Source organism: Monodon monoceros, unplaced genomic scaffold, assembly GCF_005190385.1.
Source record: "Monodon monoceros isolate NGI ecotype Baffin Bay Population unplaced genomic scaffold, NGI_Narwhal_1 Super_Scaffold_15, whole genome shotgun sequence".
Classification (NCBI taxonomy): domain Eukaryota; kingdom Metazoa; phylum Chordata; class Mammalia; order Artiodactyla; family Monodontidae; genus Monodon; species Monodon monoceros.
The window spans coordinates 62,074,666-62,363,023 of record NW_021703771.1 but is presented as its reverse complement, the minus strand read 5'-3'; the positions used below and the strand labels follow the sequence as shown (position 1 = coordinate 62,363,023).

Below are 288,358 nucleotides of genomic sequence, written 5' to 3'. Positions count from 1 at the left end.
TGATATAGGGTAAGACCTCCAAGCAGAGCACCCTAGGACTGCAGAGCTTTTATGGCCTTGGTGAATGGAGCTTAAGGCGACACTAAAAGCTTGGCTAAGAAGGAAAGAAAACTTAAAGGAAAATACAGGATAAAGGAAGAAGTTACAGGCTGAGGAGAAAGTCAGTAGAGAGTTGGAGACTGAGGATATAACAGAGAGAATAGGTAATTTAATGGAACAAAGTGCTGAAGGACACAGAAGTGTATGGGGTTAAGAGCACTCGTGCAAGACTTCTAAATAGCAGAGGAGGAACGGATAGGTAGAGATTTAAATAAGTTTACAGGCTTGCAGTGAAAATAGATAATCTGTGCTTGCATCCTACAGTAATTTTTTTCAAGAGAGAGATAAGGTTGTTTGTTGAAAGTGCAGGGAATAGGGTTGGGGGGGGGTGGCCTGAGAAGAGAAGCAAAGGTTGGAAACCGAGATAAAGAATTAGCACAGTATTTTCAAGTATGTTCTCTTATGCAGTTCTTATAATCACCTTGCAAGCTTATGAGGATATTACTAATTCCATTTTACATAGTAAAGAAACCTGAACTCTAAGTTATATAGAAAAATTGCCTATTTGAAGTCTTTTTCAACTATGTTTAAGATCTCATATTACCTAATTATAATCTCAATTTTTCCAAATGCTTACAAATCTAGCTGTGATGTTTTTGATCTTGTTGTATGTCACAGAACCATGACCTAAGCCATCTCTCTCCCCAGAAGCACTAAACATCTATCCCCCAATCTCCAGTCTTGCTCAGAATTCAGGAAAGAATCAAAGTCTAATTTTTAAAAGTGGAGAGAAAAAAAATCTATAAAAATACTGAATCACTATGTTGTACACCTGAAACTAATATAATATTATAAATCAACTATACTTCAATAAAAAGTGGAGGGAATATTAAGACGCTGAGCCAAAAACTGTAATGATTTCTGGAGGTACCTAACAAGATTTTAGAGTACTGCAGTTTGCATTCAAAAGTCCAGTTTTAACATATTCCCGAGTTAAACCTACATCAACAAAGGTAAGGCATTTCCCAACTGGGTGTTTTAGGATACTTAAGTATATAGATAAAACAGGGAGTGGTCAGTAGGATTAAGATCATAATGACAATCCTGAAAAGAAAGAATAAGTAGTCACTAGGTTTTCCCCTTTAATTAGAAACAGAACAGTGAAATGGATTTAAGATGTCAAAAGATTAATGCTCCCACCTCAGTTGTCAAGACTTTTGCAATCAGCTTTAAACACCAGAAAAGACTTTGAAATCTGAGAACTAGATTCTATACTCGGAAATCCCTTTTGAGCCCACAGGTGACACTATGTAAGAGAGAAGATTCCAAGTTCACTCTTGGGGCTTCCCTGGTGGCACAGTGGTTGAGAGTCCGCCTGCCGATGCAGGGGACAAGGGTTCGTAGCCCCGGTCCGGGAAGATCCCACGTGCCGCGGAGCGGCTGGGCCCGTGAGCCATGGCCGCTGAGCCTGCGCGTCCGGAGCCACAACAGTGAGAGGCCCGCGTACAGAAAAAAAAAAAAAAAATGTTACAAGTTCACTCTTCATCTTGCTCAGCCTACCTGGAGGGTCTCACATTACTGGCCATCCACATCTGGTTGATATCCTCGCCGGCAGTTTCTCTGACATACTGCATGTTCTGGGGTCTCCTCCCGTTTTGGGTGGGCTGTTCCCTTCTTCCTTCCAACATTAATTCCCTCCTGAAGATAGTTTTTTTGTTTTGTTTTGTTTCTGTTTTTTTGCTTTTCTTTCTCTAAACTTATCACCCTTTGATTGATGCATTCCTATGGACCAAACCACCAGTAAGCTAATGGTCTTCAAAGCCATATTTACAGCCCTAACCTCCAGCCAATGATCTAGCTCCAGAGATGCACTTTGGAAAAGATTGGGGTGGGTGGTGAACAACTGATAAGTTTTCTTCCTGTCTGCCAGGTTGCCATTTTTTGGCTCCCATGCTAAAAATTCTATAATCACTCCATACTATTTTATACAGACTATTAAAGAATAAAACTTGTTATGGTACCCTTTTAATTGAGAGCTGGAAGACAGTGTGATTATACTTCCCAGTTTGTCTGCCTGCTTGTATTGGATCAGTCAAAAAAACCAAGTTAGAGCATGTAATTTCTCCCAAGGCATTGCTGTAATTTATTGTTATTCTACACTAACAAAGTTACATAGCTTCTGCCATATCAAATACTGACTCAGAAGTAAAGGGGAGAGGAATTCTGGGTACTTTGAAGCCATGAGGCCATGTACATCCAAACCTCTTAGTGTATCCTCACAAAAACCAATGCAGAACAACAAAAAGAACAAATAAAACTACATAAAACTCAGGCTTCAACATATCCAAACTTGTAATTACATGTAAAAAAACAAAACAAAACAAAAAAATTCCCCAGAATCCCAATGTGCATTCTCCCATGTTCCAGATCCAAGCTTTACTGGACAGCAAGGGCAATTTAGGAAAAACTGAATAGAACAGAGAAGAGCTAGGATAAGGTCTAAAACTGATTTAGAGCCACCACCATCCTATGAGTGAAAATAGTGAAAAAAGCCTAGCATAGAGTAGAGTACAGATTTTAAAGTATATAGGACACAAGGAGTTATTTTAGGAAGTTAATAGTTTAAAGGGAAAAGAGGATTAAAAGGAAGGAAACGTACCAATCCCAAACCATCAATCCTGTACATGGATATGCAGAAACACATAAAGTCTTAATCTATTTTTTAAAAAACATAAAAATAAAATGGATACCATAAACTCAAACATTTCACCTGACAAAAGACCACCTCAAAAAAATAAATAGCAAAGTGTAAGAAAAACTGTAATATAACATTCTAAACTGGATTAATATCTCTAAACAAGCATCTGGGGACAGGAAGGAAAAATAATTGACCTAGATCAGTGTAGTATAATAAGAAATATATTTGATCTTGGTCCGCAGTTCCTGGCACAGAGCTCCTAAAACCCCTGGAAGTTCCTGAATGATAGGAATGTCTTCTGTTATTCATAAGGAGTCCCTTTGGAACACACCTGAGTTTATGCTAATGAGGTGACTTAGGATGGAGTCCTTACATAGTCTCATGTGTTTAGAGGGCTGGAATTTTCAGCTCCATCCACTGAACTCCCAGAGAAGAGGGAGGGCTGGAAATTGAGCTCTATAAAAACTCTTGAACAAGGTTTGATGAGCTTCAAGGTTGGTGAACTTACCCATGTGCTGGCAGGGTGGGGTACTCCAATTCCATACAGACAGAAGCTCCTGCACTCAGGGCTCTTCCAGACCTCACCCTCTGTACCTCTTCATCTGGCTGTTCACTTTTATCCTTTATAATATCTTTTACAATAAACTAGTACACATAGTGAATGTTTCCCTGAGCTTTGTGAGCTATTCTAGCAAATTATAAAAACTGAGGAGGGGGTCTTGGGAACCCCAATTTACAGCTAGTCAGTCAGAAGTACAGGTGACAATCTAGGCTTGCAATTTGCATCTGAAGTAAGGGCAGTCTAGTGGAACTGAGTTCTTAATCTGTGGGATCTGATGTTATCTCCAGGTAGATAGAATTAGAATTGAGTTAACTCTGTAGGACACACCATTGGTGTCTGCTGAGAATTAGAGAATTTCTTGGTGTGGGAAAACTCCACATACAACTGGTGTCGGAAGTATAGAGCTTTCCCCTTACAATCAAGAATTCAAAAACAAAGAAAAGAAGTGGACAAAAACAGGAAAAAGTGAAATAGAGCTAACTGGACACAAGAAAGAAATAGAAGAAAAAAGGCAAATTCATATCAGAAATGAAGACAAAATTACATGGTGCTCAAAGAATAAATTTACACAAAAATATAAGGACATCAAAGACAGGAGAAAAATAACCAAGGAATGAAAATGAGACTAAAAACGTATCAGAGAGAAAGCATCTGATATAGAAGACAAGTAAGAGAGATTCAATTTATGTTTAATTGGAGTCCCTATAGGAAAGAAATGTAAATCAAGGAGTTCATGTTCAGCTAAGCTATCCTTCAAGCATTGAGACTACAGAGAAATAATTTTAAATATGCGAGAGCTCCTGAGAAGTCTGTACCCACGAGCCCTTCTTGAGGAATTTACTAGAATATAAACTTCATCAAACTAAAACATGATGAGGAAATTTTAGCAAAAAGATTGATGATGAGCATTTAATATATTTAGTTATGTACCTAAGATGAAAACAAAATTGGAAACAAGAGTGGAAGAATAATATATAACATGGTATGTATTACATGTTATATGTGGTATGTTCTAACAAAATATAAATAAAACAACTCAAAATTTGATGCAAAAGGGAGGGTAAAAAAAAGGAAGGTAAAATAAGTTCATCGGTTATTGTACATGCAGTAAGTAGGAGTTAAAATAAATACCATTAAAAACTCACAAACCAGATAATAAATGGTTAAATTTTTTGAAAAACAAGGGACTAATGATAAGGATAGCATTAAATCTGTATATTGCTTTGGGTTGTATGGACAATTTAACAATAGTAATTCTTCCAATCCATGAGCACAGAATATCTCTCCATTTCTTTGTGTCTTCTTTAAATTCTTTCATTAATTTCTTGTAGTTTTCAATAAACAGGTACTTCACCTCCTATATTAAATTTACTCCTAAGTATTTAATTCTTTTTGATGTAATTGTAAGTGGGGTTATTTTCTTAATTTCTCTTTCTGATAGTTCATTATTAGTATATGGAAGTACAACAGATTTTTGTGTACTGATTTTGTATCCTGCAACTTTACTGAATTTATTAGTTCTAACATTCTTTATGGAGTCTTTAGGGTTTTCTAGATACAATATCATGTCATCTGCAAATAATGACAATTTTACTTCTTCCTTTCCAATCTGGGTGCCTTTTATTTCTTTTTCTTGTTTAATAGCTCTGACTAGGACTTCCAATATTATGTTGAATAAAAGTGGCAAGAGTGGGCACCTTTGTCTTGTTCCTGATTTTAGAGGAAAAACTTTTAGCTTTTTTACTATTGAGTTTGATGGCCATTCCAATGGCATTTTTCACAGAATAAAACAATCCTAAAATTTGTATGGAACCACAAAAGACCCTGAATAGCCAAAGTAATCTTGAGAAAGAACAAAACTGGAGGCATCATGCTCCCTGATTTCAAACTATATTACAAAGCTATGGTAATTAAAACAGTATGGTACTGGTATTGTAAAAAGAAACAGGTAGAACTACACCAAACTGAAAAGCTTCGGCACAGTAAAGGAAACCATCAACAAAATGAAAAGGTGACCTACTGAATGGGAGGAAATATTTAAAAATCATATATCTGATGAAGGGCTAATATTCAAAATATATAAAGAATTCACACAACTCAATAGCAAAAAACCAAACTATCCAATTTTAATAATGGACAGAAGATCAGAACAGACATTTTTCCAAAGAAGACATAGAGACGGCCAACAGGTACATGAAAAGTTGCTCAACATCATTAATCTAGGGAAATGCAAATCAAAACTACAATGGCTGTTATCAAAATGATAAAAAAAAAATGACAAGAAATAATAAGTGTTGGAAAGGATGTGGAGAAAAAGGGAACCCTTGTGCACTGTTGGTGGGAATGCAAATTGGTGAGGCCACTATGGAAAACAGTACAGAAGTTCCTCAAAAATCTTAAAATAGAATACCATATGATCCAACAATTCCACTTCTGGGTATTTATCTGAAGAAAACATTAACACAAAAAGATATATGTATCCCCATGTTCCTTGCAGCACTATTTACAACAGTCAAAATATGGAAACAAAGTGTCCATCAACAGACGAATGGATAAAGAAATTGTGGCATATGTATACAATGGAATATTATTCAGTCATAACGAAAGAATGAAATTGTGCCATTTGCAACAACATGGATGGAAAAAAACAAAAACAAAACAAAACAGAAAACAAGTTCACAGATAGAACAGAAGATTGGTGGTTGCCAGAGGCAGCAGATGGGGAGAAGGAGAAGTGGGTGAACTGTTTGGGGTGTTTTTTTTTTAAGTTTAAATAAAACAAAGGGAATAAAAGCATTACAAAATTTATAAGACCAAAGGAAACCACTGAAACAAAGAAAAAAACTTACCTAAATATAAATTTTTTGATAAAAGATCAAAAAAAACCCCCAAAGCACAACAAAAAAATACACCACACAAACAATGAACAGAACATAATACACATAATAATCATAACATAAAATAATATGACAGACTTGCTATCAAACATATTTTTATCAAGAAATATGAATAGGTTAATCTTGCATATTATAATAAAAAGATTTTTGATTTAGCTTGCCAAGCAAAACCCAAATATATGCTCTGTATGAAAGACATACCAGAAACAACATGGTTCAAGAAAACTAAAAATAAAAGTATGGAAAAAGGTATACCTGGAAGATGGGAATAGTATGAAAGCAGAGGCAATGATACTAATAAGAGATAAAGCATAATTAAAACTAAAAAGCAATTAGCTGTGTCAAAGAAAGAGTCTCTTTGATGCTAAAAGTCTCAGTTCACTAATGTATGTTGAAAATATCTATGCACCAAATAATACAGCATATGGCTTTATGAACTCAAAACTAGAAGAGATTCAGGGAGACATAGATAGAAACCCACTGATAATAGGAGATTTTAACATTCCATTCTCAGTACAAAATGGATTAAGTGGACCAAAAATAAGAAAGGATACAGAAGATCCAAATAACATTATCAATTAGTAGAGCTTATGGTTATATATTTAACTTTACAATGTGATAATAGACAATATACCTTCTTCTCAATTGCATATGTAACATTCACAAAAATTGATCATTTATTAGGTTCTCCTCCACAAAAAAATCAACATATTCCATAAAACAGAATGACTAATAACAGTGTTCTCTGATCACAATAAAAGTAGAAATTATTAACAAATTTTCAAAAATTAAAAGGCACTTTCATATGGAAATTAAATAACTTCCTACTAAACAACTTTTGGGAGAAAGATGAAATACAAATAGAAGTTACACATTTTTTTAATGATAATGAAGAAAATTATATATCAGAATTTATAAGTTACAATTGAAATGAAAACTAGAAGAAAATTCATAGCCTTAAACACTTTATTAACAAAATGAAACAATAAAAATAAGTAAATTCCCAGATCAAAAGTTGGAAAAAGAAAGTAAGCCAAAAGAAAGTATCAAGAAGGAAATAAAGATAAAAGCAGTAATTAATGAGGTACTGAATAGAAAAACAGTGGTTCTCATTCATAAATCAAAATCTTGTATGCTGAAGAAAAAATAACAAAATAAACATGCCATTAGATAACTTAAAGTAGGAATCACATATATACAAAATCAGAAATGACAATAGTGAAATAACCACTGAATCAGAAGAAATTAAAAAGTCATGACTCTACAGACATCCGTATAAATAAATGTGAAAACCTATAAGCAAAGGATAATTTCCTAAACTCCCATTAGAGATAGAAAGTTTAAACAGACAAGTTTCCATAGAAGAAATAAAGAAAGTTATCAAGAAATACTCCACAAAAAGAGCCATGCCCGGATGGTTTCACAGGGAAAATCTACCAATGCTTCAAAAACCCAATACCCTCCGTGTTGCACAAACTGTTCCAGAGCTTAGAAAATGTAGAAAAACTTCTTAATTCTTTTTTATGAAGCAATTAAAACATTGATACACAAACCAAAAATTTAAAAAAAGAAACAGAAAAAAAACCCTATATGAACCCTGTGTGGTGTGGGATCAGAATGAGGGGTATGATTAGAGGTACACATACACATATAGGTCAATATCACCTTCAAATACTGATGTAAAAGCTCTAAATCAAATATTAGCAGACAAAATCCAACACCACAGTAAGATAACGATACACAAAGAACAAGAGGGATTTAGTCTAAGAATGCAAGGTTGGTTCAATCCATTAATATATTATATTAATAGCTCAAAAAAAAAAAACATGATCATCTCCATAGATGCTGAAAAAGCCTTCAACAAAACTTAAGATCAATTCCTGACTCTAAAAAAAAAAAAACACTCAAGAAAACTGGAGTTGATGCATACTTTCTTAGCATGATAAATAAATATATACACTTTGTCTTAAAGTCAGTATCTTACTTTTAACAAGGCAACACTAGAGGCATTTTTACTAATACAAGAATTAAGACATCCTCTATAACACTATTTAACACTGTAATATAGGTATCAATGCAATTAGATAAATCAATTAGGGACATCAGAATTGGAATTGAAGATATAAAACTATATTTATAGATGATATGATCACAAACTTGGAAGCCCCTAAAGAATCAATGATCTTGGGGCTTCTCTGGTGGCACAATGGTTAAGAATCTGCCTGCCAATGCAGGGGTCACGGCTTCGAGCCCTGCTTTGGGAAGATCCCACATGCCGCAGAGCAACTAAGCCCGTGCACCAAAACTACTGAGCCTGAGCTCTAGAGCCCACATGCCACAACTACTGAAGTCTGCGTGGCAAGAGCCCGTGCTCTGCAACAAGAGAAGCCACCACAATGAGAAGCCCATGCACCACAACGAAGAGTAGCCCCCGCTCGCCACAACTAAAAGAAAGCCCGCGCGCAGCAACGAAGACCCAACACAGCCAAAAATAAAATAAATAAATAAATTAATTAATTTAAAAAAAAAGAATCAACGATCTTTAGATGGTAGAGAAACAGGGAGTCTCAAACACTGCTGCTTGGAATGGAAACTGGTATATTCCTTATGGACGGGAATTTGGTAATATCTAACAAAACTATATATATATATATGTATATGTTTACCTTTTAATCCAGCAATCGCACATCTGGGAATATATTCTGAAGCTAATTCTCTAGTGATGTGAATGTATGTACTTACAAGGTTATTATTCATTGTGGCACTGTTTATTTATAAAATATTTGTAACGAGCTAAATGCCCATATGTAGGAGACTAGTTGAATAAACTATAGTACGTCTACATAATGAAGTATTATACAGAATGAAAAAGATCTCTATGAACTGATATACAGTGATTTCTAAACTACTTTCCGAGAATTCTAGGGTAGCAAATAGGTAAATATATTGTGAAAAATAAGAATCAGGAGTTTTAAATCTGGAAAAGGAGAAAAAGTAGAATGAACCCTGTGTGGTGTGGGATCAGAACTGGGGGTATGATTAGAGATACACATACACATATTAATACATAGATACACATGTGCATACACATACATACACAGTCATATATATATATTCACAAACATACATACACTCATGCTGATTTTTTTCATATATAACAATCTTAGCCTTAAGAGTCACATAATTAGACTGAAGAAATAAAACTTCGTAATTTTTAAAATTTTAATTTAAAAGATACTGGCTATTCAATTTATAGCATAGGAAGATATTACGAGGAACAACTGTCAGGAAAAAAGGCTTTTAAACAGAGCAATCAGGCTAACCTTTAAATACTAAAGAATTTACTCATATATGTGGCCAGATCATAAAAACAGAAAAAAATAATATTAATCTCAGTGGCAAATATTCTTATGTGCTCAGCTCAGATTATTTTTATATTAGTAAGATAACTTATTACCCTTCAGAAAAGCTGCAATGAGTCAAATGGTACTTCGTATTTCACAATGAAACATATCAAAAGCCACTGTACCTTACAGTAAAATCATAGGAGCAAGAGGCCAACACGGAAGCATGAAATGGTGAAAACTACAAAAAAAACACAAAAAACCCTTTTTGAGGTTAACTGTAATTATAACATGCTACTTCATAAGGTCATTCCCATGAACATTATAATAAAGTTCATCTAACTTAACCAATTTTGTGAATATATATTATGATTGCTATTAGCACAAGTATCAAATAAACATTTAAATGTTAAAAGTTTTAAAATAATTTTTATGTTCTTTGTATATCACATCTAATGAAAATGATATCAAGGTCAAAAACTGCAAATTTAAAGACAAGTAGTATTTAGTAATAAACATGTTTTACCAGGCTGCCCATTGCAATTTTATTTCTTCCATGTTTTTCTTACCAGTACTTTAATAGTTATATACACATAATATAATTACATTTGAATGCTCTTCATAGTTTGCAAAATACTTTCACTACATTACCCTATTTCATTCTCAGAAGCACTGTGAAATATATATAGAAAATGTTTTTTAACTACTAAAACCTGTGTGCCATGAAAAAAAATCAGGGCACTGTGTCTCATATGTTGAGTTGTAACCAGTAAAATTTAAAATATTAACTACTATTTAGAATTTTTAAAATAGGAATAACATAATTATCTTAATGAAAAGATCAAAAAGGTACCTTTTTATCCTTAATGTAAAAAAACAAAGAATGAAATTGGGAAATGTCCTTTAATAAGATGTTTTCCACAGTGACTTAGCAAAATTTACCTAAATAAAAGCTGGGAAACTAACTTAAGTCACCTTATACCTGACAAATTTGAGGGGATCAGCAGAAAAAAGTTACCTCATCCTCTGCTGTTTAGAAAGTGGAAAACTGTATCTACCCTAAACTTCTGAGAACATTCATATATACAATCATGTTAGGGAAAATAAAGAATTAACTCTCTCTCTGTGCAAGTTTCAACAAAATAAAGAAACCTTCCCACTGAATGAAAAATTGTAAAGAATATAATACTAAAAGTAAATTACTATAGTTAAAAAATATTAAAAGGAATAGTAGAATGGGAATGACAGAATGAGAAAAACATTTTTATTTAATCCTAAGTACTGCTTGACTACATTATTACAATTCATTCAATAATTATTCCAGTATTTTACCCAATTTTAGCTTTCAATATTCATTATCATTCATTGGATAACAAAAACATGCATAAAAAAGAATCAATAACCCAGCCCCTAAACACCTTTTATATATACTTCATTAAATATATTTATATTTTTGTTCTATGTATAAAAAGAAAAGATAAAAACTTACTTTCACTCTCCTAATAGCATAGGTGTGACCAAGAAGTTCAAATACTGGCTGTCGTACATTCCTCAAGTCCCAGCCTCTCAAACTACAATCAACTGCCCCTGTCACCAGCAAATTCTGAAAACAATTCAGAGAAAAGTAAAGTGTGACGTCTTTGCAATTAAGCAGTACCCAAGCTTTCCTACTAGAAACAGTGTCTATTTTCTGGTATTTATTTAATCTGATCCCAGGAGTCATTCTTGAAAAGTTATATAACATTATAGAAAGGAGTCAAAATATACATCAAAAAGCAAAAATTAGTAGGACTTGAGAGAAAAGGAACTCAATATGCTTTAGGCATATGATGGAACACTATACACAACAGAAAAAGGCATAGTCTCAAACAGCATTGTAGATTTCCCAATCTACTTTTAGGAATATTAATAAGAACATAAGATTTTAAAAATTATACCTGACAAACGAGCCCACCCTTCTTTTCAGCATCCTCTGAGGTTTCTACCAAGCATTAAAAGGCAAGAGGCCTGCTAATTTACAAATATTTGAAAGTGCAAAGTATAAATTAAATTTTTATGTTTTTCTAATTCTAAATCAATCACTGCTCTCAACTCTCATGGGCCATGTCTTAATATAATATGTAACACTATCTGAGAATTTATGCAGAAAGTGGTAAGTCTCCTATCTAGTCAGGTTTTATAAATTCTGCTATCTAGAACCCCAGGTGAACCCAGAGTTCATGGCGCAAGAGGCCAAGAGCTGCGTCCACACTCAGCCCCATTCCACATCAGCCAGGGCAGTAATCCATTGTCTGAACATTTTCGGCTTCAATATAAGCTCATCTGAAAAAAAGCTGCAATGATTTAAAAAAAAATTTTTAAACTACTCTCAAGTATATATCAGCAACTTTTTTAGAATTCTTAAAAGTATAACACACAGCCCACAATTTCATTTTCCTATTTGGAAAATTCACGAGAGAGATTTGAACTGTAGTCATCAGCACTGAAAATTTTATTAAAATCAAGTATTATTTTGAATATGTTCTATATTTTTTAAATCTATTTTATTTCTTTCTATTTAAAGAACTCAGCTGATACAATGTTCTCTTAACCTTCACTGATTACTTTAAAAGTGGGAAAAATAAGGCATATGTTATACTTATTTGTCATAGTCAACAGACTACTTCAGGTACATAAACATATTTAAACAGCATATCAACACATATTTAATCCATTTCTATTTCTAATTCATATGCTCATATAGTTAGCTGAAGCTCTGCAAAAAGTTACAAATGGACACTGCTATCTTACAGAAACATGAAGCTTGGTTAGGCTTATAAGGGAAGAGAAAACAGAAAATTCTAAAAACTGATGGACTGTCAAATTAAAAATCAAGTTACAAGTAGTTCAGCAGCCTCACTAGCAAAATGAACAAGAAATGAAAGCAAAAGATGATACAAACTGGCAGGGTTAAGAGCAATAAAGTAAAAAATTACGTAAGTTGTAAAGCAGTTTCCCAAATAAACAAGTAAGGCTGCACTATTGAACTTTTGAGAATTTCTGTTTCTTATTCAGCCTGTTTTATGTGCACTTAAATCCAATTAATGCTAATGCAGGTCACTCACAATCATCAATTAGAAACGAAAGGGACTGAATTTAACTTAATGGTCCATAAACACTATCAAAGTCCACATAAACAAAGATAAAATAAAATCTAAAACATTTCAACATTAGGAAGGGCTCAGCAGCTCAGGATAGAACCAGACAAGGTACCTCATTGTATTTACACCAGTCACAACTCAGAATTTCTGCCTGATGTGCTGGAACCACAGTTCTGACTCCTGTTGTCTTCACATCCCAAATTCTCAAAGTCTGATCACCTGGTGAAAGAGGAAGACTTGATCACTTTCCATCACACCACTTGGATACTCGGTACCCATGACAACAAGTCAGGGGAAAACACACCACTTTCACTATCAGGATACGGCCACCTATATATCATATACACATATACATTGTTTTTGTTCTATAATAATGCATAAGGCCTACTAAAAGTGATGAACTACAAAAAAAAAAAGGCACCATGATAATGTTTTTAGATCTACTCAAAGCAGGAAAATCTAAATCTCACACTAAGACAAACATAGCAGTGATTAAACACACACCCAATGCATTTTTCTTCAGGACAGGAAAAGGCCCTGAAAATCTTTGTTTCTTGTAAATAAAGTTAGCACCCTATACCAGCATATTCTCTAAGAAACAAAATGGTAATAGTTTTACTGTTAAACGTGTGCAAAATCTACCAAGTTGAAAAGGATAATTTTCAAATCTTAGCTTTTACATTTATTATATTTTAAAGGGCCATCCAAAGGTGTATTTTTCACCTTGGAAAAAACAAGTTGAGAAAATTTGTCATTATACTCTGAATTACTACAAAAATGATTATACTCTGAACTACTCTGATTACTACAGATAATACTCTGAATTACTACAAAAATGATTTATATCACATAGCTGAACAAAGTCAACCCTGATTAAATGTTTTACATGCTGTTTGCCTTCAATTTTGTAAACTATGAGGAAATAACAATGACCAGATGAAAAACCCTGAATATACGTATATCTACATCAAAATTAAATTACAAACAATAACAGATCATGTGAGAAAGCTAGTTCAGCTTAATGAAAAAAAAAAAAAACAAACAACAATGTGATGGCAGGCATAGTCTTGATTCCATTTAGTAGTTGTTTGACCCTGCAGAAGTTATATAATATCTCTGAGACTGATTCCTCATTGCTAAAAAAGAAACAGAATGACTACATGCAGAATGGTATAAGAATTTAGTGTAACAAAGTTTCTGTAAATCGTTAGCATGGTCTCTAGAATATAGTAGATACGCTAATATGTGGTATATAAAAATGCTAAATTTTAAAAATTTCCTTTAGTTACCTACATACAATTTCCTATCATCCCAATTCTAAATCATATGTCATTTACCTAAGTTCAAGAGTTTTAGACCATTTTTTTCTGATTTCTTTACAAGTTGTTTAAGAAAGATAAGAATGAAATTGCTGGTGGTAATGAAATGTAGAAGTTAAGCATGGGGGCTTTGGAGCTCCAGAGCTTGGTTCTAATCCAGCTCAATCATTTGGTAGCTGTTGACGTTTAGTCAAGTTACTTAACATCCTGGATTCTTACCTTCCTCATCTATGATAAAATATCTGCCTTATACAGACCCACAGACGTGAAGGACAAATGAGTGGTTACCAGTGGGGTTAGAGAAGGGCAGAGGGGCAATATAGGGGTAGGGGATTAAGAGGTACAAGCCATTAGGCATAAAATAAGCTACAAGGATATACTGTACAACACAGGGAATATAGCCAATATTTTATAATAATTATAAATGGTGTATAACCTTTAAAAATCGTGAATCACTATATTGTACACCTGCAACTTATATAACATTGTACCTCAACTATACTTCAAAAAAACCCAACAAAAACAAATCTGCCTGATAAAGTTGAAATGAGATAAAGTTTTAAAAATAAAATAACAAAACATAACCATGATTAGAAGTCATTCCTGTCCCTATTAATAACATGAACAAATAATAACTAATATTTATTGAGTGCTTACTATATGCCAAATGCTGGTCAGCATTTTACATGTACAGTCAGTCCTCCATATTCGTGGGTTCCAAATCTGTGAATTCAACCAACCATGGGCCAAAACTATTCAGGAAAAAAAAATTCCAGAAAGTTCCAAAAAGCAAAACTTGAATTTGCTGTGCTGGCAACTATTTACACAGCATTTACATTGTATTAGGTATTTTAAATAATTTGGGGATGATTTAAAGTATACAGGAGGATATGCATAGATTATATGCAAATATGATGACAATTTATACAAGGGACTTGAGCATCTAGGGATTTTGATATCCTGGGAGGGTCCTGGAGCCAATCGCCAACAGATACCAAGAGATGAACATATTAACTTTAAAAACATCACAGCAAGTGAGGTAAAAATTTTGATAACATAAAAAGTAATTTTTGTAGTAATTTACAAATGAGGAAACTGAAGCACATGGAGCTGAAGTAAGTCAGCAGAGAGGAAACAATGGAATCAGGGCCTAGAATCAGAACCCAGGCCGCCTGGCTTCCTAGCCTGTGTGAACTATAACTACACAACGTTGCCCCCTAATGTTGTCGGAGGAGAAGTGCCACGTGATCAATGTTGGCGAAACCTTGAGCAATTATTCTTTTAATTTATACGTTAATTATTTTATAAATTGGGGAAAATTTTAATAGACACACACACACATAACATTCTGTCATATTTGCCCCACAATTATTTTAGAAGTAAAAGTAACAAAACACAACAGACAGTGTTGAAACCTCTACTGTATTTCCAACCCCATTCCCCATCCTCCTTGCCCAAGCCTACCACAATCCTGAATTCGGTGTGCATCCCTGTAGTTTGTGTTTTGGTAATACTTCTACAACATTTTTATGTATTCATAAATATGTACTATTGTTTGTGTGTGAGATTAAATTTTTTTTATATTTAAAAGGCATCATCCTCCTACTTTACAAAAGGTTGAAAACCACTCTGATAGAAGAGAGTGACTAACGTTTTTGAATCTAGCTAAGGACAGTGGGGATGAGACGGAATGATGAGTTTGAAAGTACCAAACGGAAATGGTTCAGAATTGGTATAGACTAGAGCTCCCAAAATTTCAGGGGTCCTAATTATAATCACTGTCTGTGGTCTAGCCACCAGTCAGTAGAATTTCTTTCAGAAGTCTAAGTAGCTTTGATTAAATGATCTTTCATGACTTTCCCTAACCTTCAGAGTTTACAGCAGGGTGGTGTAGATGTCCAGATTTGGTCTGCCCAGCAACACCCTTCCAGGAACAGTACCCTCTTTTCACCACGTGATTCTAGAAAGACCTATGGCTCAACACAATCGACTGGCCAAGGACAGGTCTAAGCAAGACCAGTCATACTATCTCATTTTCTGCCCCTGCCACAGCTGACAGGTCAAAAGTATCTACTTGGGATTTTTGTGAAGTATAACTGAAAAAATAATGTCAGTCCCTCTCTCACAGTAGAATTTACAGGTTATAAAATTGAGAAGCTGCTGGTGGCCCTGTGTTTCACTGTATGGAGAAAGCTGGCCTGCAGAGTCAAGTCAACAAGCAGAGAAAAGTCCAGGTTAGAGACAGAGAATGTGTCCGGGGGTCATTTAAGCATCGCTTCCCCTTTTGGGGTTGCTTTTCAATAAATTCTACAAAGACCTAAGATTGCTCAAGTTCTATCACCTATAGGCAAGGCGAGTCCTTATCATCATGGAAGCAGTGAATGGAATTCACCTGAAGCTTCAAACTCTATAAAGCCTAGCCCCAGAGAAAAAGATTCAATTTGGCACAAGCCTTCCACTAAAACATAGGAAATGCCTAAATGATGTATACTAGCTTTCAAAAATTTATATGTAATATCAGGTCTGAAATCATAAAGTCTGCTATAACCATGACTAAGCTTTGTTTAAAGTTCAATGAGCTTGTGTTCATCCTAATAATTACATTCCTAATAATTACATTTTATGGGTGTATGTGAATGCTTTAAAGTACCAAAATATTACAATAAACGTGGACTAGGAAATTAAGAAACAACTAGTAATTCTAGCAACAATATGAATGAATCTCACAAAACATAATGTTGAGCAAAAGAAACTAGACATGAAAACATAAAAACAGGTAACATTAATCTATGCTATTACAAGGCAGTTCAGTAGTCACCCTCGAGTGGGGAGGGGTCGGGGTAATGACTGGAAGGATGTGAGGGAGGCCTCTGGGATGCTCTGTTTCTTGATCTGGGTGCTGGTACACAGATGTGTTCATTGTGAAAATTCATCACATGCTTAAGATTATGCACTGTTCTGTATGTGTATTATACAATGTCTTGTTATATTATGTATATTATATACATTATATATGTGTATTTCAAATTACTCTGGGACAATATTTTGGTTCTTCACCACCATATTCAAGCAATGCTTTTTAAAAACACCATGGCTTAGGTTGTCCCCTCTTGCCGTTAATTTAAAGGGCACAAAAAAGTGAGAACTGCTCTGAATGAGCTGAGAATTCCACTTCTGCTGCACACATTCGTCACTTCCTCCTCACCACTTTGTTTTCCAGGTAGGAGAGGGACCTTCTGGCCCACTGGTACCAGGACTCATTCAACTCTTTTAGCCACCAGGACATCTATATTTATATATTTTTCAAATTACATTTTCCAGACAACTGGCTTTTCATTGTCAGCCAGATGTGATAGTGCCATAGAACCACCTGAATCACCAGCTTCTCTTATCAGTTGCAGACTTGCCACTGGCAGCAGAACCAGTGAATTTAAGTGCAGAATATGGTATAGGATGTGCTGGCTACTATTATGTCTAATTCAAGTTGCAGCGTTAAGAAATTGGGTAAGGAGAATAAGTGTAAACAGTGAATCTGAAACTGTGAAGTGAAATGAGTAGAAAAAGAATGCATATTGGGCCCAAATAATTTATTTGAAATGCCAGATGCCTATCAGATGTAATATGACTTTTTTCTTAGAGTAGAATGATTTTTTTTTTAACTACTGGACTCCACATATTCAGGCATGGCTATGATTTATGCAATTATATGGAGTCTGTAATAGCAGTAATTTAGTTTTCATTGTTCAAAAGAAAGTTTACTCCATATTAATCCTCTTTATGTAAAGAGCTCAAATATTCTTCCCTTTCATCTCATATAATTTAGAAATATGAATTCTGTACTAATACAACTTTCATGAACTAAACAAAACCAATGTCCTTAGAGGACTCTGCTAAGGAAGATCTAAATCTCTATATACTCCTCCCTTTTGGTCTGTCTTAACTTAGCTAATGATATATTTAGGTCTAGATTTGCAAATACCATACAACTTTGAAGGTGACCAGATTCTTGGAAAAACTCAAATGCTACATTCGCATATACTATCTTAAACTATAAACTGTTATAAGCAGTTGAAAGACATAATTAGCTATACATGTGCCACAGGATTCAACATAAAACTATGTCTTGACTGCCTATCATATAAGCTTCTACCATTTGTAATATTTGTGAAGACAAATATTTTACAATACTGGGTTTCTCAACCATGAATTCTGCAGTTGAAACTATTTTTATGCAAAGATTACAGTATGTTTTATAGCAAGCTCTTATCTGTAAGCAAGAAGACAAAGTAAGAGAATTAATTGATAAAGACCATAATATAACTCAAACTATAACTGACAAAACTGAGGAAAAAAACTAAAGAGTTCTCAATCTAAGGAAACCACTTCCTCTCTGAATTCAGCACTGAAACCATTCTGTCGGGTTTTTTTTTTAAAGAGATGAGTATATTTCTATTAAAACAAACATGCAATTTCCATTACATCAACAGAAATAAGCTATTTATTTAGGCATCTTAAACAGAGTGACACCACAGACTAGTACAGTGCTTTCCAAATTAGGCTGATCACTAGACTCAGCTGGGGTGATTAAAAAATATACTTCTGGGGCTTCCCTGGTGGTGCAGTGGTTAAGAATCCACCTGCCAATGCAGGGGACACGGGTTCAAGCCCCGGTCCGGGAAGATCCCACATGCCGTGGAACAGCTAAGCCCGTGCGCCACAACTACTGAGTCTGCGAGCCACAACTACTGAAGCCCACGCACCTAGAGCCCGTGCTCTGCAACAAGAGAAGCCACCGCAATGAGAAGCCTGCGCACTACAATGAAGAGCAGCCCCTGCTCGCTGCAACTGAAGAAAGCCCGCGCACAGCGAGGAAGACCCAACGCAGCCAAAAATAAATAAATACATACATACATACACTTCTCAGAGGTATCTGATTCAGTAGGACTAAGATGAAGGCTGGAATTCTGTTGTTTTTTCAAGCTTCCCAATGACTCTGTTGGTGGGCCAGGTTTCAGGATCACTGGACTAGTATGTTATTACACAAGCATGCATTCCAGATTCTACCTGGAGCAAGTTACTCTAAAACTCCGTTCTCAGAGTTTTAGTTTCTAGATAAGCAGACTCTCAATCCTTACAGCACATACGTATGCAAAGGCCATTCAGATCTTCCTCAAATATGCCCTGCTCTCTCCACATCCCCTCCCTCTGCTTCCCGCTTCTCATCTCCTAACTCTTACTTGTTCATAAGGTAGCAGTTTAAACACTATTTCCTCAGAGAAGCTTCTCTGACCAACCAACCAGCTCAAGAATCCTTTGTTACGTTTCCACAGAATTCTGAGCACACAGGTTAATCACAGGAGTCACCACTCAGAGAGCCCTTACTCTGTGCCAGGCACTGTCCTAAGCCTTTTGCTCATACTAATTCACTTAATCCTCATCAAAACTCCATGACATGGGTATTATTATCACCCTTATTTTTTAAATGAGGACTGAAGAGACAGAAGTTAAGTAGCATGACCAAAGTCACGTAATAGTGGTGAAAGCGGAATTTGACCACAGGGAGGCTGGCTGCAGAGTCCATGTCCCTAACCACTGTGCTGTACCCTCGTCCTCAAAGAGCTTCATGCTCCTTACCGTTATTGTTGCTAGGCTTTTTCTTAGCATCTCTCTTTCCCACTGGACTATACACTCACTGTATCTTCAGTGCCCAGACACAGGTGGACATTCACTAAGTATCTGACTGACTCACTGACAATGTCCCTGTCAACAATCAAATTTAACCTTAAGTATGTTTTAAAAATTCTGGTAAGATGGTTATTCCCATATCTTATATAATAATAATCAAAAATCTTTAGTGTTTGCTTGTGTAAGGTGCTCAGCTATGTCAAAGAATATACATGCCCTATAGGAAATATACAAACACAAGTCAAGCAAAGAAAACATGCAAAGAAGTGCACGGCACACAGCTTGGTAAGCAAATTTTCTTCTCTGTCTTGAAATGGCAAAGGCACAATGAGAGCTTTAGAGCTTACCCCAACTTCTACTACGCCACAAACCCTCCTTTTGTAGAGTGGAAGAAAAACTTTAAGTCTTTTCAACTTTATTGAGTAGGCAAATATTGGAAAAATCATCATGAAGAAATATTTCAGGGAAATGTCAAATGGTTGATAAATAAACCTTCCAATGAGTTTCCAAAATCATAAAATCTGGCAGAAAAATGGCTTTACTGTATTCAGTTTTTTTTAAGGAACATAGGTTACAGCTCACAGGTCCAGTGCTAGGTTTTTGTCAGATCCCTTCTGATTTATTCCAAGCCTTGGATGTGCAGACAATTTAGTTCATATTGACCCCTTATCCATCTTCTTCACCTAACCAGGATTCACTCTTGCCATTCTCAGTGTATGTAGCTGGGTACCACCTCTCTCCCATTTCCCATTCTCAACTGCAGGAGCTGAGCCAGGCCCAAGCCAATCAACACATTACAGCCTCCTCTCCCAGGCACAGTGATTAGTTTAGGAACATCCACATAGGCCATCAGAGCCCATGAGAGAAAATGAAACATTTTTAGATGTCTGAAAAGGAATCTCCCACTTTCTCCTACTGGACGGAAACAAGAAAGGATGCAGGGGCTAGAGCTACTGCCATCTTGCTATCATGTGGTACCGGATACTGAAACCAACTTAACAGAACATAGAACAAAAGAGATAGCAAGAACAGTCTTTGAGCCCTACATCCAGCTGTGTGTACATAGCCAGGTGTAATTCTGGACATTTCAACTATGTGAGCAAACAAATTACCTTCTACCTTAAGGCAGTTTGGGTCAGAATTTCTTTCACTTTCAACCAGACGTGCTGGCTGGTATGACCACAATTTACATTCATTTCTAATATAACACATGAAGGTAATGTCATTAAACTGTCTCTTTTTTCTGCTAAAGCAAATGGACATTCTGTTGATAAAAGACTCTTTTTATATACTATCTATTTACAAAGTAGAGATACTTAAGTTTTGTAATTATACTGCTAACACTCTACACACAGTCTTTTTCTGCTACTCAGTCTCACACACTGAATACTCTACATATAACATCCAGAGTCAATATTATGTATAACATGCTACACAAAAGGCCAAGGTAATACAAAGAAGTGTGTGTGACTCAGCCTGAATAAAGGGCTAATATATACAATTCTGCCTGACTTATTTATTTTTAACGTCTTTATTGGAGTATAATTGCTTTACAACGTTGTGTTACTTTCTGCTGTGTAACAAAGTGAATCAGCTATATGTATATATATATATCGCCATATCCTCTCCCTCTTGTGTCTCCCTCCCACCCTACCTATCCCACCCCTCTAGCTAGTAACACAGCACCGAGCTGATCTCCCTGTGCGATGCAGCTGCTTCCCATTAGCTATTTTACATTTGGTAGTGTATATATGTCAATGCCACTCTCTCACTTCATCCCAGCTTACCCATCCCCATCCCCATGTCCATAAGTCCATTCTCTATGTCTTTACTCCTGTCCTGCCCCTAGGTTCATCAGAACCTTTTTTTTTATTTTATTTTAGATTCCATATATATGTGTTAGCATACAGTATTTTTCTTTCTGACTTACTTCACTCTGTATGACAGACTCTAGGTCCATCCACCTCACTACAAATAACTCAATTTCGTTTCTTTTTATGGCTGAGTGATATTCCATTGTATATATGTGCCACATCTTTATCCATTCATCTGTCCATGGACACTTAGGTTGCTTCCATGTCCTGGCTATTGTAAATAGAGCTGCAATGAACATTGTGGTACATGACTCTTTTTGAATTATGGTTTTCTCAGGGTATATGCCCAGTAGTGGGATTGCTGGGTCGTATGGTAGTTCTATTTTTAGTTTTTGAAGGAACCTCCATACTGTTCTCCATAGTGGCTGTATCAATGTACATTCCCACCAACAGTACAAGAGGGTTCCCTTTTCTCCACACCCTCTCCAGCATTTATTGCTTGTAGATTTTTTGATGATGGCCATTCTGCCTGGTGTGAGGTGATACCTCATTGTAGTTTTGAGTTGCATTTCTCTAATGATTAGTGATGCTGCGCATCCTTTCATGTGTTTGCTGGCAATCTGTATATCTCCTTTGGAGAAATGTCTATTTAGGTCTTCTGCCCATTTTTGGATTGGGTTGTTTGTTTTTGTGATATTGAGCTGCATGAGCTGCTTGTATGTTTTGCAGATTAATCCTTTGTCAGTTGCTTCGTTTGCAAATATTTTCTCCCATTCTGAGGGCTGTCTTTTTGCCTTATTTATGGTTTCCTTTGCTGTGCAAAAGCTTTTAAGTTTCATTAAGTCCCATTTTTTTACTTTTGTTTTTATTTCCATTTCTCTAGGAGGTGGGTCAAAAAGGATCTTGCTGTGATTTATGTCATAGAGTGTTCTGCCTATGTTCTCCTCTAAGTTTTATAGTGTCTGGCCTTACATATAGGTCTTTAATCCATTTTGAGTTTATTTTTGTACATGGTGTTAGGGAGTGTACTCATTTTATTCTTTGACATGTGGCTGTTCAGTTTTCCCAGCACCTCTTATTGAAGAGGCTGTCTTTTCTCTACTGTATATTTGTGCCTCCTTTAACAAAGATACGGTGACCATATGTGTGTGGGTTTACCTCTGGTATTTCTATCCTGTTCCATTGATCTATATTTCTGTTTTTGTGCCAGTACCATACTGTCTTGATTACTGTAGCTTTGTAGTATAGTCTGAAGTCAGGGAGCCTGATTCCTCCAGCTCCATTTTTCTTTCTCAACATTGCTTTGACTATTCAGGGGTTTTGTGTTTCCATACAAATTGTGAAATTTTTTGTTCTAGTTCTGTGAAAAATGCCATTAGTAGTTTGATAGGGATTGCATTGAAACTGTAGATTGCTTTGGGTAGTATAGTCATTTTCACGATGTTGATTCTTCCAATCCAAGAACATGATATATCTCTCCATCCGTTTGTATCACCTTTAGTTTCCTTCATCAGTGTCTTATAGTTTTATGCATACAGATCTTTTGTCTCCTTAGGAAGGTTTATTGCTAGGTGTTTTATTCTTTTTGTTGCAATGGTAAATGGGAGTGTTTCCTTAATTTCTCTTTCAGATTTTGCATCATCAGTGTATAGGAATGCAAGAGATTTCTGTGCATTAATTTTGTATCCTGCTACTTTACCAAATTCATTGATTAGCTCTAGTAGTTTTCTGGTAGCATCTTCAGGATTCTCTATGTATAGTATCATGTCATCTGCAGTGACAGTTTTGCTTCTTTTCCAATTCGGTTCTTTTTATTTCTATTTCTTCTTTGATTGCTGTGGCTAAAACTTCCAAAACTGTGTTGAATAATAGTGGTGACAGTGGGCAACTTTGTCTTGTTCCTGATCTTAGAGGAAATGGTTTCAGTTTTTCACCATTGAGAATGATGTTGGCTGTGGGTCTGTCATATATGGGCTCTATTATGTTGAGGTAGGTTCCCTCTATGCCTACTTTCCGGAGAGTTTTTATCATAAATTGGTGTTGAATTTTGTCAAAAGTTTCTTCTGCATCTATTGAGATGATCACGTGGTTTTTATCTTTCAATTTGTTAATATGGTGTATCAAATTGATTGATTTGCGTATATTGAAGAATCCTTGCATTCCTGGGATAAACCCCACTTGATCATGGTGTATGATCCTTTTAATGTGCTGTTGGATTCTGTTTGCTAGTATTTTGTTGAGGATTTTTGCATCTACGTTCATCAGTGATACTGGCCTGTGGTTTTCTTTCTTTGTGACATCTTTGTCTGGATTTGGCATCAGTGTGATGGTGGCCTTGTAGAATGAGCTTGGGAGTGTTCCTCCCTCTGCTATATTTTGGAAAAGTTTGAGAAGGATAGGTGTCAGCGCTTCTGTAAATGTTTGATAGAATTCGCCTGTGAAGCCATCTGTTCCTGGGCTTTTGTTTGTTGGAAGATTTTTAATCACAGTTTCAATTTCAGTGTTTGTGATTGGTCTGTTTATATTTTCTAGTTCTTCCTGATTCAGCCTCGGAAGGTTGTGCTTTTCTAAGAATTTGTCCATTTCTTCCAGGTTGTCCACTTTATTAGCATATAGTTGCTTGTAGTAATGTCTCAAGACCCTTTGTATTTCTGCAGTGTCAGTTGTTACTTCTCCTTTTACATTTCTAATTCTGTTGATCTGAGTCTTCTCCCTTTTTTTCTGGATGAGTCTGGCTAATGGTTTATCAATTTTGTTTATCTTCTCAAAGAATAAGCTTTTAGTTCTATTGATCTTTGAAACTGCTCCCTTCATTCCTTTTTCATTTATTTCTACTCTGATCTTTATGATTTCTTTCGTTTTGCTAATTTTGGGGTTTTTTTGTTCTCCTTTCTCTAATTGCTTTTGGTGTAACGTTAGGTTGTTTATTTGAGATTTTTCTTGTTTCTTGAGGTAGGATTGCATTGCTATAAACTTCCCTCTCAGAACAGCTTTTGCTGCATCCCATCGGTTTGGGTCATTGTGTTTTCATTGTCATTTGTTTCTAGGTATTTTTTGATTTCCTCTGATTTCTTCAGTGATCTCTTGGTTATTTAGTAGCATATTGTTTCACCTCCACGTGTTTGTATTTTTTACAGTTTCTTTCTGTAATTGGTATCTAGTCTTATAGTGTTGTGGTTGGAAAATATACTTGATACGATTTCAATTTTCTTAAATTTTCCAAGGCTTGATTTGTAACCCAAGATACGATCTATCCTGGAGAATGTTCCATGAGCACTTGAGAAAAATGTGTATTCTGTTGTTTTCTGATAAATAAATATCAATTAAGTCCATCTTATTTAATGTTTGTGTTTCCTTATTTATTTTCATTTTGGATGATCTGTCCATTGGTGAAAGTGGGGTGTTAAACTCCCCTACTTTTAATGTGTTACTGTCAGTTTCCCCTTTTATGGATGTTAGTATTTGCCTTATGTGTTGAGGTGCTCCTATGCTGGGTGCATAAATATTTACAATTGTTATCTCTTCTTCTTGGATTGATCCCTTGATCATTATGTAGTGTCTTTCTTTGTCTCTTGTAACAGTCTTTATTTTAAAGTCTATTTTGTCTGATATGAGAATTGCTATTCCAGCTTTCTTTTGATTTCCATTTGCATGGAATATCTTTTTCCATCCCCTCACTTTCAGTCTGTCTGTGTCCCTAGGTCTGAAGTGGATCTCTTGTAGACAGCATATATATGGTTCCTGTTTGTGTATCCATTCAGCCAGCCTATGTCTTTTAGTTGGAGCATTTAATCCATTTACATTTAAGGTAATTATCGATATATATGTCCCTATGACCATTTTCTTAATTGTTTTGGGTTTGTTTTTGTAGATCTTTCCTTCTCATGTGTTTCCTGCCTAGAGAAGTTCCTTTAGCATTTGTTGTAAAGCTTGTTTGGTGGTGCTGAATTCTCTTAGCTTTTGCTTGTCTGTAAAGGTTTTAATTTCTCCGTTGAATCTGAATGAGATCCTTGCTGGGTAGAGTAATCTTCATTGTAGGTTTTTCCCTTTCACCACTTTAAATATGTCCTGCCACTCCCTTCTGGCTGGCAGAGTTTCTGCTGAAAGATCAGCTGTTAAGCTTATGGGGATTCCCTTGTATGTTATTTGTTGCTTTTCCTTTGCTGCTTTTAATATTTTTTCTTTGTATTTATTTTTTGATACTTTGGTTAATATGTGTCATGGCATGTTTCTCCTTGGATTTATCCTGTATGGCACTCTCTGTGCTTGCTGGACTTGATTGAATATTTCCTTTCTCATATTAGGGAAGTTTTCAACTATAATCTCTTCAAATATTTTCTCAGTTCCTTTCTTTTTCTCTTATTCTTCTGGGACCCCTATAATTCAAATGTTGATGCACTTAATGTTGTCCCAGAAGTCTCTGAGACTGTCGTCAATTCTTTTCATTCCTTTTTCTTTATTCTGCTCTACAGTAGTTATTTCCACTATTTTACCTTCCAGGTCACTTATCCGTTCTTCTGCCTCGGTTATTCTGCTATTGATTCCTTCTAGAGAATATTTAATTTTGTTTTTTGTGTTGTTCATCATTGTTTGTTTGCTCTTTTGTTCTTCTAGGTCCTTGTTAAAAGTTTCCTGTATTTTCTCCATTCTATTTCTAAGATTTTGGATCATCTTTACTCTCATTACTCTGAATTCTTTTTCAGGTAGACTGCCTATTTCCTCTTCATTTGTTTGGTCTGGTGGGTTTTTACCTTGCTCCTTCATCTGCTGCATATTTCTCTGTCTTCTCATTTTGTTTAACTTACTGTGTCTGTGGTCTCCTTTTCACAGGTTGCAGGTTCACACAATGAGAAGTTCATGCACTGCAACGAACAGTAGCCCCTGCTCACCTCAACTAGAGAAGGCCTGCATGCAGCAACAAAGACTCAATAATGAAGACCCAATGCAGCCAAAAATAAATAAATATTTTTTAAAAAGAAGAAAAGGGAGAAAAAAGAAAGAAAAACATAATAAATTAAAAAATAATTATTAAAATAAAAATAATGAAAAAAAAAGAGAGCAACCAAACCAATAAACAAATCCACCAATGATAACAAGTGCTAAAAACTATACTAAGATAAACATAAAAATCAAAAACAAATCAGTCACAGACAGCAAACCCCAAGTCTACAGTTGCTCCCAAAATCCACTGCCTCAGTTTTGGGATGATTTGTTGTCTATTCAGGCATTCCACAGTTGCTGGGTACATCAAGTTGATTGTGGGGATTTAACTCGCTGCTCCTGTGGTTGCCCGGAGAAATTTCCCTTTCTCTTCTTTGTTCGCACAGCTCCTGGGGTTCACCTTTGGTTTTGGCCCCGCCTCTGCATGTAGGTTGCCCTCAGGCATCTTTTGGGGAGTCTGAGGTCTTCTGCCAGCATTCAGTAGGTATTCTGTAGGAGCTGTTCCACATGTAGATGTATTTTTGATGTATTTGTGGGGAGGAAGGTGATCTCCACGTCTTACTCCTCTGCCATCTTGTAGGTTCCCCCTGCCTGACTTTGTCGCTATCAGATTTTACCTTTGGTCATGGTCAGTAAAAGAACAATTAAAAACAAAGAAAGATAATTTGGGGGCCTTAAATAATAATACAAATTAATAAAATTACATGCAATAATAAGGTAAAGGAATTTTTTTAAATGTATCAGTAATTTACGGTTTTATTTATTAATACTTTTCTAAATTATACTCATTATTAATTCTAGTTTATTACAAATGCTACCAATTAGAGCTCCTAGCAGACATGCCTTCTCTGCTTCACTAGAAGAGAAGTATGTTTCAGTTCATTCTGAAGATGGATCTATTCTATACCACTAATTCCTTCCAGAGTTTGAGGCGAATACTTTGAAACTGTAGAATATAAGACGAAAGGGCATCCCTACACTAAGAAAATGATGTTAATGTCAAACTAATTCACATCCTTACAAGAATTTTAATTGAACTTGTACTAACAGTCTCTGTATTAGGGCTTTTCACCAATAGTAAAATTATAAAATGGTCAAATTATAACCATTATGCTTAACTGCAGTCATCTTGCAGATCTGATTCACTATCAACATGAAACTCATTAGCATTTCCATTAAAAGCATAAAAATGACTAACTCACGTTATATATGCAGGCTAAAGGGTTAGTTAATTCAAACAAGTGTGTTAATATTGCTATCATTTACTTAATACACACCCAGCCTTATGGCTAGTTGTGCCACAGAAAGACTGAAAAAAATCAAAGAAGAAATTTAGGCCTGGAAAAGGAAATGTGACAAGGAAAAATATATTACTGGTCCCATCCCCAAAGACTTGATATTTCAGAAAAGATTTGGTTCAAATTATGGACTGAGAAATTACAACTTAGAAATTTTAAAAATAGTAGGAATAATTTTATCAGTGTACCTTTCTTCATTCTAGAAAATACTATTAATTTTAATCAGCAAACAAAACATTTTCTGAGTTAACTGAACCTCTACACACAGAAGTTATTATAATTCACTATTATCTTAGGATCTAAAAAAATTGCTTAATCTAAATGGGACATATTTGTCTGTTCACAATTTACCTGGAGGTTTCCACTTCTGAGGTTCTCCAACTTAGTCATACTTCAGAATTCAGGGACATTTGGTCATTTTTAAGTTTTAGAATTAAAAAACATAACAAATAGAAAGGATTTCTGTGATATTATATTTCCTGTGGAACCCACTCAACATGATTCAACATCTCAGGGCATTGATTTAGCTTATTAGCAAGAAAGGAGCAATTATCCTACCAATTGCCTATCTTCAGATGCTAGATAATGAAATGAGGAGACAATACAGGAAGCACTCTTCCCCTCCCCTGCTACTGTGCCTTCTCTCCTCCCCTAAATAACCACACTGTGCAAAAGACCTTCCATCCCTTTATCTCCCCTCAAATGAGACTTATACCTGGGGTCAGCAAACATTTTCTGTAACGAGCCCAACTGTAAGTATTTTTGGCTTTGAGGGTCATTCAGTCTCTGTCATAACTACTCAACTCTGCCACTATAGCATGAAAACAGACATAGACAGACAATATATAAATGAATGGGCATGACTGTGTTCCAATAAAACTTTATTTACCTAAACTGTCAGTGGGTCATTTGATTTGAGGGCAATAGTTTGCCAACTTGTGCTCTATTCTAAGCTTTCTTCTATTTAGTCTTTCCTGGGTGCTCTGATGTACTGCAATGGCTTTAGATCCCATTTATGAGCCAACGACACAATTTTTATTCATAAGGCCTGATTTCTCAGCTCCAAACTCCTGCTATTGACAACCCCACATGTGTATCCCACAGGCTCAACGTGCTCTAAAACTAACCCAAGATCTTCGTTTGCAAATGTATTTCTTATCTCAGTTATGACATTACCATCCATGAATTTGTCCTTGCCAAGAATCTAGGACTTATTCTTTATTCATCCCTCTCCCACCTCTTCCACATCTTATAAAATCATCTCGAAATACCACTCAAATCAGCCTACTTTATTCCATCCCTTCTGCCACTATCCTTATCCATGCCTTCATCTCTCTCTTAATTCTTTCTCTGCAACCACTCTGGCTCACCTCCAAACTATTCTCTACACAACAGCCAAAATGGGTTTTTAAAAATGCAAGCCTAATCATATCACTCCCAGGCTTAAACCTCTTCAATGTCTTCCCACTGTCCATAGGATAAAATCCAGAGTCTTGAATCCAGCCCACAAGGCATGATCTGGGCCCCTGCCTGTGATCCTGACCTCATTTTTACTACCCTTTTCCTCTTAGGCAACAGTCCCTCTGGCCCTCTTTCAGTTTCTCAAACGCATCAAGTTCTTAATTTTGAATATACTACTCTGCTTGGAATGTTCTCTCTTGCTATGCCATCTAAGGCCTCCCACTTTTCACTGAGCCAACTCCTTATTCATCCTAAATGAAAGTCAGAAACCTATCAAGCAAAAAATTGATAGTTTTGACTACCAAAAAGTTTCAATGCTTATACAGTAAAAATTAAAATATAATAAATAGGTTAAAGGACAGAAAAAAATTGGGAAAATATTTGTAACAAACGTAAGATACAGAGAACTAATTCCTAAATATAAAAAGAGCTCAGGGCTTCCCTGGTGGTGCAGTTGTTGAGAGTCCACCTGCCGATGCAGGGGACATGGGTTCATGTCCCAGTCCAGGAAGATCCCACATGCCATGGAGCGGCTGGGCCCGTGAGCCATGGCTGCTGAGCCTGCGTGTCCGGAGCCTGTGCTCCGCAACAGGAGAGGCCACAACAGTGAGAGGCCCGCGTATTGCAAAAAAAAAAAAAGAGCTCGTACATCAATACAGAAAAACAACAACAAACAGCTCTCAGTAGCAAAACAGGCCAAAGGCATGAACAGGTGACTCACAAAAGAACAACTACGGCAGCCAGTTGACATACTGAATGTGTTCACTAGTCCTAGTAATCAAATACACAAATCAAAACAACAATTAGTTGTAATTTTTCATTCATGGAATTGGCAAACCTCTAACAGATGGAGGAGACACATCCATTCACCATTTCAAGGTCCAAACCTTAAAATAACTGTTACCTTGACACTATCAGCATTCTCATTATCAGAATAAACTGACATCATCTAGACCGGGAAAGTTGTTATTGTTTTGTCTAATCTATAAGGTGTTGCTGCCCTGAAATAAACACATTGGAAAATAACAAGTGTCATATAGATTATATTTGTGCATACATTTTCCCAAATGGTCTAACTGAATCATTCCTTACACTGGAATACCCTGAGCAGATACCAGTTTCTCCTTCCCAGTATGTGTCTTCTGAGGCAGATGAAAGTGACTCAAAAAGGCAGCCTTAGAAAAGAAACTCTGCCCTTGCTTACGCCAATTAAATTGCTCACCTTTGTTTTATTTCTACGCTTCTTACAGCTTTAATGGCACTCAATACATTATACAAATTATCTAAAAGAAAAGTGAAGCAATATATTTTAAGGTATCAGAGCTTTTAGGAAGGAAATAGTATCAGAAATCTTTCTTTAGACAAATGTTTATTGGTGGTATATCAAATAAAAGAAACCTGTTGTACCTCTTTTTCTACTTTAGATTTGTTTTAATTTTATAAACTTAAATATATAATATAAATGCATATGTATAATTCATAATATATAATTGGGAGATGTTCTCTTCCATCAAGTGTATTTAAACCTATAGTCTAAGAACTCTTTCTGAATGGTGGTATGATTCACTCAATTCAGCTGTAATACTGGACTACAGCTACTAAGAAATCTCCACAATCAAAAATTGTTTTATAACAACAATGTTTTCAGTGGGGAAAATGAATTTGGGACAGGAGATTTTCTGACTCAAAATTGCAAAACTATTTTCCTTTACAATTTCAACAACAACAAAAGTTTTATACCTATAAGCATGTAAAACCTAACATCACTAAGCAAATTCAGCCTTTAAAGATATCTGACTTTTTCCTGAAGAATATTCCCCATTAATATTTTTAATTTTTTGAACATATATTCTGGAATGAGCATAAGAATTTTTATGGAGGAATACAAGCAAATGTTAACAGTGGTTCTATAGGAGGAGGGGATTGAGCACTTACTTTTACTTGGCATGTTTCTGTTTTGTTTAAATTTCTTTACTACGTATATGCTCAAACAGGAATTATCGAGATACCATTCCTGTTTTCTCTTCATAAATTTATTTTTTGAAAGTTATAAAAGAAGCAAGAAATAAAGAGCTGATATTATCTTGTCAATCACCACAAATATTTATGATTAATTAACACATTCTTATAACGGTTACTCAACCTTTGTTCTGATAAACCAACCAAAAATAAAGCCATCTAAGCAAAGCAGCTCAGTAGCTAATAAAAGGAGCTAGACTGGTTCCCAACTTTGAAAGATTTATAACTGGTTATGATCTGCCTAAGACAGGCCATTAATCATTAATTAATCATTAATTAACCATACTTATTCATTAATAGTTGTGCTTATAAAATTCACAGTATGAAAAGTCATACTGTGGCAGATATTATCACAGATATAATATCACTGAGAATTAATATTCCATATCCTTAACCACATGAATATAACCTCTAAATGCCTTCCAACATACTGTTTCCCCACTGGGAATGATTCTACCTTCTAACCATGGGAAGAAGGGAGTGTTATTCTTCTTATCTCAGCTTCTACTCCCCATCACCTTATGGAAGGACCCTTCCACTGAACTTGTTCATGTAAAGTCAGGACAACAGAAGGGTGACAGGATAGACTGGCAGAAAGAAAAGGTAAGAGGAGAAAAGTACAAGAGCTGTGACGGCAGGGTTACAGGGTGTGAGAAGAAGGTAAATGGCCAGGGGAGACCCACTCCAGAGCAGCCAGGGGCGAGTGAAGATGAGGACAGCTATTTAAATGACCATTTGGCAGGTGGACCAAGCTGTTTTAAATGGCACTGCAGAGAAACTGTGCAATGTTTCTCTTCAAATTCTATATAAAGTAGATTGTTCAGATTATACACGATTTAGGAATCGGCCAACAAACCAAATTTGTAAATCCTTATGCAAACAGTACAGAGTGTAATTTTAAATTTCTATAAAATGACTTTTCTCTACAAAAAACATAGAGACATATAAATGTAAGTACCCGATTTATCTTAGAATTGCTGACATGAATCAAAAGTAAACAGTTAGGAAAAAAGATTATACCAAACATATTCTTGCTATGGCTTAGTGGCAATGAATTAAAGAGACTATCCCTAAAAAGAGGGTAAATATCAAGCAAAGGAGGTTGACTGTGTGCTAGACATTTTACATGTTTCCTTATTTCATGCTGACAACAACCCCGTAAGTTAGACATTCTTAGCCCCATATTACTGATGTGAAAACCCATCGCATCACCCTGACGCCCCACAATCGGCCACTGAAGAGAGTTTCCAAATTCAATCAAGTCTGATGCCAAAGCCCTCACTTTGTCCCTTACCTCTCACCTCACCAAAAAGGCACACGTTAAGTCAAAGGTTTAGAAGCAGGCCGGGCTAATTCTTACCTAGAGACTGAGAAAGAATGAAAGAGTCTCAAGAGTTCAAATAGGAATGTAGTCCCTTTTCTTCTCCAAATCTAAGGTACACAGTGCCACCTACCGGGGAAAGTGAGGCCACCATTCCCTACAAATAACACTTTTGGTAAATGAATTCTTTACCTGAGGCTGAAGCAAAGCAACCAGGGATGTGGGGCGACCAGATTGTGCTATAAATGACACTTTCATGGCCTCTAAAGGTGCACAGAGACTTTCCAACAGTTGGATCCCACTACAAATAAATGAATAGATCAATTACTTAACAGAGGCAAATTCATTATGCTTTATATTACCATATATATGTATCTATATACACACACAATATACATATATATCTCAAGGATTTCTTTAAAGTCTTTTTTTTTTTTTGCGGTACGCGGGCCTCTCACTGTTGTGGCCTCTCCTGTTGCGGAGCACAGGCTCCAGACGCACAGGCTCAGCGGCCATGGCTCACGGGCCCAGCCGCTCCGCGGCATGTGGGATCCTCCCGGACCGGGGCACGAACCAGTGTCCCCTGCATTGGCAGGCGGACTCTCAAACACTGCGCCACCAGGGAAGCCCAAAAGTCTATTTTTATATAAAGCAAGATGGTATTTAAGGGGCTAAAATAATCAACACTGAGCTAATTATTAGTTTACAGCTAGAAGATTAGAAAATTTTAAATTCTAATAAATGCTTTAGTATGTTTTTTGAAAAGAAAATTAACTGCCTAACTGAAAAGCAATAGAAGTATGTTCCAGAAAAGAAAAAACTTCAGTGGAAGCTTTGAGGAAGGGAATATTTGGTTTTAAATATAGTAATGTGGACATACCAGTTTGATAGTTTGATCCCACGAGCCAGACACCACAAGCTGTTCACATCTGGTTTGACTCCAATCAACACTGTACACCTAAAAACATTTTAAAGTGTCATTTAGAATGCAAAAGAGCATCAAGTTCAATATTACAGTTATCTGTTTGTAACAGTGACAGCCAGTTAGAACAACTAATTCACTTAGTTGAAACATCAAATAAAGTCCTGCAAATCTCAATATGGTGTCTGAGAAAGGGAAAGGTCATCTTGTCCGTTCCTCCAGCCTTACCCTTAACAGATAAGACTCCATTCTACTTTAGCAGGATCCTACAGAATACTTCCAAAACCTTCTTCACTAAAACAAATTATACATATTTTTAAACCTACCAACAAATCACTGTTTGCAGCACCCTGAAGAAATGTCAGAGCAGATTAGAAAGTTAGTCATCTAAAAAAGCTTGCCAGGTCAATGTTTATCAGAAAGCATTAAAATTCAATTAATATCCCTTTCTGGCCTTTCTTTGAAAAAGCTTATCGGAATGACGTGATACTTTCAGATCTCTTGGTAAACAGCTTTAGTTATCCAATGCTGCTCTCAGTAAACCACTTCAAATGAATTATATGAAAACTTATGGAAATACTTTTAATTCTGTTATTTGATACAACGGATTATATACAGATCACTACTGGAAGCTAAGTTCAACCAAATATGTGTATAATTAAACTTTACAAAAGTAGTCCTGCCATGGACCTGAGTATGCCATTAAATGTGACCAGCCAGCAGGTTATTTTGAATCTAAAAACTCTACCATATTTATGCAGAAAGCATGACTGTCTGGGGTTTGTTGTGGCTTAAGTATGGATTCCCTATTCTCTGCTGCCTAGTGCTATGCCTAGCCATGTTGGAACCTGAGTTTAAAACAAAAAATAATTAGTAATACCGATTATGTCCTTACTTAGAACTTTGATATTTTGTTCATCGTAGACTTTTCTTACATTAATTTTGATTTTTTAAATACTGCATTAAGAGATTATTTATCTTGACTACTGAGCTTTTGGGGCCCCCTTAAATTATGTACTTAAATTATGTACTAAGGTGAGTGTTTCACCACCCAGTTCTGGCCCTGCTGCGGCCCATATTCTTGCACAAGAGAGAAAAGCAGCTGGAACACTAAAGAAATCATGATCCAGCAACAGAGAGTAGCTCATAAAGTATACAGAAAGGTCAGCAAAATCCAAAGTGCTGCTGCAGCCATCTGCCAGTTATGGATGGAAAAAGGCAGGCTCGGAAGCAATCAGGGAAGAGCTTGAGACCTAAAGAGGTTGATTTTACCCTCTAGGCCAGGGCTCAGCAAGTTTCTTCTGTAAAGGGCCATATAAATATTTTAGGCCTTAAATATTTCTATAATAACTATATTAATATATTTATTATATTCATAATAAATATATTATGGACCATTTGGTCTCTGTCACAACTACTAAACTCAGGCTTGTAGAGCACAAAGTAGCCATAGATGATACTTAATAAATGGGCATGGCTGTGTTCCAATAAAACTTTACAAATCAGGGAGTGAGCTGGATTTGGCTTTGGCCCACGAGTACTAACTGGCCAACCCCTGCTCCAAGCTGATGTGAAGAGTCAAAAATAACCACAATAGGAAATCTTTATTGAGCACCTACTGTTTGCCAGATGTTGTCATAAGCACTTTACATATTTTATCTCATTTCATCTTCACTTCTGTGCAGTAGATACCGTGCCAAGGCCCAAAGAGGTTAAGTAACTTGTCCAAATTCCCACAGCTGGTAAGCTGCAGAGCTGAAGTCTGAACCTGGGCAGCCTAATCTCAGAGTCCACCTTAAATCATGATGCTAGGCTGTCTCTACAATATGTTGCATGACGGCGCTTTAAAATGGAACTTTTCAGTGACCTTGGACTGTGATATTAAGGAAATAAAACCCTGCCCTTGTTGGTATCACCCTTCACTGGAGATCCATTTGGACCCAGACTGACTGCATTTTGTTTTCATGAATTATCCATACCCATATTAAAGCCCCTACCTATCTATCTACTTGGTGAGCCCCCGCTCATCTGTCAAGACTCAGCCCCTTTAAATCTTCTGTGAAGTAAGCCTCCCCGATGAACCCCTCAGGCATCGAGGAGTCAGATGCTTCCTTCTGTGCACTCCGACAGCATCTTACACCTACTCCTAGTTCAGCATTCACCATGCTTTACTAAATTTAGTGTTAAATAACTGCCACACCTGCTATATTTTGGAAGAACCATCATAAACAAAACCATCTTGTTCATGCTCATTGCAATATAACAGGCACTCAAGAAACTGAGTTAAAATGATTTAACCAACCAAATTTATCTCTACAACCTGTGCTGTTGCTAAGTAGTTATAAAGAGCTACTGTTTTCATTTTAGAGGATAACTGAACAAATACAATTAAAAGATAACATCATTAGCTCAGACTCCTCTACCTCTACACATTTCCAACATGACAGAGGACTTGAAACCTGACAACTTCTCACCTTTTAAAACTGCAAGAGCCTCCGCGGGCTCAGAGAGAACCCAGCCCCAGTGAGAACAAAAGACACGACGTAAGAAAACTATGCTGATACCAGGGCTGCTGCCAGCTCTTCTATGTGACTCATAACAAAGTGGCAAGCATTAATCAGGGTCTAGGACAAAATCAAGCATAGGACATACATGGTGAGGTTAAAAATGGGATAAAAAAGAAGGAAATAAAGGTGACTCAATCAACATATACTTTTTGTTTGTTTGTTTTACTGTGTTTAATATACTAGGACATGGGAAAGAAACTAACAGTATAAGCCAGGATATTGTGCTTAAAACACAAAAACGAAAACTGTAGACCATAAATACAAAAGCTGGAGGGATGGAAAATTCAGCTTGATGAAGAGAGGTATCCTAGCAGGGCCCTGAGGGCTGGCTAAAATGTCAATAGCAGAAAGCAGAGGTGAAAATAGTGACCAGAAACTCCCCCAAAGACATAAATGGGGACATAAAGCACCCCAGGATTATAGGACTAGTGAACAACTGCAAGATAACACCAAGGTTTTGTGCCTCAGAACTGTCAGTGACGGTGGCATTAACAAAACTGGACGACTGGAGGAAGGGAGATAACGTGTAATTTTAGACACAGTGAGTTTGCGGTGACAGCCTGACAGTCAAGTGGAAATGTCTAGGAAGAACAGGGTTTGGGCATTAACCTCAAGCCCCGAAAAAAGTTTACAACCAGAGAGATGTTTGGGAGACAGCTGAAAAGGGATGACTAGATTCCATTATCCCAACCTCAAGTCACATAACTATTCAATACATATTTATCAAGCACTTACTATGAACAAGGCATGTGGGAGGGAGAGTATAGTGTCAGACAAGGCAGATAAAGCCCCAGCCTTCATGGGTCTTATACTTTAGCAAGGGAAGATAGGCTGTAAGTATAAATACACAATTTCAGGTTGTGATTTTTTAAAAACTACTAAGAAAAATAATGTAAAGTAAGAAGACTAGAAAATAATAACAAGGGCGGGAGACTAGAAAGCACATCTCACATTAGTCTACTCTTACATCTTTTCCCTATTCCCAATTCCCCCCTCCACTCCCACTCAAATAGTGGACACGGGAAATATAAAAAGAAGAGAGATATGCAGCTATGCTTTAAAAGCAGGGTCCTCTAAAGGCCTATCTTAATGAAATTATTCTTGGTAGAAAGAAAATTGAAGAAAATTAATTGGGAAACTACACAAAGAAAAAAGAAAAACACTGAAGAATATTTTGTGCTGCTTTATGAAATCCGAACTTCATCAGAACCACAGTTTGAGGAGGACAAATTTTATTACTGAATCCAATTCCCAAAGAGCTCATTTTTAATTTACTGTACAGTGTTGCCCTTTTTAAGTTGGTCTATTTAATTAAAAATCATCAAATAAAAACTGTGTCCAGAATGTTCCTACTTATCTGTATCAATACAAAGGAAAGGGACACTGACTTTTAATTACTGAGCGATTAGAAAGGGCTATAGGGCTTCCCTGGTGGCGCAGTGGTTGGGAGTCCGCCTGCCGATGCAGGGGACGCAGGTTCGTGCCCCGGTCTGGGAAGATCCCACATGCCGCGGAGCGGCTGGGCCCGTGGGCCATGGCCACTGGGCCTGCGCGTCCGGAGCCTGTGCTCCACAACGGGAGAGGCCGCAACAGTGAGAGGCCCGCGTACCACAAAAAAAAAAAAGAAAAAAAAGTTAAAAAAAAAAAAAAGGGCTACATATTTCTTTTAATATGAAACTTAATTTTTTTTCATTATAGATATATTAAAATGCACATAAGAGTAGAGAGAATAGCATAATAAATCCCCAGGTATCCATCACATACCTTCCATAATTGTCAATATTTTACCCATCCTGTTTCATCTGTTCCATTACTTACTGGAGTATTTTAACATCAGACCATTTCACTCACAAATACTTCAGGAGAAAGAATGTCTTCACCTTTTACATGAGCACAAGGCCATTTTCACATCTTAGATTAACAACAGTTCCTAACATCATCTAATACTCAGCCCATATTCATATTTCCCTGATTGCCTCAGAAACGTCCTTTTATAGTTGGTTTACCTGAATAGGATCCAAACAAAATCCATATTTTATACTTAGCTGTTATGTCTCTTAAGTTATTTCTAATCTAGGAAAGTTCCCTTTCCCACCTTGGTTCAGGTCCCCCTACCCCACCAATGACATTTACTTGTTGAAGAAACAAAGTTATTGGTCCTATGGAATGTTCTAAATACATTCTGGATTTGGCTAATTGTTTCCTCATGGTGGTGTTCAACTTTTTCCTCTACCCTTCCTATTTTCTTTAAATTGGAAGTTAGATCTAGAGGCTTGATTTGATGCAGTTCAATCTTTTTTTTAGCTTTCTATTGTATTAGGAGGTGTGTAATTTCCGGTTGATCCACTTTTAGTGATCCTAAGATTGTTCATAAGATGGATCACTTTTAAATTAATGGTTTTAGCATCCACAGATAACCCCTGCCTAGGGTCATTATTTCATTAGGGGCTACTAAATGGTGATTTTCTAATTCTATTATCCCTTCTACATTTACTAGGTAGAATTCTATGACAAGAAAATTTCTGCACCAACGATTTGATTACCCCACAGTGAAATTCATACAGGAAAAGCAGGATAAATGCCTTGATTCTTTACCTTTATTTATAAATTCATGATCAAAAGCTTTAAATGGATCAAATATCTTTTAAAATTTTTCAGCAAACTGATAAGCCTCACTATTTGACAATGAAGACAAATTTTAACTATTTTTAAAAACTGTAATAACAACACTGAGAATTAGATGCTGAAATGAATATTAAACTGAGTCTGTCACCTTTAAAGTCACTTTTAACTCACTCTCAACAGCACAGTGCTATAAGCCATGAAGTCAGAAACAAAATTCTCAATTACTCTCTTTTTTCTCCTTCTTGCTGAACTTTTTAAAATCTTCTTATTCTTCCATTCTTATTATATATTCAGCAGCAGGCTAAGCTGAAGGCATTTTATGGGGCTCAAAAGACATAATGGCCTCTGCAGTTAAATAATACAGAGAAGAATCCGATTCCTGCTTTGATGCTAAGTTTAGAAGCCATGCAAAGGGAAACTTTCCATGTTTTTCTTTCTTTCATTTCACCAGGACCTTTATTCCTTAAGGCCTAAAATATATCTAGGTCTTGGAATTTTCCTTTTTGCTTCAGTAAGTACTTGTCTGACTATCTGAAAACTGACTGTTGGACTTTATTCAACACTATTTGTTGAATATTCAACAAATATTTATTAGCTCCTCAAAACTCTATTTGACCTTAAATCAATCCTTTTAAGTGTTTCTGCATATTTGGTATAAGAGACAAACTTTAAATAAATGCTGTATTTCTCTTTAATGAAAAATGCCAAATATTTGGTATTGTAACACTGAGCTTTAGATTGATCACCAGAAATTCTTTAACAATCTCATGGAGGACAACCTTTCTGAGGGTCCTACAGTTCTCTACTCGTCATCCGCCTTTTTTACTAACAATCGTGAGAAAGACAAGAAGTAATATTGTGGCACATAGTGATGGGGACTCCCCAACCACCAATCTCCCTTTCTCCTTCCTCACAGAACCCCAGTTTTGCCCTTCAGGAAAAGCTCTGTCCTTTCCTCATCCCAGGGGTGAATCTTACTTAGATGAAAGTACGAGTGGTGACTTGTTTCCCTCACAAGTGACAGAGTTACGACTGGGCATGTGATGAGATGATAACTGGAATTCTATGGAGCGTTAGAAGAAAGAAACCCACCGAGGAGAGCAGAGCGGAAAGGCAGGAGAAACCCGGGTATCTGATGACATTGCCAAGCCTAAATTAAACAAACCTGGACCCATTCCCAGCTCCATATCCTTGGTTATGTGAAATAAAAAACTCAGATCGTTGAAAGCACTTTTAGTTTGGTTTTCTCTTATGGTAACAGCCAAGGCATCTAACTGATACAAAATGCTTATCAAAAATTGCATTTGAGGGCTTCCCTGGTGGCGCAGTGGTTGAGAGTCCGCCTGCTGATGCAGGGGACACGGTCGAAGGAATTACAGGTCGAAGGAATTACAAATGTACAGTCTGGAAGAGGGAAGACTTACAGGGGGCATGACAGCTATTTTCAAGGATTCTCCTGGAAAAGAGGGACTGCACTTGGTCTCACCGTGTCAGAGAAAGGAATTTGAAGCAACGGTTCGTTGATATTGAAGGTAGATTTAGGCCTAAGAGAGCAATTATCTAACCAATAGAGCAATCAAAAAGTCAAATAAGTTATCACATGAGATAGTGAAATTCACTTTCACTGAGCTGAAGTAAAGACTGCGTGACCATCACACGGAACATTGTCGAACAGTATTTTCCAGAGTAGTAGCAGTACAAACACCATTGGTTGTACGAGAGATGATTTTAACTGGTACATACATTTTATTTTACTCGTTATATATTTATTTTACCATACATGAAATAAATGTACATACTAAGCTATCAATTCCATGGTTTCATGAATATGTGCTGTTTTAGAATAAGTGAAATAACTATGTAAAGTTCATTTAAAGAAAAACATTAAATCAGTATCTACCATTTAATAAAACTGGATATATTATTTTACGGTTTGTTAGCTACAGCCCTAGAATTTATATAGATAAGCAATACAAGGCCCAAAGATTTAAGAAAAAGAAAGAAAACTTTTGAGAGGAAAAATATTTTTAAAAAAGAAAGAAAAACATTAAGTTAATCATAATCTAAGTTGTATAAGAAAATGGCAAAAATCATGAAGGTACCACGAAAATGTCTGAATTTTGGACATGCTGCTTCGTGGGGATTTTTGCATTGAACATGCTGAAACTAAAGTTCCTCCTTTACCAAAGTTGTCTTGGTATTCAGTGGTTCTATGAAAACACGATCATTTATAACTACATTTATTCAAAGAGTCTCCTTTACAATAAAATGGAGGAACTAAAATTTTCTATTATTTTCAGTCAGATCTTAGAGATATTCATTTTTAATAGCTAGAACTATAAAAATGATGTCTAGAATCCTCACATAACCAGTCTATTATTACAAAAGACTAACATTCTTGCACCTAATAAGCATTTACTGAGGTCTTTCCATGAGCCAGGCACAAATTTGAAAGTAAATTTGCAAGTTTTCATTTGAAGCATCTATTGCTACCTTGAGAAAATTCTTAAAACATTTAAGGTAAAACACCAAAAGAGAATGTCTTTACCATCATGTTCATGAAAAGTATATATGTATTTTAATATGACTGAGGGCCAAACTATTCTCTTTGCTACCCATACACACACACAATATCTAGCACGTGTAAGAGATTTAGTTTTTAAACTTCTTCGGTAAGCTCTGCCTTATAGTCAGTATTTCAAGCTCTTGCTTCCATATATTCTGAAAATCCTTAGGAATCATAGTGAAGTCCTAAAGGCAATCTTATGATGTCTCTGTGAAAAGTCCACCTACCTCTATCTTAAGGCAGTGTACGGAGGCATATCCTTCCTTACAGCGTAAAGAAAGCGATGCGCCTCTGGAGGAACCGGTGCCACGGTATACTTCCTACCGGAGGCGTTTTTACTGACTAATGAGAAGCCTGACCTTTTCTTCTTTCCCAGCTCCTTAGGCTAAAAGGTACTTTATGTTTGAATAATCAAATAACAAGTGACATCTAACATGTACACATGTACAAGAAACACTAAAGCTTAAACTTCTTGTCCCCTGAAGACATCCCCCCATGTTTCCACCCCCAAATGGATTTCAACCAAAGAAAAACAATCAGCCCAGAAAGATTCCCTTCCTACCTCCTGAGTGTGTTCCTTGTAGACCTGCAGTGGCCCTGTGGCTCTGGCGGTGTCCCAGAGCTGTAACGAGCCATCACCACTACAGGTGACCAGGATATGCTCATTATTCTCACTCCAGGTCACGTCAAACAAACCATCGTTCCAGTCAAGGCTACACCAGGAAAATTAAAACAAAAAAATCTAGTTACATAGGCAGCTGAACATAAAATAACAATCATTGCTTTTTTTTTTTTTTTTTTTTTTTACAGTTTATCACCTATTTTAACACACATTATCTCATGTGGTCTTCACAAATATGGGAGATTCGTAGAGCAGGCACTTGCCAGATTCAGAAACAACTTCAGAGAGCTTAAAAGAACAGCCTAGTCACACAGCCAGAAAACTGCACAGCTAGGTTAAAATCAGGGCTCCCAACTAGAAATACCATTTACATGAGGACATGCTGCCACACCTGGGTGCTCACTGCTTTCTGTGTTTCATAGGAGGGAAGAACAAGCACTTGAAAGTACTAATTTAGATCAATAATTTCAGTGTTTCCCATAAATCTTTCACCTGAGCTATCAGCAGGTAGTTATTTCTGATGAAATTTCCTTTCCTTTCTCTACCCTTGACTAACTCTGATGGAGACGTTAATAAGTCTAACAGTCACACAGACAAGGCAGGCATGGAAAGAAGAAAGGGAAAGAAGAGATAATCCACAAAATGGATAATTAGTTCCTGAATGAGTAAAGCTAAAGTACATTAAGAAGAAAGCAAAGATAGGAATGTCAAACAGTATACCAACGAGCTCACAGTTTTTTATGTTTAAGTTTTACAATGTATAAGTGAATACTAAGAGACAAGAGCTTTAGAAGAAAAGTGACATAATCACAAGTTCATGGCAAAAATAAGCTCTATACTATGCAAATCCTGCAGGTTCTTTTATACGGCAAATTAAAACATCTTATTGATCACAAAGATTCAAAACTAATTCTATTAAGGTCTTAAAAGCAACAGAGAACACATATAAGTTTAATAGTTAGAGTCATCTTACCTTCTAAAAAGCCTAAGCCCAGATTCATTTTGATCCAGTATTAGCAGGGTTCCACAGCCTAAGGAGAAAATTGCTGAGGTCATGCTGTTGAACCCGCTGGGGGACCATGTCAAGGCAAAGAGGTATCAAGTATTGAGTACCTAATTTTACAGTCACAAATTTCAAGTTACTTGAGGCCATGTATACAAAATGATCAGGACCGTGCTCTCCATTTCTGTCTCTCTCTCTACATTGTGCTTAATTAAATATTAAGCTTACCATCTCACCTATGCTTGGAATCCAGACACAGCTCTAACAGGGGAGAGATATTTAAGTGCATACTCTATGGCCAGGCAGGATGACAGGCACACAAACCTCCCAAACAGGTGTTATCATCCCTATTTACAGGTGAGAAACCTCAGGCTAACAGACCCCAAGGATTGTGTACCTTCTACATCACACTGCCTTCACAATAAATCTACAATACCTTCTGGGACTTCCCTGGTGGCACACTGGTTAAGAATCTCCCTGCCAATGCAGGGGACATTGGTTCAATCCCTGGTCCAGGAAGATCCCACATGCCACGGAACTAAGCCCGTGCACCACAACTACTGAGCCTGTGCTCTAGAGCCGGCAAGCCACAACTACCCAGCCCGTGCACCTAGAGCCCACGCTCCACAAGAGAAGCCACCGCAATGAGAAGCCTGTGCACCGCAACAAAGAGTAGCCCCCTCTTGGTGCAACTAAAGAAAGCCCGCGCACAGCAACGAAGACCCAACGCAGCCAAAAATAAATAAATAAATAAATTTATTTTTTAAAAAATAAATAAAATAAATAAAGAGTACTGGTTTCATACTTTAAAAAATAAAATAAATTCAGCATGGAATTTTAAAACAAAATGCCTACTGGAACTCACCACGTACTTGGCGGTAAAATGCTGAACACAACATATCATTAACTACCAAAGAGGAATTATTTTACTAAAGGATCAGCATATTTTAAAAGTTATATTTGTTATTGGGTTGAAGGAAAGAAAACTATTAAATATGACTGACTTAAAAAAAGTATCAATTCTTCTTAAAGCGTTTTTTTTAAGGATCTAATTTAAAATATCATTACAAACTCACGAGTCTTCAACCTAAATGGTAGGCAAGTATTGTAAACCTGAATTTGCAACCACTAAAAGCTAATGGTGAAAATATTAAGGCAAATATTTCTCTCCCTCTCAGTTTTAGAAATCACTAAATCACTGTAGGACCCAACAAAAAATACTGTCGAGAGCTGACATTATGCAATGAATTTTTTCATAGACCTTCAGTGCGTATACAACAGCTACGAGATGAATTAAAAGAAAGCCCGTAAGTCAAGAATAGAACCCCGCCTTTCAACCTAGTCCAGGACCAGAGACCATTAACCTGAACCTCTTAACTGCCTGCAAATGTTTGTATTCCTCCGGAGACAAGAAAAAGCGAGAAAAGAACGTGAACAATTTCGTGTTGGCACTTGCGGGGAAACTCCTGGCGTCTGCTCAGGAGCATCCTTAAGATGCACAGCCGGAATGCAGCCTGTGGGGAATGTGGTCCAATTAGTGGGTACTGGGGTGGCCCTGCAGACCGTCTTCCAAGAGCTGTTGGTCCCGTCGGACCGGTAGAAGGGGCCCCACAGGTTCAGCCCGCTCTCCGCAGGGCCACGTGTACCTGGAGGGGTGTGTGTCACTAGGGGCGATGGTGTCGGTGCGCTCTAAGGCATAAGAACTAGGGGCACTAGGCATCTTCCACACGCTACTTCCGCACTGTAACTGGAAATGATGATGGACTCGACTCTAAACCAACTCCCCACACTGGACAAAGGCGGTCAGGGAGCCAGGCGTTCCTCCTCTGCTTCCCCTGGTGTTCTTTTCTGGCGCCGTCTACTGTCGGAAGTGCTTTTGGACCACCAGAGGGAGCTGGAGCTCAGCTGGAACCCGCCCCCGCCCCGTCGGCTCAGCGCGGCCCGGCCTCACCCGCGATGCCGTAGTGCTGCGCGGTGGCGCAGGCCAGGCGGCCCGGCAAGTACGGGGAAAACTCGGCTGCATAGCCGTGGCGGCCGGGCACCCGCAGCGTCCGCACAGCTCCGCCACGCGCCGCGCTCATCCCGCCCGCCGCCTGCGTGCCTGGCCGCCCCAACTGCCGAAGCCCTTCCGAGTTGGAGGTGACCGGTCCGGACTCGCTAAGAGAATTAGAGATCCTAGCAGCTGAGACGGAAGTGAGGACACTGGGTGCCCTGAATGCTAGGTTTCGATTGGTCCGCAAAGGAAAGGGAATTGACTCTGACGGAGGCCATTTTTGTCTTGGGCAAAACAGATGCTTGGCGCCCGCTGTGACGAAGTGGACGTGAGGACAGTATTTCTGAGAGTGATTCTGACACCTTTTGTTTTTACATATCAGCCTCCACTGCGGGCTATCTGGTTTTTATTAATTTATTGACCTTTTGAAAGACTGGCATCAGGAAATGTGGCTGATGATTACAAAATGAGACAAGTTACAGCAAAGTCTGAAACCATGCTGCGAGTCCAGAAGGCAATTGAGCGCCGTGTTGCCCGAGGTAAATTAAAGCAAAGTTAAATCAGCGGTGGTCAAGCTAAGGCAAAAAACATCGTAAGAAACTAACTTTAAATTTTTTTAAATTCTTCCTATATTTATTGTATAGTAGTAAGTGCTCAGATGCCAGAGCTGAAAACGAAGGCTCCTTCATCCATTCAAATATTTACCAGGCATATACCATGTAGAGGGTGGCCATATATTGCTTATCTGCCAAACAAGACCCTTCTGAGAATAAAAGAGAGTGCAGTTAATAATTAAGCCAGGTCAACAGGTACAAACCTAGTCATATGGCCACTTTATACACAAAGTACAGTGCTAGGCACTGGGGATTCAAATGCAATAAGATATAGTTTGTGTCATCAGTTAAGTGTAATCAAAAAACTGTAGATGCTATGAGAAATATATAGGGGCTATTTTTAAAAGGAATTGTCAGTGCTGGAAGATGGGGGATGGGAGAAAAACCTTCAGAAAACAAGTAATGTTTGTGTAAATGATGATAAGGTTTTCTTTAAATAGACAAGGAGGTGGAGGTCATTATAGGAGCAGGAATAACAGGAGACCTAAAACAGCATGACCCATAGGAGATTGTGGCTGCCAGGTATCAGCCTGCCCAGATGAAAGGGGTATGGTGAAGAGTATTGGACGGAGAGACTAGAATATTGTATTGGTTCATGAAGAGTCTTGTGTGCAATACCAAGGGAATTTGACTTCTACTGTAACGTATACAATGGAGAACCATCAAAGTTTTCTAATGTGAGAAATTAGATGACCAAGTTTTCATTTTAAAAGATCTTCTGGGGCTTCCCTGGTGGCGCAGTGGTTGAGAGTCCGCCTGCCGACGCAGGGGACGCGGGTTTGTGCCCCGGTCCGGGAGGATCCCACATGCCGCGGAGCGGCTGGGCCCGTGAGCCATGGCCGCTGGGCCTGCGCGCCCGGAGCCTGTGCTCTGCAACGGGAGAGGCCACAGCAGTGAGAGGCCCGCGTACCGCAAAAAAAAAAAAAAAAAAAAGATCTTCTCGCAACACAAACTGGAAAACAGATTGGAAATGGGGAGGCCAGTTAAGACTTTAGCAATAGTTCAAGCAAAAGATAAGAATTTAAACAAAGATTATGGTAATGGGGGTGAAAAGAGTCATGCTCTACAGTACTGTGAGATTTACGCCTAGGAGGCCAGCCAGTTTCTCACAGTAAATATCGGGAAAAAACCACTTTGGGCTTCCTGCAGGGGGAAGAGAAAAGGAACCATTTTGAAATAAGCCAGCGCATTCGGTTCTTCTTAACAAGGCCTGGTCTCAGGGAAAACTAGTTAACCAGAGCCTAACCTAGTAGTATATTTTCAGAGCCTAACTAACCTGAAAGTTCCCTTATGCCCGTTTTCAATCAAACCCACGCCTACCCCCTGATCCACCAGTGACCTGTTTTTTCCTGTTAAGGACTGCCTGAAATTCCAGTACTAGAAATGTATTCCCCGTGAGTTGTTTTTATTTATTTATTTATTTATTTAATTTTGGCCGTGTTGGGTCTTCGCTGCTGCGTGTGGGCTCTCTCCAGTTGCGGCGAGCGGGGGCCACTCCTCGCCGCGGTGCACGGGCCGCTCACTGCAGCGGCCCCTCCCGTTGCAGGGCACAGGCTCCAGGCGCACGGGCCTCAGCAGCTGCGTCACTCAGGCTCAGCAGCTGTGGCACGCGGGCTCCAGAGCGCAGGGTCAGCAGCTGTGGCGCATGGGGCTCAGTTGCTCTGCAGCATGCGGGATCTTCCCAGACCAGGTATTGAACCCGTGTCCCCTGCATTGGCAGGCGGACCCCCAACCACTGTGCCACCAGGGAAGCCCTTTCCGTGAGTTTTTTGATTGATTACTTGAAGACTCCTCTTTTAAAGGCAAGTAGGCTATAGGACAAAGAATACTGAGGTTCAATCTCAATTTGCCCTTTACTTTTCAGTAATATACTTTCCCTAGATTCTTGTTTCTTCCTATGTAAAAGGGAAAGGTTTCAACTGAATCAATCATTTCTAGCCAGGAGGTCTTTAAAACTATAACAGGATTAGATAAACTAATCTAAATATTTCAAAAGCCAAACAGGAATTGCACATTTATAATTCTGCATCAAAGGCCAGCCTGAAATTCTAATTTTCTTTGTTTTTAGGCTGAGATTATGTGAATGCAGTGTGGTTACACTCATTCTCTAATGTTGATATTAACTTCTGATTGATTGCTTATGAAATCGTAATGTTTCTGGAGCTCACGAAGGAAAAAACTTTGAAAAGGTTTATAGATATTGAACAGGTTGATCTCTAAGGTTCTGTGCAGCCAAGAGGATTGAGAAATGTAGTTGCTGGCTGTCATGCACACCTTATTGGGATAATTGAAAACTATGAATGGTAGTTAGATAAAAACTATTGTATCCATTTGTGTCCCAAATTTGATGACTGTACTGTAGCTACATAAGAGAATGCCCTTATTCTTAGGAAATACTTAGGAAGTAATATGAGGTAAAGGGAATTATAAAAGGATAACTCTTCAAATGGTGCAGAAAAAATAAATAATATAAACAGGCACAGTAGAGAGAAAGATAAAAACAAGTGTGGTTTAAAATGTTAAAAATTTGGTAATCTGGGTAAAACATATATGGGCACTTCAAGTATTATTCTTATAAATTTTCTGTAAGTTTGAAATTATTACAATTAAAAGGTTTTCTTAAGTATATGATTAAAGATTTTACTAATTCAGACTTTTCTTTGTCCAATTAGTTTGAATTAGTAAGAAATGGCTCTAATTTGTTAAGTAACACCTGGAGGCCCTGTACTGATGCCCACATAGTCCCTATGGGTGAATCACATACCAGAAATGTCTGTTGTGTGATTCTGCTAGGACTTCTGACTTCTATAGATTTGAGAGCATATGTCTGAGAAGAAAAACAGAAGTTTCCTCCTACTTAAGTCTAGAATGAAACACAGCTAATCAAGTGGAAATGTCAATGGGGAAATCCAGGTCAACTATAATTCCCATCATGACTAAGTGGCATAAAGACTCAGAATATGGTGTCCTAGAGCTGACCTCAGGGAGAAATCACAGTCAGATCAGGATCACTCATTTCCAGGATTCTTTGTAAGGTTGACTCGACAATTCATAAATCTTACCATATACAATGAACACAAACCTAGGTCACTGTATATATATTTCATTCTCTCAGACAAATATGCACAATAGTACGAAGGTATTTCTCAGGACTGTGTATGGGTTTATATATTCTTAAGAAAGATAAGTTCAGATATAGAAACAACTTACCAAGTACAAAAGGAATATACGTGGTCATCTTAAAAGTGAGTATCAGACATTAAAAACCTAGTATGTTCATTACCTGCCTTGGACTTCTTAGCTCTGGAAAATAGCATATTCTTCAAAAGCTATCATTTTCATTAACTAAGAAGTAGAAACAGCACTGATTTCCTACAAACCTGTGCAAAAAGGCAGGCATGCTTTCATGTGAAAGAGAAATCTTAGAAGTTGTCTGGCATTCTTCTCATAGTCCCCAGACTGCGTGATGATTTACGGTACAGCATTATTCACAGTAAAAAAAAAAAAAAAAAGTGGCTGCACTGTGAGTCAATTCATTGCAAATAATGATGAATACAAATTTTAGCTCAGATGTGGTTGATGGTATGATTCTGAGCAAATAATTTATCTCTTCGAGCCTCAGTTTTTCATAAAATAGAGCTTCTGAGAAGGGCAAGCAGAGCAGTGAGGGGTCTGGAAGCCATATGACTTAGAGAATTGTTAAGAGTACTGGGATACCACTACACACCTATAAGAATGACCAAAATCCAGAACACTGACAACATCAAATGTTGGTGAGGACGTGGAGCAGCAGGAACTCTCTTCCATTGCTGGTGGAGTGCAAAATGGTACAGATACTTTGGAAGACAGTTTGGTGGTTTCTTACAAAACTAAACATACTCTTATAATACAACCCAGCAGTTGTGCTCCTTGGTATTTACCCACAGGAGCTGAAAACTTATGTCCACAGAAAAACATGCACATGGTTGTTTATAGCAGCTTTATTTATAATTGCTAAAACTTGGAAGCAACCAAGATATCTTTCAATAGGTGAATGGATAAATAAGCTGTGGTGTATCCAGACAATGGAATATTATTCAGCACTAAAAATAAATGAGCTATCAAGTCATGAAAAGATATGGAGGGACTATACATACATAATACTTAGTGAAAGAAGCCAATCTTACTGTATGATTCCAACGATGGCATTCTGGAGAAAGCAAAATTATGGAGACAGTAAAAAGATCAGTGGATGCCACGGGGTGGAGATTGAGGGGGTTGGAAAAGATGAATAGGCAGAGTACAGAGGATTTTTAGGGCAGTGAAAATATTCTGTATGACTCCATAATGATGGATACCTGTCATTATACATTTGTCCAAACCCACAGAATGTACAACACCAAGACTGAACCGTGATGTAAACTATGGACTTTGAGTGATTATGATGTGTCAATGTAGGTTTATCAGTTTTAACAAATGTACCAGTCTGGTGGGACATGTTCATAGTAGGAGAGGCAACACATGTGCGGGGTCAGGGAATGTATAGGAAGTCTCTGTACCTTCCCCTCAGTTTTGCTGTGAACCTAAAACTGCTCTAAAAAAGTCTCATTTTACAGAAAGTCTGGTGCATTAAAAACAAACTTTAATGTTCTTAAGTAAATTGAAAATTTTTATAATTTAATTTTATTCTCCACCACTCTTCAGAGAGAAAACTTTCAAAAAGCTAAAAAAGAAAATAAAATCTCCCCTCCCCCACCTCACTAACACGGATTGCCTACAGATTTCTTCTGAAAGATTCTTTTATTCCCTACACCCACTAACTTTTCTGGGTGTTCTTTAATGCTACCCCCTACGCAGGAAAAGTCTTTGCTTTGTTATCCCACAAGCTCTCTGTCCTCTTTCATATTCTCCCTCGAGGTTGAATACTTCCAGAAGTTCTAACTCATCTCTAGAACTTAACTTCTGAATATGAAAAGAACATTCATCTAATATCATTTTTAAGAATTGTAATTGCTTTTCTTATTTTCTCTTTTTTTTGGGGGGGGTTGTGCAGGTCATATCCTTTTTATGACAAGTTTAATGAATAAAATATTTATAAGGATAATGATTATTAAGGTTTTTTTTTTTTAATGGAAACAGCAGTGGACTGAATGTCAGGAATCTGTTTTATGTTTTGGGACACATTGCTTTACATTTTGGTACTCTTTCTTAGGTGTAAAATAAGTGTGATAGATTCTGACTCTTTTTATCTCTTAATATCATGACTCCAAGATTTGTCTTAAAGAAAAGTGATTGTAAATGAAGGTTTTTTTAATTCAAAGTAAGACCACCAGGCTGTAGCCATACTTTATTCCAAAACTTGGATTCTATATTTCATAGACAACAGAGTAACATTTCCTGTTAGAGGTGAGTTGATTTTAGGTAGCATCACAACCCAAAGCTTAATTCAGAAAATAAATATTGCTGAAAATCATGCTCCTCAAGAAGAAGAAATTGTGCCACAAAATTAAAAGAGACATAAAATGGCCTTGAGTTAGTTTTCTTTAAAATCTTACGATTTGTTTTTAAGATCTTTATCCAAATATTTAAAATATGCAGACATTTTCTTGTATGTACATTTTACAACTGAGAAAAATAATACATGCACATGGTTAAAAAAATTATTCAAGAGTATATAGTGAGAAGCAGTGTCCTTCTCACTCTAACTTTTCAGTGCCCCTGGTCAGAGAGCAATATAGTGTTTACTAAAAAAAATAAAGTGCAGAACAGGGCTTTAATATGCCACCATATGTGTTTTCAAAATGTGTGTATGTGTGTAGATGTCCTGTTATTCAATTGATAGAATATCTCAAAAGAAACACAAGGAAACTGGTAATAGTGGTTGCCACTGGGAAGCAGTAATGGAGACACTAGGAGATAAGATGGAATCAAGACTTGCTAGTCACTGGATATTTTTTTTTAATCTTTTAATTTTAAACCATATGCAACTATCAGTTAAAAATTCCCACAATATATCTTGGAGACCATTCCATAACCACACACAGTCTTAATCCCATGCTTTTTAACAACATAGAAGTATCTTAATCTACTTGAAATTATGTATATTCAGTTTTACCTCAAATAATATTGCCGAGAACAGGCTTTGGAACTAAGCAGATCTGGTTTAAGATCCGGGTTCCACCCTCTCAGTTCAACTGTGGGCAGTTCTTCTCTGTAAATGGATATAATAATAGCCTCTAGGGCTGTTGTAAGGATGTAGTGGTCAGTTTATGCAAAGGGCCTAGTATTATGCCAGGTACATAGTAAGCGCTCAGTGAAGTTTAGATTTCTTTCTCTCTTGGCCTTTTAGTCATTTGAAAAAGTTAGTTAAATGCCTGAAATAGAAAGACAAAAGTATGTTGTTATTGTTATTAACTATTTCTGTCTTTGTGTTCGTAGTAGACTTCTGCTCTGAAGAAATAAATTCTGAAGAGTAAGTGTTAAATTAAATGGGATCTAAGACCATGTACCCTTTGAAAGGAAGCTTGTTTTTTTTATTTTTCAGGTAGTTAAATCAGGGAAATGAGAGCGCATGGAGCAATTATCCAGCCTTATAGTCAGTTAAGCTATCCAATTTGAATAATTTAGGCCCAAAATGAAGAAGCAATTTGAGACATTAAACTAACATATAGCTTATGTATTTCATCTACTGCTTTGCCACAGTTATCAAGAAATGATGGTAGAGCACGGCTCTCTGTGTTACTATTTGTGGTGGTCTGAACTGTGTTCCCCCTCCCCCCACCCCCAGTTTATATGTTCAAGCCCCAACCCCCAATGTGACCGAAAGGTTTAAGGACACACACTCTTTTACCTGAACCAAATATAGGACCTCTCAGAGGAGTCCTTTTTTTTTCTCTTATTTACGAAATCAGGGAGATCTTTTTGACTCAGATTATAAATACAGTAAGGAATTGGCAGATTATTTTGAGAACTAAGGATAGTGGATTTCACTCAGTGAAATGAGTGACAGCCCATACCCCACACTCCTTAAACAATAACTGTCTAGGTGGGATAATCACTGTAAAAATTTAAAGATGGGTAGAAGTCTAATATTTAAAGTTAGGTTTTATATATATGATTTTTTACAAGGGTAAAAACAACCCCCAAAGTATTACATATATATGATGAGTCCCCTTTATGATGCTCTAAAATTTCTCCTTGTACATCTGTCTATCCACCTATCTACCTACCTATCACCTCTCTATTTATAGATACATACACACACATGCACACGCATTATATTGAAGATTAAGATATATGTGACACAGGCTATTGCTTATCCAACATCCATTCTCTCCTTCTTTCCTGGTAACAAAACCTCTAAATTGTTGGCTGCGTATACTTGCCATGTTTAAAGCTACAGTTTCCAGGCTCCCTAGCAGATATCCCTTCTCTAAGTGGATATAATTGGGCGAGGCTTCTTAGAAAGCTATTTTAAAAGAGCTGATTAGCATGAAGTCACGGTCTTTCGCCTGCACTCCCCTCCTTCCTGCTGCCTGGAATATAGACATGATGACTGGACTACATCAGCCATTTTCTGAGTATGAGGTGATCCTGAGGATGAAAGCTATGAGACAAGGCTGAGAGAACGAATAGTGAAGGAGTCAAGATCCTTAGTGACAGTGGAGCCACCAGTGGAGCCTTGGACTGACTAAATCTGGACTTATTTTATATGAGAGAAAAAATTATATTTTGAGTCTTAATTATTTCAGATTTCTATTATATGTAGTAACGAGTATATGTTCCACACGGGCAGGAATCTTTGCCTGTTATGTTCAATGGTGTATCCCAGGGACCTGAGATAGGCATTCAGGAAATATTATTATTGAGTGATTGCAGCGTAATACAAGCCTAAACCCTCACTGTATTTTTTGTAATAGTGCAAAGAGTAAATTAGGAAATTTCTGGAGTTTTTCGCAATGCTAAAGAGAAGTTAAGAAAATATTGAAGTGAGCAAACACAAAACAGCTGGAACCTTGGCCAAGAGTGGTACAGGAAAATTTCCAGTCTAAGCTAAAAATAGTGTGGTCTCTCTGGAAAGGACAGAGGCTGGTTCCAACTGGGGTAAATTGTTTATGATAATCCTGACCATGGAAAAAATTCTGAGGGACTCTGAGATATTAGCCACTCCTTCTCTAGTAATACGTGACTACAGCATTGTAGAATACTGTAGTTCATCCCACAGGGTAGGTTTTCTAGAATAAAAACAAACATATACATAAATAAACCCACTCCTATACTGGATTTTAGGCACTTGAAGTCAAGTCCAGGTCTAATTTGTTTGAATCTCCAGAATCTTAAAGAATGCTCAGTGTACAGTAAGCCTTCCATAAATGTTTGACAACTTGAGTTGAATTGGAAAATTAAGGAATAAGAGAGACATGAAATATTTTTTATCTTCTCCTATCTCTCCCTTTCCCTCTCTTCACACCTCTCCCCACACCTGTACTCTCCAGCTTTGCTAGGCATATGGATGGAAGTAGAGTCAAAGACTGCCTGAAACTCCAGTACTAGAAACATATTCCCGGGCTTCCCTGGTGGCGCAGTGGTTGAGAATCTGCCTACCAATGCAGGGGACACGGGTTTGAGCCCTGGTCCGGGAAGATCCCACATGCTGCAGAGCAACTAAGCCTGTGCGCCACAACTACTGAAGCCTGCGCACCTAGAGCCTGTACTCTGCAACAAGAGAAGCCGCCACGATGAGAAGCCCACGCACTGCAACAAAGCATAGCCCCCGCTCGCTGCAACTAGAAAAAGCCTGCGTGCAGCAACAAAGACCCAACGCAGCCAAAAATAAATAAATAAATTTGTGTATTTATTTATTTTTTAAAAAAGGAATTTATTCCCTGTGACTTTTTAAATTAATTAAAGATTGCTTTTTTAAATGCAAGTAAGCTATGGGACAAAGAATACTGCGTTTTAATCTCAATTTGCCCTTTAATTCTCAATTCCATACTTTCCCTAGATTTTTATTTCTTCCTCTGTAAAATGGAAAAGTTTCAACTGGATCAATAATTTCTAGCTAAGAGGTCTTAAAAGACTACAACAAGATTAAACTAATCTAAATATTTCAAAAGCCAAATAGGAATTGCACGTTTATAATTCTGCAGCAAAGGCCAGACAAAATTCTAATTTTCTTTGTTTTTAGGCTGAGGTTATATGAATGCAGGGTGGTTACATTCATTCTCTGATGCTGATATTAACTTCTGATTAACCACTTATGAAACCATGACATTTCTGGAGCTCATGGAGGAAAAATTTTGAAAAGGTTTATAGGTATTAAACAGGTTGATTTCTAAGATTCTGCACAGCCAAGAAAACTAAGGCATAGACTTGCCATCTGCCATGCACACCTTATGGGTACTCTTCTTTCAGCTTTATTGAGGTGTAATTGGTAAATAGAAATTGTATATATTTATACATGTTTCGCTATCATTTTGAAATGATCTCCACAATCAAACTAGTTAACATATCCATCACCTCACATAGTCGTGTGTGTGTGTGTGTGTGTGTGTGTGTGTTGAGAATACTTAAGATCTACCCTCTTAGCAAATTTCAAGTATATGATCCAGTATTGTTAACTATAGTCACCATGCTGTACATTAGATCTCCAGAACTATTCATCTTGCATAACGAAACTTTGTGTCCTTTGACCAACATTTTCTCATTTCCCCCACCCCAGCCCCTGGTGACCACCATTATACTCTGTGCTTCTATGTATTCAACTATTTTAGATTCCACATATAAGCATGATTATGTAGTATTTGTCTTTCTGAGTCTGGTTTATTTCACTTAGCATAGTGTGCCAAATCACAGGCTTTCTTTCTTCTTCACAACTGAATAGTATTCACTTAATTGTGACTTTTAACAGAAGTCTTGAAGAGGAGGAAAGATACCAGGTCATTCAAGGTCCAGCAGAGAGACCATTTCCAGCACTTAGAACACTTAGAGCATTAGCAGCACTTATACAGAGCTCCCTTTATTATTATAATATGCTTGTCTACTACCTATCCTCATTATCATTTCAGGGTATTTGGTTTTTCACAACTGAGGTAGAAACTGTTTTCATCTACACATTCATTAAACCTCAGAATTGTGTAACTTCTAAACTTGGCCAATGCCGTGGAAGACTAAAATAATGTAGGTAGACATGGCTAGATGTCAGGTTTATGTAAGGATCTACAATTATATTTAAATTGTTTTGCTTTTATAACTGCTATGGTGACCTCATAAAGACTCTAATTGCAAATATTTACCAACCCACATCTTTATTGAAACTCGTTTATCTTTCCCATGGAGATAGATGGGAAGTAAAATAATTGAAATGTATGGTCTTTCCACCCAGGTGAATCCGATTATCCAAGGTAAACGAACAGGTTGCTATGTTTAAGGCTGCATATGGTAGTTACAGGAAAGAATTCCAGAAAAGGATGGGTAATTTCTTTTTCCCTTTTAGTTCTGTGCAGCATTGTGCTGGGCACATAGGAAGCCTTTAATCAATGTTTGCTAGACGGTAACATAATCATCATCCAAACACTTTAAGCATTATCTTCGAATATGAAGGATATTTGGACTAATGTACTGTAAAGTGTCTTCAAGCTCCGAGGGTCCATAATTGTGGGCTAATTGTATGTATTACTCATTGTTCATCACTAACCAGTTGAAATCTTGTAGGAATGCAATATGATACAGTCAATGTGCAAAACAGTATAGCAGTTCCTCAAAAAATTAAACATAGAATTACCATTTAATCCAGCAATTCCAATCCTGGATATATACCCTAAAGAACTGACAAACAAGTATTCATACACTCATGTTCATAGCAGCATTATTCACAATAGCCGAAAGGTGGAAGCAACTCAAGTGTTCACAGACACAAGAATGAATAAACAAAAAGCAGTATATACATACATACGATTCAGCCTTAAAAAGGAAGGGACTTCTTGGGACTTCCCTGGTGGCCCAGTGGTAAAGAATCCACCTTCCAATGCAGGGGACATGGGTTCAATCCCTGGCCAGGAACTAAGATCCCACATGCCGCAGGGCAACTTAGCCCGCGAGCCACAACTACTGAGTTCACGCGCCTCAACTACAGCCTGCGTGCAGCAGAACTACAGAGCCCACGTGCTCTGGAATCCGCGCACCACAACTACAGAGCCCACGCGCCCTGAAGCCTGCGCGCCACAACTAGAGAAGAGAAAACCCATCCGCCACAACTAGAGAGAAGCCCGCGCACCACAAGGAAGAGCCCACTCGCCCCAACGAAAGATCCCGCATGCCTCAGTGAAGATCCCACGTGCTGCAACTAAGACCCAACGCAGCCAAAAGAAATTAAAAGAAAGAAAATAAAATTTAAAAAAAGAAAGGGACTTCTGACACATGTTTCAACATAGATGAACCTTGAGAACATTATGCTAAGTGAAATAAGCCAGCCCCAAAAGAACAAATATTATATGATTTCATTTATATGAGGTACATCGAGCAGTCAAATTCATAGGGACAGAAAGTAGAATGGTGGTTGCCAGGGGTAAGAGGAGGGGGCAATAGGGAGTTATTGCTTAATGGGAATGCAGTTTCCATTTGGGAAGATGAAATAGTTTGGGATATGGATGGCAGCGATGGTTGCCCAACGATATGAATGTACTTAATGCCACTGAACTGTACACTTAAAATGGTTACAATGGTGAGTTTTATGGTATGTATATTTTACTACAATAAAAACGTTTTAGCATCTTAACTAGAGTGTTAGTATTTACTGAACCTTTATGTAGAGAGGCAAAAATCTGTATGATTGACATAATCTGAACACAGTAGAAAATGCATTTAATCATTTTTCATATCTTCTGGAAAGACAGAGCCGTTAAGAGCACAGGCCTTCAGAATCAGGGACTTAGGACTGAACCCAGGCCTTGTGTTTTTTAACTTGTATAATGAGGAGAGTCTGACATCTTTTTATCCACTTTCAACTCTGGGGCAGGATAACATTTTAGGTGAGCTGCACATGTAATGACAGTCCCTTGATTAGTCATAGGATAAATGGGATAAATGGGTGGATTTATCCCAAAAATGGATATTGGATCACATGGAGAAATGGCTGCATAAATGAGTGCCCCTTCTGTAGGCTCAACTCAGCATAATAATTTGGGTGTGAAAAACTGGCCTCCTCAAATCTCCATAAAGATAAAATCTCCCTCAAAGCATTGTTGTAATGATTAAGTGAGGTAAAATGTGTAACTGTTAAGTCCTCATTTGGTAGAGGTTATTATTATAGCTGTGCACCACGTAGCTTGGCTCAATTACTAATGTTACTTTCTCAAGGCAGATAACTGAACTCTTTAATTCCATTTAAGATTTAATTCTCTCCCTTAACCTTTTCCACTATCACCAAGGAATGGGGTTTCCCAATGCTGTTAGGTCTTGGCTAATTTTTCACTTCTGTACTCCCTAAAAGAATTTAGAAAAATTATGAACCCCACACAGGTTTTAAGTTGCCTTCTAAAATGGTTTCTCACAAGTTTAAATGGCTGCAAATGATATAATTTCAAGCTTATTGAAAAATGTCATTTTAAAATTCAAAATATTTTCTCATTCCTAAATGTGTCCAACAGATTCTAAAAACAATATCCATTTGATTCACAATTATTATATTAGTTACCTAGTGCTATGTAACAAATTGTGCCTAAACTAAGCAGTTTAAAGAAACCATTTATTTTCTCACAGATTCTCTGGGTCAGATCACTCAAGATCTCTCACAGGACTGCAATCAAGGGGTCAGCCAGGGCTCCAGTCTCATCTAAAGACTTGACTAAGGAGGATCTGCTTCCAAGTTCACTCACATAATTGTTGGCAGGATTCAGTTCCCTGTGGGCTGTTGGACTAAGGACCTGGTTCCTTGTTGGCCAGTGGCTGGAATCCTCCCTCAGTTCCTTGCCACATGGGGCTCTCCATAAGGCAGTTCACAACATGACAACTGGCTTCCCTCAGAACAGGTGAGAGAGGGAGAGAGGGAACAAAAGAGGATGAGCAAGATCCTCTTTTGGAAGAGAAATCACAGTCTTTTGGTCACCACAGTCTTTTTCTAATGTTGGAAGCTGCATCCCATCACTTTTGCTGTATATTCTCTTTGTTAGAAGTAAGTCATTAGGTCAATACATTCTCAAAGGGATGGGATTACACAAGGGTATAAATACCAGCAGGCAGGGAATTCCCTGGTGGTCCAGTGGTTAGGACTCTGTGCTCTCACTGCTGAGGGCCCAGGTTCAATCCCTGGTCGGGGAACTAACATCCCACGAGTAGTACAGCCAAAAAAAAAAAAAAAAAAACCAGCAAGCAGGGATCACTGGGGGCCATTTTATAGAGCCTGCCTATCACTATTATCAATTTTTAAAAATGCTTGAAGATTCATCTTTAATTGTTAGAAATTTTATCATTTCTTTTTCTCCTTGAACTCATAATTCCATTCTATTATTCTCCTCTGAATCTTATTCTAATGTAATATATTTTTATGCTTGGAATTATTTTATTGATTTCCTTATCATATATCACCATAAGAAAAATATGCATGTAAATTAAATTTTTAATTAAAAAAAATCCTATAACCATATGGTTTGGGGGATTGTCTTTTTCTAAGACTAGTTATCATTCATTTATTGTCAGTACTAGTATGATGACTAGTATTGTTGATCAAAGCTATATGAACTTGTAATTAAATTTGATAAATAACTATTGAATACAAAAAGTAAAATGCCATTGAAAATGCATTGCTTAATACAATGGGGTTTTTTGGTTTTTTTTTTCGTTAGTTCATTTCCCCTTTCTTGAGTATGATGTATGCTTAGAATGAGTCAGGGCCACTAGTAAATGAGGAGCTAGTAATGTTCATTGATGATAGTAAGTGCCTTCTTTTTAGGGAAATTCATATCGTATTCCCATTAAACCAATCTAAATTTAAAGGTACATAGGAAGGATAATAAATGAGCAGAGAAATGATTGATGAATGATAGACAGCCCAAGTAAAATTAATAGGGATTTAGAGTATCCAACAAACTTTTGGGGACAGTTAATAAAAATGTTTCCTCTGCAAGTTTGACTAAATGTTCATGTAAAAAGAAAACACCAACTTCTTCCTAAAAAGGAAAAAAAAAAAAATCTGAAGCCCTTCCCTTTACACTAGCAGCACAGCAAAGATGGATTTGCAGAGGACACAGAAGAGAACATTTGTAAGAGAGGAAAACCACATTTCAGAGTTTCTCTTTTTTCCCCTAGAAATTTGTAATAACCAGAAGGACTAGAAGTGAGCAACATGATACAAAGTACGTTACTTTCAGGGCTCTTCTCCACTGAAACTGCATGCTTTGACTCGATATGGACTGTTCAACAGAGCGACCCCTATACTCGGAAGTGAGGCAGTCAGCATCAGGTTCACACACACGTTTGACAAAACTATAATTTCTGCATTTGGTTATAAAGGACCATAAGTGGTGTGATAAAGATATCTCGGCTCATTTGGGAGTAAACATGGAATGCTTTCATTTTCCAATTATTGCGACCAACTATCTTATCTAATCCCTTTCATGCTGGGTGGCAGGACTATTGGTAAAAAGTCTCCCTTGTGTGACTATGACACTTGAGTACTGAACAAAGTATCAGTGTTACAGAGCTCAGGCCCCAGGAAATGCTGATGGGAATAATGTGATGGAATTCACACAAAAACAGGTTAGACTGGGTAATTCCTTTCAGTCTACAGGTAGAGACTTTAAAGTCTCTGCCATGGCTATTAATCCTATCTGCTCAACACACTCCTTGCTCCCTCACTTGTAATAGCTGACGTCTGCTCTCTCTACCCCTCACTCCACAGGCCTGGGTTTAAAACCAAGGCCAAGCCTTTCCTAGTCCTCTGATCTAGATATAGTCTCATTCTGGAGCTACACATGACCCTAGCCACACTAGTTATTCCCTGACGCTTTTTTTCTAACAGGCTTCCAATTTGAGAAAGGCAATATCCTAGTGAATATCCTAGAAATAATGGAAATAGAATTACCAGGGTATGGGCCTTATTAAAGTGCTGTGCTCCAGTGGAGTTTGCCCCAACTACCTTACATGGACTAAAGACATCTCCCCAGAAGAGGTCAGATGTACTGAAATTAACTTCCTCATAGTCTAAAGCTTAGTATTTCAGAAACTAAAAATCAGAATAAGCCTAGACTACAAAGAGTAAAGAACTGTCCATGTTTGAAATAAAGAATCCCAGTGAAACAGAGGCAGTAAGTGAGCTGTTGATGAACTTTATTTTTTTATTTAAAAAAAAAATTTTTGGTTGCACCGGGTCTTAGTTGCGGCCAGTGCGCTCCTTAGTTGTGGCATGCAAACTCTTAGTCGAGGCATGCATGTGGGATCTCTTCCCTGACCAGGGATTGAACGCACGTACCCTGCATTGGAAGGCAGATTCTTAACCACTGCGCCACCAGGGAAGTCCCCTGTTGATGAATTTTAAATATTTCTAAATGTTAAGACTCTGTTTTACAGTGTGGCGTAATCTGTTATACAGACAAAATTTTCTATTCTATCCAAAAAGAGCTTGGAGTGCTGTGAATCATACAAACACAGTAGAAGTCTATTGAACTGGAAATGGCATTCAGAGATCTCAGGGCTTAAGAATGATTATCTAAGACTTGTGTATTCCAAACATGATTTAATTGAAATTAGGAAGCTTTAATTGGTAAAACACATGAAATAAAATGAACTGGAGGTTGAGTATTGTACTTGAAATTGCTTTTATCGAGAAAGGGGGTAGGGCTGTGAATGTATTTGTATGAAGCTAAAAGTGGTGTGAAATAAACTTTTAAAAGTAATATTTTTTTTCTGAAATCAGAGGTAAGCTCAAAAAAGTAAAAAAGAAATGTCATAGGCCACAGGAGAAGAATAGGAACTTCAAAGGGACTTCAAAGATAGGAAATAGACAAAGAACTTCAAAGAAATAAAGGAGAAAAAAAACGACAGTTTTAAATTTTATCTAGTTTTAAATAAAATCTCTGGTTTTACAAAGATAGGGATTAAACCAACCCTCCCACCCCTTTTGGTAGAAAAATGATTTATGAATTTCAGGATTTTTTTTTAACACTCCAAATTTGGGTATTTTATATTAAACATATTTTAAATACCTAAAGATACAAAATATTCTACAATGAGTCTGGAAGATTTAAATTTTTACCTTAATTTTTAAAGAAATATAGTTTTATTGGTTTTCTCAGTAATGACAAGCACAGTTACTAAAAAATACCAAATTGGGAATTGGGATATGGTATGTTTGATGGCATGCACAAATTCAGAATCATGTACTAAAATTAAATAGTTAAATTTATGTAATGAAAAACATGAGGCTTCAAATGAAATGTATTGTGCTTGAAGTATATAAACACTTGTACGTTTTGTGAATTAGTTCTAACACAAGTTAGGAAAATTGAAAACTTCTTGAATCTACAGAAAATTTTCTGTTTTGAAATTGTGGGTGAAGTTTAAATGTTTAGCATTTGACATATTTTTTTAATATACATAGTGCAGGTTAGAAATTAGGGCAGGATTTCTATGTTTCAGTCTTGGGGCAGAATTCTTTTTCCAGGAAACCTCAATCTTTGCTCTAAAGGTCTTCAACTGATTGGATGAGTTACAGATGGTAATCCACTTAAAGTCAGCTGTTGTACGTTTTAACCATTCTAGCAACGTCATAGACGTCATAGCAACGTCTAGACTAGGGTTTGCTCAAACAACTGGGCACTATAGCCTAGTCAAGTTGAAACATAAAATTAATCATCACAATGATCAATTTAATTAAATGTTATTATCTAAATAAAATGTTATTTAAACAAATTCTTCTTGGTTGGCTTTTGTAAGTTTTAGTTCACAAATCATTAAGACAATAAATATTTGTTTTTATTCAAAGGTCTCATAAATTGGAACTCTATACTAGAGATCTGTAATTAAGATAAACATAGTAGAAATATATATGATATTTTGGCCCATACATTGAAAGAGGATTTCAGATTATCTCAAGGGCAGCCTATATTTACACGTATCCATCTTTGCTATTCATATAGTATTCCAAGATATCAAGATAATCTTTGATCATCCTAATGGAAATGAGAGATATACATGTATGTATGAGTTCTCCTTACAGCACTGTACAGAAAATGCCTTCTGACAGAAGTCACCTCATTCATTTCCCTTATTTCAGGGTTCCCAGTCCTGTACTGCCTGTTGTCTAATACCTGAAACCATAAGCAGTAGGCAATTGTATATCATGTGTTACCATTTTATTAAGAAAATGAGACATGTACATGTATGTATGAGTTTATATTACAAAATTCAGTAGCAATATAACACATTACTTAAAAAAATTATTTCTTGAATTCACCTGGGATTATCATCCTAGTGAAAATAACCAGAAAACTAGAAAAAATGGTTATGGTAAAGATAGTCAACATTCCTTTTTATAGCTGCATAGTACTCCATTGAGTGACTATATCATAGTTTATTAAACCAGTTCCTGACTTATGAACACTTGGGTGATTTTCAATCTTTTGCTATTGTAAATAGTACTAATATGAACAGTCTTTAAAAATGTCTGTCATAATTTCACCAGTGTAACCTCAGGATAAATTTTTAGAAGCAGGATTGATTGGCCAGGGATCAGTGAGTATATACTTTTGTTAGATATTGCCAAATTTCCCTCTGCAGGTATTTTATCATTGTTTTGTTCCACCAGATATGAATGAGTGCCTACTTTCTCACAGTCTCACCAATAGAGTGTGTTGTCAAAGTTTTGGATTTTTGGCAACTTAGTAACTGAAAAATGGAACGCGAACTTGCATTTATCTCATTATGAGTGAGGTTGAGCGTTTTTTATGTGGGTAAAGGACACCTGTTTTTCCATGTTTATGAACTGCCTGCAGCTTTCTATAGCTCATTTCTCTACAGGAGTTTTAGTCTATTTTTAGAAGCTCATTTTGCGGGCTGTGCCCTCAGCTGCAGATGCTTTTTCCCAGTTTGCTCTTTGTCCTTCTAGTTTGTTTGTGACATCTTTTGCCATATAAAGACTTTTTATTTGTGTGCTATCAGGTTTATCTATTTTTCCTTTTGTTTTTGAATTTTGAGTCATAGTCCTGAAAGTTTTTCTCGCTCCTAAGCTGAAAAGAATATACCCATATATTTATTGAGTACTCCTATTGTTTCATTTTTTATAATTAGATCTCACATCCATATGGAATTTTTCTTGGTGTATGGTGTGGGAAATGAATCCAATTTTAACTTTTCTATATGGCTTTGCAGTTATTCCAACACCACTTTTTTGAAAGTCCTTTTTTTCCAATACTCTAAAAGGTTGTTTTTATCTTATACTAAATTTTCCTATGTAACTTGATGTATTTCTGGATTTTCTATTCTGTCTGATTGATTTGTCTATTTATTCATGAAGTAGCACTATTAATTTTAGAAGTCTTGTGTCTTTAACAACTGTAATTCACAGTTATTTTCTGTGACAAAGAAAAAGTCACAGATATTGTTCCTATGGAGCGACCTCAGCTACAGCTCCTGGCCTTTGAAGGCTTTTGGTTTCTGCCTTTTCTGAGCCTGGATGCCAACCTTGCATTGATGCGTGAGCCCCAATATCCTCATAAAAAATTCATTTTTTGGTTTTGGTAGTCAGAGTTGGTTTCCATTTCTTACACAGAAGCTCTTACTGTGGCTCTATCTGTGTATTTGCCATGATTTGTTTATCTAAATTAAAGGGATGCCTTTAACAGTAAGAACGTTAGTCGAAGTGAGGGAGGAAGAAGGGGACACGTTGACAGTCTGGGAAATGGTGAGTATGTGCGTGGGACATAGAACAATACTAAATAGATAGGGCCTTGGTCTTCCTTTCACAAAAAGTGAAGAGAACCATTTCTCTGCATTAAAATTGCTTTAACTTATTAGGACAGAAATAGAAATGAAAATGTTGGTAACTATACTTTTAAAAGAAGCATATCAAAGATTACATCAGGGCTTCCCTGGTGGCACAGTGGTTGAGAGTCCGCCTGCCAATGCAGGGGACACGGGTTTATGCCCTGGTCCGGGAAGATCCCACATGCCGTGGAGCGGCTGGGCCCGTGAGCCATTGCCACTGAGCCTGCGCGTCCGGAGCCTGTGCTCCACAATGGGAGAGGCCACAACAGCGAGAGGCCCGCGTACAGCAAAAAAAAAAAAAAAAAGACATCAAAAATAATTCCAGCTTGAGGAGACCTGAGAGGCAACAAGATCACTGCTCCTTCCCGAGGCCAGGCTTGGAATCTTACAGAAGCATCTTAACTTCCTTCTGGGTTTAGCTACAGGCCTAAACTTCTACAGCAAGCCATAGTTTTCTTTCTAAAATATAGATGGGGTCATATTACTCCTCTGCTTAAAATCCTTGAATGTCTTTTTTCCTTATAGGATGAAATTAAACTTGACTTTCATGAAGATGCTTCAAAATCCGGCCTCAGCCTTGGTTTCCATACTTTCTTAACAACTACCGTATCAGACATGCATCCTAGTAATAGTAGTAGTAGCACAACAATAGAGCAGTTGTAGTAGTAGAAGTAGTTTTGTAGAAATAATTGTTACTGACCTGGGTTCTTGGACTCTTTAGAAATTGATAAGAGGCCAGGTGAGGGGAGGAGCGGTGGGTTAGGCCGAGTGGTGGCTTAGGTGGGCTGCCCACCCCCTTGTTGGTGCTGTGTGCAGGCATCACACGCAGTACACTGCTTTTGCTTCCGGCACCTCAGAAGTGTCAGCTGGGTTTTGGTCTTTTTGTATGCTGTTGTTCATAATATGCCCCAACTGCACATGCTGGACACGCATACAATTATTTTTAGACCCTTACAGTGTCTTTGTATTCTGTTGCTCAAGGAGATGTTTGTCCAGGTGCAAGCACTGCAGCAAAGGGTCTCAGGTCCCAGGTCCCAGCCTGTCTGAAAATGAGTAGCAATAGCTAGTAGTGGCGGACTGTAAGACCATAATTTCTATGAAGCTATTACTACTATGACTCTTTTACACATATTAGTACTTGAAATGCTTGCAGTTTTCTATAATTCAACATACCAATTCGTGTCTGTACTTTTTTCTTTTTTCTTTTTTTTTTTTTTTTTTTTGCGGTACGCAGGCGTCTCACTGTTGCGGCCTCTCCCGTTGCGGAGCACAAGCTCCGGACGCGCAGGCTCAGCGGCCATGGCTCACGGGCGCAGCCGCTCCACGGCATGTGGGATCCTCCCGGACCGGGGCACGAACCCGTGTCCCCTGCATCGGCAGGCGGACTCTCAACCACTGCGCCACCAGGGAAGCCCGTGTCTGTACATTTTTGCATGCTTTTGCATAGGCCACAATTTCTTCCCATTCAACTGGACTGATATAGCTCCTCCTCCCACTCTTTCTGTACCTATTCTATCGCAGCTCAATCTCTTTACACATCTGTCTCTCCAGATAGGAATGAACTCAGTTGAGATCATACTTTATTGTTTAATACTTAAAGCTTAATGTAGTGCTAAATGAATGAGTATAAATCCTTTTAAGTATTATGGCAAATCCCTTTCTTTCTTTTTTTTTTAACATCTTTATTGGAGTATAATTGCTTTACAATGGTGTGTTAGTTTCTGCTGTATAACAAAGTGAATCAGTTATACATATACATATATCCCCATATCTCTTCCCTCTTACATCTCCCTCCCTCCCACCCTCCTTATCCCACCCTTCTAGGTGGTCACAAAGCACCGAGCTGATCTCCCTGTGCTATGTGGCTGCTTCCCACTAGCTACCTGTTTTACATTTGGTAGTGTATATATGTCCATGCCACTCTCTCACTTTGTCCCAGCTTACCCTTCCCCCTCCCCGTGTCCTAGAGTCCATTCTCTAGTAGGTCTGAGTCTTTATTCCCATCTTGCCCCTAGGTTCTTCATGACCATTTTTTTTTTTTAAGATTCCATATATATGTGTTAGCATACGGTATTTGTTTTTCTCTTTCTGACTTACTTCACTCTGTGTGACAATTCTGTCAATTTTTAAGCATTTATTGAGTCACTTAAAGATGCAAAGATATAAATAAATTTTTACTGATCTAAAAAAAAAAAGATGAAAAGAATCCCAAGAGTAAGATCTCTAGATAACAAAATTGCTTTATCAAATCCTATAGGTATATTGAAAGCCTCTTGTTCTTAAACTTATTTAAATCATATCTCTGGGGTTAGGAGTTGGGGGGAGGGTCTCTATGTGTGTAAAATTCCTCAGGTGAATCTGATCTGCACCCATGGCTAAGTACCATTGCTCCAGGAGTTTGCTGAAGCAGGTGGAGGGAGAATTAGAAGCTAATATATAAGCAAAGGAACCTGGTTCATCTTCCACGAGCACAGGTTTTTCTCGGAGAATTAAGAAATCCAAAACATGATTTTGTATTAAAACAAATTAGCATTAATTATGAAATAAATGGCAAACTTCAAGACAAAACAGAAGCATCAAACAAACACAAACCACATTCACCCTTGTGGACCTTAGAAACACAGCTACTGTACCCAGCTTCCAGGATAAGAAGAAAGAATGGTCTTTGGACATGATATTTCAATTCCAAATTTGGCAGATAGACTCTGTCTTAACTTCTCATCACCCTTCTTTTAAACTTCATGCAGCTTTAAATGAACTGGTTGTATGTCCTCACACCACAATGAAAAAAGCAGGTTGTTTGATATTTTCAGATGCAATGGTCTTATCCTCCCATTATAACAAGCAGCACAAGCTCGGGATTGGAACCCTGGTCTTGTTACTAACTCCTTGCCTGATATTGGGTAACCTTTTTCCCCTGGGTTCCTGGATTTCTCATTATAAAGATGGGAGATGTGAGATATGCATAGAAAGCAGTTAGCATGGTGATGGGCACTTGTATTTTTTTTCAAATGGAAATGGCTCTCAGACACATTTGATCATGTTATTACTAGAAAATGAACTTAGCATCATTTACAGTGGTAGTAACTTACTTGTGCAAAAATTAAAAGTCCTTTGCTTGCAGAATTTCTCACCATCTAGATTTTACTCATTGCATCTCTGGAGTATTTTAACCTGTTTTTTTGTTCTTTGTATTTCCTGGAATTAGTTGTTGAACCTCAGCTTTGGATTCCAGGGCTTTGATGAGATTCACGCCTACTGTTTTTGGTATGACCACCTCATAAGTGGTGGTCTGTTTTCCTATCAGGAGGCATATGACAGATCTGGTTGTCTCTCCTTTAGTGATGTTAGTAACTATTGATTATCCATACCTGGATCCAAATTCACTGTGTTGCAAAATGGTGACATTCTAACTGTCTCAGACTCTTTATATGTATTAGCTGAAATATTTCTATAAAGATAACATACCTTCATCCACTGTTTGGTTACCCAGTAGTACTTTGATTCTTTACACATTTCAATTCAGCATAAGAACAGGTATCACTACTGAATTCTTAAACGAAGCACATTAAAGCTTTAAAGTTTTTTCAATTTAATTTAATTCAACACTATTTTATGGATAAAGAAATAAATTGAAAGAGGTTCAATTAGTTTTCTAATTTCTAAAGGCTCATTGGTAGTTATTAGAGTCTCAGCAGGAAACAGGATAATGTGAGGTGGGTTTATTTACAAAAAGACTAACTGCAAAGGTGTGGAGGGATTATAGGGAAGTTTGAAGGTATTGCGCAGTAACTTGGAGCCAGCAGTTTCAGAGCCATCATCATTTTTAGGTGCCAAAGGACAAGGTGAGGGATGAGTATGAAAGCCTGTACTTCCTTTAGGATCTGCCACCTTGAGAAGAGGAATGACTTCCTATTGAGCAACACAGCCAGCCTGAGGTGACTCATGAGTCCCAGTATTTGTCCTTCCTCAGAACCCCTGCTGGACTCCGCATTGACCAAACCCAATTGGTAAACAGAAAGCAAGGAAACCCATTGATTTAATTCATACAGATTAGCCTCCGGAGGCAGAGTCTATGGGGATATGAATGGAGAGTGGTTCTGGAGGGGAGAACTCAGGAACAGCAGGCCAAGGCAGGATTGGATTCGTATTCTTGTTCCTACTCTACCATTCTACCATGCACTAAAATGTTTGTCTGCATCCACGGATCTTATATTTGTGAAATAATTCATGGTCCAGGATGATTTGTCTTTCTCTGGAGTGAATTTTGTTTGTTGAATGCCTGGAGTTACCTTAATCCACTTTCAGGGTTTGAGACTTTTTTCTGGGCTACTCATATGTTCAGAAGGAAGAGTTGCTATCCACGAAAGGGTCATTTTGCGTCCAATTCACACATACGTCTAGACTAGACTATAACACCCTTACTTTTTCTTCATCCTTTGAGGTGTCAGAAATGCAGTTCAGCCTCCCAGTCGCCTAATTCCTGTGCACAAAAGTTGCCAGGCCCAAAGCAGCCCCAACTGTAGGCACACCCTCTGAATCCCATTCCTTTCTTTCAGAAGCTGGCCAGATAGTTCCTCATTGTCTTATTAGTCCTTTGATGCCTTTATTTTAAATTTTAAATTTTGTCCAGCCTTCTTAGTCTTCTTTAGTGAGACGGTTGATCAGTATTACCTAATCTGTTGTAATCAGAAGTGGAAATCTCTCCCTTGTATTTCTCTAGCTCTTTATCAGGAAAATTCTTTGCCCTACCTGTAGGTATTCTCAAAGGTGTCCCCCGGGCAATCTCTAAGTGGAAGTGCAATGGACTCTGAGGGAGGATATAATTTTGACTAGTGAACTTCAGTTCTGTTGCCCTGCCCTTTTAAAGTGTAAAGATGTCACAGACTATTTACAAAGTTATAATTCTATCATTCATTGACTGTGATTTAATCTTTGCCAAAAGCTTCTAGGGAAGCCTGCTTTTGTGGTAAGGATCCAAGCAATATGTTACTTCTCCATTTCCTTGAATTCTTTTTTTTCCTGCTGTGGAATGCCAACTTGTGAGCTTTCAGTGAACAATATAATCCCCTCAGTTCCTCTTTTTTATTAAGTTAATATAACCAGAAAGCATTGTATCTGAATACTATTTTAGATTCCTCTAAAATAATGCCTTCACTGAATTAATATTTAATATCAGGTTCTTGGTTTTAAAAATATTAAATCTAAATTTGAAGAACATATATAATTTTTTTACAAATCCATATTCAATTGTACTGTATTCCCCAATGTCCTCTGTATCAGATTCTATGTAATAAAGTCTTTATTTTATAGAATTCAGTGGCAGGTTAAGACGTGACTCTTCACATGAATGTCTGTACTATCATGTGCTTTGTTTTTATTTTGGCAGTCAAAACACAGAGCTAAATTTAGCAATCAATTGAATTCTTAATTTATCCTAGCTGCTTGATACATCTTTTACTGGTTTCCTTACTGATTTCTGATAATTTAAAATTATATATACCTTGTTTTGTATGTAGCATTATAGAATTAGGAGTATATAATATTCCTCACTCCCTCTTGTGAGAGCATCAGAATCACAACTGACTGCTAAACAACCATCGACAGGAAGACGCTGGAACTCACCACAAAAGATACCTCACATCCAAAGATAAGGGAGAAGCCGCAATGAGATGGTAGAAGGGGCACAATCACAATAAAATCAAATCCAATAACCACTAGCTGAGTGACTCACAAACAGGAGAACAATTAAACCACAGAAGTCCACCCACTGGAGTGAAGGTTCTGAGCCCCATGTCAGGCTTCCCAACCTGGTGGTCTGGCAACGGGAGGAAGAATTCCCAGAGAATCAGACTTTGAAGGCTAGCGGGATTTGACTGCAGGACTTCGACAAGACTGGGGGAAACAGAGACTTCACTCTTGGAGGGCACACACAAAGTACTGTGTGCATCAGGACCCGGGGGGGACGTAGCAGTGACCCCATAGGAGACTGAACCAGACCTGCCTGCTAGTGTTGCAGGGTCTCCTGCAGAGGTGGGGGGTGGCTGTGGCTCACCACATGGACAGGGACACTGGCAGCAGAAGTTCTGGGAAGTACTCCTTGGTGAGAGCCCTCCCAGAGTCCGCCATTAGCTCCACCAAAGAGCCTGTAGGCTCTGGTGCTGTGTTGCCTCAGGCCAAACAACCAACAGTGAGGGAACTCAGCCCCACCCATCAGCAGACAAGCAGATTAAAGTTTTACTGAGCTCTGCCCACCAGAGCAACACCCAGCTCTACCCACCACCCGTCCCTCCCATCAGGAAACTTGCACAAGCCTCTTAGATAGCCTCATCCACCAGAGGGCACAGCAGAAGCAAGAAGAACAACAATCCTGCAGCCTGTGGAACAAAAACCACATTCACAGAAAGACAGACAAAATGAAAAGGCAGAGGACTAGGTACCAAATGAAGGAACAAGATAGAACCCCAGAAAAACAACTAAATGAAATGGAGACAGATAGGCAACCTTCCAGAAAAAGAATTCAGAATAATGATCGTGAAGATGATCCAGGACTTCACATAAAGAATGGAGGCAAAGATCAAGCAGATGTAAGAAATGTTTAACAAAGACGTAGAAGAATTAAAGAAGAAACACCTAGAAGAGTTAAAGAACAAACAAACAGAGATGAACAATACAATAACCGACATGAAAAATACACTAGAAGGAATCAGTAGCAGAATAACTGAGGCAGAAGAACAGATAAGTGACCTGGAAGACAGAATGGTAGAATTCACTGCTACAGAACAAAATAAAGAAAAAAGAATGAAAAGAAATGAAGACAGACTAAGAGACCTCTGGGACAACATTAAATGCACCAACATTCGCATTATAGGGGTCCCAGAAGGAGAAGAGAGAGAGAAAGGACCTGAGAAAATATTTGAAGAGATTATAGTTGATAACTTCCCTAACATGGGAAAGGAAATAGTCACCCAAGTCCAGGAAGTGCAGAGAGTCCCAGGCAGGATAAACCCAAGGAGAAACACGCCGAGACACACAGTAATCAAACTGACAAAAAATAAAGACAAAGAAAAATTATTAAAAGCAACAAGGGAAAAATGACAAACAACATACAAGGGAACTCCCATAAGGTTAATAACTGATTTCTCAGCAGAAACTCTATAAGCCAGAAGGGAGTGGCATGATATATTTAAAGTGATGAAAGGGAAGAAACTACAACCAAGATTACTCTACCCAGCAAGGATCTCATTCAGATTCTATGGAGAAAACAAAAGCCTTACAGACAAGCAAAAGCTAAGAGAATTCAGCACCACCAAACCAGCTCTAAAACATATGCTAAAGGAACTTCTCTAAGTGGGAAACAGAAGAGAAGAAAGGGACCTACAAAAACAACCCCAAAACAATTAAGAAAATGGTAATAGGAACATACATATCGATAATTACCTTAAATGTGAATGGATTAAATGCTCCAGCCAAAACACACAGGCTTCCTGAATGGATACAAAAACAAGAGCCATATATATGTTATCTACAAGCGACCCACTTCAGACCTAGGGACATGTTCAGACTGAAAGTGAGGGGACGGAAAAAGATATTCCATGCAAATGGAAATCAAAAGAAAGCTGGAGTAGCTATACTCATAACAGATAAAATAGACTTTAAAATGAAGAATGTTACAAGAGACAAGGAAGTACACTACATAATGATCAAGGGATCAATCCAAGAAGCTATAACAATTATAAATATATATGTACCCAACATAGGAGCACCTCAATACATAAGGCAAATGCTAACAGCTATAAAAGAGGAAATCAACAGTAACACAATAGTAGTGGGAGATTTTAACACCTCACTTACATCAATGGACAGATCATCCAGACAGGAAATTAATAAGGAAACACAAGCTTTAAATGACACAATATACCAGATAGATTTAATTAATATTTATAGGACATTACATCCAAAAACATCAGATTACACATTCTCCTCAAGTGTGCATGGAACATTCTCCAGGATAGACCACATCTTGGGTCATAAATCAAGCCTTGGTAAATTTAAGAAAATTGAAATCATATCAAGCATTTTTTCCGACCACAATGCCATGAGATTAGAAATAAATTACTGGGAAAAAATGTAAAAAACACAAACACATGGCAGCTAAATGATATGTTACTAAATAACCAAGAATCACTGAAGAAATCAAAGAGGGAATCAAAAAGTACATAGAGACAAATGACAATGAAAACACGATGATCCAAAACCTATGGGATGCAGCAAAAGCAGTTCTAAGAGGGAAGTTTATAGCTATACAAACCTACCTCAAGAAACAAGAAAAATCTCAAACAAACAATCTAACCTTACACCTAAAGAAACTTGAGAAAGAAGAACAAACAAAACCCAAAGTTAGTAGAAGGAAAGGAATCATAAAGATCAGAGCAGAAATAAATGAAATAGAAACAAAGAAAACAATAGCAAAGATCAATAAAACTAAAAGCTGGTTCTTTGAGAGGATAAACAAAATTGATAAACCTTTAGCCAGACTCATCAAGAAAAAGAGGTAGAGGACACAAAACAATAAAATTAGGGATGAAAAAGGAGAAATTACAACAGACACCACAGAAATACAAAGCATCCTAGGAGACTACTACAAGCAACTTTATGCCAATAAAATGGACAACCTGGAAGAAATGGACAAATTCTTAGAAATGTTTAATTTTCCAAGACTGAACAAGGAAGAAACAGAAAATATGAACAGACTAATCACAAGTAATGAAATTGAAACTGTGATTAAAAATCTTCCAACAAACCAAAGTCCAGGACCAGATGGCTTCACAGGTGAATTCTATCAAACATTTAGAGAAGAGCTAACACCATCCTTCTCAAACTCTTTCCAAAAATTGCAGAGCAAGGAACACTCCCAAACTCATTCTACGAGGCCTCCATCACCCAATACCAAAACCAGACAAAGATACTACAAAAAAAGAAAATTACAGACCAATATCACTGAGGAATATAGATGCAAAAATCCTCAACAAAATACTAGCAAACAGAATCCAACAACACATTAAAAGGATCATACACTATGATCAAGTGGGATTTATCCCAGGGACGCAAGGATTCTTTGATATATGCAAATCAATCAGTGTGATACACCATATTAACAAATTGAAGAATAAAAACCATACGATCAGCTCAATAGATTCAGAAAAAGCTTTTGACAAAATTCAACACCCAATTATGATACAAACTCCCCAGAAAGTGGGCACAGAGGGAACTTACCTCAATAAAATAAAGGCCATATATGACAAACCCACAGCCAAGATCTTTCTCAATGGTGAAAAACTGAAGGCATTTCATCTAAGATCAGGAACAAGACAAGGATGTCCACTGTTGCCACTATTATTCAACATAGTTTTGGAAGTCCTAGCCATGGCAATCAGAGAAGACAAAGAAATAAAAGTAATACAAATTGGAAAAGAAGTAATAAAACTGTCACTGTTTGCAGATGACATGATACTATACATAGATAATCCTAAAGATGCCACCAGAAAACTACTAGAGCTAATCAATGAATTTGGTAAAGTAGCAGGATACAAAATTAATGCACAGAAATCTCTTGCATTCCTATACACTAACAATGAAAGATCAGAAAGAGAAATTAAGGAAACAATTCCATTCACCACTGCAAAAAAAGGAATAAAATACCTAGGAATAAGCCTACTTAAGGAGGTAAAAGACCTGTACTCAGAAAAGTATAAGACACTGATGAAAGAAATCAAAGATGGCACAGACGGAGAGATATACCATGTTCTTGGATTGGAAGAATCAATATTGTAAAATTGAGTATACTTCCCAAAGAAATCTACAGATTCAATGCAATCCCTATCAAATTACCAATGGCATTTTTTACAGAACTAGAACAAAAAATCTTAAAATTTGTATGGAGACACAAAAGACCCTGAATAGCCAAAGCAATCTTGAGGGGAAAAAACGGAGCCGGAGGAATCATACTCCCTGACTTTAGACTATACTACAAAGTTACAATAATCAAAACAATATGGTACTGGCACAAAAACAGAAATATAGATCAATGGAACAGGATAGAAAGCCCAGAGATAAACCCATGCACCTACGGTCAACTAAGCTGTGACAAAGGAGGCAAGGATATACAATGGAGAAAAGACAGCCTCTTCAATAAGTGGTGCTGGGAAAACAGGGCAACTACCTGTAAAAGAATGAAATTAGAACACTCCCTAACACCATACACAAAAATAAACTCAAAATGGATTAAAGACCTTAATGTAAGACAGACACTCTAAAACTCTTAGAGGATAACATAGGAAGAACTCTCTTTGACATAAATCACAGCAAGATCTTTTTTGACTCACCTCCCAGAGTAATGAAAATAAAAACGAAAATAAACAAATGGGACCTAATGAAACTTCAAAGCTTTTGCACAGCAAAGGAAACTATAAACAAGATGAAAAGACAACCCTCAGAATGGTAGAAATATTTGCAAACGAATCAATGGACAAAGGATTAATCTCCAAAATATGTAAACAAATCATGCAGCTCAATATCAAAAAAACAAACAACCCAATTAAAAAATGGGCAGAAGACCTAAATAGACGTTTCTCCAAAGAAGACATACAGATGGCCAAGAAGCACATGAAAAGCTGCTCAACATCACTAATTATTAGAGAAATGCAAATCAAAGCTACAATGAGGTATCACCTCACACCGATTAGAATGGGCATCATCAAAAAAGCTACAAACAATAAATGCTGGAGAGGGTGTGCAGAAAAGGGAACCCTCTTGCAGTGTTGTGGGAATGTAAATTGATATAGCCACTATGGAGAACAGTATGGAGGTTCCTTAAAAATCTAAAAATAGAATTACCAGATGACCCAGCAATCCCACTACTGGGCATATACCCAGAGAAAAACATAATTAAAAAAGACACATGCACCCCAATGTTCATTGCAGCACTATTTACAATAGCCAGGACATGGAAGCAACGTAAATGCCCATCAACAGACGAATGGATAAAAAAGATGTGGTACATATATACAGTGGAATATTACTCAGCCATAAAAAGGAATGAAATTGGGTCATTTGTAGAGATGTGGATGGACCTAGAGTCTGTCATACAGAGGGAAGTAAGTCAGGAAGAGAAAAACAAATATCGTATATTAATGCATATATGTGGAGTCTAGAAAAATGGTACAGAGGAACCAGTTTGCAAGGCAGAAATAGAGACACATGTAGAGAACAAACGTATGGACACCAAAGGGGGAAAGCGGGGGCGGGGGTGATGGTGGTGGGAATAACTGGGAGATTGGGATTGACATATGTACACTAATATATATGAAGTTGATAACTAATAAGAACCTGCTGTATTAAAAAAAAAGAGTATATAATATTTCTACTTACCTGAGGATACAGAGAGAGGCAAACTTGTCACCTAAAGCAAAAGCTAGTTAGCTAGGAGACACTTGCCCATTTCAGGTTTAAAATTCACCATGTTGCATCTTCAAGAAGAAACCTGGAAGCCCAAGATAGGCAATGCTTTTTCTCCTGTCCACCATTACCATATTAGATGTGCTTTTGGCTTAGAAAAAGGTGCGCCTTCTATACAGACGAATTGCAAAAAGCACAACTGCTGGGTGATCGAATTAGAAGGCTTTCATTCCTCCAGACAGACACCCTGAGGCGGGCCTGGCAAGCTGAAGGCAGGCAGAATTTCAGCACCACGCCCATGCCCTCTGCCTGGTGCCCCTGCCTCCGCACAGGACTCAAAGTTGAGTTGTAAATTGAACCATCTGAATTTACATACTTTCAACTGTTTATCAGCTATAAAAATGGAAATTTCATTTGATTACACATTGTGTAAGATTAATCAGCTAAACCATGCCTTTTAGGTGGGAGAGCCTTGGGACCAAGGAAAGTAGTCTTTCAGCATTGCATTGGGGTTTGGGTGCCAGTAATCAGTAACATCTTTAAAGTTATTAAATCAATTCAAAGTAAAACAAAGTGAGTAAAATAAAACAAAATTATATATGAACAATGGCTCTGAAAAGATCTGGAAGGGAAGCAAAGGTGAAATGGTATAAAAATTATGGTTTTTAGAAAATAGCTCTCTATATAATTTTGGGCCTTAGTTGTGTAGTCAAGTGCTCTTTGAGAATTTGGGCATTTTAATTTTCCAGACATGGTCCCAACGACTTTCCTGTGTTTATTGTTTTGGGCCAGTATGGGGTGGAGGATTATACACTTTCACAGAAGTTTGGAGGTTTGACAAGTTGTTGGAAGTATTAAAAGATACACATCTACTAGTAGTCCATCAACGTTTTGTTTCCTTATGATCACGGATTCACTAAGTAATTACTTTCCTAATGATATCAAGTTCAAAAACAGATGTGGATCACATAGAATCCAGTTTCCTTGCTAGAAATTTACTTCTATCGTTTTACAAATCTTTAGAAAAAGCTAACTCACTTTGCTTCATTAAGGATACAATTGTGCAGATACAATTGTTCAGCTGCTAGGTGTTTTCCCACATTACTATTTTCTTCCTTCTTTTCACCGTTTACTACTCAACTGTTTTATCCTTCCTTTTCCCCCTAGCTTGCATGTAATTTGCAATGTTCTTCAACCTTTTTCATAAAACTCATTCATCTCGGTTCCTGGAGATGGGAAGCCCAAACCTGTTACTTTATTTCACTGCAGCTTTCACTGGTTTTCCTGAAGTTATAGCATTTTGGAGTTCTCTGAGAACTTACACATCTGTTTTTGCTTCCCAAATAAGTAGATACTTTTGACTGCTCTTAAGCAATTCAGGCATTCCCCCCCGCCCTCCCGTGGTGCAATTAAAAAAAATAGAAGTAATCACTTAATTTCCCTCTTTCATCTGGCGGATGATGAGTTGCCAAGTCCAGTATAGAACCGGTTTTCTATCTGAAGTAAGTATGCGCGATGTTGGGGGAAATTTTAAGAACCCAAATGGGAACGCTATACCGTTCAGCACTTGAAGCTAATCAATTATTCATGATAGCAGAGCTATTGAAAATTTGAAAATGAAAAGTACCAGGGCAGACCCGATAAATTTAGCCTGCCACTTGCGGAGAGCCACTGTCACCAGTAAACCACCCTCCAGTTCAGGCCGGCTTCAGGACTGTAGTTGAAGTCTTCCCGCCCCGCGCAATGCTGGCCTCCAGATGCTGCCCTAGTCCTGCCAGCGCCGCACGCCTGACCGGACCGCGCTGCAGAGCGAGGCCGGCTGGGGCCGGAGGGGGGCGCCCTGGCTAAGGGGAATGCTGCTAATGTCTCCTGCGCTGGCTCTGAAGACCCGAGTATTCGCAAGAGAGACTTTTTTTGCGCCATCGCGTGCGCTCCGGGCTTTTGCCTACTCCAGGTCTTCTTGGGTGGGGGGCCCGGTGGGTGACGGTGCAGAACCTTGGCCGCGGGCGGCGCTCGGAGCTGGGTTGAGGTCCGGGAGCCGCGGCGCAGTCGGTTTAGTCCGGACTCGAGCTTCCCAGCAGCGCCCTCCCCCGGGGCGGGCCCTGACTCTCGGTGCCGCGACGAGTGGGCGGCCAAGAAGCTGGTGGCCGACTGGGCGAGCTGCTGCAAGGAGCGGTGAGACTGGAGCGGCCAGGCTGGTGCCAGGACGAAGCGGGCGCGGCGATCGGCAGAGAAACGAGGCCGGGGAAGGAGGAGGAAACAGAGCAGATGAAGGGGAGCCGCCGCCGAGGAAGAAGGCGGATCCTCTCGGCGGCCGCTGCAGCTGTTCCGGGACGCGGTCCAGGGAGTCGGCCCGCCTCTGAGGTGCTGGCCAGGTAGCTCCCCACCCAGAGGGCGCCCTCCCCGACCCCTCCCAGAGCGCCCGGCACGGAAAGAACCAGGACCGCACTCCGGGTGGCCAGGGCGCACCGCACCCCGAGAGGGGCGCCCTTGAGTCGCGCCGCGGCGCAGGTTCGCTAGCCGACTTGTCCGCCCGCCAAGAAAAGGAAGCGCTGTCTCTTCCCGCTCAACCCGGTTCCCCACCCCTTGTACTCTACACCCTGCAGCGGGCGAGCGGCGCGGCCACGGAGGCGCCGAGGAGGGGCGAGCCGCCGCCGGGCAGCGGCGTCCCTTCGGGGGAGAGGGCGCCGGAGAGGAGGCGGCGGCGCGGCGCGACACGGGATGGCAGCTGCTTAGCCAGGCGCGCGCGGAGCAGCCCCGAGCTGTGGCTGGCCAGACGGTGCGGCTGGACGGGGGACGCCGCCGCCACTGCAGCCCGGCCGGGAGAGATGAGCGCGGAGGCGGGCGAGGGCATCACTTTCTCTGTGCCACCCTTGGCCGAGGGCGGCAGCTACCGGAGGGGAGGAGCGGCGGCGGCCGCCGAGGGCGAGGAGAACCAGCTGCCGCCGCCGCCACCGGGCAGCTTCTGGAACGTGGAGAGTGCCGCCGCCCCTGGTGTTGCGTGTCCCAGTGCCACCCCCGGGAGCAGCGCCACCCGGTGCCGGGGCAACTCTGGTGGCGGAGGAGGCCGACGGACCACGGTGGCATATGTCATCAACGAAGCGAGCCAGGGGCAGCTGGTGGTGGCCGAGAGCGAGGCCCTGCAGTGCCTGCGGCAGGCGTGCGAGACGGTGGGCGCCACCCTGGAAACCCTGCATTTCGGGAAACTGGACTTTGGGGAAACTGCGGTGCTGGACCGTTTTTACAATGCAGGTGCGTGTGCAACCCCTTCCCCATCCTCCGCGGTCAGGGTTCACTTTTTCTCAGGCCGCCGCAGGGGGAAAAGTGTTTTCTTTGCTGGTCAGGAAAAAACAATTTCTGGGCAGCAATCGTGCTTCCTACTTATTGACTTCTTGCCCCATCTTAGAGGCAGCGAGACGCGCTGCGTGACTGCTCCGGGCGGCCTCTCGCAGCTCTGGGGAGAGTGTATTTGTGCGAGAGTCTGACTGCACAGCCACCAGGAGCCCGGGGTGCGTGTGGTCCTCTTAAAGAACTTCTGATCTCGTGCATTGCGAGATATTTGCCCCAGTCAGCCTTTCTACATTTAGTGTTTTGGTTTCTGTTCTGTTAGGTTTGGCCCACATTTTCCTTCTGTATATACCTGTGCCTGTTTTAGATGATGTCCTCATTTTTTCTGTGTACTTTTGAGAGTACAGAAATCATGACTTCTGCCACTCAGCCAGCTGCAGGCAGAGCGGATCTGTATGAATTTGCATGTTATGTCATGATCTTCCCAGCTCCCTTTACCTTAAGTTTAGTGGTTTGATTTCCCATCTCTTACCAATTTGAAGTTTCAAGTAATTACTTCCAAAAGCAACTTTGTAATTTACACTAAACTTGTATGATATCTTTGTTAGGATTTTGGTGAAAGAACCAAGGCCTGTTTTTTATTACTCCATATGCCCTGATGGGCTGGAAAGTGTATAATTTTTTGTTTGTTTGTTTGTTTGGTTTTTTGCGGTACGCGGGCCTCTCACTGTTGTGGCCTCTCCCGTTGCGGAGCACAGGCTCCGGATGCGCAGGCTCAGCGGCCATGGCTCATGGGCCCAGCTGCTCCGCGGCACATGGGATCTTCCTGGACCAGGGCACGAACCCATGTCCTCTGCATCGGCAGGAGGACTCTCAACCACTGTGCCACCAGGGAAGCCCCTGGAAAGTATATAATTTTAACATTGTTTAAAACACTGATATGCTATTTTAATAACTAAGATTAGATTGGCCATTAAAGTGTGCCCATTAAAGTGGTTGCTAGAATAATTCATGAAAAAAAAATCTTTCCAACCTATTACAGATTTCAGAAAGTGTCACTGCAATTCAAGTGACTGCAGCAATTTGCTATCTGTTAGCAAATGTTAGGGATGAAAGCATGTTATTGAAATTAACCTTTAGCACCCTGTACAACCAATGTTGAGGATATATACGTATTTACTTTTTTTATAAGTGGGGGCATAAAATTTGACTTAATGGTGGTTTCAAGCAATAAGGTTCTTGCATTTGTGATCACATAGAAGGTTTTATAATCCAATCTTGTTTCCAGTTCTAATTCTCTTCAATCTCTTCAAAACACCTGAAGTAGGCTTGTGTCCGTCTTGGAATTCAGCCAAAGCTGAATATTTTAAGAACAAGAAGAACTTCATGTTAAGGAAGCCAGACTAAATAAACTAGGACTTTGGTTTGGGTGTATTTTACAGTCTTGGTCTTCATAACTGGACATGAGTATAATATATTTTAGGTTGGTTCTTTGTGTGGCTTGCTTTTCTAAACAAGAAATATAACTTTTCTAAAAATTACAGCACTTTTAATTTTGGATTATAATTTAGAAGAAGTTTCAAAGAACTGAAAGGTATGTGAGGAAAACACCCAGTGAAATAATAAGCCTGTTTTTATTACATTGATAGTTGGGTATTTTTTATAAAAGTAATCTTAAATTCTAAGCTAATTTGAAAGAGTTTCCTAACAAGGCTCATGTACTGTTTATTCTCCAAATACTGTCTCTGGGAAAGGGAGAGAGAAAGATCAGAAGGGACCAGACATTTGAAATGTATCTCATTTAATCCTCCAAACAAGCCTGTGAAGGAAGTACTTAGCATCCTTCTTAGATGAGAAAACCAAGGGGTCCATCACTGGCCCAAGGTCATAGGTAACAACTGGTTAATGGAGGATTTCACTTTGGGTGCCTGATTCTAAAAAGTCCGGCTTCGCCCTTGCTATCTGCATTTAGCTGGGCTAATTTACTCTCAGAATCAAGAGAGGGAAGCATCAAACTCATGTGGCAGAGAGCTGGCAGGGACCTTATGAGCCATCTTGGTGCAATGTGGAATAGCGGGGAGGAGGACACGCTCTAGGAAAACCAGTGTTTCCGGGCCAGCTCTGTCCCATCCCACTGCTTTGTTCAACCTGGGCAGGCCCCAGTTTCACCCCTGCCTGTGACATGATCTCTGAGCTTCCTCATTCAGCATGAAGATGTTGAAGATGTGACCGAATAAGGATGGTATCAGTTTTGTCCAAACCCTTTGTTTTTCTAAACTGAGAGCGGCCAAGTTAGATAGTAGTAGAACTTGACTTCTGATTTCTAAGAGAGCGCTTGCTCGTCCTCTACCAGAGTTCAGCAGATTTTTCTGTAAAGGGCCAGATGGCATAAACATTTTAGACTTTGCAGGAGGTGTCTCTCACAACTCCTCAACTCTGCAGGTATTACTCAAGAGGACCTAAACAAATCATCGTGGCTGTATTCCAGTAAAACTTTGTTAATGGACACTGAAATTTAAATTTCATGTGATTCACAAAGTATTATTCTTTTTTGATGTTCTTCCCCCAACCATTTAAAAATGGAAAAACCAATCTTAGCTTGCAGGCCTTACAAAAACAGACCTGGCAAGGTTTTGGCCCCATGCTGACCATTGCTCTACATCCACTACCTCCGCTCGAAAGTTGAACCATTATATAGTGGGAAGAACATCATCCCTCAAGTTCATCTGAGTTTTCATCCTGGCTCTGCTCTGGACCACATAATTGTGAGTGAGGCCCTTTGTCTCCTTCAGCGGCCTATAAAACTGACCAAGGATGGAAGTAGAGGGGGAGATTGGAGTAAATTTCTAAGATTCCCTCATGTAATCCTGTGAGTTTGAAAAGGGAAGGCAGCAGGGTGTGTGGGGACAGAGCATCGGAACAAGAGTTTCAACATCTAGATCTGGTCCTGGTTCTTCTCTAATTTGGAGCAAGTAATTTAAAATCTCAGAGAAGGGTTGTAATAATTGGGTTCTAAGATTCCTTCCAGCCCTCAAATTCTGAACCTTAAAATTGTGACAGTATTGATTAAAAAATGAATCACTTCAGTCCACAGAGATGAATGAACTGCTTGTATTAATATCTGTCACGTTGCCACCTCCAGGAGCTCAGGGTCCGTGAGAAGCGCAGATTCATGTCCTGGTTGTGAGGGGCTACACGGAATGCCTTGGGCTTCCAGGAAATAGCCTCTAGAATCAAACTGGGGAGTGGGGTTCAGAGGTGACCCCAATCTGCAATAGAATGGTAAGCAAGAGGGACTTAACAAGGGCCTCAACATTTAAAAGGGAATGTTGGTGTTCGAACAGCTCAGCTTAATAGAATGAATAAGAACTTAAAGCTTGGTTACATTTTTAGAAGCTTCCGCTATCTTTGTGTACTGGTATCTTTCTAAAGAATATTGCAGTTAAAGGTTTTCACTGATTTTTCCCTATTTGATTATCGTTCAACCGTAATCGAGTTTGTTCGTTGACTACACTTGTCATTCTCTCTTTCATTCCCGTTCTGAGAGGAAACTAATGTTCTATCAAAGATTTTATGAAAATTCATTGTACTTACATATACAATACTGTCACTCAGGGATGGCAGTTGCCAAGCTAACAACACCCCTTCCCAGCCCCCTGCATTGCAGGCAGTAAATTTCTGTAAAAGCTAAGAGATGTCAGTGATACAGATGTTAGCGATGCAGAACTATTCCATTCAGGTAGACAGACCCCAACTGGCAGGGTCTCAACATTTTTTAAAAAATGAACGTTAGTTTTGTGACGTATGGCTGGTATAGGCTTTATTATTCCCCTACTTTGCTTATGGAAAAACTGAACCATAAAGAAGTTATATTCGTTCATTCAGGCTAAATGATTCAAGGTTGCTGCTTAGATCCAGGAGCACACTTTTTCTTAGAAATAGTATTGTAGATGGTGGTTAAATTTGGGACTAGACTATAAGAAGCCTTGTTAATTCAGTGTACTTGAAGTGTGGACCCCATTTATCTGTTTAAACATTCAGGAAATTATGTTCCTGCCAACCTAAAACTGGGACTTTTTAAAAAAATTAATTTCTTTTTGGCTGCATTGGGTCTTTGTTGCTGTGCGTGGGCTTTCTCTGGTTGTGGTGAGCGGGGACTACTTTTGTTGTGGTGCGCGGGCTTCTCATTGCGGTGGCTTCTCTTGTTGCGGAGCACAGGCTCTAGGCACGTGGGCTTCAGTAGTTGTGGCACGAGGGTGCAGTAGTTGTGGCTCGCGGGCTCTAGAGCTCAGGCTCAGTAGTTGTGGCTTCCTCTTGCTTAGTTGCTCCACGGCATGTGGGATCTTCCCAGACCAGGGCTCGAACCCGTGTCTCCTGCATTGGCAAGCAGATTCTTAACCACTGCGCCACCAGGGAAATCCTGAAACTGGGACTTTGAATACATCTTTCCCTGTGTTAGAATCAGGAACTTTTGCGTTCATCTAGCTTCTGGTAGCATCCTGGCTGGATGTACGAGCATCACTTTGGATTGGTGGTGTTGAGAAGAGGGGCTCTGGTGAGGCAGGGGACAAAAGAAGGATTGGGTGGCTTTAGGCAGAGGAGGAAGCCTGGGCAGGGACGGAGGAGGAAGGATGCTCAGCGAAGGAGGAAGTGATACGGCAGGGGACCCATAAACACTTTCACCTTCGTCCCCTCCAAACCTGTTTATGGGGCTTGACTTCCAGCTGAGGTAAGACCCAGGGACAGTGCTCTGCTCAAGGCCACCTCACTCCCTCTCAGGGGGCTCAGGATTGGATGGCTGCCTGCTTCCCCTTTCCCTGCCCCTAGCCAGAACTTCGCCTGGCCTTTCTCTTAGGCAGGCTCTCTGTATTGCAATCTCTTACTCAGACTTTCACCCAGTAGCAACAGTGGGTAACAGGAAGGAAACACATGGAGGCTGAAATTTTAAGAATTTAGCCTTTATATTTTCATCTCTATAGTGTTCCCGCCTTACTTGGGTTTGTGATAAAAGTCACCCATTTGGGCCATGTCACTGGACAGGCATCTGAACTTTCTGGGTTTGGTTCCACTTGCTTCCAGCACAGCTCCTTAGGACTTCCAGTCTTATTAGATAACAAAACAAAAGCAAACATAACCTTTGTCTCCTCTCTATCTCAGACTGAGAAGTTCCTGAGAATCTTCCAGCCCACTTCTGCATTTTCTACTTTTAAATCCAGTGAGGCTTTCATATATACTGTCTCATATACTTGGAGGGAGAAGTATACTTGGGTGGCGTCAGTATTTCCTAAATATTGGTTCCCATGAACCGGTTTAAAAAAATTGAAGACTGACATGAGTTTGTCAACATTTTATCTTTCCAGGTAAGTGTATTATAAAGAGAGAAAAAGAAAACTTGACAACCAGCCAGCTACTGCCATGACTTCTTAAAAAGAAAACACATTTTTTATGTTGAATTAGGGAATTCTTTACTCTAAAAACCTTAGAGTAAAGAATAGCTTTTTGCATACAGTAAATGTATGGAAAAACACATCATTTATTATTCTTTTTTCCCATTTCACCATGATGGATGAAAACTTTATCGTGCCAATTAACAGAGCAGTGTTTGAGAACCTCTAGTCTAAACCACCTTATAGCCCCTTCCTACCTCGTCACTGCTTCTTCACCCAAGAAACAAGCCTTAGCAAAATTATCAAAAGAGCAAACATAGGCAAACTCATAAAGAAAAAGTCTAGTTTAGGAAGGGATTAAAAAAAAAATCCCAGTAGAGGCCCACTCATGGTTTTTCTCTGGGCTGTTGACTTTCTGCTGGCATATCATTGCCTGCCCCCTGTGAGCTCAGAGCACTGTGCTTCCTCTTGCTTTCATGGAGGCAAAGTTAAAATTTTCCAAAAAGAGCTTTACTAGAAAATTGGAAAAAAGCAAAACGAAAAACAAAACTCCAAAGCACAAAAATAACATTTGTTTTTAGAGCACCCATTTCTCATCCCAGATAGTCAACTGCAGCTTGTCCCCACTGGTCCTGCTTCCCAGGCTCCTGGGATCCTGGTTTCTTGCTTCAATTTGGTTGCCTTTTGTCTGCTTCATATGTTCATCAGTTGATAGTTCAAGTTGGTTCCACCTCTAGGTGAAGCCTAATTATAGGCTCACAACTTGGCCTTGTCTCACCAGTGGCTGTGGCTGGTGCCAGCCTTCTGGGAGTTCTCTGCTACAAGTCAGTTCCCCTCTGGTAGCTGCAGGGACTGTCCCTTGCTTCCTGTTTTGGAGGCCTGGTTAGAGGCCCGTTCAGTTCCTGTTTCTGGTTTGCAGGATAAAATTGGTTCACTGCTTCTTTGTGGAGCAGTGGGAGGTTGACAAGCACAAAGCCCAATGAATGTGCAAGTTTCCACCAACAGGTACCAACTGGTTTTGCTTTGCAAGTAGCTGCCCTAAGCGGACCCTTCAAACAGCACCCCGCTCTGCCTGAGGCAAGGTGAGAGTTGAGACTATAGTAAATGAGGTGGGAGTGGGCAGTGTTGCAGGAACTACAGCTGTGTATCAGGAAGAAACCGGTAACCAACAGCCTTGGGAAAGGTATATCTTGAGAAAACAGCCTCACTGTCACATAAACTGGATATAGATATGTGGGGAAACTGGCTGTTTAAGAAAGCTACCCCTTATTTTCAGGGAGCAAAATTAGATTTGCAAATTTTACTAGTGTCATAAAAGAAAAATAGGAAAGCAAAGCAAAATTATAATTTATTTTAAAATCCACTGGTGATTCTAATATGTTGACTTCTTTCGTTGCTTTAATATATTGGCTTTTATCTCTGGCTGGAGATGTTGACTTAAGAAACTCATCAAGGGCTTCCCTGGTGGCGCAGTAGTTGAGAATCTGCCTGCCAATGCAGGGGTCACGGGTTCGAGCCCTGGTCCGGGAGGATCCCACGTGCTGCAGAGCAGCTGGGCCCGTGCACCACAGCTGCTGAGCCTGCGCTCTAGAGCCCGTGAACCACAACTACTGAGCCCACGTGCCGCAACTACTGAAGCCCGCGCGCCTAGGGCCCGTGCTCCGCAACAGGAGAAGCCACCGCAATGAGAAGCCTGCGCACAGCAACAAAGGGTAGACCCCTGCTCGCTGCAACTAGAGAAAATGTACGCGCAGTAACAAAGACCCAACGCGGCCAAAAATAAATAAATAAATAACTTTATTTATTAAAAAACAAAAAGAAACACATCAAAATATGTGTCAGATTATTGGCGAAGGAGAGACGCTATGAGACAAAGCTGATTTTTAAAGTCTTGTCTAATTATTCCAAAAAAGTTTGAAAGTGAGTATTTACATCTTATGTTTTTTATTTTGTAATTTTGTTTTTTTCCAAAAGAAAACATAAAAACTAAAAGATACAGAACCCAGGCTACATTGTGGCAGTTTTCTTAGGGGGACACAGAAGAGAGGAGAAAAAATTTAAATGTTAACAGCATCTTCTACTGAAAATCCTAGCAGAGCGGATCTGTGTAACTTGAATGCTTCAGAAGTTGCACAAGGTAACAGTAAACATTCCACAAGCAAACCATTTCTGTTACAGTAGGTAATCAACAATGGGCAAAGCAATTGCCTTTGGTATATGATTCATGCAGGAAGGAAGTTATATTTCTTTGTACAGCAAGGCTTTAAAAGAGGTTGTGACCAATTACATTAGTATTTTCCAATACTTTTAGTCTCTTCTAAGAACTCTTAAGAAACGGAAACGTGGAGGAGAACTACTCTAGTGAATTATCAGTGGATGTCAGGCCATCTGACCACTGACTCCAAACCATATAAAACCAGATATTTGCCTAAGCCAGAGAATTCTCTCTCCTTTCAAAATCTAAGTTACCCCTATTTCTTATTTAAAAATCATCCCCAAAGAATTAAGGAAACCCAGGCTATTACATGTCAAATACCTCTTGATATCACATTCAAGTTTTCTAATAAGTTCATTGTGACAAGTATCAGCTTAGAGCCAAGGCAACCCAGGACCAGGAGTTTGATTCCTGCTGTCCAGGGGCCACAGCGGCTTTTACCTCCAGCTAGGTGTTTTCCAATTTATAGTTTGGTCACACTGGGGCGTAGGTGATTTTATGTGGCTAAATCAGAATGATAATGTAAATGTATATTGTTCTATGCAATGGAGTCCTCTTTTGATTATCTTATTTGCTTCAGAAAACAAATAGATGTGGCAGTGTAGTCCTCTGTCTTTCACAGTTGAGGCAACTCCTCCTTGGAGAAGGGTATCTGACTTGGCCAGAATAAGTCAACTGGTTGAGTAGGAAGTCGAACTCACCTCTTCTGAATCCCAAATAATCCAGGGTTTTCCCCAGTATACTACAGAGAAAACCATGAAAAAACCAGTAAGATAATAAAATTGGTTCAAAGGATAATTTGAAGAGCAGATATTACCTACACACACACACACACACACACACACACACACGCGCGCCTGCACGCACACAATCAGGAATGCTGCAATGAAATTGCTAATAGATGCCAAACTGCTAATGTACTGTAAGGCAATTCTTTTTTTTTTAACATCTTTATTGGAGTATAATTGCTTTACAATGGTGTGTTAGTTTCTGCTTTACAACCAAGTGAATCAGTTATACATATACATATGTTCCCATATCTCTTCCCTCTTGCGTCTCCCTCCCTCCCACCCTCCCTATCCCACCCCTCTAGGTGGTCAAACCACCTAGCTGATCTCTCTGTGCCATGCGGCTGCTTCCCACTAGCTAGCTATTTTACGTTTGGTAGTGTATATATGTCCATGCCACTCTCTCACTTTGTCACAGCTTACCCTTCCCCCTCCCCATATCCTCAAGTTCATGCTCTAGTAGGTCTGTGTCTTTATTCCCGTCCTAACCCTAGGCTCTTCATGACATTTTTTTTTTTTAGATTCCATATATATGTGTTAGCATATGGTATTTGTTTTTTCTCTTTCTGACTTACTTCACTCTGTATGACAGACTCCAGGTCCATCCACCTCACTACAAGTAACTCAATTTTGTTTCTTTTTATGGTTGAGTAATATTCCATTGTATATATGTGCCACATCTTCTTTATCCATTCATCTGCTGATGGACACTTAAATTGCTTCCATGTCCTGGCTATTGTAAACAGAGCTGCAATGAACATTTTGGTACATGACTCTTTTTGAATTATGGTTTTCTCAGGGTATATGCCCAGTAGTGGGATTGCTGGGTCGTATGGTAATTCTATTTTTAGTTTTTTAAGGAACCTCCATACTGTTCTCCATAGTGGCTGTATCAATTTACCTTCCCACCAACAGTGCAAGAGTGTTCCCTTTTCTCCACACCCTCTCCAGCATTTATTGTTTGTAGATTTTTTGATGATGGCCATTCTGACCGGTGTGAGATGATATCTCATTGTAGTTTTGATTTGCATTTCTCTAATGATTAATGATGTTGAACATTCTTTCATGTGTTTGTTGGCAATCTGTATGTCTTCTTTGGAGAAATGTCTCTTTAGGTCTTCTGCCCATTTTTGGATTGGGTTGTTTGTTTTTCTGATATTGAGCTGCATGAGCTGCTTGTAAATTTTGGAGATTAATCCTTTGTCAGTTGCTTCATTTTCTCCCATTCTGAGGGTTGTCTTTTCGTCTTGTTTATGGTTTCCTTTGCTGTGCAAAAGCCTTTAAGTTTCATTAGGTCCCATTTGTTTATTTTTGATTTTATTTCCATTTCTCTAGGATGTGGGTCAAAAAGGATCTTGCTGTGATTTATGTCATAGAGTGTTCTTGTAAGGCAAGTCTATAAGTATAAATGTTGGAGTCATCTATTCTATAAGGTGGAAATCAATTGTATCTCTACCAAACAATATTCATTTGTATCGCTGTGGACAAGTATTATTTGCATTACTATCAGTTTTATACAACTTAACGTTTATCCCAAAAGCATTATAAAATGGTTTTATCACTAGAAATACAGTCAAAGGTGCTTTTTTTTTTTTTTTAAATCAGATAGTTCCCAGAGGGTGCCTTGACCAGAAACAAGTCAGAAATACACCAGTGTGTTGCTTGCAGTGTCTGCAAACCCAGCTTCATTCATATACTAGGAAATCATCATTACTAACAGGAACTTCAGTAGTCTAGATCACTCCAAACAGGTTTATTTTTTGGAGGGAAAAAATGCATATAATATTTTAGAGGGCTGGCAAATTGCTCTAAGACTCCACACACCAAATATGTTACTTTGATCTTGTAATTTAAGGCAAGTCATACCCAAATGAACACCATGTGTTACTGAGTGCCAGGTGCCGTGCCAGTCACTCTACATGCGTGAACTTATTCAGTCTTTATGAGGCAGATAATACCAGTGGAGCAGTTTTACATATGGGGAAACTGAGACCCTGCAGAGTTATCCACTTTCCCAGTGCCACTTGATAGAACCAAGTTTTGAACCTAAGACTGTCTGATCCCAGAGTCTGTTCATTTATAATTATGCTCTCCTGTCTGCTAGAAATAAATTTTCTGTTTGAGAACATTTAAATTACAGTCTTCTCATCAGTAGACATTTGTTGACTACTTAAAATCTGCAAGATTTCTTCCTAAGGTCTGCACAGAATTATGTTAAGAGTTCAATTTCTGCCTTTTATGGTCTTACAGTCTGCCCATTGAATTCAGCAATTTAATAAATAATTATTGGGAGCCTACCACATGCAGGGTGATGCTCTAAGTAGTGAATAAGTGAAAAATCCAAGGAAAGTTTTTTAAGGACTTCACAATATGGATGATTTCATTAAACTGGACACATGAGAACAATGTTCATTACTGCTATAACAGATGTGAAAATGCATTGAAAATAATAATCTTACACACCTGGAAACTACACGTTAGGCTCTTCACTTTATTTTTATATGAAATCAGTATCATGTTCCAAAATTATTTAAATAAATACCCAGATTTTATTAAAAACCTTTAAGGTCTTTTATAAATATTGACAAAATCTATTAAATTGACTTCAAGGAGATGTTGTAATTCTTTAACGTGGAAGAATTTTTTTATATAATGACTCATAGAAACAAGTGGAGCTATTACTTGAGACTTAGAATCTTTTTTCTTATATACTGTTTCTACAGTAGTGGAATTTGATCTGTATTTAAATTCTCTTGTATTAATCCTTTCAGTTTGTGAAAAAAATTGAGGCTATTTTAGGTAATTGCAACATGCCAACAATGTAGTATCAATTTAGGATTCCCTAGGCGTATAGTCCATGATAAAATTGTGTTACTTGCTTGTTGATAATGCCTGGGGCCTGTGTATGGTCCTTGGTTGACAGAAAACAGCTTGAATGCCAAGTTACTGAGTGGCTGGGCAAGAATGAAGATAGTAAACAAACAAACAAAATTCCATTTAGAGAATGGAATCTAAATGGCAGACACGTATTAGATACCTTGTTGATGCTTGCAGAACCAGATCTGTGTTATGGTATACATAAAAATAACTAAGGTTGAAATCTGGGGCTACCTTTGAACTTTCTAAGCAGCATTATGAATGTACACTTTACGTAACCTTTCTAATTATTTTTTTAATGTTTATTTATATTTTTATTTATTTATTTTTGTCTGCGTTGGGTCTTCGTTGCTGCATGTGGGCTTTCTTTAGTTGCGGTGCGCAGGCTTCTCATTGCAGTGGCTTCTCTTGTTTCAGAGCATGGGCTCTAGGCACGCGGGCTCAGTAGTTGTGGCTCGCAGCCTCAGTAGTTGTGGTGCACAGGCTTAGTTGCTCCACGGCACGTGGGATCTTCCCAGACCAGGGCTTGGACCTGTGTCCCCTGCATTGGCAGGCGGATTCTTAACCACTGCACCACCAGGGAAGTCCTCTAATTATTTTTGAGTCACATACATACAGTTGATGTATGTTAGTTCTACCAAGACAACTTCTAGATTTTTAGGAATTGGTCTTGGGAAACTAGCTTTGGTTGATCCAGTGAAAATTCAGATCTTCGGATCTAGATAGTAGGATTTTAGCTTTTCAAAACTAACTCTTGGTCAGTTTACTGTTTACTATTTATATACAGTCAGAGTAAGAAAAGATTTCTAGACTATGTAGAGTGGCAGAGTCTGGCTTTAAAACCTAATGTATCTCTGTGTGTGTGTGTGTGTGTGTGTGTGTTTGTGTGTTGCAAAACAGGGTTGGGGTGTAAGTTGCTTGGCTTGATCTAGTGAAATTCGAGAACAATGCTGTAGCTTGCACGTGAGTTATGACAATAGTTGCCTAACTTTTCTTGCCCAGCAACTTAGTGCTGCCAATAGTTTATGTACTTAAAGTACACTTGGCAGTTGGTAAATCTGAAATAAAGTTGGAAAGGAAATGCTAGCCTAGACTCTTAATAGAGTCCTAGACTCTTCTTTCCTTTATAACTCAGTAGTGTAGAACATTTATTTGATCATTAAATATGCCACATGAGTGGGTTACCCAAGGACTGATCCTGCTGTGTTTACTAGTGTCAACCTGCAAATCTGCATTTGTGTTGTTTCCAATGTCTAAAATTAAGGGTTGTCAGCATTATGAAATCTTTGCACAGTCAGCTCTGCTTTTGACTTAACATTTAATTTCCAGGAGTATTTTGTGAGTGTTTACTGGTCCATATAGCATGTATTCAAATGAGTGACACACTTGGTCATAAGTTTTTATTTGGATTGATTTATGTCACACCAAGGTATAAGTGACAAAAGTTCATATTTATCACGAACATAGTATGTTTCCAAATCTCACTTTTTAAGGTTCTTTTGAAGAAATGACTTAGATGCAAAGATGTACTAATGAAGAAGTAAATTGCAGGAGTGTTTACAAGCTGCTAACATGTAAATATTCATTAGCGTTCATTAATGACAGGGCTAAGGCATGGCTTGCTTGGATTTACAGAAAGTTTAAAAGTCCAGACAGAATCCTGTTCTCGATTCTTTGTTTAAGGCAACAGAAGTCAGAAAAAAGGCAGACAAGAATTGTAGGTGACTGAGCTCAAGTAACCTCTGTGTAGTTTTATGATTACATTTATAACTGTCGTTCGGTGCCCATTTATGAAATCTCGGAGAAGGTAAAACCTTGATAGCACGATAGTGACACTTTTCTGTGTCAGCCAAATCTCTTATACCAAATCTTATATAGGATTTGGTTCCAATCCTACTTGGAACCAAAATTAAGATATTGCTCTATCTCTCTGGTTTGCCTCCAACATTGAATCATATTTTCACTGTTTGGTGAAAGGGAGATAAGTAATGGAAAATTGCTACTTCACAATTTCCAAGCTGCTCAGAGCTCAGGACTCTGCATTTAATAAAACTCTGTTTTATCAAAGAAGCAGGTTTCATCTTGTTAAATATATAGTGAACATTCTTCGTGATTGATAGTCTCTTGATTATCCAAGGCTGGTATCTTCTTCTTATTACCTCTTTCCATTCATTGTTAATCTTGGAATAGCCCAAGAGGGACTAGACACCATCCTTAGCAGCAAGTTTGTTCACACAAAAGCTGTTGCCACTGTGTTGTGACACTGCTTGGGAATTTTGAACAAAATTGTACTATGATGTTTATGTGTTGTCATGCCTTAATTTTCCCAGACCACCACTATTTAATAGGTTTGTGCTTTCCTATGAAAATATCATTAGACATGTTGGAATAAGTTTGCAGAGACAGATGTATGAAGCAGCCCTGATTTTTCTGTTTTCAAATTCCACTTTTTTGGGTTGGTTCTCCTTTATTTATTTGTCAGGGGAGTAAGAGCATGTTCCCTAAACAGAGTTCTGTGCCAGAGGATAAGCCAACTTAATTTGAGACGATTTTCTAAGAGCATTAAAGGAGAAAAAAAAAAGCTATGATTGGAGAATCCAAGGCCCTAATCTGCTTTCAGTTTTCAGTTACCTGGTCTAAATTGTGAAAGCTCCACCTAAGACTTGAACTGGCTTATGAGCTTCTGATGACTTTATATTTAGTCTATGAGAATTACCTTCTCCAGTCTTTTAATTGTCCGCTTTAACCACAGAAGAAAGTATTGCCCAATATTTGAGCTATAATATGTGGTCACCAGGGAAATTCCTTCCTAAATCCAGCATATTGCATAGTTATTTATGAGCTGGAGCTTAGCATTCTTTTTTATTTAAGCTAAGAATAATCATGGAACTCTTTAACTTTCTATTTTTTAGCCCCTCTTTAAGATCTGTGTAATTTTTTATTGATGTTTATGTTAGTCTGTTACCTCTTAAAATAATCTCTTAAGAACTATTAAATACATCTTAATTTGTTTACTTGATTCTTTGGAGGATATAAAAAAAAAGCTGTTGCTCCATAAGTGTTGCATCATATGTGAAATGACTAAGAAGGAACAACCGAAGAAGTCAAGTCCAGTGTTAGAGGATAATGAGAAATCCTTTGTTAGAAAGGTCTGACATAGAAGAAGCAGTTTCAGGTACTTTAGAGGATCGTTAAAGTGTAATTCCATGTCTCTTTTCCTTGTCTGTCTTGTTTATCCTGCATCTCTAGTACCTAATACAGTGCTTGGCACTTAATAAGGCACCTGATACATATTGATGGATTGAATGAATGAATATTGCATTTTCCCTTAGTGGTGTTAATTAATTGATTTTGATATCTGTCTTTCCTACTTAAGTGTGAGTGAAGTTCCTAGGTGGCAAAGATCACATTTTATGGATCTTGACATCCCCCAGGTCTTCTGTATCTGTGCTTGACCTATAGATCTGTGCTTGATCATGAAGTGGCCGCACTTAACTGAATTCAGTGAAATCAACCCTTCTGTTGAGGGGCTCACAGTCCAGTGCAGGAGACCAGCTATAAAGATAGAGTAGGGGCTTCCCTGGTGGCGCAGTGGTTGAGAGTCCGTCTGCCGATGCAGGGGACACGGGTTCATGCCCCAGTCTAGGAAGATCCCACAAGCTGCGGAGCGGCTGGGCCCGTGAGCCATGGCTGCTGAGCCTGCACATCCGGAGCCTGTGCTCCGCGACAGGAGAGGCCACAACAGTGAGAGGCCCGTGTACCGCAAAAAAAAAAAAAAAAAAAAGATAGAGTAGGCTATGCTGATTGCCGATTGCTAATTGCTATATTAGAAGTTTATTTAAAGTGCTTTGAGAACACAAGTGACAGAGGATTCTTCTGGGGAAGAGGGGAGTGTGGAGGAGGTTGGCTAAGGCTTTGGATAGAAGATGATATTTGAATTGGGTTTTGAAGGATAACAGTGAAAGCACTTATTACATGCCAGGCATTTTAAATTCTGAGAATAAGTGAGACTCCCCAAAAGAAAGAGGTAGAATAAAAAGAGGGCCTATGGTGGAATAGAGACAACATCAGCATTTAAAGATGGACAGAAGAAGGCATCAACTAGTGAGAAAGCAAAGTGTCAAGAGGTAAGACAAGGGACGGGGGAAAGTTCAGAGAGTGGAAGAGAGAGGAAAAGACTGAGCTAGCTGAAAGCGACAGGAAGAGGTCAGAAGTCAGTAAAGTTGGATGTTTCAGAGAAATAGCTGGACTTGGAGATTAAAAAGCCCCTGATAACTTTTGCCAGAGCAATTTCAGGAGAGTAGGTGGCGGTGGTTGTCTGGAATAGTGTCTTTGAGTGATTGCTGGTGAACAACGGGAGGCGTATAACCAAGAGTAGTTTTTAAAGAAGTGTGTTGCAAATGAACCCGTCTACGAAACAGACTCACAGACCTAGAGAACAGACTTGTGGTTGCCAACGGGGTGAGGCTGGGGGAGGGGTGGGCCGGGAGTTCAGGTTTTACAGCTGCAAACTGTTACATACAGCGTGGATAAACAACAAGGTCCTACTATCTAGCACAGGGAACTGTATTCGATATCCTGAGATAAACCATAATGGAAAAGAATATGAAAAATGATGTATATATATGTATAACTGAATCACTTTGCTATACAGCAGAAATTAACACAACCTCGTAAATCAACTATACTTCAATTTAAAAAAATAGATAAATAAAAATAATTTAAAAAAATAAACCAATGTGTTGGTGAGAGAAGCAGAAAGAGAAGGCAGCTGCTGGCAGCAGTGTACCCTGCTCCCAGGCTAAGGGACCTTGCCTGGTCCTGCCGGTGTTTATGCCTTAGAGACGCGATGAGGTCAGTAAGCCTTTGTGGGCTCAAGTATTATTTAACATTGTTTCTGGGGGAACGTGGAATACAAATTCCCAACCACCTTCTTCCAGAAAGAACTTTAGAGTGTGACCCCTTGTAAATATACTTGTTTTCTTGGCTAATTGTAATTAGCTGAAAGTAGAGTTGCTTTTCCTTGTGAAATTCTGTAACTTAGATAATAAATTTGAATTCACAGTGATACAGCTTAAGTTGAGTGTTCTTTACTGTTGGAACTCAGTTTACAGAAGTGTTGGACTTGTTCAGGAGGTGAAAGTGTTCACTAAAAAATGGATAGCTCAGGCTAGGTAAGTTTTTCATTCTTTTCTCTCCAATGGCTGGATTTCATAGGTTTTTGAAGCTCAAAGAATAAGAACTGAGATCAAAAATGCTTTTGTTATTTCCTCAGCCACTTGAAACACTTCATTGCATATAACACTGGCCACTTTTAAGTAAAAATGATTCTTTCTTTAAAAGAGATCTTTTTTTACTTAGTGCCATCTCACTTCGTAAACCTACACTGGAAACAAATTTTTTAAAAACTCTGACTGCTTTTTAGGCTTTCTTCACCTTAGGTTCCAGTCACTCCCGAGTGGAGAGCTGCTCTGACTACAGTACTGGTATAAACCCTGGATTACTTTGAAGGTGCTGTCACTACCAGACAGGCTGCTTCCCTTGTATTCTTTGTCTATTTGTCCATTCCAAAAGAAGCTCTCCCCCCTCAAAAAAAATCTTATCTGAATAGTTACTATTGCTTTACTGGCTTATCTTGGAATCATCTCCCTTCAGCCTTATCTTTTGTGCATCCAGTGAAGGACACATGTGTCTGATGTTGACTCATGTTTCTGATGATACCCCCTTAACTCTTTCGTGTAATACTTACTGGAGCAGGAGGGAGAAGGGACACATTTACTTAGAAACATTTGCTTAGAAACATTTCGTTTACCTAAGGATGACTTTACCAAGGATTAAGTTCTCTCTCTCTCTCTCTTTCTCTTTCTTTCTCCCTCTCTCTGTCTCTCTTTCTTCCTTTCTCTTTCTTTCCTTTAGTAAAAAACCATTACAGAGCCCAATCTTTTAAAAACTTGTTTCGAAAATCAGTTCTCAGGGTGAAACTTGAATTTTCTAAAAGAGCATTTCCAAAGAAAACATATTTTAAAATATTGGGTTGTCAAGATAGTACAGAATCTTCTAATAGTAATAATAATATTATTATTATTTGATAATAATAGTGGTAATTACAATAAATAAAAAGATTAGAGTAGAAAGGTTTAGTTGTACAGGTTTCTAGTAACAATATGGGGAATTAGGTGGATTTCATTCCTTTAGTCCCTGTGAAATGAACAAAATGCCTTTTTTTCGTGTCAGATGTTTCCCTACTATGTCTTTTTAGCTCAGAACTCCCTAGCTGTAGCTTTAACTGTCTGATGTATACTCCACATCTGCTGTGATCCCACAGATAACCTTCAAACTCATTTCCCTACAGAAATTGGTCCCCTCCTCTAGTTCCTAACATCTCATTAAATGGCACTCAATTGGGACTTCCCTGGTGGTCCAGTGGTTAAGAATCTGCCTCCCAGTGCAGGGGACGCGGGTCCCCTCTCTGGTCAGGGAACTAAGATCCCACATGCTGCTGGGCAGCTAAGCCTGCGCGCCGAACTAGAGAGCCCACGTGCTGCAATTACTGAGCCCGCACACTGCAACTACTGAGCCCAAGCACTCTAGAGCCCATGTGCCACAACTAGAGAGAAGCCTGCATGCTGCAATGAAAGATCCTACATGCCACAATGAAGATCCTGCGTGCCACAACTAAGACCCAATGCAGCCAAAAAAAAAGAGAGAAAAAGAAAAATGGCACCCAATTTTCAAAACCAGATTCTTTTTTATTTTATTTTATTTTATTTTATTTTTTTGCGGTACGCGGGCCTCTCACTGTTGTGGCCTCTCCCGTTGTGGAGTACAGGCTCTGGACCTGCAGGCTCAGTGGCCATGGCTCACGGGCCCAGCCGCTGCGCGGCATGTGGGATCTTCCCAGACCGGGGCACGAACCCGTGTCCCCTGCATCGGCAGGCAGATTCTCAACCACTGCGCCATCAGGGAAGCCCTCAAAACCAGATTCCTTTAAAATAATCATGGATTATATGAAAGCGGATCAATATGTATAATGGCATGTATCTTGACATTTAGTATAGGATTTACTAGTCTTAACTGCCTTTAAGTCCTTTATTGTTTTGGGAAGGAAAAAAATAATCTAGGCTGGTGACAGTTATATGTTACTCACTGCTGACTATACTTTGCTGTTTAGGCTTGAGATGTTCTTGTCATTTAATGACAATTTGAATATCGCAATTGGATACGTTTCATTTATTTTTCTTAAGATTTATTTATTATTTATTTAATTTATTTTTAGCTGCGTCGGGTCTTAGTTGTGGTGTGCGGGCTCTTCGTTTTGGTGCGCGGGCTTCTCTCTAGTTGTGGCGTGCGGGTTTTCTCTCTCGTTGTGGTGCACGGGTTCCAGGGCGTGTGGGCTTTGTAGTATGCAGCACGTGGGCTCTAGTTGAGGCGCGTGGGCTTAGTTGCCCCGTGGCATGTGGGATCTTAGTTCCCTGACCAGGCATCGAACGTGTGTCCCCTGCATTGTTAGGCGGATTCTTTACCACTGGACCACCAGTGAATTCCCCGGATGCGTTTTAAAAATACCATCGTTCTTCCACAAGATGAGGGAGGACTGATTGAATCATCTCATGTGGTTGCTATCCTGCTGTCCCTAGTGCCTGTCAGAACAAGATTCAAAAGTTAGGCAGTGATTGTAGCCCCCTCTCCTGGCTTATTGCATTTATTTGGCACTTGGAGATATAAAAAACTAGGTAAAGACTTTCAAAACCCATTCCCTGCCTCAGTAACTTAAAACATGTGTGAAAATGTTGTTTTAGCTTATTTTCATTTCCCCTTTAAAGTTCTGTGGACTTTTCCCATGTTAATAGTAGATACAGCCTGTTCTTTGAAAATAGGGAATAGTTTGTGTATGGGTAGTCTTTTACATCGTCCAACTTGTACTTTATGTATAGTTTTTAGTATAATGGCTATTTTAGGAAACTTTCTTCTTTAAAGATCTCAGGACCATGTTACTCTTAGGTTACAATATAGGTTTTTGTTACTGATTCCTGCCTATCATCAGCAATGGGAAATATGGCACATACATGAATCAACTTCTTATTCATCTTTGTCCCTATTGTTCACCCTAGCACCTGGTGTATAGTGTTTATTCAGTAAATATTCATTGAATGAACAAGTAAATTAGGCTGTATAAAGACCAATTTACCTTCAAAAGCCTCTACTTAACAAAGGTTTGGCACATAGAAAAATAGGCAAAAAATTAGGATTCCTACTGTAAGTGTGAGATGTGCAGAAACTCAAAACACATTTTTATTTTCTCAGAGGGACTAACAGTTTTAATCAAGGCAGAATACACTTAAACCTAATGATTGATTATTTATAAATTATTGAAGTATAAACAAAGCCTTCACTTATGAATTGCTTCCTGCTGGTCTCTATTTTACTGACTTTTCTAAAGCTCAGGTAAGGGAGGAATAAAAATGTTTTTCTTCCAGAATCTACAGATCTGGACTGAAGGCGTTAACTACAAAAATTATTTGATACACCAGTTGAAAATGGTTGGGCGGGAGGGCAGAACCCATTTTTTAAAAATGAGAAACAAAAGGTATTATTGGTCGTAGTAGTAGCTCAGAGTCCTGGAAGAATGTCTCAAAGACCTGTAAATGCAGCATAAATGCAGAGACAGTTTTCATTTTGGTTAAATTTTCATCATATAAAGTTATAAGGCTTTTAAAAAAATCATAAAAGTTAAAAATTAGAGTAATAAAAGCAAAAAATTCCAAAACTTTATTGCATAATGATTTTTTTTGCAGTGCTTTAAAATATTATGTAAGAATAAACTTTGCAGGGGCTAAGAAGCTAACTTTTAAAGTGCATGAAAATTGTTTAATTTAATTTTATTTTTTAAAAATTTATTTATTTTTTATAAAGTTAATTAATTAATTAATTAATTTATTTATTTTGGCTGCATTGGGTCTTTGTTGCTGCATGCCGGCTTTCTCTAGTTGCGACGAGCAGGGGCTACTCTTTGTTGCAATGTGTGGGTTTGTTACTGTGGTGGCTTCTCTTGTTGTGGAGCACGGGCTCTAGGGCATGTAGGCTTCAGTAGCTGTGGCACACGGGCTCAGTAGTTGTGTCTTGTGGGCTCTAGGGTGCGCGGGATTCAGTAGTTGTGGCATGCGGGCTCAGTAGTTGTGGCTCATGGGCTCTAGAGCGCAGGCTCAGTAGTTGTGGCACACGGGCTTAGTTGCTCTGTGGCATGTGGGATCTTCGTGGACCAGGGCTCTAACCCATGTCCCCTGCATTGGCAGGCAGATTCTTAACCACTGTGCCACCAGGGAAGTCCCAATTTTAGATTTTAGTATGATGTAAGGACACTAATTTACAGTGCGTTTAAGTGAAAGTAAAATCAAAATAGTATTTGCTCCTAAATTACTAAAGAACCTAATGTACCAAAATATTTAAATAAAAGTCTTACATTGGGTGCCTGTATTAAAATAGGCATTAGTTTTTTACACAAAGGCTATTACTTTAGTTCTAATACCTTTATGTAACACTCATGACTAGTTTACCACTTTAAATGGTTTCATTTTTACGTTCTCTATTTTATATCTAAAATGTATTCAGATATTTCAAGGTATGAAAAGAAGTCTCTAAGATCTATAAAATGAGTTCTCTGATTAATATGTCTGACGAACTTTTCATTTTTCTAATAGGTAAAAATTTTTCTAATTTTTCCAATAGTAGCAAAAGGGGATCTTGTTAATAGTTAATATATGAATATTTCACAGATCTGTGGTGCTATCTGACAAGACAGACGACTCTCATAAAAAAATTCTTGCTTCCCAATATTTGAACAGCTCCCTTGATCTTATTTCTCTGCACACCCAGCCCTGACTCTCTTCCTGTAAGCTGTGTTGAAATTGAGATGCTGTTATAGTTGTATTTGGCTGGGTTCCTAAGGGATACGACAATTCTGCCCTGGAACTTATTTTCTTGAGAGATCCCAGAGGTAGGTATGTGGCCAGAAAATGTAGCAAAGCAAAGCATCTCTTGATTATTACATGGGGCTCTGGCCTCAGGCCCCAGTATAAAACTGGTGAGCTAGGCTGGAGCCCTTGAAGATCTCCTTCTCTGGGCTAGGTGGCTTGAATGGTTTGGAACCAAAGCAGGTCAAAGAGCCTTCCTATCAGTTTCTACCACAGCCCTGAAACCTCTGAGTTTCCTCAGGTCTTAACCCTGACTGGATGGAAGTTCATGAAGGTGCTGGAGGAGCAAAAAGGAGCTTTGCTTCAAGGCCTAGAGGGGCTCTGAAGAGAAAGCCCATGTATACACTTGAGAAAGTGTCTCCTGGAGGTGCCTTTGGGGTAACTCTTCCTGACAAGCTGGAAGAGGAAAAGGAGACCTTATCCTCGTACTGGACCATCAGCTCCCGCGAGGCTGAAACATCTCTGATAAAATTCTTGAAAAAGTAATCTCTGCTCTCTGACTCATGTTCTTCACCTCTTATGGTTGTCTTTTCCCCCATCACTTAATAGAAATCCATCTCTTCTGATGAATCCACAGAGACTTCAAGTATCACATAATCTGGCCTTTTGTCTTCATTCTCCTTAACAGGAAAGTGCGTGAGGCTGACAGCTCTCCCTCTGTCTTTCTTACTGTTCTCTCATTATTTAGGATACCTGGGATGAAAATATGGTGCCAGTCAGTTCAGGCTGCTACAACAGAATACCATAGACTAGGTGGTTTAAACAACAAACGTGTATTACTCACAGATCTGGAGGCTGGGAAGTCCAAGATCAAGGCACTGGAAGGTTCACTGCCTGGTGAGGGTCTGCTTCCTGGTTCGTAAATGGCTATTTTCTCATTATGCCCTCACATGCTGGAAGGGTTGAGGGAGCTCCTTGAGGTCTTTTTGGTAAGGGTGCTAATCCCATTCACGAGGGATCCATCCTTATGACCTAACCATCTCTCAAAGGCCCATTTTCCAAATGCTATCACTTTGGGGACTATGTTTCAACATGTGAATTTTGGGGGGACATGATTGTTCAGTTTATAGCAGCAGGAAACCGTGGAGCTTATGGTACCCTTAAGGAGCTTATAGTCTAGTTGGAAAGACAGACATCCTGAAAGATCATTTCACTGTGCTCTGACATAGCCACATTGTTAACTTTCAAGTACATATTTGCAGCCCATTCTTCCCTCCTTAGCTCCATTTCCATGTATCCAACAATCTACTGAATGAACATCTCTTCTAACCTCAAATTAATGCTATCATCTTCTGTCTGAAACCCGTGTCCCTGGTTGTATTTTCTCTCCAGTCATTCAGACTGGACACCTCAGTGTCATCTTTGGTTCCTTACTCCCTATTCATCCATTCATCTGAGTGCCTAGCCAGCCTCTGTGGATACAGAGAGCCTACAGTACTAGCTGTAGTAAGCACTGTTGCTGCGTAACACTGGGTTCATATAATTTCACAGGAAGGAAAGGTAGAGAATCCAGCGTTCATAGGAGAAAAAGCAAAAAGTCCTCTATTACTGTTTTATGGGTTGATGACTCAGATTTTTTTAAATTAATTAATTAATTTATTTTGGCTGTGTTGGGTCTTCGTTTCTGTGCGAGGGCTTCCTCTAGTTGTGGCAAGCAGGGGCCACTCTTCATCATGGTGCGCGGGCCTCTCACTATCGCGGCCTCTCTTGCTGCGGAGCACAGGCTCCAGACGCGCAGGCCCAGTAGTTGTGGCTCACGGGCCTAGTTGCTCCGTGGCATGTGGGATCTTCCCAGACCAGGGCTTGAACCCGTGTCCCCTGCATTAGCAGGCAGATTCTCAACCACTGCGCCACCAGGGAAGCCCTCAGATTTATTTAAATACAGGCTTCCCACATACGAAAAATTATCTAAAATGTAGGCATTCTTTTGTATAGCATTTGTGGTCCCCCAGTAGGTCTTAAGAAAATGTCACTCAATAAACAAGCAGACAAGTAAACAAATAATGACTCCCTGTTGGGATAAGTACCATGAAGAAAAAATAAGACAGCATAAGGCAGAGGTGGACTAGAGCCAGGAATTGTAGGTGGAGGGGCAAGAATTACGAGGAGGTGGTATTGAGACACAGAGCCTGAATGATGTGAAGGAACCATGCAGAGATCTGGGAGGAGCGTGTATCAGGCAGAGCAGGCAGAACCCACCTTCTAAAGCCTACACTCGGGCTTGAACCCGGATCCTCAAACCCTTAAACCGCTGCCTGACCTCTGTCTCCCTTGCCATCAGCCACTGTCCTAGCCACGCTGAAATTCTCCCTTTTCACAACTCTATGTCTTTGCATTATTTCCTCAGTCTAGAGTGAAACCACACTTCAGAACACATCTGAAATGTCATATATAACCCACACACTCTCCCATGCACACCTCCCTATCATATAGCCCCTACTGATGCAAATTACAGTCGATTTGTTTAAAATCCTCCTCCGCCTCCAGACTGTAAGCCTTTGAAAACACAGACTTACAGATTAATCATCTCAGTAGCACCAGTGCCTAGAACCATGCTTGGGGCATGATAGGTGCCAACAAAATTGTGGAATATTTGAATGAATGAGGGAGAGAGGGAAGGGGAGAGGGAGGGATAAAGGGACGCAGAGAATGAACGTACAAATCTTTCTTGGAAGGTATGAAGCACCCTGAAAAAGATGAACTAAAAGTAAATAAAGATGACTTTAGAAGAAGACTAGAGATGTTTTTATAAATTGAGCTAGAACCGTGCAAGCTATTATATATAGAATGGATAAACAACAAGGTCCTACTTTACAGCACAGAGAACTATATTCAGTATCCTATGATAAACCGAAATGGAAAAGAACATGACAAAGACTGTATATGTATGTATAACTGAATCACTTTTCTGTACAGCAGAAATTAACACAACATTGTAAATCAACTATACTTCAATAAAATAACTTTTAAAAAAAGAAAGAAAGAAAGAAATTGAGCTAGAGCCCAAATGATTACCGTGGTCATTGGGATGTCATCAAGCATAATCATACTAGACGTTCACCTATATTTCTAGGGTGGTAACCTTCTAAAAGTAGGAGTAGCTTGGCTTTTTCTTTTAAGTCGGTGTGTTTTTGATATTTTACATGTTTGGTGAGTTGGACTGTAAGAATGCAAGCCTGAATCTACTTTCTGTATAACCACATCCCTTCTTGAGCGGCCTGGGTTGGGAAATAATACTTTGAACCAGAAAACAAGAACCGTAACAACACGCTGTCTTCTTCCCAAGCACTGTTCACAGCCTTTCTAGGCTGAGGTCACAGTTTTAAAACATGGCTCTTTGATTGTTGAGAAGGGTGGGGAAGGATTGTTTAATTCGGCACCTGCAGGCTGTAACTTACCAGCAGATTTCTACATTAGAGGCATTTTGGCATGTTTATGTTCGCTGGATGGAAGGAAGAAATAAGCAGGTTATTGTCTACCAATATGTTTCTTTGTGAAAATATTACTATATTTGGCCAAAGTCCTCACAACTATATTTAACATCCTGTTAGCATTTGCTTCTGTGTTTCTTTAGTGCTAGTAAACTCCACATCTCCCAAATTCCCATGGGCTATAATAATGCAATCTGGAATTCAGTTCTTTTTACTAATCTGTGATTTAAACTACCGAAAGATATTGCTGTAATCCCCAAATAAAAGCTTAACATGCCTGGGAAAATGTAGGATGACGGGTCTTTTGGTGACCTCATCCAAAACGAAGGTGGTAAAATCAAACCAAAAGAGCAGCCAGGGCCCAAGGAGAAGCAAAGGTTATGAGCAGATTTCTATAGAGCACTTGAATTATGGCAAAGGAATGCTGCTCCGGAAGGATTAAGCCGTGAAGAAGAGGGAGTGAAGAAAAAAAAAACAAAAAGAGGGAAATGCACTCACTGGAATTGGAAGTCATGAGAAAACAACCTAACGAGGTCCCCGAAGAGAGGAACAAATTCTCTGTTTTCCTTGTCATTCTGACAAGCAAAATTTTAAAGTTATATCAGAAAATCCAGAATTTTTAGCATCCCCTGAAACACTAAGTGAGATGAGTGGAAAGCTTTGCATTTAGTAGTTGATCCTTAGAAGCAGGAGACAATTGTGTAAACACACTGCAGGACGAGGACTTAGAGCTACTTACTTTAGAGAGGGGAAGAAAATGAAATGTCTGAGATGATAGCTTTTGACAAATTTAAGACCCTTTTTCTTCCCATCAATCGAAACCAAAGATAAATCGGGGAGAAAAAAAGCCAAATTTTTTAGTCTAGATTCAGAAATACCTTTTAAGAGCAACATGTTCTAAAGCTACCTAAGATACCATGTGATCTTATTGAGGAAGTAATGTGACAAGTTATTTTTAACAACAAAAATACTTCGATGCACCATGAACTCTAACAATTCATCCCTTCATCATTAAGGAGAACTAGTGGTCCTCGACAGTTCTTCGAGACACCAAACTAGCATGAGAAGAGGTGTTTATTGTCTTTCAGGGACAGTAGGATGTGCTTTTGAACCATTCTGTATTGGCTAATGAAAAAATGGAAGGGCAAGGGGCTGTGACTTTTCCCAGAGTCAATGGGATAAGGAGGGAAGGTGAGCACATCTTGTCTCTAATTTCTGCTTTGATGAGTATATTGGTGTAGGGGTGTTTGTGTAATGACAGTTGTTTGCATGTTGCTAAGTTGGAAGAGGATGAGTTTGAAAGGTGCATCAGTAGGTGGTTCACCTATACAGCTGCTTGCCATGAACTGTACTGGGTTGCTCCTTAAACTCTGGATGGAGATGTGCTGCAAAGCGCAGCCTCCATGAGCCCCCTTCATCCCTGGCCTCTAACATCCAGCGTTATTCACTCAGTCACTCAATAGACATTCATGTAGGCTTATATGATGCTGATGAATTCGGCTCAGTTTTTACCTGGAAGCTCACATCCTGTTGGACAAGACTAATAAAAAAATGACAGATTCTAAGTTCATGGTAGTTGCAAACTAGACTTTGTGCTGTGGGTGACAGAAGATCTAATAGGAGGTCATTTTTGAGCTCAGCCATTTGGAAGATGAGTGAGCATTCTGTTCGTGTGAAGGGGGTCATCTAACTATGGGCATGAAAATGGTCCTGAGACATTAAAGTCTAGATTCATATTAGTCTAGATTCATATTAGACAACCAGGTAGTATAGAGTGATTGCATCTTCACTGGTTGCCTTAGCATAAGTATCCTACTGGGGCCCCAATAATTATTAAGGCAAAATCTTTTACAACTTTTCAGCCATATTATATAATTTTCTATATTGTTCCACTTTTATTTCTTAACTAAGATCAATAATTTGCCTATAACTGTATAAGAAAGATACTGAAGAAACCCCTTCCACTGGCTGAATTTTTCCTCCTTAATTATGAAAATTGTGTGTACATATGTATTATATATATTATATATGTGTGTGTGTGTGTGTGTGTGTGTGTGTGTGCAGGCATCTAAGAACCTTAACAGGTGTTGATCTATTTAAAGCTGTTTTATTCTATGGCCTTTCCTTGGAAGTAGTTGTCTCATTTTTTAAAAGAATTTATTTATTTTTATTTTTGGCTGTGTTCGGCCTTCGTTGCTGCACGCGGGCTTTCTCTAGTTGCTGCGAGAAGGGCCTACTCTTCGTTGCAGTGCGCGGGCTTCTCATTGTGGTGGCTTCTCTTGTTGCGGAGCTTGGGCTCTAGGCACGCGGGCTTCAGTAGTTGTGGCACGTGGGCTCAGTAGTTGTGGCTCACAGGCTTTAGAGCGCAGGCTCAGTAGTTGTGGCGCACGGCCTTGGTTTCTCTGTGGCATGTGGGATCTTCCCAGACCAGGGCTCGAACCCATGTCCCCTGCATTGGCAGGCAGATTCTTAACCACTGTACCACCAGGGAAGTCCCTAGTTCTCTCATTTTTTATCACAGTTTCTACAAAATGTCTACTTCACCTTTTAACTTTCTTAGATTTGCCTTCAATTTTAAATTCTTAATATCAAAGGTATTTCTTATTGTACTATGCCACGTGTTAAGTTCTGTAGTTTAATTTCACCTTCATTCTTACACAAAACAAAACAAAACAAAATACCAAAAAATTTCCCACCGTTGTATTGACATCATGAAATCTTATATATAATCTTTTTTTAAAAACATCTTTATTGAAGTATAATTGCTTTACAATGTTGTATTAGTTCCTGTTGTGTAACAAAGTGAATCAGCTATATGTATACATATATCCCCATATCCCCTCCCTCTTGCATCTCCCTCCCACCCTCCCTATACCACCCCTCTAGGTGGTCACAAAGCACTAAGCTGATCTCCCTGTGCAATATAGCTGCTTCCCACTAGCTATCTATTTTACATTTGGTAGTGTATATATGTCAGTGCTACTCTCTCACTTCTTTCCAGTTTACCCTTCCCCCTCCCTGTGTCCTCAAGTCCATTCTCTACGGCTGCGTCTTTGTTGCTGTCCTGCCCCTAGGTTCGTCAGAACCATTTTTTTTTTTAGATTTCATATATATGTGTTAGCATACAGTATTTGTTTTTCTCTTTCTGACTTACTTCACTCTGTATGACAGACTCTAGGTCCATCTACCTCACTACAAATAACTCAGTTTCATTTCTCTCTGTGGGTGAGTACTATTCCATTGTATATATGTGTCACATCTTCATTATCCATTCATCTGTCGATGGACACTTAAGTTGCTTCCATGTCCTGGCTATTGTAAATAGTGCTGCAATGAACATTGTGGTTCATGACTCTTTTTGAATTATGATTTTCTCAGGGTGTATGCCCAGTAGTGGGATTGCTGGGTCGTACGGTAGCTCTGTTCTCAGTTTTTTAAGGAACCTCCATACTGTTCTCCATAGTGCCTGTATCAATGTATATTCTCACCAACAGTGCAAGAGGGTTTCCTTTTCTCCACACCCTCTCCAGCATTTATTGTTTGTAGATTTTTTGATGATGGCCATTCTGACTGGTGTGAGGTGACACCTCATTGTGGTTTTGATTTGTATTTTTCTAATGATTAGTGGCGTTGAGCATCCTTTCATGTGTTTGTTGGCAATGTGTATATCTTCTTTGGGGAAATGTCTATTTAGGTCTTCTGCCCATTTTTGGATTGGGTTGTTTGTTTTTCTGATATTGAGATGCATTAGCTGCTTGTATATTTTGGAGATTAATCCTTTGTCAGTTGCTTCGTTTGCAAATATATTCTCCCATTCTGAGGGCTCTCTTTTCGTCTTGCTTATGGTTTCCTTTACTGTGCAAAAGCTTTTAAGTTTCATTAGGTCCCAGTTGTTTATTTTTGTTTTTATTTCCATTTCTCTAGGAGGTGGGTCAGAAAGGATCTTGCTGTGATTTATGTCATAGAGTGTCTGCCTATGTTTTCCTCTAAGAGTTTTATAGTGTCTGGCCTTACGTTTAGGTCTTTAATCCATTTTGAGTTTATTTTTGTGTATGGTGTTAGGGAGTGTTCTAATTTCATTCTTTGACATGTAGCTGTCCAGTTTTCCCAGCACCACTTATTGAAGAGACTGTCTTTTCTCCAATGTATATTCTTGCTTCCTTTATCAAAACTAAGGCGACCATATGTGTGTGGGTTTATCTCTGGGCTTCTTATCCTGTTCCATTGATCTATGTTTCTGTTTTTGTGCCAGTACTATACTGTCTTGATTACTGTAGATTTGTAGTATAGTCTGAAGTCAGGGAGCCTGATTCCTCCAGCTCCATTTTTCTTTCTCAACATCGCTTTGACTATTCAGGGTTTTTGTGTTTCCATACAAATTGTGAAATTTTTTGTTCTAGTTCTGTGAAAACTGCCATTGGTAGTTTGATAGGGATTGCACTGAATCTGTAGATTGCTTTGGGTAGTATAGTCATTTTCACAATATTGATTCTTCCAATCCAAGAACATGGTATATCTCTCCATCTCTTTGTATCACCTTTAATTTCTTTCATCAGTGTCTTATAGTTTTCTGCATACAGGTCTTTTGTCTCCTTAGGTAGGTTTATTCCTAGTTATTTTTGTTGTTGTTGTTGCAGTAGTAAATGGGAGTGTTTCCTTAATTTCTCTTTCAGGTTTTGCATCATTAGTGTATAGGAATGCAAGAGATTTCTGTGCATTAATTTTGTATCCTGCTACTTTACCAAATTCATTGATTAGCTCTAGTAGTTCTCTTGTGGCATCTTTAGGATTCTCTATGTATAGTATCATGTTATCTGCAAACAGTGCAGAGCAGTGACAGTTTTACTTCTTTTCCGATTCAGATTCTTTTTATTTCTTTTTCTTCTCTGATTGCTGTGGCTAAAACTTCCAAAACTGTGTTGAATAATAGTGGTGACAGTGGGCAACCTTGTCTTGTTCTTGTTCCTAATCTTAGAGGATATGGTTTCAGTTTTTCACCATTGAGAATGATGTTGGCTGTGGGTTTGTCATATATGGGCTTTATTATGTTAAGGTAGGTTCCCTCTATGCCTACTTTCCAGAGAGTTTTTACCATAAATGGGTGTTGAATTTTGGCAAAACCTTTTTCTCTATCTATTGAGATTGTCATATGGTTTTTATCCTCCAATTTGTTAATATGGTGTATCACATTAACTGATTTGCGTATATTGAAGGATCCCTGTATTCCTGGGATAAACCCCACTTGATCATGGTGTATGATCCTTTTAATGTGCTGTTAGATTCTGTTTGCTAGTATTTTGTTGAGGATTTTTGCATCTATGTTCATCAGTGATATCGGCCTGTGGTTTTCTTGTTTTGTGGCATCTTTGTCTGGTTTTGGTATCAGGGTGACAGCAGCCTCGTAGAATGAGTTTGCAGGTGTTCCTCCCTCTGCTATATTTTGGAAGAGTTTGAGAAGGATAGGTGTTAGCTCTTCTCTAAATGTTTGATAGAATTCGCCTGTGAAGCCATCTGTTCCTGGGCTTTTGTTTGTTGGAAGATTTTTAATCACAGTTTCAATTTCAGTGCTTGTGATTGGTCTGTTTGTATTTTCTATTTCTTCCTGGCTCAGCCTCAGAAGGTTGTGCTTTTCTAAGAATTTGTCCATCTCTTCCAGGTTGTCCATTTTACTGACATAGAGTTGCCTGTAGTAATCTCTCATGATCCTTTGTATTTCTGCAGTGTCAGTTGTTACTGCTCCTTTTTCATTTCTAATTCTGTTGATTTGAGTCTTCTCCGTGTTTTTCTGGATGAGTCTGGCTAATGGTTTATCAATTTTGTTTATGTTCTCAAAGAACCAGCTTTTAGATTTATTGATGTCTGCAAGTGTTTCCTTCATTTGTTTTTCATTTAATTCTGCTCTGATTTTTATGATTTCTTTCCTTCTGCTAACTTTGGGTTTTTTTTTTTGTTCTTCTTTCTCTAATTGCTTTAGGTGCAAGATTAGGTTGTCCATTTGAGATTTTTCTTGTGTCTTGAGGTAGGATTGTATTGCTGTAAACGTCCCTCTTAGAACTACTTTTACTGCATCCCATAGGTTTTGGGTCATTGTGTTTTCATTGTCATTTGTCTCTAGGATTTTTGTTTTTTAATAAATTTATTTATTTATTTATTTTTGGCTGTGTTGGGTCTTCGTTGCTGTGCTCAGGCTTTCTCTAGTTGCAGCAAGCGGGGGCTACTCTTTCGTTGCAGTGTCTAGTCTTCTCATTGCGGTGGCCTCTCTTGTTGTGGAGCACAGGCTCTAGGCATGCAGGCTTCAGTAACTGTGGCACGCAGGCTTAGTAGTTGTGGTTCACGGGCTCCAGAGCGCAAGCTCAGTAGTTGTGGTGCATGGGCTTAGTTGCTCCGCAGCATGTGGGATCCCGCCAGACCAGGGATCAAACCTGTGTCCCCTGCATTGGCAGGCAGATTCTTGACCACTGTGCCACCAGGGAAGCCCCCTAGGTATTTTTTAATTTCTTCTTTTACTTCTTAAGTGATCTCTTCGTTATTTAGTAGCTTATTGTTTAGCTTACATGTGTATTTTTTACAGTTTTTTTCCTGTAATTGATATCTAGTCTTATAGTGTTGTGGTTGGAAAAGATACTTGATATGATTTCAATTTTCTTAAATTTACTGAGGCTTGATCTGTGACCCAAGATATGATCTATCCTGGAGAATGTTCCTTGAGCACTTGAGAAGAAAGTGTATTCTGTTGTTTTTGGATGGAATGTCCTATAAATATCAATTAAGTCCATCTTGTTTAATGTGTCATTTAAAGCTTATGTTTCTTTCTTTATTTTCATTTTGGATGACATGTCCATTGGTGAAAGTTGGGTGTTAAATTCCCCTACTATGATTGTGTTACTTTCAATTTCCCCTTTTATGGCTGTTAGCATTTGCCTTATGTATTGAGGTGCTTCTATGTTGGGTGCATAAATATTTACAATTGTTGTATCTTCATCTTGGATTGATTCCTTGATCATTATATAGTGTCCTTCTTTGTCTCTTGTTATAGTCTTTATTTTAAAGTCTATTTTGTCTGATATGAGAATTGCTATGCCAGCTTTCTTTTGATTTCCATTTGCATGGAATATCTTTTTCCATGCCCTCACTTTCAGTCTGTATGTGTCCCTAGGTCTGAAGTGGGTCTCTTGTAGACAGCATATATACGGGTCTTGTTTTTGTATCCATTCAGCCAGTCTATGTCTTTTGGTTGGAGTATTTAATCCATTACATTTAAGGTAGTTATCGATATGTAAGTTCCTATTACCATTTTCTTAATTGAATTGGGTTTGTTATGTAGGTCTTTTCCTTCTCTTGTGTTTCGTGCCTAGAGAAGTTCCTTTAGCATTTGTTGTAAAGCTGATTTGGTGGTGCTGAATTCTCTTAACTTTTTCCTGTGTGTAAAGGTTTTAATTTCTCTGTCGAATCTGAGTGAGATCCTTGCTGGGTAGAGTAATCTTGATTGTAGATTTTCCCCTTTCACCACTTTCAATATGTCCTGCCACTCCCTTCTGGCTTGCAGAGTTTCTGCTGAAAGATCAGCTGTTAACCTTATGGGGATTCCCTTGTATGTTATTTGTTGTTTTTCCCTTGCTGCTTTTAATATTTTTTCTTTGTATTTAATTTTTGATAGTTTGATTAATATGTGTCTTGGAAGGTTTCTCCTTGGATTTATCCTGTGTGGGACTCTCTGCGCTTCCTCGACTTGGTTGACTCTTTCCTTTCCCATGTTAGGGAAGTTTTCAACTATAATCTCTTCAGATATTTTCTCAGACCCTTTCTTTTTCTATTCTTCTTCTGGGACCTCTATAATTTGAATGTTGGTGCGTTTAATGTTGTCTCAGAGGTCTCTGAGACTGTCCTCAATTTTTTTCATTCTTTTTTTTTTTATTCTGCTCTGCAGTAGTTATTTCCCCTATTTTATCTCCCAGGTCACTTATCCATTCTTCTGCCTCGGTTATTCTGCTATTGATTCCTTCTAGAGAATTTTTATTTTCATTTATTGTGTTGTTCATAATTGTTTGTTTGCTCTTTAGTTCTTCTAGGTCCTTATTAAACATTTTTTGTATTTTCTCCATTCTGTTTCTAAGATTTTGGATCATCTTTACTATCATTATTCTGAATTCTTTTTCATGTAGACTGCCTATTTCCTCTTCATTTGTTTGGTCTGGTGAGTTTTTACCTTCACCTGCTGCAAATTTCTGTATCTTCTCATTTTGTTTAACTTACTGTGTTTGGGGTCTTCTTTTTGCAGGCTGCAGGTTCGCTTTTCCCATTGTTTTTGGTGTCTGTCCCCAGTGAGTGAGGTTGGTTCAGTGGCTTGTGTAGGCTTCCTGGTGGAGGGGACTGGTGTGTGTGTTCTGGTGGGTGGGGCTGCATCTTGTCTTTCTGGTGGGCAGGGCCATGGCCAGTGCTGTGCTTTGGGGTGTTTGTGAACTTAGTATGATTTTCGGCAGCCTCTCTGCTAACGGGTGGGGTTGTGTTCCTGTCTTGCTAGTTGTTTGGCATGGGGTGTCCAGTGCTGGAGTCTGCTGGCTGTTGGATGGAGCTGGGTTTTAGCGTTGATATGGAGATCTCCGGGGGAGCTGTTGCTGATTGATATTACATGGGGCCGGGCGGTCTCTGATGGTCCAATGTCCTGCACTCGCCTCTCCTACCTCAGAGGCTCAGGCCTGACACCAAGCTGGAGCACCAAGATCCTGTCAGCCACATGGCTTTTGGGAAGTCTGAGGTCTTCTGCCAGCATTCAGTAGGTGTTCTGTAGGAGTTGTTCCACATGCAGATGTATTTGTGGAGGGGAAGGTGATCTTCATGTCTTGCTACTCCACCATCTTGAAGGTCCCCTTTTATGTAGTCTTTAATACATTTTCTCAGATTTTGTTTGCCCTGTTCCTTTTCTTTGCATGTTTTATAAAGAACCCTCTTTATTTTTTCAAAGAAAAATTTATCTTCCAATTTTTTTCTGAATAAAAACATATTTGTGCAAACTCAAATAGACATATTTGGTACTCATTATGGATAGTTATAAGGCCCAGATGTGGATATGTAATGGTAAATATTAACATTTTTCCAAGTGCCTCCTTTATCTGAACACATTTCAGAAAACTTATCAGCTAAGATTTTCATGCCTGATGCAGAAAGGTGGATTAAGACAGTTGGGTAAGGATATGAGAAGGATAACATCTCATACACCATGCCTACCTACATGCGTCCACAGCTTTACACATGACTCAAGGAGTACTGGTTTATTTAGGATTTCTCACTTTGGGACAGAAAATGGAAATGTGTTTCTTTCAGAGACTTGGCATTTTGAAATCTTTCTCTAAAATTATGGTAATAGATGTTATTGCCCCAAAAGAGTTACCATATATCTGATAGACTGGAGTTGGTTTTTTTTGCTTGTTTTGTATAGCAATGTTTGCCGTGTTGGATAAAGTTTGTTTCATTTTATGCTAAAACATCCTCTATATCCTGTGTATGGATTTGCAATATGCCTGTTGCTTCAAAGGGTGATCACTGTCCCAGCAGCATGGGCATCATCTGGGTGCTTGTGAGAAAGGCAGAACCTCATCACTCCCTCCTCCCACAACTGAATCAGAATCTGTTTTTTAAAATTAATTAATTTATTTTTGGCTACGTTGGGTCTTAGTTGCGGCACGTGGGATCTTTCGTCATGGTGTGTGGGCTTCTCTCTAGTTGTGGTGCACGGGCTCAGTAGTAGCGGCACGTGGGCTCTCTAGTTTGGTGCGCAGGCTTAGTTGCCCCATGGCATGTGGGATCTTAGTTCCCCCACCAGGGACTGAATCCCTGTCCCGTGCAGTGGAAGGCAGATTCTTTTCTTTTCTCTTTTTAAATATTTATTTATCTGGCTGTGCCGGGTCTCAGTTTCGGCATGCAGGGTCTTTTAGTTGTGGCATGTGAACTCTAGTTCCCTGAGCAGGGATCGAACCCGGGCCCCCTGCATTGGGAGCACAGAGCCTTAGCCACTGGACCACCAGGGAAGTCTTGGAGGGCGGATTCTTAACCCCTGGACCACCAGGGAAGTCCCCAGAATCTGTTTTTTTTAAGAAGATCTGGTGATTCATGTACATGTTAAATTTGAAAACTCTGGTCTTCACTCACTATTTTTACTTCATAACCTCCCACTTATTCTCCAGTTATTGTCTTTAATCCACTGGTCTTACGAAAGACACTAATGACAGTAGTTTAAAGACACACATCGTTTCTCAGCCTTTGTCATACATTTTCAGCACATGCCATCTTGAAGGCTAATCACTTCTGTGAGTCCCATTAGGAGTTCTACGTAATTTCACCCCAGAAAACCCTTTTATTTATTGGTCCTTGGCTCCCTATACATTCCTTGGTCAGAGTATAGCCAGAGAGCAGGCATGTTAGCAGAACTGGAAATCCTGTTACCATACGAAGGGACTAGAGATGTATGTAATCTGGGGAAAAAAAGATGTCAGAAATGCCAAGATTGTTGTTAAACATCTGAAGCCTTTCGGAGGAAGAAGAATTTGGAGGAAGAGGAATTTTTTTCAGGGTGGCTTTAGGAAAGTGGAACTAGAAACAAAAAGTAGAAATTTAAGCAGATTTTGCACTTAGACAAATTTTAAAATAGAATTTGAATATTCCAGCAACAGTGGAGTGCATTTCTTCCAACTACGTGTGTGGAGCAAGCTGACCATCCTTGGAGTACAGAGGGTGCTCAAGCCAAGGTCTCTGGGAGTACTGACGGGTCCTGGGGGGGAGATAACCAGGTGATTTCTGCAAATTTTTCTCATCTTCATTTTTTGTTGTTGCAAAAAAGAAAGATATTATCGTGCGTTCTTAAATTCTTTCCTTTTTTTCCTTTCTTAAACAGTGATTATACATAGATTTTGCCTTTCTTTCTTGGGCATTAGAACCCTGTCTGGCTTTCTCTGTATGGATGGGCCACAGGTTTCTACTAGGATGGTTTTCAGGATGCAAACTACTTTCAGTGTTACATCTAGTATTCTTTCTATGATGTTCAGTGCTTCACTGGTCATTTTAGTCTAAGATCATGGGGCCAGTATCTTCAGGCAACAGTAGTTGGAAACTCCTACATCTCTAAATTACAATTAATTGTAACTAACAGTTCATAGTTAGATATCTTATTACAGTTTAGATTAAGTTCTCCTATGTGTATCCTTTTTCACAGACCTAAAAATGAACATGCTTTTATTTTTCTGGCCACTCAAAATTTTATGTTTTTCCATTTGATTCCCTTATGCCAAGTATTTTATAACTTAGACCTAGGGAAACCTTATTAATTTTAATGTTAGGCCATAAACCTGCTGTATGTACTGTGACAGGTATTTGCTTTATTGAAGAAGTCAAGAATTTTAGATACTAAGTCTAAATTTTATTGGGATTTTATTGGGATACCAGTTGAGCTTCGGTGGAGGTGTAGAAAATGATACAGATGAGGGTGTTTTTTGAAATTGGTAACATTTCACTGTTATCTTCCTCTTTCTTTCAAAAAAATTTTTTTGAACAGGTAATATATTTACAGAGTTTAAAAGGTACAAAAGTATGTACACTGAAGGGTCACCCTCCTACCATTGTTTCACTGCCACCTAATTATTCTCTCCAGATTCAACAACGATATCAATTTCTTCTGTATCCTATAGATACATTTGTTAATACATAGCAAAGAAATGCATGTCTTTTTTACAGAAGATGATAACACACTTTACTTTTCTGCATCTTGTTTTTTGTTTATTTAATATATTTTGAAGATAAAAATAATCTAGATATTAAATCATGTTAAGCATCTGTGATTCTCTAAAATGTGTGTGGAACCTATTTGTATCTTTCCATTGTTACTGCTATATCCCTAGTTGTAATAACATCTTCTTCTCATACCTGGACTTAGGCAAGTACCTCCTGGCTTATTTCTCTGCTTCTTGCTTGCCCTGTTTCTAGGCTGTGCTCTCTACGGCAGCTGGCTGATCCTCTACAGCTTAAGTCCCAAAAGCCAACTTCCCAGAATCAATCCAGGTTTTAACGAGAAGAAAACTTTAGAGATCAACCTGATTTCAACGTATTAACTTGAAATGTGACTAAGACATCCCTGGATCACACTGACTATCCTCGAAATTGTCTAGATTAAATTATCTGCCTCAAAAAAGAACAGATAATACATGCCTTCATTGAAAACATTGCAAAGTAGCACACAGATTTCACCCCCTTCTTGTGCATGTGCGCCCTTTTTCTCTGTGTGTAGCTGGAAGGTGTTGAGGAAACAATCAATAGAAACATGCAGAATACCTGCAGAAAAACAGATGGAAGCAATGGCAGGAGCCTAGCTCATGAATTAAAGGGATTTTATTTTCAAAGTCCACCTTGTGAATAGGGTGTTGTGATTTTCATGGTCAGGAGTATAGGTGTGCTGGGGGTCATGGCCTGTCTGTACTCCCAGCTCGGAGAAGGGGGAGAAAGATCCACTTGCTGGGAGAGTTACCAGCATCTTCCCTCCCTCCCCATAGCAGCCAGAAGGAGAGAGCTGGCTGACCTTTGATTTAATGCTTTGTGTGCCCAGATAAAAACCTCTTTTCTAGGCCACATCAGTGTTATTTCTTTACTGAAAAGTGTGTTCATGTGTCTCTGAGGGTGAGAAGTTGAAAATGCAAGGAAACTTGTTTTCTTCCCTCAAATTTGTATATTGGTGGAATACATGAGTATAATTACGTTTAGCCCATTTTTAATAATTTGATATAGGAAAAGGGAAAAGTAGTCATTATTCAACTAGTTTAAAGGAACTTTTCCAAACAGGATACATAACAGTTGCAAAAGCACCAATTAAAATTAAATTGCTCAAAAAATAAAAATATTTAATAACTGCCAAGTGTATGCCAGCTGCTGCCCTGTCACCATTCTGAACAGGAAAAATTGAGTTCCATCCAAACACTGCTTACCCAGGTCTTCATTATAAGAGCCGTTTATTTTCATTGGTATGCAAATGAATATTTGTTGGCACCATTTCTAAGGAGCACAATAATGGGTCAAAATGCTGAAATAAGCAGTCTGTGCTTTGCTTCTAGGCACGTTGCATGGTTGATGGATGAGTGAGCATCTTTAAATCAGCTTCCAAATTGGTGGTTCTGAGCCCTGCTGAAAATTAGAATCACCTGATTCTAAAAATTCTGATGCCCACGCCACACCCCACAGCGAGTAAATCAGGATCTTTGGAGCGAGTTCTCAGGCTGTTTTTCGAAGCTCCTAGGTGATAACAACCTGCATCCAAGGCTGTGACTCATCTTGAAATGACTAGGTCTTGTAGCTGCCCTGCATCTGGCTAGGACTCCCAGGTGCCGGGTTGGTGAGGGCTGTGCAGGGTGTGAATGCCAGTGCACATTGGGGCAGATGGGTCGAAGGGATCCGCTTTCTGCTACCGGAGTGGAGTAGCCGATTCCACACTTTGGTGGCAGGGAACCAGATCCACCTTCCAGTACAATCTCAGGATGTGTGGGAGCTCCTGCGAAAGGAGCCCTCTTTATAAAATCTGATGTCATGAACACAGCCTTTTTGGGGCAGGGGAGAGGGATCTAGGATTCTTCTTTTTAAAAGATAGACTTTATTTTGAAGAGCTGTTTTAGATTCACAGCAAAACAGAGCAAGAAGTACAGAGATTTTCCATATACCCCCTGCTCCCACAGAAGCATAACTCCCGCCTTCTCCCCAATCAAAATCCCCCACCAGAGTAGTACATTTGTTACCATTGCTGAACCTACATTGACACATCATCAAAGTCCATTAGGGTTCACTCTTGGTATTGTACATTCTGTGGGTTTTGAGAAAAGTATAATGACATGTATCCACCATTATACTATCATGAAGAGTAGTTTCAGTGCCTAACAATCCTCTGTGTTCTGCCTGTTCATCCCTCTCTCCTCCCTAACTCCTGGCAAACACTGACGCTTTTACTGTCTCCTAAATTTTGCTATTTCCAGAATGTCATATAGTTGGAGTCATACAGTATATAGCCTTTTCAAATTGTCTTTATTTCACTAGTAATATGCATTTAAAGTCCCTCCATATCTTTTCATGGCTCGATAGCTCATTTCTTTTTAATGCTGAATAATATTCCATTGTCTGGATGTACTGTAGTTTATTTATTCACCTACTGAAAGACATCTTGGTTGCTTCAAAGTTTTGGCAGTTATGAATAAAGCTGCTATAAACATCCATGTACAGGTTTTTGTGTGACATAAGTTTTCAGTGTTTTGGGGTAAATACTAAGCATGATTGCTTGGATCATATCGCTAGAATATCTTTAGTTTTCTATGAAACTGTGGAACTTCTTCCAAAGTGACTGCCAGTTTGCATTTTCACTAGTAGTGAATGAGAGTTCTTGTTGCTCTAAATCCTCACCAGCATTTGGTGCTGTCAGTGTTTTGAAGTTTAGCCATTCTAATGGGTGTGAAATGGAATCTCATTGTTGTTGGGGTTTTTTGTTTGTATTTAATTATTTTTTATTGAAATGTTCACTTACAATGTTGTGTTAGTTTCAGTTGTACAGCAAAGTGATTCAGATATATATATATATATATATATATATATATATATATATATATGTTCTTTTTCAGATTCTTTTCCCTTATGGGTTATTACAAAATATTGAGTAGAGTTCCCTGTGCTCTACAGTAGGTCCTTGTTGCTTATCTATTTTATATATAGTAGTGTGTGTATGTTAATCACAAACTCCTAATTTATTCCTTCTCCCCCCTTTCCCCTTTGGTAACTGTAAGTTTGTTTTCTATGTCTGTGGGTCTATTTCTGTTTTGTATGTAAGTTCATCTGTATAATTTTTTCTAGATTCCATATATAAGTGATATTGTATGATATTTGTCATTCTCTGTCTGGCTTACTTGATTTAGTATGATAATCTCTAGGTCCATCCATGTTGCTGCAAATGGCATTATTTCATTCTTTTTATGGCTGACCAGTATTCCACTGTATATATATACCACATCTTTATCCATTCCTCTGTTGATGGACATTCAGGTTGTTTCCATGTCTTGGCTATTGTAAATAGTGCTGCAGTGGACACAGGGGTGCATGTACCTTTTCAAAATATGGTTTTCTCCAGATATATGCCCGGGAGTGGGATTGCTGGATCATATTGTAGCTCTATTTTTAGTTTGTAAAGGAACCTCTATACTGTTCTCCATGGTGGCTGCACCAACTTACGTTCCCACCAACAGTGCAAGAGGGTCCCCTTTTCTCCACACCCTCTCCAGCATTTATTATTTGTAGACTTTTGGATGACGGCCATTCTGACTGGTGTGAGGTGATACCTCATTGCAGTTTTAATTTGCATTTCTCTAATAATTAGTGATGTTGAACATCTCTTCTTATGTCTTTTGGCCATCTGTGTGTCTTCTTTGGAGAAATGTCTATTTAGATCTTCTGCACATTTTTTGATTGGGTTGTGGGTATTTTTTTTTTTTTGATGTTGAGCTGTATGATCTTCTATATTTTGGACATTAATTCCTTGTTGGTTGCATCATTTGCAAATATTTTCTTCCATTCTATAGGTTGTCTTTTCGTTTTGTTTATGGTTTCCTTTGCTGTGCAAAAGCTTTTAAGTTTAGTTAGGTCCCATTTGTTTATAAGAGATGGATCCAAAAAGATATTGCTGCAATTTATTTCAGAGTGTTCTGCCTATGTTTTCCTCTAGGAGTTTTATAGTATCTGGTCTTACATTTAGGTTTTTAATCCATTTTGAGTTTATTTTTGTGTATGGTGTTAGAGAATGTTCTAATTTCATTCTTTTACATGTAACTGTCCAGTTTTCCCAGCACCATTTATTGAAGAGACTTTTCTCCATTGTATATTCTTGCCTCCTTTGTTGCAGATTAATTGACCAATTGTGTGTGGGGTCATTGTTTTAATTTGCATTTCTCCCTGATGACATATGCTACTGAGCATTTTTTCATATGCTAACATACCACATACCATCTATATGTCTTCCTTGGGTGAGGTGTGTATTCAGGTCTTTTGCCTGTTGTTAAATCTGGCTGTTCTCTTTCTTATTTTTAAGTGTTCTTTGTATATTTGGGGTAACAATCCTTTATCAGAATTTCTTTTACAGATCTTTTTTCCCAGTTTATGGTTTGTCTTCTCATTCTCTTAACCGTGTCTTTCTCAGAGCAGAAGTTTTTTATTTTAATAAAATCCATCTTATCAATTATTTCTTTTACGGATCATGCCTTTGGTGTAACTAAAAAGACATTGCCATATTCAAGGTCATCTAGAGTTTCTCCTATGTTATCTTCTAGAAGTTTTATACTTTTACATTTTACATTTAGGCCTGTGATCCATTTTGAGTTAATTTTGTGTGTCTAGATTCATTGTTTTTCATGCAAATGTCCAGTTGTTCCAGCACTGTTTGTTGAAAGGCTATCTTTGCTCCATTGTACTGCTTTTGCTTCTTTGTCAAAGATCAGTTGACTATATGTGAGTCTATTTCTGAGTTCTCTATTCTGTTTTATTGATCTGTTTGTATATTCTCTCACCAATACCACATTGTCTTGATTATTGTAGCTTTATAGTAAGTCTTAAAGTCTGGTAGCGTCACCCCTCCAACTTTGTTCTTCTCCTTTAATATTGTGTTTGCTATTCTGGGTCTTTTGCCTCTCCATATAGAATCAGTTGTTTTTATCTTTACAAAATAACTTGTCAGGATTTTGATTGGGATTCCATTGGATCTATAGGTCAAGTTGGAAAGAACTGACATCTTGACAATATTGAGTTTTCCTGTCCATAAACTTGGAATGGAATATCTCTGTATTCATTTAGTTCTTTGTTGATTTTCATCAGAGATTTGTAGTTTTCCTCATGTAGATCTTTTACATATTTTGTTAGATTTATATGTAAGTATTTCATTTGTAGGGTCCTAATATAAATGGTATTTTCTTTTTAATTTCAAATTCCATGTGTTTGTTGCTGGTATATAGGAAAGTGATTGACTTTTGTATATTAACCATGAATCCTGAAACCTTGCTATAATCACTTGTAAGTTCTAGTCGTTTTTTTGTTTATTCTTTCAGATTTTCACATAGATAATTGTCATCTGCAAAGACAGTTTCATTTCTTCCTTCCCAATAGTATACCTTTTATTTCCTTTTTTTGTCTTTTTGCATTAGCTGGGACTTCTAGTACAGTCTTAAAAAGGAATGATGAAGGGGGTGCATTCTTGCCCAATTCCTGATCTTAGTGGGAAAATTTCAAGTTTCTCACCGTTAAGTACTGTTAACTTTAGTGGGGGCTTTTTGTATATGTTTGAACACAGACTTTTAGTATTTTGATTCAACAGCAAATTGTGAACATCAAACTCAAGCTTTCCCAAATGTAACCTTAGCAATTAGAAGTGGTTATGATTGGAACATTATATGTAGAATAATTGCAGTTTTGCCCCCATACCATATGGGTGTGTGTACGTACGTATGTGTGTGTACGTGTAATAATTGTATAGGGAAAAGCCAAGAAAGAAATACACCAAAACGCTTAATATCTCTATGTGATAAGTTTTAACCACAGATCATTTTAATATGCATAATATTTTACTTCTTTAATGCTGAGGACTAGATACACTATATTTCTGAGAGTTGACAACATTTAAATTTATATCATTTACCTGTATATAGTTTTATTGTTTGATAAATTTAGTAAAGAGAGTCACACTGATGGGGTCATGTTGATAGTTTGTTTAGCTTTAACCAAGACAGTCTTATTGATAGAAAAGCAAGTGTACATATTTAATGAGATATGATGACAGTTACTGGGAATTCAACATGAAGAAGTAAATAGTGGCTCCAGAAATGAAAAACTTTTACCATTTTAATTTAACCCACATTTCTAAGAAAAGGAAAAAATGTAGCTCTTCTTCAGAGGGATAGGCTCCAAATAAAAGACAGAAAATTGCTCCTTTGTTATTGAGCCCTCGAGCTCCCTTTCACGAGTCTGGTTTGTTTATGACAATAGGTACAAAAGGAAGATCTGCAGTTTAAGAAAATAATCTGTGTCATACTTTTTCTAAAAGCAAGCTAACATAAAATAATTCAGGAATCATAGTCAAAATAGCATCTGGGTTAATTGTGGTATGATTATGGGTGGTGGAATTTCAGGTAATTTTTCTGGTTTTTTTTTCATTGTCTCCGTCGTGCTCTGAAAGAAATCACATGGGAGTAGAAATAGCTGGAGAGAATATAGTCTTTCAGATCTGGCTGCCTGGTTTAAACCAGTTCCCAAAAGACCACTTGGGACTTTTAGTCCCAGACTCAGGGGACACGTGTTCCGTTGTAAAACCAGCTCTGGCTTGTTGAGTCTAAAAGAAACTTGAACCTGACTTGTGTATTTTCAGTAGAAATGGTAAGTAAACAGCACAAAGACGAGAGGACAAATATAAGCTCTTGGAGGAAGATGCAGATTCCAGGAAAGGAAAACCAAGATTAGAGTGAAAGAGGGGCCAGGTAAAAAGAGGGAAACACACACACACATGCACATATACCACACACACACACATGCATGAGTGCAGACAATGACCAAAGAAAAGGGGAAAAATCCCAGCAAAATGAAATGCATTTCATTGGGAGTAGCAAGAGGGTGAGTTTAAAAGCTGTCTGATTCTACTCCATGCCATTTACACAGTTTCCCCTATTACCTTGGTCTGGGAGATTTGGAAAAGCAGCTTATGTCCAAAAGTAACTTGAAGAACATCCAGGGCTGAGGTCTTCGTCTAGTGAAAGACCCAGGGCCAAGCTTAATGGGGTGAGGGGGGGCGGTCCTTACTGAGATTTTTGACAGCTGCAGCCCCTGCTGCCATGGCCTATGGAAGGTGACAACACGGTGGAACAGGAACTGCCCCATTGCTCAGGGTGACAGAGTGAAGGGCTCTGTACTAGAAATTACAGTGGGGCAGAAGGCATCATCTGGGATTGTTTGAAGCAAAACAGGATATGTGCTCGGCTGGCCATTCCAGCACCTTCTGGGGGCCTTGCAATTATTTGCCCTCGTCTGCCTCCTTCAAACCCCAAAATACTAACCACAAATGTTGGTTGTTTCCATATGGTCTCGGGCCTCTCTTGAAGATGTTGTTTAACTAGAGTCTTTGTCAAGGCAGCAAGAGTCTGTTGAGGGGAATGAAACTCATTTTATGGATTTTATATGCCCTGTTTATCAAACAGGAAAAGTACAGGAACCTATTTATAAACTGTGGACAGTTCTCCGTGGTGGAAATAAGGTGTGAAGGTACCTCCCAATCCATGGCCCGCTCTCTAATAATGGCTAATTGAGGGCTCATCGTTGTTCAACCCTTTCTAGGACAGGGACTGTTGTTCTTATTTGACAGATGAGGAAACCGCTGTGGGAAGGTGGGTTTCCAGCGTAGGGCTACACAGATGAAGCGCAGACTCGGGCAGCCTGACCCCAGCCAGCTACCCACCGCCCCCACCTGGCAGGAGGGACACCTGGCTGTTTGTAATACCTGGCCAGCACTGCCTACTGATAGGCCACGTTTATTTTGATCTCCCTTTATTTCCACATCTCCTTCAGATCCCATCACTTGGTCAGGGGAGCCCCATCAACTAACTAGCTCTCTCTGTTGTACCTTTCCAAACGCCCTCTGTTTTATCATTTGCATTTGTTTTTGTATGATTATTTGATTTTCTGTCCTCCCACTAGAACATAAGCTTTCTGAAGACAGGAACTCTGCGTGTGTGTGTGTGTGTGTGTGTGTGTGTGTGTCTGACTTTTGTATCCCTGGGCCTGGCACGTAGCAGGGATGGGTTGAACTGATGGCTGAACTGGTACCCAGTGTGTCGGAGCTGACGTGGCTACAGGTTACTCTGAGTCCAAAAGCAGCTGCTCCAAGAAGACGTGCACGTGCTGCCTGAACTCCCCTCGCTGTAATTTCAGTTCTTTAGCTCTTTCTGTTTCTGGTTGTTAATATACACATAGAAACAAATGCTGAGAATTCGGGAGATATATAGCTCTCCTTGAAGCAAATTAACTGTGTTAATGCCTTTAGCAAGGACACGTTTTGTGCTCCCCACTGCCTCAGAATGCTCTCCATGGCTGTGGTGATGTTTGGTAAACATATCTTTTGGCCAGAGCACTACCCGGAAGACTTCTTTCTCTTATTCAGAAGCCTTTTCTGTTGGTTGGTTTCTGTTTGTCTCTCCTGCATCAGCAGCGTGAATTAAAAGTTGTCTCCTTACCAGCGTTTTCTGTTCAGCTTGTAGGCGTCAGCTACCTTCCAGCGCACAGACAGCAGATCCCTGGCTGTCGGATGGTGAGCGGAGAGAGCTCTGAAAACGGAAGGGAGTGAAACTCACCTTGGGCCAAGGAGTAGGGCAGAGGGATAACATGGGCATCCCAGTGACACATAGAGGAAGGGGATGCACTTAGTACTGCAACTTAGAGTGTGTAAAGGCACAAGCAAAATGAAATCTCTCTCTTCCTAGTAAGAAAAAAGTTATTATTGAAAAGAATTCCAGAAAAAAACACAAAACCCACAACATCTGTGCAATTTATTTTACTGTCTGTAAACTCCTGCAGGAAGACCAGGTAGACGGAGCAATAAGCCCTTCCTTGGTCAGTGGGAGGCTGTGCCCACGTCCATTCTTAGGTGGTGGGGCAATTCTTCTGGCGGAGAGAAACTCCTAAATTATGCAGTCACAGAGTAGCCAGAAATGGCCTTCCTTGCCAGCCTCTGTGTACTGAAATATTACCATTTCTCAAGGCTTACCTCAACGCTGTTGCCCCTACACTGCATTCCCTGAGACCCCCATCAGAATCAATGGAATATTTACGTCTGTTTCATTTGACCCTGGACTTCTGTAGTTCACATGCACTTGAAGGGCTGGTGCTGATTTCTTCGACCTCTTCACAGTCCCTTGTACAGAACAGATAATAAATGCTTGTTAAAATAAACAAGTGTGGGAGAAGAGGAAAGGGAGCATTTCCAGGGTGCTGTGATGACTGAGATTGAAGCAAGGTTAAGAAACCTGATCCTCCCATGCAGTGTGATAAGAAGCTCTTGGAAAGCTCTAAGGAGGGCATAACCTAATGGGTAATGCACGGAAGGGGGTTGCATGTCATCTGCTGCCCGGCCTATTGCTGTGTCTATGGAACAGGTGTCTCCCATTTTCCCCATTGCAGAGCTGCTAAAGCGGTCTTTCCTTCCCTGTCTTCATCCTAGTGTGGCTGGCCTTTGAGACGGACCGACAGCTCCTTTTCTCAGTGACATTTTTATCATCCCATGAATGTGTTGCATTAAAACAAACGACCTGTAACTCTCCTAGAGCATAAGTGAACTCCTGAAGATTGACAGATTTAACTTTAGTGAGAAGGCAAAAAAAAAGGACCCAGACTATTTCGTTGCAGTCAGTTAAGGTCAGCAACCTAAGTCTGACAGCAATAAAAGGATTATTTAACAATGAATAGTTTCAGTTCTACTCATTCTCTCTAATAGATCATCTTCCAGAGAGAAGTGTTTAAAAAACCCCAAAATGAATTGTTGTACTCTACTGAAATATCAACATGTAAGCTGTGGAGTGAAATCATTGCTGGCGGAATCATATTTACACATCTGTTGTGCGAACAGAATTACAGATACTCTTAAAAGAAGAACAAAGTAAATTTGAATAAAAATAGCGCACATTTTGACTAGATGCCGATTACTTATTAGGTGTTGGGAGTAGCTTTGACAGCTTACAAAGAAAGCAAAAGCTTGGCGTCTTTTAGAGACATGCTAGATGAATCCTGCTTTAGGGGGGTTTCTGCCTGTCTGCACTTTTAAGAATCTGGAGCACCGTGGAGCTCCCCGGCACTCACCCACACTTCTTAGATCCAGTTGGGTTTATGAGTACAACAGACGACAGTCATATATGCGAGAAGTAAAAACCCTTTCAAACTGACCTGCTTACCGTGGTGAGTCACTGTTTCTGCCAAACAGGTACTGTGCAAGCTGGGCTTCTTTCATTTTACTACCTGTGTTCTTTCTTCTACAGCAGGAACAGTACAGTGTTTATTGCTTGCAATTAAATTTCGTATTGTGTGAGGAATAACACTCTTTGATAAAGAATACATATGTGTTAAAAAAAAAAAAAAAGGAAAAGCATACATATGTTGTGGTCCCATACGCCAGCAGTTAGCTTTTTTTTTCCTTTTTGTAATATAGGATTAAATTACCATGCTCCTACCACAGGCTCTAATCACACTTAAAATAATTTCTTAATATCATCAATCATCCTGCCAGTTGTCAAATTTTCTATGAGTCATGATTTTTTAACACTTATTTTAGTTAGAATCCAAATAAGGTCCCTACTTTGCAATTGACAGGATCCCTTAAGTCTCTTTTAATATCTAATTTTTCCTTCCATCGCTCTCCCTCACCTCCTGTAATGTTTTTGTTGAGGAAACCAGGTCATTTTTCCTGTAGAATTTTCCATAGTCTGAATTTTCTTGATTGTATCCCTGTGTTACACTCCTTTAATCAGTATTGTTGTTTATGTAGATATAGCAAACATTTACTACAGCTATTTCCCTAGACAGAGTGAGAAAAATCTCCCCTTAATCAGAACAGCGTTAAATGGGAATGACATTGCCACAGCCATTTTTGCTTTAGAACTACGTGAGATAATGTTCAGGTAGAGCTCTCTGGCCACTGTCTGTTGTCTCTGTGTGAATAAGTTGAAAAGGTGTAAAGCAACTAGGGAAGAGTATGTCACTCAGGATGCACATCTATGAGGAACAGTTAGATTCTTTTTACAGAAATGATCACAAATGGACTCTTGTAACCTCACACAACGTAACGCCAGCGCCAGTTAATCCGGTCGGTAAGGATGGTGCTTGTGTAAGAGTCTTACGGTGACAGAGGGCTACTCTGTGTGCTTGGGAAATTCACTGAAGCATAAATGCAGACAGCTATGAAGAGTTAATTAAAATTAAATATGACAGACCTAAAAAACAAATGCCATACACCATAACCACCATAAAAACTAGAGTAAACTCTAAAAAAGCCTGTTCACATTTTTCTGAATAGCTCTTTCAGTATCTAATGAAAATAGATTGGTTACTTAAGGACTGAAATTTAGTACATAAAATGAGTTTATAGAGATCTAAATTTGTGATTCTAGACCCTTAAACCCAGTATACCTTCAGGAAATAGAAAAATTTCAAGGAGAAAAATAGTTTTCAACGGTGACATAGACATTTTTGCTGTCAAAACAGCCTCGTATTCCATTTCTGCATATAAGGTGCACCGTGGCCCTGTCACATAAATAACTTTAGATTTAATTCCGACTCATACTTTTCTTATATAGCATACGCTTTATAGATCATTGTCCAAGTCTATTGTAATTGCCATAACATTAAAAAATAGATTCTTAGATTATAAACTAGACCCTTTTTTGTACATGCTACGCAACTTTTTTTTTTTTTTTTTTTTTTTTTGCCATTCCCCGCGGCATGGGGAATCTTAGTTCCCCAGCCAGGGATTGAACCCGTGCCCCCTGCAGTGGAAGTGGGAATTCTGAACCATTGGACTGCCAGGGAAGTCCCTAGACCCTTTTTTAACTTGGAAAGAGAGTTAATACTCTTTGATGTAGGACCTATTTGTATTTCTTTAATAAGCAAAATTGTAGGGGACTGCTATACCTGTGACCAGGAAATATCACTTTATAAAGTACTTGCTATTCACCAAAGATAAAAATTGTGATTTATCTACTTTCCTTGTGCACTGATAATGAAGGATTCACGTGAAGATTGAATCTGGTTAGAGTATTTACAGGGCTCCCTGAATGACACTTACTAAACCACCATCAAAATACTGTGTGCTTGAAATTCCTCTCTGATAAGAAGGAAAGATTCTTTATTAGCCCAGTCTTCCTTGTGACCCAGAATACTCATTTGTAAGATTGAGATTTTCATGTCTGGTTAAGGTTTTTGTCTGTAGCCAGTAAGCAGAATAAAATTGGCGTCCCTCTTTTCGTCAAATACTCCTTTACTACATCTTAGGCAGTAGAAGTAAGGAAAAAAATAGTTTTTGGTTCTTATAAGGCTTGGGTTCACATCTCGCTTCTGTAGGTGCAATAGTTAGCATTCTTACTATCACAAATGACATAAAGTTCTCCTAAAAAAGAAATGTACCGGGGTCATGACTTCCCAGAGCAGAGGTAGTGCTGCCTTCTGGCATGTTTCCAGGGATGTTCACAGGATGTAGGCTTGCTCTTGCCGTCCCTGGGCTGGGCTTTCCTCTCTGTTGGCCACCAGCACCCGAGCTCTGGCCTGAAAAAGTCCTCACCTGAATTGAAGGATCTCAGCATTCTCCCTTCCACTTTATTATTTCTCAGTCTTTGTTTTGTATTACCTTTTTCTTAAAAGTATCCCTCCTTTTTTCCAAGTTGACTCTTCCCCTTCACCTTTGATCCCATCCCATCTGTCTTATCCAAAAATGTAGAGACGGTCTCCACTAATTACTTCCCCCTCTTTAAAATCTTAATCTTTCTACTAACTTTCGAGCACACCATCCTAAAACTAAACACCTTTAGCCCTTTCAAATCCCCTTCAATTGTTTGATGTCTCAGTTTCCTTATTGAATGTGAAAATCTCTCCTCTGGACCTTAGTGGGTGTTAATCCTCTTCCTTGCTGGAGAATGTCTATGCTTGTTACCTCCATTTCCTTAGCTCTTACTCAACACCTTTGGTTCTGCTGGGTTCACCTTCCTCATCATGTGGCTTCTTTATAATCCTTGCGGTGGGCTGAAAAATGACCCTCACCCGTAGGCTTCAACATCTATGTCAAAACACAGGAACCAGTGAATGCTACTTTATTTGGAAAATTTGATTGCATATGTGATTAAATTAAGGGTTTTGAGATGAGATGATCCTGGATGGGCCATAAATGCCATCACAAGGGTCCTTATAAGAGAGAGGCAGAGGACACTTTGACACCACAGGCACACATACTACAAGCCGAGGAATGCTTAAAACTTCTAGGTTCTGGAAGAGGCAAGGAACACATTGTGCCCTAGAGCCTCTGAGGAGGCCTGATCCTGGCCCTGCTGACACCTTGATTTTGAACTTCCAGCCTCCAGAACTGTGAAAGAATAAATTTCTGTTGTTTTAAGGGACCAAGTGTGTGGTAATTTGTTAAAATGGCCACAGGAAACAAAATACAGCCCTCTTTTGATATTCTGGACAAAATTATTGACCAAAGTGAACATGCCTGAGTAACCAGTACCTAAGTCAGGAAGCAGACCCTTACTAGCTCTCCAGAAGACCCCTGGAGCCCCTCTCAGCCATTGCTCCCCACCAAAGAATCCTCTGTTTTGATTTTGAATATCACATTTATGAACCTGATATGAACAGGATCATAAAGTACCTACTTTTTTGTATCTGGATTCTTTCTTTTAACAATCTGTTTGTGAGATTCATCTGTGTTGTCACATAGGGTTATAGATTTTAAAATTCTCATTGCTGTATAGTATCCACTGTCTGTATATAGCACATGGCATTTCTTCTACTGTTGATGGTTTATAAATACTGCTGTTACGAACATTCATTACATGTCTTTTGGTGAACATCTATTTGTGTTTCTATTGGATATATAATGAAGAAAGGATGTCCTGAGTCAAAGCTGCCTTCTCACTTCTTTCTATACTAAGTTGATAATCTCATCTACAATTCTACTTCAACTATCATCCATCATTCTGACTCTTAAATCGCTCAGTCTGATTCTCATCTTTCTGTATCTGACAGCTGTCACTTTGTTACAGAGTGACAGCTGTCAGATACACACACGCACACACACACACACACACAATGTTTAGTGTGTCCCAATCCAAAGTCAAGTTACTACCCAAAAAATGGTTCTTCCTCTTGTCATTTATTATGTTAATGACAGGTCATCAATCTTAAACATTCAAGTTCAAAACAGAATCATTTTTAATTCTTTTTTTGATTATCCTGCATCCACCAAATTTCTAAAGCTTCCCCACCATGATTTCCCCACCATGTTATCTCTATATTAGTTTAGGGGCACATGTCCCTTGACTGATTTTCCACCTTCCAGTCTGTTGTGATACTCATCCATCCACAAATTCTGGGTTTGTCTTCACAAAAATTTGATCCTGCTGCACCCCTTCTCAAAACTCATGGACATGGATGGATCACCACTGATTGTAAAGTCAGGTCAGAATTCTTTATGTTGGCTTTCTATGCCTTCAGAATTTGATTTCAACATCGCTTCGATGAGTAATTATTCATCTGAGGCTTCATCAGGTGGTACTGAGTTATATAGTCACATTGTCTTCAATAACATGATAAATTGCTCAAAGGGCTTCCTATGAACATTTTTTTGTAGTGGCTCCATATAATGACCATATATTGAGAGTTTCCTGTGCCTAGTGCACATGTAGCCCTTACAACAGTTTTATATGGTAAATACCTGTGTTACTATCCTCAATTTACAGTTGAGGAAACCGAAACTCAGAGAATTTAAGGTGTCTAATGTCACCCAGCCAGAAACCTAGTTAGGATTCAGACACTGGAAGTCATGAAACAGCTTGCCTGCCTTTTGCATATTCATGACTCCTCTCGAGGCCACTGGAGATGGGGAGGTTTCCTTTCCAGCTTTTCAGCTCTGCGGTGTGCTTTTCTGAGGCTGCATCTCCTCCTGGCCGAGAGCTGTGGTTCTAGGTCCTGCCACTCTGGGCTGGGCACCTCCTACAGATGTGTGCTCTTTCCCCCTTGCATTCTCTCAGGCTGGTGCATCGTGAACTGAACTCTTGCAGCTCTTGCCCAGGCAAGGGGACTTTAGTTCTTACACCACCAATCTTATTTGGTTCTGCTCCCTCCTTCCTTCTTTCCATGTTTCTCTCCTTCCCCTTTCCCCCCTTTTTCTTTCTCTTTTGTTTCTTTTTCCTCTCTAGGCTTCTCCCCTTTTCTCTCCCTGCACCCCCACCCCCCTTTGGTAGGTGCAATGGCTCTCAACATTTTTACAAGACCACCCTCTGGAAATGCAAACCGTCCCTCTGATCACTTAGCTCCCAGGCTTCTTTTCAGGTTAAACACCCCCCCCCATACCTCAGTATAATAAACATCAAACAAGCAAATTAGGGCTGGGGTGGGGAGATTATATGTATATTTGCTTGAGCAATATATGAATGATTCATGCTTGAATCACTATGCATACATTTATTGGAGTTTAGGGATGAGGAAATTGGGGGCCAAAATCTACTGTTGATACAAATATGTATCGTTATACACAGTAGGGTTAACTAAATAACATACAAGAAAATAAAAGGGTGCTGATGAAGCTAAATGAGTAGTAATTTAAAGCAGGAATTGCCAAACCCTGACCAATTCAAAACAACAATGATGATGGATTATTCTTCTATCCTTCCTGAAAATCTCAGCAATTCTAGCTGTACAGTAGGAGTTTTGCAACTTCTCAACATTGTATCCCTGCCAGACTTTAGAAAACTGACTTAGAATCTTCAGGATACTCTCCTGGGGCACTACTTTTAGGCTATGAGTAACATTTTAGTAATTTTCATATTGTAGATTAGTTGTAAACAACCCTTATTCATTCATAAAAGGAAAATCAATGGAATGCAGGTTATGCTTCCCTTAAGAATTAGGAAGGGATGATCATTTGGGGGTTAGTGTCTGCTCTTTAGAGAATCTCTCTTGGTTCACCCATTAAGGATCCCATTGGGAATTGACGTAGTTTTCTAGTGTGGTTTTCTGTATTTCTCAACCAAGTCCCAGGTACCCTTCCTTTCCTTGGCTTCTTCCATAATGCCTTTGATGTGCCAGGGGTGCTGTTTGAGGTGCTCCACTTTCTGACTCCATTGCCAGCTGATGCCTCACCCACATAGGTTTCTGTCATCCATCCTACCAGAGAATGGCTCAGGATGTTTGCTGAATTAAACTGGAGCTAATGGGTCATTGTGGAGATTAATCCATCATGACTGGATGCGTAGTTCTGTGTAATAACTCGGGAAGTTTCCAGTGATTATGAAACTTTAGAGCACCTTGTAGACTACAGAACAAGCTGAATCACTGCTGGGCTCTAGCTTTGTCATCAGCGATCCTGATGCTTAAGGAAAAACACTGAATAGATGGAAATAAACATTCATGTCTTCCTTCAGTGCTGCTTTTTACAAGCAGCAGCAGCAGCTCTTGTGAGATACTTAACTAACAGATATGGTTTACCAAGGAAAAATTAAATAGAAAGTAATGCAGACCATGAACCACTGCCATTTGCTGACCAAAATGCAATTACTCACAACAGTCTTATGTGATTGTCCCAGAAATTTATTATGCTTTGATAAACTCCTGGCAAACCTAATTTGATGCTCCATTTAGCGTTAATTGAATTGGAACAAGGAAAGAAACTACACCTTATATACAACTGTGAGAGATTTTGATGTCTTTGCCTATATTTTTAAATGACTGACTTAGCCTTAAATTTTGAAATGTGGCAATTTTACGCACAATATTACCACAAAAACTCAATTAGATGATTATTAAGCGCATTTACTCATGAAATACATTACAGGAGTATATGCGTCAGTCCCCAAATCTGTTTTTGCATTTCATTTTTGTTCTGATCTTTGGAACCTCCATATCCTATAAGTGTAGTATGTGGCTCATGTAAGAATTAAGGGCATGGATTCTCCAGCCAGATTGCCTGGGTTTGAATCCTGGTGCTACCGCTTTTAGACTGATTTTGGGCTGATTACTTATACCTTCTCTACCTCAATGTCCTGAGATAATAATATTACCTACCACAAAAGGGGTATTATGAAGATTAAGTAATTTAATATTTGAAAAGCACAGAATGTCTGACACGTGTAATTACTAAATACATGTTTATAAAATAAAGTGGGTAAACTGTACCCTGTATAAGTGGGTTTCAAAAATGGTGGAGTATCAGGCATTTATTTAGTTTGTTTTAATTACATCATCTTATGCATTTTTAGCATGTCTTAGGATGATTTCACAAGGAAAAAAATTTTCATCTGTTTATTTTATTACTTTTGAGAAGATATGCATCAGAGTCAGAAGGTAGCCATAATAAGATAATATTTTCTTTAGTTAGATAATGAAATATTATTGTGTAAAAAAATGCTGTGTAACTAGAAGTCCTAGCCAGTATAACAAGGCAAAACAAAACAACCAACCAGAAAACAAAAACCATGAAAGACGTACAGATTGGAAAGGAAGAAAGAAAACCATTTCTAGTTACAGATGATATGATTGTCCATGTAGAAAATCCCAAAGCATGTACCGAAAAAAAAAAAAAGCTCCTTGAACTAATAAGTGAGTTTAGTAAAGCTTCAGGATACAAGGTCAATATACAAAAATCAACCATTTTTATGTACTAACAATGAACAATTGGGATTTGCAATTTTAAAAAGAGTACCATCTACAATAGCACCCAAAAATGAAACAGGTATAAATTTAACAAAATACGTGTAGGAGCTATATGTTGAAAATTACAAAATACTGATGGACAAAGTAATCAAAGAAGACCTAAATAAGTGGAGAGATATGCCATATTCATGCACTGAAAGACTCAGTATTGTTAAGATGTCAGTTCTCCCCGAAATGATCTATAGTCATCATAATCCTAGTCAAAATTCTGGGAAATTTTTTTGAAGTTATCAACGGATAGCTTTCAGCTACCAATTGATTCTAAAATTTATACAGGAAAGCAAATTGAAGAACTCAAATAGCTACAACAGTTTTAAAAACAGAAGAGTTGGAGGACTCACACTGCCTGATTCCAGTACCTACCATAAAGCTACAGTAGACAAAACAGTGTACATAGCACAGACGGTCCCCAACTTACAATAGTTCAATTTACGATTTTTGGACTTTATGATGGTACAAAAATGATACCCATTCAGTAGAAACCATAATTCAAAATTTTGATCTTTTCCCGGGCTAGTGGTACAGTACTCAAGTGTTCTGAGCACATTGAAGGTAGGCTAGGCTAAGCTATGATGTTCGGTAGTTTAAGTGTATTAAATGTATTTCAATTTACAGTACTTTCAACTTATGGGCTTATCTGGACATAACCCCATTGTAAATCGAGGGACATCTGTATTGGCAAAAGGTAGACACAAAGATCAGTGGAATGGAATAGAAAATCCAAAACTTTTTGGAAGAGAAAATCAAAATGGATCATAAACTTAAATGTAAAATGTAAAAGCTATAAAACTTTTGGGAGAAAACAAAGGAGAAAACTTTTGTGACTTGGGTTAGGCAAGGATTTTTTTGAGCTACCACACCTAAAGCACAATACACAATAGAAAAAAAATTTGATAAATTGGTCTTAAAGTTAAAAACTTCGGCTCTCCTAAAGGCACTTAACAGAATGAAGAGGTAAGTCACAAACTGGGAGAAAGTATTTGTAAATCACATACCTGACAAAGGAAACATATCCAGATCATATAAAAACACACAAAACTCACAGTATGAAAACAAACTCAACAATAAAAAAATGGGCACATGCTTTAACACTTTACAAAGCAGATGGAAGAGTAAATTTTCCTCTATGGAAATTAAGAAATATATTAAGAAAAAATACAAATACATTAGACAAATCACTTATCTGAATTTGAGGTAGGAAAAATGCCTGTCTTCTTCTGAGTTATCATATGGTATTATGGTATTTTAAAATTACTATACAATTTAGCAGTTTTAATGTTCCATATTGCATCCCCAAATGGGTCTGTTCCTGTTTAGATGTTTAGATCTAGTGAATATACCTCAGTTTGCTTTCACCATTTATTTTAAATGTCTCGTTTCTCTCTTAATCTGAAAGCCTTCTGCAGCGTTTGTATTTTGTTTTAGCAACAAATTCCACGAGTCAATTCTCTGGAAAGAACCCATTTCCTCCCTCTTGTCACTACTTTAACTTAGCATTTTTCTTCGTATATCTCTCATTTATTTTTCATCGGCAGCTGTTTTATTTGGTTTCTCTCAGCCACACTGTATGCCTTCTCTTGATTTTAAAGCAGCATCGCTGACTGAGTGGCTGGCATCTGTGGGAGGAGCAAGCCGTGTGGGCGCAGGAGGCAGATGGGGCGTGTGGGTGGGATGCAGTGACTCAGTTTGTTCGGGTGTTGATTTTTGATGTGTAAATGGTAAGGACCCCAAAAGAAAGCTCTCCATTTGTATTAAAGAGCCCCGAAGTCATGGTTAGCCTTGAAAACATCTTTTGAAGCTCCTGTGACCTGACCTCCCCTTTTATAACCTCACTCAATCTTCTATGTCTTTAGCCTCCATTTGATCTGATTTATTTCTCCTTCACAGAATGCAGACTGTAATTTCACATTCATTAGATAAGGCCGACTGTCTCAAACAGCCTCTCGAGGGTCTGTGTCGCTTTTATAAAAGTGCTGCACTTTGGTTTTACATTCAGTCACACGGGGCTTCAATGTTCTTTGTGTATTTTGGTGGGTTCCTAAATTACAAAAGTAATCAATGTTCATGATAGAAATTGTGAAAGACATAGAAGATATAAAGAGGAAAAGGTAATTCATAATTCCATCACACAGCTATTATCACAGTTTACATTTTGGTATACAACTTTCCAAAACTTTTTTATTCATGTACATATATACACATAGAATATATATAATAATCTATTCATTATAATGTATACATTATATTTTAATGTGTATGCTATACATTATAATGTATATATTTTAATATTTTTCCTTAATATAGCTTGAATTTACCCCAATATTAAATGTGCTTCTATAATATAGTTTTCAATGGTTATATAATGTGCCATTAATTGAATTTATCAGTGTGTGTGTGTGTGTGTGTGTGTTTCGCCATTTTTCTACTGATGGATATTTAGGCATTTTCCATTGTTACTGCAAAAATAATATTTCAGTGCATATACTTACAAGTAAATCTGCTACATGTATAGGAATTTTCACAGGATAAATTCTTAGGAATGGAATTATTGAGTCAAAGAGTATGCATAATTTTAAGGACTCAAGTCTCCTAAAATGTTCCCCACAGCATGTAAGAGTATCATTTCTTTGCATCTCCATTGGGTATTTTGAAATATCTTAGGCCACTTGTTAGGGAAAAAACTTGACACTATTATTCGTTTAATGTGCATTTATTAGTAGTGAGATGTAGAATATTTTTATATGTTTATTTACCATTTTAGTTATACTTTTGTGATTTTACCTGCCTATGTCCATAGCCTAATTTTCTATTGTAATGTTCTTATTTGTTTTAAATTGACCAATCGAGATAACTTATAAAGATATTAACCTTTCACGTGTTGCACATATTTTAAACAAGTTAGCATCATCTGTTGAATTTGCTGTATGTTAACATTTTCATTCTAATTGTGAGTAGGATCTGTTTAACTATTACATTTTCCAGAAGCTTATTATGATTATAAAGGAAGCTCTTGGTTTTCATAATTTTGCATCTTGACACCTTACTAAATTGTATTATTACTCATAGTGGTTGTTTAATTGATTCTACTGGGTTTTTTTGGTTGGTAATTGTAACATCTGCAAGTAATGATAATTATGTATTTTATTTTATAGAATTACGTTTCCATACTTTGTGAAATCTTATTGCATTAGTTAGGATTTTCAGAAAGTGTACTAGTAGTGAGAATAGTTGACAGTCTTGTCTTTTTCCTGATTTTCATGGGAATACCTATAAGTACAAAGTTGGCAGTTGTTATGAAATATATATTATTCTTCACTTTAAAGAAGTGCCCTTATATTTTCAGTTTGCCGTTATTTTTAATGAGAAATGGAAGTGGATTTTGAATTTTAGTTAAAGTATCAATACTTGGGGCATCTTTGGGAATGCTGATGATTTTTTTTCCATTGAGCCATCCTTACATTCCCAAAATAAATTTAAAACCCATGATCTAGTGGTCTTATAGTATAATGCTTGATGCATTTTGCTCAGTTTTCTTTCATGTTTTTGTCTGTATACATAAATGAGTTTGAGACTAATCTGAATTTTATTTTTGGGACATTGTCAAATTTTGGTATCAAGTTTATGCCACCCTGGTGTTAGTCATCTATGAGCTTTGGAAGAACTTGTATCTGTGGTTATATTCTCCTTCTTAGTCATAATTTCTATACCTTTGATTTTTCTTTTTCTTGATTATACTTGCTAAGGACTTGCTAGATATTAATTATTATAAAATACAGCTCTGAATTGAGTCATCATCTTACCTATTTGCTTTTATAAATCTCATTTTACATTTATTACTTGCTTCTGTTTCCCATGGATCTGCTTCTGGAACCTTTGTTAACTTGTTTTCAGTGTTGAAATTTAACAGAGAGAATAAGTCCTGCTTCCCACCATTGCAGACTCTCCTTAGTTTCCAGTAATTATATGACCCCCTTATTGTTTTAAATGTGCAGTTTTGCTGCAGTTTGTAAAACCACTTCTGATAGAACTGCTAATTAAAAAGTCAGTGGTAAATGAAGAGGGAAAGTCCCTATGGTTTCCTCATTTCCTCTTTGAATACTAAGTAACTGAAACCGGAAAGTGCTTACTGGGCATTATTTAGGCGTCATCTTTCGGGGGACTTTGTTTTCTGTTTGCAGATATTGCCGTGGTGGAGATGAGTGATGCCTTCCGGCAGCCGTCTTTATTTTACCACCTTGGAGTGAGAGAAAGTTTCAGCATGGCCAACAACATCATCCTCTACTGTGATACTAATTCAGACTCTCTGCAGTCACTGAAGGTACCTCACTTGTTTACTAAATATTTACTCTAGGCACCAGAGTTTTAGGGATAACTCTCCATCATCCAAAAAAAAAAATTCAAGTAGTGTATGTTTATGAAAGGATGTTTTTGTTAGTCCAATAATTATGTAACAGTGACGAATTACATTGTGAGGTTTATCTGGAATTCAATGTGGAAATTTGATGATACACAGATAGGGAAAAACTTAGTGTTGATTTCTGAGCTCCGATTGGAGTTGCAGTTGAGGAGGCTGTTGTTAATAGGAAGTTGTCAGTATACACACTGGAGAAAGAAGAGGAGATTGCATAAGGTATGGACAGCCCTCGTGCTGTGTCACCATTGGGGGTTTCATTGGGCACACCTGTCTCCAACTAGAAATACGCTGCCTACTGAAAGTCCTCTGAGTAGAAATTCTCTATCACCAAAAATTGCCATCCTCTTTCACTGGGATATGATATCAATTAAGGTGGGAAAAGGGGAAGGAAAACTTACCGTGTTTGTCTGCAAAAATTCAGCATGTCTCATGGCATTCTCTCCATTATAGGAACTTAATGATAGGAGGGTATTTCCTCCATCCAAAAAGACTGCCTAAAATGCTTTTGCAAGGCCAAGTGATTCTACACTGTGTGATTCTTTGAAAAGCATTAACAGTTCAGCACATAACTCATGCTGAACCTGATATCATTCATTTCCTTTGCAAAACTTCCATCTACCTCTTTGTGGCTTTTTCTCATCTATACTTTCAAGTTCCCAAATCAAAGCCAGCCTTGGAACGTGGAGTCCTAAAACCCAGAGCCATACTTCCAGTAGCTTAGGCATTGGTAATATGAAGATCTCTAACCCAAAATCCAAGCCAAAAAAAATTTAGTAGTATTTTGCTTTTATCTGAATATCTGAAGCTTATATGACTTTCTCTAAAAAATCTGCAGAGTGTCATTTAGCAAATACCTTTGCTGTATGCCAGGCATTGTGCTGGGGATTGATAGGCTATCCCTTTCCAGAATACTCTGAAATAGTACTAAGGGATTTTCCCCAACTCCGTCTAAATCTGTTTTTCACCTGGAAAAATTCTTTAAGCAACCCCTACTTAATTTTGCCCCAGATGTACCCCTTTAATTAATGTATCATACATTTCATGATGGCGTATTTTTAATTAAACATTTTGATTTGGTACTATTTACAACATATATTAGCAGTTGATGAAGAGATTATTTTATTTACTCTTTGTATTCTGCTATTTTAGTTTCTTTGCATTACGTTTATTTTCAGCAGGCAGTGTTGTGTTGGACATTTTTCACACTACACTATTTTTATTCTTGTCCTACTGGTATCTGGTGATTTAATTTTATGGCCATCCTTTCCTAAGGAAAATTTTTTTAATTACGTTTGAGAGAAAGAGATAAAGCTAATCTTATCAGAAATTTGTGTGGGACAAATAAACTGATTTATTTAATTGCTTTCAGCCAGCCTTTGTATAGAAGTGTTATTGGTATTTGAATAAAACAGTTCTTTAAAGAGGCTTGTCTATCTAAAATATACTCATTTATCTTGTACATAATCGCTGCTTGTTATTGAGCTCTTACTATGTGCTAGGTACTAAGTGCTTTACCCATATACATATTCACATTTAATTCTTAAAACATCCCTGTCAGGTATATAATCTTTTTTTAAAAAAACTAAATTTATTTATTTATTTATTTATTTATTTATGGCTGCGTTGGGTCCTCGTTGCTGCATGTGGGCTTTCTCTAGTTGTGGTGAGCAGGGGCTACTCTTTGTTGCGGTGCACGGACTTCTCACTATGTTGGCTTCTCTTGTTGCAGAGCATGGGCTCTGGGCGCACAGGCTTCAGTAATTGTGGCTCGTAGGCTCTAGAGCACGGGCTCAGTAGTTGTGGCACATGGGCTTAGTTGCTCCGCAGCATGGGGGATCTTCCTGGACCAGGGATCAAACCTGTGTCCCCTGCATTGGCAGGAAGATTCTTAACCATTGCGCCACGAGGGAAGTCCCTGGGGTATATATTCTATCACCAAATTATAAGATTTCAAACTGAGACTCTAACAAATTCAATCATTTGCCCAAGGTGATATGGAAAATTTGGGACCATGTCTGCCTGACTCCAAGGCCTGTTCCCCTTAACCACTAAACTTGGTTGCAGTTACTTTTAGTTAGAAGGATATCAGACATTCCTGCTAAGTGTGTTCATTTAGAAAAACCCATCAAGCATACGTCCTGAGTTGTTCCATGCAACATCCATCCCTTCTTTTGTCTTCCTCCTTCCACTGACTGTATGTTATTGACTGTATTCCCTAAGCTTTTGCCATTTTCTTATTTAGTTTGTTCCTGGCCCAAATAGGTATCTGGTTGCAGAGGACAAAGTTCTGGGGTAGAAAGTGTTTCTTTTTCAGTCTCTGAGCAATGGAAGTTCCTCGGGTTCTGCTACTGAGGAAAGTCTGTGTGTGTGGGTGTGTGTGTGTGTATTTTTAATTTTTAAAATTTATTTCTGTTGCAGGTAGTTATAGGTGTAACTGTTATCCCTGCCATCTACCAACAGAAAGGAAAACTGCTGTGAAATAAGGCAGAACAAGAGATATTTATAAATAATATATTATGGATGGATTAACCAAATAAAAGCGAAGCATCTCCCTATTTTCACAGGGCAAAGACAGAATGAGAATTTTATTCTTATCACATACCTAGCTTCACTTAGGTTGATTCTTTGGGCATCTAGAAAGTACAGCTGCACCAGTTTTATTTTCATCTACTGCTCTTTGTTGAAGAGAACAGTTTCTCTTCGGCAGCAAATTCTTAGGAAGAAATCATAAGAAAAATTTTTTTTAAGTTTAAACTTCTGAAAAATAATTGTTAGGAACCATATAAGTACTTAAAATCTATGAGTTTTCATATGAAAGCATATTTAGAATCTAATCAAATCATGAACTTGCAATAGGATTCGTAGTCATTTTAAATTACAAGTACTCTCTTATTGTAGCAAGAAATATTTAATTTTCTTCAAAAAAAAAGATCATCGTTGCACTTTGAGAAAGGGAAGTTGATAGATATTCTTTTTTTTCCTTAGCATTGTAATAACAATTTTCACAATTTTCTCTAGATAAGTATCATGAAAACTTCTTATGTGCCTATTAATGAGAGTCTTAATGCTGAGATTTACATTTGCTTGAAAATAAGAAATTGCTGAGAACAGTTGTTTTCTGATTTATTTTGTGCATCAGAGAAATTATCAGATCTTCCCTTGGGGTCTCTCGGTAAACGGGACAGTACGTCTGGACACCATTGGCCAGTAAGTTGTTGGGCCAATACACAGAATGCGTCTGTCATCAGAAAGGGCTTGGGAGAAATGAATGGCTGTTGTGTAGAGTGAGGAAGTTGTTTTAATGAACCGATCATCAGAAATTCCTTTACAACAACTGCTCTCAGCTCTAATTCTTGTGATTCTTCCCCCTTTTCCCTTGTTTAGCTCCCTCTGTTTTTTCTAGGCTACTCCCCACTCACATTAAATAATGTTTCATATAAAAACAAAGCAAAACAAAACAAGGAAATACCACTTAAAAGCCAACAATTAAAAGCCCTTACTATACCAATGGCAAGGCTGTGGAGAGTGGAAAACGTATGCATTGCTGGTGGGAGAGTATGTTGGCGCTACCTTTTGAAGATCAACTTGGCAATAGCTTATAATATCAAATGAACGAATCACCAAGAGTCAGCAGTTCTGTCTCTAGATGTATACTGTAAAAAAAAATCTTTAGCATGCATAAGGAGATATAATCAAGAATGTTTATGTTAACATTGTTTGTAATAACCTCTCCCCCAGAGGAACTGGTAAATATCTATCAACAGAAGAATGAATAACTACTTTCTCGTATAGTCATTTAATGGAATCTTACAGAGCACTTAAAATGAATTAACTAGAGCTTTCTGTACCACTATCAATATATCTCATAAAGAGTGTTGTGGGAAAAAAAATTATAGAAGCTTGTGTACAGTATGGTGCCATCTATACAAAATGTAATGACGTGCAGGACAATTTTTTTATACATTTATATTATAAAAGGATAGAAGTATGTATGGGAATTATAAATAAATTAAGAATAGTTACCTCTTTGAAGGATAGGAGTGGAATAGAGTTGAGAGGGGATGACAGGAGTCTTCAACTATATATGTAATATTATATTTCTAAGACTAGGTGGTACATGCATAGGTGTGTGAAAAAGTTTTATTTTAAATTTTTAAAATTGAAGTATAATTAACTTACAATACTGTATTAATTTCAGGTGTGCAGCATAGTAATGATCACCATAAGTCTAGCTACCATCTGTCACTATACAAAGTACATTACAGTGTTATTGACTGTATTCCCTATGCTGTATACTACATCCCCATGACTTATTTATTTTATAACTGGAAGTTTCTACCGCTTAATCCCCTTTACCTATTTTCCCCATCTTCACACGCCCCTCTCCTCTGGCAACCATCAGTTTGTTGTCTGTATCTATCAGTCTGTTTCTGTTTTGTCTTGTTTGTTTGCCTGTTTTGTTTTTTAATTCTGCACATAAATGAAATCATATGGTACTTGTCTTTCTCTGTATGACTTACTGCACTCAGCATAAATATTCTCTAGCTCCATCCATGTTGTTGCAAGTGGCACAATTTCATTCTTTTTATGGCGAGTAGTATTCCATTGTACATATATAAACATATGTATGTACCACATCTTCTTTATCTGTTCATCTATTGACATTTAGATTCTGTATCTTGTTTTTGTATCTTGGCTATTGGAAATAAAGCTGCAGTGAACTTGGGGGTGCATATATCTCTTCAAATTAGTTTTCATTTTCTTCAGATAAACACCTAGAAGTGGAATTGCTGGATCATATGGTAGTTCTTTTGAGGAACCTCTATACTGTTTCCACAGAAGCTACACCAATTTACATTCCTGCCAATGGTGAATGAGGGTTCCTTTTTCTCCACATCCTTGCCAACACTTTGTTGTCTTTTGATGATGGCCATTCTGACAGGTCTGAGGTGATATCTCATTGTAGTTTTGATTTGCATTTACCTGATGGTTAGTGATGTTGAGCATCTTTTTATGTGCTTGTTGACTATCTGTATGTCTTCTTTTCAAAAATGTCTATTTCAGATCTTCTGCCCATTTTTTAATATTGAGTTGTATGAGTTCTTTATGTATTTTGGATATTAATCCCTTATTAGATATATCATTTGCAATTATCTTCTCCCATTTAGTAGGTTGCCTTTTTGTTTTGTTGGTGGTTTTCTTTGCTGTGCTACAGGAGTGTATGATTAAGTTTTATATTTTTATATACTTGAAATATTTCATAATTAACCTTTTTTAACGAAAAAGTTGTTATACTCTGTTATTTCCTGTAGCCATCAGGATAATTTACATCTATTTTGGGCATTTGAATCTCAAAATATTTTTTTAGTTTCTTTTTTCTAATGTTCTAGCTGTGGTTAGAAAGCCTCACATGCATTTGGATCTTTCTTTCTGCACTAGGATAGGCTTTATTCCCATTTTATCCATTGCAGAATAAATCTTTGTCTAGAGATTGATATACACATCAGTTAGTGGTGACACAGCTTGTGTTGAAGCTTAATGATTATGTGAGATTATTCCTTATTCAAGAAATTTAGTTGTATTTTTCTCCGTAACCATTGCTTTTTTTTTTTTTAAATTGGTCCAGGGATATTTTATTTATTTATTTATTTTTGCTGCGTTGGGTCTTTGTTGCTGCACGTGGGCTTTCTCTAGTCGCAGCAGTGAGCAGGGGCTACTCTTCATTGCAGTGCGCGAGCTTCTTATTGTGGTGGCTTCTCTTATTGCAGAGCATGGGCTCTAGGCATGCGGGCTTCAGTAGTTGAGGCGCACGGGCTAAGCTGCTCTGCGGCATGTGGGATCTTCCCGGACCAGGGATCAAGCCCGTGTCCCCTGCATTGGCAGGCAGATTCTTACCCACTGCGCCACCAGGGAAGTCTCTGTAACCATTGCTTGAAAAGTCACTTTTCAGATGGGATTTGCTTTCATAAACTGTTCTCTACAGCAGTCTATCTACATGCGTAATCCTTCACCATCTCACTGAATATAGTACCTACACGAGATACTTGTACAGCCATGTTCATAACAGCATTACTTACAATAGCCAAAAGATGGAAGCAACTTAAATGTCCATCAGTGGATGAATGGATAAAACACAATGTGGTATACACATACAATGGAACATTATTCAGCTTTAAAAAGGAAGGAAATTCTGACACATGCTACAACATGGATGAACCTTGAGAACTACCATAGTTGCTCATTCAAACAGTTCCATGGTACCTAGACCCATGATGTATATCTGTAGATACAGAGAGACCCAATCTCCTTTAGTGCTTATATATGAGAAATTGGACGTTGTCTGTTTTTCTGGTAATCATTCATTTCCACCTGAAGCCAATGGTTATAGTTTTGCAAAGAGCAGGCAGTGATGTCCATGTTGTAAAATTTGATGATTATACCAGTTTCTAGTAAATTGGTGAGGTGATCAAGGTAATTTTTGTTATAAATACCTTGAACTTAAGTTAAATTTTTACATGTATTTGGCAAATTTGCTCAGATTCTAGAGTGTTCTTAAACCCATGAAACTTTTTTTTTCGTCTTACACCATTGCTTCCTTTTCTTAAAGTTTTATCTCCCTTACCAAGATAAGTAACTAAGATGAGTTTAGTTTTAGATTGAATTGCGTATGAAATTAAAATTTGTCATTTTCCCAAAGGTTTATGATTCTTCAGTTTAATAATGAATTTTTACTGCATTCTTTTCAGCACTCTAAAATAACACTTAACTTAGTGGTACAAAGTACACAGTAAGTATTAGGGAAAAAAGTCATTTGAGAATATGATCCTATAAAGTAGTCTAACGATTTGTGAACGTTGGCCCTGCCCCATATAACAGTGCTGCTCCTGGACATTTTCACAAGTGTCTTGCTTACTTGATAACTAACCGTTGATTTGTAAACCATGGCATTCTGTATCTCCCCTGTTCAACTTAGCCATCACATACCCTTTTTTTTTTTTTTTTTTTTTTTTGCGGTACGCGGGCCTCTCACTGTTGTGGCCTCACCCGCTGCAGAGCACAGGCTCCGGCCGCGCAGGCTCAGCGGCCATGGCTCACGGGCCCAGCCTCTACCACGGCATGTGGGATCTTCCCGGACCGGGGCACGAACTCGCGTCCCCTGCATCGGCAGGCAGACTCTCAACCACTGCGCCACCAGGGAAGCCCCCACATACACTTTTTAATATTTCATGGAAAGATTTTTTTTTTCTGTTGAGAGAAAAAAATAGTCTTGTTCTTTTGTTTTACTTATTCCAGAAATTATCTGACTTTCACCTGAGCTATAATAATTCCATGTCAAATTGGGGGAAGAAAAAGAGACAATTTTGGGGAGGAACAGCTAAGAAATACCTGTGAGCACTGCTGTATCAAGATTTTCTCTCAAGATCTTGAACTGACAGACTAGATGAATGATTTCTTTAGCAGGAATTGATTTCCAGTCGTTGAATCCCTGAGGTTGGGGAAAGGGCTTGAGACTAGAAAATCCAGTTTTCTTTGATGTCAATTAGCAATATTACATCTTCAAAGGAATTATCTGTATACTGGATAAAGTATGCCCTTGCTTTCCTTCCTAATTCCTCCTTTACCCTCCCCCATCCCATTGTTTCCAGCATCTTATTTTCATTTTGTCAAAGGGAGAAGGGAATCTATGCTACATAGTGAATGGAAGATGACGTCATATCTCTGGGTTGGCACCAGGTATTCTCTTCATTTGTAGAGACTTTCATCACAGGACCATGAGTTCGAATACCTTAAAAAGCAAGAAGGAATACCTCTGCACACAGGTGTGAGTCTGAAAGCCTCCTAACTCCCACCCAAATGGGGCAAGGCTTGCTGGATTCTGTTCCCTTTTGTTCATTATAAATAATTGATTCTTCCTGTGGAAGTTGATCTTTGTGGCACTGCAACCCATCATCCTATTTGAGTCCTTTTAGAATGCATCCTTGAAATTTTTACTGAAATCTATGTGTAAAATGTAATTTACTGTGCTGAAATTCATTATGTTTTAACTTTGCAACAATACAGTTTGTTTTTTGAGAAATACTTGTACTTGAATAATATGGTCCAATTAGGCATTGCTGAAAGAAACAGCTGATGACAAAAAAGAGAAAGTTGATTTTAATAATAACAACACATTATAAGAAGTTTGCGTTAAGAAGCTCTTTCAAATGCTGAACGTATAAAGTGTCACTCTTCAGCATCTCAGCTGTTTGAAGATATGTATCTACTTACAGTAGAGTTCTCCCACCAAGATAAATTTTTTTTAACTTGAAACAAAAGTAATAGAGGAGGAGAAGAAAGTCTAGAATTTCTTTTAGGATTGCTTTCCAGCCTGGGTATAATTTAACCTGATTTTTGGTACAGGTTGTTTTTATTGACAGTTGCTCGTATGTCTTACCCATGATCATGATGTGTTCTTCCCCATGATCATGAACAACACAGGTACAAGATGCCTCTGTATCTGATAACGGTGGGAATTGAGTTGGGGTTGTCTGGTTTGATAGTATTAATACCTCATATTGCCTATGGCTTTAAAACACTTGAAGGTCTCTCATAAACTTATTTCATTTGGTCTTTCAAAATGACCCAATGAGATAGACAAGTTACTGTGTAGATTGAACAGATAGAAGATGCTTTCTTTACAGATGAGAACTAAATCCACAGGGATGCAATGACTTAGAGGCACACACAGTTAATAAGTGTCAGAGCAGGACAAGCCCCATATTCTTGGACTTGTCATCAGGTACATTTCCCTCTAAGTCTGTCCACAGATTTCATATGTCTGTTAAAAATATGATTTTCCAGGTTGTTGTTAGATTTTTTTTTTTTAACTCGAGCTTTTATGTAAGCATAACATGTAAGCACAAGTCTACTTAGTTCCCTAACTTTAAAGATGGGCCAGTTCTGTGACACCCGTGTTGGCGTGTTCTTTCTAAGCCCGCTCAGCATGTGGAAGGGTAAAGATGAGTCCCACCTTCTCAGTGAGGCCCATGCTGTTCACAGCAGCCCATCTGATATTTCTTTGTTTAGCTTTGAAGCATTGAAATCAGGTAAGAGGATGGAGGTGGGGAGTACAAAAAAGATTCCTTTTTTCCTAACTTTAGTAGAAAACTAGCCATGTTCCACTGGGACAGAAGGATATATCAGAAGAGAAGACCTAGAAGGTCACCAGCAGGGGAGCCATGGTCTTTTTTCCTGGCCAAGAACTCCCAGCCCTCTCCTTTCTTTTCTTTCAGGAAACAGATCCTGGTTGCTAACTCTGTTTCTTCCACCCTGAGTCCATTTGCCTTGGCAACCTCACACCAGCTGTTCCCACTTCCTACTTCTGGCTGTAATTACCTAAATGTTAGTTACAGAAACTTTCCAATTTGGGGGACTCTCCATTTATTTATCCTTACAATGACCTCTTCAATGTTACATTGTCCCAAATAGCTCTCAAAAGTTGTCTTTGTCTTCCCTTGGAATGAGACCTAGGCTAGATTGTCTCATTTGTCTTGCTTCTGGGGTTGGTTATCAAAGGGTCCTGGAGTATTGAAAAAACATTTGAGGAGGTTTTTGTTACAGCCAGTGAGTGCGCTGATCAAAAGCCTCCTAAAGACTTTAGACAAGAACAAAGTTGTAGTGGGGTAATGCATCTTCAGAAACATTTCACTGGTAAGGAACTGGAATTTATGTTGACTTTTATTTTTTTCATTTCTAGGCACTTTAGGTGAAAAGTTTCCATGAAGTGATGTGAAATATTGCAGTTGCCTCTTAAATTTATTCCCTTCGTCCTTTTTTTTCCTTCAGTAGATTTAGCACAAATTAAACATTCACTATTCTACCTCAGTAGTTAGATACCTTTTGAGGTCTTGTTTGCTATTTATTTGTACTGAGTTAAAATGCACAAATAGTACCTTTCTTTCTTTATAGTTGATACCTCCCTTAAGGTTGCATCGTAAGCTGTAAGTAAACTCTCCTTCAAGAGAGCCATTTGTATCCATTTAGCTTCTATAAAACATGAGCAAGCATTCATAAGAATTCAGTAGATTGCTATAGGGGTGATTTAATATACTTTTAGAATTTGTTATAATGCACGCATTACCTGAAATGAAAGCAAAGAAGACACGTAAGAGGGTTATTACTTCAGTGAGCAATTCTTCAGGAAGACATAACGTGTTGGCTGTAGGCCAGTAGCAGCTGTGGTTATTTCCTATGGTGCCAAGCAGAGGGGAGGCTTCAGCGCACTCAGCCCTCACCACAGCTCCCTTCATCACCACCTCCATTTCTGTGCCAGATGCACCAAACAGAAATCATGGTAGAGTAGCTCCTGTGCTGGGCATGAGGACATCTCTCCTTCCACTGGCACAAGGACAGTGCTGACTCTGATAGGCCTTTAGCTAAAAGTAAATGGTAGAATACAGAGTTGGAAGGGACCAGCGATCACTCAATCCAATTCTTTGTGTGTTATATTAGAGAGAGGTGAAATGGCACGTGGCCACTCAGGAGCAGAGCCAAGACTTACGCGTATCTATCCTAATTCATAGTCCAGTATTTTATACATTCATTAACTAATTAATGTGTTCATCCTTTTATTGAGCATCAACTATATGCCCTGCAATCTGCTAGGCAATCAGTGGGGATACAAATATGAACTAAACAAGGCTCTTGCATCCAAGGAACTCATGATGTAGGATAGGAGAATTGTACGAAGCAATATTTGCAATGTCGTACATGCAGTGCTTCATAGAGGTCCGTATGAGGGGTCATGAGGGCAAAAATAAGGACATCGCCTGTTTCTGTTAGGAGGTTAGGTGTCATTGAAGGCAGTCAAGGCCTGCTTCACAGAGAACAGGTTTCTTATGCTATTCGCAGAGCATGCTGTGTGGTACAGGATGAAGATAAGGGTGTGTTTTGTTTGTTTGTTTGTTCTTTTGTTTTTTTACTTAGAGGGATGAGAGAAGGACATGCCTATCTCAGGAAAGGGTGTAGTTTGCTACTCTGGAGAGATGCTCCATAAATTAAGTTTGGAAAATCCCGCATGCTATGTTCCTGGCTTTGTGATTATCCAACATTTTCCTATTTATGTTTTTCATGAACCGTGTGTGTGTGTGTGTGTGTGTGTGTGTGTGTGTGTATATGGATGGGTGGAGAGATGCATTAACCACCTGTGAAACACTGTGGGAAAAGCCACTTTCAACCTTCCTCAACAACATCACTCATTTGTCTCTTAATTTCCATCTCCCAGGGCACCACCCTTGTCCCAGTCCTTATTTTGGCATCCCTGAGCTTTGGCAATAACTACCTAAATGCTTTTTCCCATCCAATACTAAATACCACTATCTAATTCATATTTTTAAAACTTTAACAATGTTTACCTTTTAATTATTTCTTTCTTGGGTAATGCATTCACCCGATACAAAAATTTATAAGTGCAAAGGATATGTTAGTGAAAATCATGCTCCCATCCTTGTCCCCCAGCCAGCCAGCTCCCCTCTCCATTGGCAACCACTGTTAATAGTTTCTTGTATATTCTTCCAGAGAGATTTTTAGAAATACACAAATTAGAATTTTCTTTTTCTCCCTTTTATATACATAAATAGGAGCATAGGGTAACAACCATTCTGTCCTTTGCTTTTGTTCACTTAGCAGTATATCTTGGAGACCTTTCCATATCACTCTGTAGAGAACTTCCTCATCCTTTGTTCAGCTGCATTGTATTCCATCGTATGGAGGGACCATAGTTTATTCAGCCAGTTTCTAGTTTATAGAGCATTCGTGTTGTTCCAAACCTTTGCTTTTACAGTGTCCTTGTGTGTGCTGATACTTCTTTATGTATATCATTCACCTAAAAAAAACCACGTTTACTGTCATATGCCCAAATGCCCACACAACAAAGTACTTTATTTTGACATTCAAGGCCTTCTTCAGTAAGGCCCCAGATAACTGTCTAATATTATCAATGTGTGCCAAAATGAACTTTGTTTTAGCCCAATGATTGAATTCAAGATCTTTTCCAAGTACCCCTTTATTTCTCTCTTCTGTACTTCTCGAAATGATCTGTTTTCTTTAGCCCCCAGTAGTAATATTTATTGTTCCCTAAATGGGCCTTTGTGGCTCCTAAGTCCTTTAGCCTGGATCTCCACCTCCCTGCTTCGCCTTTGGAAGGTGTGACATGTTCTTGGCTCCTCTTGAGTTCCACCTTCTCTGAAGATCTTTTCAGCCTTCCTCAAACTCTAGGAACATCCTCCTCTTAGAAACCCCAGCCCTTGCTACAGTATAGCTCTCTGGTTGTAGCATGCGTGTGCATACATGCCTGCGCGTACAGGCTTATAATGTTTCTTTATAAATGTGTATATGTTCTTTTTTCATCAGCAAGGTTGTGAGGTATTGATGGGTCTCTTTTAGTATTTTATATACATCTTTATGACTCTCACAATTACGCTGCACAATTCCTTCCTCTATAGATTTTTGCTTCCTCATCTGTTACCCATAAACATTCAAAAATCTTACATGCTGCTCCAAGCCAAAGCCTTCCTAGGTTCCCTTTTGCCCCATATTGATCCTGGGATGAATGACAGCTGGTCCCCTGGGCCTTGTGTTCCTCCTCTGCTCCTCTCTTACCTCCCCTGAGCTGGCTCCTCTTCTTGGCCAGATGGACCACCCTTTAGGCTCCACGAATGCCTTACATTTCCTGTTTCCATGGCAACATACATGCCATCTTTTCCAAAACACTGTCCCATCTCTCCTTCCTAAATCATGATTCCCCAACCTCAGTGAAGCCCTTATGCCACAGGCTCTTCTAGATTGTCTCTTTCACGTCTCTAGTCATTTTAAAGTCTAGGAATAATATGTTAGCTAGCTTTATTGGGAACTTTCTATACACCAGACACGGTATAGCCACGTTATTTGCATGATCTCACTTATTTCTCACAGCCTAGAAGATAGGGATGCTGCCTGCAGTGTATTTATCACATTTCACTTCTTACGGAACAATACGTAACAATATTTATGACTAGTTGTTGTCAGATGCTCTTATTGTCTACATGTGGATTTGCCCACTCTGACAAGTAGCCAATACCCTTTACTTTCAGCTTTATTCCAAGCATGCTGCTATGTTTCTTCCCAGGGCATAAGTGAGATTGTGCTTTGGGAAAGCAAACTCATTTAAATCTCTTCCCAAAAAGATTGTAGCTATAAGATAATTCTGCACATACATACTCTGCAGAAATGATTTTTTGGTTATTGGGGTTTTGGAGTCTACGTGTTTATGCTGTTTTCCTTCAACCGTAGACGGTACCTTTGTGCATTCTTGTCTCCTCCATCAGACTGTAAACTTAGATGCAGAAGCTTACTCTATACCTTCTTTTCATATTTTAAATTTCCAATTGCTAAATTAATAAATAATAAAATCGTTAATACAAATTTTTCTACATAGAATATTTTAATTAATTAGTTGAATTAATTTTGTATTAACTTCTGCTTTACTTTTCTCTTTTCTCATTTTTCAGGAAATCATTTGCCAGAAGAATACTGTGAGTATTTTACTTAACCCTTCCAGAAACTTTTTTATCTTTTCTTTTCCATCAACTGATCTCTGGTATAATTTCCACAATTATTAATTTCTATTTCTTTGTTTCCTCTTTAGAATTTCTAACACATCAATATAAATATGGATTATTTTACATAAATATTGCTTTATAGTGAAACTTTATACTAATGGGAGATGACACTGATACCTGTTTTCTTCTATATATAATTATGTTTTAGAAAAAAATTTCCATACTATATTCAATTTTGTGTAATTATGAGTGTTACTAAAGCAGCATATATACATACACTGATACACACACATATGTATATGTATGTCTCTCTGTATATATACATATATAGATTTCTATGTCTGTATATACACTGTATATATACACTATATATACAAATTATAAATATACATATACACACATATATACACATGTACACACACACGTATGGAGATTTGTATCGATATATTGGTATATACATACCTCTATCATCTTTATATTGGTACTGACTTAAGTTCCTAAGTCCTGTTTTTTCTTTTATAATATCACACACATTCTATTCTTTTTTTTTAATTAAATTTATTTATTTTTGGCTGCATTGGGTCTTCATTGCTGCCCACGGGCTTTCTCTAGCTGTGGCGAGCGGGGGCTACTCTTTTTTTTTTTTTCTTTTGCGGTACGCGGGCCTCTCACTGTTGTGGCCTCTCCCGTTGCGGAGCACAGGCTCCAGATGCGCAGGCTCAGCAGCCATGGCTCACGGGCCCAGCCGCTTCGCGGCATGTGGGATCCTCCCAGACCGGGGCACGAACCCGTGTCCCCTGCATCGGCAGGCGGACTCTCAACCACTGTGCCACCAGGGAAGCCCAAGGAGGGGGCTTCTCTTCATTGTGGTGCACGGGCTTCTTATTGCGATGGCTTCTCCTGTTGCGGAGCATGGGCTCTAGGTGTGCGGGCTTCAGTAGTTGTGGCACACGGGATCAGTAGTTGTGGCTTGCGGGCTCTAGAGCACAGGCTCAGTAGTTATGGCGCATGGGCTTAGTTGCTCCGCGGCATGTGGGATCTTCCCGGACCAGGGCTCAAACCCGTGTACCCTGCATTGGCAGGCAGATTCTTAACCACTGCGCCACCAGGGAAGTCCAAGTTCCTAAGTCTTGTAAACCACACTTTAAGACCTTTGAAACCACCCTTCAAAGTTCTTACCCTCCACACAGAATTAAACAAAAGTTAAAAAGTGATAAAAAATAAATTTAAAAATTTTTAAATGCATGAAAGATAATTATAATATATTCCAAAATCAGCCTTGTTATGCCAATGGTTTTTCATTTTGGAAGGTAAGCCAGTATTTAAAACCTTAAAGAATGTATCTCTGAAACTTAGAGTGGAAATAACATACTACATAAAGATCTGCACATGATTCCATTTAAGATGAGGATAAGATTAAGAGTACAATGGGTAAATTTCCCTTAGATTGGAAATTTAAGATATAAAGATTTAAGAAATTTAAGAGTTCAGATCAGAGACTCATTGCAGCATAAATAATGTTGCCATGATAAACTCATTCTTCACATCTCAACAGGAAATGAACAATTACTGCTTCATGCATCAATTCAGTGTAACAGATTTTGTGAAGCAAATGTTGATGGAACATGAACTATGTGCCAGGCTTTGGGCTTAGTGCCACAAGAGACTCACTGTGAAGGCTGAAAGTAGAGACAACCCATTCATAACTGTCTCAGGAGACAACAACTGAGAAGTGCCACAGTCTTGCTGGGGGAGGAGGTCAAGCAAATAAGCAAACAGACAAATTAGAAATTAACATAAGGTCGTGTGTGCCAAAGAGTGGGTGCCCCTTCCCTCAAGCGGGGATGGAAGGTCTTTCAGAGGAGGTGGCATTTACCTGAATGGCAGGGAAGAGCTAATCATGCCCAGTGATGGGTTGGATGTGTGGGGAAGCAGGTTTATAAGTTGACCCTATACTACACGTTATGAACAAGTCACCCATTGACTTGAGTAAGCTGCTGTGTTTCCGGTGCTGGGTGTCCTTCTCAAAAGTTGAGTATTCTGAGCATATATTTCAATAAGTTTGACTGCTGAGAGCATATCTTCCCAGAAGCTTAATTCATTTTCCATACATACTTATGTTCACCTTTATGTAACCTTTAAAAATTGAGAAACAGAATTGACTTATTTTTTAAAACAAAAGCAGTGAAGGTAATCGGGGAGAACATATTTAGATTTTGAGCTGTGTGTTTTTATAGCCATGAAAACAAGCATAGGCCGGAGAGATCAGCCTTGTTATTTTATGATCATGCCTTAGTATTTTGAAATGTAAAGAAATGTGCTGTGGTCTTTCTTTTTCAAGAAGTAGGTTTAAATATTTTAGAATTAGTATCTTATTAATAAAAGACAGTTGTTGCACCTGAAATGTCTTTTCTTGATCACACAGTCATTGTTTTTATTTGCTTTGGATTATTATTTATTTCAAACTCGGGGTTTGGTAGCAATCTGTAAAAAGAAATTGCAGTAATGGTATTTGTAAGTTGTACGTGAGCCAGCTTGGGAAATAAATGTTCCCTTATTATTAGTGTTCATCATTTTGAAAAAGTGCTTTTCTCAGCAGCTGTTATCTTTTTAAAAAACACGAAGGGTGGGAGGGAGATGCAAGAGGTAGGAGATATGGGGATATATGTATACATGTAGCGGATTCACTCTGTTATACAGCAGAAACTAAGACAACATTGTAAAGCGATTATACTCCAATAAAGATGTTAAAATTAATTAATTAATTAATTTAAAAAAACAATCTGAAGTCCACTCCCCGCTCCCCGCTCCCCGCATGCACACTTTCTCCCCACTGCATGCTCACTCGGCTGGCTCTCAGCTCAGACCTAGAAGCATCCATGTGCCTCCTGCTCTTTACTGCTCTCCTCCTTTTTTGGCCATAAACAATGGGACATTGAAAAAAAAAATTGCCTTAGAAACATAGGGAAGAGACTCCAAAAAGAGCAGTGAGGCCAGGAACTTGGGAAAACCTTAGCATGCTGAATACCTTCAACAAGGATTCTGAAACCTCATCCCATGGGGTTTGAAGACAGTTTCAGGAATCTGATTTCCTCTGCTGTTTGCATGACTCTCATTTTCTCTCTTTACCCGCCTACTGCTCAACACACACCCAGACATCTGATAGAATTAGTTTTACACAGATGCATTATCCCCCAATATCCAATCTTTCAGTAATAATGTGTCCTGGTTCATGTCTTATACACAGATACACATGGTATTAAGGCTTTTGAGGATACAGAACTTTATCCAGCAGCAGAAGAAACTCTAAAAGTGACCTGTTTGTCCTTATTTTGTGACTCAGAAGATTGAGAGCCTTTCTTTGTAATTTTGAGTCCAAGTGCTTATCTAAAACAAGAGTATTTGATTCTGTTGCTCTTTTATATAGCTCCCTCATAGTTTAAGCTCCAGAAACTTTGAAAAGCAATCTCTTGATATACTTGCCTTTCTTTTCTGTTTAGACAGTGGCTTGGGTAAAAGGATTAAAATGGTGGACCTGCTGTGGGATCTTGGTAACATTTTAGTAGCAGGATATGTTTATTTTTCCTCTTCCCCACTAGTCTTCCAATTATTGGTCCATCAAGGAGAACTTGCAAAAGGAACAATTTAATGTGCTTGATTTAAAAATCAAATGTCAACCTTGGGAGGTTCTTCTCGCACTTTAAATGGAAGTCACGTCCAGTTTCTGCTTCATTACCTGAAATACAAGTGCCTCAAAGAATAACATGTTCATAAATAATTAAACCTAACCGTAAGGGCATTTGACACTTCTCATCTGTTTGCTACAAGGCAGTAACTTGGCTCATGCAGGGGTCTGTGCAAGGTGACCTGAGGCAAAGGGGTTGATGTGCCGTCAGGTCAAGCCCAGGCGGGAGGGTGCCCAGCCCCGAAGCCATAATGGCAGGACCTCTGGAGAAGGAGTTCCTGGACTGGAGTCCCAGACACATCACAGCCCAGCTGTGTGACCTTGCCAAGCCTTACCTGAACCCTCACCTGTAAAATGGAGACAAGATCCCCTCCTTCAGTGGGCTGTTGTGAATGTATGGCCATTCATTCCCCGGCACATGCCAAGGTGAATAAATGTTTGCTCTCATTTGTTTAGTTCGAAGGATAAGAGAAGTGATGCATCGTTCTCTGTAATTCTGACATGGAACAAATAATCTGGGCTTCTGGACTCCCTAGAACAGTGATAAATAGAGTTTTCCACCCATCTCATTCTAGTTTTCAGCCCCCTGCTTTTTGCTTTCTCTCTGGATTTTTCTCTTAGAGGTCTCTCCCATTTCCTCAGATTCAGCCATGCCAAAGAATCACCAGGTCTGTATTTTGGCTTGAAACTCTTTTACATTCCAATCACACATGTCCAACTCTGTTTTGGACATTATCCCTTTAGATGTCCTGTTCCCCTTAAATTCCACCCTTTCAAAAGTGTGCATGTCACCCTACCCACCCCAAATCAAATCTCACCCACTTGAAGTTCTTCTCATATTTTAACTGGAAGTCAGGCTCTGTGTATAATTCGTTACCTGATACCTATCAAGTGCCCCGGAGTGTAATCTGTTTATAAATAATTAAGTCTGGTTCCGCCTTCTGAATTCTTGCTTTTTGTTAAGGATCCCACTCTTCTTTAAGGAGCCTCATTTACAACTGTAGAGTCACCTTTGATGCCTTCCTCTTCATCTCTCTCAGTGTCTGTAATCAGCTGGCTGGTCTCCATGATGTTTTCTTCTTGAAGTCAAGTGCACACGTCCACTGTTGCTGCTGTCAATCTGGTCATGCTTTGTAGCTTCCCACCTAATTTCCTTAAATCTCGTTTCTTTCTCTTTCAGTTCTTTCCGTTTTCTGGCCAGACTGTCAAAATGCACAACTTTGTTTATGTTTTCTTTCCTGCTCTGAATCCTTCCATGATTCCCACTGCCCAGCATATAGAGTTTGAAACCCTTATCTATTCACTTCTCCTTCCCTGAGCCCTAAGCTCTGGTTACGACTCGCTTACTCAGGGGTGTCCAGTTCAATTTCTCCTTTACACTTCCCACCTCCACTTTTGTTTGCACTAGTGCACCCTCACTTGGCATCATCGGGAGCGGACAGAAGGCGGTGCTGAGTGAGCGGAGAGTGGCACAGGCTGAGGCTGGAGAGAGAGGCAGTGTTTGGATAGTCAAGCCCTTGTAGGCTACAGTGACCTGTTTTATCTTCATGCCAGGAGCAAATGAAGGGGCTTGAAGCACCTGAGGGAAGTCATCTGATATAGGTTGTTGAAAGATCACTTTGACAGCTGGGTAGAAAATAGATTGATGGGCAAGAAGAGAAGCAGAGAGCCCAGCTAAAAGCCAATTACAATGGCTCGGGCCAGGTATGTTGGTGGCATGGTCTGCAGTGTTGGCAGAGAAGATGGAGGGAAATGGACCAATACGAGGCGGAATAGACAGGACTTTGATAAGCTATGGAAGGAAATGGAAGCATCAAGGATAACTTCAGGGTCTCTAGGTTTAGTAACTGGGACACTAATGGAGCCACGACTGCGATAGAGCAGCCTGGGGGGGAGCAGTTTATTCTGGCCTCACTCACACATTGCTGTCACATGGGCAGCCCTGAAATGTTAGCTCTTATCATTTCCATGTATTTATGCTGTGTCTCTCTGACTAAAGTTTAAGTTCCCTGAAGGCCAAAGGCTGTGTTTTAAGCTACCCTGTTTTACCTACAGCATATATCATTTTGCCTTAGCCATGAGAAATGGTGAATAAATATTTAATCAATTGATAGAAACTGTGCCATACTTTTTTTTTCATCATCTGTAAGTCCTAATTATTTGAAGTAAGGAATTAAAGAAATTGGAAGAGATTTCCGTTTTCATAGGTCATTAAATAGGAAATGAGGTTTTTAAAAATTTACCTTCACATTCAGGATTATTATTTAAAAGTAGGATTTAGGGTTACATCAGTGTGGAGTCTGCAGGCCAGCTCACCACCTTCTGGCACCTCCTCTTTCCACAGATGTGCACTGGGAACTACACATTTATTCCTTACATGATAACTCCACATAACAAGGTCTACTGCTGTGATAGCAGCTTCATGAAGGGCTTGACAGAGCTCATGCAGCCGAACTTTGAGCTGCTCCTTGGACCCATCTGCTTACCTCTTGTGGATCGTTTCATTCAGCTTTTGAAGGTGGCACAAGCAAGTTGCAGGTAAAGTTTAGTAATGCTATTTGGTGGTGATAATGAAGTGTTCATCTACTTTATTTATTTGTGCAACTTATCAGATGTTTCTTACGTGCAGTACTCAGCCAAGAACCAGGGGAAAATATATAAAACCCTCTAAGTGGATAAAATAGATGCTGCCCAATCCACCTCTTGAATGTTGTCCACTTTATTCAGAGGAGAACAACTTGAAATCAGAAAAAAAAAAAAAAAAAGACTGTTAACTGTGTTGTAGAAATGGTAGAGCTAAAAATATATTCAAAGTACAGAAATATTATCTGAATAAATGTCCAGAGACTTTTAGTGTAAGGATAAGAACTCTCTAAAAATTGCTGAAAGCACTATTATATTTTAGTGAAGAGCAATCATTTAGGTTGATAAATGATGATGCTGGATCAGAAGGAAACTGTTATATTATGTTCAAATCACAGGCACACCTAATTTATTTAGAATAATTTCTACTCAAAACAGGAAAATGAAAAATAAAGTTTTAGCATTTTAAGTGGTACATTGCAGGGTCTTGGAAAATTCATTATCATGGAGTGTCTTTACCTTTAATTCTTACTGAAGCAAGGTGGAGTGTAAAAGAATAGGATGCCCCAGTTTTTAAATAATACCAGATAGATAAGGTGTTCATTCTGTGCATCTTAACGAACTGAAAGGTACGAATGCTGCAGATGTCATCCGTTTCCTTATAAGATCATTGCTTTTCATTGAAATCCTTTCTAATATTAACTCTAAAAAATGTGTGTTTTCCCACCAGCCAGTATTTCCGGGAATCTATACTCAATGATATCAGGAAAGCTCGTAACTTATACACTGGTAAAGAACTGGCAGCTGAATTGGCAAGAATTCGACAGCGAGTGGATAATATTGAAGTCCTGACAGCAGATATTGTCATAAATCTGTTACTTTCCTACAGAGATATCCAGGTGAGAAGCTGCTCAAAGTCACGTCTTTGTCATGTAGCACGTTGGAGGAATGAGGGAGTGTTAATATCCAGTTTTAGTTAGCTATTAAGTCATTCATGTCACTACATGTAATTTTTTATTGACTCTCCTAAGCTTTCCATCCAGAGATTTTATGATAAATGAAACAGACTTATATAAGTTAACCATCAGTGATTGTGAAAGACTTGTACGGTAAAGGTCTGACTTTTTCCTCCAAAAGAACAAAAAGAAAAATTTGCATGCATAACTAATCTGCAGACAGCCTGTTCTATTCCATTAGCCTCTGGCACACCCATCAGTCAATAAGTGAAAGCTTTGTTTTGGCAAATAGCAGAAATTTTTAGAGCTTTCCAGACATCTCTCTTACTCCTGGAATTTGTGTTGCTTGAAAGTGGTAGTGCTGGGCCTAACTAGATAGAAGTATGAAATGTGCAATTGATTAATTTTAAAAATAACTTTAAAAATATATAAAGTAAAGCATGAACATGCAATATTATTTTTATTGGGATGTCTTAAAATTTTTAAATTATGGTAAGTAGAATGAAATCCTCTCTGAGTTGGGGATTTGCTATTGGAGTTTTACAGTAAACTTTAAACGACTTCTGGTTTCTTATTCCCAACCTTTCAGGCCCGAGTAAAGCTTCATGTGGACAACAAAGATTCACATACATGGAAAAAGTGTGGCACTTAGGATTCCATGACTAGAGAGCTTACTTGTGTTGAAACGGAATAGTTTTGTTACTTATCACAGAAGTTCAATTAGTTGCTCCATGTCCTTGATATTTTGGAAATTATTTCCCTAAAAGTAATTGATAAGACCCTGCATAGCAGGAATCTGGCTCCAGGGAGAAGTAAACCACCCATATTTAGACAATGCAGCATTACCATGTTAGATGGTTTATTGTTTTTTAGGTCAGATGTGGTAACTCAATATTTCTAATGTTTTATCTGTATAATCCAAACCCCTTATTTAAACAAACAAACAAACAGTTTCTTCTTGGTTTTAGATTCTTCAAAGTATTCCGTGGGTTCTAGTTCTTTTTTTTAATGCCCTTCTTAGATTCAGGTAGCTGGTTGGCCAAAGGCATTTCATTGTCAGGACTTTCTCCCAATGGTTTAATTCTATGTTATTCTCCTCTTGTTTAAAAGGACTATGATTCTATTGTGAAGCTGGTAGAGACTTTAGAAAAGCTGCCAACCTTTGATTTGGCCTCCCATCACCATGTGAAGTTTCATTATGCATTTGCACTGAATAGGTAAGAAGAAAAAGTTTCCATCCACAATGTGCTAACATATTATTTTTTAACCTCCATATTCTTTCTATGGTATGTTTTGCTATAGCCTTGCAGCCACTCCCTATTAGAATGTAATGTTAATATTTCTACTTCAACCATGTAAAATATAGGAAGCATGCATTCTGATTTTTTCTTTTTTGTCAGTAAAATAATGTCCCTCAATGCTTGTATATTTAAATTCTAAAAATTCTTTTTCTTCTCTTTCAAAATTTGTGTTTACTATTTATATATTTTTTAGGATTTTTTAAATTCCATGGTTATGATGTTATCTTTAAATATACTCAACGCCAAATGATTATTTACACAAAAAGTAACTAGAGTAGGGATAGTTATATCTAGGTGAACATATTCCTAACCAGAAAATATGTTCACTGGGATTGCCCTGAACATACCTAATTATAATTAAAACTCTGTGGGCCACATTTTAGGTCATGTGTCCATGAATCTTCTAGGACCAGGACTAACACTGCTGCTTCCAGTCCTGCCTCCACGCCTTCTGTTGGCATCATGGCTGGCACCTGCCTCAGTGCCACTTTCTACCCAGAGTCACCGTGGAGGATCATCCTGTGCTGGCCATAGAGCACTGAACTGTCCAGAACTTAGTTGTGCTGTTCTCTGCCATGGCGGAGAGTTGAATATGTATGTAATTACTACAACTGGAGAGAATGATAAAAAGAAAAAGGGAGGGGACCTCACATCTATCATTCATTTGCCATGAAGGCTTAATTAGTTTACCGACGAGGAAACTGAAGAGGTGGAGTAAGCATATCATAAAACTGGGGCTCAAACCCAGATCTAGCTGATGCTGGTATTTCTGTTCTTCATCACTAGGTTCTCCTGCCTTTGTCTCCAAAGAAAAGTCAGCATGCTCTTTAACCAGAGATTGTGTTTCCTTTTTTATCTACCCAAACTCTAGAAACTGCTAACTTTATCAGTACATGTATAATGAAAGTCGATTTTATCTCCCCATTTATTAAACATCTTTTTCTTTAGATTTGGCAGAGTGAGATGAAACCTCCAGAGAGTATCTGTTCCAACTGGTTTTCAAATAAATCCTTTTTGAAAGATGAAATGAAAGACGGAATGAAATATATTCTATATTGAAATGAAAAATGAAAGTCCATAGAGCCTCTTATATTTTCCTTTATCCATATTTTGTCTCTGTCTTTCCTAAAATAGAATAGAATGAAATGATAAATGTATTTGTATGCAGCACTATTCTAAACTCAAGGTATTTAGTACAAAGTGTAAAAAGGAATTTCACGCACAGAAAGATTTAAAATAGTAGTTGAGAATACAAGTAACTCTTTTTATGTAGCAGTTTTATTGAAATAGAATTCATATACCATACAATTTTATTTAAAGTGTACTGTGTTTCAATGGATTTTAGTGTATTAACAGAGCTGTGTGACCATGAACACCAAGACTTTTAAAACATTTGCATCACCACCAAAAGAAGCCCCCGCCCCACTAGCGGTCACCCTCCCATTTCCTCTCAAATCCCCCAGACCTAGGCAACCACAAATCTACTTTCTGTCTCCATAGATTTGCCTACTCTGGACATTTCATATGATGAGCTCATACACATGTAGTCTTTGTGACTGGCTTCCTTCACTTAGCACAGTGCTTTCAAGGTTCAAGAAATAATTCTTAAGAGAATTTTAATCTTTGAGAACAATCTATACGTACTCGCTGATTTTAAAATGAGCTATATAAAGCAGCTTGCTTAGATAATCAATTGGTCACGTGTAGAAAATAAGTGACTCTTGGGTTAAAGTTGGATTGTTGGTATTGTCTGTGAATTAGTTTGCTCAGTGTTTCAGAGTAAAAGCCATTGAAACCTATAGCATCAGGGTTTTGTCTCTGTTTGGATCCTTGACTCTACCCCATTTAAGGCCACAGACTGCATTCCTAATCTCACTCCATCAACTTAAATTTGCACAGAGACTGCAGGGAAATTGGAAGGACTATGGATGGATAAGCACAAATCTATCACCATTAGCAGAAAAGCAACTCAAAAGAAATCCTTGTTAAACGCAGTAGACATGCAATAGGATAAAAAGATTTTATATTTTTGAGACAAAATATAATTGTTGTTTTTATCTTGCCAAACTTCACTAATGTGAATCAATATATTAAATAGAGTTTTAAACAGATAATTGGCCTAAACTGCTTCTGTAATCTATACTGAAACAATGATGTTTCCCTCCTCTACCTTAGGAGAAATCTCCCTGGAGATAGAGCAAAAGCTCTTGACATTATGATTCCCCTGGTGCAAAGTGAAGGGCAAGTTGCTTCAGATATGTATTGCCTCGTTGGTCGAATCTACAAAGATATGTTTTTGGACTCTAATTTCATGGATTCTGAAAGTAGAGACCATGGAGCTTCTTGGTAAGTGCACAGGATAACATACTTGATAAATCCATAACATAAAAAATTGCTTGCAAATGAGTGTTAAATTATTGTTATTATCCTTTTGATTGTGTATTATGAAATAAATCTCACAATTTATAGCTTTAGTAAATAATTTTGTTGGAATTCATTTAATAAGGCAGAGTAAAATGGGGTAAATTGGTTGAAAAGATAATGATTTAAGAAAAAAGAATTTTAAAAGATATTATAAAGTATAATACAATAAAAATAAAATTTGGGGGAAAATTCAAGAGACATGAAAGAAGACCTGAGTGGAAAAATATACCAAGTTTGGGCTTCCCTGGTGGCGCAGTGGTTGAGAGTCTGCCTGCCAATGCAGGGGACACGGGTTCGTGCCCCGGTCCGGAAGGATCCCACATGCCGCGGAGTGGCTGGGCTCGTGGGCCGTGGCCGCTGAGCCTGTGTGTCCGGAGCCTGTGCTCTATAACGCGAGAGGCCACAACAGTGAGAGGCCCGCGTACCACAAAAAAAAAAACTAAAAAAAAATATATATATATATATATATATGTATATATATATATATATACCAAGTTTGTGGATGAGAAGACTTGATATTTTAAAGATGTTAATTCTCCACAGGAGGGCTTTTCATGTAATTCAACAAATTGATTCTAAAATGTATTTGAAAAACTAAAGGGCCAAGAATGGGCAAAGCAATTTTGGAGAACAAGGTAGAGGGACTTGGTCTCCCAGATAACAAGACATACTATAACAATGTAATAATTAAGATGTTGCAATATGAGTGCAAGCATAGACAAATAAAACACTGGAACCGAATAGAGAGGCTGGAACAGACTGAGATATATAGATTTGAGACTAGATTTATGACATGGTATGCTTCATGAGCCAGAGTGGAAAGAATAGACTCTTCAGGAATGGTACTGGGAAAATTTGTTTATCTGCTTGTAAAATAAAAATGAATCCCTAGTCTAACCCATGCACAGAAAATAAAATCCAAGTGAATTAAAGATTAAAATTTTTTTTTAAAAAAACCTTTAGAAAAAATATTTTTAGAATAAAATATACAAACTGAATTTATGACTTTGGGTTAGGAAAGAATTTCTTAAACAAGGTATTTTTAATACCATAAACCATAAAAGATTGGGAAAACTAGAGTCCACTAAAATTTGCATCTGCTCATCAAGGTTCTGTCTTTTGGAAAGAGTAGGTTCTATTGCACTGATCGTCCTGCCAATAACAATTATAAACATTGGAAAAACACTTAAAAAAAAGTTTGAAAGCACCGAAGAGTGACTAAAGATAGTAAGAAACTGAAGAGTTTTAGATCTTTAGATGAAGGGTACTACATTAGATAAGATACACTTTTAAATGCTTTTTCCTTTGAGAGAGCTCTCTGATCTGCAGGCACAGGGCGGTTAGAATTTAAGATGAAAATCATAGTTTCACTGGTTGGAGGAGTTAGTCTGAGGCTGCCAGAGTGCCTGGAAATTGAGTGATAGACCCCCTAAATGAAGGAGCCACAGAGAGAGCCCAAAATATAAGTATAAACTGCCCTTCCATTCTTGGCTGACCCCTGACATGTGCACATGTGGGTAAAACTCAGAGGAGTCCAGTGGAAAATAGCAGCCAGAAGGCTGGAGCTGAACAGAGATTTCAGCAGTTGTGTAATGCAGGAGAGACAGAGTTTGGAGTTTGAACCTCACCAAGTCAAAGGGGCTTGGGTAAACAGTTTGAGCTTTCCACTGAAACTCCAGAAGGTCCAAGACTTCAGAATAAAAAAACTACATCCCAGGACTAAGGAAAATTAAGAGGAAAACCAAAACAGAGCCACCCTAATAAAACCTAAAACCAAGACTCCACATGAACAAGGTGAACTGCCAGTGATTTATTTGTGTGTTGGAACAAAATTCAACACTCTTAAGAGGAAGATAACAGAATCCAAACTCTCTACAACATATCATCCGAAATGTCTACTACACCATCAGAAGCTACTAGATTTGTGAAGAGATAGGAAAGTATGATCCACAGTAAAAAGAAAATCAGTCAATAGAAGTAGACCCACAGACAACAAAGATTTTGGAATTAGCAGAGAAGTATATTAAAATAACAATGATAAATATGTTGAAGAGACTACTGGAAAAGATGGATATTATGGGTGAAAATATGAAGAATTATAGGAGATAAATGTAAACTGGAGAAGAACCAAATGGAAATTCTAGAACTGAAAATATAGTATTCAAAGTCAAAATTCCATCTGGGATTAATAAATAGGACACAATACAAGAAAGGATCAATAAACTTGAAAACAGGTGATTAGAAATCATTCAAACTGAAACAGAGAAAAGAAAAAGATTGAGAAAGAAATTAATGGTCTCAGTGACCTGTGGAATAACATTGAGCAGTCTAACATACGTTATTGGAGTCTGAGAAGTAGAGAAGAGAGATGATATATCAGGAAAAATATTTGAAGAATTAGTGACCAAATATTAACCAAATCTGATCAAGCAAACAAACAAACAAACAAAAACAGCCCACAGATCTAGGAAGCTCAGCAAAAACCCAAGCAGGGTAAATACAAAGAAATCCATTCCTCAGCACCTCATAGTCAGATTCCTGTAAAACAAAATTAAAGAACATATCATAAACGCAGCCAGGAAAAAAGATACATTATATTCAAGGGAAAGAGTGAGTTCTGACTTTTAATCAGAAGGAAGCCAAAGACAATGGAATAACATCTTTAAAGTACTTAAAGCAGAAAACAGTCAACCAAGAATTCTCTACCCAGTGATATTGTCTTTCAAAAGTGAGGGTGAAATAAGGATATTTCTTTTTTTTTTTTTTTTTTTTTTTTGGCGGTATGTGGGTCTCTCACTGTTGTGGCCTCTCCCGTTGTGGAGCACAGGCTCCTGACGCGCAGGCTCAGCGGCCATGGCTCACAGGCCCAGCCGCTCCACGGTGCGTGGGATCTTCACGGACCGGGGCACAAACCCGCGTCCCCTGCATCGGCAGGCGGACTCTCAACTACTGCGCCACCAGGGAAGCTCCCAAGGATATTTCTTGATAAATAAAAACTGAGATAATTTGTTGCCAACAGACCTTTACTACAAAAAATGTTAAAGGAAAATCTTTAGGTTGAAGGGAAGTGATACCAGATGGAAACATGGATCTGTTAGAAGGCATGTAGAGCACTGGAAATGGTAAAAATATTTATGAATACATAGAAAAGATATCATCAACAAAGTAAAAAAGTAAACCACAGGCAGAGAGCAATGCATGTAACCAATATGGGATTTATATTCAATATATATAAATAACTCCTAAAAATACTTAAGAAAGAAAGAAAAAAGATTAAAAATGGGCATAGGAGAAGAACAGATCACTCACAAAAGAGGAATCACAAATGGCCAACAAACATATCTTAAAAAAATACAAAAAATGCTCTACCTACAAGCTAAAACAGACATACCATTTTACACTATGAAGATTAACAAAAATTTATGAATTTGACATTGTCAGTTGTTGGCAAGGATGTTTGAGAAATGGGAGTCCTAGTCCACTGCTGGTTGTGGTAGAAAATCTTATGACTACTTAAAGATTTTGGTATTATCAAGGAAAGTTGACAGTTAGCCTTCCCTAGATCCAGCAGATCTACTCCTAGTTTATACCCTAGAGAAATTCTTGAAGTTTCTCTACATAAAAGTTAAAGCATAAAAAAAAACAATCTTAAAAGAGTTGAGCAAAATAACCAAATGGCAGGATACATAGAGTATGATTTCGTCTATAGAAACTTTAAAAACAGCCATACACATGTAGTAAAAGTAGAGACGCATGAATGTACATCATAAATTCCCAATTCAGTAGAATAGTTACCAGTGGGGAAGGAGTAAAAAGGGATCGTGAAATGCTTCATATGCAGCTGCAAGAATATTTAAAACATTTTATTTCTTAAGTTGAGTGATGGGTATATCAGTGGGAAGTGTTGCTTATATTATCCTTCTGTACTTTTTAGTATTTCTAAAATGTTCCCCAAAGAGTGCCTGATTTAAAAAAAATATTAAAGGAGGCTGACTTACAGAAAGAGACAAACACCATATGATATCATTTATATGTGGAATGTAAAGCATGACACACAGGTACCCATCTACAAAACAGAAACAGACTCACAGATGTAGAGAACTGACTTGTGGTTGCCAAGGGAGAGGGGGTTGGGGAAGGGATGGATTTGAAGTTTGGGGTTAGCAGATGTAATTATGTATGGAATGGATAAGCAACAAGGTCCTACTGTGTAGCACAGGGAACTATATTCAATATCGTATGATAAATCATAATGGAAAAGAATATAAAAAAGAACATATATATACATGTATAACTGAATTACTTTTCTGTACAGCAGAAATTAACTCAGCATTGTAAATCAACTATACTTCAATTAAAAAAAAAAAGGAGGTTGACTTAGTTCAGGTGTTATGAGAGCATAACTTTTTTAAAATTGTGAAACAGAAATCTTAACGTTTCAAAATCTTGTATCACCTTAGCAGTTTAATGGTGGCCTGAAATTGGGATAATAGGTTATAATAAGGGAGGAAAACTTTCTAGATTTTCATTGACAGCTTTGGTTTGGACTTTTAAATTTGTATTATAAATTGTTACTGCAATTCAGAGAGTTTTACCATTTCTCTTAGCCAATTTTTTCCCTGATATTATAAAAGAGAAATGTAACTATGCATCCTTTCTATTACCAGAAGATTTCCACTTTTAGAAGATTCTTAATTGTAGGAGAATTAGAATCTGATATTTGGAAGCACTGTGCTGGTATAAATGCTTTGATTTGGCAGTGATAATGAAATGCATAGGTAATTTTTAAAAGCCTGATTTTCATGGTCAGCAGATTCAAATGGAAAACATCTTATGAAGTTAATGTGCATCGTGCACAGGAATAAAATAGAAGTGTTTCCCCATTTGAAAAACCAAACAATTTAGACTCCTGAGAGCTTTCAAGGTCACATAAAGTTCAATAAAGGAACACAAGTTTTTTTTTTCCTGGTTGTGTTTTTGTTTTAACTTTCTATACTTCCCAGTTCTGGCTCCTTTTCAACGGTTCCCATTTAGCTGAGGAACATTAACTACATTAACTGTCTCTCAAAAGATCTTTGTGTTCAAAGTTTTCAGGTCAAATTGAAGATGTCAGTTTTTTATTATTTCATTTTAAGCTATTCATTAATTTTCTTTTTTTTAAATTTATTTTATTTATTTATATTTGGCTGTGTTGGGTCTTTGTTGCTGTGTGGGCTTTATCTAGTTGCGGCGAGCAGGGAGTCACCCCCCACTGCGGTGCGCGGGCGTCTCATTGTGGTGGCCTCTCTCGCCGCAGAGCCGGGCTCTAGGCACGTGGGCTCAGTAGTTGTGGCACACAGGTTCTAGACCGCAGGCTCAGTAGTTGTGGCGCACGGGCTCAGCTGCTCCGCAGCACGTGGGATCCTCCTGGACCAGGACTCGAACCTGTGTCCCCTGCATTGGCAGGCGGACTCTCAACCACTGTGCCACCAGGGAAGCCCTCATTAATTTTCTAGTAAGAACAGTGAAAGCAGTTAGAACTCAAAGCCTTTTCATGGGAAGAGCCTTAGGAGTTGACCTGGGTGTGTCACTCACTGATCTATCAAGTAATATAAGAATGTCACTTCTACTGTAGATTATCCGTCTATAACCTTCCATTATTATCATCATACCCATTTGTCCTACAGGTCGTTAAGAACAATTCCCCCCTATTTTAAAATGGGTGTTTTTTCATGCCCTCACGCTTGTAAAGCCACTTCAGTATTTCTGAAGCCACTTAGTGTTTCAATCCAACTCCCACAGTCCTGCAAACACACTCATTCGTGTTGGTGTGTTGGCATCATCTGTAACCTCCCTTTCTGTTAGAGCTGAGAAGTAAAAGCACGTTGTCAAGGTGCTGACCTAAGAGGGCATTACCGAGGTTATTAGGCATCTGGCCAGACTTACCCAGGATTATGCATTTCCTGAGTCCCAGAGAGTTGTTGCAACTGACCTTTTTTGACCCATAATCCTCTGAGCTTTCACTCGTCAAGTGCCGCGATGGGATAAGGAATGAGTGGCAGGCAGTCAGTCCCTAAAGCTTCTTTCCATGGACAGTTTCCATAGCCTGAATCATTTTCTGTTGGCTTGAATGGACAGTCATCTACTGAGCATGGGAAGTTTAGGATAAGAGCTTCAGCTCAATAGAAAAAGAGCCCCAAGCAGTTGGGATTACAATGGCACATAGAGCTCGCTCTTGAAATTTCCCTTCTTTTTTTTTTTAAATTTATTTTAATTTATTTATTATTTTTGGCAGTGTTGGGTCTTTGTTGCTGAGTGCAGGCTTTCTCTAGTTGCGGCAAGTGGGGGCTACTCTTCGTTGTGGTGCGCGGGCTTCCCATTGCGGTGGCTTCTCTTGTTGCAGAGCACGGGCTCTAGAGCGCGCAAGCCTCAGCAGATGTGGTGCGTGGGCTCAGTAGTTGTGGCTCGTGGGCTCTAGAGTGCAGGCTTGGCAGTTGTGTTGCACGGGCTTAGTTTCTCCGCGGCATGTGGGATCTTCCCAGACCAGGGCTCGAACCCATGTCCCCTGCATAGGCAGGCAGACCCCCAACCACTGCGCCACCAGGGAAGTCCTGAAATTTCCCTTTTTAACATCTTTAATGAGTTTACTGTTCCTGACTTACACCACAGGGAGAAAGCTTGACACTCCTCTGAGCATTCATTGTATTTGGTATGAGTACTATTATCAGGGCACTTTTTTTACTTCTTGGGAGATCTTCTAATGCAGGTCTATTTTCTGAGAGGTTTACTTGGGATTCAGAATGCAAAAATACAAAATAAGAAAGAAGTTTATGGTTTAGATTTTTTTTAAGTTTGGAGAATAGTAATATGTTGTAGAACAAACTTTACTTGTTGAAGCTTATCTGGGACAGAGGGTGAGTGGTTTAAAGGAACACATCCTGCTGATTTAAGTATAAAAAAAGAGTAGTTCTCTAACATTTGATGTTTTTCATTGTCACTTCCTTAGTTATTTTTGGTCACTGAAGCTCTTGCGGATGAAATAATGCTAATTTTTTTCTGTATGTAAGTTTCTATAATCCAAGTTAAGGTATGAAGAATACCTCTTTGATCTTTAGGTAACTAAACTGAGTTTGACTTTTAGTTATTAAATGGTTGTAGCTTTTTTATCATGGCTTGTCAATATAAAGTTAAATATAAGTTAAAGAAAGCAGCAATGGTACCTGTCATAAGTGCTGGTTTGAGGATGTTTGGGGCTACTATAGAATCAAGAGCAAGGTCGGGACTTCCCTGGCGGTCCGGTGGTTAGGACTCAGCTTCCACTGCAGGGGGCGTGGGTTCGATCCCCTGTAGGGGAACTAAGAGCCCACATGCTGCAAGGTGCGGCCAAAAAAAAAAGAAAAAAAAAGAGCAAGGCAAGAGAGTGAAGCTGGGAGGATAGCCAGCTTTCAAAGGAAATATTGTGACCCAAGAGCCTAGACTTACATCCTAAAAAAACAAAAAAACAAAAAAACGCAGAAAACAAAACCCACGGAGTTTCTGAAGTGACAGACTGAAATGGAATGACCCAAGGCAATATTATGGACCATGACTTGGAGGTCGTGGAAGGTTCATTGTCAAGATTATCTCTACAACTTCTTTTTTAACCTAATCTGAAAAAGAAATAACCACAAAGAAGTTATGCTGAATTCATATGTAGAATGACTTAGAACATTGTGATATATGCAGTATTTGTTCAATAGGTAGAAATAATAATCGCTTAAACATTAGAGTTCACATAAGGTTTTTGTATATGTTATTAACCACTGGAGGCTTAACACACCTTGTAAAGTAGGCAAGGCTGACATTTTTCTTTCCATTTTACAACTAAGGCAAGTGAAACTCAAAGAACTTAAGTGAATTTCTTGATGTTTTGTGATTAATAAAATTTCAAGTACAATTTTTTCAGATCCAGTGTTGTTTTTACTACATCCTAGGCTCACTTTCCTGGAATTTCCAGGAACAAACATTTCTAGGAATTATCTGTACTGTTTTGTTGAGGAGGCCTGGACTTTTGGGAGACCGGCATGAAATAAATGTTGACTCAGTACTTGGAAACAGTGTGATCTTAGGCAAATTACTTAACCTTTAGGAAATTCAGTTTTCTTATTTGAAAAATAAGAATAATACGTACCTAGATGAATTAGAAATGTTCTTAGCATCCTAAAAGTAGCCGAATACCTTACTCCAATGGGCTTAAGCAATAAGAAAATGTAACTTCTAAAACATGAAGTCCAGAAATAGGGCTGGGTCTGGTTTAGGTTGAGTCGGCAGCTTAAAAATGTCAGCCAAGTCTGTTTCCTTGTTATTGCTGTGGGTGGCTCTGCCCTCAGTCTTCTTAGAGTTGTAAGGGGCTGTGTCCATTTCAGGTATCAAACTTAGCTATGCCAGGTCTGAGACGGGAGAAAAGTAGGCCATCACTTTTTGTATCTTTTTCTTAGGACTAAGAAAACACTCCTAAAAACCTACCCCACACTTTCCTTACATTTCTTTATGCTTCTAGTATTTCATCATCACCGCAGCACTACACAAGTCACTAGCAAGGAAGACGGCGTTATTACAAATGGTTTAAACTCATCACTTTAGGAGGAATAGATGCTCTGTTTGAGAGATTAAATGAAGCAACATATGTTCAACTCCTGGAATTTAGTAGGCCCTTAGAGTTATATCCTTAGTATATAATATGAGAAAATATTTTGTATTTCTTTATATAATGTTATATTTATCCATGTTCAAAATGGACATTGACTAGATTAATGGATATTGATTAGATTCCTTTTTCCCAAAATATGCCTGAGTTTCCTTTCTCTTATTTCTGGATCTAGTTGAACATTTTAGCTAATGAGGGAAAAGAGAGTCTGTATCCTTTATACATAGGACTTGCTAGAATTTCATATATCAATACCATAGCTGTCATGGGGTCACCTGGGATAGGCACTGATTGCTTGAAATCATATTTGGTTTTAGAGATCATGGTATTCTTGAGGGGAGATAGGAAGTCATTTTCAGAATTTTGAAAGGGAATTAGGTACCTATACTGTATTAGCATAATCATGTCTCCCTGTTGTAATGCCAAAAAAGATCTGTAGCCAGGAAATTAAAAGCATTAAGTCTGTTTTTAGCATTAATACGTTCATTTTTCCATAGTAACTTGGGAAAGAACAGACAGCTTTGCCTTATCAACTAATTTTCTTTTACGTCAGTGACAGTGCTATTCAAACAGTCATGCGTGCCTAATAACTGTTTAGTTTTTACATGATTAATGGGGTTGGCTTTACTTTGGAAGAGTTATGTAACAAACCATTCGACATACAAATAAAGACCAATGTCTATTTTCCATTTGCCAGATTAGCCCTTTTTTTTTTTTCTTGGCTTTGAGATACCTTTCTCTGTGTTATCTCTATTTCTACCACCCTTTTCCCCCCTCCCAGAGTTTTATCTCACCATTATTTCACTGACATTTTTGTTTAGTCCTTCGTTGTCTCTATAAGTGAGTTTCCAAATTTTGGATGATTTTTGTCCTTAGAGCACAAAACCTGAAGAGTTCTTGATAACTCAGCGTGACACCCAGCTCATTGGTGTCCAGATGTAGATGGCTCTTAAGGGACCAGCAATTCCAGGATGACCTGGAGACTTGGGTAAAACACAGTGTGCCCATGATTGCTTTGTAAACAAGTGCCCTGGTGCATTGCTCTCAGGCCTTGACCTTGATTTAATATGGGATTCAACAGATGACAGATTGCGTGAAGCTCTGTTGTGGCATGACCAAGTCGAAGTCCAAGAATGGTCATATTGAATAAGTCACTGTGGAGGTTTTCTAATTGTGGCTAATGAGCATTATGCACCTAAGGAGAGAAACTAAGGCTTGCTTTCTGTAACCCAGTCGTCAGAGGGATGAGTGAGAGAACTAGATGTTTGCCAGGCGTTATGACGAAAAGGAAGGAGCATTTGGAAGAATAGGGGTGATTTCACTTAGTGAACCAAAGCAATTGTTTCCAGGCCTGGCTGGATATCAGAATTGCTTGGGGAGTTTTTCAACTATGCAGAGTTCTTTGTCCCTGGAAATTTTGCTTAGTGGATCCATTTTATTGAATAAATTAACCATAATTGATAATATGACTGTTCCTTTTTTATTAAATGTTTAGAATTTCCCTGTATTTTGCTGTCAGTCCCTTCTTCCTAAACCTTTACTGCTCTTCATATCTTTAAAGAATAAGTTTAAACCCCTGGCCCTACCTCCCCTTCAGAGCTTTCCCGAATCTGTCTCCTCCCATCTTCCCAGCCTTCTTAGAATATGCGTTTTGCATTTTAATTTGAGGGAATCGGCAGTTATTGGAAGGATGAGTTTAGATTGGTCATAAACATATGAGAACTCTTCACTCTCAGGAGCAATCAAGTAAGTGCCCACCAAAATCCTGAGCTGTGCTTTCTTGTTATCAACTAGCAAGAATGAAAAGAGACGAGAATACTTTAATTTGGCATGGGTGCGATATAAAAGTCTCTCACCTATACTGCTCTCGGGAATGTGAATTGGTAAGAACTTTCTGGAACGCAGTTTGGCATTATGTATCAAGAGCCTTGAAATAATTCATGGTCTTTAATCCAGTTATGTACTTCGTAAACTATCCTAAAAAAATAGCAGATATGGAAACAAAGATGTGTTTACAATGTTCCTACGCTGAATTGTATGGTGATGAAAAATTGGAAGAAACCTAAATGTCCAACAGTAGGGAAAATGTTGAATGGAAGGATAACATCCCCGAGTGATGGAATATCATTCGTTCAGAGTTGTGTGTGTTGGTGGTAAAAATATACATAAATAAAACTTACCATTTTGACCATTTTAAGTGTATGATTCAGTGGCATTAAGTACATTCACACTGCTGTGCTCTCATCACCACTGCTCACCCACAGCCTTCTCAACTTGCAGAACTTAAAGTCTGTACCCATTAAACAGCTGTCGATTCTCCCCTCCCCCTAGCTCCTGGAAAACACCATTCTTCTTTCTGTCTCTCTGAGTTTGAGTACTCTAAGTATCTCATATAAGTGGAATCATATAGTATTTGTCTTTTTTGTGAATGGCTTATTTCACTTAGCATGATGTTCTCAAGGTTCACCATGTTGTAACATGTGTCTGAATTTCCTTTTTAAAGGCTGAATAATCTTCCATTTTATGTATATACCACATGGTGTTTATCCATTCACCTGTCAGTGGACACTTGGGTTTATTTCCACCTTTTGGCTATTGTGAATAAATGCTGCTATGAACATGGGTGTACAAATATCTGTTTGAGTCCTGCTTTCAATTCTTTTGAGTGTATGCCCAGAAGAAAATTTGGGTTTTGTGAATTTCTTTCTTCTTTTTTTTTTAAAATTTTTTGGCTGCGTCGTGTCTTAATTGCGGCGCATGGGCTCTTTGTTGTGGCACTCAGGCCTCCTCTCTAGTTGTGGCCTCCGGGCTCCAGGGCACCTGGGCTTTGTAGTTTGTGGCACACGGGCTCTAGTTGAGGCACGCGAGCTCAGTAGTTGTGACACTCAGGCTTAGTTGTCCCACTGCATGAGGGATCTTAGTTCACCAACCAGGGATCGAACCTGTGTCCCCTCATTGGAAGGTGGATTCTTTACCACTGGACCACCAGGGAAGTCCAGAAAATTGTGGTTTCAAACAAATATTTAACAGTAACATGCTTCATGATATCATGTGAAAATTAAAAAACAGATTATTAAAATAACATGATTCTCTTTTTGTGGAAAAAATATGCAAATAGTAAAAGGACTGAAAGAAGGTAGTTAGAATTTTGAGTTTTTAGATTTTTCATCCTGACTTTTCTTTAATAATAAAGATCATATGCAAATAAGTAGTTTGAATTGGAGAGGGTTTCCCCTCCATCTCCAGATCAGATCAACAGAGTGATTTGACACTAGTTTTCATCCCATGCTGTCTTGCTTTACCTCTGAGTTATTTTACGAGTGATAATTTCAGAAATATCCCTGGAGATGTAAGGCACCGTGAAATTCTAATTTAATTACTTGTGTGTCTCACAGAAAGAATCACAGCTGTTGTATCACAAAGAAGGAAAATGACAGCTAAAGAGAAGGAGCTTGAGTTGAGCTCAGTTTCTTCTTTGATGGAAAGTAGATGCTCTTTAGCTTGAAACAATTGATTCAAGAATATTTTCTTTATTCTTGACTTTGTTGAACAGCTCAGTACAGATGCAAAAAGTGAGCTATGTCTTTATTATAAAGAGCGCATCACTCCATTGTCAAGTACTTAGCTCTTTTAGAGCTAGCTTACAATCAGGTGACAAATACAGTGCTGATGTAAGGCAGCCCTTGAACAAAAATCTGCTGCTTTGAAAACTTGAACAAAAGCTTTGCAAGTCTTCAATGTGATAATGAGTTGAAGAATACAAATTATTTATCCTCTTTCAACAAATACTGAGTACTAAAATAGAAAAAAATCAACAATAGTGGAAATAACTTCATACAGTTACTCAAATATACTCACTAGAATTTTCTTAAGATGCCTGGTTCCATCCTTAAGATTTGTTTCCTTCATGAAGTCTTAATTTAGCTTCACTTACCTCTAATCATTTTACTTCTCTATTTTTATAGATAGTTTTACACTATTAATCACTGTTTATAGATTTCTTTATGTAAGGACTAACATATTGTTCATGTTCATTTATCCTCTTGCTAGTTACACTGTAAAGTTTTCAATGACATGAAATGTCTTTGGTGCATTTTTATGGGCACATTCAGCAGTATTGCCATATCAGTCTTTTAAAAATATTAGTCTATAGTCTAATAAGATTGATCAAATACATTTTGTGACAAACACCATTCTTTCCAAGAATATATCAATACCTGTTTCTGTAGTATATAGAATCCAAGCTTTATCCTTAATATAAAAGCAGTTCTATTTTTATTTCTCATTATTATTCTTCCTATTTCACCCAACTCCCTTTTACTAAAAAGCAAAAACAAAAGCAGAGGTAATGAAAAAGGACTAAAAAAAATTTTTTTAAACACACACCAAAGGTTAAGTAGAGTCATACAGAGAAGAGGGCTCAGGTTTGGAATCCAGCAGAATTGGGTAAAGTTCCTGCTCAACCACTTTTAAATTGCGTGACTATTTCCATGCTTCAATGTTCTGATTAGTAAACTTGAGAGAATCCTTCCTACCTTAAAGAGTTGTCAGAATTAGAAACATTATGCTCGAAGTGTCAAGTACAATGCCTGTTCCCAGTAGGTGCCCAGTCATGATAGGCAGCTACTGTTATTGTTTCTTTTACTATCTGGTGGTACCCACAGCTTCCTGTGGTAGAGAATCTCATCAGGGCTATATTGTATTATTGTTGGAAATACACTGTCCCTGTCCATAGGAAGATGATATATTCCCACCACATGACACCAGGTTTGGGTATGTGTGTTGGTTGATACTCTTTATCAGCAGAAGCTTTAAAAGCTATGTCGCGGCTGTGCCAGGTTTACTTTTCCTTAGCCATTTTCTGGGGAAAGCCCCTCCTTCAGGCTGGGTCCCAGAGGGAGAACAATGTCAGGCAGAGCTGAGCCAGCTGATACAGAAACTTGCAAGCCACTGGGATTTGCTGTTGATACTTGGCACATTTACCCTAAAATGACTAATTTATCATCTTCAGGTGAAATGGATGGTTTCATTATTGTAGTATCTATATTTATTTTTATCAAGTTTGAATTTTAAAAAAGCAGTGAGGGCTTCCCTGGTGGCGCAGTGGTTGAGAGTCCGCCTGCCGATGCAGGGGACACTGGTTTGTGCCCCTATCTTGGAAGATCCCACATGCCGCGGAGCGGCTGGGCCCGTGAGCCATGGCCGCTGAGCCTGCACGTCCGGAGCCTGTGCTCCACAATGGGAGAGGCCACAACAGTGAGAGGCCCGCGTACCGCAAAAAACAAAAAACAGTGAAATGATAAAATATATATGGAAAGTTAGCACCAGGGAACACAGATACTCCAGTGATAAGGATCAACATGCTCTTTAAAATAAGCTTTTTAGTAACAGCATGAAAAGTGAATCATATGGCACTTCTTCAGAGGAGACTATACTCTCCCTAGCGATAAATTAAAGGAGCTTCTCATGTAAGACTCTAAGTAGGCAGCAATGAAAACTATATAAACAATATCTTCAATATTTTTTATTAAATAGTGAATTCCAATAATATTAAAATGTAATATGGTGAAGATGGTACGCAATTTAGTAATGTGGTCCAAGGATGTAGCTTTCTGGTCTTATGGTCTTATCAAGGTCAGGATTTAGATTACTAGGGAAGTGAATAGATTATTTGAATTTTATATGACCTGCTGTATTTATCACTTGTCTCAGCCTGGCTCTTGGTAAGAAGTGGATACAGTTTTTCTTCATTCAGCAAGTATTTTGTTACCACCTGCAATGAGTCAGGCGTCCTGATGGATCAGGCATTGGAGATTTAGTACTCAACAAGACGGACAAGGTCCCTGCTCTCAGAGAGCATACATTCTATAGTGGGAGATAGATGATAAAAAGAATAATTTCAGATTGCTATAAATTCTGTAATAGATATAGAACTATTCAGTTTCCTTTCTTTTTCTTGTGTCATGCTAATCTGTGATTTTCAAGAAAATTTTCCAGTTCACCTAAGTTGTCGTATTTATTGGGATAAGGTTATTCCAAATATACTTTTAGTTTCTTTTTAATGCTAGTAGGACCTATACTAATGTCCCACTTTTCATTTCTGATACTTTTGAATAACAGTAATTTGTATTCTCTTTCTCTCTCTTATGAGCAGTCTACCTACCTAGGAGTTTATCAATTTTGTTTATTTTCTCCTAGAACCAACTTTTGGCACTGTTGATTTTCTTTATCGCACATCTGTTTTCGACTTCATTGATTTCTGTTCTTTCCTTTATTATACCCTCCTTCCACTTTGTGTGGGAATATATGCTGTTATATTTCTAGATGGAAGCTTAGAGCATTGATTTTTCAACCTTGCTCCCTTCCCAGCATATGCATTTAAAGATAAAAATTGTTCTGCATCCCAGAAGTTTTGATGTATTGAACTTTCAGTATTGTTCAGATCAAATACCTTTTCATTTTCAGTGTGACTTTTTCGACCCCTGGGTTCTTCAGAAGTAGGTGCCCAATTTACAAACATATCTTTCTTTCTTGTTCTCTAGTTTAATTCTATTTCTATGAGAGGTCCCTTTATAGCCCAGGATATAGTCCACTGTTGTTGGGTGTAGTGTTCCACATAAGTCAGGTAGATTAACTTGATTAATCATGTTATTCAAATCTTCTGCATCTTCACTGATATTTTTTGTCTGCCTGTTTGATCATCACTGAGACAGGTGTTTTGAGATCTCCCACTATGAATGTAGATTTGTCTATTTTTTAGTTTTGTCAGTTTTTGCTTTATGTATTTTGAAGCCATGTTAACAAGTGTGTTTAGGATTATAAATCTTCCTGTTGAACTTACCCTTTTATCATTATGAAATGTTCCTCCTTATATCTTGCAATCATTTTTGCCTTAAAGTTAGTTTTGTCTGATATTAATATATAATCACAAACAGATTTCTTTTGGTTAGTAGTTGAGTGATACATCTTTATGCATCGTTTTACGTTCAACCTAACTGTATCCTTATATTTAAAGTGTGTCTCTTTTAAATGCATTGTAGTTGTTTCTTTCTTTTTTCTTTTTTTCCGCTGTTGTTCTTAAATCAAATTTGAGAAGTCTTTTTTATTTGGAATGTTTAGGTCATTTACATTTAATGTGGTAACTGGTAGTTGTGCTTATGTCTTACCATCCTGCTATTTATTTTCTATTTATTTCATATCTTCTTTGTTCCATTAATCCTCCATTCCCTCCATTTTTTCGATTAATTTAGTATTACATTTTATCATTTATTAACATTTTAGTAATACTTTTTATGTTATGCTTTTAGTAGTTGCCTAGAGGTGACAATCCACATCCTCGGCTTTTACAGTCTACCTTAAATTTGTACTTTACCACTTCCTGAACAAGGAAAGAAACTTAGAGCAGTGTAAATATTTAGTAGTTTAGTTAATATCTTTTATATATAGTCAAATATTTACCCTTTCTGATGCTCTTCCTGCAGTTCAGTGCTTCCAACTGGAATCACTACTCTTCAGCCTGAATACGTTTAGTATTTTCTGTAATATGGATCTGCTGGCAACCAATTCTGCCAGTTTTTGTTTGTATGAACACATCTTTCTTACACCTTTTCTTTTTCCTTTTATCACTCTTAAGATGTTGTTGCATTATCTTTTGGCTTCCATAGTTTGTATTGCAAAGTCAGCTCTCAATTGTATTGCTCCTTGGAAAGTAATGTATCTTTTTCTTTCTGGCTGATTTTAAGATTTTCCTCTGTGTCTTTGGTTTCAACATTTAGGCTGTACTTATTATTTTATCGTGCTTGAAGTTTGCTGACCTTTTTGGATCTGTGGGTTAATGTTTTCAACAGTTTGGAATGTTTTTGGCCTTATGTCTTCAAATATTTCTTGTGTTCTGTATTCTCTCTTTCCTCTTCCTGGGGCTACAGTAATACATATGTTAGACCATTTAACTATATCTCACATGTCTCTTATGCTCTGTTTTGTTTTTTCCCCTACCTTTTTCTCTCCCTGTTTCAGTTTTGATATTTTTTATTGACCTGTTTTTTTCATTTCACCAAATCTATCTTCTGCTGCGTCGTCTGCTATTAAACACATACAATGAATTCTTATTTTCAGGCATTGTACATTTTAGTTCTAGATTATTTGATTCTCTTTTTTTAGATTTCAACTCTGTTAAAATTGTTTCTCTTTTCATTCATTTGTCCATTTCTTTCTTAATTTTCTTCACCATATTTGTAATAATTATTTAAAGTTCTTGTCTACAAACTCCAACATCTGAATTATCTGTGAGGCAGGTCTCTTGTCTGTTTTGCTCTTTTGTTTATTGGTCACATTTTCCTGACTCTTTGCATGTCTCATAATTCTTTATTGTATGCCATATATTTTGTATTTAAGAATTATTGAGACTGAGGAGATTTTATTTTCTCTCATAGAAGGCTCTTACTTTCCTCTGTTAGCCAGGCAGGGTGAGAAGATGATTACCTCAAAAACCACAACTGAGTTGAGTTGGTCGGGGTTTCAGTTTTGGTTTTTTTTTTTTAATTACTTTATTTATTTTTTTAAAAATTTTATTTAATTTATTTTTTTATACAGCAGGTTCTTATCAGTCATCGATTTTATACACATCAGTGTATACATGTCAATCCTAATCTCCCAACTCATCCCACCACCACCCCACCACCCCACCCCCGCTTTCCCCCCTTGGTGTTCGTACATTTGTTCTCTACATGTGTGTCTCTATTTCTGCCCTGCAGACTGGTTCATCTGTACCATTTTTCTAGGTTCCACATATATGTGTTAATGTACGATATTTGTTTTTCTCTTTCTGACTTACTTCACTCTGTATGACAGTCTCTAGATCCATCCACGTCTCAACAAATGACCCAATTTTGTTCCTTTTTATGGCTGAGTAATATTCCATTGTATATAGGTACCACATCTTCATTATCCATTTGTCTGTCGATAGGCATTTAGGATGCTTCCATGACCTGGCTATTGTAAATAGTGCTGCAATGAACATTGGGGTGCATGTGTCTTTTTCAATTATGGTTTTCTTTGGGTATATGCCCAGTAGTGGGATTGCTGGATCATATGGTAGTTCGATTTTTAGCTTTTTAAGGAACCCCCATACTGTTTTCCATAGTGGCTGTATCAATTTACATTTACACCAACAGTGCAAGAGGGTTCCCTTTTCTCCACACCCTATCCAGCATTTGTTGCTTGTAGATTTTCTGATGATGCTCATTCTAACTGGTGTGAGGTGATACGTCATTGTAGTTTTGATTTGCATTTCTCTAATAATTAGTGATGTTGAGCAGCTTTTCATGTGCTTCTTGGCCATTTTTATGTCTTCTTTGGAGAAATGTCCATTTAGGTCTTCTGCCCATTTTTGGACTGGGTTGTTTGTTTTCTTAATATTGAGCTGCATAAGCTGTTTATATATTTTGGAGATTAATCCTTTATCTGTTGATTCATTTGCAAATATTTTCTCCCATTCTGAGGGTTGTCTTTTTGTATTGTTTGTGGTTTCCTTTGCTGTGCAAAAGCTTTTAAGTTTATTAGGTCCCATTTGTATATTTTTGTTTTTATTTCCATTATTCTAGGAGGTGGATGAAAAAAGATCTTGCTGTGACTTATGTCAAAGAGTGTACTTCCTATGTTTTCCTCTAAGAGTTTTATAGTGTCCGGTCTTACATTCAGGTCTGAGTTTATTTTTGTGTATGGTGTTAGGGAGTGTTCTAATTTCATTCTTTTACATGAAGCTGTCCAGTTTTCCCAGCACCACTTATTGAAGGGACTGTCTTTTCTCCATTATATATCCTTGCCTCCTTTGTCATAGATTATTTGACCATAGGTGCGTGGGTTTATCTCTGGGCTTTCTATCTTGTTCCATTGATCTATGTTTCTGTTTTTGTAACAATACCATATTGTCTTGATTACTGTAGCTTTGTAGTATAGTCTGAAGTCAGGGAGTCTGATTCCTTCAGCTCCGTTTTTTTCCCTCAAGACTGCTTTGGCTATTTGGGGTCTTTTGTGTCTCCATACAAATATTAAGATTTTTTTGTTCTAGTTCTGTAAAAAATACCATTGGTAATTTGAAAGGGATTGCATTGAATCTGTAGATTGCTTTGGTAGTATAGTCATTTTCACAATATTGACTGCTCCATTCCAAGAACGTGGTATATCTCTCCATCTGTTGGTATCATCTTTAATTTCTTTCATCAGTGTTTACAGTTTTCTGCTTACAGGTCTTTTGTCTCCCTAGGTAGGTTTATTCCTAGGTATTTTGTCCTTTTTGTTGCAGTGGTACATGAGAGTGTTTCCTTAATTTCTCTTTCAGATTTTTCATCATTAGTGTATAGGAATGCAAGAGATTTCTGTGCATTTATTTTGTATCCTGCAACTTTATCAAATTCATTGATTAGCTCTAGTAGTTTTCTTGTGGCATCTTTAGGATTCTCTATGTATACTATCATGTCATCTGCAAACAGTGACAGTTTTACTTCTTCTTTTCCAATTTGGATTCCTTTTATTCCTTTTTCTTCCCTGATTGCTGTGGCTAGGACCTCCAAAACTATGTTGAATAATAGTGGTGAGAGTGGACATCCTTGTCCTGTTCCTGATCTTAGAGGAAATGCTTTCAGTTTTTCACCATTGAGAATGATGTTTGCTGTGGGTTTGTCATATATGGCCTGTATTATGTTGAGGTAGGGTCCCTCTATGCTCACTTTCTGGATAGTTTTTATCAAAAATGGGTGTTGAATTTTGTCAAAAGCTTTTTCTGCATCTGTTGATATGATGTTAATATTTGTTAATATGGTATATCACATTGATTGATTTGCATATATTGAAAAATCCTTGCATCCTTGGGATAAATCCCACTTGATCATGGTTTATGATCCTTTTAATGTGTTGTTGGGTTCTGTTTGCTAGTATTTTGTTGAGGATTTTTGTATCTATATTCATCAGTGATATTGGTCTGTAATTTTCTTTTTTTGTAGTATCTTTGTCTGGTTTTGGTATCAGGGTAATGGTGGCCTCATAGAATGAGTTTGGGAGTGTTCCTTCCTCCACATTTTTTTGGAAGAATTTGAGAAGGATGGGTATTAGCTCTTTTCTAAATGTTTTATAGTATTCACCTGTGAAGCCATCTGGTCCTGGACTTTTGTTTGTTGGAAGATTTTTAATCACAGTTTCAATTTCATTACTTGTGATTGGTCTGTTCATACTTTCTATTTCTTCCTGGTTCAGTCTTGGAAGGTTGTACCTTTCTAAGAATTTGTCCATTTCTTCTAGGTTGTCCTTTTTATTGGCATAGAGTTGCTTATAGTAGTCTTAGGATGCTTTGTATTTCTGCCATGTCTGTTGTAACTTCTTCTTTTTAATTTGTAATTTTATTGATTTGATTCCTCTCCCTCTTTTTCTTGATGAGTGTGGCTAATGGTTTATCAATTTTGTTTATCTTCTCAAAGAACCAGTTTTTAGTTTTATTCATCTTTGCTATTGTTTTCTTTGTTTCTATTTCATTTATTTCTGCTCTGATCTTTATGATTTCTTTCCTTCTGCTAACTGGGTTTTGTTTGTTCTTCTTTCTCTAGTTCCTTTAGGTGTGAGGTTAGATTGTTTATTTGAGATTTTTCTTGTTTCTTGAGGTAGGCTTGTATAGCTATAAACTTCCCTCTTAGAACTGCTTTTGCTGCATCCCACAGGTTTTGGATCGTCGTGTTTTCATTGTCATTTGTCTCTAGGTATTTTTTGATTTCCTCTTTGATTTCTTCAGTGATCTTGGTTATTTAGTAACGTATTGTTTAGCCTCCGTGTGTTTGTATTTTTTATGTTTTTTTCCCTGTTATTCATTTCTAATCTCATAGTGTTGTGGTCAGAAAAGATGCTTGATATGATTTCCATTTTCTTAAATTTACTGAGGCTTGATTTGTGACCCAAGGTGTGATCTATCCTGGAGAATGTTCTGTGAGCACTTAAGAAGAAAGTGTAAACTGCTGTTTTTGGATGCAATGTCCTATAAATATCAATTAAATCTATCCTGTTTATTGTTTCATTTAAATCTTCTGTTTCCTTATTTATTTTCATTTTGGATGATCTGTCCATTGGTGTAAGTGAGGTGTTAAAAGTCCCCCACTATTATTGTGTTACTGTCAATTTCCTCTTTTATAGCTGTTAGCAGTTGCCTTATATATTGAGGTGCTCCTATGTTGGGTGCATATATATTTATAATTGTTATATCTTCTTCTTGGATTGATCCCTTGATCATTATGTAGTGTCCTTCCTTGTCTCTTGCAACATTCTTTATTTTAACATCTATTTTTTCTGATATGAGTATTGCTACTCCAGCTTTCTTTTGATTTTCATTTGCATGGAATATCTTTTTCCATCCCCTCCCTTTCAGTCTGAATGTGTCCCTAGGTCTGAAGTGGGTCTCTTGTAGACAGCATATATATGGGTCTTGTTTTTGTATCCATTCAGCAAGCCTGTGTCTTTGGTTGGAGCATTTAATCCATTCACGTTTAAGGTAATTATCGATATGTATGCTCCTATTACCATTTTCTAAATTGTTTTGGGTTTGGTTTTGTAGGTCCTTTTCTTCTCTTGTGTTTCCCAGTGAGAGAAGTTCCTTCAGCATTTGCCGTAGAGCTGGTTTGGTGGGCTGAATTCTCTGAGATTTTGCTTGTCTGTAAAGCTTTTGATATCTCCATCGAATCTGAATGAGATCCTTGCTGGGTAGAGTAATCTTGGTTGTAGGTTCTTCCCTTTCATCACTTTACGTATATCATGCCACTCCCTTCTGGCTTGTAGAGTTTCTGCTGAGAAATCAGCTGTTAACCTTATGGGAGTTCCCTTGTATGTTATTTGTCGTTTTTCCCTTGATGGTTTCAATAATTTTTCTTTGTATTTAATTTTTCCCAGTTTGATTACTATGTGTCTCGGTATGTTCTCCTTGGGTTTATCCTGTATGGGACTCTGTGCACTTCCTGGACTTGGTTGGCTATTTCATTTCCCATGTTAGGGAAGTTTTCAACTGTTATCTCTTCAACCTTTTTCTTGGGTCCTTCCTCTCTCTGTTCTCCTCCTGGGACCCCTATAATGCGAATGTTGTTGCATTTAATGTTGTCCCAGAGGTCTCATCGGCTGTTTCATTTCTTTTCATTCTTTTTTCTTTATTCTGTTCCGCAACAGTGAATTCCACCGTTCTGTCTTACAGGTCACTTATCGGTTCTTCTGCCTCAATTAGTCTGCTAGTGTATTTTTCATTTCAGTTATTGTATTGTTCATCTCTGTTTGTTTGTTTTTTAATTCTTCTAGGTCTTTGTTAAACATTTCTTGCATCTTCTCAATCTTTGCCTCCATTCTTTTTCCGAGGTCCTGGATCATCGTCACTATCATTATTCTGAATTCTTTTTCTGGAAGGTTGCCTGTCTCCACTTTATTTAGCTGTTTTTCTGGGGTTTTATCTTGTTCATTCATCTGATACATAGCCCTCTGCCTTTTCATCTTGTCTATCTTTCTGTGAATGTGGTTTTTGTTCCACAGGCTGCAGGATTGTAGTTCTTCTTGCTTCTGCTGTCTGCCCTCTGGTGGATGAGGCTACCTAAGAGGCTTGTGCAAGTTTCCTGATGGGAGGGACTGGTGGTGGGTAGAGCTGGGTGTTGCTCTGGTGGGCAGAGCTCAGTAAAACTTTAATCCGCTTGACTGCTGATGGGTGGGGCTGGGTTCCCTCCCTGTTGGTTGTTTGGCCTGAGGCGACCCAACACTGGAGCCTACCTGGGCTCTTTGATGGGGCTAATGGTACACTCTGGGGGGGGGCTCACGCCAAGGAGTACTTCCCAGACCTTCTGCTGCCAGTGTTCTTCTCCCCATGGTGAGCCACAGCCACCCCACTCCTCTGCAGGAGACCCTCCAACACTAGCATGTAGGTCTGGTTCAGTCTCCCCTGGGGTCACTGCTCCTTCCCCTGGGTCCCGATGCACACACTACTTTGTGTGTGCCCTCCAAGAGTGGAGTCTCTGTTTCCCCCAGTCCTGTCAAAGTCCTGCAGTCAAATCCCAGTAACCTTCAAAGTCTGATTCTCTAGGAATTTCTCTTCCCGTTGCTGGAGCCCCAGGTTGGGGTGCCTTCACTCCAGTGGGTGGACTTCGGTGGTATAAGTGTTCTCCAGTCTGTGAGTCACCCACCCAGCAGTTATGGGATTTGATCTTACTGTGATTGCGCCCCTCCTGCTGTCTCATTGTGGCTTCTCCTTTGTTTTTGGATGTGGGGTATCTTTTTTGGTGAGTTCCAGTGTCTTCCTGTAGATGATTGTCCAGCAGCTAGTTGTGATTCTGGTGTTCTCACAAGAGGGAGTGAGAGTACGTCCTTCTACTCCGCCATCCTGGGTTTCAGTTTTATTTGACCCTGTCTGTCTCTGTTTTGTTCCTGCTTCCTGGATGTGACCGCCCTCAGCTTTTGATTGAGAGCCAAGCAGGGTTCTATCTTCTTATCCCTTAAGTACTGTGGAAGATTTTATAACTGCCCTTTGGGGTTTTGAGTTTGACTGCTTATTCTCTTATACAGCTCCAGACTTTGGAGGAGATTGCCATCTATTTGTTGCAGCCTCTCCCTCAAGTAACACTTCACTCCTAAGTACTGCTGGACTTCATATTTCACTGCCATTCCAGCCATACCTCATCCCCAACTGCTCATATAGCCAGCATTCAACAAATGTCCTGTGGAGAAAACCGGCTGCACATTTGCGGTTCCTCCAGGTTTCACCCTGTCATGCCATCCTATGCAACTATCAGGAAATCCACTTGTTTCTCTTTTCCCTGGTAGCGTTTCAAATAGGTAGAGTATCTCTGCCTGTGCCAAGCCTATGCTTAATATTATGGTTGGAATCAGCAAATGCCCATATAGCGACAAAAGCAATTCAGCTCTCCTTGGTAGGACACTTCCCTGTTCGGAATTTTATTTCAGTGATTTTGTTGTGCTGTTGCTTCCATAGATCTCCAGCATCTATAAAAATATGTTTTTGATGTGTATCCTTTTTCCCACCTAGTCGTAGCAGGAGTGATGGCTCCCAAGTAGACTATTATATCTTACCTGGAAACTCAGGTTTTCCCCTGACATTGACTGTTCTTCTAATTTAAACAGTTACATAGCTTTCCAACATTCGGAATACATTTTATTCCATATTCCATTTTATAATATTGTGGGAAACTTAGGAAGTACTGTTTCATTTTGTAACAAATATTCTTGTAACCAAATTTCTGATTACATATTTAATGTTTTTTCTTAGTATAAACCCATAGATATGGAAATCTTGTGTCAATAGGTGTGCATTGCTTTTTTTAATATTTTACAATTTTTGATAGATATTGGCAAATTTCTGCCGAGAAATACTATACTAATGTACTTTTACAGTGTGTGAGAATTTCCACTTCCTTAAGACTCTCTCCTTGATACCCAGCTTATTATTATGGAGTTCTGTGAGCCATAAAAAGTATAAATTATTAATTTATTGCATCTATATTTTGGTTAAAATATTCTTAAATGTATTGTGCATGGTAACAGAAAAACAGCTATAAGCCCAATTTTTCATTTTGGTTAGTTTGACACATAGGAAGCACTTAGTCAATATTTATTGGTTGATTTGGTGTTATCATGCTTTCTGCATCTTCCTTTGAATATGTTGAAGAGAACTATTCCATGTTCTTTTCTTTCAGGAGAAATGAAAGAATTTATTTGTTGAAAAATATTATGTATCTTGATATGAATTTGTGGAAACTATAAAGTATTGGTAGAAAGAAAGGTATTAACTCCTCTCTTCTCCTATATCTGTTTTTGCTGGGACCTTCTCCTTGCCTCTGAACAAACACAAAGACCTTTGGGTCTTATATGAGTCTAAGACTTACAAATCATGTCTTTCCTTGATATGACCTGCTTTGGATATCAGCAGTCTGGGTACATGCTTTTTCCATTTTAGATTTGGGAAACACCTGTACTTCTGGAGAGATAAAAATGCTTTTTAATCAGCAACAGTGATGCAGTTGGAAATATTTTTTTCTTATTTCACATACATAACTATTCGAGCCAACTAGTTAAGATGAATAGTTATTTGGTGTTTGTTTCCTTTCATAGACACTTGTTTTGCTTAAAAAGTAAGACCCTTAAAAAGGGCACATGATTCTCAATATTCAGAAAAGATGTACTTTTCTTCTGAAGTTTACCTTACCATTTTAAATTATGGAAAACTTCAGGTGTATATAAAAGCCAAGAATATACTCTAATGTACGTTATTGTGCTGGCTGCCATTTTGGCAATTCACACCTTTCAGTTTCACAGTTAATGATTTTAATAAGAATGCCTCTATCTTGGAATTTTAATGTGTTTTTCCCTAGGTATCCTTTTTTTTTGTATCGTTAAATGGTTATTCATTAGGTATTTAGTCTTTATATTTTCCTTGATCTGATTTTTTTAAATAGCTATTTCATTTTTCATGTTTGGCTCAGTTTCTGTTAGTCACTAGGGCATTTATTTTAATTTTGTTCTTCTTCATGCTCTTAAATGAAATAGTATTGAATATTGTTGCCTGTTAAATGACGTATGTGAGGAGACCCTTGAATGGAACCTAGGAAGTGTTACCTTGAAAATACAGGGGATGTACAAACACTGAAGTCTTCTCAAATTGTGAAACGTTTTTAAAGGTTGATATTCAGTTTCATGCATATTCAGAAAAGTGTTCTCGTTCTCTTTGAGCCAAAATTAGTATGCACAGGCACAATCTCTGTTTTCCTTAATTTCTTACTGCAGCTGACATTCTTTATTGCATTTCTATATCACTCTTATGGAAGTGATTGTTTCAGTATGTTACATAAATGATCTTCCTCATTGTTTTGTGTGTATATATATATATTTTTTTTTGCTTTGTGTATTTTTGAATCTTTTAAAAACTACTTAAAATATGTACAGGGTTCTTATCTTTAAATTTTCACTGTTTACACATGTTTGCGCACACACACATGCTCTCTCACATTTCTGGAAGACTTTGAAGAGAGGATTTTTTTAAAGACTGGAGATGCTATGATGAGGCTGAGTTAAGTGAGGGGAATGCCATGTTGCTGAGGGTGAGGGTATACAGTCACTTAAGCATTAAATCCTAATAGCACACTAGATTCTGCAGTGAAAGCCGTGGAATATTTTTACTTGCTCAGGCCTTGGAGTTATGCAAACAGAAGCTATTGCAAACTCAAACTTTCATGACTGAAAAAGTAAACTTGTACATTTGTGTGTGTGTGTGTGTGTTTTTTATAGGTTCAAAAAGGCATTTGAATCTGAGCCAACACTACAGTCAGGAATTAATTATGCGGTCCTCCTCCTGGCATCTGGGCACCAGTTCGAATCTTCCTTTGAGCTCCGAAAAGTTGGTAATTACAGCTTGACGCTTTCCATGGAAATCAAGAAACTGTACCGAACGATACAAAGAAAAAGAATCTTTGATAGATAGTCCCTTTGCTTTCTGTCCCACCTGACTTCCTAAAAAACAAATTACATCTCCTTATTTAATGTTTCATGTTGTTGTGCAAAATCCTGACATTGGGTTGTAATTCAGTTTTTAGTTTATTTTACCTGATATTTTTAATTCCAGCTCAAACTAATTAAAAATATGGGCTCTGCATTCAGCCCTCAACTGCCAAATAAGGTAGTGTTTTGTGGAACATCAGGGAAGTTTCCTATCTTAGATTGATTTTGCTTTCCTGGGGCTGAAAGAAAGAAAGAAAGAAAGGGAGGAAGGAAACTCTGATATTTCCTGTTTCTGTTTCTTGTACACCTGCCCGTATGATTTCAGTTTTGTTGGAGGTGGAGCCTCCCAAACCCCTAGAACAACAGGTCAAGCAGATGGCAGTCTTGGCAGTGGACTGGCCTCCTCAGAGACCATCTCTGAATTGTAGCCATTGATAGAATGTGCTTTTTTCCCTTTTATCAGTGGTCATTGTCTCATATGCTGACCCTTCTTTGGAATTTTTGAAGATTAGGATATCTCAGTGAACAAATTCTGTGTGATTTCCTTGGTTCTGGCTTTGATAACATTTTTTAAGGTTCTAGATATTGAATACTACCTAAGGTAATCAGATTTTGCTCTCTTTCGAGTGTCTAGCCCCTCTCTTTCAGAGACCCTTTACAACTCTTGCAGGAGTTTTTACTACAGACATAGAAATAGTTTGCCATATTTTTCGTAGAGGAAAAAAATTTATCTTAGTTAAGCTATGAATTGTAGAAGAAACTTTTCCTTTAAGATTTTTAACTGGAGAAATGTTTTGTTTAATTTGTCACAAGAAAAAATGAGCCCTGGACTTTTTTTTACATTATTTGGGAAAGACTAATAAAATGGCCTTCTATGATGTTCTGGGAAATCTTTGAGGCAAGTAAAGTTTGAGTATTAAGTACGTTTTAAAAGACGCAGACTAAAAGAATGATACAATGGTTGTTGCTGCTGGATTGCAATGGTATTCAATGCACAAAGTTTTATTTGAAATAATATTTTTAGTTGGAAAATGAAATCAGTAAAATATACACTTTTCATAAATATAATTATTTTATTATAAATAATTATTTATTATAATTAAATTATAATTATAATAAAATTCTGCATCTAAGGTTATTTAAAAAACTCTACACTAGCCAAAACTCCATATGCGTCAGTGATCTAAAAATGATTTGTATTGCTCTGTTCTTGAACCTGAGGTTGAAGCCTGCAGATCATCACAGAATTTGACACTGATTTGCATGTGTAAGTAGAGCAGCAACATAGTGGTTTGAAATGTACCTATTCTAAATTCTCACTTTTAAGTTAAACGTAGATTAAAATGGTCAGTAGATCTTAAATGTTCTCACCACAAAAAAGAAGTGGAAATTATATGACATGTTGGAGGTGTGAGCTAAGGCTACAGTGTGGTCATTTTGCCAGATATAAGTGTATCAAATCAACACATTGTACACCTTAAACTTACACAATGCTATGTCAATTATACCTTTCAAAAGCTGGGGGAAAGGAAAAGGATGGTCAGCACTCTGAGGTTTGAGGAACTGTGATTAATGGAACGGAAACACACTTCAATTTTTTCCAAGAAGAGCTGATTCATAATACATGTTGAACAAACATTTGAAAGCATTTGAAGTTGAATTTTTAATTTTGGAAATTGCAAAACATACACAGACTTAAAATCTGACTTGACAATAAATTTTTAGTTCCCATAAGAGCTAAGTTTTAGGCTTCTAAAATACTGTGATATACACTCTAAATTATATGTCCTTAAAAACTAAAAGGCAATTAAAACTCACTAATTTAGATTCTACTCAATCACAAATTATGCTAACCAACATAGGTTGACCTAAAGTTAATATTTATATGGTAAAATAGAGTTAAAGGGATTTTCAAGGAAAATAGTTTGACTAAATAAATGAATATTTTAATATAATAATTTTATTAGTAATAGTATATAATAAAAAAAGATTGATAACATATCTGGCATATTTAAAAATATAAGTTGCATTCTCTTTTTAATCAAAATTTTTAGTAATTTATATCTTCTCCCACTTTTTTTATTATTGGTCCCCTGCAAATATACAAATTATTCTGAGTTCCTGAGTTCTGATAGTAATCAGACTTTAATTTATAAAATCTTTTCTTTAGATGTATTTTGAAATTTGATTTATTCATAAAGGATAAGCAATTAAAGATTAAGATGTCATAAGAAGATCACTAAATCTGAGGCTTTCCAAACATATCATCTTAACTTTAAGAACTCTAATGTAAGAACAGTTCTTAGCTGTCATAATCTGTTGCCCAAAGACTCTTAATTCTAGTTGTGTGTTTGTTTGAGGTTATGACTAATTGCTTCATGATCTGTGTTTTAATTTCCCAGTTTTTGAATAATCACTGATGTTTGTACTATTTAGAACTAGGATTTAAAAACACAGAACCGCTTCTTACATCTTTATCCTTTTTTCAGCTTCACAAGCCTTAAAATTAATATTCAAACTTTAGCTAAATAAAAGATGATTCTCCCATCTTCTGTGGAATTTTTCAACCATGAGACACTTTATGAGATGATGATGTAATAAAAGAACAGTGTGATTGGAATTGAGACAAACCACTATTTGAATCTTATTTTCAGGGAGCTATTAAAATAAAATTTGTATTACTGAATATAAAAATCCATGAGTCTAAAAGGATAATCAAGAAAAAGAAATCAAAACTAAAACAAAACGCGTTACCAACCACAAAACAACTCACTTGCCATCTATGGAAGTGACCAAATTCTTAGAAAATTGAAAATTATCAGGAAAAAAATTCAGTACTTTCTCTTCCTTTTAAAGGGATACTATAGTTCATCCAGTTGAGGAGGTAAAGCTCTTCTTAAGACATGCTACATACGAACTGTATATTCTTCAGGAGAATGTATTCTTCAAAAGAATGCTAGCTAATAAAGTAGAAGGAATGATAAAGTTGATAATGCTAGTGATATTAAAATAATGATTCTGACAAGGATCATCAATTAGAACTAAAACCATTAAGATGCTTATTTTTTTAAATTTTCATTTGCCATATTTACATGATACCAAAGCTCACCCACAGATTGCTTGTTAATAACAAAGGAACAAACGTTCCCATACAATTCATTGTATATATTCCCTCGAGGGATCCAGCTGTCAGTGATCCAACCAGCATCCCTAATGGTGGGATGGCTGGATGTGTGCCACCTGATATGGTGAATGTGAAATAAGTGGTTTAAAAAGACAATGCTTCCTTTTTCCTCCATCATATTGGCAAAGATGAAAGGACATGATAGTGTCCGTAATATCAGCACTTAAAATGGGCATATCTTCTGTCCCTAACAAGTCCAGGTTTAGGACTTTATTACAAAGAAGTAATTGAACAAGTGCACAAAGCGACGTGTATAAGAATGTTTATAGTAATAAAAAGCAGCCACCATCTGCATTTGGGGAAATTAAAATGACCCATCCATATACTAAAATACTATTTGCCATTTAAAAAAAAATTTTTTTGTCTGAACGCTGAATGGCTTAGGGTAACAATCATGTGACAAATTTATGCCAAGGCTAACGTTAATATCACCCTCATAGAATGAACTTCTGGGAAGCATGAATAAACCTGAAATTTTATTTTAAAACTAATATTGTAATTTTACTATTAAACACTTTCATAGTCCCTATTTAAATGTTTAAATGGTTTGGCACTAGATCAGTTCTGCATTCATTGTTCCCAAGTATGACACAAAAGAGAGAATTCATTTTCAACTGAGGTTGATAGAGACACATATTTTTAGTGTCTGATTTCCCCCCTGCACTTTCTTCTTCCATTTGTATTTGTTGTATTTTTTATGTCCAGATAGGAGATCATGGATGTTGTTGCATACACATGTGTAATTTTTCTCATTTCATGAAATTTTAAGGTGGCAAAGCCGTTCTTTTTAATTTATCATCTCAAAATGTGAAGAATTCCCAGATGGACTTCTTCCTAGAAGTTTCTTGGCTTAAGTGGAATTATATGATAAAAAGCAGCATAAAGTTTGTGGGGTTTTCTTTGTTTTGTTTTTTTGCGGTATGCGGGCCTTTCACTGTTGTGGCCTCTCCCGTTGCGGAGCACAGGCTCCGGACGCGCAGGCTCAGTGGCCATGGCTCACGGGCCTAGCCGCTCCGCGGCATGTGGGATCTTCCCAGACTGGGGCACGAACCCGTGTCCCCTGCATCAGCAGGCGGACTCTCAACCACTGCGCCACCAGGGAAGCCCAGCATAAAGGTTTTTAAAGGTTGTTTTGTTTTGTTAAAGTATAATTTTCAAAAAAGATAAATTTATGACTCTCAGAAAATATAAAATATTATTCTATTTAATTCAGTTAACATGGAAATAGTAAGAGGCTATGTCCCGTTTAAAGTTTATTTAAGAAGCTAGGGTATTCATAATTGAAGAAAGAAATGTTAGAATCAGATATCCGAGTTTGATTGTTTTAAAAAGCTTGTTTATGTCCAACAGGTTATAAATCTTAGGGATTCACTGTTTAAGTAGGCAGAAATTATTTACATCTCTCCTGAACAAAAACATATTAAACAAGTTAACAGGTAAACTTCTCTAAGATCGTTAATAAATAGTGAGATGAACTTAGCTACACTTTCCCCGGACAGTCCTAGAGTGGCCTTATGCCTCCATATGATATTGAAATGACATGTTCCACATTTTTACCTTACTCCCAAATCTCAGATAACTTTCCTGACATTTAGTAACTTTCCTGTCATATGTTATGGATGTTAGTGGCAATTCTACGGAGATATATATTTTTTTAAGCAAACAAATCCTTCCAAATGCAAAAATAATACAAGGCAGAGTAGAGATAAAAAGTTAGGATGAAATGCAAAGAACCCAGAAGTAACAAAACAATGTTAAAAAAGAACAAAGTTGGAGGATTTACATGACCTGATTTCAAGCCTTGTTACAAAGCCACAGTATTCAAGACAGTGTTATTTGTCAGTTTCCTTATTTCTTTAACTTTGTAAGTGTATAAGTGTTTTTGCATAATTATTATAGCATTTTACTCTTGTAAACTATATATACTGTATACATTTATACTTCACCTGATGGATAGAATTTCTGTGTATTTCCCTTTCAAGTAATTAAAGAATCCATGATATAGTAAGGGAAAGAAGGAGGTTACACAGCAAGAGGTTGAGTGTTATCACCTTTTCATTTATGCATATGTGCATATATAAAAATTCTAGAATGATGTACATCAGTGTGACACTGACAGTTATTTTGTGGTTTTCAAATTGAGGGAAATTTTCACTTGCTTCTGTGTACCTTTCTGATTAGTCTGCTTTTTTTTTTACAGTGAACTTAAGCCCTTTTTAGAATCAGAAACTTAACAAAACTATTTTAATCTGAAAGGAGGAATGAAAGCTTAGTTTTGCTTTTTAATAAAACGTCAGCTCTGCCTGCCTGCCATGTGTTGTAAAGTTATTCTTCCTTTTTATCTTCTAGGGGTGAAGCTCAGTAGCCTTCTTGGTAAAAAGGGAAACTTGGAAAAGCTCCAGAGCTACTGGGAAGTTGGATTTTTCCTGGGAGCAAGTGTCCTGGCCAATGACCACTTGAGAGTCATTCAAGCATCTGAAAAGCTTTTTAAACTGAAGACACCTGCATGGTAATAGTAAATTGTTAGGTGTTCGTACAGTTATTTTTGATAAAAGCTCCTATCACTTGTTTCTAAATTGTTAAATCTGTTGAACTGACAATTAGGGGATTTTATTTGCTTAGAGAATAAAATGCAGAATCTAGAGGAAAAAGTGATTGATGCTCGTAAATAAAATGTGTTATATGTAGGTTCTGATGGCTTTGGACACAGGTATGGCCACCAGCCACCAAGCTTAGCTTTTCCATCACACTGACCAACCTGCTAGCCTAGGTTGGGCAGTGTCACCCACTTGAATCATGCAAAGGTCTCGAATTTTACACCTGCAACTCTAATAAGCAGATTCACAAGCTTCCATCTCAGCCTTCCCAGCCTCTGCTCCAAACATGTGCCCTTTGTTTCCTTCGTGATCTAATCTCACTTTTGGAATTCTCATTCTTGATTTTCACTTCTTTTTACTCAGGGTTTACTGACACATTTAGATGTTTCCTATATTATGTGTGTTTTTCTAATTTCAAATTTTTCTTGGGATGTACCCAAGTCTCATCACTATGGATGTGGTAATTGGAGAGATGAAAACAAAATTCCATCTGCATTTAGGACTGTTTTTTTTTTTTTTTTTTGCGGTACACGGGCCTCTCACTGTTGTGGCCTCTCCCGTTGCGGAGCACAGGCTCCGGACGCGCAGGCTCAGCGGCCATGGCTCATGGGCCCAGCCGCTCCGCAGCATGTGGGATCTTCCCAGGCCGGGGCACGAACCCGTGTCCCCTGCATCGGCAGGCGGACTCTCAACCACTGCGCCACCAGGGAAGCCCAGGACTGTTTTTGGATGCTAATTTTATCGTGCATCACATGTAATGATTGACCATTAGCTGTAAAGACTTTTAAAGGTTAACTGTGATATCAAGAAAAGCTCAGAGCACTCAGAGCTCAGGCCACTGACTTCTTTTCATCAGAGGGACCATTTGAGGAAATTCCTACCATGGTAGACCTTCATGGCTTCTTAAAGCATTTCCTCACATTCAGATCTCCTTTATTAGCAAATCCTCCCCAGCATTGCTCTCATAGTGATCTTTCTAAAATGCATGTTTGACCCTTCCCCTCCACTGAAATCTTTAAATCAGCGTAGTTTAATGGCTCCTCACAGCCTAAGGGATAAAGTCCACCTCCTTGGCGTGGCAAACAAGGTTTGCCCTTAGTCATTAAACCTCAGCTCTTGTCACACCCCTAGGTTTATGCTGCTCTCTGTTTACTCTGAACATGCCAGTTTCTGACGTCATGCCATTGTGTCTCAGCACACACTGAGCATCGTCTTCCAGCCCTCTTCTCCACCTGGGGAACACTTGCAAATCACATCAGCTCATAAATCACATGCTGGCCTAAAACCCTTCCCCACACCCAGAGAGACGATGGTGGATGCTGTTACATACACTGTGATTCTTTCATCTCCGGAAATTTTCTTCTTTCGTGTTTCCATCGTTCTTCAGTCATACCTCTGTTGATACTGACTGTATGACTTTTGTTAGTCGTATCTCTGTGAGTTACAGCTCCGTGGGCATTTATTTCATGGTGCTATAATACCTGTTACATTTCTGTCTCCTCAACACCATGTGCAGCTTGAGGACAGGGCTGTACTGTCAGTAGCATGTCGACGGCAGGCATTCAGCAAATGGCATGAAAATAACTGAACCAATAAATGCACACGTTTACATGCAGTCAAGTTGGTTATTTCTTTATGTGACCATTCCGATGATGGCCGAAGAGGAGACTGAAGCATGGTTATAAAGAGCTTTGGTCTGAGGTGTCTTGGCCTCTGTTGACAAGAAAACAGACATTATTTTATGCAATAGTAATAACAACCACAAAACAATGCTTTGTTTCCATTAGCTTAATGTTAACTTCCATGTCTATAGTTTACAAAGTGCTTGCTTACCCATTACCTCATATAATTATCTTGCTCCTCATTTTTTCCTGACTTTTTCCTTTGAGGCACCATCTGTCTTAAGGTTTGAGGATATTTGTATAATATATATGAGCTGAGTTACTTTAGAGCAAAATAATATCCCTTATGATCGGTCTACTTAGAAAAGCTTTCTCAAGGGAGCATATTTTAAAACAAATGCATTAACCACTTTCTTGAACAGAATAGGCATTACTTTAAAAGTCATGTTTTAAGTAGGTGTATTGTTCAGTCCAAGTTACTTAAGCTGTCTAAACCTCAGTTTCCTCATCTTTACAATGGAGGTAAAATGGCCTACTTTACTGAATTTTTGTGAGATTTAAGTGAGATAACATGTGATAGTACATGACATATAACAAATAATAAAGTTTAGTGACTTGGCATGCATAATTATTAATGCCATAGTTAAATTACATTTACAGAGTAAGACTGGGATAGATGGAGCAGGTGGTTCTACATTTGCCTATTATATGTCTTATATCTTTTGATTTTTTTAGGTACCTCAAGTCTATTGTAGAGACGATTTTGATATATAAGCATTTTGTGAAACTGACTTCAGAACAGCCCGTGGCCAAGCAGGAACTTGTGGACTTCTGGATGGATTTCCTGGTTGAGGCCACAAAGACAGATGTCACTGTAGTTAGGTTTCCAGTAAGTACTCTTCACGTCACTCTAAGGACATTTATGTTTTGTTTCCTTTATTTAAAGAACATCTTGCACTTGTGATTGTGATTGTATAAATGTGCTGGTTTTCATGCCCTAAAATGAAGATGGTCATCTGGATAATATATTTATTTTCTACAAATTGGTTTGCTTTAGCTTACTTTTTAAAATAACTTCTCACAATCAGAGAAATAAGATACATTTTCATGTTTTTTCCATGAAACTTGTTGGTTTCCTTTGATAAGTTGTAAAGTGTGCTTTCCCAAGAAAAGATTATCTCTTAGCTCAGGAAGTCAAGATATCTCTTCAGACCAGATGAATGACTGTTTTTCATTCGTACTACAGTTTTGTTGACATTGTCAACATCAATATCATCAACATTATTGTGGTGAAAAGTGTCAGGCTCACCTGCATTGTTACTCCATCACTACCACTTACTACCCATGTGGGTCAGAGTTAGATGCAGTGTCCCCAGTCACTTTTTACAGTGCTTTAGAGGATGGGAAATGATGCCTTATAGGTTCTGGTCTGCATCTCATTTTGGCTAGTCTCTAGCAAATTTACATATTTAAATGTATCACACACACACACACACACACACACACTTTAAAAATATGTTGTCCATCTCAGCTGGTGCCATCCCCATACTGATAGTTCTTGGAATACCATCCAAAGCAATATAGCTTTAGTATCCAATTCAAGAATTACTGGCAACTGACTGTGTACACAGATCTCTTCCCATGTCAAAGTGATGCCATAAATCTCTCTGTTTTGAGCTCTCTTTGTCTCAGTCTTTCATACTCAGAGGTGGTGACAACTCTCAATTTTTTTTTTCAATTCTTTTTATAAAACCTTGTTTTCTAGTTCTCGTTGGTAGGATCAAATGTTTCATTTAAATAAATCCATCGCTGGCATTAACTCTCTTCCTTTACTCTTGCTTCCAGATGAAGCCGTAAGCTCAGCAGGATCTTTAGTTGAAAAGCCTTTCAAACTAAAACACTTCACTCTATTTTCTAGCCTAGATAATGTGTAGTCTAGCAAAATACTTATCTCAGAGTGAGCTGGCAGCTTGCCTTTAGCTGGTGCTCTGATGGTAGTAAATGTGGTAGTGAAAGAAGACAGCACAGAACTGAAGTATTTAATCAACTGTTGCTGGACTAAGAAAGTTGGCTATGAGAGGAAACCACTCATATTAGCTATTCTGAGCTAATTTAAATTACTTTAACATGAATTAGTCTGTCATAAGGTGAATATAAAAAAAATAAAACCAGAAAATAATAAGAGAGAAGCTAGGAGAATATAGGTATATACTCCAGGAAAGAGAGGCTTTCTTAAGCCAGAAAGGGACCTATAAGCCCCAAAGGCAAACACTGACCAATTTGGTTTCATTAAAAATTCAAGTTTTTGTTCACCTTAAAAAAAAGTCCACCATAAACATGGCAAATGCTAGATAGGGAGAGAATATTTAATACTAGTGCTGCAAAAGGATCAATTTGTCGAATATGCAAAAAAACAAAACAAACACAAACAAACAAAAACAAACAACTCCTACAGACTGATAAGCAAGAGAAACAGAAAAATGGTCAAATCGTATGAAAAGGTAAGTAACCTCACTAGGTAGCCAAAAAATGCAAATTAACACAAGACACCATTGTACCTCTGCCATTTTGCATGTGTGCAAATATATGTGTAGGATAAATTCCCAGAAGTGGAATAGATTCATATTGCATGTTGCCTTCTGTAGGGGTAATATCAATTGACATTCCCACTGGCAATACATGAAACTACCTGCTTTCACAGAGTCTCTCCAAACAAGTGTATTTATCAGATTTGTACTTTTGCTAAACGTATAGATGAAAAATGGCATATTGGGGTCGTTTGAGTTAGTATTTCTCTTATTATGTGTGAGTTTATGCACATGATTAAGTTCATATGTTTAAAAGACCACTCAGTGATTTTAAAAAAAGAGAAGAATTTGTTGCCAACATTTAAAAATGAAGAGAGTTGAACTTTCTGTGCTGGCTGTGAGGGAGTACATGGTCTTGATACTGCTATAAATCGCTGTAAAATCTGAGATAATCTCTTCTTGGGAAAGCACATTTTACAACTTATCAAAGGAAACCACCAAACTATATAAAACAACTGTTTGCAGGCATTAAACAGCAATCATGTGAGGGCTGCCATCCTTGAGAGGGGAGGTACTAGAGCTGAGTCCCACCTTCACCTCCTCTTTTTTCACTAAGGTCATTTTTCTGGCTGCAGCCCAAGGAAGTGGCTTCTCCCTGGGCAGCACCGGCAGGGATCAGTGTTCAGGATCCTAAGACAGCTGGAATATGAGGGACAGGGTGTTGGAGAAGGGGGAGCCTTGACGAGTGAGCCCCAGGATTCTGCCTGCGTATTTCCCTTGAGCCCTAGGGCACCTCCTCGATGGCGTGAACGAGGAGTAAGCATGTCCTGAATAAACACAAATTCCAGTCCCAGTATTTGATTAAAATGGGGTTTTGGATGAAACCTACATGGCTTAAATAAGCTTTATCAAGGTAAGTTCCCTTGCTGATTAGGAGATCAGGACCAGAAGTGGCAGAGAGCATCTTTTGGAAGGCTGACAAGTCTTCAGATATTCCAGAGCATAAATAATGCAGGGATAAGATGTTGGACTTTGAGCCCAGACTGTGGTCCACAAAGCATCTAGTTGAGAGTATAGAGCCCATGCTTTACAAGTAAAGGCAAAACTAAAACAAAGCTGCAATAAAAGTATGCCTTGATAGGATCAAGATCATACACTGATAATTTAACTGTTTTGTAGGTGGAAAAAAACCAAAAACAAAAACACTTTGGAAAGATATTATCCTGAGCCTCTGCAATGTGTCATTCAGATGTATTAAAGATTACTAGACATTCTAAGGAGCAGGAAAAAGTGACATAATAAGAGCTAAAACCAGCCAATAGAGGTATTCCCCAAGGTGATTCTCATGTTGTAGTTCCCAGATAAGGACGTCACATAAGTATAATACGATTTTAAGGAAAATAAAGGAAAAGATGGACAAAATGGATGGAAAGGTGGAGTATTTCAGCTGAAAAATAAAGTTTATAAAACGTCAAATGAAAAATAAGGAGAATTCACATAAAATTCCAGATCTTTAACTACTATTGAAAAATTAAAGGGATGGGGAATTCGTAACTGCATTCTCCCAAAGCAGCAATCTCCTGAGCCAACTGGATGCTACCATTTAAGAGGTCAATTACAGTCCCATTCATCCTGCTTCACTCACTCACCTTTTCCACTCACTCCCTGAAATCACTGGAATTTGCTGCCCATGCTCTACTGCATAGAGAAAGGCAAGCTTCTAGTGCCTGTGGTTCTGCGTCAGTCACTATAACTCTTTGTGTCCTTAGAGTATCAGCTTCTGTAGCTCACACTTGTGAAGGCTGCGATAGGTCTTGATTGGGGTGATTACTTTATCCTTCTCTGGAAGTGGGTTTGACCAGGTTACTTATATTAGAAAATATTTAGGGGAGATTGGGTCAAGATGGCAGAATTGAAGGACGTGCGAGCACTCCCTCTTGCGAAAGCACCAGAATCACAACTGCTGAACAGTCATCAACAGGAAGACACTGGAACTCACCAAAAAAGATACCCCACATCCAAAGACAAAGGAGAAGCCACAATGAGACTGTAGGAGGGGTGCAATCACAATAAAATCAAATCCCATAACTGCTGGGTAGGTGACTCAAAAACCGGAGAACAGTTATACCACAGAAGCCCACCCACTGGAGTGAAGGTTCTGAGCCCCACGTCAGGCTTTCCAACCTGGGGGTCCAGCAACAGGAGGAGGAGTTCCCAGATTCCTTTGAAGAACCAGTTAATGTAGGGATCTGAGTGTATGTATCATATTGAGAACTCCATAATGGACCACGTAACAAATAGTGCTACTGGTGTGAATATTATTGAGAAGTAATATGGTTTGCAACTAAGTGTTAGTTTAAGGGTTTGAAGGGTGATCCAATGTCAGTTTGAAATAACTATTTCTTGGCCTATATGGACAAATATTATGGTTGGATCTAGTCTGGTAATGAAAGCATATGAGACAGACTTCAGACTTTGAAGGCTAGCAGGATTTGATTGCAGGACTTCAACAGGACTGGGGGAAACAGAGACTCCACTCTTGAAGGGCACACAAAGTAGTGTGTGCATCAGGACCCAGGGGGAAGGAGCAGTGACCCCATAGGAGACTGAACCAGACATACCTGCTAGTGTTGGAGGGTCTCCTGCAGAGGAGGGGGGTGGCTTTATCTCACCATGAGGGCAAGGACACTGGCAGAAGAAGTTCCAGGAAGTAAGTACTCCTTGGCAGGAGCCCTCCTCAAGGCTGCCATGAGCCCCACCAAAGAGCCTGTAGCCTCCAGTACTGGGTTCCTCAGGCCAAACAATCAACAGGGAGGGAACTCAGCCCCACCCTTTAGCAGACAAGCAGATTAAAGGTTTACAGAGCTTTGCCCACCAGAGCAACACCCAGCTCTACCCACCACCAGTCCCTCCCATCAGGAAGCTTGCACAAGCCTCGTAGATAGCCTCATCCACCAGAGGGCACAGCAGAAGCAAGAAGAACTAGAGTCCTGCAGTCTGTAGAACGGAAACCACATTCACAGAAAGATAGCCAATAAAAAGGCAGAAGACTATGTACCAGAGGAAGGAACAAGATAAAACCTCAGGAAAACAATTAAATGAAATGGAGATAGGCAACTTTCCAGAAAAAGAATTCAGAATAATGATAGTGAAGATGATCCAGGACCTCGGAAAAAGAATGGAGGCAAAGATCAAGCAGATGTAAGAAATGTTTAACAAAGACATTAAGAAGAATTAAAGAAAAAACACCTAGAAGAATTAAAGAACAAACAGAGATGAAGAGTACAATAAATGACATGAAAAAGACACTAGAAGGAATCACTAGCAGAATAACTGAGGCAGAAGAACGGATAAGTGACCTGGAAGACAGAATGGTAGAATTCACAGCTGCAGAACAGAATAAAGAAAAAAGAATGAAAAGAAATGAAGACAGCCTGAGACTTCTGGGACAACATTAAACACACCAACATTCGCATTATAGGGGTCCCAGAAGGAGAAGAGACAGAGAAAGGACGTGAGAAAATATTTGAAGAGATTATAGTTGAAAACTTCCCTAACATGGGAAAGGGAATAGTCACCCAAGTCCAGGAAGTGCAGAGAGTCCCAGGCAGGATAAACCCAAGGAGAAACACGTCAAGACACATAGTAATCAAACTGACCAAAATTGAAGACAAAGAAAAATTATTAAAAGCAACAAGGGAAAAATGACAAATAATATACAAGGAAACTCCCATAAGGTTAATAGCTTATTTCTCAGCAGAAACTCTACAAGCCAGAAGGGAGTGGCACAATATATTTAAAGTGATGAAAGGGAAGAACCTACAACCAGAATTACTCTACCTGGCAAGGCTGTCATTCAGATTCGATGGAGATATCAAAAGCTTTACAGACAAGCAAAAGATAAGAGAATTCAGCACCACTAAACCAGCTCTACAACAAATGCTAAAGAAACTTCTCTAAGTGGGAAACACAAGAGGAGAAAAGGACCTACAAGAATAAACCCAAAACAATTAAGAAAATGGTCACAGGAACATACATATCGATAATTACCTCAAATGTGAATGGATTAAATGCCCCAACCAAAAGACACAGGTGCGCTGAATGGATACAAAAACAAGACCCATATATATGCTGTCTACAAGGGACCCACTTCATACCTAGGAACACATATAGACTGGAAGTGAGGGGATGGAAAAAGATATTCCATGCAAATGGAAATCAAAAGAAAGCTGGAGTAGCAATACTCATATCAGATAAAAGAGACTTTAAAATAAAAATGTTGCAAAAGACAAGGAAGGACACTACATAATGATCAAGGGATCAATTCAAGAAGAAGATACAACAATTATAAATATATATGCACCCAACATAGGAGCACTTCAATATGTAAGGGAAATGCTAACACCTATAAAAGAGGAAATTGACAGTAACACAGTGGTAGTGGGGGACTTTAACACCTCACTTACACCAATGGACAGATCATCCAGACAGAAAATTAATAAGGAAACACAAGCTTAAAATGACACAATAGACCAAATAGATTTAATTGATATTTATGGGACATTCCATCCAAAAACAGCAGATTACACTTTCTTCTCAAGTGCATATGGAACATTCTCTAGGATAGATCACACCTTGAGTCACAAATCAAGCCTTGGTAAATTTAAGAAAATGGAAATCATATCAAGCATCTTTTCCGACCAAAACGCTATGAGATTAGAAATGAATAACAGGGAAAAAAACATAAAAAACACAAACACATGGAGGCTAAACAATACGTTACTAAATAACCAAGAGATCACTGAAGAAATCAAGGAGGAAATCAAAAAATATCTAGAGACAAATGACAACGAAAACACGACGATCCAAAACCTATGAGATGCAGCAAAAGCAGTTCTAAGGGGGAAGTTTATAGCAATACAATCCTACCTCAAGAAACAAGAAAAATCTCAAATAAACAATCTAACCTTACACCTAAAGGAACTAGAGAAAGCAGAACAAACAGAGCCCCAAGTTAGTAGATAGAAAGAAATCATAAAGATCAGAGCAGAAATAAATGAAATAGAAACAAAAAAAACAGTACCGAAGATCAACAAAACTAAAAGCTGGCTCACTGAGAAACAAAATTGATAAACCTTTAGCCAGACTCATCAAGAAAAAGAGGGAGAGGACTCAATCAATAAAACTAGAAATGAAAAAGGAGAAGTTACAACGGATACCTCAGAAATACAAAGCATCCTAAGAGACTATTACAAGCAACTCTATGCCAATAAAATGGACAACCTGGAAGAAATGGACAAATTCTTAGAAAGGTATAACCTTCCAAGACTGAACCAGGAAGAAATAGAAAATATGAACAGACCAATCACAAGTAATGAAATTGAAACTGTGATTAATAATCTTCCAACAAACAAAAGTCCAGGACCAGATGGCTTCACAGGTGAATTCTATCAAACATTTAGAGAAGAATTAACACCCCTCCTGCTCAAACTCCAAAAAATTGCAGAGGAAGGAACACTCCCAAACTCATTCTACGAGGCCACCATCATCCTGATACCAAAACCAGACAAGGATGCTATAAGAAAAGAAGATTACAGACCAATATTGCTGAGTAATATAGATGCAAAAATCCTCAACAAAATACCAGGAAACAGAATCCAACAACACATTAAAAGTATCATATACAATGACCAAGTGGTGACCAAGTGGGATTTAACCCAGGGATGCAAGAATTCTTCAATATACGCAAATCAATCAATGTGATACAGCGTATTAACAAACTGAAGAATAAAAACCATATGATCATCTCAATAGATGCAGAAAAAGCTTTTGACAAAATTCAACACCACTTTTTAAAAATAAATTTATTTATTTATTTATTTATTTATTTATTTATGGCTGCGTTGGATCTTTGCTGCTGTGTGCGGGCTTTCTCTAGTTGCGGTGAGCAGGGGCTACTCTTCGTTGTGGTGCACAAGCTTCTCACTGCAGTGGTTTCTCTTGTTGCAGAGCACATGCTCTAGGCGCGCGGGCTTCAGTAGTTATGGCTCACAGGCTCCAGAGCGCAGGCTCAGTAGTTATGGCGCACAGGCTTAGTTGCTCCGTGGCATGTGGGATCTTCCCAGACCAGGGCTCGAACCTGTGTCCCCCTGCATTGGCAGGTGGATTCTTAACCACTGCACCACCAAGGAAGTCCCAACACTCATTTTTGATAAAAACTGTCCAGAAAGTGGGCATAGAGGGAACCTACCTCAACATAATAAAAGCCATATATGACAGATCCACAGCAAACATCATTTTCAATGGTGAAAAACTGAAAGCATTTCTTCTCAGATCAGGAACAGGACAAGGATGTCCACTCTCACCACTATTATTCAACATAGTTTTGGAAGTCCTAGCCACGGCAATCGGAGAAGAAAAAGAAATAGAAGGAATACAGATTGGAAAAGAAAAGCAAAACTGTCACTGTTTGCAGATGACATGATAGTATACATAGAGAATCCTAAAGATGCCACCAGAAAACTACTAGAGCTAATCAATGAATTTGGTAAAGTTGCAGGATACAAAATTAATGCACAGAAATCTCTTGCATTCCTATACACTAACAATGAATGATCAGAAAGAGAAATTAAGGAAATACTCCCATGTACCACCGCAACAAAAAGGATAAAATACCTATGAATAAACCTACCTAGGGAGACAAAAGACTTGTATGCAGAAAACTATAAACACTGATGAAAGAAATTAAAGATGATACTAAGAGATGGAGAGTTATACCATGTTCTTGGATTGGAACAATCAATATTGTGAAAATGACTATTCTACCCAAAGCAATCTACAGATTCAATGCAATCCCTATCAAATTACCAATGGCATTTTTTACAGAGCTAGAACAAAAAATCTTAAAATTTGTATGGGGACACAAAAGACCCTGAATAGCCAAAACAGTCTTGAGGGAAAAAAACGGAGCCAGAGGAATCAGACTCCCTGACTTCAGACTATATTACAAGCTACAGTAATCAAGACAGTATGGTACTGGCACAAAAACAGAAAGATCAATGGAACAGGATAGAAAGCCCAGAGATAAACCAACACACCTTGGGTCAACTAATCTATGACAAAGAAGGAAAAGATATACAATGGAGAAAAGACAGACTCTTCAATAAGTGGTGCTGGGAAAACTGGGCAGGTACATGTAAAAGAATGAAATTAGAACACTCCCTAACACCATACACAAAAATAAACTCAAAACGGATTAGAGACCTGAATGTAAGACTGGACGCTATAAAACTCTTAGAGGAAAACATAGGAAGAACACTCTTTGACATAAATCACAGCAAGATCTTTTTTGACCCACCTCATAGAGAAATGAAAATAAAAACGAAAATAAACAAATGGGACCTAATGAAACTTAAAATCTTTTGCACAGCAAAGGATACTGTAAACAGGACGAAAAGGCAACCCTCTGAATAGGAGAAATACTTGCAAATGAATCAATGGACAAAGGATTAATCTCCAAAATATATAAACAGCTCATCCAGCTCAATATTAAAAAAACAAACAACCCAATTAAAAAATGGGCAGAAGACCTAAATACACATCTCTCCAAAGAAGACATACAGATGGCCAAGAGGCATATGAAAAGCTGCTCAGCATCACTAATTATTAGAGAAATGCAAATCAACACTACAATGAGGTATCACCTCACACCGGTTAGACTGCATCATCAGAAAATCTACAAACAGCAAATGCTGGAGAGGGTGTGGAGAAAAGGGAGCCCTCTTGCACTGTTGGTGGGAATGTAAATCGTTACAGCCACTATGGAGAACTGTGTGGAGGTTCCTTAAAAAACTAAAAATAGAGTTACCGTATGTCCCTGCAATCCCACTACTGGGCATATACCCAGAGAAAACCGTAATTCCAAAAGACACATGTGGGCTTCCCTTTTGACGCAGTGGTTGAGAGTCCGCCTGCCGATGCAGGGGACACGGGTTCGTGCCCCGGTCCAGGAAGATCCCACATGCTGCGGAGCGGCTGGGCCCATGAGCCATGGCCGCTGAGCCTGCGCGTCCGAAGCCTGTGCTCCACAGCACGAGAGACCACAACAGTGAGAGGCCCGCGTACCACAAAAAAAAAAAAAAAAAGACACACGCACCCCAATGTTCATTGCGGCACTACTTACAATAGCCAAGTCATGGAAGCAAGCTAAATGCCCATCGACAGACGAATAGATAAGGAAGATACGGTACATATATACAATGGAATATTAATCAGCCATAAAAAGGAATGAAATTGGGTCATTTGTTGAGATGTGGATAAATCTAGAGACTGTCAAACGGAGTGAAGTCAGAAAGAGAAAAACAAATATTGTATATTAACGCATGTATGTGGCACCTAGAAGAATGGTACAGATGACCCGGTTTGCAGGGCAGAAATAGAGACACAGATGTGGAGAACAAACATATGGACACCAAGGGGGGAAAGCAGGGTGGGGTGGTGGTGGTGGTGGTGTGATGAATTGGGAGATTGGGGTTGACATTTATACACTAATATATATATAAAAGATAAGAACCTGCTGTATAAAAATAAAATACAAAAAAAAAAAAGAAAATATTTAATTTAATTGTCTTCATTTATCTCACTACCGTATCCATTCTCATGCTTCCAAGAAATAAGTGTGACCCTGGGCAAAAGAAAAGAGGCGAAAGTTTCTTTGGGAAATGAAAGGTCCCATCATTTATTATTATTTGAGTTCAGGTTGATTTATTCTTTTTCCTGACCTCTCTTCTGTGTATATTTTCTTTCCTTCCTACATTGGAGACCATCAACCCATCACTTAATGTCAGGCAAGAAGAAGAGGAGGTGGTGTTTTCACAGACGCTATAGGAGCTTAGATATGTACCTCTCCTTAATATCTGCTCTTCAGAGTTTACAGGCCTTGCTGTCTTCCTTCACACTTCAATAAGTGAAGTTTAATTAGCCGTTAATTGTAATGTTAACCGATATAAAAGACTAGAAACTAAAAGCAAGAATGTATATACTCTCTACTAAGTTGTATCTAGCTGGTTTTGTCAAATTGCCTCCTTTTTTCTTGTCTTTTCTCAGGCTTTCTGTGACATCCACAGTACGTGCTACAAATTCTTCACATTTTGTCGTTTCAAGGCCAGTTCAAAGGGCTCAGCGAGCATTAGAGAATAATAATTTCAACCAGTTTCTTATTCCTTATCTCAAGATAAGAAACACATAGTTCATATTTTATCCATTAGAAATATTTGAGACAATACCACCATCATTTAAGAAGACAGGAGATAACCTGTGCTGTGCTTTTCTAATGTTAGATAGCAGGCCACGTCATTAGGGAACAAGGTATGTTCTCATTGTCAGTGGAGTGACTTGGGTACGATTTTGGGAAACCCACCTTTTATTCCCTATTACTCGCTTTAATTTCACAAACACTGGGATACTCAGATTTGAGAGCACCATTTCTGCCAAATTCAGATTGAATATTAATGATTTTCATTATTATTAATTGGTGCCACTTAGCTGTCTGTTGATGGGAATTTGGACCTTGATTCACACAATATGTTTCTGAATCAGACTATGTTCCCCAGTGGGCTCTTACTGTGTGTTTATTTTGATACATGTCATCTTATTTTCATAGCTAGAGCCTGACCAAGAATTCTTTATGCCCTTAAAGTTTTTTATGCTCAAGTAAAGAAAATTTTGTCTTTCTAATCCCCTTTCTCTAGTTCTCTGTACCTGAACTTAAAGAAAAAGTATTCCAGTTTCTCTGAGTGTTAAGTATTTTCTTTTCTTTCCAAGTATTTCTACTTAAGACTGCACAGAAATTTTGAGCTAGATAGGTGCCTTTAAGTGTTTGTACAAATAGGTAATATCTGTAGCACCTTTGAAATCAGGGCACGTGTGGCATTTTAATGTTATTTGCTCCTAATATGAGATATTAGCAATAATATAATACATCATCCAGTCCTTTGATGGAGATTCTCATCTCACTTGTCATATATCTCTCATATATCTCCAAAACAGGAGCAAAGTTAAAGTCTCTTTCTCTCACAAAGTTAAATAAATCATTATTAAAGATACCGGTCTTATCTTTTTTCTTTTCTTTTTTTTTCGGTACGCGGGCCTCTCACTGTTGTGGCCTCGCCCGTTGCGGAGCACAGGCTCCGGACGCGCAGGCTTAGTGGCCATGGCTCACGGGCCCAGCCGCTCCGCGGCATGTGGGATCTTCCCGGACCGGGGCACGAACCCATGTCCCCTGCATCGGCAGGCGGACTCTCAACCACTGCACCACCAGGGAAGCCCACAGGTCTTATCTTGAAGGCAGTGCAAAAACATTGTATTATTTCATGCAACTACGTTCATTTCTTTGGTTTATATATAAAACTCTTTCAATAATAATCAAAATCATTTCTCAATCCCTTTATAAGGGTATGAAAACCATACTACTACATCTTTGTGATAAGGTGTGGCCGCAGAAAATCAAAAATAAGTATGTGACACTCTATATATGGAATCTTTTCTGTGCACAGAATTATTTGTTTTACCACATTTCTGCCTTTCTTTGACACATTTATATTTATAGAAATAGATTATGGGAAAAGAATATGAAAAAGAATAGATATGTATCTATGTGTAACTGAATCAGTTTGCTATACACCTGAAACATTGTAAATTAACTATAAAAAAATAAAAATTTTTTAAAAACTGAAATAAAAGATTCTGTATTGATTATAAGATAAAACAAAAGTTTTTGAATATGTATATACGTGTGTATATATATATATATATATATATATATATATATATAAAATTAGTAGATTCCCTGGGGATAGCAAACCAACATATGGATTTCAAACATTTATTTCTAATTTCTTTAGCAATGAAAGGTGATGCATTATTGGAATTTATAATAATTGTTTAATACCATAAAATGCTCAAAGGACTCATAGGGGTAGCAACAATCAGAAGTTAAAATGGTTTTACTCCAGCGTTGGACTCAGCTTCATCCGTTAATCGCCTGTGTCAGTGCAGTGTTGTTATAACAGCTCTAAATGGCTTAAATCTTAAGTCACTAATATTAGCCTTATATTTTCAAGGTATTAATATTAGAACCAACCAAAATCTATCAACCTTCGTATTTGTCTATCAACAATGAAGTGGAGGAAAAGACAATATCTATCTGGCACGTACTTCCTGATGACAAGGTAAATTGTGCAATTATTAAGACAAGAGTATTCGTAGCGAAGGACTTTAGACCCTTTGGGCATTTATATATTCCAGCATATATATACATTAGTTAAGAAGAAATAGATTCCTGTGTGTTTATCTTGGCATAAATACATTCTGTAGTATAAAAACTGTTAGATTTTGGTTATGGATTTCACTCACTTAATAAAATATAATTCAACTGTTTGGATTTTTATTATAGATGGCATAGTCCTCCAAAGGGCACCCAAAATGGGATTGTTTCTGTTTTGCAAATTCATGCTATAAATTAAATTATGTGCCAAAGACCTGATACTTAAAATATATGATTTAAAGGATGCATATCTTAATTCTAGGAAGCCTGTCAGAATGACGCTATTTCTAGTCTTACGGTGTTATGATTAGAGTTATAATTGCATCTCGCCGGTTGGTTATCGGAGTAGCTGCTACATTTCAGATTAGCCACTGACTTATGTGCTGGGTATAACATGAGGTGGGCTGCGCTGACACTGGTTTTCAAAAGAGTCTTAAATGCTCTCATTTCCACTCATAACCATCATTTGGATAATCCTTACATTTCTATATTTCATCAGTTTTAATGCATGTACAAATCATCCTACTATTTTTTAAAAATAGAAACTTTTCAAGAGCTGATTCCAGTCCATAGGATAAACCACAGAAATGAGGAGTCTTGTGGCAAAGTAGTTTTGTGGGGTTTTTTGTAATTACTTTGTAAAATACCCTTCTCATTTTCCTTAAACATCATCCGTGCACTCAGCAAATCTTTATGGAGCACTTAGCCTGTGACAGGCACTACCAGGCTCTGTGTTAAGCACGAGGGAAACAGTGTATACAAAATAGGCCAGATTCCTGCCCAGGAGTTTACCTTCTACTCAGGGAACCAGAAGATAAACAAATAAATAAAAGATATAGGCACATTAAATGGTGAAAAGCGGGAAATAAAGCAGAAAAGGCAATTAGGAAGTCTATTTGAGGGTCTGGGGTTGCAGTTTTTTTAAATGTCAGTGTCAGTTTTTTGAAATGTCTTTGAGTCAACAGACCTGGGCTCAAATCCCTTGGGCAACATGGCATCTCCAAGCTGCGGTGTTCTCGTCTGTGGAATGGAATAATAATAATAATATCCACCTCAAAAGTTGTGAAATTAATCAAAATAATGTAGGTAGAGTATATTGCACAGAGCCTGACATATAATGAATACCCAGTGTATTTTAACAACAGTAATAAAATTGCGGCAGTACGCAAACCCTAACATTGAAAGCCCAGAATTTAACCCTGCTCTTCTCCTTAGATGACATGGCAGCAATCATTTGGGAGGTTGTTCGTGTTGTATTAGGGAACTGTGATATTGCAGTTTATAGTAAGAAATATATATTTGATCTTAGGCCCTGTTTCTGCCACAGAGTTCCTAAAATCCTTGAATTTCTTAGGTGCTGAGAGCCACAGAGGTGTCTTTTGTTATGTTAATGAGGTGATGTTTGGAAAACACCTAAGGATGGGGTCTGGTTGCCAGGGGAACCAACCAGGTGATTAGAGGATTGGAACTTTCATCCCCACACCCCTGACCTCCAGGGAGGGGACAGCGGCTCTGGTAAATTAATTGAACTGAAGGAGGGGGTCCTTGGAACCTCCAGTCTCTACTCCACTTGGAGTCGTGCCATCATGACGAAATTGATAATGACTAATATATTTATATGCATCTCATTAACCTTGTTTTAAAGTACACAGTGTCTTATTTACATTATTTTAAATTATATGCATACATGTTCTCATAAGCAGAAGTAGAGTAGCCATCCACTTGAAACTACAAAACCAAGAGAGGTTAGAGACATGAACGTTATTATCTGGGAGAGATTTTCAGAAGCTTGATTGGGAAGAGCAAGGTTATCCAAGGACACTTGGAAACCGAATGGGGCTAAAGGAATTAGCGATTAGCCAGACCCTGAGAGTGAGAGGAGAGCCAGAAGTTATTTGGAAGACAGAAAAAGAAGAGAAAGTAAGCCAGAAATTTTTGGAAAAAGAGTACTATTTCCAGTTGTCATTATTTTCTTTTTCTGGAGGTTCTATGTTCAATACAGTTAGCCTTGTTTTGATTCTCTTATGTTTTGTGACAATTGTAGAGACAATTTTTATATTATGCTAAGAAGTATATTAGGATATAAATTAGTACATTAAGAAGATTTATAGATTTAGTCTGTGAATTGTCCTGCTTCCATTTTTACCATCTTTTGATCAAGAAATATTACATTTGCATTGTCCCCACTGCCTATTACCTTTAGTGCTAAAAATAGTCCCTGTTCAAAAATGTAAGCTTTCTTAAATCAATCTGTTTCCATTTTAAATTTTTGTCAGTTTCTTTGCAAACCCTAGTTCTATCCATAATGTGTTCATTACCACTACCATTTTCTCTGTTTTTTAAAATAGAAGTGATATAACTGGAATGAGGACAAGCAATGAAGATAACTTTGTTATTATTTTATTAGTTTAAAGCAACTATAATGGCTATAATTAAATAACAGATAAGCAACAGGTTTTATAGGTCTTACTGTTAAACAGGAAGTGGAGTTTTTGGTCATGGAATGTTTAATTTTTTTCCTCTGAAAGTGTAACAACAGAGTGTTGCTTTTCACTTATCATATTTATTTCTCTACTCCCTCTCTCAGTATTTTCATTCTAAAATGTGGGATGAACAGTTATACGAGCTAGTATATACTTTATATTGCAATTTTCAAAACTTTAAGGTCATTATACCAAGTCCCAAGAGTTCAGGGAGTCTTTGAGAGTTACTCTATGGTCAGGGGCAGATTAATTGAAATCCCAGTCCTTTAACAGCTCTCCCTGGTTGCTGCTTAAAGTAAGTTGGTGCTTGAAGAAAGTCTTCATGAATACATGAAAGAAAAACCTGGAATGAGGAAGAGAGAAGTTATTTGCAAGATATTTTAAATCGTTGTTATTTAGAATTCCCCTCCTCTGAGGTTTGAAGCTAAGCACTCCTGGCGTATCTGGTGGCTTGTCAGGCCAAGGTAGCAGGGTCCCAATGGAGGACTTAGTGTTGACTCCCCTCCCTCACTCCAGCTCCAACCAGTGGCCACTCAGAGAAGACCCAGGAAATTTCTTAGGGGAATATATTAATCCCAGATTCTAGATTTTGATGATATGATGCTCTCATCCATCAAGGAAGTTTTTAACTACAAAATTCCCAACTAAAAGTGGCTTAAGTAATAAGGAAACATTGTCCCATATTACAAGAACTTCTGAGGTGGATCATTCTGGGGGTAATTTCAGTGGCTTAACAGTGTCAGAATTCTGGTTGGCTTCTCTATGTGCTCTTGTTTTTTCTCTTGTGGTCTTAAGTAGCAACTCCAAGCATCACTTCATGTGGACAGCATCCAAAGAAGGTTAGGGCCTTTCCCCTGGACCAAAAGTTACATCACACGTCCATGCCTAAGGCAATCACCAGCAAGGGAAATGGGCTTACCATGGCCGATTTAGGGAATCAATTTCACTGTCCCTAAACCTTGCCACCTGAACCTGAACAAAATTCATTTTTTCTTAGCAAAGAAGGACGGGAATGGCTGTCGCCTGGGGAGCCAGCAGTGTCTGCCACAGGAATTCCTGCCATCTTAGCTCAGTATTAATTCCTTGTCTTCATTCTTGCCCTAGCTGGGGCATAGGATCTGAGGCTAACCAGTTTCAAGAAATTGGTGCTTGTGCTGGCTGGATTAGGTTGAGTGTTGGTTTGGGGCTTGTTGGGGTTAATTATCACTCCAGTTCTGCCTCTGCTCCGCCCTTTTCCCCTGATTCCCACACGGACCCAGAAGACTTTTACCTTACCTGTTGGCTTTTATAGCTCACCAGCGCCTCTCTGTGGTGAGAGGCAAGGGAGGTGGGGAGAGAGGACTCCTCCTCCCAGATCACTCCATCTCAGGCCCTGGGCTTTGCACCACTGAAATGGAACATTTCCTGGCAGCACTCACAACCTTCCAGGAATCTAAAATTCTGAAAATGCTCTACTTCTTTCCTACAAAACCAGCCCAGTCAATCTGGGAAATCTCTCCTCGGCTGTTCCCAGAACAGGGCTGATGGAGGATAGATTTTACCAGGGCTGTCTTGCAGGTGTTTGTCAGTTGCTGTGTTCCGTCGCAGGTTTATACACTGCCCTGCCCGCTCCGCACTCACCGCCACCTCCTGATCCTGGGGATGGCCTTAGAAAGCAGCTCAGTTGCAGGCTCTGCGGATAAGGTGGCATTGTGTGCAAGGAGTGTGCAGGTAACAGCTGCAGCTCTTGGGTCACATATTTTTAGAAGGTCACCTGAGGCCGACAGGATTTAGAAGCGACTTTCCAAATTACCAGCTGAAGCTGCAGGCTGCTATCTTAATTTAAGTCCCTCTGTACTCCTGTTAAGAAAGCCGCATTCCATGAGTACCTTTCTGTGGTCTCTGCCCTCTCTGGGCCTCGTGCACAGCAGCATTTGCTCTGTGTTAATTCAGGTCACATCCCCATGACCTGACTGATGTGCATTGAAAGTAGTTTTTTAGTAAATCTACTTCGGATTTGAAAGGATCTATTTTTAAGTTGCATGGTCCTAGCAAAGAACTAGGCGCTATGGATATAAGTTATGGCTTTTTGAGTTGCTTTGGCCAAAAGGAGAGTTCTGGGCCATCTCAGAGCCATGGGCTTCATTACCCATTTCACTAGCCCAGCCAAGACCTCAGCCTCTGGCAGTATTTTAAGTGGGTGGATAAGAGCTTGTTTCCCTGGTTGTTTTACATTTACAGAATTGAACTGCAATCAAAATTGACTACAATACAGTATTTGAACTGCAATCAGAATTGACTACAAAATAATACAATACAGAATTAACTACCATACATGTATCAACTCCTTTATTTCCATAAAAATATTTGTTATTAATTCTATTCAATATATTGTCACAAATATTTTTATAGGGAATGCCATCTAGCTTGTCATTTATTTAATTTAGAGACATATGAATTTAATACTAGTTTTAACTCAGATTTAGTAATAAACTCAAAAAATAAATTCCCACATTTTTTTTTCATCTTGGTCCTGTAAATCATCCATGTTTATCATATGATAATTAAATGTCTTATGTTTAAACTTTATTAGCATATTGACTTTTGCATAAATTAGGTAACAACACATTGTAGCAACGATGGACACCGTATACATGTGTCTACACACATACGTACTTGCTGAACTATTTTCTAAAGAAATAGAACCACCATTTTAGTTAGAAAATGTAACTAAAGATAATTCAGAAGTAATTATCTTTAAACCTTGAAGAGATTTTATTCAAATTAATGTTTTTCTTTCTCAGAAAAGAAATATCGCTCAACTATAATTGAATGACCTTGATCACTGGGTTTTTTACTTGAAAATTTCAGGCTATACAGTTATTATGTTAATCTGCTAAAAATCAAGCTTTAGAATTTAATAAGACTAATTCTCCTAGGTTCTCTTGGAAGCTGTTTTACTGAAGTACAGAAATTATTAAGTAGAGTAAATATCACCCTTGTGGCTTGAGAGTGAACTGCAGTTTCCATCCAGACAGTTCGTCCGTGGAGAATTATGCACTAGGAAAAATGACTCTGTGTATATTTTTAAAAAGTAATAAAACAAAATTACTGTTATGTTATTTTCATTTGGATGACTCAACCTTTGTTGTTGTTGTTCTTCCCCTGTGTTCTAGAAAGGTATACATGAGTGGAATTTTAGTGCTTCTTCTGTCAGGGGAGTGAGGTAAGTTTCCTTGGTGCATTTTGTTTACTTAGAAGACGTTTTTCTAGAGTGTGAATGTCTTGGATAGGACTTGTAGTCATGATTTAAAAAGGCAAAGAACTTCAAGAATCCTTCTGTTGATGAAAATGCTCAGCCTTCTTCAGACTCTTTATCTCCATTACAAAAAATTTGCAACAAAACCTTCACTGTTTGAACTGACTCTGCACTTGCACTTGTCACCTACTTAAAATGTGGTGACAGTGAGATAAATGTGAACTGTGGACCAGAGTCAAGATGAGGATAAAAGTGAGCTGTGTGGGGTCCTCTCTAGCTGGGTTTATGTTAGAGGATGGTTTTTCTGGTCTTTTGGTATCCCAGGAACTAATCTCTCCTTAGATGTATTGAAAACATACATATCATCTGCCAGATTGTGTCCTGTAGCTAATATTAATATGGTGAGATTATGGGAATTCATTTTTCTACGACTTTTCCTGAGGTCACCGTTAAGGAAGTGTTCTTGAGGTTACAGTGGCTCCCTTCAGTTCTGACATTGCCATCATAATGCCAATTCCTGGGGTTTAGAAATGAGATTTATTTCAGAATCAAGAGCCACTGGTTAAATGTTTACATACTTGTTCTACAGAAGTTTATGAGACACCAACTCTTGCAAATTTCAAACCAAATTAGTTGTGTTTACTACTGTGTGCCCCATATAAACAGAAATGAGAAAAATCAGATTTCTGCATGCCAGTTATACAATACTCTGTTGCTTTTGGCATAATAGTAATTGGTTTTGTTGGAGCATATGAACTGGCAGAGTCGTCTGGGTCACTGATAATTGGAGTTTGCCTGGTAAAAACACCTGTTACCTCATGAATGATGTGAACAGAAACAGGCCAGACTGACTCAATATATATCTTTCCAATCCATGCCTTCTCAAATAAAGCATTACTCTCTTAATATTTAATTTTTAAGACCAGTCATTAGCAAGACACTCATTACTTATTACTGCCTTTTTAAGCCATCCATCTAGGAAAGTATGGTAAACAAAAATTTCACTTTATCAGCATGGAATGATTATATGCAGCTACTGTTGGTTTATATGTTGAGAAACTTGAGTTCCAGTGTGTGACTTCAAAGAGAGCTAACTTTTCTTGACTTCCTCCTCTATAAATAGAAGACAAACTATAGAAGAAAATCCAGCTGTCAGCAGTTTGTCTTGCATCGGCCTAGGACTTGTTCAGCTCGTTCAATGGGCATTTACTGAGCACCAGCTATCTGTCAAATGTTGAGTCCTGTTCTGCTAAGGATACACAAAGGACTAAGACATGAACTCTGCTCTTGAAGCACTCACAGCCCAGCAGAGCAGCACACATTTAACAACTAATGATAGTACAGTGTGAGATTAACAGACATATGTTCAAAGACCAGAGGGGCAAGAGGAAGTCTTTCTGTTTCAGGTAGAAGTAGTGAAGGGAGAGAGGGTAAGGTCTAAGGTGGGCCTTAAATGGTAAATAGAATGTCTTTCAAAAGTCAAAAATGATGTGCATTCCAAATGGAAGGAACAGCAGATGCAGAGGCATAAAATAGGGATTGGAGAACTATAGCCCACAGGCCAAATACAGCCCGCTGCCTGTTTTTGTAAATAAAGTTTTATTGGAACTCAGCTGTGTTCATTCATTTATGTATTGCCTAAGGCTGCTCCAACAGCAAAACTGAGTAGTGTGGCCTACAAAGCTTGATATATTTACTCTCTGACCTGTTACAGAAAATAGTTGCCAACCCTTGGCATAAAAGAGCATGGCCTGGGGGCTTCCCTGGTGGCGCAGTGGTTGAGAGTCCGCCTGCCGATGCAGGGGACACGGGTTCATGCCCCGGTCCGGGAAGATCCCACATACCTTGGAGCGGCTGGGCCCGTGAGCCATGGCCGCTGAGCCTGCGCGTCCGGAGCCTGTGCTCCGCAACAGGAGAGGCCACAACAGTGAGAGGCCCGCGTACCGCAAAAAAAAAAAAAAAAAAAAAAAAAAAAAATAGCGTGGCCTGACTGGTAAACTCAAAATTGTTTCAATTTCTGTAAAGTAAAGGACTTGCTGAGTCCAAACCAAGTGCTGTTTCATATTTCTTCACTCCTTTATAATCTCTACAATAATGAGGTGCTTTACCTGCCTCCACACATTGCCTTCCTAGCTTCGGAAGCATTTTATTGTTCGACACATCTTACGGAACCAGAATCACCAAGGTCACTAAGCCAGTTGATATTTACGCTTTTCTTTCAAGCACACAGTTCAGTGCTACAGCAGGCAAGACCCCTTCCCCATGCTAAGTTGTAGGACACATGGCTTGTGTGCCTACAACACCCCAGAGCAACATTATCTGCAGATACAAGCAGGAGGATAATGCTCAGAGTATTAAATAATTTTAGTGTTGTGGTACAGGGAATGTCACTTTTTAAAGTGCTATTTATAACATTTTGGTATAAACAACACTGATATCATAATTGGGACTGAATATAAAAAGTATTTATTTTTCATTACAGTACATGGAAGTATTGAGATTACTGTGAATAATTCTTTGTTTGTTTCAGTATTTCTAAATTTGAAGAACGATGCTGTTTTCTTTATGTGCTTCACAATTCTGATGATTTCCAAATCTATTTCTGTACAGAACTTCATTGTAAAAAGTACGTATTAGTCACTGTTTATGTGTGAAAAAGACTGTTCTTACCTGATCATTATTTTTAATTAATGAATGAACATGTAGCTCCTGTAAAGAATTCATGGCCATGTGCTTATATAAATATTTCATTTGCACTGATATCTTATAATTATGTGGCATGTTTAACTGAGAATTTGGGGAACTTTCTTTAATAAATGAACCTTTTTCTTAGTTGTAATTTATTTTTCCTTAGACAAAACATTAACCAAATTTACCAGTTAGTTGCCAAGTATTATGACTCATTTTTAAAGTGCTCATGTATTTTGTGATTACCAAAATTTTCATTCTTGAATTCTTTCGAATAATCTCACCATCGTCCGCAACAGTGGCTCCTAACTCTGGTTCATATTAGAATCAACTGGTGGGCTCTAGAAAGTGCCTGAGCCCGACCCTCGACGAATTATATTGGATTTTTAGGTGGAGGAACAACTTGAGCTAAGAGCCAGTGATGTAATCTACACCCATAAAAGATAATCCAAAAATCCATGGACTGCATTGTATATTTGGGTTAACCTCCCTGGGTATATTTGTCTTGGGCTAATAACTAAGTACTTCCTGGTCCCTTAGAACACAGTGACTAATTGTGGGGACCTATAGAAGTGCGTGACAATTTAGACACCAACGTGCAGGTAAAAGCCAGCTTGGACTTAAGATTTTGCTGAGGTGGTTCTTTCAAATAATCACTGTTTGACCCCATTATAAATGATTGATATGCTAGCTACAATATACAGTCAATCATTTTTATCTTGGTAACAAAAATATGTATGTTTAATTTAAGATTCTTAGCTAAAGTTTTATCTTTATTATTGTAAAATGTGTAGTAAAATGACTTGGAAATAAGAGAGAATTCCTAGCACATGTATGGTCGACTTTTCTACTTACACTTGAATTCTCAAGGCTCTTCATTTGTTTCAGTGATAATTATAGCTAAGATTTATGGAGTACTGACCTCAGACCTCATATCTATTTTAATCTTCAAATAAAATTTATTAGGTAGGTAATATTAATATTTTTGTTGAAAAGAGTAAAAAAAAAAAAAAGTAGAGTCTTGGAGAGTTTAACTAGCCTATAATCATATATAGCCAAAAAGCATAAAACCCGGGATTTGAACCGGGCACATGTTACTCCAGAATCCAAGCATCTAAAAATTACACTGTACTCCCACCCCACTAGAAGTGTTATATTCTATTTAGAAAAGTTGGTGTTGAAAATTTTTGTGTGAGTAGCTGATGGAAATCTTTACCCCAAATCTTAAAGTCTATCTTTAAACCTAGAATTTGTTTAGGTCTTTCATGTTCTTCCTTTTGGTTGAACTTGCTTTCGTCTGTAACTCATCAGGATATGTAATCTTCATCGGAGCATACCATCATTCTGATCAGGTTTGGGATTTTCTTTTCTTGTCTTTAACCTCCAAAGAATGTATATATAGAGAAAGGAAGAGTGAGGAACTAGGCATCACACGCAGACTCCATAGAGAGGCTTCCAACTCCATAATGGACTTTGTCTATTTTGTTCATTGTCATATTCCCAAAGGCCAGAACAGTTTTTTATCCTAGTGGAAACTTGATGAGTATTTGTTGGATGGATGGATGGATGGATGAATGATAAGAGGTACTGTATAAGAAAAGGTTTTTTCCTTCCTGTGTAGGAAAAAAAACCAGTTCTTCCCTACTGTGTTTCTTTCCTTCATGTCTCCTTTATTCCTCACACAAAACACTTTATTTCTGACATTTCTGGTCCCCAGATGTGTGGAGGTTTTACCCCACAACAAGCAATTCTCTGTGACACCTACAATTGAACTCAGTCTACCTGGAGATAGAGTGAGATCCCACAGGTTAAAGGCTCATTCCCATAAGACCATCTCTTCCCCTGACTTCAGATACCAGTCACAAGCCCAGATTATCACCTGTGCTTTAGATATACCAGCTATAGATCAGAGGTTCCAGCGACCCCCTTCTTGGGTTCGATTAATTTGCTAGAGAGGCTCACAGAACTCAGGGAAACACTTACTTACATTTACCAGTTTATTAAAGGACATGGGACAGATGAACAGCCAGATGAAGCGATGTCTATGGTGAGGTCTGGGAGGGTCCCCAGTGCAGCAGCTTCTGTCCCTGTGGAGTTGGGGGGCATCACCCTCCCTATATGGGTATGTCCACCAACCCAGAAGCTCTCTGAACCCCCTACTATTGGGATTTTATGGAGGCTTCCTCATGTAAGCATGAACAATTATTAACTCCATTTCCAGCCCCTCTCCCCTCTCTGGAGGAAGGTGGGGGAGTGAAGCTGAAAATTCCAAGCTTCTAATCGTGGCTTGGTCTTGACCAGCCCCATCCAGGAGTCCACCCAGAGTTGCTTCATTAGAACAAAAGATGCTCCTGGTTCTGTATCACTTAGGAATTTACAAAGGTTTTAGGAGCCCTATTTTAGAGATGGGGTCTTAGACAAATATTAGAACACAAGAGATGCTCGTAGTGTTCTTGTCACTTACAAGGGTTTTAGGAGTTCTGTGCCAGAACCTGGGGGCAGAGACCAATATTTATTTTCTATTATCTCATAGGTACAGAGATAGCATAAAGGTTCTGAGTTGTGATAGGGAAACTTTTCTTGTCACACAGTAACCTGCTCTTCCCTTGGGCTGGCAGTGCACAGCATCACCTGCCTGTGAGATCATCAGCCCCTGTTCACGGTGCCTCCCTTGCTCCACCTCTGGGCTAGAAACCATTAGCATCCCTTCTGAATGGATAGACACAGCTCGCGTTGCAGAGGGAAGATCTGTTTCTTCCCATAATTTTGGGGGGGGGGAGCTCTGAAATGACCTCTAGGAAGAAAAAAAAAAAGGAACTTTACAAGAATAGTTCCTGAAGAAAATGTTTGCCACCAACAGAAAGGTGGCTTCTGTCACAAACATACAAGCTAGCCGTTCCTGATTCCATCAGTATTTTGCAGACTGTATATATGGGACCCCACATGTATGACACTGAGGTGCTCAGGCAGAAGATTCAGTAACTGAGATCAAATGTAGTGGCCAACACTGTGTCGCAGAGTCAGCTCAGAATTTAGAGACACTATTCCAGAATCTGGGTATTTTTGTTGTGTCCCATTAAAAATAGTAATATTAACAGCAGCAAAACAATAATAGCTCATATTTAATGAGTGCCCTGTGCTGAGCACTTTACAAGTATTACCTCAAGTCACCTTCACAACAACCTGTAAGATAGGTACTCATATTCCCCATTTATAATTAAAGAGCGAGGCTCAGAGAGGTTTCTCCACCTCCGCCCCAAATCATGCAAATACTAGCAACCTTGGTATGATATTCAAGTCCACATTCTTAACATTTCTGTGACCTTGTCTAGCCTTACTGTTCTAATTCTATAACATATCATGTTACTATTACTTGAGGCATTAGGTCAGAAATTTCCGGCAAATCCTACCAAAAATATGAAAACTCCTATTTTTCGCACTGATGCTGATATTTTGTTTATTGCCTGACTCTTCTAGGTCCCATTTGTTTTGCTCTGAAGTCACTTTGAAATGTGCTTGCTTATATGTAATATCTTATGTATTACGAGTGACCACATACCAATTTTCATTGCAGGTTTTTTGAAATGGTGAACACCATTACCGAAGAGAAGGGGAGAAATACAGAGGAAGGAGATTGTGAAGGTGACTCCCTGGAGGTAACGACTTTGGTTTCTGAGTTCATTTTACTAAATTTCTCTGTGGCTAATTTTTTAGAATGAACTATTTAAAGCTTTACTGAGGGAAAGGGGTGTGTGTGTGTGTGTGTGTGTGTGTGTGTGTGTGTGCGTGCGCGCGCGCTTGCGCGCACTTCGTGAGTAGTGACAAAGGGTAGAGAGCTCAGCCAGAGTCTGTAAGCTTTCCCTTAATGTTTAAAAGCAGCTTCTAGAATTCCTTTGGTTAAAAAGGGCTAAAAAGCAAACATTGGAGAACTCTTAGTCAGGAATACTGAGTTTTTTGTATCTTACTCTGATGTGAGTAACTATGCTTTATCTTTGAGGGTGTTGATAACCCTCAATGCAAGAGTCACAGTGCCCTTACACATTTTTTATTCTCCTCTGAGTTATGTTGCAATTCAGACAAGCAAAATTCAGTGAAAATTCTGAGTGATAGAACCGTTTGCGGTCCTCATTCTTATGCTTATGCAGAGAACCTGAAACAATGGAAGATTAACAGAATAAAGAGAGGAGGTGAGGGCTTCCCTGGTGGTGCAGTGGTTGAGAGTCCGCCTGCCGATGCAGGGGACGCGGGTTCGTGCCCCGGTCCGGGAAGATCCCACATGCCACGGAGCGGCTGGGCCCGTGAGCCATGGCCGCTGAGCCTGCGCGTCTGGAGCCTGTGCTCCGCGGCGGGAGAGGCCACAGTGGTGAGAGGCCCACGTACCCCCCCCCCAAAAAAAAAAAGAGAGGAGGTGATAACAATCACCCAAGTGCTGTTGCTCTGACCGTAGTGCTTTTCCTTGTGCCTCCTAGATAGAGTACACTGCAGACACCAATTTTTCGACTGTGTCCATTTTCTCCATCATGTCTTTCTGCTGTGTATAGCACAGCCTTCCACCACAGTGAGGACAGTGCTGGGGACTTTCAAGAGGGCTGACTCTCGCACTTGAGCATCTTCAGTGTCTGAAGGTTGACACTTCTCCAGGCATGGTAGTGGGCCTCTGTTTTCTCCAAGCCTTTCCCAGTGTATGACTTGGGACCGAATTCTGAATCCAAGCAATATTGAAAATTACATTTCTAATGTTAAACTGAAATTGAAGAAACTAGAACACCAACCTGACTGGTATACCTAGTGTATTAGGTCACTTGGATAATGTCATCTTGTAGGCTAGAAGTTTTAGGTAAGCGTTGAAGTTGTAGGGTAACAATCGAGGGGAATTTAAATATAATAACCAATTGTTAATTCTGCCTGTAGTTAAGTTCTATACTTCTCTAGCAGTTGTGTAGCTTTTGATATTCCTGGCTAAGCCTAAGCCTCTTTCATTTAAGTTATAAAAAGATGATAGACATAATTTGGAAAAAAGAAATCTTCCCCACGCACTAGCTTGCTGTCTGCAGAAGTAATAGACAATACTTCTTATTTGTTATGCTTTATATTTTGCACTGTTACATTTTCTTATTTAAGTGATTGTGGGTAGGAACTAGATCTCTTGATTTCTACATCAGTGCTCTTTTGACTGCACCTCATTATCTCTGTTTTTATTTGGGTTAAATTTAGAATCACTTGATACATAGCAACTGCCAGGGTAAAAGTTAACAAAGAAAATGAAAATGAAACAGTTCCATTAGTAATAAATTAGCAAGTGGATAGATTTGAAAATCCATAAAGTTACTTTACAATATCATAAATTGCTGGGTTTACAAAAGCAATAACAGTGATAGCTATCCTTTATTTCATACCCTTCTTTGAAAAACTAAATCCATCTTACCAAAAATACACATAGCACAGACAGGCTATGGTAGCCATGTTAGACAAGCTTGGTCTTCATAATTGATTGAATCAACAGTTGAGAGACTCTGCTTTAGAAACTCATTTAACCCTATGCATTGCATAACATGGCTTTAATTGCCTTAGAATTTGTGGTGAATCTGGCCAGCTGATTTTCCTAAGACTCAGTCTCCTATAATGTAAAAGGGGTAGGTAGATCACTTTTCAGAGAGCTGTCAAGAAGATCCAGGGTCAAGATCTCCTGATCTGTGTGCAGTGGTACTAAATGGGGTGGATTTTGTAAGACACCCTTCTTGATCAGACAGTTCTCCTGCAAACGCTGAGAACACTCACCAGCCAAAGATGGAGGAAAGTGCTCAGGTTTCTTCCTAGGAATATCCAGAGGGTTTTAGTAGGTCTGCTGACCTTACAAAAATCATCTCATACCATAGTACTCTCCGATTCATCAAAGTGCTCCTAACTCATACTTCTCAAGAAAGCACAGGTATACTATTCCTTTAAAAAAAATTATTTATTTATTTTTATTTGGTTGTGTCAGGTCTTAGTTGCGGCTTGCGGGCTCCTTAGCTGTGGCATATGAACTGTCAGTTACGGCATGCATGTGGGATCTAGTTCCCTGACCAGGGATCGAACCCGGGCCCCCTGCTCTGGGAGCACAGAGACTTAACCACTGCGCCACCAGGGAAGTCCCATTATCCTTTTAATGTTAGAAAAACACTTGTCTACTTCTGTCCTTTGCATTCTATCAGAATAATTTAAAGTCTATGACATAGAATGACTTCTGCAGTATTCCCAGTGGACTGTATAGTCTATACAGTGAATTCAAGAGTACCTGTTTTAAGTATTGAAGTAATATTTTGGCTTAGTTTGCCATTTTGCCACTAGTGACATTGCTGATGTTGTAGTCTTGGGTGTTCTGTTAGCATAACATTAATGAATGGATACGGTGATGTGCTGGGCTGTGAAGATGATGAAATCCATCTTGGCTCTCCCTCTCACGGAATGTCCCTTTGTAGCCAGAACACCTATACAATATGAGTTATTAACTAACCTTAACTTATATTTTTACATAACTTATGATAACTCCATTATACCCTTGATCACATTTCTTAGCTATTTTCAACATTCTCGACTAACATTATTTTTTCAGTATTCTAAATATTTGATTAAAATGAATTCCTTAATTTCATTACCACAAACTGAACTCACACTTCAGCCCATCAATGACATAGCAAAAATAATTCCTCCTCTTCCCATTCTTTATAGTATAAACAAGAAGGATTCCTTTGGAGATTTATATGCAGAATAATTATTTTCTGGTCTTTACCTTCATTTGAGATAGAATTAAAATTGTTTCAATACATGTGCCAATTATTCCTGAAGCCTTTGGGTACCTTGGCCCAAAACAAAATTAAAATGTTGGAAAGATCAGATGCTTTTAAAAAGTTTTTAACTTCACTTGGGGTGGCATCAGCATTTGGCAAACATTAACTATTAATGTGGTTCCATAAACCACAAATTTGAAGCTAATCCTTAGACTTCCTGGTGTTTGAAAAACTTCTTATTCTAAGCCCAAGTTAAGATTTACTTTTCTTTTTGATTTAAAAAACTAAGGTTTCTTTGAAGCATTATAGTTGTGGGAGGGATTCAGCCTCCTTCGGGTCATGGTCAGACCCCTCCTCCAACTGATCATATTGGACTCTGCTCTAGTAAGATCCTTGTGCTGGGGTCAGTGGTCTTGGGTTCTGGCTCGGACTTTGCCAGTAGCCAGTTTTATAACTTTGGACAAAATTCTTACTCCTGCTGGGTTAAGATGATATCATTCCTTACATGAGAGTCGAACAAGAAGATCTTAAATGTCCTTTCCTAGCTCACATTTTTTATAATTTTCAAGGTTAGTATAAACTGTACCAGGTCTTTTAAATATAGCTCAATACCACTTTCAGTGGACTTTTCTGTTTTTAAACAGAAAGAGAAACAACTTCTTTTGATTCAAGGCCATGTTTTTTGATTCAAGGCTGTCTTTTGAAATGGAAGGGTTATGAACCCATATCTTAAATAGTTTAATGTATTAATAAATTTATATTGAATCACTGAACAATGAATTACAGTTAACTGCGAGAGTTCTAACACTTATCAGCTGTGGTCCCTGTTTTTGTTCCCCCAGCCTTTCATAGCTTCACTAAGAACAAGGGCATCTACACTGTTACCCAAGCCAGACACCTCAGAGCAACTTCTGCTCCAGCCTCACCCCCAGCATTTTCTCCAGTCCCTTCACCCCATTCCATCAGTCCCCCATCTCAGGTCCTCAGCATCTCTCATGCGGCCTGATATCTCTCCTGCCATCAATACACTGTCCCTGCCATCACTGGAGAGATCTCTCAGGCAGATTTAATCCGGTGACTCCCCTAATTAAAAAGTTTTGTTTTGTTTTTTTTTTTAATTTTTTAAATTGGAGTACAGTTAATTTACAATGTTGTGTTAGTTTCTGCTGTACAGTAAAGTGAGTCAGTTATACATACACATATAGCCACTCTTTTTTAGATTCTATTCCCATATGGATCATTACAGAGTACTGAATAGAGTTCCCCATGCTATTCAATAGACCCTTATTAGTTATCTATTCTATATATACTAGTGTGTATATGTCAATCCCAATCCCCCAATTTATCCCTCCTCCCCCCACCGCCCCGTTCCCCCCGGTAACCATACGTTTGTTTTCTACATCTGTGACTCTATTTCTGTTTTGTAAATCAGTTCATTTGTACCATTTTTTTAGATTCCACATATAAGCGATATTATATGATATTTGTCTTTCTCTCTCTGACTTACTTCACTCAGTATGATGATCTCTAGGTCCATCCATGTCGCTGCAAATGGTATTAAAAAAATTTAAAAATTAAAATGAAAAAGCTTTGATGCTACTCTTTGTAGAAGATTTCCACACCATAGAACATTCTTACCTCCCTGGCTGTAACTTAGCTTTCCTTCGCACTCTGCGGTCCAGCAATGCCGAACTCCCTTCCATTATTCAGACAGCCTGGCTGTTCCTGCCTCTGGGCTTGACATGCAGGTGTCCAACTCCACATGCTTTTTCTGCTTTGTCCTACTTGGTGACTGCTTCCTAATTTTTTGAGATCCAGCTCAAGGGTCATTTTTACTTTTGAACCATTTTCAACACCCCTTCTCACTTTTCTCTGCTCTTACAACATTTTTGCCCATTCCTCTGCCCTAGCTCTTCTCATTGCCTTGTAATTCAGTAGCCTGCACCAGACTGTTTACATCCCAAGGCTGGACTGTGGCTCTTTTTCCCTTTTCACCACAGTCTTGCATGGTGTCAGGCATCCAAGCAGAAGTTCATTCAGAAGGCTTAGAAGGGTTTGAAGCTGGGGAGTGACAAAACCAGAGCTGTTTAAACCATATCTCAAACTGGGGGGAGGGGGATGTGGATTGCAGGGGGGCAGAGTAAATGCTGGGAAATGAGCTTGAAGATTGTTTAATCAATGTTAAGTCCATAATCAAGCTGAATACCATAATCAAGCCACTCAACCTATTCTCTTCATCTCTCTCTCTCTCTCTCTCTCTCTCTCTCTCTCTCTCTCTCTCTCACCCTCTCTCTTTTAGTTCCTTGAAAAAGCCATAAATTACTGAGGTACTTTGGTGTTCAATACAGAATATGTTGTCTTCCTCCTCATGCCTCTCCCAAACATACATATATTCTCCCTCCCTTTTCCCCTCCTCGTCCTTTTTCTTTAATGCATTTGTAATATTTACCTCACTGTTTTATCAAAATGGGCATATGATTGACACAAGCCTCAGGTAATCATAGCAGCTGGCCCTGTGAACCTGTTTATATGTAGTTTCCAGGGTGCATAGAGAGGAAGTTGCCCCCTTGTGGGATGGGTTAGGGACAAGCAAGATAAAAGGAATGTTTTCCTTTCACTCAAACATCTGCCGGATGATGAAATACCTTACCGTTTCTTCTTCTGTTGATTTGTCTCATAGACAGACATTAACAGTGAATGATGGTTTAGAATTCATTTAAATCGATTCAGAGTCATCCAGTAGCACACTGGTTTGTTTTTCTTTGGCATCCTATTTCTGTTTTTGTACAGATCTCAAGTTGAACATCCACAGTTACTGCACTGCCTGAGAAAAGCTATCACTTCTGGTGTTATATGATAAGCATATCAGTTTGTTACTCATTCATTTACTCTGTTGTGAGAAAAAAAACTTTTTCCTCTACCACCTCAGGTTCAGTAATTGGGAGCCTGCAGATTAACTGACGAAAGACAGATTACAGAAGAAAAGACAAAGTTTATTTCTGTATGAGGGAACACGCGAAGAAGTGATTCCTGAACAACTAGAGTTAAGAGTTTATTTGTCTTAATAAGGAAAGTTCTTAATAGGACTTCAAGGGAAAGCAACATGGTGGGAAACTAATGAGAAACAAGTGGAAGGTACTGAAAGTTTTGAAAAGGTTTGGTTTAGTAATTTCTTATCCAGGTATAAGTGGTCCTAAACCTCCTGGAGAGGGGATTATGGCAGCTGTATTTTCGAGAGACTTTGCTTAAGTCAGCAAAAAAAGTTTAGATAAGACTTTTTCTGCAGCTGCTATATTTATTCAGATGTTTTCAGCTTAAAATAATCTTGTTACCACATTAGTGGGTCCAAGTGGATTCTATCAGTTCACTCAACAAATGTTTATTGGACGCCTGTGGAAGGCACTGTCTAGGTGCTGGGGATCCAGCAGAGAACAAAATACAGAAAATCCCTGTCTTCACTGAGCTTACAGTATAGTGGGAGACTGATAATAAATCAGTGAAATACATGCTCTATTTGATAATGATCAGTATAAAGGAGAAAAATTAAGCAGGGAAGGATTTAGGAAGTTACAGTGAAACGGGGTGTATAATTTTAGACAAGGAAGCCAGGGAAGGCTCCTTGAGAAGGGAAGGTCTGAGTAAAGATCTGAGGGAGGAGAGAGCTATGACATTAGATATTTGTACCTGCAGCGTTTTTCCTATTCTATTAATGCTATTAGTAGCATTAATGTTTTCATGAATTATGAAATGAATTCATGTAGTTATTAATGTTTTCAGCATTTACATATTACTAAGGCGATATAGACTGAAAATTAGCAAAGCTATCATTGGGCTTTTTGAGGTGACTACTCAGCTAAGGTAATTAAGTGCCGGGGGAAGTACATGGCTTTTTAGAAGGTGGCTGTTTTACTGTGGATCCCTGGACGGTGCAAGGACTAAGTGAGTCATCGCTTCGTTGTTTGGCCTTGTCAGGACTGTCTTCCTACGCTCATTCTCCTCCCAGTGCCAGTTTAGGCAGTTGTGGGCAGGCAACAAGAGAGGGCTGATTCTAGAAGCGTCCTCATCACTGCCTCAGAATGCAGTGGCCTCCCTCAGCAACAGCCTGAGTTGCTAGCCCTTTGTCGTAGAAATAGAATGCGAGCTATATAAGCAGTGTAATTTTATTTTTATTTTTTTAAATACTGAATTCGCCTTGTCCCCACCTTCCTTTTTCTACCTACTTGTCATTTGACAGACCCTGCCTTCCCTTGGCTTTTGGCCAATGCTCTGTTCTACTTTTTCTGGCCATCACATAGATAATTCTCTCTTCTTGTAGATCAGGGCAGTTTTCTCAAGCCTGCTTTTTCAATTTATATCTCTATATTGTGAGAATGGGAAAAAGGGGTTAAAAAAGATGGAGAAACCAAGGGGCAACTACCCATTGGAACGGTTTTCAGTTTTATTGAAAGCCCTTCTGATTTTTACCATGACCACATCATTTAACAGGAGTCAACTTCTATACTTAATATTGTTTTTTTAAAAAGGAATAGTCTGTTGATGCTTTACATTCCTTAGGGAAACTAAAACTTGAGCAGTTTCATCAAGGCTTATATATTCTTCTCTATGTTAAGTAAGTATCCCTGTGGCAAAGCTCCTTTCAATCAAAAATAAATGGATAGCAACATTAAATGTTTTGGCACCTGGTTTTTAAAAAGGGTCTCATTAATTTTTTTTATAGCCTGATTGATTAATTAAGCCAATAATCACTGAGCCTCTACTACAAGCCAGATATGGCTAAGACTAGGGACAGAGAAATTAAAATCCTGTTCTCAAAGAGCTCAGAGTACAGACTGGAATGCAGATTTTGGTAACAGAAGAGTGAAAAAGGTGTGAGCGAGTGAGGGCAGAAGGCCTTGGAAGCATATCAGACCAGAATCTAACCCAGCTTTTGAGGGTCAGGTGGACAGTTCAAGAAAGCTTCCTTGTTTTGAAGGCAGAATTACCTAGGTAGAAAACGCATATGTGTAAAGGCACAAAGATCTGTGGAACCTCCCTGGGAATCCTGGGGGGACACTGATGAGATAGAAGGTTAGACACAGAGGCAGAAATAAGGTCCTGAAGGGCATTGATGCCAGGCTAAGGAGTTTGGATTTGATCCAGAAAGCAGAGAGATAAAGCAGAGGCAGTGGTATGAACATGGAAAGCTCACTTTGGAACTTTGAACTTTGGTAAGTTCACTGTCCACTTAATGGAGAATGAATTAGGGAACAGGGCAACAAGAGAGGAGAAGACAGGGAGGCCAATTAAGAGTCTGTAGAATTAGTACAGAAGCAAGGAAGGCCTGAAATGAGGCAAGAGCAGTGAGGATTAACCTGGTGGCATTTGGCAATCAGTTTGATGTGGGGAGTAAGGGAAAGGGAAGAATGGAGTCTAAGATGGCCAAGAGATGTCTACTGTATGCTTGAATAAGTGAATGGGTATTCATTGGATATTGACAATGTGCTGGAACATCTTTACAGTACTGGTGTTTGGAACCAGAGCTAAGAACTAAGATGCAGCTCTCATGCTGTAAAAGGATTTTCCTTCACCATTGGCAGTAGAAGGAACAGAAAACCTGGAACCTGATGAGCTGGTTTAAACCACTGCTCTGACATACTTTCAGTGGAAGATACTTTTGATCATTTGTAAATTGGAGCTAATCATAGACCTTCCCTACTATGACAAAGGCTTATTATGACCATCAAATGAGGTATGTTATTGAAAGCTGTTTTTTTTTCTTTTAATTATAGTGCATTATAATAATGTAAGGTGGTGGTAGTACTAGGTTCAGTGTACAGGTTTCCGTCCCTTTGATAGACACACTGGTGAAGATGAGCTACTTTGGTGATGGTCCCTTTCCTGCCTCCTGCCAGCCTGGGTCCTGGCTGGTAGAGTTCCAGCATGCATGGTACAGCATGGCGGAAGTCCGGGCCGCAGGAGTTGGGTGTAGAGACTTGGACTCCTTCAAGTGGAATTTTTGGACTATGTTTACTGCCTCTTTGCTGGAGTTTTATCTTAGTGTGGGGAAATTGCTAAATGATCCCTGTTTCCTATTCTCTCATCCTGTAAACATATCTAGTTTTCTCCTCTGGTCTAAGACAACCTTCAACCATATATTAGGTAGCTAGGAGTATTCTCTATTGTACATTGGGTACAGTGTTGCCACTGGGCAAGTAGACACCTGTCTTCCAAAGCTTGGCCTCTTTCCTCTGCCAAAGAAGGGTCTACAACAGGGAGACCAGTGCTCACCCCGTCCTAGCATGTGGGCATAGCTTTCCCCAAAAGCATACAGCCTGATTGCCTTCTGTCAAGGCCTGGAAACCTATTGGAAACAAATAAACAAGCTGGTAACAGTATGCCCCCATATTCCTCATCCCCTGTGACAGTGGTCTCTCAAGTTGAGAGTGTATACCTCAGAGAGTTCACCGAGTAATCTGATTACCTACTTTGTAGGTAATTTGTCCTTGTTATCTCTGCTTTCTTTTATGATCTTCTCTTTGCCTTTCATATTTTGTAGTTTCCCTATATCATATCTGAGTGTGAATTTATTTTTATTTCTCCTACTTAGGGCTCAACTTCTGGAGGTTAGGTTTGAGTCTGTCTCAAATCTGTCTGGCCTTTTTAGAGTGTCTTATCCTTTTCTCATGTTTTGGATTTCTTATTTTATATCTTTATGTTAAATGTACTTATTTTAGAGTTTCAATTTCTTTTATTTTGTGAAATTTTAGGGATTGATATTTATCAAATCAGCCAACACTCACTGATGGTGAATTGTTTCATTATATATTTTAAAATTTTGGATTGTGAGCTCAATTTCAGTGGTGCATTATCAGTGAGAATCCTGCATAGCCTGTATTAAGGGAGTCTTCCTTGTAAATGTTTTGCTTTGTTTCTGTTGTCACTCCAGGGATTTCCCAGGCTCAAGACCAATTACGGGTATTAATTATAAGTGTAAATGTGAACTTCAGACAGCATGAGGATTGGCCAATGGTTGGAAGTATTCAGAGGAGACTTGTTTTTGTCAACTCAGAGCTTAGTCTAAGACAGATAAGCTTTCTTTTTGTTTCTCAGTGCAGTGGGCTGACTTTTTTCTAATCTACCATCTCACCATGTTATAGTCCTCAAGGACCCTGGTTTTAGCTCTTCACCTTGCATAGGCACAAGGCTTCATTTCCTGTCCCCAATGACCATTAAGACCAAAGTCTCAGATAAGGAACTGGTGAATTGGAGCCCAAAGACCAAATCCAGCCCACCACTTCCCTTGGTAAGTAAAGTCTTATTGGAATAAAACCATGCCCATTTGAATGGGCTATTTACAGTGGCAGAGTTGAGTCAATGCCACAGAGATCGTTTGGCTCACAAATCTGAAAATATTCAATATCTGGCCATTTACAGAAAGTGTTTGCCAACCTCTGCCCTAGATTAATAAGTCTGAAAGCCCTGCCCTCATCCCCACCACTTGGGCTGCAGGGACATCATTTCTTGTGATTATCCCTTTAGTGTTCCTTTTCCTCTTAATCTCTAGCTCCTTGAAGTCTTTATAAGCCTGGCTAGGCAATAAAAGTATTTTATTTTATCTAGGTATTTTGGACAGGAACATTTTCTTTTTTTTTTTTTTAAGTGATAATGTTTTTTAAATTTTATTTATTTATTTATTTATTGACTGCATTGGGTCTTCATTGCTGCGCACAGGCTTTCTCTAGTTGCGGTGAGTGGGGGCTACTCTTTGTTATGGTGTGGAGCACAGGCTCTAGGTGCACGGGCTTCAGTCGTTGTGGCATACGGGCTCTGTAGTTGTGGCTCGTGGGCTCTAGAGCACAGGCTCAGTAGTTGTGGCGCACAGACTTAGTTGCTCCACGGCATGTGGGATCTTCCCGGACCAGGGATCGAACCCGTGTCCCCTGCATTGGCAGGTGGATTCTTAACCACTGTGCCACCAGGGGAGCCCAACATTTTCACATACCTAGCCTACTGTACTGCCAAAACCAGAAACTTATTCTACTGTCTTTGGATAGTAATATATTCTTCTTTTTTGTATTTTCTTGACTGACCACTTAACTTGATCATTTAAAATTTTTCTTTCTTTTCTAATGCAATTTTTTTTTAACATCTTTATTGGAGTATAATTGCTTTACAATGGTGTGTTAGTTTCTGCTTTATAACAAAGTGAATCAGCTATACGTATACATATATCCCCATATCTCCTCCCTCTTGCGTCTCCCTCCCACCCTCCCTATCCCACCCCTCTACGTGGACACAAAGCGCCAAGCTGATCTCCCTGTGCCATGCAGCTGCTTCCCGCTAGCTGTCTATTTTAGATTTGGTAGTGTATATATGTCCATGCCACTCTCTCACTTTGTCCCAGCTTACCCTTCCCCCTCCCCATGTCCTCAAGTGCATTCCCTATGTCTACGTCTTTATTCCTGTCCTGCCCCTAGGTTCTTCATTACCATTTTTTTTTTAGATTCCATATATATGTGTTAGCATACAGTATTTGTTTTTCTCTTTCTGACTTACTTCACTCTGTTTGACAGTCTCCAGGTCCATCCACCTCACTACAAATAACTCAATTTTGTTTCCTTTTATGGCTGAGTAATATTCCATTGTATATATGTGCCATATCTTCTTTATCCATTCATCTGTCGATGGACACTTAGGTTGCTTCCATGTCCTGGCTATTGTAAATAGGGCTGCAATGAACATTGTGGTACATGACTGTTTTTGAATTATGGTTTTCTCAGCGTATATGCCCAGTAGTGGGATTGCTGGGTTGTATGGTAGTTCTATTTTTAGGTTTTTATGGAAGCTCCGTACTGTTCTCCATAGTGTCTATATCTAATGCAATTCTTTAAAGCCATGAAATTTTTCATCTCCTTGTCATTCTTTTCAACTATTTTGTAATTCCCATGATCATTTACTTTTTAATCCCTTGATAATTTTAAACTGTAATAGTCAGTTTTCAAACATAGTTTTTGGCTATCTTATTTTTAATATCTTATAGTCAAAGATCATGGTTTTTATGATAGCTATTCTTTGAAATTTGTCTAAATTTTCTTTGTGGCTTAATATGTGACTAATTATTTTATGTCTTTCATATATGCACAAAAGGAATTTATATCTGGATACAGGGTTCTCTCTGTATTTGTTATACCAAACTTGTTATTTGTGCCATTAGGGTCTCTATTTTGAATTTGTCTGCTAGATATATTGGTTTCTAAAATAGTTCTATTAAAACCTATTGTGATTTATATTTGTCTATTTTTCTCTGTAATTTTGTCAGCTCTGTATATTTTAAGGCTATGTTGTTAGTGACTATCAGATCATTACCCTCTTTTGGATGATTTTTTTGTTTTAAAGTTAACTTTGCAGGTTTATGAATGTTAGAAATTAGGTTTTTTTTAATGGCTAACTCAAACCCTTCGGTGAGTTGAACCTAGCTATATGCTGCCAGTTTTATACTCTAGCAAAATGTAGACAAAAGAAGGAGCTTGTGCTTATGGTCTCCCCTGCTGGTTTGTAGTTTTACATTGGGTTTCTACAGACACTTGGCTTGATCATTTGATGACCCTGAATCCTGTAGTTTAAGTTCACAACAAAAGATGTGCCTTTCTGGGTGACACCTCCAGGTCTGAGAAGGTCCCTCCCTACCAAATGTCACTATACCCCTTTCATTTGATCCATTTTCCGTATTCAACTGACACGCTTGACGCTTTGGGGTTTAGGGCTGTAAATATTTCCTTCTTACATCAAAAACGGAATTTTTCCTTCATTTTTATTTTTAAAATGTTTTTTAATCTTGGGGAATTGGGAATCGGGGCTGAAGTACAAATAATCCTTACTTTATTATTGTCAACCAGTAGGACCTCAAAATTTTCCTCTTAAGCAAAGCCTTTCGGTGGTTTTATTCCCCTGGCAGAGTGTGAAATACTTTCATAGTACCAAAAGCTGAAAAACAAAAGAAAGGTTAATGAGATGTGATAGCTATTGATAGACATTGATGCTAATCATACTCATCTCCAGAATCAATGAAAACCAGGATTCAGTGGGTAGAAAAACTCCAAGTGGGCTTTTGGAGAAGCACCTTTACAGATTTAAATACAGTCTCCCCTCTATTCATAACAGCTGTGAAAATATGAACACACTATGCTCTATGTTGAGTCTGTTTTTTGGTTCTTGAAGCTGCTGCTTTGAACTTTGTCTTATTCTTTCCCTTGTGAAAGCCATTTGATAAAATAAGGAAAAATGCTCTTGGAAAAAGTTGATGTTTAAAATGTGGACTGCAACTAATTTTCAATCTTCTCTCCCCCTTTTTCCTTTTGTAGTATGACTATGAATATGATGAAAATGGTGACAGAGTCGTTTTAGGAAAAGGCACTTATGGGATAGTTTATGCAGGTCGAGATATGAGCAACCAAGTCAGAATCGCCATTAAGGAAATCCCAGAGAGAGATAGCAGGTACAGTAATTGTGACTAATGAAAGCTGTTTTCTAAGGTATTTTGGTTGTTAATAGCATTTTAAAACATATTTTGGTAATATTCCAATTAATGAAACTCTGTCTGAAAACTCCACGGCTTTAGTTAGCTCCCTCTGAGGTTTAGCGGCCGCATCATTCAGTGATTCAAGCACAACGCTTTAGTGGGGAAAGATGGCATCTCCGAGGTAACAAGGACAGGACTTTCAAAGAGAAGAAAAGAGAATAGTCCTGCGTGTGTTGGGCTCAGGTTATGTTGGATCATGGTTGGTTTATTATCTAGATAGATGGGGAATAAGCACCAGCAGAAATGGTTTGAACCAGGGGTTCCAATTTCCGGTCAGACATGTAATGACATTGGAAGTCAGCACTCCGTCCTAAACAGCAAGTGGAGAGCTGAACAAACTGAGAAATCAACAACTCTTACTTTTTCCGAGCCGTTGGAAAAGCGACGTCACAGGACAAACCACCGCCCCCCACATTGGAGACACAGTTGTAGGGCAGAAGCCCTATCAGATCCTCACAAAGAATGTCAGAGAAAGTCCCCTTCCCCAGGCTTCCTGCAGAGGTAGAGGGGAAATAACCATTTGGAAATACACCTGTTCTTAACAAGCCTGCCCTCAAGAGAAACTATTCTACCAGAGCCTAAACTCTGTGTCATCAGAGCCTAACAAACCTAGAGGAAGAGACATGCCCAACCCCAGGCCCCTCTAGCCATCCTATTCCACCGAAGCGGGGACTGAGAAACATTTGTGAAGTTCACAGCTCAGCAGTGCAGGCTCTCTAAAAGACAAGAGACTAATTCACAAAACCACAAAACAATGCTTCCCCTCAACCCACACCTCAACACCATACCACTAAAGGTCTATTTAGCAGAGTTCTTTTTACCTAATACATCATGTCCAGATTTCCACAGCTTTTTTTGTTTGTTTGTTTTGGGTTTTTTTACAAAGCATACTGAAAGGCAGCAAATACAGTTTGAAGACACAGAGCAAGCATTAGAACCAGACTCAGATATGACAGGGATGTTGGAATTATCAGACTGGCAAATTTAAAACAACTGTGATTAATACGCTAAGGGCTCTACTGGAAAAAGTAGAAAACATTCAAGAACAGATGTCAGTGTAAATGGAGAGATGGAAATGCTAAGAAAGAATGGAAAAGAAATGCTAGAGGTGAAAAACACTGTAACAGAAATGAGTTTGAGGATATGTCGATAGAAACATTCGAAACTGATAAGCAAAGAGAAAAAAGACTGAAAAAATTGAACAGAACATCCAAAAACTGTGAGTTGACTAAAAGGTGTGACATACCTAAAGGGAATACCAGAAAGAAAAGAGAAGGAGAAGAAATATTTGAGGAAATGGTTTGAACCACACATAATGGGGCCTTGAGGAAAATGGAATGGTTTTTAGGAACAAGAAAGTTGTGCGGGGAGCAGGACAGCTGTGGTGGCAGGGTTATCTGTTGCTCCGTGCTCCAGTGCTCTTTCCTACCATTTGTTTCTCCAAACAACAATTCTCTCTTCTCTCAATCTCATGATTTCTGCTGCCTCATAGCTTTTCTTACGGCTTCTCTTTGGAAGGTAGCTGCTCCTACAATCAATTATTTACATTTTCTACATGTTGTGGATTCAGACTCTGAAAGAGAGAGAATTGGATTGAGTCTCTTGTTGCAACATTTCTTATTCGGCCAAACTTCAGTGCTGGGCTACATCATGGATTTATTTTGGCTGCCCCTCAAGTTCATGGTATTTGGCCACTGTGGTACAGTCACATGATCGGCTTTTTTCAGAAAGGACACTCCTGTGTTTACCCAACCTCTCCACTTGTAAATCTAAAAGGCACCTCAAGGTTAACATGGCCCAAGCTGAACCATGGATTTTTTACCCTCAAATGTACTTGACCTGCAGGATTCCCTATCTCAGTTAATCTCACCCCACCCATCCAGGTGTTGAGGCTAATAGAATTCATTTGGATTCCTCTCTGTCTCAGTTTACGTTACTCCATCATAAGTTCTACTGTTGCCTCAACCTCTAATGTTTTCTGAATTTTTCCACTCTTTCCCATCACCAGTCTAAGCCTTCGGGTTTCCCACGCAGACTCCTTACTGCAACTGATTCATAACTAGTCTCTGCATTTGAGGTAGGAGGTAGATGGGCCCCTGGGCTGGACAGCTGGTGTTTGTCAAGTGGAGTAAAATTGAAGCCTTGTTTTCCCTAGACACTCCAAGGACAAAATTAGTGGCCGGAGCTCAACTCTGCTGAGGTAAAGAGATAAGATGACCACTCCTAAGGTCAAGGAAAACTTCCCTGTCTGCACATGCACAGGAAGCCTCCTTGGGGGTCAAAAAGGGAGGGGGCACCACCCCATAATAAGTGTGGACATGCACCCACAGGCCTCTGCAGTGGAATCCATCTTAGCAAAAAATTGTGCACGCATGTTGGGAAACAGGTCAGGTGTGAAAAAAGAAAGAAGGTAATTGGCCAAAGGTAAACAAAGACCCGGAAGGACTGTCCTATATGAGTGATTTAAATCACCTCTTTACTGCACTCCTCCTCTTTAGAGAGGACGCCTGTACCCTTTCTCTCTGGGTGTGTATTTCTGCCGTGCTTCTGACTTAAATAAATAAATGGTTCTTAGTGTGCTCTCCCACTTGTTGTGCTGTGTCTCTAATAATAAACTTTGTGCCTGTTTTACAGTTTTTGCCTCCTTGAAACATTCTTGCTTTCAAACGGGGACAAGAACCAGGGGAACTTTGCTTCTAGCCTCTAGCCCCTGGTGGACTAGCAGCTAGGATTCCTGGTTTTCATCCAGGCTACCCAGGTTCGACTTCTGTGTAGAGAACTAAGATCTCTTCAAGCCCGCTCACTGCTGGCTCTCCAAGATCACTTCACTGTTTCCTCCACTCCTACTCCACCCTTCCTCAGAGAAGGCACAGAGATCGTTCTCAAGTTGAAATCACATTGTGTCACTACCACTTAAAACCTTCAGTGGATTCTCATGTAACCAGTGTACAGCCCAGAACCCTTAGCATAGACATCTGCCTCCCTCTGGGGCCTCACCTTCTCTATTGCAGCCACGCTGTCCTCTCTCTGTCCATCAGGCCCACCAAGGCTCAGTCCCCAGATTTTGGCAGGATTGCCTCATTTTCATCAGTTAGGTCCCAGTTCAATTCTCAGGCCCTCAGAGACGCCTTCTCTGATTACCCCAAGCTGAAAAAAAACACCCTTCTTTCCCATGCATCCAGTGTCCCAGGCCTCAGCTCTCTTTCTGCTTCTCCATCCTTAGTCTTCATCCTTGGTGCATGACTGTGACAAGTGGCCACTGTGCCTTCAGCCTTCATATCTGCATTCCAGGCAGGAAGAGGAAAAAGGAAAACAAATTTTCTCAGAAATGTCCAGCATACTTTCACCTCTGTTTCATTGGCCAAAAGTGGACACCGATAACTACAAAGGAGGCTAGAAACTCCATAGCTTTTAAGTTGGCCAGTTGTTTCTCCAAACAAAATCATAAAAAGAGGGAAGAACAGATATTAGATAGGCAGACAGTAAATTCAATTTTATGTTTTCTGTGGCATTTTTGCAGTTTCCCCTTGGTTAGTTCATGAGACATATATATGAGTTCTTACGGGATGGTGATAGAAACTATCCATTAAATACCTAAGGGAATATACATAAATTTGTCATATTAAAATTTTTGTTAAATATTCCTATAGGTTCTTAAGTATTATATACATAGAGTGGATTTTTAAGCAATACAGAATTTTAAAGAGTTGTCACTATCAAATTGCTGCAGCAAACTCGCTAATCTGCAGCAACATCACCTCCTTTCCCACCGCCAGATAAATTTAAATAGGCACTTGGAAGGAAACCACTTTTAAAACTATCTTTGTAGCTGAAGTTTGTTCAGCTGCCACTGTGCACACACAGAGTACACCAACACCAATAAAGATCCATTTGGTATAATATGGGTTGTTTGAAAATACTTGCATGACAAGCCCTCCTCTTGAACAGCTAGTGTGGGACATCTTTTTGTTACCTCTAAAAGAAGATTGCAGTGAAGTCTATCATGTTACTGTGAGATATAGCACACAAAGGTATTTCCACCTTTGTGAGGTTTTTTCAGGTTGCTTTTGGTAGCAGTTACAAAGGATAATTGCTAAGATGGTAGAATGGGTATGAATAATGCGTAATCCAGCCTATAGTAACCACTGCCATCTGTGGTGAAGGATCATAGCAACAAAAACAGCTTCTTCTGTGTTTCCCTCACATTCTAAAAACGCTTTGTTAGAGCATCACAGTCGTCGTAAGAGTGAGCTGGTGCATTTTACGGACACTCTCATAGTCTGTCTCAGCTAGTTGTTCATCTCAGGTTGGCTTCCGCTAACATTCTACACACCCCTCAACTATTAACTTAGATCAGGTATTTCCACCCAGCGGTATACTAGAGCCATTTGGGGAACTTTACTGATACTCAGGCCCTACCCCTCAGAATTCTGGGGTGGGTCGTGGGCATTGATATTTTTAAAAATCCTTCCGGGAGATACAAATGTCCAGCCGAGGTTGGGAACCACTGCTTTGGATGGTTGTAGTGGGAATTTGACTCAGCAGAGGTGCTCTGGAGACATGTATGATTTAATAATTTTTCAAAGCTAAATGCGTGTATCTCTATCGGCACCATTTCTTCTTTCCATTGTCACAGCTAATTGAGAAGAAACGGGATTTTTTTGTAATTCCTGTAGACGAACATTGCTTATTGACCTGAGCAAATTATAATTTCATGCAAATTCAGTGCTTGATACTTAAACTTTCACTTACATTTAGTGAGAATTGCTAGGTGTTACTAATCATTTCGATACTGGAGAAAAGTTCTTTTTCTTAGCCAGGATGAATCCTGACTATTATTGTAACTTTGAGCTATCCTTTGGTTACGTAAGGAGGAGTGTGTGTAGTACATTTGTTTCTCCAGGATCTTATATTTAAACATTTATGATTGATATTTAATAGAGTGTCGGGTGGGAGCCCTTTAATTATCATAAACTGAGTTAGCCTCTTGCTTCAGATAATTTAGGCATCTTGATCTACCAAATCTATAGAATTGGCCCAATATTGCCACTATTTTATTTCATGCATATCAAGAGCAATCTTAGTAATTAGTGTTAATAAATTGTTTTAAACTCCATGGAAAAAGTAACTTGTAAATGTCTTCACAGTTGAGAGTCATTACCTAAGGATCTTCTTGGTAACACTGGTATTTCTTGTGTTAACTCATTCAAGCAATATTCAAAATGGTGTTGTCCCTAATTGATACCTTGTTAAGGGGGTTAGTTTAATACCAGCCTTTAGTTCCTAGAGCAATTCTAAAGAACACTAAAATTAGTAAAAGATCTAATATACAAGTCAATTTTTTGTTGTTGTTGGCAGCTTTCTGAGTAATATTTCACAGAATATAAAAGTTTGTTTAAATTAAATGAATTTGCAGGAATCCCCTTGGCAGTCCAGTGGTTAGGACTCAGCGCTTTCACTGCCAGAGCCTGGGTTCAATCCCTGGTCAGGGAACTAAGATCCCACAAGCTTGGCAGCGTGGCCAATAAATAAATAAGTAAATAAATAAATTTGTAAAATATATTTTAAAATTAATTAATTAAATGAATTTGGGTTTTTGTAACCTACTAATATATTATTCAATACTAACTGATTCTAGAATTTCTTACTGGCATTCAAAAAAATCCATTCTCCTTATATGGATTTGCCATTATAAGATCTGAGCATTTCTTACATGTAGAACTGGAGCAAATTATGAGGCAGCACGCTTGTATTTTATGTTTTAGTGGTTAATGCCTTTCATACCTGTAGCCTCCATTGTAGGACAGAAAAAAATTAGGGAATAGCTTTGAGTCTCTGTTTATGTTTATCGTTGCTGACATCCTACCACAGTTAGTTATACAATAATTATATTAATATATGATGGTATATTAATATTCAGGATTGTTAAGAGCCTACAAACTTCATAGTACTTCATATAATCATCAAAAGTGTTGTTCTGATTCCACATATATGCATTAATATATGATATTTGTTTTTTTCTTTCTGACTTCACTCTGTATGATGATCTTATTTACAAAGCAGAAATAGAGACACAGATGTAGAGAACAAACATATGGACACCAAGGGGGGAAAGTGGAGGGTGGGGGAAAGGGAGTGGGATGAGTTGGGAGATTGGGATTGACATGTACACACTAATATGTATAAAATAGATAACTAATAAGAACTTGCTGTATAAAAAATAAATAAAATTCAAAAAAAAAATGTATGGGTACCAAAGGGGAAGGGGGTGATGAATTGGGAGATTGGGATTGACATATATACACTATTGATATTATATATAAAATAGGTAACAAGTGAGAACCTACTGTATAGCACAGGGAACTCTACTCAGTGCTCTGTGGTGACCTAAATGGGAAGGAAATACAAAAAAGAGGGGATATATGTATACGTATAGCTGATTCACTTTGCTGTACAGTAGACACTAACACAATATTGTAAGGCAACTATACTCCAACAAAAATTAAAAAAAAAAAAAAGTGTTGTTCTGTCTGTTCCAGAAATACAAACCACTTTCATCTTATAATTTGATAAAGCAGTATATACCAAGTACATGATTTTGAGGTCTGGTCTAAAACTGGTCTTTCAGTATGGAGGCTCGGTTAGGATTGGGTAAAAAAATTATGATAGAATAGAATTGGATGGAATAGAATCAAGGAGGCTTGGCATATAATGGTTTTATGTTTTCTACTGAAGAGCTGCTGGGCCTTTCAGTAAGTTCTGGAATGAATATTAAAATTATTTGCAATTTTTATCTTCCTGAGCAAGAATCTCTTGGAATAGTAAACTTAGGAAGCCAATGGAATAGAAGGTCATGTTAATGTGGACAGTGAGCTGTGTGGATGATTTCAATTTTCCTGGGTTCAAATCTTACCTCTTACACTTACTAGCTTTGAGATCTTGGGTGGGTTAGTTATCCTCTCTGTGAATCAATTTCCTTATCTGTAACATGGGCATCTTAGTAGTACCTTCTCATGGGCTTGTTGTGAGAAATGAGTTAATATATACAGAAGACCTAGGAGAGTACCTGACACATTCCCCCTTAGACCCTACCAGGGCTCCAACTTCACAGAATTTATGTGATGAGAAATAAAGGCCTTAGATGGTCATATTTGATTTCATATATGGGAATTTTCCATTTGTATTGCTTAAATGTTTACACAAAAGTCTGGCTACATAATTAGCTCACTGGCATTTGCATGTCTTTCAGATACTCCCAGCCCCTACATGAAGAAATAGCACTGCATAAGCACCTGAAGCACAGAAATATTGTTCAGTATCTGGGCTCCTTCAGTGAGAATGGTTTCATTAAAATCTTCATGGAGCAGGTCCCAGGGGGTAAGAGATGGTTTTCTTTCTTTAAAAAGTGTAAGTTTCTACTATGTATAAATAAGCTACAAGGATATATTGTACAACACAGGGATCATAGCCAATATTTTATAACTATAAATGGAATATAACCTTTAAAAATTATGAATCATTATGTTGTACACCTGAAACTTATATAATATGGTACATCAACTATATCTCAATAAAAATAAAAAAATAAAGTATGGGAAAACCTCAGAAAACAACTTACTTTAAAAAATATATATGTTTCTGGGGCCTTGAAGAGGAGTAAAATTGAACGGGATTTACTAGTTTACAGGTCTTCATTTGTCTAAAGGTACAGAAAAATTTGACATATGACATTACCTTACAGTTTATTAGGGGACAATAAATAAGTATCAGAACTGTTTCTGTATCAATCATCGTGACTTGGATTAAGGTTAGCAAACTGAATGGTCTTTGACTGTATTTGATAATGACCATCTTCAGAGCAGGGACACTTTCCTATTTATATTTGAGCCCAAGTACTGTATCTAGTATAGTACCTGGGCCACTGTTAATAACCAATAAATGTTAGCTTAAATTCATGGTACATTATTAACGTGCCTTAAAGAATTCATTTGGATGAGATTTTATCCACTGTCTCTCCCTACTTACAGGAAGTCTTTCTGCTCTCCTTCGTTCCAAATGGGGCCCACTGAAAGACAACGAGCAAACAATTGGCTTTTATACCAAGCAAATACTGGAAGGATTAAAATACCTCCATGACAATCAGATAGTTCACCGGGATATAAAGGTAGGATGAGCTAGGATTCATTCTCCTAAGTTCCCTGATGAGTAATTGTTTTATTTGCAAAAGTCATATTGTCTTATGGGTACTAATTTGGAATGATAAATAAATCCTAGAAACAGCAGAAATATATCACTCTGCCCTGAGTCAGTTATTGATATTCATGTCTTATCTCTTCTACTCAAGGAATAAACCCCTTAACCATGTTCAACCAAAAAAGATTCAGTTTGCACTATATGCCTGGCCCTGTTTCAGGTGCCCTGTGGGACTGGTGGCTCAGCAGAACAAAGTTAAACAGGATATGGTCCTTGCTCCCGAGAGGCTTACAGGCTGGTTAATCTTTGTATCCTTACTACTCAGTAAATATTTGTTCGATTAATGGATGAATAGTTAGAAGGAAAAAATAAAATCCCCACTTCTCACAAGTATCATATACTCATGTGTTGAACTAAAATGAGATAATTTATGAAATTCTCCTTAAAAAGGGAAAATTCAGAACTAGTAAATTTATGACAAAGTCTGGACTATTGAAAGTAAGTTAATGTTACTACCCTAAAACCAACCCAAATACCCATTTATTTGTGCTGCCCCTAAATATTCCAGGAAAAAAGTAAAACAACATAGAAAAGAAAGGAAAGTGATTGAGAAGTTAAAAGTATTGTAAGTTATCATACCCATATCACACACAAATAGCCCCTACTATCTGTAAACCTCGTTTGACCTTGTGACCTGAGTAGCAGATTGTGAACTGATAATATGTAAACGAAAGTGGTGTCAAGAATTCACTACTGAGATTAACTATTAAGGAAGGGTATATAATCAGTGTCCTTTTTGCTGTAAGGACACCTTTACTTACTAGACTTTCAAGCCAACAACAAACAATATTGGAAGAAAGATAACATTTTTGATTAAAATTCTCTCTTTTCTAGGGTGACAATGTGTTGATTAATACCTATAGTGGTGTTCTCAAGATCTCTGATTTCGGGACATCAAAGAGGCTTGCTGGCATAAATCCATGTACTGAAACTTTTACTGGTATGTTTTTGCAATGATGATAGAGACCTTATGTAATTAAAGAAATAATTGCTGCATTTGAGCATAATGTGAGAGAGAAATTTAGCCTGTGTTCTTACCAACATTAATGTTGATATCTTTTGATGCCCTGAAAAATGTTATAGAGAATTTGATCTGGCCCATTTCTTACCTCGTATTTATATGACTCGCTCAGGCTCCTGCTTAATGCCGCTGAAGATTTTTTTTTTTAACTCTCAATTTGTTATTTGTTTTTCTTTTCATGTCATTACTTCTCTCCTGGTTGGCCTACAACCACTATAATCCCGACAAGATTCCTTTTTTTAACGTTTCTTTAGCCCAGCCTCTCAGTGATTCTTACTTATACTTTAATCATTTCCCATTTGGACTGTGAGTTCCCTCTTTCCTAATCTGTTTACTCCCTGTGGTCTGTTCCCCTACACAGCACATAAATAACTAAGATTTCAATTCAGAAAAAGGAAGTGACTCACTAACTCAGAAGCAGGGTGGGGAGAAAGCTTTCCCCGAGAAATTAGGCAATGCAGCTACTGAGCTGCCGCTGGAGCAAAATCCTGGGAGGGTGGAGACAAAGTGATTTCCAAACAGGTGACAGTAGCCAAGAGGAAACAGAGGCTCAGAGAGATTGACTGCCCAACAGTTATGGGGAGGACATCTGGAACTCCAATCCTGCTCTCCACTCCAAGTTTTTACCACTCCATTATTCTGCTGATTCTCATGAAATGTTAAGTTCTTGTTATTGGGAATTCCCTGGCGGTCAGTGGTTAGGACTCAGTGCTTCCACTGCTTTGGCCCTGGGTTCAATCCCTGGTCAGGGAACTAAGACCCTGCAAGTGGCATGGTGTGGCCAAAAAAAAAAAAAGATAGTGAATTATCTTTGGTCTAATATAAAGCAAGATGGACAGATGTCCCCCTTTCTGAATTCTGTGAGGAGGTGGCATGGCCTCCATTTTGCAGATGAGAAAATTGAGAGAGAGAAGGGACTTCATACCCAGAAGAAATGATAGAACTCAGATTTGTAATCTACCCCTTGTTCTTTGCTTTGATCTTCTTGCCCAGTCCATCTTTCTCTCCGCCTTGCTGAAGAATCTGTCCTGGAAGCCTGGAAAGGGGAAAGGAAGAGAGAGAGAAAGTCTATAAGGCTTCGCCTCAGAACATTCAATCAGCAAATTCTCTGACGCCATTCCTACTCTCACGGTAGTGGGTATTTCAGGGCACAGAATTAAACACATTTACAATGTATTTTTTTGAACAAAATAAATTTCATCCTTCTAGCAACTTTAAATATATTTACATTTCTTTTCCTCATACTCCCTCCATTTGGCAAGAGTCACTTTAGATGGTGCCAAGACTCAGTAATTTCTGCAAAGAAAATCCTTACTTTCAGACTCTTGATTTGGGCAAGGTGTTAATTTACTATCTGCTGCTGATCTTTAAAACATTTTTTTTTAATCGCCAGAGAAGTTGTAGTAAAGCAGTCCTCCAGGACCCCTTTGCTTGGACTTCTTGCACTGACCTCTCATGATGTGATGTGTGTGACACATATGCGCGGGTCTGTCTCCAGCGCTGATCACGAGGGCCTGGGGTGTGCAGGCCTCACAGCACTAACTCAGTGCTGGCCAAGGCACAGGTATAGGCAACCTCTGATGAAGTGAGTTGAAAGACAGTGACCTGTGTGACTTCTTAGTGATTTGGTGAGAGGGAAGGCAGCAGCAACTACTCCCTATGGAGCGCTTACTGCATCCCTGTTAAGTGCATTATGTGTTATTTCATTGAAATTCATATATCAACCCTAATCCCTAGGTATCATTTTCCCAGTCTATGGTGAGAAAATTAAGGTTCAAAGAGGTTAAATAACTTGCCTGAGGTCACAAATCTAGTAAGGAAAAGAGCTGCATTTCAACTAGACTTAACATGCCAAACGGAATGAATTAGCTTCTCCCCGAAACCTGTTCCACCCACCCTGTTCTCTGTCTCGATTGGCCACTCCAAACTTAGAGTTATCCATGGTGCCTCTCTTTTCTCACGCTTCAACTCAATCCATCAAGGAAACCTATTGGCTCTGCCTTCAAAATGTGTCCAAATTTGGACCAGCTCCTCCCTCCTTCCACAGCTCCCGCCTCACCTGCATGACCTCAATAGCCTGTTCTCCCTGCTTCCTCTCTTGCCCCTACAGTCTTCCCTCAACACCACGGCCAGAGCAATCCTGTAAAAACATAATTCAAGCCCTATCACTCAAAGACCTCAATGGCTTTCTATTTTTTGAGTAAATAGACACCAAAGTCCTTACAATAATGGACAAGGCTCAGACCTACTCAGAGTCCGTTACCTTTTAGACCCACTTCCTATCCTTCCCACCTTGCACAGGCCTTCCTGCACTTCCTTCATTACACCAGGCGGGGTCCTGCTGCAGGGCCTTTGCACATGCTTTTCCTTCTATAACACTCTTCTCCCAACTCTCTGCCTGGCTAAGTCCCTCACCTCCTTCAAGCCTTAACTCGGATGTCATCTCAGTGAGGCCTGTGATTGCCCTGTTTACATGGCAGCCCTTCCCTGGGCACTTCTGGGGTTTTTTTTTGTTTTTTTTTTTTGCGGTACGCGGGCCTCTTACTGTTGTGGCCTCTCCCGTTGTGGAGCACAGGCTCCGGACGCGCAGGCTCAGCAGTCATGGCTCACGGGCCCAGCCGCTCCGCGGCACGTGGGACCTTCCCGGACCGGGGCACGAACCCGTGTCCCCTGCATCGGCAGGCGGACTCTCAACCACTGCGCCACCAGGGAAGCCCCCTGGGCACTTCTGATCCTCATCCCCTGCTTTTTTTTTTTTTTTTTTTCTTAACACATCACTTACTAACATTTATATAATTTATTTATTTATTGTACTATAGTTTATTGTCTGTCTCCCACTGCAAAAATGTAAGCTCTACAAGCCCAGGGATTTTTGCCTGTTTCAGCCACTGCTATATTCTAAGTGCCTGGCCTCAGTATAGTAGACCCTCAGTATAGATCTGCTAAATGAATGAGTGGATGTAGTGTGACATCAAAGTTTAAGCTTTTAACCACTAACTTGTAGTGGCTCCCTGGGTGGTTGCAGTGGCAAAGAAATTCTAAGACAGATTATTTTAAAGTAATTTTTTATTTTGAAGATATGAAGGTATATGAGCTATGGGTTTTAGAGTTAATACTCTCACTTCTTTTCCTTGGGCTAATGTTCAGATTGGCCTGATCTTCATTATCCCACTCTATAAATCTCTTTCTATAAAATAGTGTGTCATGTGCTTGTGGAGTAAGGAGAGCAGATAGGAGCACATGACTAAGCCTGCTTTTTTTTGGCACCTGCTCGATGGGGGATAATTAATACAACTGGCAGGTATTGCTCTTTGAAATATCATCTGATGAATAAAAACATTGCGTAATTCATTGTTAATATATTACTTGAATTGTCCAGTTTTTGAAATTCACTATATTTTTGGTCAATTGTAATTCCTGCTGAGATGTTAGTACAGCTTAAATTCTTTCATTAAGTCTATTTTAGATCCAGAGATATAAAAAGAGTGGTAGACTTCAACACATATTTTCTAAACAATCACTTGATTTTATTTACATTGTAAAAAATGATCACTTTGGGGGAAGCTATCAATGAAGAGAAATCATAACAGTTTTCTACTAAGGGTAGTGATTTGAGGAGCGTGGTTACCTTATCCTTCACCAGGAGAAATGCTTTCCTCCAGTAATGTTACTGATTTAAGCTGAGAGCAGGCGTGTGGAGTCGTATATGACTGTGAACATGAGCTACTGTCATGTAATGATGAGGTCTGGAAGATAAACCTGGCAAAATGACAATATGTGACAAAAATAATATACTTTTCCTTATTTTTATTTTTGTTTTTGTTTTTGCGGTACGCGGGCCTCTCACTGTTGTGGCCTCTCCCGTCGCGGAGCACAGGCTCCGGACGCGCAGGCTCAGTGGCCATGGCTCACGGGCCCAGCCGCTCCGCGGCCTGTGGGATCTTCCCGGACCGGGGCACGAACCCGTGTCCCCTGCATTGGCAGACGGACTCTCAACCACTGCACCATCAGGGAAGCCCTCCTTATTTTTATAAACACAGCCAGTTTCTAGCCTTTGATAGTGGATTTTATAGGAACTGTTTAGAGGAAATTTGTGTAGCAGTTTTCACCTATAAATCAGGCATGGGGCATTCATAAAAGGTGTTGCCTGTATTTATCAAAATGTCTGTCACTTTGGTTATGAATCAGAAAATACTGAAGTGGCTCTTTTGGCAAATGCCTCAGAACTTGAAATAATTCATTATGGCATCTTGGATGGGTTATATCATTTGTGTGAGTATATCAGAAACCAGGGATATGCAATTATCTGTTCCTGTTCACACTCCTGACTCATTGCTGGACTTTGAGAAATCACTGCAGGTTAGATGTATAAATTTAGCCTCTAGTTTGAGCCAATGAGACAATTGCAATTGAGTGTCCACTTGGGATATACGAAGCCGGAACTAGAGCCGGAGTTCTTGGCCCCCACTTAATGCTCTTTGCGTCATACCACACTCTATGACTCTCTGATTCCATGAAGCCTTTTAAATCTCCTCTCTTTTTCTTTCTATTCTTCTAAACTCTGGTGGTTTGTCTATACTGATGGCTCATGACCTGTCTGACCCATTAAATCTGTTATCCATGGACCACAGGCTCACAGCAGAAGCCACGTATGTTAGATTTACAGAATAACGTACACCCAAAATTATTTACATTATTATTATTATTATTATATATATATTTTTTAGAGGATATTGGGGGTAGGAGTTTATTAATTAATTTATTTATTTTTGCTGTGTTGGGTCTTCATTCCTGTGTGAGGGCTTTCTCTAGTTGTGGCAAGCGGGGGCCACGCTTCATCGCGATGTGCGGGCCTCTCACTATCGCGGCCTCTCTTGTTGTGGAGCACAAGCTCCAGGCGCACAGGCTCAGTAGTTGTGGCTCACGGGCCTAGTTGCTCTGCGGCATGTGGGATCTTCCCAGACCAGGGCTCAAACCCGTGTCCCCTGCATTAACAGGCAGATTCTAAACCACTGCGCCACCAAGGAAGCCCCTATTTACATTATTTTTAACAGTGACTTTCAGAATCTTCATGCTTTCATGATTAAGAAATGAGAATGAAAGCAGAAGAACTGAGCATTCAGTCAGGAATTGAGAAATAACAGACTAAGGAAATGGATGAATGACCTAAATATTTCCTGGAAAAGATTAGAAGTATACATAAAGGGAGTCTTCATGTATTTGAAAAACTGATTGCAGAAAAATGTGTGTTGATATATTTTCTGTTATTCTCAAATGATTGTTAGAAGTTTCTAAGAGGTCCCAGTGAAATGATGCCTCAATTATAATCAACAATCTAGGAAAGGAGAAAGTATCTATTTGTAAACAGATAATATTAGTATGCTGTTTTTATGTCACCAGTGAAATCCATTATGAAAACTGCTATTTCCCCTTTTATTAACAGCATAAAAAACTGGAATTCAAAGAAGATGAGCTATTAAGACCCGAATCATGCTTTTTCTTTTTTTTCCGAATCAGGCTTTTAAAGTTACCTTATTTATATAAAGAAATTGAAACTGTCATTAGGTGTTCATCTGTTTTCTCTTTTTAAAGTGTAACTGTGTTTGAATTATGTGCAGGTACCCTTCAGTATATGGCACCAGAAATAATAGATAAAGGACCAAGAGGCTACGGGAAAGCAGCAGACGTTTGGTCTTTGGGCTGCACAATCATTGAAATGGCCACTGGAAAACCACCCTTTTATGAACTGGGGGAACCACAAGCAGCTATGTTCAAGGTCACATTTCATATGTCTTAAATGTCTTAAAAACCAGTGGTTAAAGCTCTTCAGAGCTCCTGGGTGTTCCATGTGTGTATGTCATATTTTTTTAGGTAAAATGAAAGGAGCCTAAGTAAGCACAATCTAAGATATAAAGTTCAAGATTCACTCCCCCTGGTCAACACCTCTGCCTCACATGGAGCATCTCTCTCCACATTAGTTTTCCCAACTATAAAGTGAGATTCAGTGTAACTTCCTGTGACTGCCCTTTCACAATGCAGTATAAATAACACATCACTCCACAGAAGACGATTTAAGCTCTTTGGGAAACACAGTCTGAAAAATCTTCCACTGAGGGAGATATAAAAACATGTTTTCTCCATTTAGGTATTAAAGACATATTTTCCTTTACTCCTCTATCATAATAGTTTGAAGGCTCCGTAGATAAAAGGGCATAGTTTCTATTTTAAGTACATCAAACTTATTCTCATCTATCTACTCTTCTAGCCTGTTAATTTGCCCATTAGTAACTGTTTTGGGGGTGGGAAAGGAAGCAGCTCCATCTTTCAAAATAGGGAGCACATGATATGCAAATAGGCCTGAGAGAGCCCAGGGGCCACAGCTTCACCATCCGGGTCCTGGGCAAACAATGACCTGCCCATGAATCCCTGTAGTCCTCACCTGCCACTCCACCAAGCCAGAAGAACATTAAGCGGAGCACCTGTTTCCCAAGAAGTAAAGCTCACATGTCTGCTATTCTCTAAGGCATCGGACTTTTGATCATAATTTGTTATTCCTTTCCCTGCCACTGATCGTGTTTCTAGTACTTACTCCGTTTGTGAATAGCCTCTTATGAGGGACCACGTAGTACATACCCTTCTGTGTTTGTACAAAGCTTGGTTTACTTTAAGAGACAATATGATAGGCTACTGCTGATACAGAAATAGTAGTGTAACCAAACCTGAAAGAACAATGAGAGCTGCTCAGGGAGCTGCCTTTCTGGACCTGAATGGATGTCTTTCTCTTCTTGGCCAGTCTTTCAAGTTTTCACCAGTCTCTAGGACTTCACTCTGAAATGCTCCTCTGTTACCCACACGGTGCCGGGATTATTATACAACATGCTTTAGATGAGATAGCATACTCTGGCACAGTTTGAATCCAGGCTCTGACACAGTCAAACTATTTGATGACTTTAGGTAAATTACTTAACCTTCTTGTGTCTCAGTTTCCTCATCTATAAAATGGGTATAAAAATAGTACCTATCTAATAAAAGGGCTTTGAGGAGTGGATAAGATAATATGTGCAAAGCACTTAGAACAGTGTCTGACACATAGTAAAGGCTTTATAATGATTACAGATAATTATATCTTATTATCTATATAATAATAAATTCATATAAGCTATTTAATAACAAAGAAGATTTCCTTAGGAAGTTTTCTCTGTACTAAATACATGAAAACATTACTGAAAAAAAAATTAGAGCGACGTCAATGAGAAGAAAGTTCTCATTGTTATAGAAAAACTGTTTAATTTTAAGTATTTTTATTTATTTATTTTTATAAATTTATTTATTTTATTTATTTATTTTTGGTTGCATTGTGTCTTCATTGCTGCGCGGGCTTTCTCTAGTTACGGAGAGTGGAGGCTACTCTTCGTTGCGGTGCGCAGGCTTATTGTGGTGGCTTCTCTTGTTGCAGAGCACGGGCTCTAGCCACGCGGGCTTCAGTAGTTGTGGCATGCAGGCTCAGTAGTTGTGGCTCACGGGTTCTAGTGTGCAGGCTCAGTAGTTGTGGCACATGGGCTTAGTTGCTCCGTGGCATGTGGTATCTCCCTGGACCAGGGCTCGAACCTGTGTCGCCTGCATTGGCAGGTGGATTTTTAACCACTGTGCCACCAGGGAAGTCCCAATTTTAAGTATTTTTAAATATCTCTTTTAATGTAGGCAATTTGAGACAGGGAAAACATTCACAAACCATGGCACAGGAGAAACAACATATGCTTTAAGCCAAACAAATGAAGGTTCAAATACCAGATCTGCCTTTTCATAAGCATATAACCTCACACCCGTGAGCCTCATTTTTCTCATTGCTATAACAGGGATAATATTTAATCCACTGGGTTGCTGGGAGTATTCAGTGAATCTCATAAATGGAAAAGCCAAGCACAAAACTTTGAGGACTGAATTATTACTTTATAGTGCTGCTGTCTACTATCTTAAGCTAATTACTATGCCTGTGTCATTGATAAACTTACAAAAGTGCTCTGGAAACTTTCCATAACCTACAGAAAACAAGTCCTGTCTCACTTTGAGAAAAGCCATGAATTTGTAGTATATGATAAAGGAGCTTGTTGCATTAGGTGACCAGGTTATGCAACCCAGAGCCCATGGGATAAGATGGTCACTCAGAAGTCACGTTGTGCTGTGTCTTAGGTGGGAATGTTTAAAGTCCACCCGGAGATCCCAGAGTCCATGTCGGCAGAGGCCAAAGCGTTCATATTGAAATGTTTTGAACCAGACCCTGACAAGAGAGACTGTGCTAACGACTTGCTTATGGATGATTTCTTAAAAGTTTCAAGCAAAAAGAAAAAGACACAACCTAAGCTTTCAGGTATGTCGTTGCCTTGAAGGGGGTATAGGTCAGAGTCACTAAATCCTAAACTTTTAAGGTGAAAGATTTTTCCAGAAGTAAGCTAATTTGCTTAAAGACATCACTGAAAACTGGTCAGGAAGCAGTGTTACCATCAGTTTCACAAATGCTAGGGCCTCACACATAATAATCTTCCATCACATGGTTAGGAGGGAACTAGAATATAAGCATCTATATACTAGCATTGGTGATACAAAGATCAAAGTTAAAGGGGTGGAATGTAGCCTTTTCAAGCTGAAACTCCAAATTACCACAGATGGGCTATAGGGCTATTACAGAGCTGTTAAACTTCTAAGCCATCTAGATAATATGTTCTTTCAATTTTAGGTAGTAGAAAACACTCATTGCCTCTTAGAGGAGACTATCTTTCTGAATAATTAATCCCCCCTCAAAAAAAAAAAAAGGAGAAGATCGCCAGTTATAAATAAAATAGCAGTGTAAAAATATAAATTGTCTTTTTGCAATAATTTCCATAACTCATTCCAGAAAAAAAAGCAAGCAAATGATTTGTTTGTTGTTAGCATTTTTGGGGATTATGTGGGATGACATGGGCAGACTGAATGTCTGGAAAGGACATCAATCCCATTTCAAGCATTCACTTCATTTTTTGTTGATTTCTTAGCTTAACAACAAACCCAACGCGTGCTTATGTTGCTGTGTTTGCTTTTCTTTCCACAGCTCTTTCAGCTGGATCGAATGGTGAGTTTAATTTTATATTGTCCATTGAGCTGAAGCTTGGTGCATCACAGTTAAGCTCTAGATTGCCTGTCAAAGAGCCTCATCCTCTGTTCCTTGCTTACATGGAGGGGCTCCTCTGGGTACTAAGGATGTGTGGCTGCAAGCCTGGCTGGGTTCCTTCCTTCAGAAAACCCCTCACCTTTCTCCTTCATGAGAGAGGCTTCCATTGTTCCTCCCTAAATGGAAGATGGTGACTGTTTTTGAAATCTTCAATTTGAGAGGAGTCCATACTTTCTTATTGAGGAGCCAGTTGGCCACCTAATGGATTTCTTGTGGAAAATTTCAATGCCAGACACCTTCCTCTATCACCTTTGGCGTCCTATATTCTCTCTGGATTTAGTTGGTCAGGACAAGTTGTGATTTTTAATATTGGCCTTTGCAGATCATAACTAGGAAGGTAAATTTGCTCTAGGAAGATCAACTAATGCATTTCAAGGAACAGGAAAGAAATGACCATGGCTTTGGCTTTTCCTAAGTTGGATGAGCTGTTGATCACGTAGGCAGGGGGTTTAATGGTCGTCCACTGTGAGCGTCGTGTGCATTCTCCCACAGGCCAGGGGCAGTCTTTTGCAGGTTCCTTAAGGTTCCTTAAGGTGCCTCGGCCCAGAGAAGAGGCCCAGTAATTGGGGTTTCTTGGCCACAGCCTTTCCAGATTCCTCCATCAATTCTGAGAGTCAAGGAGAACTCTGTGAAGAGAAGCCCCTCCCTTTCTTCCTTTCTCCACAAGCAGCCTAGACGCTGGAAGGCAGTCACTGCGTTTCACAAGGTGGACCCGGGGTGTGCCACAGCCTCCCGACCAGCCTGTTTTTGGTGTCATAAAATGGGCACTGACTTTGGACTTAAGCAGAAGTTGATTCACTTTGGACTCAGTTGGAAGTTGGTTCTGATCCCAACTGAGCCACTTTCTAAATGTGTGACATGCAGAATTTACTTGTTTCATCAGGCATTCTATGTTGAGAACAGTACCTACTTCACAGATTTAGTTCTGAGAACAAAATAAAAAATATATACCAAAAGAGGCTGGAGCCATGCCCAGAAGCTCAATGCATGATAGCTTTATCCCTTCCATATGGGTCGGTTTTTGTTTTAGGAAACATTCTCATCACGCACATATTTAAATTATGTGAACTCAACTATACACACTTGGCAAGAGAGAGCTAGAGAGAGAGAATTTAAGCTGATCGTTTTGCCCACAAGCCCTCTCGGTGAGCATGTGCCTTAGAACAAGCATGAGATGGAAGGTGTCCACCTGCTCAACTCTGGGTCACCTTTCCCACACGCCCTCCCCCCTCTGCACTCAGGATGACTCAAGAGCATTTGGGACTCTGCTCTGACTTTAGAGTCTAACTTAAGATATTTTAGAATCTTAAGGGACTTCCTGGCAGTCCAGTGGTTAAGACTCTGCGCTTCCACTGCACGGGGCACGGGTTCGATCCCTGATTGGGGAACTAAGATCCCACGTGCTGCATGGCCAAAAAAAAAGATATTTTAGAATCTTAAGATTTTACAGAGTCAGAATTAAGAGGATGGGCATTGGGGTCAGAGCTGGGTTCACGCATTAACTGGGGGACCTTGGAAATGACTTACCCTTAGTCACCTCATCTGTCCAGTGGATTCAGTTAGACAACCTGCCCATGGGTCTTTGTAACTATTAAAAATGATTACATGTGTGAGATGCTTAGCAACTGCCATAAGGTGGTTATTATGACTATTATTGCTGGTCCCTTCTTGCTGTGACCTGCCCATGCCCAGTGGCTCGTTTAGAATTGTAGACCACAGTCCAAAAGTCCCCTCTCCTTTTTTTTTCTTTTTTTTTTTTTTGCGGTACGCAGGCCTCTCACTCTTGTGGCCTCTCCCGTTGCAGAGCACAGGCTCCGGACACGCAGGTTCAGCGGCCGTGGCTCACGGGCCCAGCCGCTCTGCAGCATGTGGGATCTTCCCGGACCGGGGCACGAACCCGTGTCCCCTGCATCGGCAGGCGGACTCTCAACCACTGCGCCACCAGGGAAGCCCTCCCCTCTCCTTGTCCCAAAAACCCCCCTGTTCCTCCTCTCTCAGAACTTCTTCCAGGCCTCCTGAATTCTCTGGATGTTTTTTTATCTCCCAGTGACCCATCCCTTTCTGTTCTGCCCTCTTGGCCTGAGACATTGATTTGCTTGATAAAGATGTTTCTGGCAAAAATTACTTATTTTAAAACCAGTATTTGATGAAACGTAGGCACCTCCTATTGTGCCAGTTCAGTCTCCATCAAAGTAAAATAAAAGCTTACATTTGTTATAGAATCATAATGTCTGAGAACTGGGAAAGTCCTAAGAGATCATCTAGTCCATTAGTTTCCAAAATCTGTGTTTAGTAAAGAACCTTTTTTTTTTTTAATATGAATCCTTAAGCAGAGCCCTGATATATGACTGAAAGAACATATTTGTTTCAGGAAAAACAGGGTTGGAACCTCTGTTCTAGAATCACAGAATCCTACTCACTCACCCCACCCAAGGCAGCCCCAAGAAATAGGTGAACCTTAAACTCCTGAGGCACACAGTTTACAAATTATGGATCTGGTCCTTTATTTTATAGATATGAAAACTAAGACTCATAAATGACCTTCCAAATAGGAGGACAATAAAAACGAAGGGCTCAGAACCCAGAACTGCTGGGCCTGGTGCTTCCTCCAGTTTCACATCCCTGAGATACTCCTTTCAGAGCCCAGAAGGCCCTTTCCTAGCCGACCCCCTGCATGGGTTACACTGAGCATTGGGAGGCACCGTGGTCCCACGACCAGCCTCTTACGAAGCGTTATTTTGCTACTCACTGAAACGAGACACCTGACAAATAATCTTGCTGTCTTTGAATAGGTGTGTCCATGTGTGCACGTTCTTAGAAGCATTAATCGTCTCCTTCCCCCTCTCGTGACACGCAGAGTATCTTAGGAGCATCTCCCTGCCAGTGCCTGTCCTGGTGGAGGACACCAGCAGTAGCAGTGAGTACGGCTCGGTTTCTCCAGACACGGAGTTAAAGGTGGATCCCTTCTCTTTCAAAACAAGAGCCAAGTCCTGCGGAGAAAAAGATGTCAAAGGAATACGGACGCTCTTTCTGGGGTAAAGACCTGGCTTGTTTTGGGTGAGAAGTATGTTTTGTGTCATTTTGTGAAGAAAATTGTGATTTGTGCTGTCTGAATTATTGCAGCATCCCTGACGAAAATTTTGAAGACCACAGCGCTCCACCTTCTCCTGAAGAAAAAGATTCCGGATTCTTTATGCTGAGGAAGGACAGTGAGAGACGGGCCACGCTTCACAGGATCCTGACGGAAGACCAAGACAAAGTTGTGAGAAACTTAATGGAATCTTTGGCTCAGGTAAAACCCCTCATGGAGACTTCATTTCCCCTATTTTAACAGTGTCATAACCACTTGGAACTGTCACACGTGATATGAAGACATGAGGAAGCTGCTGCTCTCCTGATGATAAAACAAACCCACCCCAGGGATAGGCAGATCCCTAACACAGAAACTGCGTTTTTGAACATAAGCTATTTTTAAGTCAGCAGCAAAATTTTCATGTTGATGAAGTTCCAGCTGGTCCCTACACGCCTTTTCACCCTTCATTCATTTGTTTATTCATTCAATCAATAAACATGCACTGAGCCATGTGAATTGCTAATTCTGATATTAGCATGAGGGTACCTGCCATTGGCTTCTCTGAGCATTTGGGAAACATCACAAATTCAACAGAGACCCCTGTGCTTGGAGGGCTACAATTAGATGGCAGGTGATGGGCAATAATAAGTAAATTATCTAGCGTGCCAGGAGGCCATTCGTGCTATGAAAAAACAAAGCTGGTCAGTCAAATTCTTTTTCCCTGATGTATTTGTTTGCTAAGTTGCCGTAACAAAATACCTTAGACCCAGTAGCTTAAACAACAGAAATTTCTCTCTCACGATTCTGGAAACTGGAAGTTTAAAAGCAAGGTGTTGGCAGGTTTGGTTTCTCCTGAGGCCTCTTTCCTTGGCTTGCAGATGGCCACTTTCTTGCTGTGTCCTCACCTGCCCTTTTTTGTCTGTGTGCCCCTGGTGTCTCTTCCTCTTCTTATAAGAACACTAATCCTATTGGATTTGGGCCTCACCCTTATGATCTCACTTAACCTTAATCACCTCCTAAAGACCCTGTCTCCAAATACGGTCACATTGGGGGTTAAGGCTTAAAAACATGAATTGGGGGGTGGGAGGAATGGCACTGTTTCATCCATAATACCTGGGAAAATGTATTCCCTGGGATTCTGTTTACAGAAATGAGGAAGAATCCCCTCTGAACTCTGCCCCAGTGGAAATAGGGTTTCCCCCACCTCCAAGCTGTAGGTGATGCCTCCTGTGCCCGGAGCAGAAGCTCAGGCCCCCTGTGGGTGTAAACCTCCCAGACATGCTTGGCCCAGACATGACACTTGCATCTTCTTTCAGTTCTGTTGGCGTCAGGGACTTGTGTACCTGCTTTAGCACCTGTGGCCACCACCTGTCCCTCTCTGATCATTGTGGATGACACATAACTTCTTCCCTCCCTTCTGTCCTAGGAAAATAGCTGCAAAAATGGATGGAGCTGGAGGGATTGGGTCAAGTTTTAGTCTCAGTCTAGCAGTTTACCTGTTCTCAGCTTTTACTGGGATGTAAAGGGAGCCAGGCTCTTTCTCAGCTCTTGCTCTGTAGCCCCTGCTTGTCTTTGTCTCCAGAACCCCACTAAGTTTCTCTGCTGATTCCATCGCCTTAGGAATTCTGTAATGTTCACATCGTTAGATCCCGTAGGAGGAGCTGAAAGGCCATGTGTGTGTCATCAGGGTCTCTGGGTACAGGGAGAACTGAAATTTCCAGGTTCTGGGAAAACTCTGACTTGGGTCCTTAAGGGAAGCTGCCTCCAGCGAGCAGGGACTCTGAGGCCCAGAAGGGAGGTGCTCTGGGGTGAGGGGCAGCCAGGCCTCTGAGTTGGAGGTAGAATGAGTGCTGAGGATGCCGTGCAAGAGTCTGGAGAGGTGGAGGAGACAGAAGCAGTCTGGAACCTTTAGCTGTCACTCTTGCCTTTCTGTCTGTTTACTGTGGTCATTCAAGGACTGAGAATCGGATGGCATAAGATAAGAAGGGGAATCAAGTTTAGACGGAAGGAACAACTGGGCAGTAATTGGAGGTCATTCATTCAACAAATACTTATTGAGCATCTACTAGATGCCAGGCACTGTTCTATGTGCTGGGGACACTATAGTGAGCAAAATAGAAAAAACATCTGCATCCCACTGAAGCTGACGTTCTAGTGGAGGAAGAAAAGCAATAAAAACACAGTAAACATGTAGTTGAATATATAGTAACAAACATAGTTAAGTATATAGTTATATGTTGCTACATACTATGTGTGTTACATATATGTTTCTCTATATGGTAAATATATAGTAATTCTAGCAAACACTTTCTATGGGCCAGATATTGTTCTTAGTATTTCCTGTGTCTCTACTCACTTAATCCTCTTGACAGTAGTCCTACAGCACTAGTTTTGTTAGTATCCTCATTTTACAGATGAGGACACAGAGGCACAGAGTTGTTGAGTAACTCACCGAGGACATATAAGTGATGGAGTCGGGATTTGAACACAGGCAGCCTGGCTCCAGGGTCTGTGCCGTCAAGTACCACACTGCTCTCCCCACTGCTACACCAGAGGGTGACAAGTGCTGGGAGAAACATAAACCAGGGGAGGGGACAGGGCTTGGGTTGGGGGAGGGAATCACCAGCAGCCACTGTGGAATGAAGGCTTCTGTTTTAGGTCAGAAACACAGAACGCAGGGATTGCTTAAATCTCGTAATCATCCCCAATGAGTGTGCTTTTCTAATACAGAAAGTATCTGCTTGTTTGGGGGTTTTCTTTGTCTCCCTGCTGGACTGTAGATCCATCAGGGCAGGGACTGCCTTGGTTAGTGTCGTTGTCCCAGCCCTCAGCAAAGAACCTGGCAGGTTTCATGACCATGCTGAAATTCTTAAATTTGGAGTTGGTTAATCCTATTCAAGTGTTTGTGACTCCCTAGTTTTTTAAGCACGCTTGAATGTTCTCTATAAAAGGAGGAAGGGGAGCTTCCCTGGTGGCGCGCAGTGGTTGAGAGTCCGCCTGCCGATGCAGGGGACACGGGTTCATGCCCGGGTCTGGGAAGATCCCACATGCCGCGGAGCGGCTGGGCCCGTGAGCCATGGCCACTGAGCCTGCGCGTCTGGAGCCTGTGCTCCGCAACGGGAGAGGCCACAACAGTGAGAGGCCCGCGTACTGCAAAAAAAAAGGAGAAAGGAAAGAAAAACTTAAAAGCGACTGTCAGAGGGCATGCCTCAGTGCACCAATATGAAGTGACCAGTGGGGACCAGAAGTGATTCTGAGGTCAGAATCACTTAGTAAATCCAGAATCGTCAAGGGATAGACAGGGTGCTTCTGACTGTACTGCTGGGGACTCTATGAACCCTTTCCTGTGGCATCCCATGGTGATCTTGTGATAGAGCAGGTTCTGCCCCAAGGTTACTGCTGGTTCATCCAGCTGATTGGGGCAATAGAAGGTAATGATTAGGAGCTTGGGTTCAGCCTCAACTTGACTTTGAGGCCTGGTTCCACCACATAAAGGCTGTGTGATTTGAGCAAGTTATTTAACCTCTCTGAGGTGAATTTCCTAATCCATAAAATAGAAGAAACAATGGTATTCACCTCATAGGGTTGCTATGAGGAGTAACTAAGATCATGAATCATTGAGATAATGATAGAACGTATACCACAAATGTTAACTATTATTGTTATTATTATCATTATCAAGCAGGCTAATAACAGTTATCTAGTATCTTAAATTCTCTTCTACTACCAGATGGAAATAAGTCTTTTCATTGTATTAAATATTTCAAGTAATAGATACATCTTTACATTTAAGCCTACCCTTTAGAACAAGACTGAAAGGTAGATGTTGGTCAGGTCCTCAAAGCGGCCCATGAAAGCCCTTTCAATCTGTAACATCCTTCTGAAATCCACTCACCATTTTTAAGGAAGTTTAAGGGATAAAGAAGAGAGAGGCCCCTTTGCAGGAGAATCTGTGACGGTCCTCTGGGTGCTCAGGAAAGGCTCGCTGTCAGATGCTACTTTCTGATACTGAATCAGTCTCACCTGGTACCTAAGATGCTTGTTCATGAAGGCACGTTAATGAGTGTACACGGGGAGGCAGGAGTGAGAACAGAAATAACCATTAGGTACGTGATGAAATATCCCAGACAGAAGAACATTTCCCAGGGTAGACAGCATTCCTTTGTAGGGCAGTGGCATCAAAAACCAGAAGCAGCATGTTTTTCTGTTGTGAAAACAAAGCTAACGTCCAAAAAATGATTGCTATTTAAACGGCTGGCAAACACGTAACTGATTTTTCACTAAGATAAGCTTCCAATTTCTGAATAACTCACATCTCTCTTCTTGAACATATTTTCATGTTACTGTGATATTGCCTATGAATCTTTACTTTGGTTGTAATTTAGTTCGTGGTAAGAAAAGAAACAAAGTTTATAACTGTTCCCAGTCTGATTTTAAAATATTCCCTTAATGACAGTTTTCAAGCTTTTTAATATAATCTTTTCTCATCAAAACATAAACATGAGAGGGAGCTCCCAAATGAAAATATATTGAGAGAAAGAACTTGATGGGACATTTCTCTCCTATTTTAATAGACTCCTAGAAATTGTAATTTTCACAGCCCAGCTGAGGAATTTAATTTTAATGATGCAGTAACAAAATGTGCAATATGAGATAGAAATGAGCATAATAAAAATCCAGTTGTTCCTTAAAGTTAAATGAGGATAAATAGCATCCTACTATGTTTCCTTTAAGGAAGCAATGTTCCTTGCTCAAAGTAAAAAAAAAGGTTCAACTTGAGGGAGGGAATTTGTTTAAATATTGTATTTAATTTTTAATATGTGAAGTCATCCATTTGGTCCATTCTTATAGCTGATTGCCTTACCGGTGGGTAAGGAAAGGTTTCCCGGGTGGAGTCTGAAGCAAGCCCCTTTTGACTGCAAGGAATTGACATGCTTTAAGGGCAGTTGAAGGACTGGGGACATGTAGGCAGACACACGTAGCAATGAGGGAAGTGGCCTTTTCAGGTTAATTCCAACCACGGCGCCTAGCTGCGCCTCACACAGGCTGAAACTAGAGTGTGATTCCAAGGGCCTTCAAGCCCCAGGAGTCTGTACATCTCTCCTCTGGCTCGGTTGCTGTTGGCCCACTTGGTGTGCCATTGCTGTGTCCGTCCACTTCTCTCCCTACTGATCATCATTCTCTACTCAGTTGTTTCTGCTTCCTTCCTTCCTTATAACTGGATGTACTCTTGCCCCTATTTTATTATATATTTTTTAAGTTTTTTTGATGTGGACCATTTTTAAAGTCTTTATTGAATTTGTTACAATATTGCTTCTGTTTTATGTTTTGGTTTTTTGGCCATGAGGCATGTGGGATCTTAGCTCCCCGACCAGGGATTGAACCTGCACCCCTTGCATTGGAAGGCGAAGTCCTAACCACTGGACCACCAGGAAGTCCCATTGCCCCTATTTTATGACTTATCTCTCTGGGCAGACTTTGAGCCTGAGATCCTATGGCTGAATCTCTCTTTAGCTCCCAGTTAAAATTTCTGAGAGTGGGATCTTATGGCCCCAGCCTGTCCCTGTTTGGGCAGAGCTTTGTCTATCTGACTATAACATGACTGTTAGACAATGTATGGGGCAGGTGCCTTTCCTCCCAAAGTCTGATAATTTCTCTTTTTTTTTTGCCAGGGAAGGAGCCATATAGTTCAAATATGGTCTTTCCCCTTAGCAGGGGGGCATTTCTAAGCCCAGTTCTTCTTGGCAGCGGCTGTGGGATGGCAGACCCATGGCTGATACATCCAGCACAGATACATCTGATCGACAGACAGATTATTGGTTATTATTCACAGGGGGCCGAAGAGCCTAAACTAAAATGGGAGCACATCACAACCCTCGTCGCGAGCCTCGGAGAATTTGTGAGGTCCACTGACCGGAAGATCATAGCCACCACCCTGTCCAAGCTGAAGCTGGAGCTGGACTTTGACAGCCACGGCATTAGTCAAGTTCAGGTGGTGCTCTTCGGTTTTCAAGATGCTGTAAGTATGATATTTTGCCCATGTTTTCCCGCAGACTCCAGCCAAAATTAGTCAGAAAAATAGGATAAGAACATAAGTTTTTATCTTTTCTTTCTTTAATAATTTTGATCAATTCTGTTCTCTTTGGATCATAAATAAGTATGAGATGGTTGCCTGTCCATGTGCCTCAAAGCACCAGATTTGTTGTTTGGCGTGTAATCTTGTATCTCCCCAGATTAGATACACATAAAATTGAACACCATGGAAAATAACAAAACTCACAAACATCTCCCATGGCTGCACTTTGTTCTTATCAAATCATGTAGTCAGTCACTATTTATTTTGATGATTTTAGCAACAGAGCACACTTTAGTCCTGCACTTTCTAATTCTATATGAGACATGCCATCTAGTGGTCATTGAGAAAAATGTAACCGTACAGACAGGAATGATCGGTAATTTTTTTCCGCCCTGCTGTGGTTTCCATACAGAACATTTTAAACATACTTGTTTAATAAATATTCACTATTTCCTAGCCAGCAATATACTTCAGAGCACAAGGCATCACTGGATGAAAATTAATTCTCAGGATCTGGTGAGAGATCGCTGAGGCTTCCTCTCTCTCATATTGAGTTGCTACGCAACACAAACTTGAAGCCAGTTTTCCAGAAGCCTGATTCAAACCATATGCGATATTCTTGAATGAGACTTGTTTGTGGAACTGTGTACCAAAAAAAGCCTGAGGTCCTTCCCGGAAGGCCCTTACGAGGTGTGGGAGACTGAAATAAGAGAGTTCTTAAGTGGCAGGGGGGGCGGATGGTGGTGGGATGAATGGGGAGATTGGGATTGACATGTATACACTAATATGTATAAAACAGATAACTAATAAGAACCTGCTGTATAAAAAATAAATAAAATAAAATTCAAAAAAAAGAGAGAGAGAGAGAGTTCTTGACAGTGCCTGTCGTGTGAATAGGGAAGCACTGTGCATAATTTTATTTAAATTCCCCAAACTGACTCACTCCTAATGTGTTTATTGCTCCTACATAGGCGATGTCTTGACAGTTGCATTTGGTGCATCAAATGATCCCTGATTTAAAACCAAATTGTAATCCTTCAGTGGCCACTTGTGCTCTCAGGAGCTCTGTGTTAGCCGCTCAGTCTTGTGCTGTACTGTGGGCAGGGCAACGCTCCTGGCTCGATTGGGGTCATGGAAAATGAGAGCAAAGCCTATCACTAATATTAAATGCTAAAGGCACACTCACTCTGTAACTAGCGAGCCCCAGCCATCTGCAAACCAAATGAAATAATTTAGTGACTTTGTACTTGCCTACACATTTGGCTTCCAGCCTAGAGACTGGAAGGCAAATAGGCGAGTGGAATTCAGATTGAGAGTGGGTAAGTTGTAATCCTGGGCCACAGGCCAGGTCTCCCTCTCTCTCTCTCTCTCTCTCTCTCTCTCTCTCTCTCACACACACACACACACACACACACACACACACATACCCCGTTCTTGCTCACTCACTGTCCAGGATGGGAATGAATCCAAAGAATGCGCCGGATATAATATACTGTTTAATGAAGGGCTATGAGAAGCTGGTCGTGGTGATAAAGGACCCCTCTTCCATTTACTATTTGTGACCCTCGAGAGAAATATTCTTAGTTACTAAATGTTATACCCGCATTTGTCAAATAAACAGGCAAGTCCTTTATGAAAGTACCAGGACAAAATCAGTCTGAAAGGACTTCCTAGAACAGGTGGGAACCTTGCAATGGTTCGCTTCCTTAGGAGCAACTATTCTGAGGAATTCCTCAGACAGACTGCCGTCTAAACTGGGGGATTTTGATGAAGATGGACCAAGGGCAGGAATGAGCAACTGGAGCTCCAGCTTTTGGTGTGAGATTACAGCTAGGTCCCCTTCTCCCCAGCGTCTTCTTAGATCTCGAGTCAGAGCCCTGTTGGGAAAATAGCCTCTTTTCTTAGATGCCCGTGTCAACCAGAAATTAGTGGAGTTAACTCAAATTTTAGATAAGCCTCTCTTAGCCTTATGATAAAAGTTATTTTTAAAAAGGTAATGTGGTGACTTCCCTGGTGGTCCAGCAGTTAAGACTCCGTACTCCCAATGCAGGGGGCTCGGGTTTGATCCCTGGTCAGGGAACTAGATCCCACGTGCATGCCACAACTAAGAACCCACATGCCGCAACTAAAGATCCCACATGTTGCAACTAAAGATCCCAGTGCAGCCAAATAAATAAATATTTTTATAAATAAATAAAAATTAAAAGGTAACATGCACGGCTTATACATACAATGGAATATTATTCATCCTTATAAAGGAAGGAAGTTCTGACATATTACACTAAGTGAAATAAGCCAGACACAAAAATACTGTATGATTTCACTTATGTGAGATACCTTCAATAGTCAGATTCATAGACAGGAAGTGGAATGGTGGTTGTCAGGGGCTGGGTGGAGAGGGCAAGGGGAAATTGTTGTTTAATGGGTGTAGAGTTTCAGTTTTGCAAGGTGAAAAGAGTTCTGGAGATGGAAGGTGGTGATGCTTGCACAACAATGTGAATGTACTTAAGCCATTGAACTATATACATTTAACAATGGTTAAGATGGTAAATTTTATGTTATGTGTATTTTACCATAATTTTTAAAAAGAAAAAGAAAGGTAATGCATATATCTACTTCAGTGTCTACTTAAATATGTGAAATATTACTAGTCACTAAAAAAAGATAGCCTGACAACAAAGGTTTTTAATGTGAACAGCTTTTCTGGAAGAGTTTGGCAGATTATTCCCCCGTTTAAAAAGGTAAAGCAATTATACTCCAGTAAAGATGTTAAAAAAATAAGATATACGGAAGCGTGGGAAGGAAAACAAGGTGTGCACTGTGGTGCATCTGTAGGTAGCATGTATGTGCTCATATTCCCCCTTTACTGGTGTTTCCAAGTCACCAGGGTACGCTGCAGCACTTGGTTGTGTTAAACAGCAGTTATAACGTTTAAGAATAGCAATTACTTTTATTTAAATCCCCTTGGACTCTTTTTTTCCTCCTTTACCGCTTCCTCCATCCAATCTGCTGACATCGTGAAAGGCGGAAGCTACAGGTTCTGAGTCCCAAAGAGGCAACATTCCCATTTAACCCGATTGCCTTTCATTTAAATGGTGTATCTCACTTGCTTACATGAGGGTCACCAGACCTCATTTTGAAGTGGCAATTTTGCATTTGTTTTCCGCTGATAAAGAAATTATCCACCATTCAAGGTAAAGAGACCTTTTAGTTATTTTTGTTGATGGAATGTCGTCCGGATGTGTGCATCAGCTAGGTTATTTGCGATTAAACATTAAAGTAGACCAAACGTCACTCTCTTCCCCCAGGTCAATAAAGTTCTTCGGAACCATAATATCAAGCCACACTGGATGTTTGCCTTAGACAGTATCATCCGAAAGGCGGTGCAGACAGCCATTACCATTCTGGTTCCAGGTCAGAAATACTTAATTACTTGGTAAATATTTAGTGTTTGATATTTTCAATTACTGTTCATTATCATTTATGGTGTCTCCTCACTGTTTTTAAGACCAGGTTAACCTTTTTTTTTTTAATCTTTCAATGCCACCAAATAATATTTATCTAGTGCATATAGTCTGAGCAATGGTACACCCAGCAAAACGTTTACTATGAATGAGGAAGACTTGCTTCCTTGTCTTTAAAGAGCATAGTTGGATATGAAGACAAAGAGAAAACTATACAGGTGACCCAAATACATATGCATTTCAATATACAGATATCTGTGCCCACAAAACATATTCCCATGTCATCCTTTACCAATGGTTCCCACACCTGCCAGTGCATTGAGTGATGTAATGAACTGTGTGATGTAAGGAGCTCTTTAAATTACAGCTTTCAGAGCTTCGTCCCAGACTGGGTGAGAATCTGCTGGGGATACAGCCCAGGAACCTGATTTTCATCCAGCTTCCAGGTCATTTTGATACACAACCAGGTTTAGAAATCACTGGGCTAGACAGGTCCCAGCTGTGTTTGCAGTGAGATACAAAAGGGGTAGTGTTCATGAAACCAGGTTTTATGGAGTAAGGGAGAGATGTATTCATATTCTAAGACAATCTTCCAAAGTGTTTTTTTTTTTTTTCGGTACGCGGGCCTCTCACTGTTGTGGCCTCTCCCGTTGCGGAGCACAGGCTCCACAGCCATGGCTCACGGGCCTAGCCGCTCCGCAGCATGTGGGATCTTCCCGGACCGGGGCACGAACCCGTGTCCCCTGCATCGGCAGGCGGACTCTCAACCACTGCGCCACCAGGGAAGCCCCCAAAGTGTTTTGATAGTGTACCCATTAATAAAAATTTTAAGCAGAGCTCTTCCACCGTACGTGTGTGTGTGTGTGTGTATGTGTGTGTGTGTGTGTGTGTGCTGTGTGGATATGGATAGAGAAATAGATTGATTTAGATATACGAATTAGAAACATGTTCTATTGTACTAATTTTACATGTATTATAAAGTGTTCTAAAATAGAAATCTAAAAATATAAGTATGAAACATTTTAAATTTTATGTTATTTATAAATGGTACCACAAACTTTTAAGTTATCATCAACTCTTCTGAGTTGTGGAATTCCCCCTCTTCTCTCAGAATACCTTGTTTGGTTTGAGAGTGAGGAATTAACTTCTTTCTTTCTTATGAAAGGAAGGAATGGAAGAAGTTTTAACGTCCCTGAACATGCTCTTCCTCTAAAGAGCGCACCTGCACCCCTCGTCCCTCCTGCCACCTACCTTTGCATTCTTGTACCTTACAGCATGCCTCTGCAGAGTCCTGACCAACCCCGAAGTCTACAGTAGGCTCCGCATCACTCTCTCTCCCTGGAAATGGTTTTTCCTCATTGGCGACACTTGAATCAATCAGAAACTCCTTTTATTTTCTTGTCTAATAGCTGTTTCCCTCATCAGAGGGTCTGTTTTATTTTCTTCTGTGCTAAGCACACTGTCCATCATGGTGCCTGGAAAGTAATAGACTCCTGATAAATATTGGTTGAAACAATAAGTAAATGAGTTTCACCTGGTTATAACAAATTAGTGTGAAAATATTTGCAGAACTTCGAAAAAAATCCTAGAGAGCCTTTGAAATGCATGACTAGCGGTTGGATGTGAACCTGAGGAATCTAAAGCTGATGGAAACCTACTGTAATGCTCTAAGGAAGTCAGCACATACTTATGTTTAGATGGTTGATCACTGGAATAAGCTTGGATGTGGGAAATGTACCAAAGAGGGGTTATAAACCCAAAAGATACAAGAGGTGAGAGAGATTAGGTGTGTATCAGTAAAAGCGATAGGTATAAGCCATGAGTTATATCCAGTAGTAGCCTAAATTAAGAATGCTCAAATGAGGAGAGGAGAGAGGGATTATACTTTGAAATAATTTAACTAGCATATAAATAAACTGTTAATCTAATTTTTGTTAAAAAAAATCCTTTTAAAATGGATTACCTAAATGCAATGAATTGTATCCTGGAATAGGAAGAAGAACATCAGTGAAAAACTGGCATAATTTGAAAGTAGTCAGTAGTTTAGTTAATACAGTTGGTACTGTACTGATGTTAATTTCTTAGTTTTGACAGAGGTACCATAGTTACATAAGATGTACTGGGGGGACTGGGTGGAAGGTATACGGGAGTTCTCTGTATAATCTTTGCAGTGTTTCTGTAAATCTAAAATTCTTCCAAAATATAAAGTTTATAAAGCACACTGATTATCACACTGTAGGTGAAACACTGTTAAGTTTAGAGAGAGTGACAGGGACAGTGCAGCGAGGCATGTCTCCTCGCATGGGTGTCCCTGTGATGGGCACTGCTTTAACCCAGCCATGTGCAGAGCAAGGCACGTTCTTTATGCAAAGGATTTGCTAAGGAAAGTTATTTGTCCTTCCACTGTGAATTGGCTTCTTTGAGGCCGCTAGGGGTCTCTGATGACAACTGAAATGACTGTTTGGAAGCATTTTAAAAAGTGGACCAAAAAAAAAAGGAATTCCCTGGCAGTCCAGTGGTTAGGACTCCGCACTTCCACTGCAGCGGACACGGGTTCAATCCCTGGTCGGAGAACTAAGGTCCTGCAAGCCGTGTGGTGCAGCCAAAAAAATAGTAATAATTTTTAAAATAAAATAAGAAGTGGAAATTTTAGAGAATTACATTAAGAAAGTATTTTTTTATATTCCTCTCGGGATAGGGGAAGACAATGTACACTGTACACCAACATATAAATGATGAAATATATGAAGAAGAGGAATTGATTTCAAGCATTTGACAATTCCATCAAATTTCCAAATGTCCCTAAAGATTTTGTTATACAATTAAGATTCAAAGAAACACTAAAAATGTCTCTCTTTATAGTCCCCTGATAAAAATTCCTTTTAGATGACAAAATACTACAATTTACCTACCAAAATTTAAAAAACATGCTAAAGAAACCAACAAATTCAAAAGTATACCATCATCAATACATACATTTTCCTAGATGTGTTTGTTGAGAGAACCCAGATCTTGGTTTCTAAACACCATTCTCTAATAAAAGGAATCAGAGCTCCTTGGAGAAATGGTTGATTTCCAGGCCTAGGGCAGGGGAAATACAAGATGAACTTGGAACATACTGTGATGGCAGAAAGTAATGAAGTGCCCCCAAGGGATGGAAGCTTATTCAAAGGACACTGGAGACAGCTTGAAGGAGTTCCCCAAAGTCTAAGCCAGAACAAATTAAGCAAAAATTAAAATAAAAGAATAATAGTGTTGGATTATAGCCCATAGAATAAATTAAACATCCATGAGTCCATACTGATATAAGTAATTAAATAAATAACTATATGGAGGAGAAGGGCCGGCTCTTTTTTTTTTTTTTTTTTTTTTTTTTTTTGCGGTACGCGGGCCTCTCACAGTTGTGGCCTCTCCCGTTGCGGAGCACAGGCTCCGGACGCGCAGGCTCAGCGGCCATGGCTCACGGGCCCAGCCGCTCTGCGGCATGTGGGATCTTCCCGGACCGGGGCACGAACCCGTGTCCCCTGCATCGGCAGGCGGACCCTCAACCACTGCGCCACCCGGGAAGCCCACCAGCTCTTTTTTTTTAGTAGAATTCCAATTAATAAATGTAGAAGGAATGAGGGAAATAGAAAATCACCATTAGGCAAACATCACAGTAGTAATTATTGCAAAAGCAAGAACAATCAATGGCTGTCAAGATCAGTAGATAAAAGTGCGCTGAGAAACAGGATATTTGAATGGTCTTGGGGGATCTCCCCACGAGATATCTACTAATTACAAAGAGAAAACAGTGACACCCCCTTTATCAAAAGATCAAGGTAAGCATCACTCGTAATAAGACACATCAGCATTATGTACCTCTTGATATGATGCACTGAGAAGGGCACAACACCACATTTGTGGTATTCTTGTCAAAAGTGCAGAGCCACAACCTCATCATGACAAGACATAAGTGAATAAAAATGAGACACAGTACAAAAAAAACCGACCAGTACTCCTCAAGACTAAGGAGGTCATGGGGGATAAAGAAATACTAGGGTTAGGACTTCCCTGGTGGCCCAGTGATTAAGAATCCGCCTGCCGATGCAGGGGACACGGGTTCGAGCCCTGGTCCGGGAAGATCCCACATGCCGTGGGGCAACTAAGTCCATGCGCCACAACTACTGAGCCTGGGCTCTGGAGCCCCCGTGCCACAGCTACTGAAGCCTGTGCACCTAGAGCCCGTGCTCTGCAGCAGGAGAAGCCACTGCACTGAGAAGCCCGCGCACCACGATGAAGAGTAGCCCCGCTCGCCGAAACTAGAGAAAGCCTGCACACAGCAACGAAGACCCAATGCAGCCAAAAATAAATAAATAAATTTATTAAAAAGAAAAAAATGCTAGGGTACTGTCACAGATTGGCAGAGACTAAGAAACATGACAACTAATGCATTGTGGGATCCCCGATCAGAAAAAGAACATTCTTGGGAAAACCAGTGCAATTCAAATAAGGTCTATAGATTAGTTAATACTATTGTATCCAAGTTAACTTCCTGGTTTTGTTAATAGTGCCAAAGTTGCGTAAGATGTTAAGTTTAGGGCAAGCTGCTAAAGGATATACAGGAACTCTCTGTACTGTGTTTGCAACTTTTCTGTTATCCTAAAACTATTTCACAATGAAAAGTAAAAAATAAAGTGTTCAATCTTCTTTCTTCTGAAAAAGAGCTCACAGAACAGAGAGTACAGTGCAAGCCCCTTAAGAGTTTTTTTTTCTCAGGCTGTTTTCCCACTTGTCATCAAGGATCAGCCTGTGGATTACTGGCAACGTTAAGTATCTGTTGTTACTCCTCAAGTACAGTCTGGCTGTGGGTGACCAGATGGAGAAATGCTGAGCGTGAGATCGTGTTGGCAGTGCTAAGGTAGAGAGAATCGACAGTGTAGGCACACTTCTCGTAGAAACTCTAATTGTTTAAACTGTGAGAGCACTTGGTATTACTACCAGTTGTGAAGCTGAATCAGTCGTGCCCCATGTAGACATTAATGTAAAATGACCAGCACTGTAAACTATATGCAGTGCTTGATGCAAGGATCATACGTCGTTCTGACAAGTATTGTGATCCTAATAGGCATCAGAAATACCTTGTGTTAAAGAAGCTTGGTCTAGGGCTTCCCTGGTGGCGCAGTGGTTGAGAGTCCGCCTGCCGATGCAGGGGACACGGGTTCGTGCCCCGGTCCGGGAGGATCCCACATGCCGCGGAGCGGCTGGGCCCGTGAGCCATGGCCACTGAGCCTGCGCATCCAGAGCCTGTGCTCCGCAACAGGAGAGGCCACAACAGTGAGAGGCCCGCGTACCGCAAAAAAAAAAAAAAAGAAGCTTGGTCTAGTTATTTTCCTCTGGGGAATTAACCAGTTGGGGTGGAGTGGGAGGGTAGGGAGGTGGGAATAATATCGTTGTTTCATCCTGTCTTGCTGTTTTGGAAACATGCACCCACTCTAATTTCCCACACATGGGCTTAAATGCCATCCACTCATTCCAGGGTCCCCTGGGTCCCTGCCTTTCTCCTGACACTTGGCTGACACATGCTATCTTTGTACATGCTTTTATGACTCTTCTGTATATTTGCCCTAGTTCTCCTTTAGGTTCTTATCTCTTTGAGGACAAAGACCAGATGCTCTGTCTCATTTGCATGTTTTACAATGTCTATTCGATGATGTGTCCTCAGGGAGCCACCATTGAAAGACCAAAATAACAAAGTATTGCATTCACTTACAATTTTTTTTTAAATAAATTTATTTATTTATTTATTTGGCTGCATTGGGTCTTCGTTGCTGTGCGCGTGCTTTCTCTTGTTGTGGCGAGCAGGGACTACTCTTCATTGCGGTGTGTGGGCTTCTCATTGCGGTGGCTTCTCTTGGTGCAGAGCACGGGCTCTAGGTGCACAGGCTTCAGTACTTGTGGCACACGGGCTCAGTAGTTGTGGCTTGCAGGCTCTAGAGCCCAGGCTCAGTAGTTGTGGCACACAGGCTTAGTTGCCTGTGGCATGTGGGATCTTCCCAGACCAGGAATTGAACCCGTGTCCCTTGCATTGGCAGGCGGATTCTTAACCACTGCACCACAAGAAAAGTCCCTACAATTTTCTACTTTTTTCTAATTACTGAGAAAAATTTTTAGTCACTTGCACATAAGTAAAATGATAATATATGATAATTTAAAGTGTACAGAGTTAGGGGAATGTAAGGGAACATTTAAATGTAATAATAAATATCAGAAATTTTCCTTCCCCCAAAGTGAGATTATATTCAGCAGGACAATAAAACTTTTAAATTGTTTTTAAAATTTCAGTTTAGAGACCATGAGAAAAAATTCAGAAAATTTAAAAGGCCTACTCTTGCTCCAATTTAATATAGAATTGAACTCTCTTAAATTATTTTTAAAGTAAGATTTTTTTCACTGTTTTGTTCCCTTATAAATGCAAATAATCCTAGTAGGATAACTTCCACTCTGCCAACATTTTTTGAGAGACTAATATGTCTTAGCACCTATACCAGGTGCCAGGCTTACGAAACTTAAACACCTGATTTTGAGTCACACCTACTATAGATGATCTAGGAAATAGAATTTTGGAAGGAGAAAGGAGATAATGCAAAAAAAAAAAAAAAAGCAGTGTAGAGGTGGAGCTTGGTTAACCTTAAGAGATAAAGGGTGAGGATGTGGAGAAATTAGAACCTTTGTGCACTATTGGTGAGGCTGTAAAATGCTGCAGCCACTATGGAAAACAGTATAGTGGCTCCTCAAGAAATTAAAAATAGAACTACCATGAGCCTCCCTGGTGGTGCAGTGGTTGAGAGTCCGCCTGCCGATGCAGGGGACACGGGTTCGTGCCCTGGTCCGGGAGGATCCCACATGCCGCGGAGCGGCTGGGCCCGTGAGCCATGGCCGCTGAGCCTGCACGTCCGGAGCCTGTGCTCCACAACGGGAGAGGCTGCAACAGTGAGAGGCCCGCGTACTGCAAAAAAAAAAAAAAAAAAAAAATAGAACTACCATATGTTCCAGCAATTCCTCTTCTGGGTATATATTCAGAAGAATTGAAAGCAGTATCTCAAAGAGATATTTGCACACCCAAGTCCATAGCAGCTTTATTCACAATAGCCAAGAGGTAGAAGCAACACAAGTGTCCAATGATAGATGAATGGATAAACAAAATGTAGTATATTCATACAATGGAATATTATTCAGCCTTGAAAAGGAAGGAGATTCTGACACATGTTACAATATGGATAAACCTTAAAGACGTATGCTAAGTGAAATAAGCCAGTAACAAAAAGGCAAATGCTGCATGATTCCACTTTCACGAGGTGTCAATAGCAGTCAAATTCATAGACACAGAAAGTAGAATGGTGGTTGCCGAGGACAGGAGAGAGGGGAGAATGCAGAATTGTTGAATGAGTATCGAGTTTCAGTTTTGCAAGATGACGAAGTTCTGGAGATTAGTTGAAAAATAATGTTAACATACTTAACACTACTAAACTGTACCCTTAGAAATGGTTAAAATGGCACATTTTATGTCATGCATTGTTTCACCATGATAAAAAAAAAAATTGAAAATAAACACAGATTGGTAAAGGAAGTCAGGGCTACATAAACCTGGCCCTAAAAAGGGCACTCTGCTTTTGTTATGAGCAAAAGATGAGTTCTTGTTTAGATCGTTGAATTTGAAGTGCTTCCTGCACAGGAATATTTAGAGGTATTGGATGTAACAGAATCAGGCTAGATTGTCATCCACACATCACATGTACTTACTCTCATAGATTTTAATGAGCTCATCCATGGAGAGTTAAGTAGAAACATAAAACTGAAGAATGGAATTCAGGTTCCAGCTTTTAAGGGACAGGTAGTAGACAAAAAGGCTCTGACGAAGAGAAGATTTAAAGGAGAATACCATACACAGGTCAGTAAAGCAAAGAAAGAAAAGTTACCTGGAGGATTTGGCCATGGGTAGGCCCTTTGGTTGCCATACGGCTATATTGGAGTGGTGGGAGGGGTCTTGCATCCCTCCCACTTAAGAGCCCTCCCCCAGCACAGGGGCTCTTAACCTGTGGTTCACAGACGCTCGGAACAGGCTGCAGGGAGTCAGTGAGCCCTCAGGAAATCCAGGGAAAATGCTGTATGAATGTGCTTCTCTTCTGGGGAGAATCTCCATTGGCTTTCATCAGATTCTCGGTGGGTTCTGTGATCTAATGAAAGTTCCAGGTGCCCCACAATGAGACATCACCTCAGACCTGTCGGAATGGCTGTCATTAAAAAGAACACAAATATTAAAAAAAAAAAAAAAAATTAAAAAAAAAAAGGGCTTCCCTGGTGGCGCAGTGGTTGAGAATCTGCCTGTCAATGCAGGGGACACGGGTTCGAGCCCTGGTCTGGGAAGATCCCACATGCCGAGGAGCAACTAGGCCCGTGAGCCACAACTACTGAGCCTGCGCATCTGGAGCTTGTGCTCCGCAACAAGAGAGGCCATTACAGTGAGAGGTCCGTGCACCGCGATGAAAAGCGGCCCCCGCTCGCCGCAACTAGAGAAAGCCCACGCACAGAAACGAAGACCCAACACAGCCAAAAATAAATAAATTTTTAAAAAATTAGAAAAGAACACAAATAACAAATGTTGGCGAGGAGGTGGAGAAAAGGGAACCCTCCTACACTGTTGGTGGCAATGTAAATGGGTGCAGCCACTGTGGAGAACAGTATGGAGGTTTCTCAAAAAACTAAAAACAGACCTACCATATGACCCAGTAATTCCACTCCTGGGGATATATCCAAAAGAAACAAAAGCAGTAATTTGAAAAGATACACGTATCCCAATGTTCATAGCAACGTTATTTACAACTGCCAAGGTGTCAACAGATGAATGGCTAAAGAAGATGTGTGTGTGTGTGTGTGTGTGTGTGTGTGTGTGTGTGTATAATACTACTCAGCCACACAAAAGAATGAAAATTTGCCCTTTGCAGCAACATGGATGGACTTGGAGGGCATTATGCTAAGTGAAATAAGTCAGACAGAGAAAGACAAATACAAACTTTCCACAAATATTATTATCACTTATATGTGGAATCTAAAAAAGACAACAAACTAGTGAATGAAACAAAAAAGAAGCAGACTCACTGATACAGAGAACAAACAAGTGTTTACCAGTGGGGAGAGGGAAGGGGGGAGGGGCAATGCGAGGGTAGAGGGAAAATAAGGGTTATTATGGGATTATATAAAATCATGTGTGTGAAACTTTTGAAAGTTGTAAAAGACTATAGAATTTAAAGAATCTTTCATTCAAAAAAAAAAAAGTTCCATGTGTCATAGCATATGGAACCAAGACCCAGTATTTCTGCTACCCTGATTTCACTTAAATTATGAATGTAATTCCTTTTGGGGGGCCATTTTGAGAACCTAATCCCAATTTAATAGTTTTTCCCATGGGAAGGTATCACCCCAGTTCTGAAGTGACATGCAGATGAACTCGTGTCATACAGTGTTTTTAAGCTGGAGACTTGTAACTTTTACACTTTAGATTTCAATGGTTAGTCAACAGGTTAGGGTAGGGCACACACCAAAAATTAACCCAATAGTCAAAAGTAGATAGTCTTCTAGAATGAATATAAGCATTGTGCGGCATTTTCAGTACACGCCCCCCCCTTACATTTTGAATGTTACAAGCAAAAAGCATTCTGTGTTCTTACTTTTGTTTATACAATCTCTCTATATCTCAATTTCCTCATTTCTAAGTGAGTTAATAGTTGCCAGATATTATATAATTGAAAATACGAATTTTAATTGTGTAAACAAATTTTTATATTCTTAACAGGTTTTTATATAATTGCTTTCTGATTTTAACATATTTCCCACGTACCTTATGCGCAGCGTGGAAGTTTCTCTTCTGTTTGAGTTAGATCATTCTGAGTTTATACATCTTGTGAATTTTGCAAATTCACTGGAAAAACAAATCTGAAGTAATGTGCAGAAATCCGTCATCACTTCTGGAAAAGCAGTTGGGAATACATCTCTTACTGATAGCAGGGGAGATGACATTCATGTCTTAAGAAATTAAAGCAATCATTCTTATTTCATTAACAGTGTTGTTGATCATATGCTTAACAGAACTGAGGCCACATTTTAGCCTCGCATCTGAGAGTGATACCGCCGATCAAGAAGACTTGGATGCAGAAGATGACCATGAAGAACAGCCTTCAAATCAAACTGTCCGAAGACCTCATGTGGTCCTTGAAGATGCTGTGGCCACCTCAGGGGTGAGCACACTCAGTTCTACTGTATCCCACGACTCCCAGAGTGCTCACCGATCGCTGAATGTACAGCTTGGAAGGATGAAAATAGAAACAAATAGGTAAGTCCTATTCTGACATGGGTGGGTTCTTTTTTCTTACTTTTATATAAGTGCATGTGTTTGGGGTCTACTTTAAAGATTGGTCTGCAGAATATACAAAATATTATTCCTTTATCCCATTCATATAAACTTGATTTAATGCTTTATTCATTAAAATGAGAGATTTATTAGTCTCTTTAGTCAAATACGTTTTCTGCTTCTACCAGTTCAGTCCTTCAGCAGCTCTTCTTTGATCACTGCTTTATCTCCAAGTGCACTGAGATTTTCAGAGTAACTTGGTTGTAACCTCATAGACTCTCTGGGATGCAGACTCAGAGCAGCGTGTACCATCCAACAGATAGCTGAGAGACAGGTAGAGAGTTTGTGTTCTTGAGAGCCTGTGATTTGGAATATCAGGTTCTTTCAGAAGAGGAAGAGCTCTGTTCTGGAGGAGATAAAATTAATGGTTCAAAAGCTTTTCATTTTAAAACTTTGAAAGGATGATCTGTTGACCACATTTGTGACTCTGCTTTATTTTTAATATGCTGTGTCATATCTGGAGTTTAATTTTTCTTTGAGAATTTGATAACACAGAACCCACATGATCAGGTTATTAAATGAACAGTAAATATTTCCTGTTCTTCACAGATGTTGGCACAGTTCAAGGTCTGTATCTTTATGATTTATAGCTTCCTGTGCTGGTTACAGTTGACATGTGGGCAACTGACTTTATGACTTTGGGTTTTGACAGGGAAAACTTTTTTTTTTTGGAGTGAATCAATAAATGTGGTTCAAATATTTAGCAACCTTAGTTGAAAATCCAAGTTGTTCACCGGGGAGATAAAACCATTTTATTTTTAGTCATAAGTTCAGGTTTTTGATAAGCTTGAATACCAAGCTTGTATGAGTAGTACAAACCTCATCCTATATTTAGAAACATGAATTTTAGTTGCATGATTAAGTAAATCCATACATATCTTCTCTGATTTACATACAGAAATCTTTCTGAATAAAGGGAAAGTGGCTTTCTGACTTCCTTATCCCAGTCTTGTTCTCTGAAACCCAGCTCTTTACTTCGCATCTCTGTTGCTTAGTGGAAAAGAACGGGAGCCTTTTCTAAGACGTCATCGAAATCTTCCTGCTCTTCTCAAGTAATAGTCCCATTAGGACGCTCCATCCATTATAGTAGCCGTCGACTTCAGTCACTTCTCTTCAGTTTACTGTCTGTCGCTCAGTCCTGGAGTTGTTTTTTCATACCCTTCTCTGATCCTCGGAGGAGGAAAGTGCACTCATAACTATTTGGGTCCTGCCACCCAACCCTGCCCTGCCCATGCCGTCCAGACAGTAGAGCTACTTTATTTACCAGTGAGCTGGTGCATTTGCTCCTCTGGCCCCTGAACCTTCCGTCTATGTATCCTGGCTTATGTCACTAGAATGTGTCTCTCCTGAGTGCAGTCTTTTCCTTCTCTCCTCAGTCCATTTGCGTTACCCTGACTTACACCCCGTCCCCGCCATCTGTCCACCATGCTCGATCCATCTGTAGTCCCTGAGGGCTGCCTTTCTCCGGCTGCTTTCTTCAGGTCTTCACATCTCTTTTCTGAGGGTCTTAAGCTAGCTGAGGGCCTGCTTCCCACGTCTGCCCGCAAGACTGACCACATTTCTTTACTACATTAGTATGTTGTTAACAGTTCTTACAAGGGCCCACTCATTTGTTTTTTCTCTGTGTATTTATACATGTATCTGTGAAATCTATATGGTTGTTGGCCTCCTTTTTCTTTTTCTAGTAGGATCTCCCACAGCTCCATCACCCCCAGAAAAGTGAGACCAGGTACAACATTCACTTCACTTAGGATTTAAAGAAAGGGCAGCTGCTTCTGTCCAAGTGCTGATCAGGGGCTGGTCATGTCTATATTGGTCCTTGTAGCTTTCAGTGGAATATTCCTTGCTATACATATATAGATGTACATATATTGCAAAGTAAATTGAGGAAATGTTAGTGTGATTTTAGGAAAGCTTGTAAACCCTCGGGCTAGAAATCTTAAGCTTATATTTAGGATAATCACTGATAAAGATACGTCACGTTTATCCAGCTCTTGATGATTGGATTATCGATAATACTAAATGGCAGAAAATAACAAAATAGCTTTAGAATGTATGCTTTACTTAAAGTATATGCTTACAGAAAACGTTCTGACAATAATTTGCTTCACACAAGGAGTCGGGACAGTACGGCAGAGGTAGTTAAAATCAAACTCAGGAGGAGCTGACTGGTTATCTCATTTCCCTTCCCTGCAATTCTGGAATTACCCATCAACCCAGCTCCCCACCCACACCCATCTGAGTTAAAAAATTGATCTCATGGCTGATCCTTGGCAAACGTCTCTGGAACAGAGAGGCAGTCACTTGCCTTGGTTTCAAAGGATTTCCCTACTAACTGAAGACAAAGTAAAAATAAAACTGATGGACTGGATGGATATGCCCTTAAAATAAATCATTTTGAGAGCTGGATTTGGGACAAATGAGGTGGCCTGTCAATGCTTTGCTTCCAATATTACGTTCTGGCTTTTAAGATAAACAGGAAATATATAGTCTAGGTAAACATGGGTTAAATTCTAGAAAATTTCACTTGTGTTCTTTGAGAAAAACAATAAGAATATGCTGTCACTATTCCATACACGTAAATTAGAAAGAAAGACAAAAATATATACCAGACCAAAAAGTTGCCAACTTAAAAAAATTCGTAATGAGCTTGCTATCCATTTCTTTGAATATCGTTCGCATTAGAGTAGATAAAAGTCTCCCCTAATCCTCTGCTTCCCTCTTGCTTTCAGTGCCCACTGCTTAATCCGCCCAATTGTGCACTGTTTGCTCTGCAGTTGTGCAACTGTCTTTAAACACACTCTCTTCCTGGAACCACTTTCTGTCTGCCTCTCATTGTGTTTTCCTTTTGTCTCACCTCTGCTACCTACTCTACTGTGACCCTTTCTCGTACCTAATGGCCTCACGTGTCTCTGTTGTGTGGAAAAGGGGTGGAGCCTGGGGGTCAGGGAAAAAAACCCTATTAAGCCCTGGATGGCCTCTTTTCCGGGGCCTGAGGCGGCAGCAGGGAACAAAACAGCCCTTCTTAAAGGCCAGGCACTGTGCTTGGCACTTTACCTATACTGTCTCATTTAGTGCTCACAGCAATCCTTTCAGGAAGTTCTACTTTTCCTTTTGACAAATGAGAAAACTGAAGCCCAGAGGCGTTAAGTCATTTGTCAAGGTTAACACAGGAAGTGGGTGGCTGAACCAGGATACAAGGCCCAGGGCTGCCTTCTGTCGGGCTGGGCTGTCTTCAGACCATGTCAGCTGAAGCAGAAACAAACTTTTGGAATGGAATCTGGCCCTGAGTTAAATCTGTCACTACTCAGAAAGTAAAATAAATACAGCTTGCTAAGAGCTATAGGGCATGCAACAATGTACCTTGATGATCTTATAAATAATTATGTATCTTAAATTGTTATAATTCTGAATCCAAGTTACTTGAAGATGGTTTTCTAAAAAATCAGAACATCTCTCTTCACAACCTGGAATGTTCTCCCAGAAAACTGTGTTGAGAATGGTGAGTGGGTTACCACTTGGCTCTCAGTTGTATAGTGAACCTTTCATGGGTAAGAACTATGTGTAATAATATTTCTCCTTGTTTCTTTGGAGAATGCATCAGATGCCAACTGGGAACCGAATGTACCAGGAACACAGCTATCCTTTTACCCACTTCACTGCTCCCCTTAGAAGGAGAGAAATAACAGTAACAACCACAACAACCCAAGCAACCACCATTAACATTTATTGAGGATTTATTATATGCCAGGTACTATAGGTGGCCTCACCTATAGTTACTTCTCAAATTTTCATAGTTTAAAAAAAGTGACTACCTTTCTGCTTTGCATTGCCTATTGTATTACCCATATTGACACACTGTTTTTGATGAGGGGCCACACATGTAAAATATAGGTCTGTTAATATCATATATAAACTTTTTTGCCATTTATGGTCATAAAAAGAAAGAGAACAACATCCCTGAAGATTTTGGCAGACAACTAGGGGTGGAAGTTTTAAATTCTTGTCTGGAAACACACCTTCTAGAGCTTCGCTGCTCAACCTGGGGGTCTGTGGACCAGCAACATGAGTATCAGCTGGGAGCTCATTAGAAATGCAGAAGCTCAGAGGTCCCTCTCCTAACGCTCCCCAGCCCCAGGCTACTGGATCAGAATCTGCATTTTAATACAATCCCAGGGGTGTCTGTGTTCATTACAGCGTGAGAAGCCCTTGCCTAGGAGATCACTCTGTGGCTGCTCTAGCTTTATTATCCTGTCAACCAATATAATTTCCTTCCGCAGATTACTGGAAGAATTGGTTCAGAAAGAGAAGGAATTACAAGCACTTCTTCATCAAGCTATTGAAGAAAAAGACCAAGAAATTAAGCACCTGAAGCTTAAGTCCCAACCAACAGGTGAATAGCAGAAAATTTTAAAGTAATACTGTTCAATCAGGCTGCCACAAAAAGCCAGGAAGCCAACAGGTAGCTTTATGTCATGGCTTAATCAGCATCTGTCACTTGTCCCACAACTACAAGCGGGAGTTGCCTTAAAAAAAATCCAATTCTTAATTGTAGCAAAGCTGTCATTTCTTATAAGTGCAGTAAAAGTAAGACGATTCATGATCACCGTTTCCCGAGATTATGTATTATTGAAGTAGGGCTCTCCGTCTTTTTGTCCTTATTTCTTTTTAAGATTTCACAATGAAATTACTAGAATAAAATAATATTTTTTGTCATTTTGCATTTGTATTCTGTGTTTTCTAGTGTTCCCACCCCCCCCTTATAACTTGACAAGGCTTAAACAGAATCAAGATACAGTAATAAAAAGTCATAAGTTGGATACACCTTAAACTAATACAATGTTATATGTCAATTTTATCTCAATTTTTTAAAAAAGTCAGATGGAACTTTGACGAAATCTATTATGTGAGAAATTGGGTATGAAAGATAATCTTTAGACAATCTTATTTAGCCTGTTTAGGGGAAAATAAGGTTCATATTTTTTTTGTTCAGATGTATGGTCCTTCCATATTATTGCAAATAGTGGAAAAAGAGATTATTATAATTATATGGCGCTCTGCTAATCATGCTTATCTTTGTTGCATGAAAAACACACAGTACAATTTTGATGTACCATTTTATTCTACGAAGCTATAAAATTGATATGAAACTATAAGGTGGGAGTATCATTAATTATTGTCACTGACTCTCCATTTACTAGTATAGTAGGCAGTGTTAAGGAGTTTTATTTACATTGTCATGTAGACTACCAATCTCAATGGTTTCTATTAATTATACTCTGATAGAGAAAAATCTTTTAAAGTATCAATAAATGTTGACCAGGAGGGTCTCAGATGACCTCTGTTAGCTGAAGCTAAGAACGTCCTTCCCTCCTCTCCATGCTGTTCTAGATATTCCAGGGTTGCCTGTGTGTCACCTGAATTCTCCTGGCACAAATACTGAAGATTCCGAACTTACTGAATGGCTGCGAGAAAATGGAGCCGATGAAGACACTATAAGTCGGGTAAAGAAAACATTCTGTGGGACAAGCATTCTTTCACTTTGTTTCATAATGTTGAGTGCCTACTATGTGCTAGGCACAGGGGGTGCACTGGTGAGAAATGCAGACCCAACCCTGCCCTCACAGACCGGGGTAGGCAGATGATAATCAAACAACCCCACAGATACAAGTGTAATTATGTCCTGGTCAATTCTGTGAAGGAAAGGTTATCAAGTGTTACGAGACAGAGGGAGGGAGAAGCTGGGGAAGGTTTTCTGAGATGACCAGTGAGCCGAAGTCTAAAGGAGTATGTAGGAATACACTATCTGTGTGGATGTTCTGGGGTGGGGGGCAGATGAGAAGGGAAAACTATTTGCGGGTAGAGGTGCAGAATGTGCAGGGCAGGTGAAAGCTCTGTGGTCCAGAACTCCTAAGGATTTTTATGTTTTTGAGTTGAAAATAAAGAGTAGGAAAAAAAAAAAAAGAGTAGGAAAAATCAAGACAGAACTGAAAGAAAAAAGTTCTTCTGTTCCTGATTCTTTCTCTTGTGTGTTAACTTTTTAATTCTCTTGTGACATTCTTAGACTGCACTGGGCAGCAGTTACTCATTGCTACGTAATAAGCTAGACTAGTTAGTGAACTTATGGCAGAAACAGACACTTTCTGTATAAACTATATTATGTCTATAAGAACCTAATTCATCTCTGCTCCCTATAGGGAGCTTTTGTAGTCAGCATGAATAGCATTTCTTTATGTTTTAAGATTACATAATATGTATACACATATATACATAGTAAGAGGTTATATTTTTATTATTTTATAGAAAGAGCCTCAGTACACTATTACATTGATTTCAGTTTTATATTTAAATTTTTTAAACAACTAAGAATAAAGATGTATTTCTCTTGACTTGATAATTTATTGGACCACTAAATAAAATGTAGGGTCTCCTTAGAAATCTGCATAGCAAATTAAATAAATTTAAAGGACTCTCTTGCCTATGGGAAATAATGTATCCAATCAAGTTCATCAAAATATTTTTCCCTCTAACTTAGGTTCAAATCAAAATTAAGGAGTAGTAATTGATGATCCACTAAATCACTGCCCTTCTTAAAAGATTTAGAATTAAAAGCTTCACTTAAATTCAGGACTCTGATTTTGTAGTGAGTATTGGAAAGTACATTTTATCGGAAATTAAGTGTAAGCAACGCTTTTTATCCACTGGAGAAAAATAAAGCTACAAAGCAGTAAACCCTAAATAAAAACATTATCTTATAAGCAGCAGGTGTAATTACAAGCAAGTCTTATCTATTCATCAGAAGACCAACCAGAAATTCTGTGTTGCTTGTAATCTTCTTGCTCCTGGAAGGCATATGGATGTATTTCTTTGTAATTATTTTGTAATAGGGGGAACTTTTTTCTAATAATTCCAAAAGATTATGTCTTTCGTGGATTTCCTTTTAGGTTTTTTTTTCATTCTTGCCAATGTTTACGTTATGGATAGTTTGCGACTTACTGAAAGTACATAAAACATCTTACTTTTGTGCCTATTTTACTTTCTCCACAGTTTTTGGCCGAGGATTATTCACTAGCAGATGTTCTCTACTATGTTACACGTGACGATTTAAAATGCCTGAGACTAAGGTACCGCTTTTCTTTCTGTTCAGTCTCATCATGATGGAAAGAGCACTGGGCTGAGATCAAGAAGCCTGGGTCCCTTCCGTCCTGGGTCGCTACCTAGCTCTAACTAGCTCTACAGTCCTGGGTGAAGCTCTCCAGTTCTCAGCTGCTCTGAGAAACCTGAGTTAGTTGTAGCAGGCTATTATCGGGAGCTCTAATAAGCAATGTGTCTATATCAGTAAATGCAGAGTCAGCTGGAAGACTTTTCTTGATAACACATCAGATTAAGAGCATACAGATATTCTAAAGCTGCCTTAAACAAATGCTCTAATTTGGTTCGTGATTGCATCATGCTTAATAGAAATAGCAGGATGAGATACTGATTTGCCATCCAAATACCTGCTATAATCTGATGGTTTCTTATAATAATTTGTTTTTTCCATCAGGCCCAGCACATACATAATGATTACTCTGACCCACCTCTAGAAAGACACATTTCAAAAGTGCAGAAAGTCTAAAATGACACTTTGGGCCCTGGTAGTCTGTGGGAGCGGAAAGGAAAGGCATGGAGGGATGAGGAGAAAATATATACAAAAAGAATACATAATGAGTGATAAGACTTTGGGATCTTCATGTTCTGATCAGAGCCACTGAAAGCTAAGAAGTCACTTTCATATTTCAAGGGCATTGTTTCAAATGAAGTGATTTCTTCACCATGTTCTTGTCTTTAAACAGGGGAGGGATGCTGTGTACACTGTGGAAAGCCATCACTGACTTTCGAGACAAACAGACTTGACTGTCGCTCAATTTGTTTCCAACTGTCCTTGGAGATTCTAAAAACGAATACAGACCTGATCTTCTAGGCGAGGGAGAATCGAAGGGAGAGGAGAAAGAAGCTGCACTTTAAATCCAGTATTTGTTTACTCGTGTTAAAAAAAACAAAACAGACAAAATACACTGAAATTTCCTAACTGCTTCTATTTCTATGATTCATAAGGACTCTCAAAATAATCCTAAACACTGCGATGTTTGGGATTATTTTAGTCTGAACATTTTTATGGAAATATTGTTAATTCAGCGGCTGTAGCACTTCAGCCAAATGTTTATTTCACACGAAACAGATAGAACATTTCATGCGATTGTGCATCACTGGAACAAAACCAAAATGTGACCGTAACTTTTTAGGCTTATGTGTGTTTGTAATATGCCCTAATAATTGGAGTAGAAATGCGTGATTTTGATTATTGTATAAAGTTTATGGGGTTTTTTTTAAGTGTGCAGAATCTGAGAGCAATGGTTTTTACTTACCTGTATTAATTGTAATATTGACTATATTTTGTAACTTAAGTTTCCGGTCTAGAGTACATTTGTTTGAGTCATTTATGTACTACTGAACTGTACCAGTTGCACCTGCCTGAATCCTAGTAACGTTAGCTTGTTCTAAAGCTACCCCTTGTGTCATATTTACTCTAAAAAGTAAAAAGACTCTCGACGTACTGTTTTGATAAATTCTAAAGAATTCGTATTTTGTTTTGGCAATCTAGATAATTACTGTGTCGAAATTCTAACCATTTCTTCATCTCTAATGTTAAATAGAATCTGTCTTCCCTTCAAGTAGTCAAAGAACAACTGACGTCCAAGTTATTCCTCAGGGCTACAGAGTGGTAAGAGAGAGAACGTGGAAAAACAGAATAAAAGAAAGTCAGTGTCTTTTTCTCAAGGCCCCAAGTTACCATGGATGACTATTGTGTACCTCAGAGGGGCTGCAAATAGCATCCCAGTGGAGAACACTGCATTTTCTATTCCCTTAATTTTAGTTCTCATATTTGAGGGAAATATTTTTATTTTAAGCTGGATACATATTATATTTTATAAGCCTGCCCATGTGAATAGGATGAAGTCTGAAGCTCCTAGGTGGATGAATGACATAAACAAATTTCTTAAATACAGAGGAACCTGTTTATTATGCAAGATAGAAATATCAGAGCTGTATCATGATTTGACCCATACAGAACAGTCTTTGATAAAACAGGAAGCATCTTTACTTCTATGTAAAAATCAACATACTATATATATATATATATATATATATTTTTTTTAATATTCATTTATTTATTTGGTTGCATTAGGTTGTAGTTGTGGCAGGTGGGCTCCTTAGTTGCAGCTCCAGGGCTCCTTTAGTTGTGGCTTGCCAGCTCCTTAGTTGCGTCTCACAGTCTCCTTAGTTGTGGCATGCGAACTCTAAGTTGTGGGATGCGTGTGGGATCTAGTTCCCTGATCAGGGATCGAACCCAGGCCCCCCGCATTGGGAGCACAGAGTCTTATCTGCTGCGCCACCAGGGAAGTCCCATCAGCATACAATATAATTTTTGTATATTGCATTAGAGTATGCGAAAAGTTCTCACCGATATGTCCTCATTTGATACTTGCAACAATATAGGTGTATCTTTTTCTTACATCCCAATCCTGAGGACAGGTAGTTGCCTCCTGTGTCCTGTGGGGAAATCTCAAAGAGGTGAGGTATAAATTAAATGATATATCATTTCACTCATATTGAAACACAGGGTAACTTCTTTATTAAGCCACAGTTCATATCCCCACCTGTAGTGGTAAAGTGCTTTTTTTAGACCGTATATAGGATCATGCTACCCATCTTCAGCCGACTCTTTAATGATATAATCTCCCCTTGGGATCTTCCTCTTACCCTATATCTATGGGCAAATATTCTACTCTTCCTACATGGTTCATAATACATTCCCAGACTACCATCACTAGGTTTTTTTAATTCTTGTTTTTGTTTTTTTTTTTCCAGAATGCTGGGTCTTAGTCACAAAAGAAGGCAATTCCATTATGGCCCAATTTTCATGAAAGGCTTGCATTAAAAGGCCTTTGGCATCCACCTAGGCCAGTGAGTCTCAACCCAGCTTCACATTATCATGACCTGGATGCTTTAAAAACCACATCGATGCTACCACCTCAGAGAAACCGTTGTTATTGGTTTGGGGTAGGGCCCAGAGGTCTTTTTACAAAGCTCTACAGATAACTTAAAACTATCAAGCCCCACCTCCTAATTCCAAGTGCCACCTGGAGAGATACAGGGACAGCCCCTTTCCATTGAGGTGGCCGTCAGATGGTTACTATTCATTGTTCATTTAGTGCAGCAAGAGTCTAAGTACGCAGGCCTGGAGCAAAACTACCACTTACTGGTGACCTTGGGCAAACTAATTAACCTCTCCAAGTCTCAGTTTCCTCATTTGAAACGGGGGAAATAACATGGGATTGTGGTAAGATTTAAATAAAATAATGCAGGTGAGGTGCATAGTGCAATGCTTAGCAGGTAGTGAACACCGCGATGCTGCCTGCTAGTGTTACCTCATTATTCACTCCAAAGTACTTATTAAATACGTACTGGGTACTCCATCCTGTGCATGAAGAAGACACCGTTCTTGGCCCTGAAGCTCACTGTCAGACGTGGAATCAAGACAATAAAAGAACAGTACATGTAGTAAGTGCTATAGTTACATCTAACTGCCCGAGGGGGTCAAGAAAGGCTTTACAGAGAAGTGAAGGTCCAGAGCTGAACCCAGAAAGATGGTTTGTAACAAAACAGTTATGCATGCGTGCTGGCGGCAGTCTCATTAGAGAAACAAAACTGGAATTTGCTGGGAAAAGTAGATCCAATGTTTCTTTTTAACCACATTTTGACCTCTCTCTCCCAATTCTGTCATTGCATATTTTGTTTCATTCATTCCCAAGCCATCACATGAAACAGTGTGACAGTGCGGAATTACTGCGAACCCACTGGAATGCTTACTCTGTGTGAGGCGGTGTAGCAGCAGGAGAGAGATACGTGAAGCCCATCAAATTCAGAATGCAGGTAAGGCACGTGTGTCATCAAGGACATCTGCAGTCTGTCAACAAATCAGATAACTGATGGCTCCAGACTTTACGGACACCTATAGAGAAAGAGAAGACAAAGTCCCCGCCACCACGTAATTCGTATCAGGTTGAAGAGACAGGTTTGCAGTAACAAATCACATCTAGTCTGTATTAAAGGCTGGACAAGTGGCAAGCTCAGAAGCCCTGGAGAGGTTCAGAGGACAGGCTTGCTGGGAGCCTGGGCAGGTGGAACAGGCTTCACTGAGGAGGCCTTGGAAGGAAGGAATTATTAAATTAGTCAGGACTGGAGAAGTCGCTCTGGGCAGAGAGCTCCAAGAACAAAGGCAGAAAGAGATTTTCAAGGTGTTCTAGAGAAAGTGAACAACCTTTATATTGCATTAAAGCACACA

The 288,358-nt window shown here is 38.8% G+C and overlaps 2 protein-coding genes and 1 non-coding gene across 7 annotated transcripts in view; 2 read left to right on the top strand and 1 right to left on the bottom strand.

The window, feature by feature from the left end:
- The window catches only part of PEX7 (peroxisomal biogenesis factor 7), an 84,976-nt gene extending 39,966 nt beyond the window's left edge, over positions 1 to 45,010 (bottom strand). Inside the window, exons 1-8 of the mRNA XM_029224253.1 lie at positions 44,795 to 45,010; positions 42,814 to 42,871; positions 41,781 to 41,931; positions 33,419 to 33,496; positions 32,731 to 32,839; positions 12,793 to 12,899; positions 11,030 to 11,143; positions 9,726 to 9,781 (exon numbers count right to left, since the gene is read on the bottom strand). Coding sequence (XP_029080086.1) covers positions 9,726 to 9,781; positions 11,030 to 11,143; positions 12,793 to 12,899; positions 32,731 to 32,839; positions 33,419 to 33,496; positions 41,781 to 41,931; positions 42,814 to 42,871; positions 44,795 to 44,924 — 803 coding nt within the window. The 5' untranslated portion in view covers positions 44,925 to 45,010. The remainder of the gene's footprint in view (positions 1 to 9,725; positions 9,782 to 11,029; positions 11,144 to 12,792; positions 12,900 to 32,730; positions 32,840 to 33,418; positions 33,497 to 41,780; positions 41,932 to 42,813; positions 42,872 to 44,794) is intronic.
- A 13,663-nt stretch (positions 45,011 to 58,673) lies between these two features.
- TRNAE-CUC lies at positions 58,674 to 58,746 on the top strand. Its single transcript has one exon. It is a non-coding gene; the product is annotated as a tRNA-Glu (tRNA).
- Positions 58,747 to 77,983: 19,237 nt separating this feature from the next.
- Positions 77,984 to 285,580, top strand: MAP3K5 (mitogen-activated protein kinase kinase kinase 5). Of its 5 annotated transcripts, none has more exons than XM_029223390.1 (30): positions 77,984 to 79,116; positions 137,499 to 137,638; positions 151,261 to 151,284; positions 157,341 to 157,534; positions 158,310 to 158,478; positions 159,646 to 159,752; positions 162,012 to 162,182; positions 188,230 to 188,342; positions 193,973 to 194,132; positions 196,578 to 196,731; positions 209,491 to 209,598; positions 215,332 to 215,381; positions 217,945 to 218,040; positions 221,677 to 221,758; positions 235,213 to 235,346; positions 242,680 to 242,807; positions 243,458 to 243,594; positions 244,518 to 244,623; positions 250,323 to 250,480; positions 252,895 to 253,072; positions 253,790 to 253,810; positions 256,767 to 256,944; positions 257,033 to 257,201; positions 262,816 to 263,001; positions 266,367 to 266,472; positions 276,648 to 276,891; positions 281,250 to 281,362; positions 282,361 to 282,473; positions 284,017 to 284,093; positions 284,805 to 285,580. In XM_029223390.1, exons 1-30 carry the CDS (start codon positions 78,693 to 78,695, stop codon positions 284,863 to 284,865), a joined length of 4,101 nt encoding a protein of 1,366 aa, XP_029079223.1. In that variant the 5' UTR covers positions 77,984 to 78,692; the 3' UTR covers positions 284,866 to 285,580. The 5 variants fall into 5 exon arrangements, with proteins under 5 accessions (XP_029079223.1, XP_029079222.1, XP_029079226.1 ...); XM_029223389.1 differs by having other exon boundaries at positions 78,001 to 79,116; positions 276,624 to 276,891; XM_029223393.1 differs by lacking the exon at positions 151,261 to 151,284 and having other exon boundaries at positions 78,001 to 79,116.
- The last annotated feature ends 2,778 nt before the right edge of the window (positions 285,581 to 288,358 follow it).

Coding starts and splice junctions, on each gene's coding strand:
- MAP3K5 (XM_029223389.1), top strand. CDS start 78,693: ATGAGCGCGGAGGCGGGCGAGGGCATCACTTTCTCTGTGCCACCCTTG. Junction 158,479..159,645: donor TTTCCTACAGAGATATCCAG/GTGAGAAGCTGC, acceptor CTTGTTTAAAAG/GACTATGATTCTATTGTGAA. Junction 256,945..257,032: donor ATACGGACGCTCTTTCTGGG/GTAAAGACCTGG, acceptor GAATTATTGCAG/CATCCCTGACGAAAATTTTG.